Source organism: Macrotis lagotis, chromosome 3, assembly GCF_037893015.1.
Source record: "Macrotis lagotis isolate mMagLag1 chromosome 3, bilby.v1.9.chrom.fasta, whole genome shotgun sequence".
Taxonomy (NCBI): Eukaryota; Metazoa; Chordata; class Mammalia; order Peramelemorphia; family Peramelidae; genus Macrotis; species Macrotis lagotis.
The window spans coordinates 33,084,176-33,372,533 of record NC_133660.1 but is presented as its reverse complement, the minus strand read 5'-3'; the positions used below and the strand labels follow the sequence as shown (position 1 = coordinate 33,372,533).

The 288,358-nt window shown below is 38.9% G+C and overlaps 4 protein-coding genes and 1 pseudogene across 25 annotated transcripts in view; 2 read left to right on the top strand and 3 right to left on the bottom strand.

The window, feature by feature from the left end:
* Nucleotides 1-70,388: 70,388 nt before the first annotated feature.
* On the bottom strand, nucleotides 70,389-133,319 carry DCK (deoxycytidine kinase). Of its 4 annotated transcripts, none has more exons than XM_074228420.1 (8): nucleotides 133,152-133,309; nucleotides 121,637-121,752; nucleotides 112,762-112,955; nucleotides 111,886-112,033; nucleotides 106,420-106,535; nucleotides 103,189-103,279; nucleotides 94,721-94,787; nucleotides 85,302-89,293 (listed from the first exon to the last, which is right to left on the bottom strand). In XM_074228420.1, exons 1-8 carry the CDS (start codon nucleotides 133,237-133,239, stop codon nucleotides 89,259-89,261), a joined length of 855 nt encoding a protein of 284 aa, XP_074084521.1. In that variant the 5' UTR covers nucleotides 133,240-133,309; the 3' UTR covers nucleotides 85,302-89,258. The 4 variants fall into 4 exon arrangements, with proteins under 4 accessions (XP_074084522.1, XP_074084521.1, XP_074084520.1 ...); XM_074228419.1 differs by lacking the exon at nucleotides 85,302-89,293 and adding an exon at nucleotides 93,198-93,875 and having other exon boundaries at nucleotides 133,152-133,319; XM_074228421.1 differs by lacking the exons at nucleotides 85,302-89,293; nucleotides 94,721-94,787 and adding an exon at nucleotides 70,389-70,497.
* On the top strand, nucleotides 80,578-83,061 carry LOC141517435 (HAUS augmin-like complex subunit 3 pseudogene; annotated as a pseudogene).
* Nucleotides 133,320-136,838: 3,519 nt separating the features above from the next.
* Nucleotides 136,839-190,424, bottom strand: MOB1B (MOB kinase activator 1B). Of its 3 annotated transcripts, none has more exons than XM_074228418.1 (6): nucleotides 189,421-190,424; nucleotides 160,049-160,215; nucleotides 156,169-156,283; nucleotides 146,625-146,758; nucleotides 142,386-142,549; nucleotides 136,839-141,318 (listed from the first exon to the last, which is right to left on the bottom strand). In XM_074228418.1, the coding sequence occupies exons 1-6, from the start codon at nucleotides 189,444-189,446 to the stop codon at nucleotides 141,241-141,243; spliced, it is 684 nt and encodes a 227-aa protein (XP_074084519.1). In that variant the 5' UTR covers nucleotides 189,447-190,424; the 3' UTR covers nucleotides 136,839-141,240. The 3 variants fall into 3 exon arrangements, with proteins under 3 accessions (XP_074084519.1, XP_074084517.1, XP_074084518.1); XM_074228416.1 differs by lacking the exon at nucleotides 189,421-190,424 and adding an exon at nucleotides 166,764-167,241; XM_074228417.1 differs by lacking the exon at nucleotides 189,421-190,424 and adding an exon at nucleotides 166,764-167,204 and having other exon boundaries at nucleotides 156,169-156,262.
* A 57,433-nt stretch (nucleotides 190,425-247,857) lies between these two features.
* Nucleotides 247,858-262,214, top strand: GRSF1 (G-rich RNA sequence binding factor 1). 3 transcript variants are annotated; one of them, XM_074228415.1, is made up of 10 exons: nucleotides 247,858-248,302; nucleotides 249,358-249,511; nucleotides 251,688-251,843; nucleotides 252,882-253,025; nucleotides 254,927-255,062; nucleotides 256,315-256,496; nucleotides 257,117-257,238; nucleotides 258,279-258,414; nucleotides 260,094-260,179; nucleotides 260,931-262,214. In XM_074228415.1, exons 1-9 carry the CDS (start codon nucleotides 247,967-247,969, stop codon nucleotides 260,141-260,143), a joined length of 1,416 nt encoding a protein of 471 aa, XP_074084516.1. In that variant the 5' UTR covers nucleotides 247,858-247,966; the 3' UTR covers nucleotides 260,144-260,179; nucleotides 260,931-262,214. The 3 variants fall into 3 exon arrangements, with proteins under 3 accessions (XP_074084516.1, XP_074084514.1, XP_074084515.1); XM_074228414.1 differs by lacking the exon at nucleotides 247,858-248,302 and adding an exon at nucleotides 248,467-248,624; XM_074228413.1 differs by lacking the exons at nucleotides 260,094-260,179; nucleotides 260,931-262,214 and adding an exon at nucleotides 259,096-260,087 and having other exon boundaries at nucleotides 247,886-248,302.
* Nucleotides 262,215-264,483: 2,269 nt separating this feature from the next.
* RUFY3 (RUN and FYVE domain containing 3) overlaps nucleotides 264,484-288,358 on the bottom strand; it is a 125,222-nt gene continuing 101,347 nt past the window's right edge. For 9 of the 15 annotated variants that reach the window (XM_074228402.1, XM_074228396.1, XM_074228398.1 and 6 more), the window contains 9 exons: nucleotides 287,198-287,281; nucleotides 284,893-285,060; nucleotides 283,049-283,146; nucleotides 276,699-276,818; nucleotides 275,148-275,247; nucleotides 273,484-273,563; nucleotides 270,999-271,026; nucleotides 270,010-270,078; nucleotides 264,484-266,150 (listed from right to left, as the gene is read on the bottom strand). In XM_074228402.1, coding sequence (XP_074084503.1) covers nucleotides 266,007-266,150; nucleotides 270,010-270,078; nucleotides 270,999-271,026; nucleotides 273,484-273,563; nucleotides 275,148-275,247; nucleotides 276,699-276,818; nucleotides 283,049-283,146; nucleotides 284,893-285,060; nucleotides 287,198-287,281 — 891 coding nt within the window. In that variant the 3' untranslated portion in view covers nucleotides 264,484-266,006. Of the gene's footprint in view, nucleotides 266,151-270,009; nucleotides 270,079-270,923; nucleotides 271,027-273,483; nucleotides 273,564-275,147; nucleotides 275,248-276,698; nucleotides 276,819-278,997; nucleotides 279,613-283,048; nucleotides 283,147-284,892; nucleotides 285,061-287,197; nucleotides 287,282-288,358 lie in introns of those variants that run through there. The other 6 variants (XM_074228411.1, XM_074228412.1, XR_012476863.1 and 3 more) reach the window with 5 other exon arrangements.

Genomic DNA, 288,358 nt, shown 5'->3' with positions numbered 1-288,358 from the left:
AGGAAGGTTTGAGAATCACCTGTTTCACTGAATGTCCATCTTTTGGCCTAAAAGGGGATATTCAGTGTTGCTGAGTAGTTGATGTTTGGTTGTAATACAAGCTCTTTTGCCTCCTGGAATATCATATTCCAAGTCCTACAGGACCTTTATATGGATGCTTCTAAGTCCTATGTGATCCTGACCATAGCTCCATGATATTTGAATTGTTTCTTTCTGATTGCTTATAATATTTCCTCTTTGACTTGGGAGTTATGGAACTTGGCTATAATATTCCTGGGAGTTATTTTTTTAGGATCTCTTTCAAGAGGAGATCAGTAGATTCTCTCCATTTCTATTTTGCCCTCTGCTTCTAGGATTTCAGGACAATTTTCCTGTAGAAATTCTTTAAAATAATTACCTAGCTGTGTGGCCTTGGACAAGCCACTTAACCCCATTTGCCTTGCAAAAACCTAAAAAAAAATTCTTTAAAAATGAAATCAAGACTCTTTTCCTGATCACGACTTTCAGGTTATCCCAAAATTTTTTAAATTGTCTCTCCTGGATATATTCTCCAGGTCAGTGGTTTTTTCAGTGAGATATTTCACATTTTCTTCTAGTTTTTCATTCATTTGTTTTTATTTGATTGTTTCTTGATTCCTCACAGTCATCAGCTTCCTTTAACTCTATTCTACATTTGAAGGATGGGAAGCCTCTCTATTTTCTTCAGAGAGCTTTCTTATCTCCTTTTCCATATGGCCAATTCTGCTTTTTAAGGTATTCTTCTCCTCATTGACCTTTTGGACTGCTTTTTCCATTTGATCTAAACTGGTTTTTAATATTGTTTTCTTTGACATTTTGTTGTATCTCCTTGACCAAGCTGCTGACTTGTTTTTCCATGATTTTCTGTATCACTTTCATTTCTCTTCCCAATTTTTTCCTCTACCTCCCTTACTTGATTTTCAAAATCCTTTTTGAGTTCTTCCATAGCCTGAAACCAATTCCTATTTTTCTTGGAGGCTTTGGCTATAGAAGCTTTGTCATCTTCTGAGTGTGTATTTTGATCCTCCATGGGACCAAAGTAATTATCTACGGTCAGATTCTTTTTTTTTTCCTATTTACTCATTTTCCCAGACTATGCCCTGCTTTTGAGGCACTTCCCAAGTTTTTAAGTGTTACTGGGACACACCCGCAAGGAACTCAGTTCCTTCACAGTCTTATGAGAGGCTTTGACTGCTCTCCTGGCCGGTGCTCTGTTCTGTGGATGACCACAAGCACACCCCTCTAACCTGAAGCAGTGAGGAGGGTCCTATTTTATTGCAATGGAGGCCCCAGACTGAGACCAGGGTCTGAATATGGACAAAGCACTAGAGTCCTGTCTCACAGACAGAGGAGAGACCTTGACAGTCTCCCCCCACCCCCTAACCCTCCACAGGCTGAGTGCTCTGGAAGCAGCTGCCTGGTGGTTCCCTACTTGGGGGCTTCACAGGTTGGCTTCTGTTTACAGGGCCAGGGCTGGGATTGTGCTAGCCTGGGCTCCAGGTTCACTGTGGTAGAGTTTATCTGCTGACCTTCCAAGTTTTGCTTTATAATCCCTGGGTTGGGGGAGCTGAAAACCACTTCTACTGCCATGAGCACCAAGGGCCCCAGGGCCCCAGGTGCCCCCCCTCAGGCTGTGCCTGGAAGGCTGAGGCTCATGCTGGGGCTTGTGCTGGAGCTCACTCTGGAGCTATATGACCCTGGTTACACTGCTGCTCCTTCCAACCCTAATGGAACAGAGGCTTCCCATAAATCTTCCAAGTTATCTTGGACTGGAAAATTGTTTCTCTGAGTCTTTTTGTGGGTTCTGTCTCTCTAAAATTTGGTTAAAATCATAATTTTAAGATTTTTGGAATATTCCAGAAGAAAATTTCCAGGAATTCCTGTCTTCATGCTGCCATCTTGGCTCTGCCCCAGTCTATAGTGTTTTTAATGATTCCTAAAAGAAGATTCCACAGACTTTTACACTTGGACCAATGAAAACATTATATACATTACATAAATATACATTATATTAATTATATTATTATATTATATTATATTAATTATATTATATTATATTATATTACATTATATTAATTATATTATATTATATTATATTATATTATATTATATTATATTAATTATATTAATGTCACCCATGACCAGGATTCTGCTCTGTCCTAGGGAATGTGGCTCTCATAGAGAAGAGTCCAACTTTTTATTTTTCTTTCCTTCCTTTCTGGCTCATGATATCTCTACCTCAGAGTCTTAGGGGAAATCTCTTAAAGCTAAGATTTGTTTCATGCCTAGGGCATCCCCAAAAGGGAAGGGAAAAACTCTCTGGAAATCTAATTCAATTTATAAAATAGTAGGTTTCAGGCCTTGGATAGGTAGTTATTACTTATAATACAAAAAATACTTAAAATTGCAAAAAAGACTTATAAGTAGGTATTCAAATAGGGAGCAATAGTCCCTCACTCCTAATATAATCTCCCAACAACTAGGGAAGACCCCTGGGTGATTTAAGGATACACGGGAACCTAGAAACAGATAAATCGACATGTTTCCCATCACCTTGATTATATTCTACCAGGAATTTTAAAAGGTTCCCAGGAGAATTCTGGAACTGCTGAATGGATTTCACTTTTTCTCATTCTATACCATCCACTATCCAAGCAGCAACCCCATCTCCAGAACTTTACATTGGGCTCCCAGCAGTGGTCACTTTTTCTTCTGAGCACCACAGAAATCATCCCCTGCTGCTGTCAACACTCAGGAACTCCAGACTTCTCACATTCAGGATCCTTGCTCAGTCACCCACCCTCAGAGAAAGAGGCACAAAGAAAAGGCAGCTTGGGACTTGAAATGTCTATATGCTCACCTGGGTGAGTTTAAACCTGGGCTGACCTGGGCAAGTACATATATATGAAATACTCTAAATGCACTAAATAGTTGCTATTAGAAGAGGAGGGGAGATAAAATCTTTCCTTCACCCAAATCCAAGAGTAAGATGTTGACATCCCAACCACACCTTTAAAAGAGAGGAAACAAAGTGAGAGCAGAGTTTAATAGTAGAGGATATGATAGTGGTAGAAGAGAGAAGAGCATAATAATCCTCACTGCTACTTCTTTAAGTTTCCATAAATAGATGCTGATTCTAACAGAAACTACTGAATCCTGATTTTGTCACTGTTTACTAGTGAGAATCTTTTGTATGTTTAACATCTCTTTTCTATGAAGGAAATAAATAGCTCTCCCATGTCTGAATTATAAGGTAAAGTGAGTAGCCCACTCCCATCGTCTTTAGAGATAACCAAGATATGAGTCACACTCTTACCTCTAAGACAATTTGTTCTGAGATGTGGACATAAAGAGCCAAAGAGTGTGAGAAAAAGAATCTGTCTCTTCTTCAAAGTAGTCAGGCTTTCCTAGAACTGAACAGATTCTTTTGCAATCACAGGTACAGAGTAAACAAGACCCTTACATAGAGAGGACTCAGTTGTCCAATCCTTGGGTCCCAGCAATGTACCATGGTACTCAACATGTAGTCAAAACTTAATAATAATGTTTGTTGAGGTGAAGAGAAGAACGTGGGAGAGAAAAGCAGGAACTCTTCAAAGAATGAGGCAACTAAGAGCTAGGCAAAGCATTGTATCTGGAATCAGAAAAACCTAAGTTCAAATTAAACCCTCAAATAATAACTGTGGAACTCTGATCAAGGCATTTGATTTTTGTCTACTTAGGTTTCCTTGTTGGAGAAGTGCAGTTAACAAAAGTACCTTCCAAGGGGCAGCTAGGTTTGTAGTGGATAGAACACCAGCCACGGAGTCAGGAGGACCTGAGTTCAAATATGGCCTCAGACACTTGATAATTACTATCTGGCTAACCTTGGGCAAGCCACTTAACCCCACTGCCTCACAAAAGTAAAAAAACAAACAAAAAAAAAAAAAACCACTTCCAGCATTGTTGAGAGATAATATTTGTAAAGTGCTTTGCAAACATTAAAGCATTATAGAAATGCTAACTATTAAAGGGTCCTCTTATATTCTCTCCTCACATTTTCTTCCTTTACCCTTACTATTTTATCTTTTTGTCAAGCATTGGCTTGAGGAAAAAAATTTGATGCCCTTGATAAAATCATACTAGAGTTTCCTTTAAAAAATTGGGGCAGCTAGGTGGCACAGTGGATAGAGCCCTGGCCCTGGAGTCAGGAGTACCTGAGTTCAAATCCGACCTCAGACACTAGCTGTGTGGCCTTGGGGAAGCCACTTAACCCCATTGCCTTGCAAAAACAAACAAACAAAAAAATAAAGCAAAAAAATAAAAAATAAAAAATAAGACCTTCTGTCTGTTCTGAATGGCTAGGCCCCGTACTACATTTTGCAAATTAAATTTAGGTAACAGGTTTGTTGGGGACACAGTTCAATATAAAAAAAACAAAGATGCTCCCGTTCATCTGCTCATTAAAAATTGAGTCTTCTCACACTCCTATTCCAAGCTAGGTCCAATCCTTGGCTTCCAGATGAAAACCTATTACACAGCTACCCATTAGGGATGAGAATGTTTATTGTACCAGTCAAATCCGAACAGGGCCCTGGATTCTTCCCAGAACCCAACAGTTCCCATTTTTAGTTCCTGCCAAACCCAAGCTTTCTGTCTGTTTCCCTGGGCAACAAAACACCACTGTGGATAGAAATTCACTGCTTGGATGCTTCACTGCTCATTGGAGCTCATACATTTATTTTTGTAGTAATGTCTTAGATGAACAAAAGCACCTTTTTTTCTGAAATTTAAGGAACATAGAGACATCAAGGAGCTGTTATGGGTCTATGACTATAAGCAGTTACAAAAATATAATATTTGCTCTCTAGTATTTATACTTATGTAATAAGTATTTAAATTAAAGGGCTAGGTGACTCTAAGAGTTTCCTTCAAGGAATATGGCACGACTTCCTTTTTCTAAGAAAGTCTTTGCCGAAATAAAGTTGGCCATCTCAACACCAGCTAGTTGGCCTACTAACTGTTGCCAGTAAATGACATGACTTTGTTCCATGTTCTTTTCTCACCTCTCCCTAACCCCTGTAGAATTTCTAGTTTTCTTCAAAACACAGATTAAGCTCTGTCTCAGACTCAAGGCCTTTCCCAGTTCCTCCAGTTGTGAATGTTTCCTCTATCATGATATTACTTCATATATACTTGGTTTTAGCCTTTTTATTTATATGTTGTGTTCTCTCCTCCTTCCCCTCCAGTAGAAGTCCTATTGGGTTTGCCTTTATAATTTTAATGTCTAGCATGATGACTTGAAAATAGTAAGCATTTCCAATGAAAATCTGTAGATCTGAATTGAATTGAACAAGGAAAAGAGTACATCATAATTGGCCTTAATTTTGATTCATATTGAGGGCCCTAGAAAGATTAGGAGATCAGAACTACTAAAGGTTCTGTTTAGAGGTCTGGCCTGAGTCCTCTCTGACCAGTACTTATGAGGAGTTCAGAGAATTCTCAACTGAACTTTTGGACTTGACAAAGATTTGTTGACTCTATCTCCCAGAAGTCCAGGGGTTTCTTTAGGGTCAATTCAGGTCCCTACAGAGTCATTGTTAATGTGACACCTTTCCCCACCCACCAAGGGCACCTGATACCTTATATCTAGCTAGACCTTATATCTAGCAATCACAGAATTCAGCTAAAAAAAATAAGTCCAGACTTTGGAATTCAGAAAACAACTGTTTGGTCTGTTCTATGTACTTAGCTAATGGTCTTCAGGAACATTTCCTCATTCCTTCTCCTTGCATCCATCATAAAAGAAACTGGAGATCCTGTTAGATTTAACTTTATATCTGAAAAACTCTAACTTGTGTCCCATATAATAAATTATTCTGGTTTACTGGAAAATGAATTCACGTGATGAAGTTAAGCACCATTTGTTCCCAATTTTCCCTTCCTCCTGTTCACTCCATCACAAGGATTTATAAACCACAGATTCTAAAGTTCAGAGCAGAAGAAATTCAGGAAATAGGAAGGAATCTTCATTGTGAAGTCTTGTTGAGTTCAATATAGCTGATTTTTAAAAGGCATCTCTACCCACTCTTTATTCCATATTGGTTGCTGCAGTGAGATAAGAACAGAAGGGAAGCTGAGAAGGTGATCAAAAGGAGGAGGAAACTAGAGACTGGGGTCAGAGGAGATTGCAGAGAAAGAAAAGGAGAAGGAGGAGAGACAGAGAGAGACAGAAAGACAGAGATGGACAAAGAAAGACAGAGACAGACAGAGAGAGAGAGAGAGAGAGAGAGAGAGAGAGAGAGAGAGAGAGAGAGAGAGGAGAGGGAGAAGAAATAAGAAGAGAAGGAATGAATTTTAGGACTTATTCCCACACATCCCTGATGTGGAGAAGATTATACCCCCAAAGGGTTGGGGAAAGTATTTGCACTTTGTTCTGACTTTTTCTTTAAAGTGTGTACCTTTATAAAAGTTATCCAATGTTAAATGGCTAAGTGGAACTAGGGGTACTAGTTATTGGCACCCTAACAAAATTATAGGGAATACAAACTTGTGGGGACATAGAAAAGGGACACAATGAGAATCTTGGAGGAAGATTATGGAACTTGTCTAGCCAACTGGGGCCATGTTACATGTAAGGGATCAGATAAGATAAAGTCAAGCCCTTAGCATTGGCAGGAGTCCCCAAGAAAGATTCTCTATCCAGGACTTTTTGGATAGAGTAGTTTGTGGGATTCTAAGGAAACTGGGAGGGGGGGAGTTAAGCTATATTTGTACAATTCATTTTTTTCCAGTCTGTGTTCACTCACAAATCAATTCTCTTGAAGTAATTTCAGAAATTTTGTTGACTCCTTAAATGTTTAGTCACTGATACTTTCTACATTGTTACATTACTGAATATTTATTAATATGGAGTCCAATATGAAAAATATGGAGCTCACATGATTGGTACATGAGAAATATTCATAGATGCTTTCTTCTTTTTTGGGGGGGGTTGGTTTTTATTACAAGGCAATGGGGCTAAGTAGCTTGCCCAAGGTCACACAGCTAGGTAATTATTAAGTGTCTGAGACTGGATTTGAACTCAGATACTCCTGACTCCAGGGCCGGTGCTCCATCTACTACAACACCTAGATGCCCCAGATGCTTTCTTCTTAAACAGACCTAGTATGCTTGCCTTATTTTGAGATCCCTAAGCCTTGTCATTTAACTATGTGTCTAGAGACTTTTAAGCAATCAACCTGGAGCATTTAGTTTTGGAACCCATCTCTGGGTTTATTTGACCTTGTTTTCCAGTTTTGTCAAATTAAACCTAGTCTTGTGGGCTTAGTTTGCAATTATCCTTGGAATTGCCATGGCAGCTGCAGGGATCCTCTAGGGGAGACTCTTAAGAAAAGTTTGTCCTGAACTAAACTGGATGAACTTGTATTCTGAGGAAATCATGGAAGAGTTCCCATGCAGATTGTTTCCCATCTGAGAGTGGGATGGTGACTTCCAGTGGATTTTAATTCCTAACTCACCTCAGGAAGACTTTCATGTAGTCTGGAAATCTCTGTATGAACCAGTTTTTCTTCCAAGATAAGGAAGGTTTTCTTTGGTCTTTTTTCTTTTTGTCTTCTATTTGGTTGAAAGAGGCCATTTGGATACCCAAACAGGAATTTCTTGAATGCTAATCATGGAATCTTTTGTAAGTTTTATGAAATATATATAAATGTATACATGTAACATATATATATGTTCATGTAATGTTCAAGCTATAAATTTTTGTATTGAGGGATAATTGTAATTTTGCCAATACATGTAGGATTATATAAGATCATGTCACAGTAACTATTTTGTAACTCCTTCCTATAATGGCACTGGGAAAGCCACTGAAAGGATCATTCTTCTGCCTCCCTCAGAGACCAGGAGTATTGTTCTGGAATGGAGACATAATCAATATATTCAACATATACCAATTCCAGATAAAGTTGGTTTGGAGATAGAAAAGTTTTTATACAGGGAGGAGAGTGCCTATGCACATCTCATCAGTCTGCTAAAACGACATCTTCCATTCAGAGGAGGCCAAGAAGATCATGAAGCTTGTACATTGTTGGTCTTGTTTTGAGAGGAGTCTATCCTTTGGCAGTTCAGACAGAATTGTGAATGTTTCCAAAAGGGCACGAGTAAGCCCAAGATGGCCCTTTCACTAACAGCTATCTGTATTAGCACTTTGCTATGACAAGAAGAGCTAAGGGACCTTCTTCTGAGAGGTTATACGGTACTGAAAGAGACATTGACCTTTTTATTTGTTCTTGTCCATTCTAGAAATTTGTTCTGTATGGAGAGAAGTCTCTTAGCTGGGGTCAATGTGACCTCTGGGATCAAGGAGTTCAAAACTACCAAGTATTATAACCTGCCCAGCAATGATGCTCCAAGGATCAAAGGTCCAAGATGATACTTGATTTGGATATGAACTTGGTGGAAGCAATGATATTTTGGGACTCAAGTTGTGAGTCAAATCCTTACTCCCCAGGAAACCAAGATGGTACAGGGAGATTTTGCCCCCCATTGTTTTGGGGTAAATATTTATCCATTTGTTCTTGTATGTCTTTGAAATAAATATTCTTTTGTTAGTTATCCCATTTTAAGTGGTGTAATGAACTGGGGATCTTATTGCTGGGTCTTTAAAATGGGGAGAATACAGCTGCTGGGGCCTTGAGTTGATGTAGAGCAGAGACCTCCAACTCCCTCAGGGCATCTGAGAAACCTGAAGGGGAAGGGAAAACAAGGCTGGACATGATAGAGATGAGAGAGAGAGGATAATAACAGTCATGCAAGCTTCTCTTCTGTATTGCCACAGTTGTTCTTCTTTCTTCTTCCTTCTTCTTCTTCTTCCTCTTCTTCCTCCTCCTCCTCTTCCTCTTCTTCTCATTCTTCTTCTTCTCCTTCACCTCCTCCTTCTCTTTCTCTCTCCTTCTTCTTCTTCTTCTTCTTCTCCTTCACCTCCTCCTTCTCTTTCTCTCTCCTTCTTCTTCTTCTCCTTCTCCTTCTCCTTCTTCCTCTTCTTCTTAGTAATACTCACAGATTTCCCATTCCTGCCATTAAAAAACATGCTTTTGGATGACTGAATGGAAATAAGCTATTGACAGTGAAACAATCTACATTTCTTTTAAGCCTTACCTGAGCCAGACAGAAACTACTGCATAGGGGGCAGTTAGGTGGCATGGTGGATAGAGTACTGACCCTGGAGTCATGAGGACCTGAGTTCAAATCCAATGTCAGACAAATAATAATTACCTAGTTGTGTGATCTTGGGCAAGTCACTTAGCCCCATTTCCTTAAAAATAAAATTAAAAAAAAACCTGCTGCATGAAGCCTTTTTCATCCCCAGGTCTCAGTGATCTTCTTTGCCAATAGGACCCCATGGTGGCTAGAATCACTCACTTGGGACTTAGCTTATGCTGCCTTCTCTTAATTATTTTTCTGCACGTGATCTGTGACTATAGCTACCTTTATCTTCCTATTAACTTTCAATATCGTCCTATTACAGAAGAAAATTCAAATTTCTCAAACTGGTATTCATGGTCCCCTGAAATCTAACATTCCTCTACTTCCCTAATTTCACTATTCAACATTCCCCTCTATGTGCAATAGCATCCAGCCCAATTGAACTATTCTTATCCCTAGCATACATCCATAGCTTTCCTAATACCTTTATGTCTTTGATCTTGTATTGTTCCACGTATTTTAATAGCTATAGTAATTTATTTTTAAATGAACATTTTCATATTTAATTTTTCCAATTACATGTAGAAATAATTTTTAACATTCCTTTTTAAAAAAAAATTGGAGGTTCCAAATTCTCTGTTTTCCTCCCCTTTCCCCTCCACAAGAAGGCAAGCATTGATCATACATGTTCAATCATGCAAAACATTTCCATATTAGCCAAGTGGTAAATGAAAATAAAGATAAAAAAAAACTCCAAGAAAAATGAAGAAAGTTTTTAAAAATGTATGTTTTGATCTGCATTCAAATTCCCTCAGTTATTTCTCTGAAGGTACATAGCAATTTTTAAGTACTTTGGATCTTGGATCTTGGATCATTGTACTGCTGAAAATAGCTAAGTTATTCATAGTGTTCAATGTTCAATGTTCCCCTAGTTCTGCTCCCTTCACTTTGCATCATTTCATCTAAGTCTTCCCAGGTTTTTCTGACAGCATCCTGCTTTCTATTTCTTATAGCACAATAGTATTCCATCACAATTATCCACCACCATTTGTCCAGATATTGTTCCATGTATCTTAAATACTGCTGTTCCTACCTATCCCCCATTCTTTACCTTTTGAAATCCTATCATCCAAGGACTACAATGCTATATCTTCGATGAAACCTTCCTTGATTCCTCACAGATTGAAATAACCATTGCTTCCCATGACTCTTTATAGCTCTTATCTCTCTTTAATGGTCTTCTAATTATATCATTATGCCTGTATCATTGGTGTCAAATTCAAATAGGAACAGGAACCATTAAACATGTGTGTAAGGATCCTTGAGGGACACATATTGACTTAGAAACCCAATATTAACATCATCTATATTTTATTGTCTTTTTATTTATTTTGTTAAACATTTTCCAATTACCTCTTAATCTGATTCCACAGAGTTTTGTGGTCAGGGTGATAACATCCCTGAGCTACATGAGAAAAACTTAACTCTAAAAATAGAGTCATCATCTAATCCTTACAATATACCATATTTCCTCAATTCATTCAGACCTTTCTTCCACTGCTCATTGTAGAGGCCACAGGCCTCTCCCTCTTCCTTCCCCCATCATTCTATTGATTACATTTCCCCCTGCTTAAGGGGAAATTGAACTCAACAAACTGAACAAGTTTCAACTAGGCCAATTAGAACAAGTATTTCGATATATAAAGTAGAATAGAAATTATGAATCTCCCTATATAGCACTTGCTATTCCTTTTAAGTTTATAACATACAAATACAACAGTTTCCAAAATTGTTGTTTGCCTTTATTTTCTTAGGAATTGCCTTTGGTTCTCTTTTGGATATTTGAAAAGATGCTTCCATGTCCTTGATCCAGCAATATCTCTAATAGGACTGTGCCCCAAAGAGATCAAAGAAAGAGGAAAATATCTCATCATGGTTAAAAGAGAATAATAAAAATAATAAAAATAAATGGACATTGAATTAAAGAATGAAATAAAGTACCCTTCTAGTTACCTCACCATGATACTTACAGATTTCAGTGAGATTCCCAGGGGTTAATTATTTCCAAATTCAAAGGGCATCCTTTAGGTTTTCATTCTTAAATCTATAGTCCATGAGCCCCCACTGGTGATTTTACCTTTAATGTTTGATTAATAAACATCAATCCACTCTAAATGTTCACAGGGATTATTTGTGCCCCACCATTGGTTAGAGCATTCCAAGTTCATATTGCACTGATCAGCTACAGCCAGACACACTATGACTTCACTCTAATATAGTGCTGTCATTTTGGTCCTCTTTGAGAAAGAACACCCACCAACCAGTATACATTCCTTCTATACTCCTAAGGTGCACTCCCCTACAAATACCGAGTCCATGGGAAGAGTGAGCACAGAGCACAGAGCCAAGGAAACTCATTCCTCCTCTTCTTCAGGAACCCAAGGTCCTTTCTCTCCTTGTAGCACCCTCACACTACTTCCCATCCCTCCCCTGGGCTCTGTATCTCCACTGGACATCTCACTTCACTGGGCTTCTTCTTTACCGGCTCAACTTTTGTCTACCAGGACTAGTTCTCTCACATCCAGAGTGACTTCTCTGATGTCAGAGCTCACACTCCTCAAAGTTACTTCTTATCTCCAATTTTCTACATATTTGGGTCTCTCAAAATACTCTACTGGATGTGGAGTGTGCCACACAGCAAATAATTCCAAAATAATATTCTATGGTCAATGTGAGGAGAGAAGATGACTTCTCTCCTCCATCCCCCTGCCCTCTGGCCAAGGTGCCAGGGCCACCCAGCTGCTCCCGGCTCCAAGGTTTTGCTGATGCTAGAATACTTGACAGGCCTGTCCTTTAAAGGCCACCAGAGGCCGGAGCTATCTTCAGGCAGCCAATGGAAGACTTTCCCTCTAATTCAATCAAGGAGAACTTCACACTTCATAAAGAGCAAACAGGGCGTGGACACATCTTTGTAAATTTAATCTACCAATAGCTCATTTCCTCTGTTATTTGTTCCTTGGTTTCCGTAGCTGTGCCAACTGGGCTCAGAAAAGAAACTGTCCCCCATCCCCACCCCTACTCCAAACATAATTAACCTAACTTTGACTTTGGTTTGCCTTATTCCCTTATAATGACATTTGGCACACTCTTTTAAGCTTTAAATTGCAAAGTCCTGATGACACTTTAGCTTCAGCCCTTCGTATTGCCCTTAAATGACCTAACTTAGCAATGTGCTCTGAAGACAGAGGGCTGGGTTAGGAATATTTAAGTTAAAATCCTACTTCTGCTACATAGTGACTATGTAACTAATCCTTGACAAATGTCTTAACCTCTAAGACTATTTAAGTTGTAGATCAGTTGTCTAGTGTAAAGGAATTCCCTACTGCCAAAGAAATCATGCATCTAGCCGAAAAACAGCAATCTAATATCTCGCATAGTAGACTATGAGCAAGTTTTTGGTCAATTTGATTCAATTTAATTCAGCTATCACCCTTGGAAGAGATAGTATGAATAGCTAAATAAGCTACCCTCACCTAATCTTTGATTAATTTACTATTCCTCCTTATTGAAACCTGACTAGAGAGTTTGAATTCCAATAAGCTTTTATAAGACATGCCTAGTTGTAGTACTTCAATCAGAAGCTGACTTAAGTGGGTATTTAACAAATGTTTTGTGACTGATTGCCAAAGGTCAATCAGCTCATAAGTAAATGTCAAAGCCAGAATTCAAACCCAGGTCTATCTGATTCTGAATCTAGAACTCCATTGATGTCTTTATCACCTGACTATGTGAAGATTAGTCCCTACTGAAGTCTGAATGAAAAGGGATTTTTGAGGAAGTGTTGTTGATTCTTATGAGCAACCAGGATATTTATAAAATTATTCTGAGACCAACCAAAATAGTGGAATGGGAGGGAACAATGAAGCCCAGCTGCCCATACAACTACACTAATAGAGATCTCAAGAGAGCACCAGACAAAATAGTTGTCAGGAATCTAGGGAGATTCCTGGGTCATATTTCCAAAGCAAGATCACAAATTCAACCAAAAGGCAAATGATTAGGGCAGGAACTCTGGATGGCAGAATCAGACTGTTGAAACAGTTAAGGGCCACAGTGGAGTCACTTTGACCTCAGAGGGCATCTTAAACTGAGTTCCCAGGTACAAGGACTACAAAGCTATCATTCTAACCTAAAAGCCCAGATTAGGAACAGAAGAGTATCATAGGTAGTTGTTATGATCCCAAAAGCAAGATATGAGATAAGTTAGGCCAAGACCATACCAGACTACTATAGTCTTACCATTCGTACAGAGACTAGTCCTACACAAAGTTCCAATCCAGAAAGTAATGCTGGAAGAATGAGTAAACAAAAACAAACAAATAATGAAGGAAATATTGTGATGCCAGGAATATCCAAGATACAAAATAGAAGAGAATGACTCTAAAGCACCTACAGGCAAAGATTCAAAGAAAAACACAATTTGCCTCAAGATTGGTTAAGATTGCTGAAGAAAAAGAAGTTTAATTTTTAGAGTTAAAATGATATTATAAATTAAATGAGGCTAGAGCAAAGACTTAGGAAAGAAATGAGTTATAGATGGGAGAGTCTGGAAAGATAATTGACATGAGCACAAAAGGAACAAAACTTTACAGAAGTAAGAGACTTCCTAAAAATGTGAATGGACCAAGCAGAAGCCAATTACTCCATAAACCAACAAATATTAAAGTCAAATAACTGCAAAAAAAAATGAAAGAACATATAAGCTATTTCAAATCAAAAGCAAGACCTAGTATAAAGATCAAAGAAAATTACTTAGAAATTATTAGATAGTATACTTGAAAGTTAAGACCAAAAAAAGGGGAACCCAGACATCATATTTCAAGAAATTATGAGAGAAAATACCCAGAAATATTAGATAAGAAAAATAGAAAGGATCTACTGAATAACCTTCTGAAAGAAAGTCCAAAATGAAATTCCCAGTAATGACATAGTCCAAATCCAAAGTTTCTAAGTTAAACAAAGAGTTGAACCAGCAAGAGTTGAACCATTTAGGTTCAAACAATATTTGTCAACTATTTTAAAGAAATTGAGAAAATGGAATATAATGTTACAAGGCATCAAAGATATAGTCTTATAAACAACATAAATGGGGGACAGCTAGGTGCCACAGTAGATAGAGTACCAGCCCTGGAGTCAAGAGGATCTGAGTTCAAATTGGGCCTCAGAAACTTAATAATTACCTAGCTGTGTGACCTTGGGCAAGTCACTTAACCCCATTGCCTTAAATAAAATTTAAAAAAAATTTTTTTAAACAAACAGGGGCAGCTAGGTGGCACAGTGGATAGAGCACTGGCCCTGGAGTCAGGAGTACCTGAGTTCAAATCCAGCCTCAGACACATAATAATTACCTAGCTGTGTGGCCTTGGGCAAGCCACTTAAACCTCATTGCCTTGCAAAAACTAAAAAAATAAATGAGAAAAAAACAGATCAACAAATTGTGAAGACAACTTAAAAGGCTGGAAAACCAACAGATTAAAAACACCAATTAAACACTAAAATAGTCATCCTAAAAGTCAAGAAAAAGATTAATAAAGTTTTTAAAACTTCATATTAATAAATGAATATAGGAAATTAATAAAGTAGACAAAACATTGGTTAATTTGATTAAAAAGAAAAAACAAGTCAAATAACAGTAACAAAAATAAAAAAGGATAATTCACAAAAAATGAAGAAGCTTTAAAAGATATTAGAAATTGTTTTGTCCAACTATGTGCCAATAAAACTAATTTCAATGAGGTGAAGATTTACAAAAACCATATAATATAAAAAGAAGTATTCCTTTATATCCAACTCTTCATGACCCTATTTAGGATTTTCTTGGCAGAGATACTGGAGTAGTTTGCCATTTGTTTCTCCAGTTCCTTTTACAAATGAGAAAATTGATGAAAACAGGCTAAGTAATTCATCCAGGTTCACATGGCTATAAGTGTTTGAAGTCACATTTGAACTCAGGAAGTTAAGTCTAGGCTCAGCACCATCCACTGCTCCATCCAGCTACTCATAGAAAAAGAAATGGAGAATTTAAATGAACTCATCTCAGAAAAGGAAATTGAACAAGTTCCAAGTTAATGTCCAGGAAGGAGAAGGGGGTTACCAACACCAGATAGATTTAAAGAGAGGAACAACTGAATTCTATCAAACATGCAATGAACAAGTAATTCCAATATTATACAAATTGTTTGCAAAAATAGGCAACATAGGAACTTGACAAATCTCCTATGATATGAACATCATCTTAATACCTAAACCAGGGAAAAAGAAAACAAAGAAATTATAGACCAATATTCCTGAAGAAAATTGATATAAAAATTACAAATTAAATATTAGCAAAGAGGAAACATATCATAAATATTAAACTTTGAGCAGGTTGAATTTACATCAGGAATATAGTTATTTACTATTAGGAAAACTAACAACATAATTTATCTTTAATAAATGAATAAATAATAAAAATCATGATTATGTCAATAGATACGGAAATAATTCCTGACAAAACACAGCAACCATTTATGTTTTGAAGGAGAAAAAATAGAAAATATATGAATGAACCTTTTCTGAACATGGTAAGTAGTACCTATCTAAAAACCAAGAGCCAGCAACATATATATATATATATATATATATATATATATATGGAATAAAGTAGAATCTTTTCTAATGAGATCAGGGATACAGCAAGCTTGTTCACTGCTGCCACTACTATTTAACACTAGTTTTAATACTAGTTCAAATTTAGCACCAGACACTAGCCATGTGACCCTGGGCAAGTCACTTAACCTTGCTTGCTTCAGTTTTCTCATCTTTAAAATGGAGTATATTTGTCACCAAAAAAATACACACACAAAAAGAAAACAAAATGCAATGGGTTCATGAAGAGTTGGGCATATCAACAGAAATACTACTTATAGTAATAAGGCAAGAAAAAGAAGTTGAAAGAATAAGCATAAGCAAGGAAGAAATGAAATTCTCAATTTTTTTACTCAATTTGGTATAATGCTACATCATTAGCAAATCCTAGAATGTCCACTAAAAATTAATTGAAACAATTATCAAATTTAGTGAAATTTCAGATTTATAAAGAAATGCACACAATCATTAACATTCCTGTTATTACCAATAAAATCCAGCAAATCAAGTCAAGTCAAATCAGTAAGAATTTATCAAGCACTCTGGTAAACACTGGAGTTACTTCCCCCCCCCAAAAAAAAGATTTTTCTTTCAAATAGCTCACTTTTTGATGGGGGAGACACCCAGGATAAATAGGAGATAATCTCAAAAGGAGAACCCTAAAATGATGAAAGGAAAAGTTTATTGCAGATGATGAGTCTTTAGCTGAGACTTGAAGGAAGACAGGGAATCCAAGATACTTCATTTAGAGATGAAGAAGAAGGGCATTCCAAGCATGGGGTGGGGGAACAGTAAAGGGAAATAAGCAGTCAGAACATATAGTTTCATGCTTGGAGAATGGGAAGGAGACCCCTGGATTGTAGAGATTTGAAGGGGAGTAAAACATACAAAGACTGGAAAGGTAGGAAGGAGAAAAGTTATGAAAGACTTTAAACGTCAAACAGAAGATTTTCTATTTCATCTTAGAGGTGAAAGAGTTTACTTTTTGTAAAGCTGGAGTTTGTTGTTGTTTGTCCTTCATGTTCAAAGGGGACCAAATGACAACATGATGCTAGGGTCAATGTACAGTGGGTCCAACTGAGCAGACTGGGGGCTCAGAAGGCTCTACTCTAGCTTGGACACAAATAGTCCATATGAACCTTTGGAGTGGAAATGTCTCTAAATTTGCATTTCTCATGTTTCTTTGAGTTACTGCAAGTCTGTTTTGTTCACAGAGCACAGAACCTTCTTTGATGCAGGCATGCCATGCTGGAGGTTCTGTGCCAGTATCTCCCACGTCTCACAATCAATACCAAAGTTCTTCAGAGAGACCTGGAGAATGTCCTTGTAGAGCTTCTTTTGATCTCTGTGGGAACACTTGCCCTGGGTGAATTCTCTGTAAACTAGTTTTTTAGGCAAATGAATGTTTGGCATTTGAACAATGTGAACAGCCCTTGCAGTTGTGTTCTCTGCAGTAGAATTTGAATGCTTGACAGTTCAACTTGAGAAAGACATTTACTGAGAAGAGTGATGAATGACATGATGGGACCTGAACTTTTGGAAGATCACTCTGTCCCCTGAGTGGAGAATGGACAGAAATGAGGACACGAGGCAGGTAAGCCAACCAGACATCTCCTGCAATAGTCCAGAAATGAAGTGATGAGGGCTTGCATCAAGGTGTCGGCAATTTCAGAGAAGAGATGGGCATGTATACAAAAGATGTGTGAAGAACCTGGCAAATGATTGAAATGGGGAGAGTAAGAGAGTAAGAGAGAGTAAGGAGGCTTGGATGACACATCAATTATATTTCATGTCTAACTGGGAGGATGGTGGAACAGTGATAGAGAAGTAAAGAAGAGGGGAGGTAGTCAGGAAATGGGAAAAGATAAAAAGAAAACTTCATTTATAATCATTATGGAATGAACAAAACACACAGGAGTTACCTCCCAAGATGCACACAAGAACTAAATGAATACAATTGTAAAACACTATACATAAATAAAGAACTAAATAATGAGAAAAGATTGAGTTCTTAGCTAATATAATAAAAATGACAATTCAACTTAAATTAATTGACTTATTCTACAACAGACCAATCCAACTACCCAAGAAATTCTAATAAAATTTTTCAAGGAATAAATTAAAGAATTTCAAGAAAAGCATCGGGAAGGAAAGTGGAAAGGAAGGGGGCTTAGCATTATCTGACTTTAAACTATATTACCAAACAATAGTCATCAAACAACTTGGTACTGGTTTATAAAAACAGGGGCAGGTAGGTGGCATAGTGAATAGAGCACTGGCCCTGGAGTCAGGAGGACCTGAGTTCAAATTGGGCCTCAGACACTTAATAACTACCTAGCTGTGTGGCCTTGGGCAAGCCACTTAACCCCATTTGCCTTGCAAAAACCTAAAAAAAATTGAAAATATGGCTTAAAAAATGAAAATTCTTATAATCATCCTTAATAATTACTTAGCTGTGTGACCTTGGGCAAGTCACAACCCCATTGCCTTGAAAAAACCAAAAAACCCAAAAAAACAGAGTCATTAATGAGACAAATTAGGTACTCAGCATAATGAAGCAAATGAACCTAAGCAGCCTACCATTCAGCGGAGTCAAACAGTTACTCTGACAAAAACTAATGGGAAAACTGGACAGCATTCTGGCTGAAGCTGTTTGAACCAACACCACATACCAAGATAAGCTTCAAAGAGTTATATGATCTATGTATAAAAATAAATATCATTTAAAAATTTTAAAACAAGAAAGTAATTACATTTAAAATCTATGGTTAGGGGAATAGCTTACAATAAAACAAAGAACAGAAAGGGGCACAGAAAATAAAATGGAAAATTTTAATTACATCAAAATAGAAGATCTTTGCACAAATAAATCAGTTGATGGGTATGGGAAGCTTTGCAGCAAGTTTCTATATTAAAGTTCTTATTCCCTAAATATGGAAGGACCTAATTCAAATTTATAAGAATAAGAGTCATCTTCCCATTAACAGATAGTCAAGGGAGATGAACAGGCAGTTCTCAAGGGAAAAAACTCAAGTTATGAATGGTTATATGAGAACTTTCTCATCGTCAAGAATTAGAAAAATAGAAATTAAGGCAACTTTGATGTTCTACTTTGCATCTCTCAGATTGGTAAAGTTAATCCCTAACCCTGAAGAAAAAAAACAGACACAGTATGGACTGGTAGAACTGTGAATTGGTCCAGTTGCTCTGAAAAGCAAAGGGTGACTAAATTGTACATGATAGTAATAATTTTATCAGTCCTATTCCCCAACAGGATCAAGTAAAAAAGGAATATTATCCTGTGTACAAAAATGTATTTGCTCTTCTTTCTGTGAATGGGAAGAACTATAAACAAATCCAGCAATTGGAGAATGATGGAACAAACTATGGCATATAAATGTAATGAAATATTACTAGGAAACCTGGAAAGACCTGTAAGAACTAATTCAGAATGAAGTAATCAAAGCCAATAATTTATACAATTTTAACAATATTATTAAAAACAACTTTGAAACACCTAAGAATTCTGATCAAGCAATTATTTACCATAATATGCTACAAGTTCTTATGATCATTATTATAATTTATTATAATTATAAGTACTTGTTATTGTGATTTAATTGCATAAAATAATAATTATTCTATGATAATGAATTGTATTTCTAATTAAAATTGTATTTGAATTTAAAATTATGATATATTTGATAGAAAATATAATGTTTATGTTTGTATATACTTGTGTATTAAATATATTAGTGATATGTTTTATATAAATATCATGTATTTGTAATAAATCTAATTATAATATGGTATTACTATTATAGCTAATATTTATATAGGGCTTTAAGGTTTGCAAAATATTTTTAAAATATTTTCTAGTTTTATTCTAATAATCACATTGTGAGGTCATTGCTACTATTATCCCCATTTTATAGATGAAACTTAGATAGAAATGTTGATTGCCTAGCCTAGGTTCACATAGCTTAGAAAGTATCTGAAGCCAAATTTGAACTCAAATATTCCTGATTCTAAGTCCAATGCAAGGATTCTAGAGGACTAATATGATAGTACGGCTAGCAACCTCCTGTCAGAGAGATGATAGACTCCAGAAGCAGACTGAGATAAACATTTTTGGACATAATCAACATGGGAATATTTTTTTTACCATGAATAATTTTTACAAGGGTTTCATTTTTTTCTTTTTCTTTTCTAATGGGGGGGGAATAAATGGTTAATAATTGAAACTATAGGGCAGCTAGGTGGCACAGTGGATAGAGCACGGGCCCTGGATTCAGGGGGAGGCCTGAGTTGAAACCCGGCCTCAGACATTTAATAATGAACTAGCTGTGTGGCCTTGGACAAACCACTTAATCCCACTGCCTTGCAAAAACCTAAAAAAAATTGAAAATATAGCTTAAAAAATGAAAATTCTTCATAATCATCTTTTCTTACAATGAAGTAATAATCTATTGCATTCACATATCCCAAATGGTGGAGCTATTTCCCCCTCGATGTGCTTCTACATACTATTCTTAATTTCACTGTAAAGTATTTCTAGTAGTCACTAGAAAGTCCAAGAAGCAATGTGGTATTATGAGTAAGTTGAAGGCAAAGGAATGGCTTAGTTTGATCAAGCAACTTTGGTCTCCACTTCCCTCTCCTCTTGGGGACAGAGGAAAGAAGTTACCTCCTGGCTGGAAGAGGTAGAGAAGAGTCAATACTCCAACAGCCCTAACACTCTTCTCCCCCCCCCCCCCCCCATCTTAACAATGAAAATCCAGTTCTATCATCAAGAAAGCCTGTAATGCTGTGATCACAGCACTGTAGTAGATTACACCAGTCAGTCCAGGAAAATAAATGGTGTTTCTCTAAACCTTGAGATTAGCCTTTTCTGAAGCCCTTTGTTCACTGACTATTCATAAGTTACTTAGAGATAATATGAATTAAACCAAGCTTAATCAAGTCTTCATTCCACAGGTTGCTTCAAGCCTAGGGACAGAAAAGGGCCTGGTCTGTCTTTGGTCACACCTCTTCTCCCTGACCTAAAGAAGGGTTCATTTCCTCTGTACCTTGTTTGGAGGATTGTAAGGAAGTTGGCACCAACCCTGCCCACCATTTGATTTGATTGCTACCTGCTTGTCTGTGCCAGTTTTGGGAAAGTGCTTGGTCTATAAACTAATTTAACACAGCAGAGAGTTGATTAGTAAGGCAGTGAGGGCATAGTTTGTGTTAATATTTTAATAGTGCATGATAAAAACTGAAAAAAGTTCAATTATTGACCTTGCCAACCTCCCAGGATCAAAGAATCAGCTGTGTTTCCCACATAATTAATCAACCAAATGCTAGAAAGCTATACACAGGAGTCTCTCTATGACACAATTCATTACAGAAAAGAATTTACTGGATCCATTTGAACCCAAGCCATCACGGTCAGGTTAATGAAGAACAAAAAGGACTCCATTAGACATTTCAGTAGCATGGGATTCAACAACAATCCTACAAGACGTCTATGTACTCCTCTTGTGTTGGAAGAGGAAGACATCTCTAGTCATTAATCCCTGTAAGGGATGCTATCTTTTCCTTTTTATTTTAATATTGACACCTTTTTTCCCCATTTCTGAATCCCCATCTCCACAAAGAAAGAAGGAAGATACATTTTCCAATCTCCTCCAGGATCAAGCTTGGCCATTATAATGGCAGTGTCCATTACCTTTTTTTGTCTTGTCCAAATTATATTGTTATAGTCACTGTGTATGTTGTTTTCTGGTTCTATGCCAGATGCAAGTATTTATATCTGAAAATAAACATACTAGGGTGCCACTGCGTTTTACTGGACAGGGAAATAGCACTGTCACACCCGTGGTCTAGGAATATCACTTTGGCAGCTATGTATAGGGTGACTTGGAGTAGTCTCTGAGTATTGTCCTAGAGGGGTGTTGATCCAACCAGACCCACTTTACATAAAGCCAAGAGCTACCTCAGCTGTGAGATGGCCTTTCTAATTTCTAATACTTTGGAAATGCACAGGGTTTGAGCTGAATGTTAAGGGAAAGCAGCTACAAATGCAGCTGCCTTTGAACTGAGACACTGTCAACAGACAGACATTTTAGAGCCTACAACATCATGTTTCTGGAAAAAAAGTGGTGGCTTAATAATAACTTACAGTTCCACAATGCTTTTCATCCCACGGTACCCCAGACAAGGAAACACAAGCACAGTCTTTTCTCCATCTTTAAAGGGAAGCACCAGTGATTTCCAAAGGGATTCTCAACACAAACATTAATTATAATGAAATCCACTTTTTTCAAGTGTAAAGACATAGTAATTAATTTTTGTAACTTAAACATCAGTCACATGACTCTGGGAGTTCACAAAGCCCTCAATTACCACTGCCTCTTTCAGCATCCCAGGGAATTATGTTATCCCTCCCACAAAGACCTTGATGCTGGTTATCAGAAGATGCAGAGATGTCATAGGTGAGAAGAAAAGGAATAATACTTAATTGCTCAATTTAGACTATTTCTTAGCACAGGAGGAGAGTAATGATGGGGAAAAGTGGGTGGCCAAGGAGAGAAGACATGGAGACTCCATGGCATTTAGATGCCAAAATATAATTAGCTCTCCCCAGGTTTCAGTTTTATTTACTGTTGTCAAAACAGAACTTCCAATTCAAAATGCACAGAATCTTAGCCCTAGCTAGAAAAATATTACCCCAGGCACTGCAATTAAAAGACAGTGATACCAATGCAAAACACTTTTAGGTCATCATATCTCTTAATTCTCTACAGTCTAGAGGACACTGGTGTTTCTTTAACTTTTGCTGAAGCAATTTGCATTCACAGTCCTTTTATAGACACTAGACTATGATCTATCTACATCTGTAGAGCTTAGGCCCACAAAGCAAAATTATGAATCCTAAAAGTATTCAAGTGTTACATGGAAGCCTCATCTTAATTATATTGGTTGGCAGCAAATGAGACCTTGTGATGCTGTCAGATGATTAGATGTCATCTTGTTATAAATGCAGCAATGGTACAGACAATTAAAGGGGGGGAAATCGGTTTTAGGAATTCAGTTCTAAATCTAATTAAGAAGAAAGAGGAAGTAGGCAGCTAGGTGTAGAGATCCTGGAAGAAAAACATGATAATATGGTTTTTGGGGGAGGTGGGGAAGCAGAGGAGGGCCTGCAATTAAATAGACATTTGTTAAATTACTCTGTCAAAAAAACAAAAAGGGGTCAGCTAAGTGGTGCAATGGATAGAGCACCAGCCTTGGAGTCAGGAGGAGCTGAGTTCAAATCCAGCCACAGACACTTAATACTTATATAACTGTGTATCCTTGGACAAGTCACTTAGGTGACTTGCAAAAATCCAAAAAACAAACCAAAAAAACAAAGAAAAGCAATGTATAGTTTACTAGACCCAGAATTCAGATCAGCCCTCAGACACTTACTAGATGTGTGGTTGGGCAAGTCATGCAACTTCTTTTTTCCTCAGTTCTTCCATTTATAAAATTGATATAAGAGTAGCACCTACCTACTAGAGTTGTTGTGAGAATCAAATGAGATAATCTTGTAAAACATAGGGTCAAGTTCATGGTAAGTATTATAATAAATGTTAAACTATTATTATTAAAACCCTTTATAAACGTTGAAGTACTCTACAAGTGCTATGTAGTAATAGAGATAGTGGTAGTGGTGGTGATGATGATGGTGGTAGTAGTAGTAGTAGAAGTAGTAGTAGTAGTAGTGCTGGTGATTTGGGGTGGGAGTAGCAATACTAGTAATGTAGTAGTAGTAGTAGTAGTAGTAGTAGTAGTAGTAGTAGTAGTAGTAAAAGTAGCAGTAGTAGTAGTAGTAGTAGTGCTACTGGTGGGGGTGGGGTGGAAGTAGTAGTAATAGTAGTAGTACTGGTGATATGGGGGAGTGGTAGCAGCAATAGTAGTAATGTAGTAGTGGTAGTGGTAGTAGTAGTAGTAGTAGTAGTAGTAGTGGCAGTAGCAGTAATAGTAGTAGTAGTAGTAGTAGTAGCAATAGTAGCAGTGGGAGGAGGAGGAGGAGTATTCACTATGGCTTTGGACAAGTCACTTCAGGTCTTTAAAAGTCTCTAAAAATTAGGAGGTTAGACTCATTGATTTGTAAGATCACCTTCCAGCTCTACATCCTATGACTCCGTATTAGATATATGGTGAAGTAGAAAGACTGCTGAGCCTAGAGTTAGACCTGAGTTCAAATCCAGCCTCAGACACTTTGTAGCTGTTTAACCCTGGGTAAGTCACTTCCCTCTGCTTGCCTCAGTTTCCTCATCCATAAAATGAGAGTAATAATAGCTCCCACCCCCCAGAGTTGTGAGCATCACATGAGATACTATTTGCAAAAAGCTTAGCCCAGGTTCTGGCACACAGTGGGCACTTAATAAATGCCCCTTCAAGGACAGCTAGGTGGTGCTTAATAATTACCTAACCCCATTGCCTCAAAAAACTAAAAAAATAAAATAAAATGAAAAATAAATGTCCCTTTCCTCGCCTTCCCCATGGCCTGAACACAAGGACAGTCTGCCTCTTGATATGCTACCAAGAGGAAAAATGCCTCTGGTAGAATGGCTCCCTCTAAGGCTTGTACCCCCCCCCCCACCAAGAAGGTTTTATAAATTCCAGAGATTCTGAAACTTCTCTAGCTGATGGATTCTCTTCCTCCAATTCTGCGTCTAGAGCCATGATCTGACTGGTAGCCCTCTCTCCATAAAGCCTAAGATGATATTCACTTTAAGGACCATCACGTCATCATATAGCTTCCCTCAGTCTGCCCACTCGCTTGCCAGGCCTCCCTCCCCCTAGCTCGTTATAGTGGAATCAATTTTTTGAAGCCACCTGATAGATACAATAGCCATTTGTATTTATCCCATCTTAATAGCTCCACCTCAGCATATAAGCCTGTTGACAGCTTCTTTGGACCCTGACTTTTGGCATCCAACTTGTTAATAATTCACCTGCTTTGTAGGTATTCACCTACAAATAATAGCAAGCATTTATACAGCCCTTTAAAGATTGCAGCATGTTTTAAATATCATATCACTTGAGTCTCACCACAACCTTAGGAGGTAGGGGCTATTGTTGTTCAGTCATTTTTCAGTTGTATCTGATGCTTGGTGACCTCATTTGGGGTTTTCTTGGCAAAGATACTGGAGTGGTTTGTGACATTTCCTTCTCCAATTCATTTGACAGATGAAGAAACCGAAGAAAACAGAGGTAAGTGACTGTTCAGGGTCTCCCAGCTAGTAAGTGTCTGAGGCTGGATTTGAACTCAGGTCTTCCTGACTCCAGGCCCCACATTCTATCCACTGCATCACAGCCTCACCATATCCCACAAGGATAAAGATAGCAAGCACAATTTGAACTCAGGGTTCAGCACTCTTGTCCAATATGCCATATAGACATAACATACTATTTTTCAACACTTCCCTGCTTGTCTATGTCAAACCCTTTCAAATCTGCCTTTTGCTTTCCTCTGTGCATTTTTATATGGTTCATTGATGCTTTTTATTTCCTATTTTTGGTAACATTATCACTGCCCCCAATTTCCCTACCCCAATTCTTCTTCCCTCCCCAGCACCACCAAAGAACAAAAAAACAAAAAACATAAGAATAAAAACCCCAAAACAAAAAACCATTCCCCCTTTAACAAATAAGTCCAGTCAAGCAAAATAAATACACCAATTATATATGAAAATGTTTGTCTCATTATCTACCATGGTCTTCTGAAACATGACTGATCATTGTACTTATCATAGTTATTAGATTGTCTCCACAGTAATTCAACATCATTTTCCTTTATTGTGTTGTAGTCATCTTTGGGCAGCTACGGTTGTCATAGTCCATAAAGTGCATGCCAGTTTACCTCTTACTAGCTGGGTGACCCTGGACAAGTCATCAAACCCTGGTGGCCCCAGTTTCCTCATCCCAAAAATGAGTTGGAGAAGGAAATAGCAAAATCACTCCTGTATCTCTACTAAGAAACCCCCAAATGGAGTCATGAAGAGTTGGACATGACAGAAAAATGATTGAACAACAAAAATAAATTATTGTATAAATTGTTCTCCTGGCTGTGCTCATCTCAGTGCACATCAGTTCATGCAAATTCTCCCAGATTCTCTGAATCCATCGTCTGGGTTCCATGACTGCAAAGTAAAATGCTACCAATTAATCTCATATATTAGGAGGATGTGAGCATATAAACACTCTAAAACCTCGGGCACCTGTTTGCACTGATTTTATTTATTTATTTTTTATCCCTGAAAGGCAGTAGATAAAAGCTGAAACTGTGTCTTAGGGGTGATTCATCCTTCACCTTCCCAAACACGAATCAGACATATTCCAGTCTCTAAAGTGTATGGGAGACATTGTTCTAGGTCAATAGATTTCCTGTCCAGATCCCTTCTGACCACCAGAGATTCTAAGAACAAGTTACCCAAGTGGATATTAGCATTGGCTAGGAAGCCTTCAAGAAGTCTTGAAACAATCCCTTGGGATACACAAAGCGGCAGAGTCAGATCCACGTGGTGGAACAAGACCAGTCCACCACTCTGAAACTCAGTTTCTTCCTCTGTAAAAGGAGGGCGTTGAATCAGAGGGCCCCTAAGATCACTTCCAGCTGTGGACCTGTGAATCTAGGTTAGGACAAAACCTCAGTGGAATCGGCGCCTTGCATTGGTAGCACAAAGCCATGGCTCCATGAGTGATGATGATGTCACCAGCCTTACACCATACCTGCTGATGGTTGGATGTCAGCCAGACCAGCTTATTGACTTGTGCTGTGCAGTCTCAGAAGACTAAGAAATGCAGCTCTTCCAACCTCTGAGCTGAGGGAAGAGCAGAAACAAGCCTCAGCTCAGAGGAGCTCTGAGAATCAAAAACCCAGGTCATTGTCAAGGTCTTCAAGAAGGACCTAAGAATTTTTACAAGAATCATCAGGGTTCCAGGGACAGATAAATTAGTGGGTCAACTGAAAACTGCTCCAAACCAAGTAATCAAGAGCCCGTGAAATTTGTCTGTTTAATGGAACAACCTCAGAGTACCTTTTTATTATTTAGTCATTTCAGGGGTGACTTCTCTTTGTGACCCATTTGGGATTTTCTTGGCAGAGACCCTGGAGTGGTTTGTCCTCTCCTTTTTTAGCTCATTTTATAAATGAGGAAACTGAAGCAGAATAAAGTGACTTGCTCAGGGCCATACAGTTGGTAAGTGGCTGGCCAGATTCAAACTCACACTCCAGGCTGGGCACTCCATCCACTACAGTCCTACCTAGCAGTCCAAGAGAGTAAGTAGTAAAAGGCAATTCACTTGCAATCTCATACTGCTCAGAGAATTATTTGGATTGTCTGATGATAAAGAGGAAAGATGGAAGGGACCTATAGCTCCACCAACTGAGTAAAAGAGACAACCATTCTATAATAGACACCGGCTCAGAAAGTCACATTTCCATGAAGGACACACCTTTGCCCCATAACACAACAACCTTTCATCAAACTGAGTTGATAGAGGGAGAAGCCTGAAACCCAAACCAGCATCTTTTCTACCTAGAATGGAAGCTATGGAAACTCCTAGAATCAGTCAAGAGACCAGAAAGCCAGAATGGGGCCCTTAGCAGATGCAGGTTCAGGAATGCAGCCCTATTTGTATCCTGCTCAACACTTGCATACCAGCAATCAGTTTGGCTAGAAGGGCCAACAGGTCACAAGAGAGCTGTGACCCAACCTGTCTACAATGTTCCAGGTAAAACTCTGGCTACTCATGTAGCTGGTTGGCAAAACCAATTCATGTTCAAAATGCTAATTAATTATATGCCCTGCCCTTGCATTCATTGACCAATTTTGGTGCATGGGTTAATGACTGCATGTATTGATTTTATTTGCTTATTTAGGTTTGCTTGCCTATAGGTTATAATTATCATTGTTCATGTTTCATGACTAGAGTGGTTGAAAACTGTGTTGCCTTGCTGTCTGCTTATTTGCAGATCATCTGTCAAGATAAGGTACAGGACACTCAGATCCTTTTCTTGAGCTAAATTTCCAAGTATTCAAACTCCACTGCAGAGATCACAGCTCTGATGGACTGTCCACATTGTTCTAATGTCAAACAACCACTTGGCTGAGACTTTTTTTTTTAGGGTTTTTTTTTTTGCAAGGCAAATGGGGTTAAGTGGCTTGCCCAAGGCCACACAGCTAGGTAATTATTAAGTGTCTGAGACCGGATTTGAACCCAGGTACTCCTGACTCCAGGGCCGGTGCTTTATCCACTATGCCACCTAGCTGCCCCTGGCTGAGACTCTTTTATGGAAAACTCACACAGGGAGAGTGCTCAGGCAGAGGTCAGACAAAGTGATACAAGGATACTCTCAAGGTCTCTCTGAAGAATATTGATATGAATTGGGAGCCATGGGAGCTACTGGCACTGGACCACCCAGCACGGTATCTGCATCAAAGATGGCAAAGCAGAATCACAAAGAAATCTCAAAAGAAATGTGAGATGTACACATTTAGAAACAGCTTCACTCTAAATGTTCACATGGACTATTATGTCTGCCTAACCAGTGTAGAGTCTTGGTCCATATTGATCTGATCAGCCACAGTCAGACACACTGCATCTTGACCCCAACATAGTGATATCATTTTGGTCCTCTTCAAAAATGAAAGATGACAGCCAATACTCATGTATTATTTGTCATTTATAGAGACTGACTGATATTTATTGTTCCTGCCAGCTTTGCTTCAGTGGAGTGTTTTCTGCTTATTTTTATTTGCTTGTGTGTGTCAGACATGTATACACCCTCATGATACAGGAATGTAATATAACCAGTGACTAATTAAAATGTTCAGTCACTGAAAGAGCCTGGCTTTGCCCCAAGCTGTGTGTATTGCATATAATGCTAATGTGGATTTGATGTGAATGGTTCCATGGGATAATTAGTTGAGGTGCTGGGATAATCATCATTGTTATTTTAAGTGTGTATGTTTATTTTATGCTTATGACATATGTTTGAGTATTTCAAGTACAGTTCAACTGATTGTGAAAGGGACTGGAAAATTTCTAACCATGGGGAGCTACCTATTCCCCTTTGAACCATATGGCCACTTTTTACTTTTCCTATTACCCTTTAGGAGGAAGAGAGGGGTAGAAAGGAAGATAAAAGAGGCCCAGCACCTTCTCAGATGCACAATGACTGCAGCATTATTAAAAATGAAAAACCTGTTTTTTGGATGGTTAAGATTGGGTTACTCAAAGTTCCTAATTTAACTATGGTTTTTATTGTGATTTGTGTCCAAGCTCATGCGTACAGGGTTTGAAAGGGGGAAAATGAACTCAAACCTAAAAGGAAAAGAGGTATTTTGATCCCATTCAGCTCAAATCTATAATCCTATGATAAGCAAAGTAAAGACCACAGTCAACAAGAGAGTTGCTGTCTTTGCTATCTTTAGACAATTGCTATCTTGAGTCAATTTTCCATAAGCTAAAATTCATATCTCAGCACATGGACCTTCTTTCATTTTTTTTAACCCAGCATGGGAAAAAAAGGTCAGAAAAAATGGTGCTTCCTCCCCCAAACCTTCCAAGATGGGGGAGGGGGTTAGTGCATGTGGATACTGGTTTTGTTTGTAGATATTAATGCAAGCTGGGTTTGCTGCTGTTCTAGCCTGAGGGCAATTAGGTTTCAAAAGTGGTGGAAGCTTGTTGCTGTTTGGCTCACCCTGGGATACTAGGTCTCTCCTGGCCCTACTGAGTTCAGTATGTGGCCCTACCATATGAAGATATACTAGGATTTTGTAGATCTCTGATTCCATAATTCAATTCTCTTCTTTGTCTCTTACAAGCAGTGTGAGTTTAGATAAGTCACTTCCTTTCTCCAGGACACAGTTTACTCATTTTTAACATTTTTTGTGGGGGTGGGGGTTAGACTCTATGACCTTTGACATCCATTCCAGCTATAATTCCATAATCCTTAGATCCTCCATCTTTTGAAATTACCATTAACAAGTCAAAAATTATTAGCTGTTCTGCTTTTAATAATGACATTAATGGCTAGCATTTACATGAGGCTACAAGGTCTGCATTTGATCTTACCAAAAACCCTAGAAGGTAAGTGTTCCTATTATTCTCATTTTACTGATGAGGAAATGGAAGCAAAGTGGTTAAATGACTAGTTCAATTTTACCCTTCAGATCTCTGGTTAAGGGAAAAAATTGTGATCAAAAGAGATATGCAAAAATGGATAATTTTGATTGTCTTAAATTTAAAAGATTTTGCACAAACAAAACCAATGCAGCCAGTATTAGAAGAAAAGCAGAGTTTACATCAAATGCCTCTGATAGATGCTTCATTTCTCAGTGGTCAAAGGGCATGAGCAGGCAGTTTTCTTAAGAAATCAAAGTTATCAATGGTAATATAAAAATTCTCTAAATTGCTATTGATTAGAGAAATACAAATTAAGACAACTCTGTGGCACCACCTCACATCCATCAGATTGTCTAATATGAGAAAAAAAAAGAAAATGACAAATAGTGAGGGGATGTCCACTGTTGGTGGAGTTACAAAGTGAATTGATCATTCTGGAGAGCAATTTGGAGCTATAAAACTTTTGACCCAGTAATAACACTATATAGAGATCAAAAAAAAAAAGGAAAAGAAACTATGTGTACAAAAAATATTCATAGTAGCTCTTTTTGTGGTGACAAAGAATTGGTAACTGAGGGGATGTCCATTAAAGGCTGAACAAGTTTCAGTATATGATGGTGATGACATACTATTGTGCTTTATGACAAGCAGGACAGCTTCAGAAAAGCTTGGTAAGATTTATATGAACTGATGCAAAGTGAAGTGAGCAGAACCAGGAGAACATTGTACCCAATAACAGAAATTTATGCAACAATTAACTGTGAATGAGTTAGCTGTTTATAGCAATAGAATGATTCAAGACAATCCCAAAGGACTTAACGATGAAAAATGCTCTCCAGTTTCAGAGAGAGAACTGATGGAGTCTGAATGTGGATCAAAGCTTACTTTTTTAACTTTATTCTTTTTCCTTTTTTTTTTGATAGGGAGGGTATGTGATTTCTTTTGCAACATATTATACAGGACTGCACATTTTTAGTCTAAATGAAATAGCCTGCCTTCTCAAGGGATGGAGAGAATTTGAAAGTCAAATGTATTTATAAAATGATTGTTAAAAAACCATTTTACATGTAACTGGATAAAATAAAATATAAAAATTTAATTTAAAAAAATGACTTTCTCAGGTTCATCCAACTCATAAGGTTTTCCTCATGTCTGGTCCAGCTATGTCGCCTGGCTACCTCTTTTGACAAAGTCCAGGTAACTGGCCTCTCTCTCCAAGTACTATATTATCATGTCTCAGGACCAGGGTTGTGATCTGGTTCCTAAACTACTCATCTATATCTTCTTTCTGCTGTAACAAATGAGATGAGAATGGACCAATCCTCCCCATACACTGTTTAGATGATCTGATATATGCTCTTCATCTTTACTAAATAGTATCTCCAAGGAGGCAGCTAGGTGGTACAGTGGATAGAATACCAGCTCTAGAATCAGGAGGACCTGAGTTCAAATCTAGCCTCAGACACTTAATAATTGCCTAACTGTGTGACCTTGGGCAAGTCACTGACCAATGCCTTACATAAATAATTTTTTTTTAAAAAAATAGTATCTCTCTCTGGTTCTTAGATTATTACGTATAATCTGAATAGAGTTTTTTGAGGGTTAATGCACACAGACACAGACACAGACACACACACACACACACACACACACACACACACACACAGACTTCCTTGAGGGCAGGAATTGAGTTTTTATTAAATCTAGTTTAATTAATTCTAATTGACCGGAATCTAGTACAGTAGCTCAAGATTATTAAGTGTGACTGACTTATATTGATCATTACAATAGCCTTTGGAGGAAAAATATTATTATCCCAAGGAGATCCTGGAAGTGGAAAATTGAAAATATCCTTCCCTTTGTTTTCAATAAGGTACCAAAGTGGGGACAGCTAGGTGGTGCAGTGGATAAAGTACTAACTCTGGAGTCAGGAGGACCAGAATTCAAATCCAGCCTCTGATACTTAATAATTGCCTAGTTGTGTGACCTTGGGCAAGTCACTTAACCCCATTGCCTTAAATAAATAAAAAAATAAGGTACCAAGGAAGCAGGCAGCAGAATTATATGGCTATTTCAAATGACCTAAGTCTTACTATTATGGAGGGTTGTAAAGGAATTAAAACCCTATGACACAACAATTCATGGACATTTCCCCCTCTCCCGAGTGTCTGTGGATTGGAGTTAGCAGCTTCCAAGCTATTAGCCTGGAAGTAAAGAAGTTTAGAAGATGCAATCATGTCCCACCTAAATGGCATCAAAGATGGTGAGCTTATGAGTAGCTTATATGACACTGTGGATAGAGTAATAGGTCTGGAGTCAGGAATATGCAATTTCAAATCTGATCTCAAACCTGATCTCAAACACTACTCAAACACTTACTCACACTTACAGTGTGACCCTGGATGAAGCACTTCACCCTGCTTGCTTCAGTTTCTTCATCCCTAAAATGAGCTAGAGAAGGAAATGGCAAACATTCTAGTGTCTCTGCCAAGAAAACCCCAAATGAGGTCATGAAGAGGGGTCACCCCTGAAACAACTGAACAGCAACAAATGGTGAGCCTGCAGCTTTAGTTTCTGGGACTGTGTGACCTGTTAGATAGAATGGATAGAGTGCTGGATCTGGAGTCAAGTTCAACCTCACACATTTATTAGGGGACCCTAACCAAATCATTTAACTTCCATCTGCCTCAGTTTCATCATCTGGAAAAAAAAAAAAGATGATGGGTTTACTGTAAGCATCATAAAAATATTTGTAAAAACACAGTGCCTGGAACCAGGGAAGAGTTAAATAAATGCTAGCTGTTACTATTATGTTGAAATCTCTATCTCTGAGGACCCCTGAGGACCCTGGAATTCCAGAGTTCATTTTATGACTGGCCAGGAAGTCAGGGCATTCATCGGGGGATTTTTTCCCCATATTTATTATTGTGATATGTTAATATGTTAGGGTAGTAGGAGTTTCCTGCAAACAGCCTCTCAGTGACTTCATTCCCCTAATAAAAGTGAAGCTATGAATTCATATTCTAAGAAGAATGGCTACTGGTACCAGTGAACAACTCCCATTGGCAAGTTCCTTCTGCTGTTGGAGGAGGACTGATGCTGGCTATGCTTCAATGCCTTCTTGGCTATGCTTCTGATTCTCTGGAATTCTCCACTTCTCTTTTCAGTCCCCTTTGATGTATAGTCTTCCCCATTAGAATGAAAACTACTAGAGGACAACAACCATTTGGCTTGAGTGTTTTTGCATCCTGAGCATGTAGGGCAGGGCTTGGTGCAGAGTGAGTACCATAAAAATAGTTGTTGCCTGGCTGTGTTGGGAATTAGGATATCTCCAAAAGCAGGAGTTTGCTTGTCATTTAGAATATCAATGTTATGTCTTTTAAATTACAAATTAGTTCAGTAAATGTTTCCTGGTCTGTATTGCAAGTGTGTTTTCCTCTGGGTTGCACAAATTAGAAAGTGGATGAGAATATTAATGGAAAATGGGAACATGAACCAATTAAGATAAATTTATGAAATATTATACACTCATTATTCTTACATTTAAACCTTAGAGCTGAGAGGAATGAGAATAGGGGTATGGAGTGTAGGTGGGATGGGGATACCAACAGCCTTTCCCAGAATATGAAAAGAGATCTAACCAGGCAGATTCAGCCAGGGCCAGCAGCACAATCTCTGCGTGATACTTGGTGGTTATACTCCAAACCATGACCCAGAAGGCATATGAGCACTGCTCCTCCCCAAACTCAGGAAGACCTGAATTCAATCCAGGCTAAACATTTACTAGCTCTGTGACCCTAGGCAAGTCACTTAATCCACTGGAAAAGAAAATGGCAAACTACTCCAGTGTCTTTGTCAAGAAAGCCCATGGATAGCATTGATTGCTATAACATAGTCACGAAAAGTTGGGCATGACTGAACCACTAACAACGGATAAATAGACAGATGGGGACAAAGAACAAAAGAGAAAAGAGGGAGAGAGATATATACAGGAATGTGCTGCAAGCAGATTGAACCATCTTGGAGAGCCAGTTGTTACAATTTTAGTGTGAGCATTTAGCCTTCAGAATTCAGCAAATACTACAAATCAGGTCTAGACATATTGTTTTGTTAATTGTCTAGGCTAAGAAAGAGATGCAGAAAATGTTAATAATGCAAATTATTATTGTTGTCCCTCCAATTTTGAAGAGGACCAACAGCATCATGAAGTGAAATCTTGACCTGCAAGTGAATCAGGTTTAAGTGAGGTAGAGTTGCCCAGTCATCAGTCCCATTCTCTCTTCCCAAGTCAGTGAAGTCCAGTGGCAGGACAATAGTCAACATGACTGGTGATGGCCCAGGATACAGTTGATGAACTTGGCATCTTTGATTCATAATGTCTGCTTTAGACATTGGTCTGCATTCAGAACAGATTGCTCTCCTCCACCCATTCCAACAGGGGAAGTCTTCACACTCTTGGGTTAGAACATGAATAGGTTTGAGACCTAGATATTAAACATTTGCCAACATACTACTGGAGATGGATAAATATGGAGAGGGAGTGGGGGGGGAGAGAGAGAGACGGAGAGAGAGACAGAGACAGAGACAGACAGAGAGAGAGAGAGAAAGAGAGAGAGAGAGAGAGAGAGAGAGAGAGAGAGAGAGAGAGAAATCAGTAGGTAGAGAGATTGAACATTTATTTAGTACTATGGCAGACATTGTTCTAAATACTAAGGTTAAAAATAGTCCCTCAAGGAGCTTACATTCTAATGCGAGAAGAGAACCCATAAAAGGATGTTTGAGAAAGACAAGATGCTTAGAAGTTGTATAGAGATAGCAAGGTAGTTTGGCAAGACAAAAGCTTACATATGAAAGTCCAAGGCAGAGTCTAAGGTTCTGTTGGGTTAGAGATGGTCAGGACAGAGAGTCACAAAAAGGAGAAAAAGGACAGAGAGGTTAAATGAGTTCATAGGTGGCAAGCCTCAACTCAAGTCTTCTGAATCCTAACCTGACCTATCCCTCTAGGTTAGAGATATAGATAGGGAGATAAATAATATATTATATTATGACACCACACTGATTTTTGTAAGTCCTCTCAGTAATCCACAAAGGGAAGCACCTATAGTAGACTAGGGTCCCTATCTGCATCATGGAGGTGGTGCCCACTTAGAGGAGATTAAAGAGGCCTGAAGTGTTCAAGAAGTTACTGGTAAAATGTGAGCCTAAGCTTTGGAGCTAAACTGCTGAAAGTCAGGGAAAGACCTTGAGAAAATCATTTTGTACCAAAATCAAAGTTGAGAAAGTCTGCATTTGAATGTGCTGAAACATCCATCCTTTCACACTTTGTTGGATTTTATTCCCTAGATCAAAGCATACAAGTCATCAGTGAACGTGTGGCTTTTGAAAAGCTTGGCAGGGTAATTTGAAACGATCTGCTTCTTCATATATCTTGGCCCACATACAGGCCTAGTGGGAATGACACACATGTCTGTCGGTAGACATCATGCTGCCCTCTAAATATACCCACTTCAAAATAATTATAGATGAAGAACCAGCTCATTTATATTGTAGTACAACCAGATCCTGAGGAAATGAGAGGCCCAATTATATTCTACAAGATAGGTGCTACCCTGTCAAATTGGTCCCTAAGAGCTATAATAGTTCTTTCCCTATCACTATCTCTAACCTGAAAAGAAAGACATCAAATGTATTGTCTTTCCTAGCATGGTAGGAATTCCTTCTATTGCAAACTTAAGAGCAGTCCTGCAAATAGACTACATCTCCATTTCTAGAACTGGATGGCTAGGTACTGAGAGATTTATAACAGGCAGGGGGTCAATGATTAGTGAATTTTTTGGCCACTACAATAAATGAAACAAAGTAAAATACAAAATGTGCCTCAGGTCTAGCCAGCCCTTTCCTTTACTGCAAAGATGGTGGCAGAAAGTGGGGCAAAAGGTGCTAAGTTTACATTTTTAATGTAAGCCTTGTTCACTATCCAATCATATCAATATTAACATTTTCACTATGAATAAAACCAGACAACAGAAGCAAAGAAGCAACTTGCCACCAAATGAAAGGATGGCTCACAAGTTCTCCTTGGAGAAGTAAACAAAGGACTTTGACCAAATTGGTTTTATTGCATACCCAAAGAAAAAAGGAAATATGATTTCATGAGATATTTGATCATCTCGTGTTGAAGTACTCATGATAAATATTTGCCAAAAAGATTATGGAAATAATTACAAGTTAAACATCAGCATCTGTTGAAGAAGATAAAGAGATAATGAGATTTCCTAAAGAACGTGTCAAGAATCTCCAAACTAAATCAGCAAATAACATTTAGTGGCTTCAACTGAGTCTTTGAGGATGGTAAAAAAAAAAAAACAGGTTTTAAAATACTGAACAAAAATTAACAATAAAAGAAGCCAAAGGCTTGCAGACTTTGCATAAATTTGATAGCTATACATCATAAATTCTTTCTCTGAGGAAGAATCGGTGTACATGCAACATGAGGAGTGCCAAATGACACCACAAAAATAAAATTGATCATATTTTTAACATTCAGAAAATAACTAGCTAACTGATGGAAAGATGGTGTCATTTCTAAATTAACACTGTGTATAGTTAAACTACCAACTTGTTAGAGCAAAGACCAAAATTTCATAACCAAAAGAAATAAAAAATGAAAAACTACATAAAATGCAAATAAAAGAACTATATCTCGATCAACACTTTGAATTGTGATGCTGAAAAGGAAGATTTTTTGAGGGTCTATTGGACAGCAAGGAGATCAAATCAATAAATACTTAAGGAAATTAATTCAGACCATTCACTGAATGATTAGATATATTGAGGTTGAAATTTACACACACACACTTTATATATATATATATATATATATATATATATATATATATATAAAGTGTGTGTGTGTATATATATATATGTATATATGTATATATATATATGTATATATATACACACACACACACTTTGGTGACATAAATGAGAAGACAGGACTCACTGGAAAAGATTTTTTGATGGAAGAGATGAAATAAATAATAGTATCTTAGAAGCAATGTGAACATGAACTTTCATTATTGGGAAATAATGGAGTAAAAAAAGGGCATGGAGTGTGATGGTCTATGGGGTCATGAAGAATAGGACACAACTGAACAACAAGAAAAATAGCATCCCAATATATTTAAATCAAATACTGATGATGAAAATTGAATATGATGAAAGAACTAATAACTCATACAAAAGTTCAATCAATGTAAATCACAAGAAATAAAGTCACCAAGGAGTCAAATTACTGCTATATTAAGTGCAGGGGACACAAATCTAAACAAAAACAAAAAATGTAGGACTTTGTTTTACATGTTTGTAATAAGCTTTGTTTTCTTGCCTACTTCAATGGGTGAGAAAGGGAAAGAATTTAGAACTGAAAAATAAAATAAAATTTGTGGAAAATAAAACATGGATCAGGAGAGTGAACCACCAGAAGCTGGTCAGTGAAAGTCCATGCTGGGGCTTGCCTAAAGTCGGTCAACAAAGACAGGACTTGACCCTATTGGGTGCCAATCGAGAAATGGATTGATGTAGTGACTACATCACCTTTGGAAGTAATTGTACAAGTCAGGTGCTATGGAGACACTGAGTTAACATTGAGCCCACTCTCTAGAGATTTAAGGGGACATAAGGAAGAATTTGGCCCCAGACATTGGGGGGGGGGGATGTGTGTAACATGTCCTGGCTATATTTTTGGCAGCAAACACCCTTTTGTGTAACAAAACCACAAATGTAAGCCAAAAGAAAACAAAACAAAACAAAACAAAAAAGACAGCTCCTTTCCTGGAAGAACTTTCTTATAGGAGAAGATGTCATTTAAAAAGGAGATAAAAACTAGGAATGAAAAGGCATGGTAATAAAAGCATAGATGGCCTGAAATCTGCATCACTGAAGAAAACATCTATGTGGGGGTGATGATCAACCTTGATGTACTTGCTCATTCCATCAGTGCAATAATCAGGGACAACTTTGGGCTGTCTGCAATGGAGAATACTATCTGTATCCAGATAAAGAACCGTGGAGTTTGAACAAAGTTCAAGGGCTATTACCTTTAATTCAGAAAAAAAAACTGATATCTTATTGTCTGATCTTGCTATCTCTTATAATTTATGTTTCTTCCTTAAGGATATGATTACTCTCTCATCACAATTTGAATCAATGTACTACATGGAAACAAAGTAAAAACTGACAAATTGCTTTCTGTGGGGAGGTGGAGGGAGGGAAGTAAGATTGGGGGGGAAATTGTAAAACTCAAAATAAATAAAATCTTTAATAAAAAAAAGAAGGGGCAGCTAGGTGGCGCAGTGGATAAAGCACTGGCTCTGGAGTCAGGAGTACCTGGGTTCAAATCTGATCTCAGACACTTAATAATTACCTAGCTATGTGGCCTTGGGCAAGCCACTTAACCCCGTTTGCCTTGCAAAAACCTAAAAAAAAAAAATCTATGTCGATGAAATTATAGATTCCTTTGTATTTGAATAAACCTAAGCACTGAGAGATAATGTGTCTTAGTTAAATAGCAGTCTAGTCTTAATTAGAAGGTCTAGGTTCAAATCACAACATTTTTTGTGTACTAGCTCTGGGAATGTATGCAAATCACTTGATCTCTCAGTATCCCAGGGGTTTCCTTAGGACTACAACTAATGGAGGGAACGTCAAGTCATACTTGTGGAAAGTTTCCACACTGAGTTTCATAGAAGAAAAATTATCATTATGATTATAAAATAATAAAATCTCAGCACTTGGTTTCAGTCTGTGAATAGAACATTACATGTTAAGCTTATGGAAAGTCACAATATATAAAAAAATAAAATGGAAGTGGATAGCTATTGGAAGCACCAAAAGAATTCATGTTACTTGAAAACTCTCCCTCATTTATATGAAGCTATTGAACAGGCTCATTGAACAGGAAGGGAGGCAGAGTTTATAATACATCTTCAATAGCCCAGGCTAGAGCAAACATATTCTCTATATGGGAAACTATGCTTTGTATCTCCCTCTGTGGTTTCTTCTACCAACACAATGAGTGCTCCTTGAATTTCTGAATATCTTGTAGGTGAAGAATGCAGCATTATTATCATATCTGTTGAGGAAAATCTATCCCATTAAGGATGGAACAACGATTTAAAAGTGCAACACAGTTATAGCCTAGAACCTGGAGGTGAACCTAGTGTCCAACAAAAATGAAGGGAGAAACTGGAGAGACTGTAATTTAATTAATCGGATTGGCATTTGTCTAGGGCCTCACCTACCTTAAGGAAAGTAAGTATCCTGGGATCCTTAATGACCACAAGTGGTCAGGACAGTTTCTCATCTCTTCTAATTAAGGCCAAGCAGATCTTCTATAATGTTAAGTGACAGGATTGGGTAATCTACTCAGCAAATTAAGGCCTAGGGACTTGGTGTTTGTTTCCCAATGGGCTGCTGTGGGCAGGTAAACATACGTTTTTGGTAAATGATGTTTCCATAAAACAAGTCAGTAACAATGGGGAATGAGAGAGCCCTCAAACCACTCTCCTGGAATCCAAGAGGATGGTCATAAAAAGTTAACGCAGTCCTCGGACACCAGGTCACTGAGCCATGCTCGTGTCCCCATTTCCAGCACAGTGATATTCTACAGAGCAAGCCAGAAGTAGTGTGGCTCAGTGAAAAGAAACCAACTGGCCTTAGAAGCAAGAGAGACTGGAGTCCCAATTTTGCCTCGGTCACCCACTAGTTGTATCAATTAATTGATTACTATTTATTAAGTACTTCCGATATTATACATTATAGCAGGTACTGGTGATAGAAATACAACAAATTTAACAAACCTATTCTTAGAAAGTTTACATCGTATTGAAAACATGAGCATGTGTTTGAATGTGTAGATATGTGTAATATATATATATATATATTACATATCTATCCACACACGTAACATATGTATGAATGAACATGTCTATGCCTGAAATGTTTGTATAGGTATATAGGTGGGATGTATGGGAGTTTATAATATATGTGTGTGTGTGTGTGTGTGTGTGTAGGTATATATAAATATATATATGTGCTTCTATAAATACTACAAAAGTTTATATAAGTACTTATAAAGTTAAGTATTTCATATAAATACTCTACACACTTCTATATACACTCATAGTATCTATAAATATTTACATAAGCATATACATTTATACTCTACATATACCCAAACATTACAAGCATATACAAATGCATGTACATACATATAAATGTGTGTTTCTGTGAATATATGTATACAGATATAGAGATAGAGACATAGACATAGATATAGATTTATAGATATACACATGGGTATGGTGGGGCCATATTGGCTTATAAGGGTTGATTTTTAAATTTTCAGTATAAGCATTTATACTTTAGAGATCAGCAAGCACTATAAATCAAGGTTTTGTTTATTATAAAGACTTATGAAGAACTCAAGATTCATTATCCAGATTTAAGAAAGCAATACAGAAAAATGTTAATAAAGGAGATTAAAGGTAAGAATTTGGCATGGTTTTTTTTTAAAGCTCATTTTTAAGGATTTATTAGCACACCATTATGTGTATATAAATATATGTGTGTGTGTGTGTGTGTGTGTGTGTGTGTGTGTGTGTGTACAGATGTATATTTTAGGAAAGCATGCATAGACATGTATTTGTGTATAAAAACACATACCATTGTGAATGTGAATAAACATACATATGCTTCAGGGAAGTCATTTAACTCATCTTAGTCTCATTTTCCTTATTTTTAAAAGTGAATCCTGTTATAAATCCATAAATTTAGAAATGGGGAGGAACCAAGGAAGCCATTAAGTCCAACCACTTCATTTTATTTTTTTTGCAAGGCAATGGGGTTAAGTGACTTGCCCAAGATCACACACAGCGAGGCAATTATTGTGTCTGAGTTTGGATTTGAACTCAAGTCCTCCTGACTCCAGGGCTGGTGTTCTATCCAGTGCACTTCCTAGCTGCCCCCATTTATTCTTATAATAGGTGGGCCAGGGTAACATAGAATTATGTATAGATTTAGGATGTTCCACTCCATGGCTCAGATGATGAACATTATTCATTATTAGGATAACCATGGCTAAATGAGCACTCCCTTCCTCTCCTACCTTCAAGAAAAGCATTAGATTTGGAATTACTTTTACCTATTTTCAGTCTTGGAAGGAAAGTCCTTGAAATAAAGCCCTGGTCACAGTTTCAGGGTGAAAAGTGCTTGTGATCATTCACAGACCAAAGTACAGTCCATGAAAAAGCAAGGACTGCATATCTCCTTAGATCCCACTATAAATAACAGTAATCAAGAAAACCATGAAAAAAGAGTCAATAGCTTGGTAAAAGAGGCCCAAAAATTAGTCCAAATGTTTAAAAAAAATTTAAAGGCACAAAATATACTGGATGGAAGAATACTTTAAAATGAAAAAAATAATTATAAAAATTTACTGAAGAATTGAATAAAAAGCAGAACTGCCCACATGGGAAAAAACACAAAAATCACCAAAGAAAAGAACTTCTTAAAAAGTAGAACTGATCTAATGGGAAAGGAGGTACAAATTCTCACTGAAGAACATAATTTTTAAAATTTAGAATTGGGCAAATGGAAGCTAATGCTTTTATGAGACATTAAGAAACAACAAAATAAAATCAAAAGAATGAAAAAACTAGAACATGTGAAATATTCCATGGGAAAACAACTAAGCTGGAAAATAGATCTAGGAGAGATAATGTTAAAATTATTGGACTATCTGAAAGTCATGATCAAAAAAAAGAACCTGGACGTCCTCTTCAACGAAAATTATCAAGGAAAAACTGCCCTGATATTCTAGAACCAAAGGTAATTAGAAATTGAAAGAATCTGCCAATCACTTCCTGAAACATCGCAAAATGAAAATTCCCAGGAATACCACAGTCAAATTCCAGATCTCCCAGATCAAGAAGAAAATATTATAAGAAATCAGGAAGAAAGAATTCAAATATCCTAAGAGATTCAATAAGGTGAAACTGTGATATTCCCTACATGAGAAGATGATATATGTAGCTACTTAAAAGTTTAACATTATTAGGGCAGTTAGAAGTAGTATACATAGACAAAGGGCAGAATTTTAATTTGACTATGATAGGCTACTGGCTAAAAAATTAAATTAAATTAAGGGGTGAGAAAGAGGGATCCATTGGAAGAATGAGAGAGGCAGAATGGATGAATTATCTCACATAAAAGAGGCTTGAAAGAACTACAGATACCTTATTTTTATTGAAATTGTATCAAAGAAGTAATAGCATACACACTCAGTTGGGTACAACTGAAACACTAATTCAAAAGAAGATAATAAAAGTCAAAACTGGTAATACCCAAAGCCACAAAAAAAATGGGAGTTTGTTTCAGATCCAAAAAAAGAATTACTGGAAGAACACAAAGAGAATATTCAAAATCAAATATGAGAGGTAAGGAAAAAATGGAAAAATCAATGTCAGTGATCAAGAAAACCATGAAAAAAAAAAGAGAAATCTATCTTTCTATATAGAGAGGCAAGACAGAAAAGAGGAAAAGAGGAGGGAGAGGGGTTGATGGAAGGGAGACCAGATTGGGGGAGGAGGTGGTAAGAAGCAAAGGATTTTGGGGGAGGGACAGGGAGAAAGGAGAAAGACAGAGACACAGAGTGGGATTGGAGGGAGGGGAAGAAGGATAAATAGAGGGAAAACAGTGAAGGAAATAAAATCTTGAACACTGGACAGTTTTTGATTAGGGGAAGGAGGGACCAGTGGTTTCCCTTTCTCCGTTATTCATAAAGAAATCAATAAATAAAAGATCAGTTAATTAAACAAGATATGCAGGACTTTGAGTTAAATCTTGTTAAAGGACCTTTCAGTTTCAATTACTTCGTATGTCTCACCACCTTCCTTTCTCCTTCTCCTTCTCAGCTTCCTGAAGTCTGTCCTGTCTGGTCCCATCCTAAAGCAGTCCCTCAGAGATAGAACACTCGGACCCTTCAGGCAGCCAGGTAGGGTCAGACAAGGTGGATTCAGTTCCCCAGTCATTTCCCAGCATCCTTCTTTCCACAAAATTTTCCCATTAGATGTGGAAATGGTTCGATTAAATGTGTGACATGAAGGTAATGGAATGTTACCACTGGGGCAGTTTTGTCTGAGGAGTGTCAGGTCTGAGGTTAGGAAGACCTAAGTTCAAATCTGACCTCAGATACTTGCTAGGTGGATGACCCTAAGCAAGCTACTTAACCCCAGTTGCCTCAGTTTCCTCATCAGCAAAATGGAAATAATAATAGCACCTCTCTCCTGGGGTTATTGTGAGAATCAAATAAGATACATAGGGCCTGTGCAAATAGCCTACCATATACATAGCATTTCAGCTATTACTATTTTATTCTAAGAAAAAAGGAATATGAGTAATAGAGAGGGATGTGGGAAAGCATATGAACCAATACAAAGTGAAATAGAAAGAATGAGGAAAACAATTATACACATAAAATATATGTGTGTGTGTGTGTGTGTATTAGGTTTAACAACACTCAAATAGTATGAGTAATCCATGAAGGATATATATATTTAAACCTAAAACTATAAAAACCTTAAAAATATAGGATTAAAACAAAATTGACAAAAAGTATAGATTAGATATGAATTTTTATTCTCTGGGATTTAGCATCCAAACCCTAAAGTGGAGGACATTACAAAAATGACCACATTGAACTGGGAAAGAGTTGAACTTTTATGTAAAATAGAGAATAGGGAAAAAATCATGAATCTCCTTTTGTGTCTGACCATGAAAGTTGTGCAATCCTAAATTGCCCAAATTGACCATCATAGACTCTCATCCTTATCCAATACTATCTGATCAGGGTGGCTAGGTGGAGCAGTAGATAGAGCACCAACCCTGGAGTCAGAAGAACCTGAGTTCAAATTCAGCCTCAAACATTTATAATAATTACCTAGCTGTGTGGCCTTGAGCAAGCCACTTAACGCCATTGCCTTGCCAAAAAACCTTAAAAAAAATACTATCTGATCTCTTGTTGTGTCTCCCTGGCAGGTCAAGTCTCTCAGCATCCTGATCATGGTCCTTCTGAGTTTGTAATGAACATGGGGGAGAAAACCAGGAGCCTTAATTTCTTACCAAGTTTGGCAAGGTGACTGATATGAAGGCTGAGTACTCTCTAAAGAAATCAATCTTTTTACTAAGATTATAGTTTTGAGAATCTTATCCTTTGACAATATGAAAAAGTGATAACCCCCAAATCCACTAAAATGAACTTTGTCATTTTACTAACCAAATCTGACCCTGGAAAAAAATTGAGAAAAATACACATTGTCATTCTAAAAATGAATAAATTATGGGTGTGAAATATTGGTCAAAATTATTAATACCCAGGAACTCTGGGTAGGAGCAGTTTAGCTCCTACAGACTTTTGAAAAGCATATTCTCATAGAATATTGAATGGTGAGTAAGGGAAGTAGGGATGGGGAGAAGGGAGATTTAAAGTTGGTATGTTTTATTTCACATCACTTTTATTTCTGTTTACATCACTCTCCAGCCCAGTGAACCAAAAAAATCTAAAAAAGAAAAAAATACAATGTAACAAAACTGACCAACATTTATTACAACTGATGGATGGTAACAGTGTCCTTCGCAGTTATGAAAGGAAAAGTAACCCCAAAATCACAAACAGCTTGGGCAAATATTTCTAGTATTACAAACCTGATATTTTACTTTTCATATCTGTAGTGACTTAACAACATTTCTGTCCTCTAAAATCTATCATCCAGGTTATTGAGCTTAATTTCTTTCTTCCTTGGAATCATTGTATGAAATTATTTAAATGCTTTCTAATTACCCTGATCATATTTATTTTCACACCCAAATAGTAAGAGTAATCCATGAAAGACAATGATCTTTAGACTCTGGGGAAATAAAAGTGTCTGTGATACAATTAGAGGTATTAGGAAAAGATTATTCACTAATTTAAAATTAACAGAAAATTAACAGAAGAGACTTTTTCTCCATTTGTTGTAATCCAAGCACTGTAATATTCACTTATTTTTAATTTGGAGGAAAGGTAAATTTTTTGGCCAATGCAAAATCCTACATGATAGCAAAGCAAGGTGGAACTATAATGGTCAAAGTCTCAGCTCTGATAGGAAAAACAACATGAAAACAACTCTGTACAAGTCAGATTTAGGTCGATAAATCAGAAATAGTCAATAGAGGGAAGGCACTAGTATTAGGAGAGATCAGGAAAGGCATTTTACAGAAGAAAGCCAGGTAGCTGGGAGGAGAAGAGAAAGAGAATTTTTTTCCAAGCTGATAGGAATGATCCTGTTAAAAACCAAGGCTGCTGAGCAGCTCCAGGGTCAAGTTCCTGAATCTTAAATAGGCTCATCCCAGGATTCAGGGCTAAAACTGGGACTGTCTACATGATCTTGGGCAAGTCACTTCTCTGGGCCTCCATTTGCACATTCTTAAAGTTAATGAAGTGAACTGGATAATCTCCTCAGTCCCTTCCAGTCTAAATCGATTAAGAGAACTGAAGAAATTGTGAATAAGTCTCCTTCAAGACTATCATCTATCACATCCTATACCAAGGTAAGATCAAAATGGATCCAGGATCTAGACATAAAAGACAATATTATAAGCAAACTAAGAGAACAAGGAATAGTTTACCTGTCAGATCTATGGAAAGGGAAGCAGTTTATGACCAAGGAAGAGATGGAGAACATCATTAAAAACAAACTAGACAATTTTGATTACATTAAATTACAAGCTTTTGCACAAACAAAACCACTGTAACCAAAATCAAAAGAAATGTAGTAAATTGGGAAACAATTTTCACAACTAGTGTTTCTCATGAAAGACTCATTTCTAAAATATACAGAGAACTGTGTCAAATTTATTTAAAAAAAAAAGCCATTCCCCAACTGACAAATGATCAAAGTATATTTAAAGGCAATTTTCAGATGAGAAAATCAAAACGATCCATAGTCATATGAAAATTGTTCTAAATCATTACTGATTAGAGAAATGCAAATTAAAGCATCTCTGAGGTACCACCTCACACCTCACAGGCTGGTCAATATGACCAGAAAGGACAATGATCAATGCTGGAAGGGATGTGGGAAATCTGGAACACTAATATATTGTTGGCGTAGTAGTCCACCTTTCTGGAGAGCAATTTGGAACTACACCCAAAGGACAACAAAAATGTACATACCCTTTGATCCAGCAATACCACTACTGGCTCTATACCCTAAAGAGATCATGAAAAGGGGAAAAAAAACATCACTTGTACAAAAATATTCATAGCAACTCTATTTATGGTGGCAAAGAACTGGAAATCGAGGGGAGGTCCATCAATTGGGGAATGGCTTAACAAACTGTGGTATATGTATGTCATGGAACACTATTGTTCTATTAGAAACCAGGAGGGGTGAGAATTCAGGGAAGCCTGGAGGGATTTGCATGAACTGATGCTGAGTGAGATGAGCAGAACCAGAAAAACACTGTACACCCTAACAGCAACATGGGAGTGATGTTCAACCTTGAAGGACTTGCTCATTTCATCAGTGCAACAATCAGGGGCAATTTTAGGGTCTCTGCGATGGAGAATACCATCTGTATCCAGAGAAGGAACTGTGGAGTTTAAACAAAGACTAAAGATTATCTTCAATTTTTAAAAACTCATCTTGTAATTTTGCTATCTCTAATATTATTTCCTCTTTAAGGATATATTTTTTTCTCTTAACAAAATTCAATTTTGATATATACATATCATGGAAACAATGTAAAATTTATCAAATTGCCTTCTGTGGGAGGGGAGGAGGAGAGAAGGAAGGATGGGGAAAATTGTAAAATTCAGAACCTTGCAAAAAATGATTGATAGAAACTACTATTGTATATAATTGAAAAACAAATAAAATATATTTTAAAAGACCATCATCAAAATCTGAAAAATCCATAAAAGACTCTAGGGCTTTTTGTGAACCTTAGAAATCATGTTGCATTGATCAGGGTGCCAGAGATAGGCTCTAGGTATAGTCTGAAAATCAACTGTCAGTGCCTGGTGGATAGAGAGGTGGAGAGAAAGGTGGCCTAAAATTCTTAAATTTCACGTGAAGTATAATATAAAATATTCTAAGGGGTATCAGTAACTGGAAAATGACTCAGCTTTTGAAAAGGAGGACAATTATCTTTTCCTAGGCACCACTGTCTCCTATTGCTATTTGATGAAGCAAGGGAGATAGGATTTCCTCTGTTCATCTGCAGGATGTGTGCAATGATGGTTGGAAATTTAGCTCATAGCAAGCAAGAGATCCAGGATGAGAGAATCTTGGAGCTACAATTTCAGGAGAACCGAGAGAGGCATTCACACATCACAGTGGCTAGAGAGAAATTCTTCATTCTGTTTCAATTTGTGCATGTCTCACATGCTAGCATCAGAGACCTGACCAGGCCATTTGGCCTTGCACTTCCCTTCTGGGATCCCATATTCTGGGCCCTGAGCTCTTCCAAAACAAAATGTTTCCTGGCTACGTGATGAGTGCTGGGTGTCATCAGAGATAGAGTAGGGCAGCCTGGCACATCAGGAAAGAAGGAGCTGAAACTGCCAAGGTGCAAAAACTCTCTGGGAAGAGTTTAGAATCTCTCAACCAGTCAGACCCTGAGCCACCATGCTATTCAAGCATGGTCAAGAAGGATGCCTGCAGTGGATAGAGCACAAGCCCTTGAGTCAGGGACCGGAGTTCAAATCCAGCCTCAGACACATAATAATTGCCTAGCTGTGTGATCTTGGGCAAGTCACTTAAACCCATCTCCTTAAATCTTTAAAAAAGGACAATGATTATATAAGGAATCAATCTGGGATTTCTCTCTATTAAATCAGCTTAGATTTTAGAGTCTGAGGGGCAGCTAAGTGGCATAATGGATAAAGCACTGGCCTTGGAGTCAGGAGTACCTGGATTCAAATCCTGTGTTAGACACTTAATAATTACCTAGCTGTGTGGCCTTAGGCAAGTCACTTAACCCCATCTGCCTTGCAAAAACCTAAAAAAAAAAAAAAAAGATTTTAGAGTCTGAGAGAGTTGTCTGAAGTACTGCTAGAGGACAGATATATAGATAAATAGATAGATGATAGATAGATAGATAGATAGATAAACAGATGATAGGTAGATAGACAAACAGACAGACAGAGAGATGATAGGTAGATAGATAGATAGACAGACAGCTAGAACTCTATTCTCCTACCTCAACCTCCCCCTGTTGAGGACAGCATTGAAAACTTTGTGATGAGTGAAGGCCAGAGGAACTTCTTAAGACCTGAAAGACAATTCACCCTATACACCTACAGTCTTGTCAGCATCAGACAAGTGCTCAAACTCTGAAGCACTATGTGAGAATCATGGTAAAGAAAACTCAATTAGCCATATTTTTATGTTCTGCCTTGATTTGTTCCCTGTTACCACATTGGATTTGATTGTAGAAAAATAAAAAGCACTGTCTCTGTCTCTATACATAGCTTCATTTTTCACAGTAGTCATATGAATAGCCAACATTCTTTCTCATTCTTTTCCTGTTTTATGTCACAGCTTCTTCCCACCAGTGATGTCACAGCCTATTCAACACAATGATAAACTGATATCTCCATTGCCCTCTGCATGCTCCTCATTTTTAAATCTTTAGTGTCTGTGGTATCCCAAGATTCTAAGTCATGCAACAACACTGATAGAATATGAGCCTTTATTCTGAGTTATTAAGGGAGCTTTGTAATTTCCTGAAGGGAATCTAGCTTCTCTCTTTCAGTTTAATTCTAGATCCAAGGTTTTGTCCATTCATTTTGTCTATCCTAGATAGAGAAGTAGATAGACAAATAGATAGACACAAATAGAGAAAGAAAGAGATGATAGAGAGATAAATATAATAGACTGAGAGATAAGCCCTATGGGTGGCCTACCCAAGAATAATCTGAGTAATAAGCCTTCATCATCCACTTGTTTTTCCTGGATAGGTCAGATCCTTTTGAATGGTTCTAGATCTTTTCCAGAAAACGTGCCATTCACTAACAGAAACTCTAAAAGAAGGTCTAGAGGACCTCCTCAACCACAGGGATAGACATACATATTTGTATGAATACATATGTTTTGTATATGTTTTATATTGTATATGTAGACTTACATGAGTCGAAAACTACACAAACTTTTAAAATACTCTGTATTATTATGTGTATACATATTAAATCTATACATCCACAGTTTACACACACACATCATTCATGCACATGACATTTGTGCTTGCCATGTGTATGTGTGCATTTGTGAACACATCATTTGTACATGCGTGCACAATTCCTAGATAGATAATGATAGAATAATGCCGAAGACACAACACTGATCTTGTGGTCCAGAAAGCCTGGGGTCAGGTCCTAGAACATAAACTGGCTTTGTGACCTTGGGCGAGTAACTTCATCTTTAAGCATCCTAGACAATTCTCTAAGATTATGTTGCAGAGAAGGTGCCAATCTGCATCAGCACAAGGCATCATCTCACCTGAAATCCCAGTCCAGTCCAACTATTAGATAATATACATGAATATATGATCTCTGTAGCTATTATGATTATAATTATCTACATTTTACAACTGAGGAAACTGAGGTTTGGCTGGCTTAAGTGACTCTAAGGTAGATTGATGATCAGTCACTCAAAGGTTGCTGGCTCATTACCTTGTGAATGGGCCTCAGTAAAATGGCATCAGAGGCAGGATTCCAAGTCAAGGCTTCAGACTCCAAATCTTGTGCTGCATCCCATTTACTGTGCTGGTTCCCCACTCAAATATAAAGAGACCTTCACTAGGACTCCTTGTGGGCTTCTTAACATGATCTTCCTCTCAGAAAAGGATATCTGCCACCTGCCACCCTGGACTACCTGCCCACGGACACACACTCATGCGGACACATTTCTCATGGGCCAGCCAATGGACATTCTGGCACATAGATTCTACAGTCTTCTTGAAAAGGAGAGAATAGGAGTAGCTAGGTGGCGCGGTGGATAGAGCACCAGTCCTGGAGTCAGGAGTCCCTGTTCAAATCCAGCCTCAGACACTTAATAATTACTTAGCTGTGTGGCCTTGGGCAAACCACTTAAGCCCATTTGCCTTGCAAAAACCTTAAAAAAAAAAAAAAGGAGAGAATGGAGGTTGATTCTAAATTTGTTTTTGCTCACCCTTGCCCCCAAACCAGAGGAACATTCCATTTACGTAATCTTTTCACATTTTCTCCAACCAGTAGTTTGTTGAGAAGTGTTTAACAACCAGCTTTTCAGAGGACTGCGGGGGAGGAGCGGGAAAAAGATGCATGTTCTGAGTGGTTCTCACTTTTATGACTTGGTTTTGGAACATCTGAATAGCCAGAACCATGTTACTTACATGTATTTTTTCATAGTTTAAAACAAAAACTGTCATACCTATGATCCAATAATGATGAATAGATGTCACACAGCCATAAGACTAACAAAAAGATATAAAGACAGAAAGAGAAACATTTTCTATCAAGTCGCAAAGAAAAAAACAAGATGCATGCCTCTCTGTTTTCATCACTAGTAATCAAAGCACTCTGGGAGTTCTCATTGAATAAAGGAGATCCATGTCACTAAGCAATTCAAGTTAAGGCCAGGATACCTGGTTTAAAATGTTGGCCAGTCTCAAAGGGACACAAAGGCCTCTCCTTAACCTAACCATCTATGACTGAGTTCAACCAATTTATTTTTTACATGAAGGAATAACAGCAAAGAAATTAAAATAATACTTTCTGACTTACAGTAGGTCAAGCATCAGTGCTCAGCGTGACAGTCAGATACTATAAGAAGAATGTGGACATCTGTGAAGAGAGGGGGGGAATAAACAATCACCCAAGGAATTTAAGAGTGGATAAAAATTTCTATTTGAAATAAAAGATTATTTTTCAAAATTTTGTTCACATTGCATTCCCCCAAATCCCCAAGTCTCTGTACTTCTTAATTTTCCTATTACTTTTGAGGGCACCTTCATCCTTTGTTAGTCATCCCTATGATCAACCTAGGTATCATCTTCTGCTCTTCATTCTCTTTAACCTCACTCCCATCGAATTTGTTGCAAATCATAACTTCTCTCTTCCCTTTTTCTCTTTTCTCTCTTCTCTAATACTGGTGTGGATTCTGGTATAAATTTTCATTCCCTGATACTTGGACTATTGCAAAAGTTGCTGGGGGATCTGTCTGCCTCAAGTCTTTGCCCACTCTAATCCATCCTCCACTTAGTAATCAAAGTGCTCTCCCTAAAGTTCAGGTCTAACCAGGTCAACCATCTACTCAATAAACTCTAGTGTCTCCCCACCATTTTATGATTAAATATGAAATCTCCTATTTATCTTTCACAGCTCTTCATAATATATACTCCTTCTTCCTTTCCTGTCTCCTTACACCTCACTCCTACCTTCTCCTAAATAGTCTTCAATCTGACATTCTGGACACTTTCTCTGGCTGTCTGCCATGCCTAGAAGGATCCCCCTCCCTCATCTCTGTCTCCTGGATTTCCTGGCTTCCTTCAAGTCTCAGCTAAAATCCCATCTTCTCTGGGAAACCTCTCTCCATTCCCCTTACTGCTAAAGCTGTTCCATTTGCTGATAATTTCCTGGTTATTCCATTTACAGCTGCAGCTTATAAATTATTAACTGGGTGACTCTGGAGTCACAACCCTCTTTGCCTCAGTTTCCTCCTCTATAAAATGAGCTGAAGAAGGAAATGGTAAACCTCTTCTGTATATTTGCCAAGAAAAACCCAAATGGGGTCACAAAGTCAGACACAACTGAAAAACAATTAAATGTAGCTTATTTGTGCAGAGTTGTTTGCATGCTGTCTCTTCCATCATCTCCTTAGAAAAGGGACTTTCTTTTACTTTCCTTTGATTCCTCTGCACTTAGCACAGAGCTAACCTGACTAGATGCCTAAGGCTTGATGGTTGACATTTAAGGAATGAACATTGTGTTCATACACAGCTTCTCCTTCAGGATGCTTTTTTTCTCCTCTAAGGTATTTTTTTTTTCTTCTTGAGATTACCTGATTAATATTCCACCCAAAAGTTTTTCTTTGCAAATCAATTGGTGAAATCACCAGTCAGGGGTCTTAAGTCCCATTTCCCCTCTGAGGGTCAAAGGTTTCTTACTGGAGAGTGAATGGAAATTTGCAACTAGACTGAACAGTCTAGTTCTCTCCTTAACCAGGTCTTTTAAAAAAAATGAAATTCATTTATTTACAATTTTACAATTTTTCCCCTAATCTCACTTCCCTTCCCCGACCCCCACAGAAGGCAGTCTGTCAGTCTTTACATTGTTTCCATGGTTTACACTGATCTAAGTTGAATTTGATGTGAGAGAAATCATATCCTTAAGGAAGAAACATAAAGTATAAGAGATAGCAAAATTACATAATAAGATAATGGATTTAAAAAAAAATAAAGGTCTTTGGTCTTTGTTCAAACTCCACAGTTCTTTCTCTGGACACAGATGGTATTCTTCATTGCAGATACCCCAAATTGTCCCTGATTGTTGCACTGATGGAATGAGCAAGTCCATTAAGGTTGATCATCGCCCCCATGTTGCTGAGGTTGATCATCACCCCCATTTTGCTGCTTAACCAGATCTTTCTATCCAGATTTCTCCAGATCTTGAACCCTGATACTACTATTTGTAACAGGCAAATATGGCTTCAGGGTCAATGTTTGCTTCAAGTGAAAAAAAGAGAAAATAGGGAAATCAATCTAAACTCTGTAAGGAGTCCACTCTGTTTCTCCTCCAGAGTCATCTGGGTCTAATGATCAGATAAGAATCAGGGTGACTGGAGATGGCCCTGGATGAGAAACCATCAGGGTTAGGTGACGTGCCCAAGCTCACACAGCTAAAGAGGTTTCAAGTATCTGGGGTAAGATTGGAACCCAGGTCCTCTGACTCCTGGGCTGGTGCTCTAACCACTGAACCACCCAGCATCCTCACATATTTGTCAGTGTGCTTAGTAGGAAGTCACCATGCCCTCCCCCCATCCCTTCAGTTTTACACTGGTTGCCCCCAGGACTGGAATGCACAGTTTTTAAAACTCCGGAAGTGTTTTGAAAATATTGTAGGCAGAGGGTTAATCAATAAGATCTTCCTTGGATTATACAGAGTATTCCCCAAAAGTCTTGGAGATTCTTTAAATTTTGATACCTTGGGATCAAATAGAATCAAATGAGCATATGTAGAAAGCAGTTAGGCTGGTGTCTGGAGCTTGGGTTCTTTATAAATACTTGTTTCCTCTCTCTCTCCAATCCCCACCCAACTTAATTCTGCACTAAGCCTTTGGGACACCATGCATTATGTTTCTGGATGAAACCCATCTTTCTATTCCTCTAAATTCAAAAAATATTCACTACTAAAAGGTTACTTTGGATGTGACTTACATCCTGCTGGGAGAATAGTACATATCTATCCATGATCATGTCCAGTTTGACTAAGAGGGGTCTGGTGAATAGTCAGCTGACATATTAGCAAATCCCTGCATAAAGAGTTAAAGGAAGAGTCACTTAACTTCTGCCTGCCTCAGTTTCCTCAGATGTCAATTGTGGAATATCATGTGCCTCCCAGGGAGTCTGAAAAGCTTACCTGTGATGGTTCTTGTAAAGAGCTTTAAGCTCCAAATAAAAATTAGCTATGATCATTATTAATTGGGAGAGAAATTAGAGCAAAAGGGAAGGGGGGAGAGGAAAGGCTCTGTACAGGGGATGCTCCTTGAGTTGAGCTTTGAAAGAAGGAAGATGAAAATTCTGAGAAGCATAAATAAGGGAATAATTCTTGGGGAAAAAATGGCTGACAAACATACATGGAGGTAAGAGATTAAAATATCTAGTCTGGGCAATAGCTAGTGGCACAGATTGAAAGGCATGCCTCTATGATGGAGAATAAGATGAAAGAAGGCTGGAGACACAGGCTAGAGTCAGATGGGGGGGGGGGGGAAGGGGAAAATGTTGAGTTAAGAAGTTCTTATTTTATCCTATAAGCAATGGGAGCTATTGAAGGTATGTGAAGAGGAGAGTAACATTGTCCAACCTGTTACATCAGGAAGTTTATTTTGGCAGCTGAATGGAAAATGGATTGGAGAGCTTGGAGAGAGACCTGTTCAAGGTTGATGGCTGTGTGATCAGAGAGAAAGGGATCAATGCTGAGATCATGTGAATATGAACAAGTCTTAGCAGCCCTTTTGCTGTGAGGAATGAAGCAGAAAAAAAGAGATAAAGATGCTTGGGAATGTAATGAACCTGATGGATTGGGAGGATGATGTGTCCCCTCAATCAAAACAAGAAAAATTAGAAGAGGCCAGGTTTTCTTTTAAAATTTTTCTTTTCAGTTTCACATTCTCTTTCTCTTTCCACTCTTCCCCCACCCAGTGAGAAAACCAGAAATGTGACACTCATTAAACATAAACAGCCATATAAAACATAGTTCCATTAGCCACGTTCAGAGGAATGTGTGAATGCGTGTGTGTGTGTGTGTGTGTGTGTGTGTGTGTGTGTGTGTGTGTGTGAAAGAGAGAAAGAGAGAATTTACTTTAATTTGTGCTTAGAATACATTGGATGATTCTGGAAGAGAAAGTGAGGCTGGTGACTTAGGACAGCCCCCCCCCTCACTCAAATCCAGTTCATGAGCTTGTCACCTCCCTGAAGTCATGTTCTTCTTCAAAAATGAAGGATAAACATTATATGAGGTGGGTAGCATTTTATACATGAGGTCTTTGAAGTTGTGGTGGATCATTGTGATTTTTCTTTATAATTTTCCTGATTATTCTCCTAGTTCTGCTCACTTCACTTTGCATCAGTTCATATTGGTCTTTCTGGGTTTTCTTTAAAACTTTCCTCTTTATCATTTCTTATAACATAATAGTATTCCATCTCATTTGTATATAATAATATGCTCAGTCATTTCCTCAGTTTCTAGTTCTTTACCACCACAAAAGACTTAAGAGGTCAGGTTTAAGAAAGAAAATTAAATATATTTTAGCAATGTTTAGTTCTATGTCTGTTTCCCCAATAGCAGCTTACTAAAGAGAGATAGAAACAGAGAAAGAAAAGGAAGGAGGGGAAGAAGGAAGGAAGGAAGGAAGGAAGGAAGGAAGGAAGGAAGGAAGGAAGGAAGATTATTGCAGCCTGGTGGCACAGTGGACAGGACAATACTAGACCTGGAGTCAGAGAGTCCTGAGTTCAAATTTGGTTTCAAACATTAGCAATTTTGTAACCCTAAGCAAGTTACTCTGCTTCTGCTTGCTTCAGTTTCCTCACTAGCAAAATGGAGATAATAACAACCAAGGTTGTTGTGAAGATAAAATGGAATGCTTATAAAGTGCTTTGCAAAGTTCAAGAACAATATAAATGCTGACTATTATTAGTTACTGTACTCCTTTCTGGGATTTGCCAACCAATTGCTAATCTTGTTCATTTTGACATCTTATCTTTCCAAAGGCCAAATAGGCTATTCCAGCAAACTGGATACTGCCATGGTCTCTCCCTTATGGAATCCATCTTCCTCATGACCCCATCCTGCACCAAATCCCCTTGTTCTACAGCAGCTACCATCATCCCCTATAACAACGGGGTGGGAAGAATGTTTTATTCCCAGGGTCCCTGCCTCATTTTCTGTTTCTCAGAAGAGAAAATGCCAAGCATTCCCAGGGTGCAGCAGAAGATGTGGATCTGAAGAGTGAATGGTGCAGATGGAGTTCTGCTTGGCTGGATGACTGGCTCATCTTGGAGTCTGCCAACATGCTACTCCCAGTGGACCTGCAGGAATTGTGCACATCTGGTTTTTTTCAAGTCTCACTGACATGTATGACATTCTATATGACTTTGCTCTTGATACAACACCCCTATTTGACCCCTCTTCCCCATGATATATTTGGCTCCACTCAGGCACTGAATTATCTTCATAGCTCTCCTGACACACTAATCACCTTTTAAATGCAAGCCTACAGGCATTTCATAGTTCCCATTTGTAGAGACAGTGAGTCCTGATGCAGCATGGAAGAAGGGAAGAAGGAAGGAAGGAAGGAAAGAAGGAAGGAAAGAAGGAAGGAAGGAAGGAAGGAAGGAAGGAAGGAAGGAAGGAAGGAAGGAAGGAAGGAAGGAAGGAAGGAAGGAAGAAGTAGGGGAAAGAGGAAGGAGGGAGAGAATGGGGGAATTACAAAAATATATAAATTACAGTAGAAACTGTCAGAAGTCATAGGAACTAAAAGGAGAAGCTCTGAAATCTATCCATGGGCCTATGGAATCCCTTCTCTGTTGAGGTGCTGACTGCTATTACCCTTCCCATAACATGTAATATGGGTATGATACCACCCTCTTCCATGTATCCCATATTGGGGAGCATCTTAACTGCATCATGAGATAAATACATAGACCCACTTGCTTACTGCCTTGTCCTTCTTCAGAAGCATTGACTAGTCTAAATGACATACATGTGTGTGTATATGTACATAAGGGGGTCGATCAGAGGCATTCTTTAATCTGTTTCCCTCCTCCTCTAACAAGTAGATGGGGTTCAGAAGCCCCATCTCCATGAAGCCCCCTCCCTGGAAACATGGGTAATTCATATGGGCAGCACCTATATGTTCCCTGAGTTCCTTCACTGCCCATATAGTTATCATCTCTTGGGCTGGGACAATACACTGTCAAGAGCTCCCCTCTTGGGTTGAATAGGTTTGTATGTATGTATGTATGTATGTATGTATGTATGTCTATGTGTGTGTGGAGAGATGAGACAGAGACAGAGAGACAAGAAAGAGAAGAAGTGAAGGAGAGAAAGAGAAATAAAGAGAGGGAAGAGAGAACACCATTCTGAAGAAGGGGAAAAGCCAGTGAGTCAGATGGTTCCCTGCTCTTCAAACCAGTTCAGTTTGCTCCTGGTGTGGGAGAAGAAAGAATAATAAATTGGACCCAAGCAGAAAGAAAGGGTGAGGGGCATGGAAAGAGGCTGCAGTGATCATTCCCAAGGTGTGTATTTGAACTTTGGGTGGTGACTGATCACAGCATCTAGAGACTTGGTGCTGCTGAGAGGCAGAATTAGACAAACTTTGAAAGACAAAGACCCAAATCAAGAAGCCTAAGCTGATGCAGCTCATTCCCATAGGCCCCTTCATGATGGAAGCAACCACTAGATGCACTACATGTCTATACACATAGATGTATATTATTTATGCATGTATAAATGTCTACAGCAAATGCTCAAGGGAACTTTCTAGGGCAAGTGTGAGAAGGATGACTGTCTTCCCTCTGACAGCCATGGCCCTAAGATTTCAGAAGTTGTTTACAATGGAAATGGAGAGATGAGAGACATTTCAGTTGGGGCATACAAAAGAGTAGGCAAAAGTAGGGAAGATCAAATAACACAATCCCATACACACAAAAGACTGAACAAAAGTCACTCCCCAGTAACACAAACACACACACACACACACACACACACACACACACACACACACCCCTCTAACTCCTCAGTGTGTCTGACTCACTCCTCCTCCCCTTCTTTCTCCCCACCTTCCTCTTCCAAAGTTCCCCCAGGTCCCAAGGTATCTGTGGTCTGGATTGCGAAGGGCAGCTCTTCATAAATTGGGCAAGGGAGAATAGCAGTGCCAGAGTACATATCAACTAAGTCTAGTTAGGACACAGAAAAGAATTAACCACATAGATGATAAATGAGAAATAATTCAATTCAAAAGAGCATAGATTTCAAGTTGGAGGGACCTGAGAAGTTATTTATAGTCATAGGAAAACAGATTTTAGATGTAAGGAAGATAGAAGTCATTTAGTATGATGTCTTCATTTTACAGATGAGGAAACTGAAATACAGAGGGATTAAGTGACTTCTCTGAGGTCACACAGCTAGCAAATGTCTGAGGTGGGATTTGCACCCAAGTCTGACTGTCTTCAAATCTAGTCTAACCCCACTCATTTCACAGATAAGGCAGTGAAGGCCTAAAGAATCTCAAGATTCATTCAACTGAGGAAACATTGTGCCTACTTTGTGGAAGACATTGCACATAGGCATGGATAAGACAACTCTTCTCCCATGTTCTCCAAGTCAAGAAATATCTTCTCCCTTTATCAAGTTGAAGATACAAACACACTTACCAAGGCCTTTGCTCATCTCAAGAATCCTGCAGCCCACCTCAAGAGCTGCTGTATAACTTAAGAGGTTCCATCATCTGATTTCAAGAAGATGCAGAGAAAAAGATGAAAGAATGCAATCTGACCCCAGGGGGGCCCAGCCCTGCCCACCAAAGAAGGCATGGAGGACTCAGAGGAGCTCACCTCCCTTTCCTTAGCCTCCTTCAGGTATGGGACTGGTGAATAAACACAGCGGCATCACAGGGAAAGAATTACATGGGGACTCAGACAGATGCACACCATGCTGCGGCTGTCAAGGTTACAACTACGTCCTGATTCCTGGCAACGGGATCCTGAGGGATTAGCCAGTCAGACACTCCCCACTGGGAGGATCAGCTATCCTCTGGAGAGCTAATCAATATATTAATTTCCCTAGATAGAGAAAGAACCGGCAATCCACAAGAAGAAAGAACTGCTCCTCTACTGTAGGGGCTTCCTTATCTTTCCCGACACTAAGAAAAAGCTTAAGACAAAACCCAAAGGAACCTCTTCCTCCAGACAAATGCCATAAAAGCAACTCAAGACTTTGGGCAGCCTTATTTCTGAAGAATATTCCATCAGCAATCATAGCTCTAGTATTTATTGACATTTCTCAAATTACCGTATTTTGAATGAGGAAGCCTCTCGACCACTGGCAGGACCGATCGGGCTACCACTTGCATAGTCATCCATGGCCCTCATGCAGCATCTGTAACCATAGCTTTTGTTCACCTAAGGAACAGGATTCTCTCTGGAAATGAAAGAGAAAACCAAGGCTTGGCAGGTGAAGATCAGGGTGACTGCCAAGGCAGAGGGATTCTGGGAGTTCCCTAGTTGGGCAGCCAAGGTCAAGGCCTGGCCTAAGAAAGCTAGCCATATTGATGCTGCTTCAATGTTGCTGACACTTATAAATCAATCCATGAGACACTATGGAAAAGAGATAGTTCTCTCCACAGGTAGATCACTGCCACAGGGAGCACAAATTGATTCTCCCTGGTCTTTCTGGGTAGGGACTATAGGGAGGAAAAAGGGGTGGGGGGGGCTGGTTGTGCAAATACAGAATTTTACTACTCTGGGCCTGGATAGAGATGAGGCTTGTGCTCCAGTCTAGTTTAATATACCTTATTTCCTTGTTGTACTCAGGGAGTATTTACTTTTATAGCACCAGCTCTGGGACTCATTCTTCTAACCCTCACATCATTGGCTGCTCAAGATCCACAGAAAGCAGTTATTATTTCTCCCTTCAGGGTTCTATGGGTAACCCCGAAGTATTTGGATTGGTGTTTCTAGTATCAAGCATGAGCTCCCATCTGGTGTGTGCTCCTCCAATATTGATAAACCACTTACCATGCCCCCATATCAATTTACCAATGAAACATCAATTAGCTTCTACACAGAAATGTTTACTGAGAAGGTATAACAAGAATCAATGGACAAAGACATCCCCCTTGATCTGAGGATATACTTACTTCTCTGCATACTCACTCCATCTCTAGGAAGAGAGGGCTCAAACTTATAAAACATTATCACCCCAATGGGAAATAGCAGGAGAGGGTACAGTCCTTTGCATAGTCCCCTCCAAGTTCACTTGGTTACATAGGTCAATCAATGCAGCATTAATCCAAGCCAGAGATATCTCTTCATCAAAATCAGTCACTGCTCTTACTAGTTCCAATTACTGAAGAGACATTTGAAGGTTCTTCTAACCTTTTGAAGTTTACTAGGATAGTTCATTCTGTCTCTGATACCCCATATCAGGAAAGAATAAACACAAATAGACAGAAGAAGCAGCAGCATCATGTATTCATAGACACATGGCAGCCGGGTAGGGAGATAAAGCAGCCTCAGAAGCCACTGCCACTAATCCCACAATATACTTTCTTTTTTTTTTTAGGTTTTTGTTTTGTTTTTGCAAGGCAATGGGGTTAAGTGGCTTGCCCAAGGCCACACGGCTAGGTAATTATTAAGTGTCTGAGGTCAGATTTGAACTCAGGTACTACTGACTCCAGGGCTGGTGCTCTATCCACCGAGCCACCTAGTTGCCCCCTCAATATACTTTCAATAAAACAATTTTCCCCTCTTATACCTCCTGACCTATAAATCCTTTGACTGACTTGTCTGATGATGGTGAAAGTTAGTAGACTGAAAGAAAAAAAAAGACAGGTTAGACACACCATCAAACAGGCTAAACAAATTCCCATAATCTGGACCACTAGGAAGAGATTCACAGCTAGGATAGAAGGAAACTGTCATTCCCTGTCTCATCTAGAAAGAGACAGAAAAATAAAAGTTATATAGCAGGTCTCTAAAAGATCTAATTTTGCCTATAATTGTGCCAAAGAGTTTGTTTTAGTAATAACGGCTAGCCTTTACCATACCTCTTCAAGGTATACAAAGCACTTTATAAATATTGTCTCATCCTCACAATAACCTTGGAAGAAAAGCACTATTATTATCCCCAATTTACCAGATCGAGAAACTGAGATAGATAACAATTAAGTGATTCCCACCTAGCTAGTGGATATCTGAGGAATGATTTGAACTCAGATTTTTCTGATTCCATATTTAATGGACTGCCTAGGCTCATTTTAACTACTAGCTGCCCCTTAAATGATTTATTTTAAGTTTCAGGATATACTAATTTGAATTGAGGTCAATACATTATTCTTATTCAATCTTTTATCTTTCTCCAATTACATATAAAAGTAATTTTTAACATTTTTTTTAATTTTTGAATTCCAAATTCTCTTCTTCAATTCCTCTTCCATCCCTGAGAAGGTAAGCAATTTGATATTGATTATACATGTGCAGCCATACTGTGAAAGAAAGAAGATACAAAAAAAAAAAAAACAAGAAAAATAAAGAAAAAGTATGCTTCTATCTGCATTCAGACTCCACCATCTCTTTCTCTTGAGATGAACAGCATTTTTTATCATTAGTCCTTCAGAATTGTCTTGGACAAATGCTAAGAATAGCCAAGTCATTCACAGCTGATCATTGTACAATATTGCAGTTACTGTGCACAGTGTTCTCCTGGTTCTGCTCATTTCACTTTGCATCAATTCATATAAGTCTTCTCAGGTTTTTTTTAAACTATATTGCTCATCATTTCTTATATCACAGTAGTATTCCATCACAATCATAGACAACTTGTTCAGTCATTCCCCAATGGATTCCCCAGTTTCCAATTCTTTGCTACCTCAAAAGGAGTTACTAAAAATATTTTTGTATATATAGCCCTTTTCCTTTTTCTTTTTTATCTTTTTGGGATGCATATCTACTAGTGCTATTGTTTGGTCAAAGTGTATGCATTGGTTTTATAGCCCCTTACAAGATAGCTCCAAACTGCCCTACAGAATGATTGAATCATTACCACTTCACCAACAGTGCATTAAGGTCTCAATTTTCCTACATTCCCTCCAACATTTGTCATTTTCCTTATCTATCATATTAATCAATCTGATAGATGTGGGGTGATAGCTCAGAGCTATTTAATTTGCATTTTTCCAGTTGATAATGATTTAGAGAAATTATCATATGATTCTAGATAGCTTTGATTACTTCATCTGAAAACCACTGGTTGATACCCTTTGACTATTTTTCAATTGAGGTATAGAGACCAATATATTATTAAAAAGGTAGGAGGACCTATCTATTCGAAAATATTCAGAATTAACTGGTCAACTGGAGGGAGTGGAGAAGAACTGGATAGAGACTAGACTAGTTGAGAATTCCCTGACAAGGGAACTCAGTAATAAGAGAAGTTGGCCCTTTTTCTGAAACGTACTGTCTTAAAGGATTGCCAAACACTGAGATTAAGTGACTTCTCCAGTGGTCACACAGACAAAAGTTGGAAACAACCTCAGTGTTTGAAACTACTGAACAACTTGTGGCATATTTATGTCATAAAATATCACGGCACTAATTAAAATGATAAATATGATACATACAGGCATAGAAGAGGTGATGAAAAATGAAATCAAAAGAGCCAAGACTACACTGACTACAACTCTATAAAAAAAACTAGATGCAACGGGGGAGGGGGGAGGATTGAGCAGGCCAGCCCTTAATCAGCTGGATGGTTCTCACAATGAACTCAATAAGATCACAGACTGTGCCCAAATTTTGGAATATAAACCCATCCTTTGTAGTCTCACTGAATGCGACCTCAGCACAACTCCCTGGGACACTAGGTAACATAGAGGCAAATTTACTTCATACTTTTTTCACATGTTTTTGTCACTATCACTATTACCTCATTATTCTCATCTTTTAAAAATGGAAATCAGGTAGAAATGGTTCCGGGACAAGTTACTATCTTGCAATTATTCTTTTCTACTTAACATCCTGGGAAATATTACACAAATGGATAAAATTACTGTGTTTTGTGATTGAATTACACTCAAGGTCAGAAAGATGGCAGAACAGATTCTTTCTGTTACTGTTGTTGTTTGTCCTTCATTTTTGAAGAGAACTATTGACACCATTGGTTATGTCTTGGCTTGTGCATGACTTGGATTTAATTGAAGGAGAGTTACAGAAAGTCATCAGCCTCCCTCTCTTCCTAGGTTATCGAAGTCCAGTGGCAGGACAAAAGTCAGAACAACTGATGATGGCCCAGGATGTAGTAGATGATCTTGGCATCTTCCATATCTGACCAAGCTCTAAGAACCTCCTTCATGGCCATCAGAACAAATTGTTCTCATTCACTAAAGGTGGATGGTTAGCCTTAAAATGAGTTCAGCAATCCTCACACCATAGGTGCTATTCCCCTTGAACAACTCATATTTTCTACAGACATCTTCAACCATCCGAAAAATTATATACCAGAGAAAATAAAAGCAGGACAAGTGAAAACCCTTATAAATTAATTCCAGAGAATTTTTACCCAAGGCAGAGGGTACATATGACTCTCAGGCTAGTGCCTGGATCCTATCTTGGGATTCCCAAAAGAGTTGGACTAATTCAACGCTGTACTCAAAGTGCATTCGCATGCCTGCTCATTCACAGTCCCTCCAATAGTATTCCATTTTTTTTGCCAGCTTTGTCAGCTCATTGGGTGCAAAGTATACTCAACAGGATTTTACAAATAAACTGTCCTTTGCCCTGATTTCTGTTTAAGAACATATGGTCATGGTGTCCAGTGCTCTTGGGGATAAGTACTAGTTTGAACTCTGCCCTTTCATCCCCTGTTGGGCAGTGACTGTGTTTATGCTTAGAAAGCTCGTCTCAGCCTCTCAAATTAATCAAGCAAAGGAGGTGGGGAATTAAGAAGAGTCAGTTGACTAAAGAGTCAGGTCTTAGAGTAAGCCTTCCTTCTAAATCAAGGGTTGGGTTCAGTGATCTTGATTTATTTATATATTTCCATATCACTGGCACCCTTTGTAATCCTAAGTATTTTATTTTATGCATTTAGGAACATTATTCTGAAAAGGCCTCACCAGACTGTCCACGGGATCTAGGACACACAAGAGGTTGAGAATCTGCTCTAAAGAGTAGGTTTTCAAAATGTATTCCTGGTGACCCCTTTGTTTGCCAAGATAAGGACAGCCATAGGAAACCTGCCATGGACAATGCTATCCACATCCAGAGGAAGAAAAACACCACACACACACACACACACACACACACACACAAACACAAACACAAATACACCACACACACACACACAAACACACACCCTGCAGAATCTGAATGAATTCTGAACCACATTCACTTTTTTTTTAAGGTTTTTGCAAGGCAAATGGGGTTAAATGGCTTGCCCAAGACCACACAGCTAGGTAATTATTAAGTGTGTGAGACCAGATTTGAACCCAGGTACTCCTGACTCCAGGGCCGGTGCTTTATCTACTGTGTCACCTAGCTGCCCCACCACATTCACTTTTTAAAAACTTCTCTTATGTTTTTCTTTCCTATCTCATGTTTTATTATTTTTATTTTTTTCCTTTAATCCTAATTCCTCATTTAGAAAATGACTAATCTAATTTAAACATAAAGTGTATATACAATATTCACCAGACTGTTCGCCACTGAGGGGAGGGGCTTGGGAAGGGGAGGGGAACAGAAATTATATTACTTTAAAATATGCATGTGAATGAATATAAAAAAACTTTCATAACATGTAATTGGAAAAACAACATAAAATATCAATTAAAAAGGGTATCATAGATACATCCCTCCCCCTCATCCCCAGCACACTCCTGGGAGGAAGACAGGGATCCTTGGATTCTAAGATAGAGATGATAAGGAAGATTTGCATTTCCTTCTCAATTTTACAGATGGGGAAACTGAGGCAAACATGAACACCTCAGTGGGGTCACAAAGAGTTAGCTCTACTTGAATAAGGAAGGCTGGGAAGATGTGACTAGGAAAGAAGGAGGTACAGGGGATATTTGGAGCAGATGACAAATTGAACTCTGGGGTGCCCTCTGGATTCCCCTTCTCCCCCCAGGAATGTGACCTCTTTGTTTTAATACAGAGTTACTAAACCTGCTAAGAATTCCCTGGCCCAGGATCTCCCACTACTTAACCTGATGCCTGGGTGGACCAAAGCAGTTCACTGCCCCCTTTTTTTTTTTTTTTTTTTTAGGTTTTTGCAAGGCAAACGGGGTTAAGTGGCTTGCCCAAGGCCACACAGCTAGGTCATTATTAAGTGTCTGAGACCGGATTTGAACCCAGGTACTCCTGACTCCAGGGCCGGTGCTTTATCCACTATGCCACCTAGCCGCCCCTCACTGCCCTTTTTCTCCTCCCCTCACTCCCATAAAAATCACATACACAGATTCAGCAAAATCCAAATGCCAAATAGAACAAATGTAAAGTCACAGTGAGATCAGTAATACAAATACATTAAGCAGGAGGGGAGATCAAAGCAAAGTAAATCAAAGGGTTCTATCTTCAACAAACATTTACAGAAGGGTGCAGGGCAAAACAGACCAGAATCAGGGCACATGCTGGGACTATATTTGCTTTAGAGTGAGTCAAAATATACAATTTCTTCACATGCATCAGTCTTTATTTTCAGAGTATTTTGCTAGGAGGATACAATAATTTTTATTGGATGGTGGGCTTAGAAAAATTAACACTTTTAAATTTGCGGAATTGGGGTTTTTTTGGATTTTTGTCTTTTTTTTTAATTTAAATACCATGCTTTATTCCTACTATAGGATTCTAGGGAGATTGTCTTTACTGTTCTCATTCTACTGCATTATTCCCTTTGCCCAACTGGGCAATGGGACACACAAGTCAGGGTGTGGGACGGATGGAGGCTGGATCAAGAAACAGAAAACTTCAGGATCCTGTGAGAATTTTAGAGCATTTATGAATATCAAAATGTACCCCTTCTATTCCTACTGGGCCACTTCTTATTTATTTAAAGGATCCCTTAGGTGAATCAGTAGGGGGCAACGTTGGTTGGTTAACTTGCATGCTATGACCCTCCTCCTCAGATCCTGACGTGGAACAGTTGCCTCATCCCTGCTTCCTTTGGTTTTAACTGAAGCCATTTGGGTGAGTGGGAGTAGCGGGATTGGTACAGGACCAAGTTAACCCAGGTCAATGATCTTAGGGACAAACCTGGCTAAAAATCTCCTATCAGAAGCTTCAGACAGAGGGCTGTGGAGAAGAGATTTTCTTACTATATCTTACTACAAAGATATAGCAAGAGATTTTCCAACCTGTACCATTTAGTCCCATTAGCAAAAATTCCTCCATTAAGGAATCTATGAATTTTCTCTTATACCAGCAGGTTATGAGGACATGAAATTAATAAGTGAGGAGAAGGAGGATATGCGTCATAATGCCCTTCACCCTCTTAGGTTCAAGGCAAACATTCCACAATAAACTCAACCCTTAAATAACTCAAGGGCAAAAATTAATGATGGTCATTACTATTACTTATAACCATTTATCCTTTTTTCAACTGCCCATACTGTGATAAGGTTTGTGGCACCTGGCTTAGGTATGCTTACCCTGCCCTGAATTGTTCAGCTTACTTATTTACCAAGAAGGCCTCATCATTTATCATCTCTCTTGAAATTTACACTTCAATAGGCCCTGATTCTCAAGAAAAAAGTTGTTTTTCTCAGAAAAGTTTCCAAAAGGATTACATCCTGCTCCTTCAAAACTCATGAAATTTGCTCATTGGGTCTAAAACAAGACTTAAGATCCTACTTCTCTATTCATATCCATTACTTCTCTATATCTCAGACAGGAGAAAAAAAAATTTAGCTTCAAATACAGAAACTATAAATTATTAATTCCCTATAACTGCCAGACTCCTTTATCAATCTTCCAGCTTGATTGTCTTTATATCTATGAATCTAGAAGAACTCTTTATAGGAATAATGTTATTATTCTTCTTAAATAGAATAAAGTACTATACAATGTGGGAAGATTATTGGTTTAATTTGGGTAAGCATGTGGCATAGGGTACTTCCCTCAAATGATCCAAAGAGGTCTCAAGCTAACTATGATTCTACCACCCCAAACTGATTCTTTCCATTCACTCCCACTAGGGATGTAAAGGGTCCCAAATGCCTTCCCTGTCATGTGGCTAGTCCAGAAGCATAATTCATAGATCTACATAATTCCTGGAGTTGATTTGCCAGAGACATGAGCTAATTCTCCTTTCCTTCAGTGTCCTAGGATTTAATTTTCCTCTACTGATAGAAAGTAAAACCTTGATTATTCTAATTTTTCATTACTGATGTCACTATTGTTCACTATTAGAACAAATTATTGAGTAGAATACAGATGAAATATACTATGAAAATAGTACATCTAGAGTTTTACCTGTAACAAATAAATATTCTCATTCTTTATTTGGCCATTCCCCAATTTCACTAATAAACTTTATGTTGTTTCTTCCTCCAGTAAATTTAGCTTAATTCTTTATGTTTTGTAAATTATGTCCCACTGGGCTTGAAATCAATAAGCATTTTTTTCTCGTCTTTTTTTTCCCCTTACATTATTTTAGATTTTTTTTTTTGCAAGGCAATGGGGTTAAGTGGCTTGCCCAAGGCCACACAGTTAGGTAATTATTAAGTATCTGAGGTCAAATTTGAACTCAGGTACTCCTGACTCCAAGGCCAGTACTCTATTCACTGCAACACCCAGCTACCCCCTCCCTTACATTATTGATCCCAAATTGTTTCATATTTCTGGCATTAAAAAGATATAACCCATGAATGTATAACCCTAACTGCCACTTGTAATGTCTCCTTAATGTCCCATTCAATTCTCCTTATTTGATAAAAGCTGCTAGAAAAATATGTGTACCCTTTGAACCAGAGATTTCATTTCTGGGTTCATACCCCAATAAAACCATCAATAAGAAGAAAGTTTCTATATCTCCAAAATATTTATAGCAGTAATTTTTGTGATAGCTAAGAACTGGAAGCAAAGTACATGCCTATCAACTGGGGAATGGCTAAACAAATTGTGGTAAATGAATGTAATGGAATATTATTGTGTTGTAAAAAATGATATGTGATGAATACAGAGAATTAGGGAAAGACCTGAACTGATGTGTATAAGAAGGAAGCAGATCTATGAAAACAATATATACAGTAACTACAACACTGTAAATGGAAATTTAAAAATAAATAGTAAATATAATAAAATTATAAAAATCAAACAACTCAAATGAAAAGATATGAAGTATTGCCAATGTTTTTGGATTTTTTCAATGCCTTGATCAGTTATGCTTATTTTTTTCCTTCTCTAAAAAATACTATTTATTTTAGAGGATGCCACTCTGGGAAAGAAGAAGAAGGATACTGGGGATAACTATGATGATATAAGTGACAGAAATTTTATCTTTAAAAAAAAATAGGGGCGGCTAGGTGGTATAGTGGATAAAGCACTGGCCTTGGAGTCAGGAGTACCTGGGTTCAAATCCGGTCTCAGACACTTAATAATTACCTAGTTGTGTGGCCTTGGGCAAGCCACTTAATCCCATTTGCCTTGCAAAAACCTAAAAAATAAAAATAATAAAATAATAAAAGACTAGACTCTCCACTTCAAGGCATCAAGAGAGACCAACCAGAAACTTTTCTGAGAAAAGACCCCACCAGGCACTCCAAACCATCAGCCTGTTGCACTTTCCAATCTGTCTCATTTTAAAGACTCTTTTCTTTCAAAGAGTTGATATTACAACAGAAGGGTAAAATAATCGTCATGTAAATAAAAAGAAAAAATAAGTCTTTATAAGTTCAGAGACATTGTGCCATTTGCTAATTGCAATTGATAACTATCCAATATTGAGTGTGCTCCTAACATTCCTTTATAATCTCATAATTTCATAATTTCATGAGTAATATCATGTATTGTGTTAGAATTGAAAAATAATCCAAGGGCAGCTAGGTGGCACAGAGTATAGAGCACCAACCCTGGAGTCAAGAGGACCTAAGTTCAAATCCAGTCTTAGATGCTTAATAATTGCCTAGCTGGGTGACCTATGGCAAGTCACTTAACCCCATTGCCTTACATAAATAAAATTTAAGAAAAAAAAAGGAAAACAACCCCAATATCATGTATTATCGTATTATCCGTGCTAACATCATATTACTTTGTATCACCCTAAACAGTAAGCAATGAAATTGTGATCATTTGACCAGGCAAAACGGTTCTTGCTAAAACTTCTGCAATTCATCATTCACAAAGAAATGTCCACAGGGTATACTTCTTAGTTTCTCCAAAGTGTTCAACTATTCCCAGAAAGATATAAATTGCAGAAATATTAGGATGGAGGCCAGGAAGAAAATAGCAGGACCTTTCTGATTGATTGAGGTACTACATATTGCCTATGTTTTGGGACTTTCTTTTTGTTTTTCTTCTCCACTCTGAAGGGGGTCATTTCCCACCTCTGGCTCTTATACCCTAGAATAATTTGGGTTTGTGAGTGATAAACTGGCTATGCTAAATTATTTTCTGACTTTTGGGCAGAATCAAGACAAGAGATGAGAAAATGTTATTTCGGGGGCCGCTAGGTGGCGCAGTGGATAGAGCACCGGCCCTGGAGTCAGGAGTACCTGAGTTCAAATCCGACCTCAGACACTTAATAATTACCTAGCTGTGTGGCCTTGGGCAAGCTACTTAACCCCATTGCCTTGCAAAAAAAAAAAAAACTAAACTAAAAAAAATTATTATTGCAATCTCAACCCCACTAAGAGATCTGGAATTTTCAAACCCAGATCTAATATACTGTCATAACAAAGTTTCTCCTCTCTTTAAAGTAATTCCCTCTGACTTGACAATATACTTTGATGAAGATGGATACTGGGGATAGTTGTGAGGATTTAAGTAACAGAAATTTATCAGTGAGGGGGACAGAGGGCTGGACATTTTCCTGTCAAGATCAGTCATTCTTCCCAGTTGTGTGTACCAAAATTTAAATGAGGCTCACCTGTTCAAAGATGTTCATGTTGGGGATAAATCTCATTAAAGAGAAACATAAGTTAAACTTCAATCCATAGCTTGATTTAAAGAACCTGTATATAGCTATATAGCTTTGCTCCATTGTCCTCTCAAAAACTCATACTTTACTCATGTATGCATCACAAGTGAAAATGAGATAATTCAGTTGAAACAAGATATTAGTTATTAAAAATACTGACACTCATAAACAGCCTTTACATTTCAACTCCCAAGCTGCCTACCCAAATAATCTTTTCTGGGACTCTGCCATCAGTTCAATTCAAGAATCTGGGTCATCATAAAGGAACATCACTAAAAACCTAACCTAACCCTATAAAAAGACATGAAACATTCGAGTCCATATTAGCCACTGTTAAAAAAAAAAAAGAGAGAGAAAGAGAGAGCCCCGCCACCAGCTCTTCAAAATTGATCAACGTACTTAAATCAACTCCCCAGTTCCTTTCCCAACTGGGACCTAGGACATGAGTTCTAGACTGCCAATAGTCTTTGACAAAAGATCAAAGTGCAGTGTAGGGACACAAAGTCAATAATACCCACCTTGTGACATGACCTGGTAGAACTGGGGGTCATCACACATTGGTATGAGGGAAATGACCTCGTATTTAGATGATAAAAACAAAAGTCAGACTCACCCTCTTTTAGTGTCCTTTATATTACTAGCCGTGGTGCATTGATTGAAGAGAGGTAGTCTTCTGTATTCCTTGTAAACTGTCCTGGGAAACTGTCCTCCTCTCCCTTTCCAGAGGTCTGCCAAATGAAGGCAATAGAATTATCTAGTATTCACCTTCCACCAGGCAAAGAAAGTGAGGAAGAGAGTGGTTTGTAAGGCCATTATTGTCTTTAGACATAGAACAAATGTCATCTCAACTCATTGAGACTAATAGCAATCAGCTTTGCTTAGTCCTCACTAAAGTCCTTAGAAATAGTTTCCCTACTTAAGAACCTCATTTATGGATCACTTCCTCCTCAGAAATAGAAATGTAATTAAGAGGACAAAGAGGGGTGCAGATTAAGGGAGGCAGTGGTCAGAAGAGGAACAAGGTTAAAAAAGGGGTAAAAAAGGAAAATGAACAGTTACTCAGATGAGTGTGAATTGAATGAATTTATCCATAAAATGGAAGCAGATGATGGAGTAAATTAGGAATTAGAATCCAACAACACATTGATTATAAGAAACTTCCTTGAAAAGGAGAAACACAGAGAGTTAAAATAAGGGACTAGAGCAGAATCTACTATGCTTCAACTGAAGTAAAAAAGAAAAAGGTAACAATCATGATCTCAGAAAAAGCAAAAAGCAAAAATAGATCAAATAAAAGGAGATAAGTAGGGGCAGCTAGGTGCAAGAATGGGATAGAGCACTGACCCTGGAGTCAGAAGGTCCTGAGTTCAAATGTGACCTCAGACACTTAATAATTACCTAGCTGTGTGACCTTGGACAAGCCACTTAACCCCATTTGCCTTGCAAAAAACCTTAAAAAAAAGAGATAAACAAGGAAACTACATCTTGGGAAAAGCACCATAGATATGAAGTAATTTTTTTCTTTTATTTGTTTTTAATGACTCCAGACATTTTTCCCAATTGCACACAAAGATAGTTTTCAGCATTCATGCTTTTGAAAACTTTTGAGTTCCACATTTTTCTACCATCCTCTCTTCCCAACCCCCTCCTCCCCATGGCATCAAACAATCTGATATAGGTTGTGCATGTACAATCATGTTTAATGTATTTTCATGTTAGTCGTGTGATAAAAAATTAGAACTAAGGAGGAAAAAACATGAGAAAGAAAGCAAAAAAGATAAAAGAAGCTTTAAAACATAAACATAGCATGCTTTGGATAATGAAGTAATAGTAATACTAAATATGAATGTACCAAATGGCAGAGTATCCAAATTCTCAAATGAAAAGTTAAGTGACTTACTGGAAGAAATCAGTAAAATAGTAAAAACAGTAAAACAGTAGAAAACCTCAGCTTTCCCCATTGGAGCAAGATAAATCTAATCATAAATTAAATAAACAAACAAATGAAAATAAAATAAATAAAAAAGAAATAAAAGAAGGGCAGCTTGGTGGTGTAGTGGATAGAGCACTGACCCTGGAGACAGGAGAATCTGAGTTCAAATGTGACTTCAGTCACTTGATAATTACCTGGTTGTATGGCCTTAGGCAAGTCACTTCACCACCATTGCCTTGCAAAAATAAAAAATAAAAAAAGTGAAGGAGATGAATAGAATTTTAGCAAAGTTAGATATGATAGAACTCTGGACAAATTTGAATGGGAATCGAAAGAAATATACCTTGCTCTCTGCTATACATGGCACCTTCACAAAAACTAGTCATATATTAAAGGATAAAAGTCAAATGCAGAAGTATTAAATGCATCCTTTTTCAGATACCAATGCTATGAAAACTGTTTTCAGTAGAGAGCTGTGGAATCATAGATGTAAAATTAATGGGAAACAATCTAAAAACATGAGTGTGTCACTGTACACACTCATTTAAATAATAAATTTTAAAATAAAGATAATGAAACAACACAACAAATTTGTGAGATTGAGTCAAAGCAATAATTTGGAAAAATTTATATATCTAAATGCTTACATCAATAAAAGAGAGAAAGAATAGATCAATGAATTGGGCAAGCAACTTAAAAAACTAGAAAAAAAATCATCCCCCCAAATAAACACCAAAATTGAAAGTTAAAAACAATTGAATAAATAAAGCTAGGATCTGATTTTATTTAAACAGTTGTAAACACATACTATATAATAGATAAATTCTAGATGATATTCTTTTTTCATATAGTTTAGTTATTAAAACCAATATTGAATGACTACAACAAGTCATCATTAGGATAATACATTATGATCAAGTAGGATTTATTCCAGGAATGCAGGGCTGGTTCAATATTAGGAAAACTGTTAGTATACTCAATTATATCAATAACAAACCTATCAGAAACCATATGATCATATCAATAGATGCTGAAAAATCTTTTGACAAAATACAGCATCCATTCCTATTAAAAAACACTAGAGAGTGTGTAGGAATAAATGGACTGTTCCTTAAAATAATTAGCAGTATCTATCTGAAACCATGAACAAGCATTATACTCAATGGGGAGAGGCTAGAGGCATTCCCAATAAGATCAGGGGTTAAACAAGGGTGCCCATTATCACCACTACTATATTGTATTAGAAATGTTAGCATCAGCAATTAAAGAAGAAAAAGAAATTAAAGGAATTAGAATTGGGAAGGAAGAGACAAAACTCTCACTATTCGCAGATGACATGATGGTCTACCTAGAGAATCTCAAGAAATCATCTAAAATACTACTGGAAACAATTAGCAATTTTAGCAAAGTTGCAGGTTATAAAATAAACTCCCATAAATCCTCAATTTTCCTATATATGACTAGCAAAGAAACAGCAGGAAGAGCTAGAAAGAGAAATTCCATTCAAAGTAACCTCAGACAGTGTAAAATAATTGGGAGTCTATTTGCCAAGACAGACTCAGAATCTTTTTGAAAACAATTATAAAACACTTCTCACACAAATTAAATCAGATTTAAATAACTGGGCAAATATCAACTGCTCATGGATAGATAGAGCTAATATAATAAAAATGACAATTCTACCAAAACTAAACTATCTGTTTAGTGCCCTACCAATCAAAATTCCAAAAAATTACTTTAATGAGCTAGAAAAAATTGTAAGTAAATTCATATGGAGAAATAAAAAGTCAAGAATTGCCAGAAGCTTAATGAAGAAAAGAGCAAACGAAGGTGGCTTAGCACTACCTGATCTAAAATTATATTATAAAGCATCAGTCATCAAAACTATTTGGTATTGGCTAAGAAATAGAGTGGTGGACCAGTGGAATAGACTAGGTGTAAAAGCAGGAGAGGATTATAGTAATCTGCTGTTTGATAAACCCAAAGAGTCAGGCCACCGGGATAAAAACTCCCTCTTTGATAAAAACTGCTGGGATAATTGGAAGTTAGTATGGAAGAAACTTAGATTAGACCAACACCTCACACCCTTTACCAAGATAAGATCTAAATGGTTACAGGACATAGACATAAAAAACAATACTATAAGCAAATTAGAAGATCAAGGACTAGTCTACCTGTCAGATCTATGGAAAGGGGAACAGTTTATGACTAAGGAAGAGTTGGAGAACATCACTAAAAACCAATTAGATGATTTCGATTATATTAAATTAAAAAAGTTTTTGCACAGATAAAACCAATGTAATCAAGATCAAAAGAAAAGTAGTAAATTGGGAAACAATCTTTACAACTAATGATTCTGACAAAGGACTCATTTCTAAAATATACAGAGAACTGAGTCATATTTTTAAAACAAAAAGGCATTCCCCAATTGACAAATGGTCAAATGATATGCAAAGGCAATTTACAGATGCTGAGATCAAAGCAATCCATAGCCATATGAAAAAATGCTCTAAATCATTAATTATTAGAGAAATGCAAATTAAAGCTTCTCTGAGGTACCACCTCACACCTCTCAGATTGGCCAATATGACCAGAAAGGATAATGAGCATTGTTGGAAGGGTTGTGGGAAATCTCGGACACTATTACACTGTTGGTGGAGCTGTGAACTCATCCAACCCTTCTGGAGAGCTATTTGGAACTATGCCCAAAGGGCAACAAAAATGTGCATACCCTTTGACCCAGCAATACCACTACTGGGTCTATACCCTGAAGAGATGAGGAAAAAGGGTAAAAACATTACTTTACAAAAATATTTATAGCAGCCCTGTTTGTGGTGGCAAAGAATTGGAAATCCAGTAAATGTCCTTCAATTGGGGAATGGTTTAGCAAACTGTGGTATATGTATGTCATGGAACACTATTGTTCTATTAGAAACCAGGAGGGACTGGATTTCAGGGAAACCTGAAGGGATTTGCATGAACTGATGCTGAGTGAGATGAGCAGAACCAGAAAAACACTGTACACCCTAACAGCAACATGGGAGTGATGTTCAACCTTGAAGGACTTGCTCATTCCATCAGCGCAACAATTGCGAACAATTTTAGGCTGTCTGCAAAGGAGAGTACCATCTGTATCCAGATAAGGAGCTGTGGAGTTTGAACAAAGTACAAGGACTATTCCCTTTAATTCAGGAAAAGAAAACCCAGATGTCTTATGGTTTGATCTGGTTACCCATGAGAATTCTGTTCTCTTTAAGAATATGATTTCTCTCTCATCACACCCAATTTGGATGGAGGTACAACATGGAAACAAAGTAAAGACTGACGGAGTGCTATCTGTGGGGTGGGGGTGGGGGTAGGGAAGCAAGATTGGGGAAAAACTGTAAAACTCAAATAATATCTTTAATAAATTTTTTTTAAAAAACCAATATTGATTGAAATGTAATTTTTCACATCTACTATTTGTTTTAATGGGTAAAATTTTTAGGGCAGATCACTTTGAAAACTCTGTGTAGGATGGACTGAAGTAGGTAGAAGTAGAAATAAGATTTTGTAAATGATTTGATTGATAGATAGATGGATGGATGGATGGATAGACATATATGTGATAAAGAAAGTGAATCAAGAATAGTACTGATATTACAAACCTAGAAGTCTGGAAAAATTGGTGTTGTCCACAGAAGAAATAGGGAAATTTGGTAGAGAAGTGGAATTATAGAAAAAAATTCTGTTAGGAATATGACAAATTTGAGATATCTAGACATTCGTGAGTTTAAAAAAACATCATTAGAAATGTCTAATAACTTTTGAAGAATATCTTCCAATTCTTTCAAGGATTATTACTCAAAAGATAACATAACATGCTTTTCCTGCTTTCAGGGAATCCAGTATTGTAAAATTTAAACTCAGTTAAAGAGTGTTAGTTCATATTGTAAAGCCACTTTATAAGATAATTCACAATAGGACACTTCTTAAATTTTTTTTTCAATTAACCTGCATTTATTTTTTTCTCCCTTTCACCCTGCCACCCCACTAGAAAGAAAAAAAAAGAAAAGCAAAAAAGTAAAAAAATCTGCATAATAAAACAAAACAAATTGCCATATTGACCTTGTCCATAAATAAATATCTCAGTTTGTACTCTGAGTTCATTATCACTCTGTCAGGAAGCATGAGTCATGATCAGTTTTGGAATCATGGTTAATCATTCTTTCAAAATTATTTGTTGTATAACTGAGATGGAAAGTTTATATGACTGCACATACCTGTCTTCTCAATGACAGAGCAGAAGCAAGAGCGAAGGAAAAAGTTTGAAACTCAAATTTTTTTAAAATGAATGTTAAAAATTGTTTTCACAATTAGGAAAAAATATTAAAAAGTCATAAAATTTATTGTCACAATGTGGATGTTAGGGTACAAATGATTCTGCTCTGTCACTTTGCATCACTTTATTGGAAGTCTTCAAGGGTTTTTCTGAAATAATCCCCATTATCATTTCTTAAAAAACAATAGAATGAATTTCCTTGATATATTTAAATGTTTTAGAGATGACTAAGGAAAGATAAGGTAAAAAGTAAAGAATGAGGAGCTGTTGTCAATTAGATCAATGAAGAATGAAGATTTTTTGTTCTGAAATCTAAATGTAGGATAGGAAGAGATTTTTGATTTAGAAAAATTTAATTCATATATTCTCACTTCTGTTAATATGTAATCTGAGGCAATCTGTCGTGTATTCCATTTCTTTTCCATAGAATAAGGGCATTCTAACTTGAACAGTTTTGTTTCAGCTCAAATTTACAGAATGAGCTACATCCTACCTCAACTAATTGAAAAGATTAATTTCAGTAATGTTTTATAATAAATCAAATTCCTATTTCATACAATCATATTTACATTGCTTTTTATTTTAAATTGATAATGCTTTCTACTGGTGGGGAGAAGAATTGATCAATGGATAAAATAAAATTTTACTTAAGGATGCAGTAGAATTTTTAAGTTACACCATGTCAAATGGTCATACATTAAAGGAAACTATGATTTTCAGAAAAATATAACTAATGATGCTGCTCAGCTTAATTTAAAATGCAGAACAGGGGCAGCTAGGTGGCACAGTGGATAGAGCACCGGCCTTGAAGTCAGGAGTACCTGGGTTCAAATCCGACCTCAGACACTTAATAATTACCTAGCTGTGTGGCCTTGGGCAAGCCACTTAACCCCATTGCCTTGAAAAATCTAAAAAGAAATAAAATAAAATGCAAAACAAATTACAAGAGTACAAAAGCAAAAATACACCATCTGAATTTCTGAAATTATACTATGATACTCTGCTTCCTACAAATGATTCTCTAGGTAGCAATTTCTAAATACTTAGCAATTTGCCTAAAATTTTCAAATGACTCTAAAAGTTCCAGTAGCTTCTCTTTCCCAGATAATTTTTAGGGTTTTTTTCCCCTTTGTTTTTCCCTATAGCTTTTGTTGGCTTCCATTTTTACCCTAGTTGGGGAAGACAAACATGAAAAATAAGGAAATACACATAAGTTTAGCTGGAATATAATCTGAGAGGAGAAAGTCAGAGGTACAGAAAATGCCTCCTGGTGAAGATAGAATTTGAGTACTTATAAAAAGAGTTTGGCATGCTTTCTTATTCAATTTTTGAGAATATTTTGTCTAGAACTGGCATTTATTGTCCTTTAAAAGTTTGATAGAATTCTCCTGTAAATTCATCAGAAGCAAGAATTTTGTTGTTTCTCCATTCATCATTACTTGCTTTCTCATTTTTTCATGGAATCTCTTCTCTGGGTCCATGTCTGCCTATTTTTCTTGATGCTCCTAGAAACCTTGATTTCCCTTTTCCTCAGGCACAATATTGTCCATGGAGAACAACTTCTCTCAAAGTAAGTGAGCTTGAAATCCATGTAGATTATAACTACTTATAGTTCTATAAATATATATATTATATATATATATATATAAAACATATAAATAGTTACATAAATTCCCTTTATAGAATACACCTGCACCCTCCCTTGAAAGTCTTCTTAAGTGGAATCCCTTCCCACACTGAATCAAAATCTCTTCCTTTTGTTTTCCCCTTCTTCAATACCTCCTTTGACCAACTCACTCATTCTGCTAAAGGTCTTTTCTTTCTGTTGGAGTTATTTCATCCTTCATTTTTTACCACTGACTTTCTATCTTCTACCTCCCCTCTACCCATTTATCAATTCTGTAGGTTTGGCCCACAAAATGCATTGACTCACTTGGTGGAGGATATGGTGGAAGAAACAGATAATCTGTAGTATTTTGGAAGTATTCCTATGGCATCACTTCTATTTCTTTTGGTTTTGCTTTATTTTTATCTTCATATATATATATAAATATGTATTGAGAAATCTCCCTTTCTTATGATTTTTCTTTAACTTCATAATGGTCTTTCTTTTTTTATTTTTCCCCTTATTTTTTTTAATTTTAGAAAGGTTTTATTTGAGTTTTACAATTTTTCCTCCAATCTTGCTTCCCTCCCCCACCCCCGACAGAAGATAGTGTGTTAGTCTTTACATCATTCCCATAGTATGCATTGATGTAAGTTGGATGTGATGAGAGAGAAATCATATCCTTAAGGAAGAAACATATAGTATGAGATATAGCAGAATTCCATAATAAGACAACTTTTTTTTTAAATTAAAGGCAATAGTCTTTGGTCTTTGATCAAACTCCACAATTCTTCCTCAGGATACAGATGACATTCTCCATCATAGATACCTCCAAAATTGTCCCCAGTTGTTGCGCTGATGGAAGGAGCAAGTCCATCAAGGTTGATCATTACCACCATGTTGCTGTTAGGGTGTACAATGTTTTCCTGGTTCTGCTCATCTTGCTCAGCATCAGTTCATGCAAATCCTTCCAGACTTCCCTGAATTCCCATCCCTTCTGGTTTCTAATAGAACAATAGTGCTCCATCACCTACATATACCAAAGTTTGTTAAGCCTAATTGTTAACCCCAATTGATGGACATTCCCTCAGTTTCCATTTCTTTGCTACCACAAACAGAGCAGCTATGAACATTTTTGTACAAGTGGTGTTTTTACCCTTTTTTATCATCTCTTCAGGGTATAGACTCAGGAGTGGTATTGCTGGATAAAAGGGTATGCACATGTTTGTTGCCTTTTAAGCATAATTCTAAATTGTTCTCCAGAAAGGCTGGATGAGTTCACAGCTCCACCAACAATGTATTAGTGTCCCAGATTTCCCACATCCCTTCCAAAATTGATCATTGTCCTTTCTGGTCATATTGGCCAGTCTGAGAGGTATGAGGTGGTACCTCAGAGATGCTTTAATTTGCATTTCTTTAATAAGGAGTGACTTAGAGCAATTTTGCATATAACTATGGATCATTTCAATTTCCTCATCTGAAAATTGCCTTTGCTTATCCTTTGACCACTTGTCAATTGAGGAATGGCTTGTCATTTTTTTTTTAAATTTGACTCAGTTCTGTGTATATTTTAGAGATGAGTCCTTTGCCAGAAACACTAGTCATGAAAATTGTTTCCCAATTTACTACATTTCTTTTGATCTCAGTAGCAGTGGTTTTATTTGTGGAAAAGATTTTTAATTTAACATATTCAAAATTATCTAGTTTATTTTTAATGTTCTCCATCTCTTCCTTGGTCATGAATTGCTTCCCTTTCCATAGATCTGACAAGTAAACTATTTCTTGTTCTCCTAATTTGTTTATAATATTGTTTTTTATGTCTAGATCCTGTATCCATTTTGATCTTATCTTGGTATAGGGTGTGAGGTGTTGGTCTAAATCTAAGTTTCTTCCATACTAACTTCCAACTTTCCCAACAGTTTTTTATCAAAGAGAGTTTTTATCCCAATAGCTGGACTCTTTGGGTTTATCAACAGCAGATTGCTATAATCATTTCCTGCTATTGCACCTAGTCTATTCCATTCATCCACCACTCTATCTCTTAGCCAATACCAGACATTTTGATGAATGATGCTTTATAATATAATTTTAGATCTGGTAGGGCTAAGCCACCTTCTTTTGCACTTTTCTTCATTAAATCCCTGAAGATTCTCAACTTTTTATTTCTCCATATGAATTTACTTACAATTTTTTCTAACTCATTAATTTATTGGAATTTTGATTGGGCGCTAAACAGATAGTTTAATTTTGGTAGAATTGTCATTTTTATTATATTTGCTTGGTCTATCCCTGAGCAGTTGATATTTGTCCAGTTATTTAAGTCTGATTTTGTCTGTGTGAGAAGTGTTTTGTAATTGTTTTCATAGAATTTCCAAGTCTGCCTTGACAGGTAGGTTCCAAGGTACTTTATATTGTCTGAAGTTACTTTGAATGGGATTTGTCTTTCTAGCTCTTTCTGCTGTATCTTGCTAGTCATGTACAGAAATGTTGAGGATTTGTGAGGGTTTATTTTATATACTGCAACTTTCCTAAAGTTGCTAATTATTTATAGATTTTTAGATGATTTTTTGGGATTCTCTAAGTATACCATCATGTGATCTGCAAAGAGTAAGAGTTTTGTCTCTTCCTTCCCTATTCTAATTAGTTTGATTTTTCTTCTCTAATTGCTGAAGCTAACATTTCTAATACAATATTGAATAGGAGTGGTGATAGTGGGCATTCTTGTTTCACCCCTTATTTTATTAGGAATGCCTCTAGCCTTTCCCCATTGCTATTTTTCCCCTTTTCATAGTGTCTATTAGCTTTTTTTTCCAATATAGCTGCGCGGGACGCCAGATCTGTCCGACGTGCGTGCGTGCTTCCGAGTTTGCGCCTGCGCCTGCGCCTGCGTCTGCGCCTGCGCCCGCCGGTCGATGTCGCTGCCTTCCCGTGAGGCAGTGCGGGCTAGGGCCGCGTCGGTTGCCGAGCGCGCGAGCTGCGAGAGGCGCTGCTTGCCGAGGGCGCCCATCCCTCGGCATCTCTCCTCATGGGAGCGGGATTTTGTGGTTCCTCCTGACGATAGCTACAGTTTGGGAAAACACATTTGTAAAGGACAAGTTAAATTGTAAAAGTCACAGTTCAAGTTGAAAGTGAAATCAGTATCCTGTGTGCTTGTTGCTTGGATTTTTAAAAAATTAATAAAAACATAACAAAAAGTTTTGGCAGTTAAGACATGAGTTGTGGAAATGAGTTTGTGGAAACTTTAAAAAAAAATTGGCTATCCAAAGAGTGATAATCTTAATGGAGAAGATTTTGACTGGTTGTTTGAAACTGATAATAAACCTTTTTTGGAGTGGTTTTGTAGAAATGTAAATGAACAGCATGCATTGACTGAAAAAGAACTGCAGGCTTTTAGCAAACTTCAGAAATCTGGCAAACCCATCCTAGAAGAACAGGCATTGGCTGAAGTTCTTAAAACTTGTAAAACTTCTGCTATGAAACCATCTACTTTGGAAGGAATTGAGCTAGAGAACTTGGAGGCTGAGATCCAAGCTCTTCAGAAATTAAAAAAAAATTAAAAATTCAGCGTCGTAATAAATTCCAGTTGATACTTTCAACAAATAGTCACAGGTCACTGCAGTTAAATGCTAAAGAAGAGGAAGTCACTAAAAATCTGAAAGAGAGCCAAGGATTTCTAAATGCAGTAAATATCAAGATAACCAATCAGCTTCAAGATCTTATCGATGGAGTTGAGAAACTGACATCATTCTTCAGCTGTTCAGAGACAAAGCCAGGTACAACTCCATCAGTGTGTTTATCTCAACTTGCCTTGGAAAATTATTTAAGCCAAGAAGGACAAAGTACTGTAGCATTAACCTTGCATACCAAAAAACATTTCTTTCAAGGTATACAGGAGCTAGTTGAAAGTTCAAATGAAGAAAATTTTCAGCTTTTTGATATACAGACACCGTCTGTTTGTGGTGATGATGATAATGAAGCCCGTGAGGAGAGGCGGCATGAGCTGGCTCAGCTGCAGCTGGCCTTTGTTTGTGCCCAACATCAGCTAATTCAATTGAAAGCAAACGAATGTAGCCTTCGGTCACCTATAGAATGGGCAGAACAGACTCTTCAAATCCTGGCTAGCAAGGCTATGGGCAAAGAAGATTTAGAGACTAAAATTTCTAGCTTTAGCAGTGAGAAACTAAAACTTAAAGAACAAATCACCCAACTGAATAATAAAACATTGCCTGCTGTGGTAAAAGAAAATGCTCAATTACTGAATATGCCAGTTGTGAAGGGAGATTTTGATCTGCAGCTTGCTAGACAAGACTATTATACATCAAGACAAGAATTAGTTCTTAATCAGCTGATAAAACAGAAGGCAGCTTTTGAACTTCTGCAGCTAGCTTATGAAATTGAATTGAGAAAGCATCGGGATACTTACCGGCAACTTGAAAGCTTGACTCAAGAACTTAGTCAAAGTAATACTGTACTCCATCAGCGATTAGAAATGTTAGCTGACCCATCTATATCTCATCAAACCCAACCAAGGAATACTATGGATGCCAAGGATTGTTCTACTCGTAGGCTTTATCAACTTTTAGAAGGGAAGAATAAAGAACAAGAGTTGTTCAGAACATATAAAGGCCTGGAAGAAATGGCTCAGAAACTGAAGCAAGATGTTTCTTCTGTATGAGATCAACTGGCAATAGTAGCTCAAGAGCATTCTCTTTTTCTGTCCAAATTGAATAATGGTGTGGATATGCTTTGTGATACTTTGTATTGTGGAGGAAACCAGCTTTATCTTAGTGATCAGGGATTAAAAGAGCAGTTCCATCAAGTTGACTCTCATTTGAAAAAACTAAATCATCTACTTATGGATATTCTTGCTAATGTAAAGGCAAAGAGAAGAATTTTGGCATCAGATAAACTATATCAAATGGAACGAGAATCATATGTGTATTTTTTCAAAGATAAAGAATATTTACAGAATATTGTGGAGAATTTAGAGCATCAATTAAAGATTACAACTCTTGGTCTTGAAGATTGAAAATGAATTATTGAAAACCAGATATTCAATATTATGTTCATAATATAAAATGTGTACTATTCTGACTTATATTTGAAGGGGCATTTTTTTTGTTTCTCCTTACGCAATATGCTGGCCCAGAGTACCAGCAGCTTTTAGGAGAGGAGTTTTTGTCTTGTGAAAGGAGCACAGGTGGTCTTTCTGTTTTCCCCCAAGGGGAAATAAACTATGCAGTTACATTTTATTGGGAATTTTGTAATGTTCAGTTAGATTTCATTAGTGTTTCATTTTGTCTTTTTTAAATGGAAAAGTTAAACATTTAAAATAATAGAAAATTTATACAAGTCAGCATAACAAAGATAAACTTTGGTATATACAATATAGCCATTTCTTCATTTGGCTATGAAATATTTTTCATTTATTGAATCTAAATATAAGTATAATAATTACAGTTCCTATTTATATGGCACTTGATGGTTAGCAAATTGATTTTCCTACATTATCTCATTTGTTCACATCGCTACTGAGGTATGTGGTGCACAACATTATTATTATTATTATTATTATTTCTGTTTTATAGATGAAAAAACTGAGGCCTTGAGAAGTTGCAACTTGGCTAGGTGTTATAGTTAGTAAAGGACTGAATCGGGCATTGAACCCAGGTCTTCTAATGCAATATCCATTGTTATTTTGTATTCCATTATAACTGCTTTTCTTCTTAGAATTTGGGAATGATGCCAGGTTTTCAAGAGGAGACTGCCACGTTGTTAATTTTGCACTGGTGATGATAAAATAATACTCTCATTGCCCTTTATTGCCTTAGAGCATCCCTTTATATAACTTCTGTCCACCCTGCGTCATAGGGAAAAGGATTCTGGGGCTTGCATATTTTAACTTCTTAATGTATAATAGGCATTATGGAACTGATGGAACAGTACAGAGATTGACAATAATTCTTGTGACTTACAACAGGTCTCCTGGATAAATTTCAAAAGTCCATATAAGGAATTTTTCAGAGAATACATATTCAATTGTTATCTCCTTTTATCGGTTCTACTGAAGTGAAATTCAATACATAGGGTTATTGTAGTATAACATTTTTAAGAATCAAGAAAGCATTTAATATTTGCAGTAGAGTCCTTTAAAATAATTCAAAGAAAATTAGTCATAGTTATTGCAGATATTGAATGCTCACTTTTTATATCTATTGTGTTCCTTGTGGTTATATAGATTTTGGCATGGGCACAGTCACAGTGTTTAGGAATGTGCCTTATCTGCTTACATAGTCTTTAAGAATATTCCTTATCTGTTTTCAATCTGGAATAATAGCATAGTTCTTTTAGCTTTTTCCTAGTCTTTATGGAACTATTGATTTCTACACTGTAATCATGATGGGAGGCTTAAAATCAGTTGATATGTGTAGCCCTTTTAATCTGAATTTTGTTACTCTAATTGCTCATTATTATAAAGAAAAATTGTTAACTTTTGAACAATTTATAACCTAAATCTTGATATCCCAAATCAATAAATGTTATCCACAAACTTAAAAAAAAAATAGTGCCTATTAATTGGATGATTTTGTCACTTGTGTTATTATTCTTCATACTTGTATTTATTTAGCTTTCTTGTGTTTCTGTTGTTTATAGTGTTTACAAGTCTAAAATTGTGCTCAAATCTGTTTTTTGTTTTGTTTTCAGAATGTCTCAAAAGCCTTTTTTGCTGAACCATCATTTTTTTAATCATAATTAAGTTTAAGATTGAAAAGTGTCATTTAAGATTAAATCTTCAACTCCATTTTTCAAATTACATTATTGAACTCCCTTCTGTGATTTCAGATGGGTAAAGAATAGTCTTGTTATTTGAATTTTCTTTAAATTATATTTGAAGATCTTTCCCTTGGTTGTTTGCAGAATCTTTCTTTTTTTGGAATTGTTAAATTTAACCAGTACGTTTCTGGGAGTTCTTAGAAGAGGATTTTGCCCTGGAAGTGGCTTGTAGATTCATTCAACTGGTGCTTTGTTTTCTATATTGTCTAGATAGCTTTTTGGTGTAATTTCTTGCATTACGGTGTTCGGGTTTTTTTTTTTAATATTTGTCATATTCTTCTGGGAGGGCTATGATCTTTACATTGTCTCTCTACATTTTGATCTTGAGTTCAATATGTTTTGCTTATATAAAGATCTTATGTTCTTTTAACATTATTTTTTCTCCTAATCTTCCAATTGTCCTTAATTTTAATATCTTTATATTCCCATTTTGTTTTCTCACTTAATTGAAGAGATTCACTACTGTGGATTCAAGTTTTTATTTCCTGCTAATTACTTTTGCTGTTTAGGTGAGAAATCATGCCATTTGTTCCTTATTAAGTTTTTCCTTCAAGATTCTGATTTCTCTCTTAGTGCCATGCTTTCTCGGGAATTCAGAGTTCTCTATTCATTAGATGTTGCTTCAATTTCCTTTGCTTTATAATATTTATTCAGAGATATTTAAAATTAGTTAGATGTCCTGGTAGCCATCTTCCCTTCTGTTTTATTATCTTACCCGTTGATTAATCTGCTTATGTTGTGTCAGAATGAATGAGGACTGGCAAGAGGAAGGATGGTAGTATGTTAGGGATTAGTGTTCTCCGTTGTTAATTCATAAAACTTTTGCCTTTTTAGGCTTCTTGGTGTCTTGGTCTATGAAGACAACTGTAATTGCTAGTTCTTATGCATAACTGCCTTTTGGGGCAATTTTTTGAGAGTTAGTAAGTACTGGGGGGGGGGGGGAATGTGGCCATCTTTAAGCTGATTCTTGACAGAAGCCAGGGAAACTGAATGTGGAAGATAAGGACAGAGAACATTCCAAGGATGAGGGAGAGCCACTGCAAAAGAAAATAGAGTAGGGACAGCTCGGTGGTGCAGTGGATAGAGTACCAGCCCTAGAGTCAGGAGGACCTGAGTTCAAATTTGACCAGACACTTAATCACCTAGCTATGTGACCTTAGACAAGTCACTTAATCCCATTGCCTTGCAAAAAACAACAACAAAAAAAGAACCAGTGTCATATTAAAGGAATGGTAAGTATGTCTGTGTGAGGGAAAAGCATGAGACTAGAAATAGTAGTTAATAGTCAATAAACATTTATTAAGGACTGTGGTGATGTAAATACCCCAAAAAATAAAAATAAAAAGATAGTAACTGTCCTCAAATTGTTTACAATCTAGTGGGGGAAGACAACACACAAAAGAAAACTGAAAAGTATGGAAAGGAGGAAAGGTACCCAGGAAAAGGGGGGAGGAAGGAGTTATGGTGGAGAAGTCGAAGAAGCTCAAAATAAGTGCAGGTGGTAGGAACATCTGAGATGCCTCTCTCCTTAATGGAAAGAGTTTATGTTTTCAACTACTAATCAGAAGAGTAGAGGAGAATGATAAGGCTGATTGGATCTGACAAGATGATATTTCTCAATGATGAGTTTATTAGGAGCATGGTGTAAAAGTCAAAGAAGTTTGAAATGAATGCAGGAGGTAGGAAGATGAAGAGATGTTTGAGGAGGTGAAAAGGGATCAGGTGGTGAGGTACCAAACAGAAGAATTTAGATTTGATTCTGGAGGTAATAGGAATTTACTTGGCAGGACAATGACATGATCAGATCTATGCTTTAGGAAAATCACTTTGACAGCTGAGTGGAGGATAGATTGAACTTGTAAGAAATATAAAGTAGGAACAATAATTGAAAGGATATTTCAATTGTCCATGTGAGAGGTGAGGCAGGCTTGAATTAGGATGGCAGCTATGTAAATGGAGAGAAATGTATAGGAAAACTTTTGTGAATGTAGCCAAAAACCACAAGATTGGCATCAGTTTGCAATGTGGCATTTTCTTCTCAATCTTAGGAGCTACTTTTTCAAGTCATTTTCAATAGAGAAGTCAAAACAATTTTAAGCAATTTTAAGCAACTCTTTACAGAGCATCATGCTGAAAGCAACACTCATTGAGATTTATTAAGTCTTGTTTGTTAAAAGCAAAAAGACCTCCAACTAGTGGGTTTTTAAAAGGACACTTTAAAAGTTTAGTATGTTCTATTTTCTAAATATAATTCATTTAATCCTAAGGGATTTTTAGCTTTTTCCAAAACTAAAAATCCATTCACAAAAATAAAAGCCATTCATACACATATATATATTCATATTCAAAAGAATAAGATGCAGGCTTTGAATAGCAATTACAAGAGGAATTCCAAATATGTTTGACAAAATTGATTAACACAACTCCTCTGTGGAGCATGGAGTGATCCTTGGCATGACTCCCACAATATTACAGAGCGTTTATCTATCTCACCCCATGTACAAGATGTAATAATATCCTATTTATTCTCAGATTTGTTCTCCTAACCTGCTCTTACACCAAAAATTCAGGTTCCCAGAGGAATACCATTCCCACATGGTTATTGCCAAATGTTTTCAGGGTCTTAACAAGTAACTGTGGAGGAGAAATTTATTTCCTCTATTCGCTACTCTAATTCTTGAGCCCTTATTTCTATCAACACATTTAACCATGAGAACAGTTTCATCCCTGAAACATAAATATTTACTTAACAATATGGCAAAAGAAGTAATAATATTTTGAATAGTATTATATTAAAACCAATTCAAAAATGATAATATAATACACATATTAACCTGGTCACACTCTCCCACTATTGTCTATGGGGAAGAGTGGACATACACTTAAAGGAATTTATGACAAAAAGACAAGAGGGGATGCAAATTCATGCACAAACTAACTCTGAACTGCAAACCCTGATCAAACAGGTCTTTTGGGGAATATCAGCACCACATAAAGGCATTTCTCTGCTCACTGTTTGATTGGTGCTGTTATTGATGGGGAACCTTATCTTTTCTCTCCTTAAACATAGCAGAAAACAATCTTTTTTAATGCCAGATTATTAGGATATCAAAGCAACTGAAAAAAAACATCAAATTGTCCTTTCAAAATTATACTCCAATCTCCAAATATTTATAAGTTCTCATTTTTTTCATTTACCTCCTTTTCAACATAAAGCATTAATTTGCAAATGAGCTAAAGTAAACTAATTCCTTACAGCTCTAAAAGCTTCCAAATGATTCTCCATCTGTTTGGTATTTTTTAATTGTGTTTCTTTGCATTCACCTTTGTCCAGTCTTCAATTTACAAAGAATCTTTTCTATCTCTTAAGAATGTAAAACAGTTCCATGTAAACAAGGCATCATTTTACATCACTTACAAAGAATTCTTACATTTATACCACAAAACATTTTGCTCTTTCTTCACATACATATATATTAGTATATATTAAAACAAAATTTTTTCTTACTCCTTTTAAGTATAAAAATATATCCATCTATAACCACAGCAATAACTTACATCTTTTGGCAATTAATAAAAAAATTTTCCTTAATGCAAAAATACTTTTCCTGCCCTTCTCATGACTAAATTGTTCCACATAAAGAGTCTGATAGGGACAGTTTACTTTTCAATAGTATTATTCTAATATACATAACCTTCTGATTGCTATGAAGGATATGCCAATCACTTGGATCTATAAATACGTTATTTTTAAAATTTGAATTTCATTCCTTAACCTGATATACTTTTGTAGACACCATGTAATATCATTGGGCAGAATATGATTCCTATATTGACCAGTATTCCTATCTAATGACTTACTTAACAGTACGTTTGACTCATCCTCAGGGCTGTGAGCATAGCAAAATGGTGTTGGCAAATTACAAATTGTTTTATAACATTAGTCCGTTTCAAACTTCATTTGTTAATATGTAAGGTACTCTAGTTAGTAATAGTTGTCAAGACAAGGGAACAGAAGAGCATTCTTCACATTTAAATCTTAGTTAAATTTGGTTAATCTCAAATTTCTCAATTTCAGAATTTTAAGTACTTCTCTAATAGCAAAGTATGTAAGTATCTGCATATACGCACTCAAATACAGAAATAAACAAGGCACTTTCACATTTTTTCTTAAGAGCAAATCTGCAAAACAGACTAAGTAAATTTTTTCCTGAAAAGATACTGAAATCATCCTTGAAATTTAATGAGTTCAGAACACCAAGGTTCAAATCATTAACAAGGTTTTCCTGGTGGTCAAGGTACAAAAGCCAGCAGGAGTGGCCAAAAGAGAAGCAAGGAAGCTGTGTTCAATGGAGTCAAAGCTGTATCCTTACCGAGTTTTCTTTTCATGCTAGGTAAAATTTCTTTTGTTCACTGTGAGATGGTCCACAAGAATGTGACTTCACTCCAATTCCAAATTAGAAACTCCAACTCAGTCTAATTTAGAACTGCCTTATAACATTGTTTGTATGTTCACTGAGAGAGTTATAACCAGTATCTATTTTTTAATTAAACATACAAATTTTGACTCTGTGTGTGTGTGTGTATACTTTTGTTTTGATGATCTCATCATCCCAAGGATTTAATTTCATTTTTCCATCATTTGCAGAGCTATATATGCAGACTATATCCTCTCTCCTGAACTTCAATCTCATTCCAACGTATTAAACATTTTGAATCGCACGTTCCAGAGGTATACTCAACTCAACAGTACCAAAATAGAGCTCATTTTATTTCCCAGTGTTCTGAGTCAGAACTAACTCAAGTTAATCCAGTGGTTCAGGCTTGGGTCTAGAACAAAATGAAACAGTTAACTAAACACTTAACTAAAAAAACCATTTGAGAAAAACATGGAAAGACTATTCAATGATGTTATAAGCACTGATTCAGGCAGACATAGGTAATTTTAAAATAAAATTTTATCTATTTCATTATATTTTTATTAATTGTGTTAAGTATTTGCCAATAATATTTTAACCTGATTCAGGCCATTCTCAGGAGTATTGTGGGCTGCTTATGGCCATATTTGTGATACCTCAGCTCTAGATGATCAAGAAGTCAACAGTTCAAACCCAGTTCACTAAATCAACCAAGTCCCTGCCTTTTAGTGGAAAACTAATACAGCTTGGGAGACAGGAATGCTAACAAATATTGCTCCTATCACATCCCCATCCCCATCTTCTACTGAATTCCCCTGTTTCTGATGAGGATACCAACAGTCTCCCAGTCTTCCATATCTTTAGCCAAAGTACTATCCTCAACCCTCACCTCACATATTCAATTGTCAAATTACTAGGTTTCATTTCTACCTCCACAATGTTTCTCCCATATGATTTCTTCTCTCAACTGCTTCAGGCTCTCATCATCTCTTGCTTAGCTAATTGGAGTACGCTCTCAATTGGTTTTCTTGTCCTAAGTTTCTCCTCACTCCAGTATATCATCCACCAAAGTGATTTCTTTTAAGTACAATTCAGACCTTGATACTCCCCTATTCCGTAAGCTACATTGGTTCCCTACTGTTTCTAGAATAGAGTACATTCCCATTATTTGACTTTTAAAACCCTTGGTAGCCTATACCAAGATAAGGTTGAAATGGGTATAGGATTTAGACATTAAAGGTGATATTATAAGCCAATCAGGAGAATAAGGAATAGTTTAAGTGTCCAATCTATGGAAAAGGGAGTAGTTTATGACCAAAGAAGAGAACATTATAAAATACAAAATGGATAATTTTGATTACATTAAATTGAAAAGTTTTTAAAAAGAAAGACAGTAAGTTGGGAAACACAATTTTTACAACTATTGTTTCTGACAAAGGACTCATTTAAAAGAAATAGAGGGGTGGCTAGGTGGCACAGTGGCAGCCCTGGAGTCAGGAGTACCTGGGTTCAAATCCAGTCTCAGACACTTAATAATTACCTAGCTGTGTGGCCTTGGGCAAGTCACTTAACCCCATTTGCCTTGCAAAAAAAAAAAGAGAACTGAGTCAAATTTATAAGAATACAAGTCATTCCCCAAATGATAAATGGTTAAAAGACATGAAAAGGCAATTCTCAGATAGAAAATGAAGCTATTTATAGTTAATGAAAAAAAAAAAGCTCTAAATTATTATTGCTTAGGGAAAAGCAAATTAAAACAATGCTGAGGTACCATCTCACATCTATCAGATTGGTTAATATGACCAAAATGTTTGTCCTTCATTCTCAAAGAAGACCAGGACATCAGGGAGGTGATGCCACGATAAGCACTTGAATTGCTGAGCTGTCACCAGTCTCACTTTCTCCTCCAAACCATCCAGGTCCAGTGGCCAGATATAAATCAAGATGACTGAAGATGGCCCTGGATGCAAGGCAAGGTCACACAGCTAGTGTCAAGTGTCTGAGGATGGATTCAAACTTGGAGTCTTCCTGACTCCAAAGTCAGTGCTCTATCCACTGCACCATCTGGCTGCCCTATATGACTAAAAAAGGAAAATGATCAATGGGGTGGCTAGGTGGCATAGTAGACAAAGCACCAGCCCTGGAGTCAGGAATACCTGGGTTCAACTCTGGTCTCAGTCACTTAATAATTACCTAGATGTGTGGCCTTGAGCAAGCCACTTAACCCCGTTTGCCTTGCAAAAAAAAAAAAAAAAAAAAGGAAAATGATCAGTGTTGGAAGGGATATGGGAAACCTAGGACACTAATAAATTGTTGGTGGAGATGTGAACTCATCCAACCTTTCTGAAGAGAAATCTGGAATTATGCCACAAAGGGCAATAAACATGTGCATACTCTCTAATCCAATACCACTACTAGGTCTGTATCCCAAAGAGATCATGATAAAGGGTTAAAAATCCACATGTACAAAAATATTTATAGCAGCTCTTTTTGTAGAGAAAAGAATTGGAAATTGAGGAGCTGCCTATCAATTGGGGAAGGACTGAAAATATTGTGCATATGAATATGATGGAACACTACTGTTCTGTAAGAACTAATGAGAGGGGAGGCTAGGTGGCACAGTGGATAGAGCACCAGGCCTGGAGTCAGGAGTACTTGAGTCCAAATCTGGCCTCAGACACTTAATAATTACCTAGCTGTGTGGTCTTGGGCAAGTCACTTTAACATCATTGCCTTGCAAAAACTAAAAAAAAATAAAAAATTTAAAAAAAAATTTAAATTAAAAAAAAAAGAACTAATGAGAGACTGAACATCAGAATAGCCTGGAAAGACTTGCATGAACTGATGCTGAGTGAAATGAGCAGAACTAGAACACTGTACATATTAAAAACAACATTGGACTTGTTCATTTCAACAATACAAATGATCAAAGACAATTCTAAAAGACTTGTGATGGCTATTCATATCCAGAGAAGGAACTATGGAGTTTAAATGCAGACAAAGCTTTCTATCTTCCATTTTTAAAAGTTGTCATATATATTGTTTTTTTCCTGGTTTTTTTTCCATTTTTGATTTGATTCTTCTTTCACAATATGATTAAAATGGATCTATGCATAGCTACACACGTAGAGCCTATATATTAGATTGCTTTCTGTCGGGGGAGGGAGAAGGGAAGGGAGGAAGGGAGAAAAATGTGTAACTTAAAATCTTACAAAAAATGATTGCTGAGGGCAGCTAGGTGGCGCAGTGGATAAAGCACCAGCTCTGGAGTCAGGAGTACCTGGGTTCAAATCCAGTCTCAGACACTTAATAATTACCTAGCTGTGTGGCCTTGGGCAAGCCACTTAACCCCATTGCCTTGCAAAAACCTAAAAAAAAAAAAATGATTGCTGAAAACTACCAATGTATGTAGTTGGGGAAAACCTTTGGTAATTTGGCACCAATATGTCTTTCAGGCCTCTTTAGACCTCACTCCCTTTCTCAGTCCCTACAAAGCAGCCAGACTGGCCTCACAACATTGTCTACCATTTTTGCACTGGCCATTCCCCATACCTGCAATGTATTCCATCCTCACTCCACCTTACAGAGTCCTCTTCCTTCAAGAATCAAGGCAAACACCACCTCCTACACTATGTCTTTCCTGATTCCCTCCTGGGGTCTCCCTTCTCTAACTGTATTTAATTAGCTTCTATTTAATTCTTAAATATGCAGTCTACCCTGACAGAAGGCAAGCTCCTTATTTCTTCCTTATATACAGTAGAATCTAGCACATAGTAGGTACCCTTAATAAATGAATGCTGATGAACAAAAATAGCTAGAAAATCCTTCACAAATACAGAATCGCTATGCAAATACTAAACAAAACACTACATCCTAGTGAAAATTAAAGCTCTAAATGGCTTGACTCAAACAGAATTAAAGTTTTAACTGCTTTATCAGTTAGCTTCAGAGTTATTGTCACAGATACCCAAGAATTAATTTTATACATGTTCGAACAGTTTATTAGAAAGTAAAAATTGGGGGGCGGCTAGGTGGCACAGTGGATAGAGCACCAGCCCTGGAGTCAGGAGTACCTGAGTTCAAATCCGGCCTCAGACACTTAATAATTACCTAGCTGTGTGGCCTTGGGCAAGCCACTTAACCCCATTGCCTAGCAAAAAAAAAAAAAAGTAGAAATTGGAAGGCTTTTTATGTTAAAACAAAGATGTCTGTATATTTGCATGTATGTAAGTATATGCATATGTGTAAATACATATATCTATATCATGATAGTATTAAATATATGAATGTTTACATAATCTAAATGTTGTAAATTGAAAAATAGATTTCCCATAAATCATCAGCATTTTTATTCTATATTTCTTTTAGCAGGAAGATATAGAAAAAGAAACTCCATTCCAGCTAGACAGATAGAGAGATATGTAATGGCTAGATAGAGATAATCTAGTAGCTATTTTTGGTAGTGCTGCTACTATACACAAGAAAATGTTCACTCAGTGAGGCATTTATTAATCAGTTAATGTTTTTCCTCTGACAATATCTCCCCTCCTGCAGCCTGTTCACCAACAAATGATAATGTTTGGATTATAACCAGTTCAGTAGGAGAAAAAAAAAACAAGCATATGATGACCTCATGTGGCAAACATCTAAAATTACTGCTTAAACTATAAAATAATCATGATTTTTAACATTAAAGAATTTTTGCTACATTTTCTATTTTTCAAATACTCCTGGCAAAAGGCATAAAGGACAGAGGGGAATATAGGAATTATGAAATTCTGGACTGAAGTGCCATTTCTGAGAGAACATACTTGTTGGGTATCCATGTTAGGCTATTTAGCCACTCAACTTTGAGGCTGGAATTTATAGATGGATCACTTGACATGGGTCTGTAGGGGTATTTTCACACTGAAATTTCCCCAAAGTGATGGAATCACAGAGAGGAACCGAAAAATGGTTAACAGTGGTTAACTGTTTCATGATTCTCATGAGATCTAAGGAGGGAAAAAAGACAAAAAAGTGAACACTATATCGAATGTGTTTAGATTTATAAAACAATGGGTCTAATGTGTTATATAAGACTTTAATCACTGTGATTCAAAAAAATTGTCATGTAATAGTTTACTGAATCACCTAAAATTTTAATTGAAAAAATATGTAAAATAAATTCACATAAATTATCAGCATTTCTATGTATTACCATCCTCCCCCTAAAAAAACCAGAAGAGATAGAAGAAAGTCTATTCAAAATAAATATATAATGTATAAAATGCTTTAGAATTTATCTGAAGGCAACTAGGTATGATAAATATATATGTGATGCATAAATCAATATAATTATAATTATTCATTAATACTATAATTGATAGGGGGCAGCTAGGTGGCACAGTGAATAGAGCACCGGCCTTGGAGTCAGGAGCACCTGGGTTCAAATCCGACCTCAGACACTTAATAATTACCTAGCTGTGTGGCCTTGGGCAAGCCACTTAACCCCACTGCCTTGAAAATTCTAAAAAAATAAAATAAAATAATGATAATAATAATATAATTGATAAAATAATAACACTGCTTAAATTAATTACTTATTCAGGGTCGTGTCAAAAAAACTATCTTCAAAAGTAGTAACAAAATTCATCTGGAGAAACAAGAAGCAAAAAATCTCAAGGTGAATCATGAAAAATAGTGTGAAGAGGTAGAAAGGTAATACCAGATCTCAAACTACATTACAAAGCAATAATCATTAAAACTATTTGATACTGGTGGCACAGATGATAGAGCACTTGGCTTGGAATCCGGAAGACTCATCTTCATGAGCTCAAATCCATCCTCAGATACTTACTAGCTGGTTTATCCCTGGGTAAGTCACTTAAGGTTGTTTGCCTCAGTTTCCTCATCTGTAAAACGAGCTGGAAAAGAAAATGGCAAACTTCTCTACTATCTCTGCTAAGAAAATTCCAAACAGGATCTATGACTGAATACCACCAACAATAAAAGATATTAAACAAAGGAACTTCAAGTACCTAAACATACAGATGAAAATGAACATATTAACACAATATTCCACAAACCCAAAGACCATAACTATTAAGTTAAAGACAAAAATTGTTAGGAAAAACTTTGAAGGCAGTTTGGGAAATATTTAGGTATAGACCAACATCTCACACTATATACCTTAAGACAAGCTCCAAATACATATATGATTTAGACATAAAAGGTCATATTACAAATGAATAAGGGAAGAAATAAGGAAAACCACTTTCTCACAACTATGGATAAGAAAGAGCTCACAACCAAAGAAAGCACAAAAAAAAAGGATTAGAGGAGATTAAATGGGAGATTATATAAGATTTAAATTTTTAATACAAATGAAACCTATGAAGCTCAAATTAGAAGAGAAAGTTAAATGGGAACAATCTTTGCAAGTTTCTCTAATTCAAGTTATACAGAGCTAATTCTAATTAATAAGAACTATTCCCTAACTGATAAATGACCAAAGGATATGAAGAGTTTGCAGACATCCAACCTGTCAACAACCATGAGGAAAAAATGCTTCAAATCACTAATAATTACAATTAAGTATCTGAGATTTTACTTCATATGCCTCAAACTTGCACAGTAGTGTACTTGTATCTAGCTTTTCTGGAAAGTAATTTAGAACTGTGCCCCAAAGTCTCTAAATTGTTCATCCCCTTTGACCCAGCAATATTACTGAGGTCCACATTCCCATGACCAAGAATTTACATATGTACAAAAATATTTTAGATGGTTTTGTTTTAACAAAGAACTCTAAATTAAGGAGGTACCCATTAATTGGGATGAACAAATGGTGGTATTAGGACATAAAAGAATATACAATTTAAAAATTATGAAAAAGGCAGTTTCAAAGAAAACTATAGGAAATGATGTAGCAAAACCAGAAAAACTGAAAGAAAAACTTATACATTTTAAAAACAAACTTTGAAAGACCTAAGAACTGAAATCAATGCAATGTTTTTTTTAATTATAAAGATTTTATTTATTTTGTTTTATAATTTTCCCCCTAATCTTACTTCCCTCCCCCAACCCCCCCACAGAAGGCAATTTTCCAGTCTTTACATTGTTTCCATGGCATACATTGAAAATCAATGCAATGTTAAACAAACCATGATTCCCTAGAAGAGATGAAGCATGCTACCTACATACTGAAAGAGATCATAGACTCAAAATCTATAGACATTTTCTGACACTGCCAATGGGGGAATTTGTCTTTGACTATTCCATTTTGTTTTAAGGCATTATTTTTGGTTTTTCTCCCAGTGGTGGTATGGGTAAAAGATCTACTTGTGAGAGAAATCTAGAAATTGTGTTCCTCCAATCCCCTCAAAAAGTATACAAAAGGAAGGTCAATAATAACCACAAAGAAGGTAACTTTGAGCATTACATGTTAAAATTTATTGTATATTTAAAAGAATAGCAAGCTCTATATAATGGAGATTTTAAGTTTCATTTACAATCTTCTACAATTTTACAAAATAAAATGTTTTTTAAGTTGAATCTAAAAATAAAAAAATTCTATGACTGCATATAAACTATAGAGAAGACAAATTTGATTACTTAAAATGGCATTTTAACCTGAAACAAAAGAACAAAATCAAAGACTATAAATTTCTTTCTAATGGAAAAAAAGAGTTTATGTGTGGAGGAGTCCACATAGTGATTAGAAAACCCTCAAATTATCAAAGCATTCTGTGATTTAAGCTTTAAATAGGATGCTCTAAAGGAAAATTTTGAAGCACTTTAATAACTCTATAAATACAGAAACGTATTATGTATCTCTGGCATAGCAATGGACAGCAACAATCTGCTATCACTTTTTCTTCCCCTTGGAATCCAAGCTGTCCCAGGACCCATCCAGGATAATAGAAAAACCCACCACCACCAATGGCAGTTTTCCTGGCCTCTTCCTGCTCCCTTGTTCAGAACCTCAGTTCAGGGTCAGTGACATGGGAATCACCAACTCTATTCCTTCTGGTGAACTGGAAGACCACCAGGCTTTACCATCTGCTTTACCTCTTTCTCCTAGACCACCTTATTGACATAATTTAAGGGACCACAAATTTTATATTGCCCTGCCACTGAACTCTTAGGACTTCTAGATTTTGTATCCATTCAGCAGTTAATATTTCATGTTTCCTTCTCTAATTAGAGTGATTTTCCTTGAAAAGAGGGAACAGGGGCGGCTAGATGGCGTAGTGGATAAAGCACCGGCCCTGGAGTCAGGAGTACCTGGGTTCAAATCTGGTCTCAGACACTTAATAATTACCTATCTATGTGGCCTTGGGCAAGCCACTTAACCCCGTTTGCCTTGCAAAAAAAAAGAAGAGGGAACATTTAGCTTTTTATTTTTGCATCATGAGTATTTAATGTAATACTTAACACATCGTAAGCACTTAATAAATGAGTTTTCATTTATTCATCTGTGCTCTAAACAATTCTCTAGGGTTATAAATTGCAGAGAAGATTCATTGTAAGAAGTTTCATCACCAGAAATTCTATAAGAGTCAAAGATGCATACCAGATTGCTATTCTACATTAAGTGGGAGAACTACAGAGTATGGCAACTGCTGGTGGTAACTGCTAAAGATATTTTGGCCAATTCAACAATTAGTAGAAAAGTAGGAAAGATACAGAAGCTGGAGGAATTACTACTATGGAAAAAAAAGGACACAGTGAATGATCCATGCACATGGAAACTAGTCTACTCTGATTTGAAGAACTGGCCCCAGAATCTAGAAGTCACATTTAGTCAGTCAACAGAAATCACTAAGCAGTGAGAAAATCATTGAATCTACCAGGAAACTTGTTCATATTTAGAATCATCTACATAGTTACCCTTCTATGCTTGAGAGTTAGTAAAAGAAGCCCAGTGGAAGATGGAATGAATTTCATAGTTGGACTTCATTTGCTTAGAAAACTCTTCCCTTTTTCATTCAAGTCATAGCATACACAGGATTCTTTTAAGAATCTCTCCTCAAGATCAAAGCGATCCAGTCATATGAAAAATTGTTCTAAATCATTAATTATTAGAAAAATGCAAATTAAAGCATCTCTAGGGTACCACCTCATACCTCTCAGACTGGCCAATATGACCAGAAAGGACAATGATCATTGTTGGAAGGGCTGTGGGAAATCTGGGACACTATTACATTGTTGGTGGAGCTGTGAACTCATCCAACCTTTCTGGAGAGCAATCTGGAACTATGCCCAAAGGGCAACAAAAATGTGCATACCCTTTGATCCAGCAAAACCATTACTGGGTCTATACTCTGAAGAGATGATGAAAAAGGGTAAAAAAATCACTTGTACAAAAATATTCATAGCAGCCCTGTTTGTGGTGGCAAAGAATTGGAAATCAAGTAAATGTCCTTCAATTGGGGAATGGCTTAGCAAACTGTGGTATATGTATGTCATGGAACACTATTGTTCTATCAGAAACCAGGAGGGACAGGATTTCAGGGAAGCCTGGAGGGATTTGCATGAACTGATGCTGAGGGAGATGAGCAGAACCAGAAAAACACTGTATACTCTAACAGCAACATGAGGGTGATGACCAACCATGATGGACTCACTTATTCCATCAGTGCAACCATCAGGGACAGTTTGGGGCTGTCTGCAATGGAGAATACCATCTGTATCCAGAGAAAGAACTGTGGACCTTAAACAAAGACCAAGGACTATTACCTTTAATTTAGAAAAAAAAACTGATATCTTATTGTCTGATCTTGCTATCTCTTTTACTTTATGTTTCTTCCTAAAGGATATGATTTCTCTCTCATCACATTCAATTTGGATCAATATATATCATGGAAACAATGTAAAGACTGGCAAATTGCCTTCTGTCAGGGGGTGGAGGGAGGGAAGTAAGATTAGGGGGGATAACTGTAAAACTCAAAATAAATAAAATCTTTAAAAAAGAAAAAAAATCATCTTTCCTCAGTCTCCTCTTCAAATAGGAAAATACATACTCAATAAGACTGAATATCTCCAATATGTTTAATGAAACAGTAGAAAGCTTGTTAATAAAAAAAAACAACTCACATATTAGACCGCCACCTTTATAAAAAAAGTCATTTCCAAAATTTTTTTAAAATGAAGTTTTAAATCTAACTTTATTTCAAGATGAATTTACAACTTCAATTCAAATATCTAACTTAAGCAGACAAAACAATTTATGGAAGATAAAAACAACTCAAAGAATGCAGAAATTTTAATAATACTTTACAGTTTTGAAAACAAGTCCCATTTACAAAAATCAGTGCATTGGAAGTAATTAATCCACCACACTCTTACCCTGATACTAAAATGAGTAAGATTATAAGATCAAAAATTTCAAGGCATAAAACACCAAAAAGATAAAGCAAACAATTTTTCTAAAATGATAAGATATTCTTGAAACCCACAAAAAGAAAATGCTACATATGCTAAGCATTTCACTTCCCTAGATAACAGGAAAACATTTTAATTATACATACACCTAACATGAATACAGATTTTTTAAAATCTCAATCTTGCAGGAAACAAAATATAAGTAAGTAATGATGGCCTTCTTAAAGAAGTTTAATGCTTAGTCCATCATATGGATCAGCAAAGAGAAATAATGCTGGACAGGAAAGGAAAACAAAAAATCTTTAGGGAAAAGTCTGCAAAAGCAAAGCAAATTGAAGTGAGAACTTAGTGCTCCCAAAGTAAATGAAAATGTAAGGATGCAAATAGTCTTTTTCTTCACTCATTAAAGTCTAAGCAACTACCTAAACACGCTAATACTTTCAAACTAGAAAGACCATTTGTCCCGAATTCAGACGTCTTCCTCTCAACATCAATCATTAAGAGTGTGGGGTTAAACCTAACCTACATGAAGTAAAAAATTATCTACAGCATCTAACTCCCCTGAATTACTTAAGGGATATCATATTTTAATTTACTATCTATAATAATCCTATACAACTTTTTTTTTTGCTTGTTTTTGCAAGGCAATGGTGTTAAGTGGCTTGCCCAAGGACACACAACTAGGTAATTAGTAAATGTCTGAGGCCAGATTTGAACTCCGATCCTGCTCATTCCAGGGCCTGTGCTCTAAGCACTGTGCCACTTAGCTGCCCTGATCATATACACCTTTAAAAGAATAGATTAGATGGAAATTAGGAAGTATCTATCCATAGGATCCATATGAATAGCTAATACTCATCAAATAACTAAATTATAAATACTCATCAAATAACTAGATTTTAAAACATTATATCTTAAACCCTCAATATTCCTAAGAACATGGAAAATGGGAAGAAATCTTCTCCATGCTACAGATGAAGACTCAAAATCACAGAAGAGATCAAGTAAATTATACATATACTTTCCATCTGTCAGTGGCCAAACAACAAAGTGATGAGATAATAAACCTTGTTTTGCTTGAGAGAGAGAGAGAGAGAGAGAGAGAGAGACAATGCAAAAATTTTAAAAATAAAACCTCTGGGGACCCTCCTATTATGGATTCCTGACATAGTTTAAAGCTGCCTTAGTTCACCCTGAGGTCAGTGTTTTTGTGATGTAATTTCATAAAGATTTTCATAGTTAACAAGATGCTAAAAGTGTGGTCATCAACTTTTACACAGATTTTCTAGGAAAAAAGTATTGCAGAGTTCTTGCCATGGTTCATGTTTTTTGTTGTAGTTACAGCGAAGATGAAAATGTACAAAACTGAAGTATTTGGAATCATTTGGCTGCCAACTGTCTTCTGTAATATTACAAAGTGCTCAAAAATTCCTTGACCTGGGGGGGGGGGGGGAAGAAAAGAAGCACGTTCATAAAATATTCGATCCCTCAAAGTCTTCCATTTACATTTTCATAAACCTACTTCCTATTTGGAGTTTAAAATAGGTGTGTGGCTTAATTCATTGTGGGACCTTGTCAATTTTGAATTACCATGCTAACATTTTAATTTAAAACAAAGTGGAAGTCAAATATATCCTTCAGTCCAGCAGACTGCCATGGCTTATAAAAATGCTTGAGTACCAAGAAACAGGTAATGAGATGAGTAAGACTGGAAAAGGACAAAAGAAGCTAGTTACTACTTACCAGGAGAATTTGAACAAGATCATATTTTAACAAGATAATAAAGCCCAGAATGGCTTGGGATTTTAGCTTAGAGTTGTGAGGATTTGCTATCATTCCAAGTGACAAACTCTAAAAGTTAATGTAAAAACCGTGGCGGTCTGAAAATAGCGTAGTTTAATTACAAGGACTAAAGGAATCACCAACATTTTGCTCAGTCTTGGATTTTTCATAAAGTAAAGAAATCAACAGGTTGACATTCCCATCTTACATCTCTCTCTTTCTTTCATGTCACAGTAGCTGCTTTGGACCTCAGTTGATACTTTTTTTACTCAAGTCAAAAGACCTCAACTCTTATGGAGGTTAGAAATAGAGTAGAAAACCTGGGGAGAAAAATGATCTCTCTCCTATGAAAACCAAGCATCTTGTTTTTACTACTATGTATCTTATACTGTCTTGTATTTCTTGTATTTAGGTGATAGTACTCAAGTTATTTGTAAAAATCAATTTATACTTACAGATATGTATATCAAGAATTGACCAGAAGCATCATATCACCCATGAAAAGCAATTATTAGAATTAAAAAGTACTTCACAAGAAATAACTGTTAAATGTGCAGCACTTTATTTTCCACTGAATAATTAATTTCTCCTTAACTATATCTACTCTGCTTTCACTAGAAATGATTTTCTGATAAGAAATCACAGTAAATTTTTTTTCTAGAACAAGTTAATTTTCTGAAATTCAGGTCAAGAACTGTTCATCATGTGGGTACTCTCCCCTCCTGTAATGCACATCTCTGACTATCCTTTGCATTTTCTTTGAGTTGTCTGGGATGCTCAGTTGGTTCCAGACTTGAAGCAAGACTTAAACCCAGGTTTCTCCCAGACTTCAAAGCTAGCCCTCTTTTCATTTTATCATGCTGCCTGTTAAGCCTGTTAAGGCAAGGGCATTGAAGACTCCTTTTCAGTATTTCATCTGCTCAAGGGGACTAGCCCTGGCTGGAGACTGGCCAATTTGTAAATTATTATGGTAGCAAAAGGACAAGCATATTTTTTTTAAAGTTATTTAAGACAAACATATTTTGGGGCTTTAGCAGCATTTTTATAAAAACTTAAGCTCTTGGAAGCCTGGTACCTGAAATCAGTTTGTTTTTTTTAATATTTGCAATAGCCCTGTTTAATATCTGAAATAGGTTTTCACATTAGGAGCCAAATTAAAATCTTTCCTAGTCATATTTGTTTTCAAACAAAGCAAAACAAAAAACCCCACTCTATATACTCACAAAATAAATGTTCATTTATGTGTTGGCAAGTCTTATAAAAACAGAATTGATACAATATGTCAATGAATCAAATTAACAGCTTATAGCATATTCATTAAGTTTTTAACATCTTCTAAGCTCATTAACATTTTCCTTTACCACCTTTTATGCTAACAAAGAAAATGAACAGGAAATTATACTATTGATTAGGTTTTCTGCAGTTGAAGGAGTTTATATTTTATTGGGGTGATATATTGGTATATCATAATTTCTCTATGAATTTTTTTTTGGTACTGAACTATTATATTTCATTGCTGGAGCTTCTGGTGAAGAAACATCCCTTGACCAATACAAATCTAAAACTATTCAGCAATTTATATCCCTGAACAGATGCCTAGAATACTAAAAAGTGAAGTGAATAGATCAGGGTCACACAGTCATAGGATGAATTTAATACTGAAATTGATATTAATTAAGACCATCCTATTTTCCCAGGGATTTCCATTTTAAAATTACATCTTCCCTAACTGATTGAATGCTTATATTAAGTATTCTGGCAAGGAATAGAGAAACAGAAACCAAATCAGTGGCCCACTAATCGAGCATCTTCCTTTGCTAGGTAAGCTTCCATGTTTCAAGGGTCTCCTTTGCCTTCAGTCTCCCTGGGGCCCAGAAATAGAAAAAGGAATCCATGCCTTGAAAATCCCAGCATTACACATAAATTATAATGCAAATTGATTTTGAACAGGTAATCTGTAAATTTAATAATATTCAAATTAACTCATGAATACCTACAATCTCATAGTTAACCTACTATGAAAATCATATTAACATTTTCCATTATTATATACTTTAAGTCAATTTAATCTTGAATTACTTTTAAACCACAAAGAAAATAAATGATTTCTAGTTAAGATAAAAATGAACTTAAAAGATGATATCCCATGTCATAATTTACCTTTTCAATGAGATTTTCATGTTTGTCCTTAAAATCTTCATTAACATCCAGTGTTAAGATGGGTATCTCTTGTAGATAATCAAAGTTGGTTCTGTTTTTCAAAAAATGCATTTTTAAAAAGAAATTAGAAAAGCAAAAACTTTCAAGATGAGAAGATTATTATGAGCAAAAGTTTGAAAGATATAGAGGTGTGTTCAGGGAACATCAAGTAGATTGACTTGGCTGGTGTTCTAGTCCATGAAAAGGATACTGAAGCCAAAGGAGTTTGGACTGGGTTTCGCAGGCAAAACTGAGCCAGTAAAGACTTTTGATCAAGTGGAGATGACAAGACCAGAACTATGCATTAAGCAGATTAATCTGGCAGCAGTATGCAGGACAAATTAAGTAGGAAACACTGAAGGCAGAAATACAAGAGGTAAGGTAGGTAATGAGGAGACAGATGCACATGATAATCTGAAATTACTGTACTTAGTTGATTAAATAGGAGGAAGTTGAGAGTGGGAAGAATTAAAAAAGATGAAGATTTTTATTTTGTTTCCTGTGAAAATGCATCATAGATTATAGATTTTAGATTTGGGGTACGAAAAAAATCCTTAGAGCTCATCTAATCCATCTTTATCCATCTTTATTTGGTGGCAAATTGGAAATTGGTGGTATTATTTAGTGGCAAATTGGAAATTGGTGGTATGTCCACCAATAGTTGTGGCATACAACTGTGATAGAGTACTACTGTGCTATAAGAAATGACTACAGGGATGGTTTCAGGAAAACATGAAAAGATCTATATGAATTGATGCAAAGTGAAGTGAGCAGAACCAGGAGATCACTGTGCAAAGTAAAAGTAATTTTCTAATAATAATCAACTGTGAAAGACATATATCCTAATCAATACGATGATCCAAAACAATTCCAAAGAACACATGGTGAAAAATTCTTAGTGCAAACTAAAAAATTCTCAGTGCAAATTGAAGTGTAATTTTCTCACACTCTATCTTTGTCTTGCTTTTTTATTTTTGATACAGTCAATAAGAAAATACATTTTGCATGATTTACATGAATAATTGATATATTGTTTGCCTTCTGAATGGGTGAAGAAAGGGAAAAAGGAAGGGAAATAATTTAGAACTCAATTAAAAAACAAAAAGAATGCTAAAAACTAAATAAATTATTTTTCGAGGGATAAGTTAAAGCCTCTTCTCACTCTACCATAAAGAATACTGGACTGGGAGCTATGAGTCTTCAATTCTAGTCATAGCTCTACAACTAATTAGTGAAAGGTCACTGAAATCAGTTATTCACTTCCTTTGTAAAAAGGTACCAGCCATATCTCCACTACTTATGTTGCAAGGATAAAATAGAATACAATTAGAAAAACTTCAAAAAAGGTAAACAAAAGTATTCTTTTTAGTATAAAGTAATCTCCATTTTAGTTCTCTTAATTTCTGTCATTCCTCAATTTAAACATATATTGCTTCAAGGATCTGCCACTCTATACAGGATAGACAGGCACTGGAGAACAGTGAAAGAAAACCTAGAAATACACCTTGAAATACAAAATATTCCTGAAAAATGTCCATATTTGTCCCATATTGATAAATTCCTTATTTTGATTCAATTAACTATACATAATAAATCTTCTTTTCTCATGCAATAAGGTAGATTCCAAGGCATTCTTATTACTTCAAATCAAACTAGTTAGGTCTATGCCCCACTGAAATCACTATATTACTATCTTCAGTAGCTAGCCCAAGCCCTACACATAAGACACTGTGGCAAACTGGAAAGCACACTGCACTTGGAGTCAAGGAACCCGCTTTTAAATCCCAGCTCATTGGCCAGGTTTTTTAATTTCTTTGGACAGTATTTTTCTTTATAAAATGAGAGCACTGAATAATTCTGGGCATATGGTCTATGAAGAACAAAAACAGAAAGACTCATACATACCAAATTATTCACAGTGATACATTTTATAGTAACAAAAAAATTGGAATTAAAATGAGTACCCAAGAAGGAGTTATGTAAATATAAATATAATGATATAACACTGTTATGGAAGAAATGAAAACTATGAGGAATTCATAGAAGTAAGGGAAGACTTGTAGGAACTATCAGAAAGAAATATAGAGCAAGGAAAATAAGTTATTGATGACTACAATACTGCAAATGTAAAAACAAAAGATATCAGTAATTCCTTTTTTTAAAAATTTTATCAGTGATAGAAAGTCCCAGTGCAGGCTTCCATTGCCTCATCTGTAAAATCACCAAATTAGACTTGTTGGCTCCTAAGGTAACTTTCAGTTCTAAATCTATGATCCTAAGACAGTTGCTTGTAACCCTGAGAAGTTAGGTGACTTGGCCAGGGTCACTCAGCTAGTCAGAAACTTGAAAACAGATCTTCCTGCCTCTGAATCCAGTTCTTTATCCACTGTTCTACAATAACTCTCATAATTTAAGACATTTAAAAATAAAAATAGATGGGGAAGAAGGGGAGTGGGAAGGGAAAGGAAGGGTCCCATTAAGTGAGCTATTTTGTCCTTTTTAGCTCGAAATTCAGGTTTCTCTGGTCCAAATGGTAGGATTAGTTAGCTGGATGCTCCTTGTCCAGGATGTACGAAGTTGGAAATATTTTCCTGTATGTAGACTTTAGTCGTTAATAATCTATAACATGCATTATAAAAAAGACAAGTCAATTTTCATTCATCTTCTTGTCAATAAGAATCTGTAATCCCCTATTTATGAGTCAACTCTTCAAACAATGCACCATTCTTCAATTCCTTCAGGATGTCAACCTCTTTTCACATGTCTCCATACTTTATGAACAAAAAATTAGAACTTGGAATTCTGCTACATCACTTTTGAAAGTCTGCCAACTTCTGGCATGATACCGAGTTTGAAATCTTGTTGCCATAATAGAATAAATCTGTTGTTTGTTACCCTAAGATTCTCCTAAAAAGGTGTTACCTTATTCACGCCAAAGTCATTCACTTAGCTTATTTGTTCATGGAGATACCAGTATTTGCTGTTCTCTTGAATGGGAATGATAAGGAAATAGCTATCTGTTAAAACATCATGCTATCATCCCAAGTACTCTCTCAATCACCCACCAGTGCCAAAAAGGAAAAAAAGTCTGATTCTACATGTTGCCACTATCACCTTGCCAAGTTTCAAATTAAAATCTAGAAAACAAACCATGTGAAGATATATATGGAACATAACTTTTCAAAGTCTTACTTCAGTGTTCTATTCTGGAGCCAGCTTTCATGCTTATAATGCAGCTTTTCTAAGTATTCAAGAGGTATGTCTTGTTCTTCTTCTCTTCCCCTCAAGTATATCCTATTTAAACATTTCTAAAGGAACAAAACAAATAAGGGGGAAAAATGCATTACTTTTAGTTATCCGCTATTTATTTATAATATAAAAATCAAGCAAACATTATCTTTCTGTTGTTTTTAGGTTCCAACTCAAACAAAATTCAATAATTTATTTTTGGAAAGCTTATTAATCAGTCAAAAGGAATTATTTTTACCATTAACAGTTTTCATTTGTGTTGGGGTGACTTTTTTGTTTTGATTTTTGTTTTGGAGTTTTTTTAGCAATCTAGTGTCATTAGGCTTTTCCACCGAATTTTATGAGAAGAAAAAACTTAATGATTAATTTATCAAAATTAATAAAAATTAATTCTACCATTTATCATAGAGCTTATATAACATGCTCTCAAAATTTGTTTTTTAAAGTTTTAATATATTACATTAAAAACTGCAAAAGCTAAAAGAACATACCCAAATAAATGAGCTATTACATAACCTATTTTTCCATAATTCATATTACAAAATGGTCATTAAAGAAGTTCCAAGAATATTATCCTAATTCTCTTATAATTTTCTCAGATATATAATGACTCAAAATGAAATATGGATTTTATGAATCAAAACCTGAGCTAAGTCTATAAACTGTTTGATACCCAGAATATGTTATATCAAGTTATTACCAAAACAATCCTTTAAAATGCATCAAATTTAAAGTTGTTTAATGTAAATGGTATACTTGTATGGCCATGCAAAGCCCACTTCTGTTACCCAATCTAATATAGTGAATTATACATCAGATTTTGATAAAATTACCTAAAGTGTATGATTTAAAACATTAGCACTTGTAGTCATAGACAGTATATATCAAAAGGTATCTTTAAGATCATGGAAGATTGGGGGCAGAGCCAAGATGGTGACAAGAGTGGAACTTCTCTTAGAAGCTCTCATAAAACTTCGAAACTAAGGACTCTAACTAAACTTTGAGAGACAGAACCCACAGAGGGACCCAGGGAGGCAGTTCTCCTACTCAAGGTAACCTAGAAAAGAGCAGAAAGGCTCTGCTCCCCGGGGTTGGAGGGGCGGCCCTCCAGAGCAAAAGAACTTCAGCCTCCCGGAGGCAGCCCCAGGGCACTGGGAGCCGCAGCTCACAGCAGTGGGGAAGTCTCCTGAGCTGCACCCCAGGGAGCACCGGGCACAAAGTGGGGGAACAGGGGGGACCTCTGCGAGAGTGAGCACGTGGAGCCCAGCCATCAGGGCACACAGCGAGCAGCTTAGTCTTCCCGCAGCCCAGATTCAGAAACAGGAGCAGGTGGAGCTGGTAAGCAGGAGCCCCCAGAGCATTGAGCCCATTGAGCAGAGGGAGGGGAGTGAAGAGAGACTGCAGAGCTCTGTCCTCTGCCTCTGGAACAGGACTCTGGGGCTCTGACCACATTCAGATCCTGATCACAGTCTAGGCCCTCCATAGAACAGCAGGGCCCCCCCCACCTCGGCCCCGTGGCAGAGGGGGGGCACTTATGGTCATTCACAGACCAGGAGGGAGGACAGAGCCTCACACATTGAGACCCTTGTGGAAGTGTCCCAAAAGCTCAGGAAGCACCCCAAAACCAGGCTAAGGCTGGGAAAATGAGCAAGCAGAGAAACAAGAACACCACTGAGAAATATTTCGCATATGAGCACAAGAAGGATCAAAATACTCAGTCTGAAGATGAGGAAGCACAAGCTCCTGCAACTAAAGACTCCAAGGAAAAACAGAAATTGGGCTCAGGCTATGACAGAGCTCAAAAAAAGACTTTGAAAATCAAATGAGGGAGTTAGAAGAAAAACTGGGAAAAGAAAAGAGAAAGATGCAGGAAAAACATGAAAATGAAGTCAGCAGCCTAGTTAAGGAAATCCAAAAAAATGCTGAAGAAAATGGCATGCTAACAACCAGCTTAGGTCAAATAGATAAAACAGTTCAAAAAGTTATTGAGGAGAAGAATGCTTTAAAAAGTAAAACTGGCCAGATGGAAAGAGAGATAAGAAAACTCTCTGAGGAGAACAAATCCTTCAGACAAAGAATAGAATTCAGGGAGATTGATGAATTTACGAGAAACCAGGATTCATTACTTCAAAACCAAAAAAAAAATGAAAAATTAGAAGAAAATGTGAAACATCTCATTGAAAAAACAACTGATATGGAAAACAGACTTAGGAAAGATAATTTAAAAATTATTGGAATACCTGAAAGTCATGATCAGGAAAAGAGCCTTGACATCATTTTCAAAGAATTACTACAGGAAAATTGCCCTGATATTCTAGAAGCAGAGGGCAAAATAGAAATGGAGAGAATCCACTGATTCCCCCCCCCCCCCCCGAGGAAGAGATCCCAAAAAACCAACCCCTAGGAATATTATAGCCAACTTCCAGAACTCCCAAGTCAAAGAGAAAATATTACACGCAGCCAGAAGGACACAGTTCAAATATCGTGGAGCCGCAGTCAGGATCACACAGGACTTAGCAGCAACTACATTGGAAGCTCGTAGGGCTTGGAATATAATATACCGGAAGGCAAGAGAGCTTAGAATGCAGCCAAGAATGAACTACCCAGCAAGGCTGAATGTCTTCTTCCAGGGAAAAAGATGGACTTTCAATGAACCAGGGGAATTTCAAATGATCCTTCTGGAATGGCCAGAGCTGAACAGAAGGCTTGATCTTCAGATACAGGACTCAGGTGAAGCATGGAGATTGGAGGAGAGGGGGGAAATATGAGGGACTTAATGAGGATGAACTGCATATATTCCTGCATAGAAAAATGACATTGATAATACTCTTATGAGTCTTCTCAGTTAATAGAGCAGGTAGAGGGAGCTTTTATAGTTGAAGCACAGGAGAAAGCTGAATTCGAAGATAAAATATGGTGTAAAAATGGAGTCAATAGAAAAAAAGGGAAATGGAATGGGAGAAAGAAAAAGGAGAGGGGGAATAGGCCAAGATAACTCATATAATAAGTTTTTTTTATTACAATGAGCTATTGCAATGATATGGAAGGGGAGAGGCAAGGGGGAATGAGGGAATCTTCATTCTCATCAGAGGTGGCTAGGAGAGGAAACAGCATATGTACTCAATGGGGTATAGGCATCTGGAGTAAGAAGGAGAGAAGGGGGACAGGGGGAAGGGGTGGGGATGTGAATGAAGGAGGAGAGGATGGACCATGGGGGGAGAGTGGTCAGATATAACACATTTTCTTTCTTACTTCTTGCAAGGGGCTGGGAATGGAAGGCCTGCCCAGGACCACAGGGCCGGGTGGATTCTGGGCCTAAGGGGTGGTATGGGGGCTCAGGGCCTCTTGGCCCCAGGACCAGGGATCTGTCTGCTGTGCCACTCAGCGACCCTACAGCAGAGTCAGAGTGAAAGGAGAGAGAAAATATAGTACATGGTAGTGGAGAAATAAGAAAGGAGGGAGTTGTGATCAGCAATGGCAACAGTGTAAAAATATGGAAGTAACTTTTGCAATGGACTTACCACAAAGAATGTGATCCACCTGCAACAGAGTTGTTGGTGTTGGAACAAAGACTGAAGCACATTTATTATTATTATTATTATTATTATTATTATTATTATTATTATTATTATTATTATTTGGGGGGGTGCAGGGCAAATGGGGCTGGGTGGCCTGCCTGGAGCCACATAGCAGGGTGATTGTTGGGTGTCTGAGGCTGGATTTGGACCTGGGTGCTCCTGGCTCAAGGGCCAATGCTCTGTCCACCACCCAGCCACCCCTACTATTATTACTATTTTATTTTATTTTGGGTCTTTTTTTCCCTTTTTTTTGGTTTTTGCAGGGCAGTGGGGTTGGGGTGGCTTGCATGTCACACAGCTGGGTGAATGTTGGGTGTATGGGGCCGGATATGGGCTTGGGTGCTCCTGGCTCCAGGGCTGGGGCTCCGTCCATTGTACCACCTGGCCATACCTACAATTATTACTATTATCTTTTTTTATTTTAATTTTTTTCTTTCCCCTTTATTTTATTGCTCAAGCGAATCTATATTTTGTGGGGGGAGGAGGTATTGTGTTTACTCTTAAACAAGAATATTTTATTAATGTGTAAAAAAACATTATTTGTACAAAAAGAGAATAAATATTAAAAAAAAAAGATCATGGAAGATTGAGTAATTGGAAAAGACCAATAAAGGTTCCAGAGAACATAGGAGAAACATAGTTCTTCCCTCAAAGCAGAAAGGAAGAGAATTCATGGGACAGAATATTATATATCATTAGATATGGTTGAGTGAAGGGTTTTGCTTAACTGTTTTCATTTTCCCAAGGCTAGGGAAAGGGGGAAAAGGGAAATGACTATTCTAAAAAAATAAAAGGCATCAATGTGCATATTTTTAAAAAGAAAAATTGATAGCAATAGACACTTCTGTAGCCAGACAACCAGAGTGTAAGTACTTAAGTATCACATACACATATGACTTTATTTTACCTGTGTTGGCCTCAGTTTCTTCATCTGAAAAATAAGTGTTGGACTAGAAGGTTTGTAAGGTCTCTTTCAGTTCTAAATCTACTAGAAATGGAGGACCTTAATAATATTACTATATTTACACACAACTGAAAGAGTCAGTGAATTCCTTTTATGGCAAGGATGCATAATATTTCTGCTTATCAAAAACTTTGTTTTAGGGATGGGAATTAGGTAGGGGCAGGCAGGAAGACAACAAAATTGTAACCCTTTTCCTTAAATTGAAAGAAGGCAATTACTGAGAGCTCTTCCAGTGGCCTATTTATACTTACACATCTAACAGCTGGGGTACTAAAGTCACATTTTCAAAGTGGCTCCTCCCATCACTATGAATTCATTTCCTGACCTCCTTGGATTCTTTCCCAAACCCCATGCTCTCCCCAAGCTCATTTAGAAAGGTTCCTCAATCTTTATCATTTCTGAGGTCTGGGAGCTATGAGGGGCTCTAGGGTTGAGGAATTGGTTGTGGGATTTCCCCTCAAATTCCTCAGCACCAGTCTGATAAAGGGCTCAGAATGACTTGCCAAACCTGGGTCTTGAGGTTTGTCAAAGAAGATGACACTGTAAACATCAAAAGAATTTAATCTGTATTCTGAAAAGACTGGAAAATCAGGATACTTAAATCTCCCTCTTTGCCACTAAATGGAATAACAAAAGATCAAACACTACTGCTGTTCAGTTGTGTCTGACTCTGTGATCCCAGTTGGGGTTTTCTTAGCAAAGGTACTGGAGTGGTTGCCATTTTCTTCCCTGGCTAATTTTAAAGATGAGGAAAGTGAGGCAAGCAGGATTAAGTGACTTGTCCAGAGTTACACAGCTAGGAAGTGTTTGAGACCAGATTTGAATCCAAAGATTTATAATGCACAGAAAAGTTTTTCTCTATCTCACCTCTGGAATAGCTCGAAGATAAATTATTCCATCCAGTTCAAGGCTCTGACCAAATTGATTATTCATCCAGTCATGCCAGTCTTGATAAATTGTCCACTCTGTTTCATTCATGCAATCAGACTCATATAAATTAGATGCAAAAATATACCTGAAAGACAAGATGGATATATAACTACATATTTCTCTTTGAGGAAAGTCCACTGCCAATCACCTAGAGACTATGACAAATAAAAAAACAGAATAAAAAGCTGGGCAGGCCATCCAGGGATGTTCAAATCTCAGATTCAGAGATGAACAAGAACAGAAAAGACAGACTTACCACAATCCTAGGAAATCAGTTTAACTCTTTCAGTGTGGAGCATATTATATTTTAAAAATACCTGCTTTCCTGCAGTTATCTATTATTTAGTTGTTTTAGGTTCATTTATAGGATAGTTAGGAAGAAACTAATAAACTATAACCATCATTAGTGTTTTTGAAATTCATATTTTGGCACAAAATATTCAGCACTAAACAAAAGGAAATTTTTTTTTTCCAGCACCAAGCAAGTTAAGAAAGATTTAGAGAGTCAGAGAATCTGAATTCTAGAATCATTGGAGTAGGGGAGGATTCTGACTTGCACAAAGGACATCTTAAAATAATCTCTTTCCAAATAAACAAAAGCAAATCAGAATTCTGAGATGGAGGGAGGGCAATGCAGCCCTCCCTAAGGGCAGGGGTATGTGCACTATCCACCACGGATCCTTATTAGCACCAAGTTGCTGCAGTCGCTATCATTCATGACTTCCATGTGCCCAATTTGCCCCAGCTGCTTGCATCTCAAAGCTGAACAAACTAAACAACTTCTAAGCAAAGTTAATGAGCCAAGCAATATACCTGTCACTATACACAGAGCGCTCAAAGAACACCACAGGCTTCTCTGCCTCTCTGAGCTTCCCATTAAGCGCAGAGAGTTGAGCTCGAATTCTGCTCAGGCAGGCATAGGTCTGGAAGGTGAATGACCATCGTTCTGGTTTTTCATACATCATCTGAAGCACATTTCCACCACTTTTCTGAGACGTTGTCAGTTCCTATTTTAAAACAAGAAACTAAAGTGAGCAGACTTGTTAAAATGAAAAGAACAAAATTTTCTTGCTATCAACGCTAAAGTAGTTAAATTCTCACTGTAATCTTGTCCACTCTATCTCCCAATGCTAATGCTACCAAGTCCTGAGACTAGGGAAAAGGAGAACATAAGAATCTGTCTTCTCCCAACACCCATCAACAAAAAATGTTAGTCATTCATCCTTTCTGTAAAAACTGAATAGCACCTGTTCTGTCCCAGACACTCAGTGGAGCACTGCAGATACAAAGCCCTGAGCTCAAAGAGCTTACATTCTGTTGGGGGAAAATGTAAAGTACATTGCTGGCAAATGCAAAAAGTCTACTCAAAACAATGTTGGGAGGGGCAGCTTGGTGGTGCAGTGGATAGGGAACAGGAGCTGGAGTCAGGAGGACCTGAGTTCAATTGTGTCCTCAGATTTACCTAGCTTGGGCAAGCCACTTAACCCCACTGCCTTGCCAAAAAAAAAAAAAAATGTTAGGAACAGGAGGACACCATAGGCCTTGAAGTAAACAGTATTCTAAGCAGTAAAAGTGAGAATTAAACACATCAGGCACAAGTGAACTGCAACTCCTGCCCAAGTGTTGGACCCACAGTTTCTGAGAAGGGCTAAGGACCATCCCTTGTTGCCTATCCTCCAAGAGGGGGGCTCTAGGTAAACCTGGGGATCAATTTCGGTTCCCTTCATGATGTTCCTATGAATATGATGCTCCTTTTTATTGGCATTTCTCCTAGGAAAGGGGAAGCCTCCCAGGTGTTCACGCACATTTTATCACTGTCACTCAGAAATTCCTTAAGGAATTCCCTCCCAGCTTTGCATTCCCATTTAATTGAGGAAGTGATGAAGACTCCCCATTTCACAGGTCAGATGCTTATGAACGTTACAGAAGGCAATGAATACAGGAAGCACTACATTACACCTACCCCCTATCATCCCCTCTAGGGAAGCTTCATAGACAGACTGAGTGCCCTTCAGCACTTCGTCCTTCAGGCCCCCCGGCCCTTCCTGTCACCACCAAAGCTACACACATGGGGTCCTTTAGGCAATATCCAGCATTTATGCTGAAACCTGGTACTAGTAGTACAAGGAAGCCCCGACTATGAGCCAGGCCCTGTGCTTAGGGCTTTTCCAATTTAATCTCATTAGATCCTCCTAACAACCCTGGAAGGGAGAAGCTTTTATTATTCCCATTTTACAAGGGGCAGGCAGAGGTTAAATGACTTATCTGAGATCACACAACTAGCAAGTATCTGAGGCTAGATTTGAACTCAGGTCTTCCTGATTCCAGACCCAGTGCTCTGTTCATATCACCCCTATGAAGGGAAGAGAAGAAATTTGCCCAGAAGAAAAACTAGAAACTTCACTAGATTTTAAAAAATAGAACGACTTTGGACTAAAAAAAAAAAGTGCTCTGCATTGTCAACTTCCCCCTCATGAAAAGTAATACAAAGTCCTGATAAAAGTTAAATATTCACTGACAACATATAATGCTAAAGATATAACTAGAGGGGTGGCTAGGTGGCGCAATGGATAAAGCACTGGCCTTGGATTCAGGAGTACCTGGGTTCAAATCCAGTCTCAGACACTTAATAATTACCTAGCTGTGTGGCCTTCGGCAAGCCACTTACCCCCATTTGCCTTGCAAAAACCTAAAAAAAAAAAAAAAAAAAAAAAAAAAAGATATAACTAGAAAAGGGCCAGAGAAGAAAAATTAAAATGGTCAGAAGTCAGAAAAATTGGAATGAGTCTAGGCCAAAAAGATGAAAGTCCCTCAATCTGGAAACAGGGAGACTGAGAGCGAACAACATTGAAATCCCTAAGATTCTAGAGGACTATGAACTTCTTTCACAAATCCTCAAGTACTAGCGGCAGAGCTTTCAAGCTCACTGGTCTGAATCAAAACTTCCTCAAAGACTAAAGAGATTGAGCAGTTTAGCTTTCATTATGTAAATGGAACCTTTTATGGTCCAGGACTTTCTGCAAAGCTCTGCTACCACTGGGTCTGAGGCTGGAATTGGAATCAAAAGGCCTGGCTGGGTCTGAGCCCTCTGTGATCTGGGTGCTAGGTATTTCTCTTTGCTGGATCTCAGTTTCCTTAGGTATAAAATGAGGGAGTTTACTAGCCCAAAATGACAACTTTGAAAGATACACTCTAAATTTATTAAATATTGTAAAGAAAAAAAAAATTCATGTTGCACATAAATGAGATTTGCAGTTTCATGCATAATCTTTTTCTGTTCTCTGTACAAGCAATTCTAAAATGTTAATTAAATTCAATTTTCTATAAGAAAGTTCATATCATAAATACAAATACCGTTCTGATCTCTCTAGTTCATGTCCTCTTAGAATCCCCCACTGGGGGCCTCCCTCTAGGTCTTTTGAAATTAAGGAGTTGCCCACCCAATATGGACTTTGTTCTTGTTCTGACTGTTCCCTCTCTTTGTAAGGCCAAAGACCTCTTATTTCTTTCACGAAACTTTTGCCCAGTGGAGAGTCCCTACACCCACTATATAGGTGATGATGTGTCTCTCCATTTGGATGCCCCAATTTTTTTTTCCAGAGATTATGGTATTCCATCTTCAAGCATAAAAGTATGACTTTCTGAAAAGCTTCAATATGAGAAAATCTACTTGTGAAGAATAGAAAACTGACATGTAAAAAAAATTTATAACCTTTTCTTTTATAAAACGGGCTTAGCACTTTTTAAATGATAATTTGAAAGTATTCATAAGGAAAAGTGTATGATAACCTTAAGTTACCAGGCAGCAAAATAGAGGGCAAAACCGAAGAGGTTCTGAGTCAGTTGGAAAAGAGATCCACAAAAACCTTATATGGCTACATTTCACAAAGCAATTCCTGAAACCACAGGAGAGATAACACATGAGGGCTTAGTGCTACAGACGAAGTCTAAGAATAGTCTGGGAGGGAAAGAAAAGTGCCAAATGATAGAGAGGAGAAAATTAACACCTTTATTTTGAATAACAGCCTAGAACAGTCTAGAATATAACTAGAAATCCTGAACAGATCCTAAGGCATAACTTCAGAGGTCGAAGGATAAGAGGTTTTTTGTGTAGAAAAAAATGCAAAAGTTTAGTCAAACAAACAGAAGTATCCAAATTGAATTCAGAGTTTTGAATTTATTTCTTACTCTGAGTTAGTACACCGCATAAATGGAAATTAAAATTAAATTAAAACTTCGTCACAGATAATTTAATTTTTGTAGGTCATTCAACAAATATAAACAACATGCCTGCTTCAATCAAGCATGCTGTTAAACACCTAGAAATACAAAGATAAAAATCTAGCAACAGTAGCTAAATGGGGCAAAGCACCAGCCTGCAGTCAGAAGGACTGCAGTTCAAATATGGTCTCAGGCTCTTGACACTAGCTCTGTGACAACTCAACCCCAACTGACTTGGCCAAATAAAAAATAAATACAGTAACAGGACTGCCCTCAAGAAGCCTACATTCTAATAGACCCCGATGATATGCCTGCTCCTATTATCTGAATCTGAAAAGAACCCTACCCAAGAGTCCCCACTGTTCATTCACTGAAAAAAGTACAGATGTAGGTGGAATTTATTCACCTCCAAATGGATGGTTTCATGTGTCACCTACAAAATCACTGACTACATAGTCTTTTAAAGACTTATCTCAGGGGGTGGCTAGATGGTGAGGACAACTAGGTGGCACAGTGGATAGAGCACCGGCCCTGGAGTCAGGAGTACCTGGGTTCAAATCCGGTCTCAGACACTTACTAATTACCTAGCTGTGTGGCCTTGGGCAAGCCACTTAACTCCGTTTGCCTTGCAAAAACCTAAAAAAAAAAAAAAAAGACTTATCTCTAGGCTATTACCTTCCCTCCATGACTGAAAATACCTGAGAGTTGATTGATAGCATAGAAATAAACTGTGCAGATGTTTAAAATGAGGACAGTACAAAATCTTTGGGAATTTTCCCCTTTGCCATAGAACCTGGTTTTTTTTAGTTTTTTTGCAAGACAAACGGGGTTAAATGGCTTGCCCAAGGTCACACAGCTAGGTAATTAGTGTCTGAGGCCGAATTTGAACCCAGGTACTCCTGACTCCAGGGCCGGTGCTCTATCCACTGTGCCACCTAACCACCCCCCTTTGCCATAGAATCTTGAAGCTCTAACCTTGTTAAGAGAACACATATCAGTCAAATGTCAGTCATTAAGAAAAGATCCCCAAGAGGCTTCAGAGAAGGCACTCTGGTAGCCAGGTATTTAGCTCAGCTCCTGAGCTCAAGGTCACAGCATAGTGGGCTTCACAGCAGCCTATATACGGCCACAGTTTTCCAGAGTGATGCAGGCGTCAAAAGAGGCCACCACTAAAAGGAGACACAATCTAGGGCCTAACTGTGGTGTGGACACAACAAACATCCTCAAGGAAGTTAGGACATGAAGTAGACAGTGCTGGAAGGTAGAGCTCAGAGCCCTGCCCAGAGACAGGACTAGTGTACAAAGGGCCCTGTCCGCCCTCCCATGCAGGATAAGTTCAGTGGGAGCCAGTCAGAGTGCCTCACAATATTTCTGCCACCAGGGGGCAGGCAAAAGAATAAAGAATAAACCATTCTGGGGCAACTAGGTGGCAGTGGATAAAGCACCAGCCATGGAGTCAGGAGTACCTGGGTTCAAATCCGGTCTCAGATACTTAATAATTACCTAGCTGTGTGGCCTTGGGCAAGCCACTTAACCCCATTTGCCTTGCAAAAACCTAAAAAAAAAAAAAAAAAACATTCTAGAAAAACAGAAGCTTCAAGTCAGCAGCTATAAACTGAGGTCCTTCTTTAGTATATAGCATGGTGTCTTTATTTCCAGTCAATCAGCAAGCATTTATTAAGACATTATTGAAAACCAATCCCTGCTCTCAAGGAGCTGCCATTCTGCTAAAAATACATGGAGCAGAAACATGAAGAAGAGGGGAAGAAAAGCCCTCGGGCAGCTAGGTGGCACAGTGAATAGAGCACATGCCCTGGAGTCAGGAGGACCTGAGTTCAAATCCAGCCTCAGACACAGATTACCTAGCTGTGTGACCTTGGGCAAGTCACTTAATAAATAAATTTTTAAAAAAAAACCCTCCCAGGAGAGGACTCTAAGAAGTCCCCTGAAGAGGGAACCATATAGGCAGGAGCTTCTGCAAAGGCCCAGGTCACAAGACAGAATGAGCAAAAAGCCAAGACATGTAGAGTTTGCTAAACTCTATAAAACTAAGTGATGTGGAATTAAGTGGTTTCTACTATGTCAGAGGAGATGGTAGAAAGATGTGAGCAGGGAAGTGATCAAGCTCCTTTGCCCCTTTGGGAGGGTATGCTGCCAGCTGCAGATTAGATGGACTGACCGAGGAAGAAAAAGCAGGAAAAACAGGGAATAAACCCTGACCATGGGTAGAGGCTGTAGAATGAGGGTCAGTCATGCCTCCTGGACCTCAGCTCTAACTCTGGATTTCCCCAACCTGCCTTCAAAGCCCTTCCACTTGGGGACATCCCCCACCTCTCCAATCCCTGTCTTTTCTTGGTAAGTTCCTCTGGGCTCTCAATTTTAAAAATTTGGATCAGTCATCCATCCTTCCCCTCTCCCTGCTTGGCTTAGATGCTACTAGGCAGGTCATAGATGGAAGAATAGCCCTGAAGTCTGGAGAACCCAAGTTCAAATCCGTCATAGACACTTAGCTATATGAGCCTTTTCAGATTCCATTTCCTCACCTATAAAATGATCCTCTTCCACTTTCACATGTGTGCCAATAAATACCCATTGTTGCTGTTGTTGTTCTAATTCACCCCAGTGCTGGGCACACCTGGCTGCCCTGCCCAGTGGGGCCTTGAGAAGAGAAGTTATGGAGACAGAATGGCCAGACTTGGGGCCTGCCTGGACACAGGGGCTGTGAGGGAATGGCTTCGCTCCATCAGCTCTCCAGTGGGGCTTTCCTGACTACAGTTATCCCTTCCCCACCTAGGGGTGAGAGGCACAGTGGCTCTACCAGCTAGAAAAACTGTGAAATCATTTTTGGCCCTCCCTTCAAACCAGAGAAGTGTGAGTTCTTTCTCTTTCTTTCATGGGGTGTTTACAGCATTTTATTATAAAATTTGGGCAAAAGTATTTGATCATAGGCTCGGGGTTTGTCTGCAGACCTTCAGGTATCATCTGGGGCTTCTGCAAAGTTCCCGCAAAATTCCCAATTTTGGGGGTTTTTTTTGCAAGGCAATGGGGTTAAGTGACTTGCCCAAGGTCATACAGTTGGGTAATTATTAAGTCTGAGGCCACATTTGAATTCAAGTCCTCCTGATTCCAGGGTCAGTGCTCTATCCACTGTGCCACCTAGTGCCCCCCCCATTTATTTCTTATGTCAATTCAAGCTAGATCATAATCACAAAGGGGAATGTTATGATGTGGAAGGCACAACAACACTCTCATGGTTCCCTTCCTGGTCCCACCTGATTATCATTCCACTTCACCTAGGAAGGGAACAGCTCAGTCCTGGGGCCACTTTCCTTCCCTCACTATCTTCTTTCTTTGGAGCTCTCAAGAGATTTATTTCTATGCACAATGCACTCAAATCTCTGTACATACATAACGATATATACCACCATTCCATGTTCATAATTTCTATATATTCTCTCCCAAATTACCAACTGCTTTTTTTCCTTGATAGCATTTTATTTTTTTTCTAATAACATATAAAGATGGTATTCAATATTCATTTTCTTAAAATTTTGAGCTAAGACAACAAGCAATCCAGTACAGGTTATATTTGTACAATCATGTTAAATATTTCCATACTAGTTATGCTTTGAAAGGAAGCAGAACAAAAAAGAAAAACCATGAGAAATAAAAAACAAAAGGTTTTCTGAATCATCTACTCATCATTTCTTATAGAACGTAGCATTCCACTACATTTATCCATGTTCAGCCAATGGATGGGGATCCTCTCAATTTCCAATTCTTTGCCACCACAAAGGAGTTGCTATAAATATTTTTGTACATTTGTACATATAAATAATTTGTAAATTTTGTACATCCTTTTCCCTTTTGGGGAATCTTTTTGGGATACAGACCTAGCAATAGTATTGCTGGATCAAAGAGTATGCACAGTTTCATTGCCCCTTGGACCTAGCTCCACATTGCTCTTCAAAACAATTGGATCAGGGGTGGCTAGGTGGCACAGTGGATAGAGCACTAGCCCTGGAGTCAGGAGTACCTGAGTTCAAATCTGGTCTCAGACACTAATTACCTAACTGTGTGGCCTTGGGCAAGCCACTTAATCCCGTTGCTTTGCAAAAAAAAAAAAAAAACAGAATAACTGGATTGGTTCACAATTTCAACAACATTACATTAGTTTCTCTGTTTTCCCAAATCTCCTCCAACATTGATCATTTTCTGTCATATTAGCTAAAAATGAGAGATGTAAGGTAGTACCCTCGGAGTTTTAATTTGCATTTCTCCAATTAATATTGTGATTTAGACAATTTTTTTCATATGGCTATAGAAAGCTTTAATTTTTTTCATCTGAAAACTGACAGTTCATATCCTTTGACTATTTAGGGGTCATTTTTTACACAAATGTCCTATAAGCATCCCAAAAGTCAAGATATTTAAAATTGAATTGTTTCCCCCCCAAAAAAATCTATTCTATTCCATTTCATTTTTGATAGTTCTCATTAATAGAAAATTTTTCCTGACTACAAGCCTAAATTTGCCTCCCCTTTACTCCTGGTTTTGTCATTTGGAGTCAAACAGATTAAGTAATGCCAACCCTTCAGGAACTTAAAAGATAGATATCATTCCCTCCTCCCCACCCTTCCACTCCTGATCTTCTCCAGGATAAAGATTTCTAGTTCCCTCAATCTATTTTCGGGTGACTCTTCACCATATTTGCTACTCTCCTTTGGATGTGGCAAGGTTTAGGGTGTTCTCATTTAATTTTCTATTTGCATTTTAAATATGCAGTTATTCCTGCCCTTCCCGCATATCAACAGCTAAGATTTAAAAATAACCATCTTTCAATACTTTATCCTATTAAGATCTGGACAATAACTTTCTGTCACATATATCTATTTTTAACTGTGGTATGCCTTGCCTGCTTTTAATTATATAAGCATTTTTCCTTCATCTTCCAGAAATATAGTAATTGTGACAAAATAGAAATTTATAATGAAATCATCAAAAGATTTTACTGTTGGAAATAAAACAAAATTTCATGGTTTCACACACACACGCACACACACTCACACACACACATTTCCCCCTCTATAACACTGTATAGAGAAAATGACTCACATGGAAAAATGGGAATTTCAACTTGAGATCAAAGGGAAAGACCTTTAGATAATGATGAAAAAAATTTAATAGTTGTCATTAGAACATATGAAAAATAAAGAGGTTTAAAAAACAAAACCCTACAAATATAAAAAGTCTCCCAGAACACTTGTAGCACTTAGCATATTGCCTAGCACAGAAGATTCCTGAGAAATAATGGTTGACTGCTCTTATTTGGAATGGAAGAATATCAGAAATAAGAAACAACAAAACACTGTGGTTGGGCAAGGTCAGAGATTCATTTGAATGCAACCCAAAGAAACCAAAGCATCACCACATTCACCAGAGAATAAGCACGGTACCATTTTCATACCTCAAATTCATCCTGCGAGCTCTGAACGTTGCACCACCTGGCCACAGGTTCAGGAACCACTTCCCAATCATCAGAGACTTGTTTGAGGATATTTACAAATGTTGACTTCCCCGCAGCTGTGACAGGTTAAAAAATAATACAACAATCAGAAAGAAGTGCTAAGAGTATTCATTAACCTTAACAAATTTGTTCTTAAAAGAAGGTATATTCTAGCCTACATTATTTTTTTCAAGATCAGTCATTTCAATTCATTACCAATTAATTGATGAAGCCTAACACAATGTGGCCAAGCAGAAGAAATCAATCAATCAAGGTAGGTAAGAACAACTGAGGAGGAAACTTGTTTCTCCATCCCAGGTCTGCATATGAAAATAGGCTACTTCAGTAAGCTTTGAAAGAATGGATCCAAGAAGGCCAGAAGGTTTCAAAAGTCTCTGCCTCTAGCCTACATGTTTAAAAACCAATTTCCAAAAATGTCTTTGGACTCTTCAGTTTTTAAGAACATAAGATAGATCTGTAATAAGATTATGTGGTTTTAATGAATTTCTAGTTTTTATTTTAAATGTAAAATAAAAGCAAAGGAAAAGTAAAGATGAGGTATTTGTGGCAGAAAGAGGGTGCTAGTAGTCAGTCATAGACCTACCTTCTAAGTCTTAACAATTTTTCAACTATGATTCATACATAGCTATTTGCAAATATATCCCCCAGAAACCTCCCTTGAGGGGCAAAAAAAAGAAGGGGGGGAACAGTTTTTCAAAACCACATACTCCTGCCAGTAAGTTGAAACAATATCCCATATCCACAGCCACCCACATCAGAAATAAAGGGAATGTATACATTTTATAAAAGTGACCAAAAATTAATTATAAAGGAGAATATCAATAAATATTGTGTTCCCCAGGGTCCTATTCCAATGACCTGGCTTGTCTAGGACCATGGCAAGTGACACACAAACTCAGACAGGTTCCACCATCCTATTACATGAATCAAAGTCTTTCTAGCAATAGACTATGTCTGATTTCCAAGAATCAACCCTGCTATGAATTATAGAGGTTCATTAGCAGGATGATAGTCACTTGGTAAGAATTCATCAACCCTCTACAGCTAGGTGGCACAATGGCTAGAATTCAGGAAGACCTGAATTCAAATGTGATCTCAGACACTTAATACTTACTTAGCTGTGTGATTCTGAGCAAGTCACTTAACCCAACTGCCTTGCAAAAAACAAAAAATAAATAATTCTTCAGTCCATGAAACAAACAAAAAGGGAGCATTGAGAGAATTACAGTGTATAGATCTTCTCTGAACAATGTTGTTCTCTGTTTCCAAAGACTGAATTAATTGAATGAACTGAATTATATCTATCAGTCTTGACACTGAATAGAAATCAAACTAGAGGACAAATGAAATGAAAAGGCAGCCCCAGGTTGGCTACACTGAAGTAAAGAAGCTGGTGTAACTGATTCTATTATAGAACATAGGCAATATTTGGTGATATTTAGGTTGATAAGGCTCTGGGGAAAATACCCCATGAAAATGACTGCAGCTTATTTAAGAATGCGTAAAGAAATTCCAAGAAGAATTTAAGAAGACCCTCCAAATTCAATCAACACATATTTTAATTCTGAGTGACTTCCATACAAAGGGAACCTGAGGAGAGAGCCTGGGAGAGAACCAGTGGGAAAAAAAATGGTGCAAGACTAAGAAATGAGTGAGCAATGAAGGGTCAAGGGATTGTAGAATATACAGAAATCTCAAGCCATATATCACAGAATCAGAATTTCATAGCTTTAAAGTTAGAAGTGATGGTGACCATCATTTTACAGATTTAGAAACCAAAGACTGAATGATTTGCCTAAGGTCACCAAGCATTACCTGCCAGTCAGAATACAAATTTAGATCCTCTGAGGTTATTTATTATAAGTAGCCTTTTAAACAACTTTTACCAAAAAAAAAAAAGGCAGAAGACATGATAGTTAATAGGGATGGAAGAATCAAGTGGGGAAACGGGCATTTTTTGTAGGCAATAAAGGAAATCTGTTTTGCTTTACTAAATGTATTTGGGTTTTTGTTTGTTTGTTTTTTAGGTTTTTGCAAGGCAAACGGAGTTAAGTGGCTTGCCCAAGGCCACACAGCTAGGTAGTTAGTGTCTGAGAACGGATTTGAACTCAGGTACTCCTGACTCCAGGGCCGGTGCTTTATTTACTGCGCCACCAAGCCACCACCACTAAACGTATTTGTAATGGGTTTTGTTTTCCTTTCATTCTCAAATTGGATATGGGATTGAGCAGGAGGGAAGGAGAAAGTAAATTTTTGCTGATTGTAAAAAATAAAATATAATTTAAAAAAATGAAATGGGGGTCAGCTAGGTGACACAATGGATAGAGCACTGGCTCTGGAGTCAAGAGGAACTGAGTTCAAATCCAGCCTCAGACACATAGTAATTACCTAGCTGTGTGACCTTGGGCAAAGTCACTTAACCCCACTGCTTTGTAAAAACTAAAAAAAAAAAAAAAAAAAATGAAATTGGAATGATTCATTTGTGATGTCCCAGTCATTCTGAATCAGCAGACTATATGCTGGGAGATCATTGACTTAAAAGAGCAAAGAAAGCAACCAAAACCAACAACAAACTCCAAGAATAAATGAGACACACTTGAAACTGCTCTCTTCTAATCTATTTAAACTGTATTGAGTGTTCAAAACCAAAGGGTAATAGATAAAAGAAACAATGACAAAAACTATTAGTTCCTAAGAAAATTTCTTCTGTTTAAGAAGGTTCAGGTGAAAAACTTCCACTCCCAATGAAGACAAGCAACAAACAGTTCTGTAACTTAAGAATTTTAAAAAAGAGTTGCCTTGGGAAATTGAAATAACATAAATAAAACAAGATTAAAAACTACCACTACATAAACTGGGAAACAATCTTTACAACTAATGCTTCTGACAAGGGACTCATTTCTAAAATATACAGAGAACTGAGTCATATTAAAAAAAAAAGCCATTCCCCAGTTCACAAATGGTCAAAGGATATGCAAAGGCAATTTACAGATGAGATCAAAGAAATCCATAGTCATATGAAAAATTGCTCTAAATCATTAATTATTAGAAAAATGCAAATTAAAGCTCAGACTGGCCAAAACAACCAGAAAGGATAATGATCATTGCTGGAAGGGTTGTGGGAAATCTGGGACACTATTACATTGTTGGTGGAGCTGTGAACTCATCCAACCTTTCTGGGGAGAAATTTGGAACTATGCCCAAAGGGCAACAAAAATGTGCATCCTCTTTGATCCAGAAATACCACTACTGGGTCTATACCCTGAAGAGATGATGAAAAAGGGTAAAAACATCACTTGTACAAAATTATTCATACCCCTGTTTGTGGTGGCAAAGAATTGGAAATCAAGTAAATGTCCTTCAACTGGGGAATGGCTTAGCAAACAGTGGTATATGTATGTCATGGAACACTATTGTTCTATTAGAAACCAGGAGGGATGGGAATTCCGGGAAGCCAGGAGGGATTTGCATGAACTGATGCTGAGTGAGATGAGCAGAAACAGAAAAACACTGTACACCCTAACAGCAACATGGGGGCGATGATCATCCTTGATGGACTTGCTCATTTCATCAGTGCAACAATCAAGGACAATTTGGGGCTGTCTACAATGGAGAATACCATCTGTATCCAGATAAAGAACTGTGGGGTTTGAACAAAGTTCAAGGACTATTCCCTTTAATTTAGAAAAAAAAAAAAACCTGATTTTATTGTCTGATCTTGTTATCTCTTATACTTTGTTTCTTCTTTAAGGATATGATTTCTCTCTTATCACACTCAAGTTGGATCAATGTATATATACAGTGAAAACAAAGTAAAGACTGACAAATTGCTTTCTGTGGGAGGTGGGGAGAGGGAAGTAAGATTGGGGGGGAAAATTGTAAAACTCAAAATAAATAAAATCTTTAATTAAAAAAACTACCACTACAACAATCAAGGGCAATCACAGTTTGTTATATAAGCTTATTACTAAAATCTTCCAGTAGACAATACTGTCTAATAAAAGAGTAAAGAACACTGGAGAGAAATGTTGGAAGGGAAAAGTTAGTGAAATGCCCAATTAAGCAAAGTTATACCAAGAATATTTGAGAATAAAAGTAGAAGAAATACAAAAATGCAAAAGATTTGTGGAACTTTCTCTTAAACTTTGCTCTTCCTTCCCTATCTCTGTAGATGGCCCTCTCCTCTCTCTTGTTTTGTGATTCTTCTTTCCTGGTTTTGCCCCCACATCTCTGACTACTCCTTCCTCTGGTTCCTTTGCTGGCCCTTTGAGCTCACTGAGCCCACTAACAGCAAGTCTCCATCAAGGCTCTATCCTGGCCCCTCTTCTCTTCTCCCTCTAAACAATTTCATTTACTGATCGCATCTGGTTCCCCTAAACTGAAGATTCTCAGTTCTACTTCTCCAGCCCTCATCTCTCTGCTGACCTCCAGTCTGGCATCTCCAGATGTCCACATCTCTAGCTGAAACTCAACAGGTCCAACCTGAACTCATTATCCTTCCTCCCTCCACACTTGCCCACATCCTGGCAGGCAGTCGTCCAGACTCACCACCCTGGTCAGTCTCTCTCTCAAACCAATGACCCCAGAGTCAATCTATTGCCAAGACCAGTTGGTTTTACCTTCCTAATACCTCTTGCATTTGCTTCCTCCTCCCTTCACACAGGACCACGGCAGTAGCCTGATGGCTGGTCTCCTTGCCTCAAGCCTCTCTCCACTGCAGTTCATCCTCTTCACATCCATTAATCTTTCCAAAATACAGATCTGTCTATGTCACATCTCTCTCCATTCAATAAATCCAGTGGTTTCCAAACACCTCCAGAATCAAAATGTGAAATCCCTCTGTTTGGCATTCATTCAAAGGCCTTCCACAAACTGGCTGCTCCTACACCTGACATATCCCCCACCCCCCCATTCAAAGGACTTGCAAAAATGACACCAGCATCCTTGCTGTTCCTCAAACAAGAAACTGTCTTTGGCCTTTCTTTGTTTGCTCCCAGAGCTAAGCAGTGTCTGCCACATGGCAGGCACTTAAATATTTGATGATTGATTGTTAGTAAGAGCTTACTGACTGACTCATCATCAGTGGTGCCACCATATTTAGATTAAGTTTAGCTAGAGCACTTTAATAACATTTGTTGTACATGAGGAAGTAAAAATGGTGTGAACAAATAAAGGTGAATGTCACAGTCAAGTTTGTTAAGAAAATTTATGAATTTATGAAATTTCAAAATATCTCAAAGGGGGTAAAAAACTAAATGTTTTCCCCCTCAAAGGGGGGGAAAATGGAGGGCAGCTAGGTGGGAGTAGTAGATAGAGCACTGGCCCTGGAGTCAGGAGGACCTAAGTTCAAAGGGGGGGGGGGGGAACCACAGACCCTATTATCAAAGGAAATAATAACTATGAGCCTGGTATTTACTTTTCCATCTCTATGTGAATAATCTATTATGTTCACTTAAAACATTACAGAAAAGTAGCTAGTGGATAGAACACCAGGCCTGGAGTCAGAAAGTACCTGAGTTCAAAACCAGTCTCGGACATTTCGTAATTACCTAGCTGTGTGACCTTGCACAAGTCACTTAATCCCATTGCCTGGCAAAACAAAACAAACAAAAAATACAGAGTATCCATAAAATTATCATAGACAGCATGGAAAACTGTAAAGATCTCTGGATTCAAAGTAAGAGGAAATGAATTCTAATCATAAAATCTATTATGTTCTCCCTTTGTGACCTAGGTCACAAGTCAGTTCACCTGCCAAGGTCCATTTCCTAATTTATAAAAAGGGGATAGACTAGAATAGATGATTCAAACATGTAAAAGGGCCTGCAATGTTCCCGAGTGCCTCTTGAACTAAGTTAAAATGTTAACTGAGAAATAAATAAATGACAAAAATAAGTAAAACTTAATAAGACATGGATAATGGTAATTAATGGTTTTCTAGTCAACATACAACCCAAAAGGATCTTTATTTAGGCTTTGCTTCTGTTTCTACTTGAGTTTGACATCACTGGACTAGATAACCTATGAGGTCCTTTCTACCTAGATCTCTGACTGTATGATCCTTGATGAAGGTTTGAGAAAGGACAAGGCAGGTGTTTGCAATTGATTTTCGTCCAAGAGCCAACTCAAACAACTAGAGGCTAAGATTTCAATTGCTTATTGGTTGATGACCACAAAAAACAATTTGGACTAGTTGGGCAAAAAGGTACCTTAAGACTCTACACTCCAGAAAGATAATGTGCCTTCCAAGCATATTTGTGCCTTCAGAAAAAGAGTCCTTACAAAAATAAATCAACACAGAAAACTGTTTGAAAATTCCCTGATTATTAAGAGCAAGGTATGAAAGAGGGAGGTGTGTGTGTACTTGCCAAAATGCGTCTGTCACTGTCATAGACAGCAAGATCCTCTAGAGCACCAGCTTCCTGAAGATCTAAAATCATTCAAAAGAGGGCAGACAAACCTCCCCAGAAGAGAAATCAAATGAAGAACTTTAATTGTTCAGCTTATGTTTATTATTAAACAACTCAAAGAACTGGTCCATCAGTTGACAAACACTGTGGATAGAAAGTGAACTGGCCTAGAACTGGAGAAGTATGGAGAAAATGATCAGGATACTGCAGTGCTTACAGCTTCTTCCTAAAATAAAGTACCATCTCTTTAGGTTTCTACACTGATTGCCTCTACTTTCTCACCACCTCCTCACTTTCTCAACAAATGCAATCCAGGTTGCAAGTGTGAGGGGTGTGACATCTACATTCATTGCCACCAAGTCCTCACCTCCAACTCACTTTTAAATCCCAGCAATCTGACTTTCAGTCACACCATTAAACTTAAAACTATTCTTTTCATCGTTGTCAGCAATCTCTTAATTTCTAAATCCAACAGCCTTTTCTCAGTCTCTCTGAACTGAGAAGAGTCCAACTAAAGACAAAGAATGAACAAGAACTAGTATGTTTTTAGGGAGTCAGTTGATAAGATGTTTGAAGATGAGACAATGACCAAAATAGAGATCAAAGTGAGAAGGATCAAAGGGCTATGCCCTAAGGGAAGAAAGAAGGATGGGACAGAGGGAACAAGAAGAGGGGGACTGGGCTTCATAAAGAGAAGAGTCACTTCTGCCTCAGGACCTAGAGCAAATAAGAAAGAATGGGGTTTGAAAAGGGAGAAGGATGGACTCTGTTTTATCAGTAAAGCAGGAAGCAATGTTCTCTAGTGAAAGGTATAGGAGTGAGTGAGCATAGCAGAGAAGGCTTCTCAAAAGAAGGTTTGGAACTGTTATGAGAAAAGTCAACAAAGAAAAAATAATAAAAGGATTGTTCTGCAGCAAAGAGAGTAGAGGCCCTAGTCATCACCCAGAGATACTGCAGGGAAGAGAGAGTCAGAATTTGGCATCTTCACCTCTTTGAGATAATGCCCTTAAAATTATTATCACTTAGAGCAAAGAAGGTCTGGATATATTTGTCTATCTAAGTGTTCCCTTCTTGGAATGAGGGTTTTAGCTCCTGAATATGCTTATTGTGTGATCTTAGACAAATCACTTCTATGAACCTTGATTTCCTCATTTGTAAAAGAGTAAAAAAAATATTTTCTTTACCTACCTCACAGGACTTTTGTGAAAATCCAACAAAATAAAGAATGTCAAAGTACTTGTAAACTATAGAGCAAGATATTATCTAAAATTAGAACTGTATGTAACAATAATGCTACTAATAACAAACAAACCAGTTCACCTTGTTAAAGACATTTAATATAAATTTTCTTTAAGACTCTTTAAAAATTATATTTTAATTTTTTCCAATTATATGTAAAGCCAAAAATTAACCTCCATTTTTTTAATTCTGAGTTCAAATTTTCTCCCTCCCTCCCTTATCTCTATCTCCCTAAGACAGTAAGCAATTGTAACATAGTCTAAATGTCTAAAGGATCTAAATATATTCTAAATATCTGTAAGACCTAGAGACAAGTATAATTGATAAGGGGAAGACATGTGATCACAGGACTGTGTGTAGAGACCAAAAGGATGGTATTTAGAAGAAGCAAAGGCATATAAGGAAGCACTGAAAAAGACACCATAATGTTAATCAGAGGAGTGAAAAGCATAGATGGTGTTCACAAAAAACCACCAAAATATATTTAAAAAAAAAAGTTCCAACTGGATTCTAAAATCATTCCCCCCAACTTATAACACTAGACTATTCTGCTTTCTCTTCATGCTGTCAAAGAGGAAGGAATATTCATGCTGGTCACATCCTAAAAAGTGGAAGAAATACTACCCTCAAAACAGATTTGTAGCAGGGGAACAATGCTTACTCTTATTTTCTGGCTGGGCAAATGTCCAGTTTTTCAACCTTTTTATGGAACAAGCTAATACACTAATATTCTTTACAGAGGCAAAAAGAACACAGCCAATGGTACTCAGGCAAAAAATTTAGGAAAAAAGTCATGGGAACTAAGAAGTTCATAATGATTAATGTTTTATACTGAGATCATTGTGCCAAAAGTCATTCTTCACTGAATGCTAAGATCAGAGGCAGGAGGTGACCCCACCATAAACAAAACATAATAGTGTTCCACTGAAGGGGGGCACGAGGTGAGGGGTTGTATGAGTACAGAATGAGTGACCCCTTTAAAAAACAAGGTCTGGAAAGAAAGGCAATAGGACTTAAGGTTACGAAGTTCTTTCTAGCCTGCAGAAGGAGGATTTCTAGGTCACTGACAATTTTCTGTGGGAACTTGGCATTTCACAACTTCACAAGGCCTCAGTTTCCTCATTTGTAAAAGTAACAAGATGAGAAAAACAATGACCTCACAAGTGTGAATGAAAGTCAAGTGAAAAGTGTTTCTGGAAACTTTTGAAACCACAAAAAATGTTGTGCTGATGCAAGGTATAATTCACCTGAACAAGTCAAAGCCATGGTTTGTTCTATAATTAAAATTTAAGTACAAAAGCCTTGTCTACTCGCTCCAATGACTCTATAATACTTGAACTGGCTCCACTTTTCACATAGACTTTATCAAAACTAAAAAGCACTTTGAAAAGAGACATTAAAAATGAAAATACTTGGGGCAGCTAGGTGGTGCAGTGGACAGAGCACCAGTCCTGGAGTCAGGAAGATCGGAGTTCAAATCCAGCCTTGGACACTTAATAATGACCTAGCTGTGTGGCCTTGGGCAAGCCACTTAACCCCATTGCCTTGCAAAAAAAAAAATGAAAATACTCTCAAATATATTTATAAACTATATTCAGGAAATCCATTATGTCTACTTTGTTATAAATTATTGTTCTCTAAGAACTAAACTATCAGCTTACAAAATTTCCCAAAGAAAATTTAAGACTCCATATTAAGTTATAAAAGAGTTGTCAGCTGTGTTGGAGAAGGAAACATTACAAATTAATAATGACTAGAATAATAATTGATATAAAACACTTTAAAATTGCAAAATGCTTTTAATACATTACTATATTTGATTGAAAAGTTATGAAAGAACAACAGAAAATGAGAGGCCTGGATGGTAGGAGGAAAACAAAAATGTAAAGATGATTTAAAGGGATTTGGATTTTGTAATTAAGATCAGACTAAATTTGAGAAGAGATTTGAGAAAAGTTGAGTAAATTAGATGATGGCGAGGTCTTTAGATCCTTGAAGAAAGCAAAGACTGAATCTGAAGAAAAATGTGAGATAACTTGAGAATAAGCTAAAGCAGAATGTGGACTGGGAGAAGGAAGCATTCTCAAGAAAGATTGTTAGTAGAGGAGAAAGTGAAAACAAACTTCTGATAAATATGTAAGATAGTGGTGTGTGAATTAAGGAGTACAAAGTAAATGAATGTACCACTAGGTGGTGAAGAGGATGGATTGTCAGCCCTGGAACACTCTGCCTGTGTTCCAAAGCAGCCTCAGATACTTAGTAGCTGGATGACCCTGGGAAAATCACTTAACTCTGAGTACTTCAATACTATAAAATGAAAAATGGCTGAACAAAAAAAAAAAAATGTATTTATTTATTTCTACATTTCTACAACCTGACAATATTTGTATTTTCAAAAACTTTTTAATGAGATTTTATCTCCTTTTGCTACAATTGTGTCTTTTATACAATTTTGTACTGAATTTCCAAGATTTTGACACATTCTTTAATTCTTCATCCTGAAGAATTGGATTCTAACTATACCTTTGATAAATAATTCATTTTTCCAATTCTAGCCTGTTTTCTAGACTGGGGAAAGTTATTGCTTTTAAGCTATTCACTAACTTTATATATATATATATATATATATATATATATATATATGGAAAAATGTGTGTTTTTTTAGAGTGAGAGGATCGGGTTTGCTAGGTGGCACAGTGGATAGAGCGCCGACCCTGGAGTCAGGAGTACCTGAGTTCAAATCCAGCCTCAGACACTTAATAATTACCTAGCTGTGTGGACTTGGGCAAGCCACTTAACCCTATTGCCCAGCAAAAAAAAACCTAAAATAAAAAAAATAATAATAAAAAAATAGAGTGAGAGGATCTAGAATTAGAAGAGTCCTTGGAGATCAACCGGTTGAGCCTCCTTATTTTTCAGATGAGGAAATCGTGACCCACAGATTAGATCTCGCAGATCTGAAATCTAGATTTTTACAATATGATACTGCAAACACCCTGTAAGAGAAAAAGAAATAAATTCAGACTTCTTGGGTATTGCTAGAGGATGAAATAAAGATTTTTCCAGACTGAGGAGGCCACACACCTGAAAGCCTGAGAGATGTGGGGTTAAAGAGGATGGTAATCCAACGAGATAGCACTAATGCTGCTAGTTTGTTAAAAATGGAGCAGGAAGGGTGAAGTGGATAGAGCACCGGCCCTGGAGGCAGGAGGACCTGAGTTCAGGTTAGATCTCAGACCCTAAAGAATGACCTAGCCGTGTGGCCTTGGGCAAGCCACTTAACCCCATTGTCTTGCAAAATACCTAAAACAGACAAGAAAAAAAAGACCTGGAGTGCCCAAGCCAAGGAGTCATAGCTATACTTTTGTGACCCTTAGGACTGCTTTGGAGGGGCGGTGACAGCAGGACCGGGGCGCTTTTTATTTTAGGGGTGTCTGCGAGGCAGTGGGGCTCAGCGGCTCGCCCAAGGCACCCGGCTAGGTCATTACGAAGCGTCTGAGGCCGCACTTGAACTCGGGTCCTCCCGCCTCCGGGGCCGCCCCGGGGCAGCCGGGGAGGACCCGACGCGGCGGCCGCAGACTGGGAGGCGGGGTGGGGGCCCCGGGGGCGCCCAGGCGGAGCCGAGAAGCCGCGCCGGAGCTGGGGGGCCGCGGGGCGGGGGGGGGGCGCCGCGGGCCCCCCCCCCCGGGCTGGTCCCGGCACGCCGGGCCTCTGCGCTCCCGCCTCCGGGGCCCCGCGCCGCCCCGAGCTGCTCCCTGGGGAGGTGGCGGGCAGGGCCCCGGCTGGGGCTGCGCGGGGCTCCTCACCGATGTTGCCTTCGATGGCGACCTTCTTGATGCGGGCGGCGCCGCCGGGCGCGGGCGAGGGGCAGCTCCTCTTGGGCGGGGTGGCCATCTCTGCCGGCGGGCGCGGAGGCGCGGGAACGCCGGAGGCGTCGGCCCCGTTTGATTTTGGCGCGCGGGCGAGGGGCGGGGCGACGGCGTCACGGGGTCTCCTCCGGCCCCGCCCCTCCGAGGATGCTCCCCGTGACCTCTCTCTCCCCCAACCCCGGCGACGGGGGGGGGGGGGAGCCCTGAGCCGCGCGCGTGCGCAGTCCGAGCCGAGCCGCGCGGCGTCTAGAAAGGAGGCTGGGGGGGGGGGTCTCCTTCCTCCCCCCGGCGAGCGTAGCCGCGCAGAGCACCGAGAGGCGAGGAGGACGCGCCGATTCCCGAGCGATCGATGGGGCGCTCGCCGGGGTCGCCGCGGCTGCGCACTGCGCGGGGCGGGGCGCCCGAGGCGGGACTGCCGCTCCCGGGCCGGGCCCGGAGCCTCTGTGCCTCGGGCGCCCCCGCTCCGTTGCTCAGCACTGGCGGTCACCGCCTTGGGGCCTTGGGAGGAACCACGGAGTAGTACCTCGTCCCCCCGCTCTGCACCCCTTCCGCCCTAAGAGCGCCGGGCACCCCCAAGATGCCCTCCTCCCGCAGAAGTTTCTAAAACGGCAGCACACGGTGACACGTCCCCAGGAGCCGGGAGCCCAGCAGGCGCTCGCCCGGCCGAGGCATCCAGCGCGCGGCCTGGGCGGCCCCGGGCGCCTGCTCGGAGCAGCCAGCGCCCTGGCCCTGGCCCTGGCCCGGGCCCTGCACCCACACGCGTCGGGCCTAGAAACGGGGCCCAAGCTGGGGTGTTGAGCAGCACGTGCTCTGCACACCGTGTCCACGTGGGCTCTTCTGCTGCATCTGCCGGTCCACTCACAAAATCGGATCCGACTGCGTCCTGTTGAACAGGAGATTGGGGTGCGATGCCCCACGTCTGCAGCTGCGGTCCTCAGCGGAGTGGTGCTATTACCTTCCCAGGGGGTTAAGGCTGTCAAGGTGCTTGAATGAACTAATTCTGATCAATTCCGAGAGTAAGAGAGGCCTCGAGACCAGATTTATTAATTTTGGACAACAACAAACATAGTTGGGGCGGCTAGGTGGCATAGCGGATAAGGCACCCGCCTTGGAGTCAGGAGGACCTGGGTTCAAACCCGGTCTCAGACACTTAATAATGACCTAGCCGTGTGGCCTTGGGCAAGCCACTTTAATCCCGTTTGCCTTGCAAAAAAAAAAAAGCCTTAAAAAGAAACTTATACTTTGAAAATATTGTTTTTTAATCATCCAGGGCAGGAAAATTCAACTTATTAGTAGTGGGAGCCCTAGAAAGGTGAGATCCAGCTTAATGACATTGTGTTCTCTAAATTTAAAGATTATTCCACGATTCATTCCCTAATGAAGAAGTTAATGGCCCAAGACTGAATGAGATGGAAGTTATCTAGTGATACACATAATGAACTCTTGAAATGGATATAACGAGAGGCAACTGTTTGCTCCTTATCTGACATACAATTTTTACCTAATTATCTCTCCATTTTCTCTACAAAAAATTAAGTACAATTTATCAAAAGCTTTGCTAAAAATCTAAGTAAACTAGATCAACAGTATTCCCTTCCTCTATTGCTTTAGTAAGTAACTAGACGGTGTAATGGTTAGAGTTCTGGGCTTAATCTTCCCGAGTTCAAATCTTGTCTCAGACATTGTGTGTCACTGGGCAATTTGCTTTACCTCGTTGCCTCATCTGGAAAAGGAGATGGCAAACCACTCTAGTATCTAGAAATCCTGGGGAAAAAAAAAAAACCCAATGAGGTTCATCGGGCATGAACTGTTCTTTATGAGCCATGTTGGCTATTTGCAATGATTGCTTCCCTGGGCAGATGTTTCCTAAGCAATCTCTCAACCATTCTAAAATTTTCTCCAGAATCCACAACAAGCTACATAGTCTGTGGAGACTCTAATCTTATGCTACCTCTCAATTTTCCATGATCTTTCAAATATTACTAACAGTAGCTCAAAATTATGTGCCATTTCTTTGTCTTTGAACATGAAATTCATCAAGGCCAGGTGATTTACATCAAGGTATTCTTTTATTTATATCAAGAGCAGGTCTCCAGAGCCAGCCTAATCACCTTTGAATACCTGTGAACCCTCAGGGCTGACCACTAGACTATAACCATGAGGACCCCACCAAGACACAAATATCCTACTAATTTGTATGTCTGTATAAAAACAGGTCTAATCATTCAAAAGACAGGCACAATAATCATGGCCAAACATAGCTATTTATTAATTTTTTTTCCTTTTATAAACAGCATTCAGTTTCTTACAGGGAAAAAAAATTCTAGACTTTAAATACCTCTTCGGGTCATTACATACCACAATCTGTATATATTATTTACATCTCTCAAATAAAACATGTTATGAATTTTTCTGACATTCATTTTCCCTCTTTTAAAATCAAAATGATGTACTAAGGTAATAATCATTAAGTAAGATTGGCACAGTTAGCTTACAAGTTTTCATAATGTATTTCATATTTTACATCTATTTTTTTTCTTCAAGCTGCTTTAATATAAAGTGGATAATGACTCCATGACAACAGGGACCATGTCCTTATAGGTTTTATAATTTTCTAACATACTGTAAACATAACATGTATGTTCAAATAAAAACAATCTCGTATTTGTAGTATTCTTGCTTTCACGTAAAGAAATTTTCATTTAGTCAGAAACTGCCATATGCATTACATTCTTGTCCCAGATTTTGAGAGCTAGTGGTAACAGAGTAAACACACCCTCAAAAGTACAAGAAGAATTCAAACAGTATTCCCTGGACAAATAGTGCCCCCTGAATCCTAGCTGGACATGTACCAAAATAACAAACTACAGTTAGTGGATGTTTAAAAAAAAATCTAAAAATACAATAATCTATGAAGAATAATTTTAAAAGATAAAGTGTTTTCAAAATGAAAAAGCACTTCCTGAAATTTATTATGAAACATTCAGAAGAACTGCATTTCAGCAATAGGAGAAAACATGTGCAAACCAAGAATCACCCAGCCTAAGAGATCAATATTAGTTCTCTATTAAGAGAATAAGTATTGTCTTAAAGAATAACAACAAAACAAAACACCACTGCATCACTAACAAACTCAAAATTGGTTGGTATACTTCATCGATGCAGATTTTTAAGAGTTCCAAATAGAACCCAAACAAGTCATCTTTAGGAAAACCAGTAACAGTAAGGATGTTTATCTTTTCCCAAACAACACACCAAACCTTTGCATCAATAATACCTCAGAACCACCAAGAATGGTGGCTATTCAAAAATGTTGGCTATTATGACCCTAATGTCTAATTGGAGGAGAGTGGGGAAAGAAGGTACAAAAAACTTAGTGGAGCACATAGGCAACTTACCTGGAGAAGGAAAGGGGGAGGGGGAGAAGAGTGAAAGAATACATTAAGGTCGGTCAGTGCCTCCAATTTCTGTCTTAAGGAAATGAAATTTTCTAACTTCTCCTTTGTGCCACATGGAAAAAAAGACTTGAAATATGGACTATTTGATGTACTACCCTATTACCTTTTTCCCTCTCTCCTAAAAGGTATTAAGCATTAAACAGCTACCAGCAACAGTCTTATGTAGTTCTGGACTTCCTAAAAAAAAAAAAAAAAAAAAAAAAAAAAAATTCAATTCCCTGACTTGACAGTCTTAGACAGAGTGATCTGTGTTCAGAATTCCTGCTCCATCCCTACAATGTGAACGTGCTCTTTGATCATGAGGTAAGGTTCACCTCTAAAAATTGCCATTCAAAACTTAAAGACAAATTTACTGGTAGCTAAAAGACAGTGATTCCTGTCTGACATTTTAGGATTACCACATAAAACTCTGAAATTTAATGTTGAAAAAACAAAACCCTGAGAATCAATCCTCTTCTAATATGCAGAAATCTAAAACTATTTCAAAGGATCATTTTTGTTCACAGACCCAGTTCAGTTTCAAAACAAGTTGGATTTGATTTTTATGTACCCAGGTTTTCAAAGAATAGCTAAATGTGTGGTCCATGTCTTTCATAAAAGATCTCCAAAAGTAAAAGTAATTATAATAAAAATAAGAATACCATGTAGCTTTAAACAAGTACAACATTTAAGCTATGGGCTTCTCATTCATATACAATGATCTCCAGTCTTTAATCACTGTGCTATGTGAACAAAGACATAGAAAGGACTAATGAAATGCCATCTAGTGCAGTTCTCCTAGATTTCTTTGCTTTAAACCATGAAAGTATTTGTCTGCAATATTTCCTAATCAAAATTGTCCCACACTGTCAAAGGAGATCTACAGTCTTGGTCTGTGAACACCAAAGACCTTGGGAGTTTATTTTTGTGATACAGGACTAGAAAATAATGACTTTCAAAAAATACACATTACCAGAATTTCTATCACCAAAAGGCTAATAATAAGTCCACTTGGGAGACCATACAATGATTCAAATGATCCTGCCATTGCTGAAACCATCTTGGGAAGAAGTTGCCTTCAGAGTCTGTAACAATTTTTTGAACATCATCTATGTTCACGTCTTTGTCTTTTAAGATGATGTCATTTTAAGGGAGCAGCCAAAAGTTAACCAAGGCAAGCAGGATGAATAAATAGGATAATTACATTGGATATTATTTTTAGTTCCAATGAAAGTGTGGTAATTAATGTAAGGCAATAAATTTTCTTGTGTGACTGGTAAATAGATTCTGAAGGCAATTCCAAAAACTTTGAGTAATAGTGGCAGCCCCCCCAAAATGAGGAAAAATTCATCTGGGTGAATAAGTTATTGCAAATAATAGTTGAGATTCTATTTGGAGGTTTCAAAAAATTAGTCATACACTATTAGGTTCCATATATTATAATAGAATCTTAGCTCAATAGTCCTAAGTGAGCAGTTTTAAGCACCTATTTTCTATGGGTACAAGTTTTCCAGCAAGTGGAGAAGAAAAACTGGTTAAGAAAAGTTTAAATTAATAGCTAAAATGGAATCCTGTGAATTTCAAAATGCCCATGCTATCTCTGTTTCTAATTAGAATAAATGTGGGGCTGTAGTACTTACATTCTTTGGGTAAACCAGGAAATTAGCTACGCATTATGTAATAAACTAAATACGTTCACTCATCTAAACAGCTGTTTCTATTTTTTCAGATTTCATATCTATGTTACGACTCAACAGCATGACTTCTGTGAAAATTAAAGTAAAGAAAGCATAAAAAGATCTAGCAATACTATCATTGGCTAACTACAAGCTTATCCAAAATCCCACAATTTTTTAATAAAAATTTTCTATCATGTTAAAAACTTAATCAAGGGTATCTAAGCCTAGGTTTTATTTTTTGTTTTGTTTTGTTTTTAAAGAAATCTCTCTGGTAGTATTCTTCTAACCTGTCAGTTATAATTTAAGAGTGTAAATATAGGGACGGCTAGGTGGTGCAGTGGATAAAGCACCGGCCCAGGAGTCAGGAATACCTGGGTTCAAATCTGGTCACAGACACTTAATAGTTACCTAGCTGTGTGGCCTTGGGCAAGCCTTAACCCATCTGCCTTGCAAAAACCTAGAGTATAAATATTTATGAATATTCAAAATATTTTAGAACTCAGGTCAAGAGAAGAAAATGGCCTGAAAAACAGACCTCTAAGTTCTGATGCAAGAACAAAATTTGGATAGATTTTATTGGAAAGAAAAACCAAAAAAAATTAAACCATTTATCTTAAATTAATTGTTTTTAGGTGTTATGGGAATTTCTACTTTCTAGTCATCTCTAAAATCAGGGAGTATAAGCCAGAACTCTTTCTTAATGAGAGCATCCTCCAAATCCCAATGTCTTTGATGAAAGGAGTACCCAAAGGCAGGTAGGTAGGTAGGTACCTGAGGTTCTGGCACTACGAAAGCACAAACTTATCTCTAAACACCAGAAAAATCAATGTAGATTTATAAACATGAGCTCAGAGAATCCTCACTCCCCAGCTCAACAGACCTGTTGTTTATCAGGTGCAAGAATAATTTCTCACCCATTCTCTTTCCACTTGGCTATTACAACCCTGCTGTTAGTAGGTTTACAAAAGACGAAATGTGCTGGGGAAGACCACTTGGGTGACCTTGTGCTTTATTTCCCTGTGCAGATGGGATTCTTTGGAGATCCCAACCATTTGGCACCCAATTGTTTCTGAATTAACTAATTTAGTTATTTATTTGGATACCATAAGGTTTTTTTTTTTTATTTAAAGGAGGAGTGTATATCTCAATTTTCTCATAGCTGTGCCATATAAATACTACAACTATCTGATGGATGTGTTTCTGCCAAGACATTGCTATCTACTGCTGACATGACCAATCTAAACTGGACAGTGCAGAAGAGGAATTGAACAAAGGCAGTTCTGAGAAGTAGTGATGCTAAAGACATCTATCATATCACTGCTCTGTTCATTAGGAAAGCAACCCAAAGTGCTTTTAAACTGAATTACTGTGCAAGAAGGGAGAAGTGAGGACTGGACTTGTCCAGTTCTACGTTTTCTTCAGAAAAGAAGTGAGATGTGGGGTTTTTCATAAGAACAGCTATACCTAAGTAAAAGCTGTTGGCACAATGTACAAAACATTCAGTTTACTAAATTATTATAAAAGGATGGAACCCATTGAAAACTGATGTTACTTTTAAAGTCAGTCATTGTTTTGAATACTTAAATTATACCACATAATACTTTCCTTTCCCATTAGAAACCAACTGAAATTTAAAAAAAAAAGGCCAACCTTCAAAAAGGGCCAGCAGCAATTAAGATAATGTCATTAAATGTGGTAGTTGCTCTTTACTGACAAACACATTAATTCCATCGGCTTAAAAGGAAGCATTTTTAAAAACTCTCCTTCAACTCCATTTTTAATATCTTCTCTGAGAAAGTAAAGATACATTTCATTCTCTACAAATGGGAGTTAGCTCTCTTAAGTACAAGAGGAGTTCTCAAAGACTGGATTCACAAGGCGATTCATCCTTGTTACTGGGTCAAGGGTCTTTAAGATAGGTCTAAGATAGGCCTTTCTTAGATATTATTTCAGTGAAAATATTTTTGATTCTCTTCACAGTGGAAGGAGATTTATGGCTCATTTGGCAACTGGTCAGAAACCTCCCAGATGGGCCAGCTGCATCATCTCAGGAGGTGGCAATACCTTATGACCAACAGTGCAGGTACCATGTCTGAATGGAGGAGCCATGCTGGAATGAGAACAGACTTTAGTCTCCTCTTAGTTTCAATAACACAGACAACATGGGGTGGAAAAAGACCTGCTCATAATACAATTTTCATCATTGAGTGAATAGAGTAGCATAGATCATCCCTACCATCACTAAATAAATGACAAACATTATTTCCGGTTGTTGGTTTTTTAAAAGATCTACATTCACATCTTCAAGAATTCTGTTTCTTCATATATAATAAAAACTGGAGATCACCAATTTAGGCAAACTATGGCTTTTTAAAAATGACATAATCTAAAAGAAACATCACCACCACCACCAGCAGCAGCAGCAAGCATTGTGAGTAGTGATCAGTCCGTTGTGTTCAGCAATGTTCAACCTACTACATCTGCACTTTGCACCTAAGAAGTGAACCTTCTGCCAAGGCACTTAAGAAGATAAGTCTTTATGTTACAAATGGGCCACAATTTATACCATGTAGAACCCATCCACCAGCGGGGTCAAGCTCACAGTATCAGCTAAAAACCTATAAGGAGGTAGACCTCATCTCCAACCCTTCCCCAAATTCCAAACAAAAACTAAAATGTCCACACCACTGTATGCCACTAAGAGAAAAGATTGTGCTCCACCAAAAGCATAGAGAATGGATCTTGGTTGCCTCTAAAGTAACAGAAAAGATTTTCATTTATTTAGAAGGAAAAAAAAATAAAGGAAAATAAACTCAAATAAATCCCCAAACCACCCAACCAAATAACAACTCCAAATGTATGCCTAAGAGCCTGATTTAAGCAAGATGATTGGAACGGCCCTCCATCCTCTCATCTGTCCTTTGAGGTCAGTTTTTCAATCAGTTCTTGGAGTGGGGCAAGTTCTCTTCTATCAATTAAGTTGAACTCCTATATGATATGAAGACACAGAAAGACAAGGTTAACATTTTATATGTATTTTTATTCCACAGAAAATGTGTGTGTGTGTGTGTGTGTGTGTGTGTGTGTGTGTGTAAAGGACACAAAAGAAAAAAGGATAATATCAAGATTGTGAACCTCAGTAATAGAAGGATGAAATCAGGGAAATTCAAGAAAAAGCAATGAGTGTTGGGGAAATTGTTGGGGGAAAAATAATTTACTTAGAATTATCCAATGAGTGGGTAAAGGAGCATGACTGGAGCTCAGGAGTTACTTTCACAGATATAATTAAATAAATGGGGCCTGATTAGGTCACCAAGTACGAATCCTTAAATCAGGGAGGCAACACTCATGGTTGGGAGGAATATGATATGTATGATGAACCAGTCAGGAAGATGGAGAAAGAATAGTTGGGCAAAGTAGGAAAATAAGGAGAGACCAGTATTACAAAAAAGGAGAATGAGTAACAGTTTTCTATACTATGGAGAAAATGGAGACAAACTCCAGATTATTTCAACCATATCCACTTGAATCCTAAAGGATGTATATGAAGGTGTGTCTAGAATGGGAGACTATAATAAATATCCTTTCAGTCATAAAATTACAAACCACCCCCCCATTTAAAAACAAACGAAAAAAACCCTACACTGTAAAGCATCTCATTTCTTGTGGGAGGTGGTCCTGCCTGCCTCCAAGGTCCGAGCAGGAGAGCAGGCCCATGTGAGGAGGTGCTGAAAGGTTCTCAGAAAAGTGAGATAAACACTCAGCACACTGCTCTCACCATTCTGACAGAATCTGCACATTTCTAACCCTGGTACATAGAGATGGGACCTTCTAGCACTATTCTATTATTGGTCTAAGAAACAATCAAGCAAGCATTTATTAACTGCCTAGGCCTAGGTGAGTGTCAGGCCTTGGGGTAAGGGCTGGGGTCTGTAAAGGAAAGGTAGGTCAACCTAGACAGGACTGAGGTCCTGGTGGCCATGGCAAGGTAGCACAGTGCGGGGGATATGCCTGGCATCTCCAGGTCTCTCTATGACCCATTTAAGAAAACTCACCTGCACAAAAAAAATGAAGTGCTTGAAGGATGTGTTGAGATGGGCTTCTTCCTGCAGCTGGATCACCGGGTCAAAGTGCTGGTGATAAATATGTGCATAGACTCTGAATAGACGCTTCAGGATCGTTTTTGCCACTGACATGAAGTTCTTTGGGAAGGGAACACCTAGGAAATTAAAGTACAGAAATGTGTTTGTAGACCAAGAGGGGAAGTAACAGGCATAAATATAAAAATACATTGGGAGCAATTAAGGGGCAATAGCTTATTTTTTTTTAATCTTTACTAATATCACTTGCTCTTTTTACATTACCTTCATTTTCAAATACATCCTTTCACCCATCTCTACCCAGAGAGTCAACCCTTGTAACAAAGAATTTTTATTTTTATTTGCTTTGGAAAAAATTCTTTAACAAAACTAATGAGCACAACCACCAAGATGGTCATGCACTGATGACCCTTCTCAGCCCACAAAAAGGAGGGAGGAAGACACATTTCTACCACCAGTCTCTACTGAAAAACGGTACTCATTTGGAATTTTTTAGACTTATTTTATACATCTCTCTCTCTCTCTCTCTCTCTCTCTCCACACACACACACACAAACACATACATATATATATATAAACAAATTAACCTTCTAGTATATTCATTTACTACATGTTTAGCACTCTCCCCATCAGCGCTTCCAGTTCCAGTTATTGCAAAAAGTGCTGACATGTCAATTCCTTTTTTTATCATTAACATCCTTGGGGTATACACTTAATTTCCTAATTAAGTGTTTCACTTCTTATTCTCATTTATTATTATTGTGTACAGAAAAAGGTTTTAATTTTAACTAGAGTTACATGATTATTTCTATGCTTTTCTGATTAAGAATTCTCTCCAAGCCACAGTTGTAAATGCCCTCCCCTGCTTCTCTTCTCACTTCTATGGCATGGGAATGTAGGATGTGGTACATGATGCAAAATACTGGTCTAACCTCATTTGCTACTAAGCTGCTATCCATTTTTCAAGCAGTTCCTCCTCAGGCAATTTGCATTTTCCAGTTTGTTGAACACTGACCTATTATCATTTATTTTTGACTATTCTTTATCTAGTCATTTGCAATGATCTCTCTCCCCCTTCCAGTGCAAATCAGTAGTATTCAGCTCAGTGGTGTATATAATGCAAAGAAGGCTGTGTAACCAGATCACCTGGCTGCTCGGTACCTCAGTTCTCTCTTCTAGAATATGAGAGAGTTGAGGCAATAGACTCTAAAATTCTTTCCCAGTCCTATGTTGTGAGCATTGCTGCTTTATAATATAACTTGAGGTCTGGAAGTGCCACTCTCCAATTATAACAACCTATGACCTCCCCTGAAAGTTCAGAGTTCCTCCAATTCTGTGCTAATTTTTTCTGTCTCTGAAGTTCCTCTTGGTAGTTTGATTAGTTTAACACTAAATCTTAAATTAATTTTAAATTTTTTCATGATTTTTATTGTATCAGTGGGACCCAATCCTGAGCACAGAAGACTCCCTCCAATTCCTTCTATTTCTTTGATTATGTTTTAATTGTTAATTATAGCAGTCTAAGTAGGGACTGGTAACCCAGTTCTCAAGTGATTTTATGGCTCTTTGAACAGAAGTGAAGAAGGAAGACTATTCTGTGCCAAGCACTCCACTAAGTCATTTAAAAATATCTCATTTTATCTCTACAACAACCCCTGAAGTAGGAACTACAGATGAGAAAAGTGAGAAAGGCAAAAGGGAAGGGACTTGCCTAGGGTCACACAGCTATCAAGTGTCTGAAGAGGAATTTGAAACTCAGTCCTTCTTGACTTGAGGTTCTTTTAAATACCCAGAAATTAGAACTTAAATCAATCTATTTTAACATCTATTTTAAAAATCTATCAAGTTAAATGCTAAAAGTTTAAAGGTTTTGGTCATAGACAACACTGATACCTTAGCCAAGCTGATTATACTGTTGGACATTAAAAATGCATTCAGCTACTCTGCCACAACTACCTCGAATGGGACTTGCCCTTCGGTTAAGTTCTTTATGGATTTGGTTATTGTTACATAGAGAAATAATGATTTTTTTGTGAATTTTACTTTTATTTTTTATCCAGATATTCTCCTTTTTTCTTTCCTGATTTATCTGGGTTTTCTAGGAAGCCATCATTTAATTAGCTAAAAAAGTAATATTTAATTTCCTATTTACTTGTGGTGTTGTCATTAATGTCTCTCATCTTATTAACAATTTGTGCATTAACAGAATTAGGATAAATAAAATAGGTTATAATGAAGTCTTCCAGTGTTTCCCTATTGCAAATAATGTTTACTTTTGGCTTTAAATATATATTGTTCAAGGGGCGGCTAGGTGACGCAGTGGATAGAATAGCACTGGCCCTGGAGTCAGGAGGACCTCAGTTCAAATTCAGCCTCAGACACTTAACAATTACCTAGCTGTGTGGCCTTGAGCAAGCCACTTAACCCCACTGCCTAGCAAAAAAAAAAAAAAAAAAAACCTAAAAAAAATATATTGTTCATTCTATAATTATGTTCTATGTTTTTTTCCCCTATCATCATTTTTTGAGAAATTGTATTGTAGCTATTATTGTGCTTTAAATGCTGGAGCTATATTTGAAAAGATCATCTTTGGCCAATCCATCACGAAAGATAGTCGATCTCATAATTTGGAGCCAGAGTAAAATGGTATGAACAATTCTCTGACCCCTGCAAACTCCTCCACAACAATGCTCTTAGAAAAAAGGAAGTGATCCCTATTCAGAGTTACAGCACACAGAGCAGAGTGGCTCTTCAAACCCTTAGAGTCTGATTTGTTAGAATAGTATTTCATCTTTATCACTATTTTTAATGATAATATTTCCTCAACTCCAGAATTGTACTGATTATAGGAAAATAGTTACATTTAAAGTCCCCACTCTTTCCTTTTATTCCTATCCCTCTTCTTCTCTATCAGTTCAGTTTTTCATTTCTCTATGATTTGTCTGTCCAAGAATTAAATATGATCGCTGCTCAAACTAATTTTTATATTTTATACCACATTTATAGTATCATCAACTAGTTAAGTTAAAAAAATATAAATCAATATGGCTTTTCTAGAACTTGCTAGAGAAATAATCAAGACAAAAGTCTTGAATGGATAAGTAAATTACATGGTAAGGTAAGGAGATGAATGCAAAGTCACTTCAAAGAGCCTACAGCTTTTCCTCTAAATATCCCAGAAGCTAAATGTGTTACAGGTTGAACTTATAGGTTCAAAATCATAGTGATGCACAGTAAGACATTTAAGTTTTCTTAAATTTAGCATAGGACTCCACCTCTACCCCCCAAGAGTTATAGGATTCAAAAAATGTCTGAAAAATACTAGCTAATAATATTGTTTGCCTACCTATAAGTCTTTTTTTCTGGTTTTTTTTTTAATGAGTTGACCTCCTGAGAAGCCTGTTATACTACTATTATAATGGTCATTTCTATTATATAAAAAAGCTATCTTTGAATAGATAACAAATTCATGAAAAACTTTAATCTAGAATACCATTTACTATTTAAAAATGGAATAATATTAATGGGATGGGTAGATAGGAAAGTTAATTTTTTCTTTAATACAACAAAAACATATATAAAAATTTTGTAATGCAAAAATTTAGTGAGAGGCAACAGGGTATATCTTTTTTCCCCTTTTTTTTTAGGTTTTTGCAAGGCAATGGGTTTAATGGCTTACCCAAGGCCACACAGCTAGGTAATTATTAAGTGTCTGAGGCTGGATTTGAACTCAGGTACTCCTGACTCCAGAGCCAGTGCTCTACCCACTGAGCCACCTAGCCGCCCCTAAGCAGGGTATATCTTGATAGCACTAAAGTCAGGAAGATTTGAGTTCAAGCTTGGTCTCTGACATAATAACTGGATGTTTCCAAACCTTCAACAGGAAATGGAATTTCTGTACTAGAAATTCTATACAGCAAAATAACTACCAACCAACTTTTTCTTGAAATATCTAATACTTTCATGAACTTTACCTTCTTGATTAGGAAGTAAATAATGTTGCCTTTGGAGTTATTCAACTCATATAAATGCAGGCAAACCACTTGCTCCTTCCCCCCAACTCCCACCCCCCAAAGCAGGAGAAAAACCAAATCAAGAGACTAGAAACAAAAGAGAAACAGGGCTCCTATCAGCACCAAGAATCCCAAATGACATTGTTTTATCTGGTTGTTTCCAGACCATTGACAATTTTACCTATTTTGGATGGAAATAATGTCTCGTCGTCCAATTGGTCCTGTACCCAGGTCATCAGGTAATCAATATACTTTGGTGCAGAGCACTTAATAGGTTTCTTTATATTGGTTCCATCTGCCCAGTGATATTCATATCTGAATGAGAAAAGACATAGAAAATCAATATATGCATATAACTTTAAAAGTAAACCATTTTCCCCAAATAACCTTTAAAAAAAATTATCAGGACTGAGGTTGTCATCTCCATATTGTATTTAGTTTTGAATTTTATGACCAACTGCTATTACTGGGCAGCTGCCGTCTTGGCAATTTTCCCACCTCAAGCCCAGACCTGCCCACCCCCTACTTGTTTTTTCCACTTGGCTCCCTATTGTTCATAACCTTTAGATCAGACAATTATACAAATGTCAGAGTAGAACGAACAAATTATTTCCTGGTTCCATGCTGATTTCTTTCTAAACTCAGTAGTTTTGTTTTACCAAGTTGAAAAGAACTCCTCCCGGATAAGTTAGGCCTTTTCAATTGGTATTAATGCATCTGTTTTGAGATATCAGTTGCTGGCTTTAGAAGGTAAAAGTATAGAGGAGGGAAATGTTTTAACAAACTTTTCTGAAAACTTTAGTTTTAAAGATATAGGCAAGTCGCCAAAAAAAAAAAAAAACCAAACCCAAACCCTCGCTACTAGCAATATAGAAACCTGTAAAAAACTAACTTTAAGAATTATTGTTTTATTGTACAGCCTAACAGCAACAGGAGGAAGATGATCAACCTTAATGGGCTTGCTCATTCCATCAGTACAACAGTCAGGCACAATTTTGGGATATCTGCAATGGAAAATACCATCTGTATCTGGAGAAAGAATTGTAGAGTTTGAACAAAGACCAAAGAGTACTGCCTTTAATTAAAAAAAAAAACACACATTATCTTATTATGTAATTTTGCTATCTCTTATACTTCCCCCCCCCAAGAATATGATTTCTCTCTCATCACATTCAATCAATGTATACCATGGGAACAATGTAAAGACTAACAGACTGCCTTCTGTGGGGGGAGGGAAGCAAGATTAGGGGGGAAATTGTAAAACTCAAAATAAATAAAATCTTTCTAAAATAAAAAAGAATTTTCGTTTTGCAGCATCATGGGAGTGATGATCAACCTTAATGGACTTGCTCATTCCATCAGTGCAACAATCGGACATAATTTGGGGGATATCTGCAATGGAGGATGCCATCTGCATCCAGAGAAAGAGCTGTGGAGTTCAAACAAAGACCAAAAACTATTACCTTTAATTTTTTTTTTTAAAAAAGTTACTTTACTATATAATTTTCTTTCTCTTATACTTTATTTTTCTTCCTTAAGGATATGATTTCTCTCTCATCACTTTCAACTTAGATCAATGTAAAACCATGGAAACAATGTAAAGAATATCAGACTGCCTTCTGTGCAGGGGAGGGAAGCAAAATTAGGGGGAAAATTGTAAAATTCAAAAAAAATAAAATATTGCTTTGAAACACAACATTTGAGAATTCTGATGTTTCACCAAGAAACAAATGAAAGCTAATGTTTCTATGTTTCTAAAACATAATGTTTCTATGCTCTAATTCTATGATTCTAATTTTAGATTAAATGGTTAGAGAATTCATCCAGGTAGCTTTCTAGCTTCAAATACACCATTCCATTTTCATCAAGTTAAGGTGAATACATCAAGATTGTTGGTAAATCACAACCTGAAAAGGTATCAAGATTATTTTGAATTCCTTCCCTCTATCTCCCCCCCATCTTGAATTCAAAGTATAAAGTGATTCTCTGAAGCAATTTGAGGAGGAAGAACTGAGAGATGTGTGGCCTGATTAAATTGACATTAAAAGTTCAGTGACTTGGGGCAGCTAGGTGGCACAGTGGATATAAAGCACTGGCCCTGGAGTCAGGAGTACCCAAATTCAAATCTGGCTTCAGACACTTAATAATTACCTAGCTGTGTGGCCTTGGGCAAGCCACTTAACACCACTGCCCTACCAAAAAAAAAAAAAAAAAAAGTCAATGACTTAAAAAAGTTCCCCCCATAAGATTGGTATGTGAAAAGCTTCCTGTCAAATGAGATGACCTTCACAGTACTTCCCAAACCCAAATCAGCCACCCCCAATTCCAGGGAGTAGAAGAGGGCCTCAATCCTCTGAGAGTATAAGGGGAACCTAGTTTGCCCCTCCCACTTAAAATCAATCCATGCAAAACTGGCACCTCTCGGCTTTCTCCTAATAATCTGATTGGGCCTCTCTGTTTTTCTACCTTTTAAAAGGAAGAGATCAACAGCAAATGGAACAGTTTGTGCAAATCTTACTCCAATATTTTTTAATATCACTGTATCAATTAAGTGGCACCACAGTGGACAGAGTACTAGGCCAAGAGTAAAAAATATTCAAATTCAAATCTAGCCTCAAGTACTAGTTGTGTTTTCCTGGGCAAGAAATTTACCTCTATTTGCCTCATAGTTTGCTCATCTGTATTGCTGGGTCCAATTGAGATGATATCTCTAAAGTACTTTACAAATTTTAAGAATGCCTGTTGCTGCTTTTAGATGCATTTTACAAGTCATCACAACTTCCAGGTCTTTTCCTGCTATAGTTAGGCTTGATTGGATTCATTTGTTTTTAAGGTTTTTGCAAGTCAAAAGGGGTTAAGTAGTTTGCCCAAGGCCACACAGCTAGGTAATTATTAAGGGTCTGAGACTGGATTTGAACCCAGGTACTCCTGACTCCAGGGCCGGTTCTCTTATCCACTGTGCCAGCTGCCCCCAGATTCATTTAACGTGATTTTCTGTTCCTAATTTATTATGATCTTACTTTCCAAAAAATTTTAGTTTAACAATTCCACATACAAAATAGTAATTAAAAGGAAAACTAAGCAGCAAATCCGCCACATCCACTTCATCAGCCCCTTTCAGGAGGAACAGTCTTGACTAATACGGTGCTCTGAAGTTTTTTCCAAAGTCCTCCATCTTCACATACTGTTTTATAAACTGATCCCTGATTCAGTGCACTTTGTTCTATATCTGTTCTTTTGTAAAAGGAATTCTGTTGTGAATACTCTGACTGCCTCCATTTTTTTCCTCATCTTATTGCCCTTTCTAGCACTATGATAATGGTAGTGGTGATAATGAGCATCCTAGATTTATCCCTGATCTAACTGCAAAGACAGAGGTCTTTTCCATTACAAATACGCTGCTTCTTGTTTTAAGGACATTAGGTACCATATTTAAGGGGAAGGGATCATGGATTTCTAAGTTTTTCTAGTGTTTTCTTTTTAAAACACAAATGAGTGGGGTCTTTTTATCAAAATCTTTTCCTGCATGCACTGATATAATAATGTGATTCTGATTCTTTTCATTTTATTTTTCAGGTCATGTTAATTCTATCTTCTCTACTTTGACACCTTCATCACTTGATGAAAGCCCTCATCATCTAATGCCTGAACTAATGAGTTTTTTTTTCTCAAGGTACTGATTAAAATCTATAGTTAGAAATCTTCCCCAATAGACTGCTTTGGCTACTTTGTCAAAGTTTAGTATGTTATCCCTTTTATGAAATTTTCTATTTTTTCTCAGATATACTCCTTATAAATTCTTTAGGATTATTTTTAGCCATTTCTTCAAATGTCCCTTATTGAACAATTTTTATTGTACTATTTCATATTTCTTCTTTTTAACATTCATCTTTGAGGTTCTTATGGCTTATAGATTGTGATCAATTTCTGATCTGTGATCAATTTTTATAAACCGCATGTTTATTCCTTTATGTTCCCAATCAGTAATTGCCAGAGACCTGGCATATTTAACTTTTATGAAATTCTGATCTCCAACTTATTATTTCTTGTGTTTGGTAATGTATGTCAAAGAGTACCATGATTATTGTATAAATATCTTTCTATAAATTAGTTAATTTTTCCTTTAAGTATTCACATCCTGGGTCATTTTGTGAATCTATATTCAATTTTGATATTGTCTATGGTAGACTTTTCCTGCATGACTCTCTCTCTCTCTTCTACTTTTATCATTGCTTTGTCCTTCTGAATTTGCCTGGTCTGAGAGTTTATTCTTACTTTATAGACAAAATTCAACCAGATTGTGTCGGATTTTACTTCCTAACACCTTCAGCTGCCCTCCTTTTCATGGTGAGACCACTGCTGTATAAATGCCATCTCTGGGTGTTAAAGCAGGAACCGCGTTCAAGTCCTGCCTCAATAAGTAAAGATATGAAAAACAAGGATAAGAGGTGGCTAGGTGGCGTAGTGGATAAAGCGCCAGCCTTGGAGTAAGGAGTAGCTGGGTTCAAATCCAACCTCAGACACTTAATAATTACCTAGCTGTATGGCCTTGGGCAAGCCACTTAACCCCATTTGCCTTGCAAAAACCTAAAAAACAAAAATAAAAAAAAAGAAAAACAAGGATATTATCTCCAATGGCATTGTAAGCATCAAAATGTATGAGATTTGTAAAGCATTGTGAAACTTTTTAAAAATTTTAGACTTGTTATTGTTATCGTGTATTTCATTCCATCCTACCTCTTTATGTTTGTCTCTTTTCTCTTAATCCCTCTGATATAAAGAAAAGGGTGTTGAGAAAAAGACACTGAGCAATGGTGATCTTCATCTGTAGCAAATTTGCTTGGGTTTATCTTCTCTTCCCCTTGCCAATCCTTAATTGCAAGTCTCTTTTCCCTTTCACTTTTCCTTCAGGTTCTAACATCTGCCAAAGCTGGAGTTCTCTCCATTTCACTTCATTCTGTATTTAATGTATTTCTATACCAAACTCCTGATTGTGCAAGAGTGTAAATACCATCCCTTCCTCCCTCTTTCTTCCCTGATGTATTCCTTTTACCTTGCCTTTTCATTTGTCACTTAAGAACAAGTTATATAATTGCCCCCAGGACCTCCCTCTCTTTAATCCCTCCCAAGATGCTTAAGACATTAGGGTTCAAAAGGGACACTTTGTTTCTTCTATTCCTAATAGACTATGAACACACATACACTAGAGGCTCATTCTAATTGCTCAAATATATTTACTTTTCCATTTTCCTTGAACTCCTGTGCTTTCATTTCAAAGTGACTTTCTGGACAAAACCAACATAAGTTTTTGAGGTCAGGGTAACACAGTTGCAGACTTCATGTTTCCAGGTCCACCTATCCCTGTCCCCCCATCACTCAGCTCCAGGTTCCAGACTTCTCTGGCTCAGAGAAAAGTCCTTACACTGGAAAACTTTCTGGAGCTGCACTCCTGGGTCAGGCTTCTATGGCATGCCCATTCCTTATGATCCCTAGGCTTCTAGTTGTCTCTTTAGGAAGACACGGGGTTGGCAAAATCCACTTACTATAATTTCTACTTCAATTTCTTGATTCTTGGTCAGGTGACTTAAAAAGTCTTTGAGGAAGCACTGAGGGAGTTGAGTTGTTCTGTTTCCTCTCAGTTTGAGGAGTATCTGCATTATCTATCCTACCATCAATAAACTATTGACATTCTACTCATCTCAGAGGTCAAAGAAATGGTATTTCATAAAAGCATGCCCTCTTCTTTATCTGATATGTTAAATAACATTAGTTTAAAGAGATAGCCCTAAAACTTCTGCCATCACTCAATCCCTCTCACTAGGCACTGCAGTTAAGTGATATTCATTCACTGATTTTGATCATTTATGCTAGTTGTATAGTGATATGGCTCTAAATCATATCTACCAAGCTTCAAAACCAAGTCTCTTCAAACATTTAACACCAATTTAAGCAGCCCTGTTTTGGAAATATTTTAGAAGGGACACCATAAAAGAGGGGAAGATTAACAAACTATTACATACATACATCTGTACATATATTCCTATGCACACATAGTTCTAAGGCACAGAAACATGACTTCTCAATTAAATGAGGTTCTTGGGAGAATATTCTACTTAAGCAGCTTTGTAATTTGCATAATGCATGACCAAAGAAATCCTAATATGATATTTAAATGGAAAGAGGAATAACTGTTTTCAGAGATAAACTGAAGAAGACCCAAACACCCACATTTAGTAACACTGATAGGACTAATATTAGAAAGTTGACCCACCCAATATCTCATACCAAATGGACCTGTCCTCAAGATAACAGTTCATTGCCAACTACCCTCAGAAGGCAATCTATTAAAAGAACCCAATACATTTCAAAAAGCCACACCTAAATGGAATACTGCCTGAGCCAACAACCTCCTTAGATAACCAAGATTAAAATTTCAAATTATTAAAACATACATATAGGATTAGAACAATTCTAAATTTGTTTTTTAAAAAGACAAGAGTTGAGAGAGCATGAGACTAAAGAAGATATGAGGAAAGGGAAATAGCTTAGCTGTCCTGCTGAGAAAACAAAACTATTTAAAGAAACTGATAAAAATGACCTAAACTGTTCAAGTAGTCATGGAAGGTAATGGTTTTTAGATGTTCTAAAACTGAGATTTTAGTGTCCTTCCAGGCATCTCTCCTAAAAATTGTTTTAAGTGAGAGGTAAAATATTTTGCCTCAGCAAAGTAAAAACAATTGGCAAAAACAAACACCTCACATTTCATCTTCATTAAATAGTTACATGGAACTTTAAAGTATAACAGCTAATAAAAACCAAGTGACAATTCCACTATTTTTATACCATCAGGAGACTTACTTAGCAAGTCTGGAAGGCAGCAAGGAGATTATTATGTATTCATTAAGGACCAAAGATGCAGAGCTAGAAGACATGGCTCATTTTGCTTTTGTAAAGAGAGTTTAACCAACTTGCCCAAAATAACATAGATTTGAACTCAAGTCCCACAACTTCACATTAGGTCTCCTCTCCCTTGTTTTTTCCCTTATTACCAAGTATGACACATCAACTCCTACTACCATTTATTACCAACTCCATTATCTTTTCCTCTCTTACCAAAGAAGAAATATACTCCAAGGTAATTTGGGTATGAGAGAAAGGAATAATGAAGAGAGGAAGAATCAGGGAAATTTCATTTTTAAGAAATATTTACTGACACTGCTATCTACAGTAGAATGAACTTCATTTTCTTGGAGAAAAATAGACAATTATCAGGAAGTACAAACTCTGAGAAAAGTTAGTACTTTTTCCTGATGATTAGCTTATGCTTCTGAGTTCCAAAGGGATCCCAATACTGCTTAAAGAAGATTAGCAAGGTGCGGCTAGATGTCACAGTGGATAAAGCACCAGCCCTGGAGTCAGGAGTACCTGGGTTCAAATCCGGTCTCAGACACTTAATAATTACCTAGCTGTGTGGCCCTGGGCAAGCCACTTAAACCCCGGTTTGCCTTGCAAAAATCTAAAAAAAAAAAAAAAAAAATAAGATATTTCAAGTTGCAAAATGTTCCATGGCTCAGTTAGTCTGAAAAATGTTACTCTAATTCCATGAAATTTTTTTTTTGGCCCAGTAGAGGTCTACTTATGCAACCTTCCTCCAAGTCCTAAGCTTTGATGTTAAAAAGAAAAGTGCTAAGAGCAGGCAGTGTCACTTCCTACCACAGACCTGAGCTTGGGGTCACTAAACTAGCATTGACAACAAACCCCTATGAATTCAATTATTCTCTTGTAACTCCCCTAAGTTGACACTTAGAGAACTATACAAAAGTAAATGGGTTTCTAATAGTTTATCAGGCACAAGGACCCACAGATACTAGACAGGGGTTAATTTAGTACTTCCTGGCTCAGAGCTTGGACATTTCCAGCTCTTTCCAGGCTCAAAAAGGGTGAGGGTGGTGTTCAATTTGGCCTAGAGAGTGGCAATGTGGCTAAAGTCAGTTACTTTACAACAAAACGATAATTGGTAAAGTCAAGAATGATCTAACACACTGCCAAAGTATTCACTTGATTTCCTATGTACATCTAATATCTTTTCTATGAGACATAATTGCACTATAAGAATTATGGCCCTTGAGAAGTTCAACATCCAAGATAAGACGGTTCCTTGTACATCATACAAAATACCTGCCTTTGCATTTGAAATGAAAAAGGAACAGGAAGGAAAACTTTCTAGTAGAGTTGCCTGCTGAAATCCAACTTTATGTCTTTTCTATTTTACTCCCAAAGAGATATTCCATGATAAATTTCCTTATAGGGCAGAGGGGGGAAAATGAGGGAGGGAAACTATAATATTTTAATTTATAAATATCAAAATGCCTCAGAAACAATAATAATGAACCAGTAAGTCTCATTTAGTCACTACAATAAAATGGATAGTTGGTTTCTTCAAATTAAGTGGAATCTTATTGATGGCTTCTTAATTTAACTGTAATAAAAAAGAATATAGAAGACATAACTAAAATAATGAACTACTCCATAAAAAAAGCAAAACCAAGAAATCAAAATTTGAGACAGGCTTGGAAAGGGACAGAAAACAAATTCATTGTTGTGAATTACATTTCTTTAAGGCAAATGGCTTTATGCAAGGTCTTCTCAGTTCTTCAAACAATATGTTTGACTATATTTAAGTGGCAGGAAAAGCTGGGTTCAAGTCTGACCTTGCTTAACCATGGACAAAAATTATTCCTTCCCTTTTCTTAGCCTCCAAGATGAGCCACACAGAGATGCCAATCTGTAGGGAGTGAGGGAGAACACTTTACCTACTCTATCCAACCAACTCTATTGTTTCATAATTGAGCAAACTGAATTCCAAGAGGTGCAACAATTTGGACACTTTAAGGATAGGTCCTCTGAACTTAGGGTAATTTCTGGTGACACTCCATGCAGAGATTTACCAAGAAGGGAAATTTTTCTTTTATGGTCAAAAATCACATACAGGCAAATCTGATGAATGCATTACTACTGGTTTAAGTCAATGCCTGTCATTGATCCTCTGCAGGGTCCTCACTGCCCCTAGGCAGTCTTTTATTCCTCCCTTATCAATCCTCTCTTACACTCCCCAAATTCTCCCTTCTTAGTCTTCTTGCACTTGTCTCCCAAACCGGAGATTTTTGCTTCTTACTTTACTGAAAAAAATGGAGAATATTTGACATAAGCATCTTCTGTCATTCTCTTCATCTCATAAAACCCCAGGATAGCATCTTCCAATCTTCCTTCCTTCCCCAGTCTGTGGCCCTTCTCAAAAAACCAAAGGAAGCAAAGTCCCCAGGGCAAGTTCAAAGAATACCCAAGGCACAGAGCGATGAAAAGAGAGCACAGGATCACTGAAACCAAACCAAACTCAGAAGTCACCATGTCCAAAGTCAACATCTCACAGATGAGGGAGCGGGGTACCCAGAGGTCACAGCACACCCCACCCTACCCCATACCACCATAGGAGACAAAGTTGGAAAGGCAGGTTTAGGCCAGGGTGAGACATGAAGGCCCTTGAATGCAGATTAAGGAGTTTAAAGTCACAGCAAGATTTAGAGTAGTAGATGAACATGATTAGGAAAATTCACATGTATTTAAGTGTTTCTTTTTGCCTAGATGTTTAAGTTGTTTCCCCTCTCTCCCAAAGATAATGAAATAAAGAGAAAATGTGCAACAAGTAATGATCAGAAATCTCTTACTTTGGACCAGCTGACATCACAGGGCAGCTCTCCTCAGTACAGAAGTCTGTAATGGTCCCATAAAGCATATTGATCTGGTTGAAGAAATCCACAGCTGCAAAATATTCCAATATTCATGGAAATGAAATGAACAGAATTATTGTTAAATTAAAATAAAATTACATTCAACCCAATATCTTTTGTTTTCCTTAACTGTCAAATGGGTTTCCCCCTCAGATTTATGAAATAAAATGAAGATGGAAATAGTAACCCAGATGATACATCCATCCTAGTCTGAAATAAAGCTGTAAGTGGTTTTATATAGTTTTATGTAAATTCTGGAATGTCTGCTATTGTCAGGGCTACAGAGTCAGTTGTTTGTCGCTCTTCAAGGTAAAAGTTAGTGAATCCTTTTATTATTTTTGTGGGTTTACGTAATTGTTTCATAAAAGTTTTCTGCAATAAAATGGCAACACTTTCAAAAAAACAAAATAATTTTCCCAATATGTCATCCTTTTCAAAAGACACAATTCATCCACATATTTTGATTTTTAAGAAGTTCAAGTACAGAATACACTAAGATCATTTTTAAAGATGGGCTTGCTAATTTTATCTACTGAAAGAGCACTAGTAAGGAATAAGACATCTACATTTCTCAGGTGAGGAGAAACAAAGAAGGCCTCCATCACACTCCCCAAGGGGAACACAGAAACAAGAGTGATATCAGGGGCAGTTAGATTGCAAGTGGATAAAGCACCAGCAGCCCTGGAGTCAAGAGGCCCTGAGTTCAAAACCAGCCTTAGATAACTTAATAATTATCTATCTGGGTGACCTTGGGGACTTAACCCCCTTTGCCTTACAAAAAAAAATTTTTAAAAAGAGATCAAAGAGTGGTGCCAGGAAGATCCAGGTACACTGTGATTCATGACAGGGGAATTATTGTTATTATTATTATTATTATTCAGACTTTTATTTGTGTGGACTTTTCATTGGCCCCATTTAGGATTTTCTTGGCAAAGATAGTGAAGTACTTTGCTATTTCCCTCTCAAGTTGATTTTTTACAGATGAGGAAACTAAGACAAACAGAGTTAAGTGATTTGTCCAGGTTTACACAACAACTAATAAGTGTCTGAAACCTCAAGGTCAGTTATCTATCTACTGTGCCATGGAAGGAGGCAACTTCCAAATGAACAAGATCGTAGATCACAAGATCACAGAATCACATTACAAGATACTATAGTGACCAGTAAGTCCAACGCATACACTAGATAGAGGCACTCTGTGAACATCCCAACTAACCACCTGGATTATCAATGTTTTTTCATTTCCCTCAACCCCTCAATGCTATTCAACAAAGCTATTCCAGGCTCATTTGTTTCCTACCTCAACCCCTAAGACCAACACTGAGACTCTTTTGAAGTTTGAAAAGAACACTAAGAATCAATCCAGAGAGATCCCTCTGTTGCTAACTTCTATATTTGATTTTGGCAAATGATTTCACTTCCCCCATCTTCACTTCGTCACCTGAAAATCGCTACAGTCTGTAGTGATCTGTAAAGTCTCCCTCTTCCAGGGGTGGCTAGGTGGCTCAGTGGATAGGGCACTGGCCTTGGAGTCAGGAGTACCTGAGTTCAAGTCCAGCCTCAGACACTTAACAATTACCTAGCTGTGTGGCCTTGGGCAAGCCCCTTAACCCCACTGCCTTGCAAAAAAAAAAAAAAGTCTCCCTCTTCCAGTCCCTTATTCTGCCTCCAGCTCACTCTCCCAAGCAGAAAATCTAGATGTGCTTTCTGAACAGATGAAGTCCATCTGCCAGGACTTCTCTTAATTCTCCTCCTGTAGAGCTCAGAACTTCTGAATCACTTGACCTATTCTCAGTGCCTCCTTTCCTGTCTCAGAATCATTTCTCCTCACTCACAAAGACAACTACAATCCTTGCCAATTCACTGGCACCAAGCCATGGTCTCCTCTGGTTCCTCCTTTTACTGACCAACATCTATTTCTTCCTCCCACTTCACTCCTCTGCAGTCTGGATGCCAACCCCACCATGCTACTGAATTGTTTTTTCAAAGGACACTACTGACCTGGAGCTGCCTTGTCATCAAATCCACCTTCAATGACTCTTGCTCAGTCCTCTTTCTTGAATTTTCTCCAGTTGTTGTATTCTTTGTGACCACACTGCTCTTTTCAATGTTTCCTTATCCATGGGTTATGAGATTACATCTTATTGATTTTTTTTTCCAACTGCTAAACGATCTCCTTTCCTTTCCCAGTCCTTAATATTGCATGTTCAGTCTATTCTCATCTGTCCTGATTGTCTCATTTATCCCCACAATTTTATCTTCTCTATGTTCAGGCTGACATTTTTGAAGAACTTCAGATCAGCATTTAAAATTACCTAATGACTCATATCCAATCTTAATGTTTTAATTTTTAAACTTTTTTTCTTCCCTCATCCCCTATTCACAATCAATTTTTAAATCATACCTAATAAAATTTCCACATTGCTTTTCCAACCCATTCCTTCTTTTTTATTCCCACTTCATGAACTTTCTCAGTGATCTCCTAACCAGTCTTCAGCCTCCAATTATTCTTTTAGAGTACACTCTATCAGGATTTATCTTAATTTGTACACAGGGCAAAACAGGCCTACTCTTTGGCTTAAACACTTCAATGAATATTTAATCAAGTTCAACTGTCTAAGTCTAGCATTCATAGATTCCAAAATCTAGCATTCCCAATCTGGCTTCATCTTAGCTTTCCTGATTTATTTTATATTCTCCCCTTCCACAAATACCTCTGATAACTTCTCTTCCACAGATAACTCCACCTTAGAGACTTTGGTTCTCTACTCAGAATATGGTACAGAAACTCACCTGTGAAAATGGTCAACTCTCCTTTCAGGTCCAGATTGAATGACAATGACAAAGTTTCTCTTTCCCTGATCACCCACTAGGATGGAACAAACCTTCCCCTTCCCTCTGGGACTGAGCAAAGCATTTATCTTTCATTTTTCTCCTATCAGGGGGCACATCTTTTGTGTCTATGTGCTGCACTAGTCTAGTGGCCTAGGAGCGCTTCCTTATTAAACTCTAGTATTCTCCCTAGCACCTCACTCAGGGGTCTGAGCATAGTTGGCCTACAATACATGTGTTAAATGTAAACAAGAATTCTACTCTATCCTGGTTCCTTTCAAAGGGAAAGGAAACTCATGTATCACCTTAAAAAAGGAAACCTTAAAAAGACCATTTTTAATGGAACTTCTCACCTAAGGTAAGGAAGTCATAGATACAAATCTTTTCTAATTCCAATCAAGGGAATTTAGTTATAAATTCCATTTCATTTACTCTAACATCTCCTAATGAAGTCTGTAGTTCCCACAAACTCTCAATGCACAACAACACTGTCAACAGACTTCCTTGCTTCATTCAAATCATAATCAGCAATAAAAGCATGTTACAGTGCTTCTCTAATTTGGAGACTGGTTCATTCAGGTCACTCCTTTAGTCAGATTGCATTTTATTGTGACAAGGCTGATACACATTTCTTTGAAGTAAAAAGAAAATCAATTCCTTCATGAAATCTTAAGAAACCTCTATAAATTCAACCCCCTCACATCACTATCCTTTTCTCATGTCCATTCACCAAAAACATCACTCTATACTTAAAAAAATCATTTTTCACAAAGAGCTAAAATTTACCACTGGAAGTCTATAATTCATTCTTATAACATGGTTCTCTAATTTCACTTTCAGACAACAAAGGCCACTATTGTGCAGCAGATAAGAAACCTGAGGCATCTGTTGTTAAACACTTCATCAGGACAAAATCCTATTAAAGTGCAAAGCCACATGTTCACAACAATGAATTCAAGAGTGGGAGATGAGAGCCTCTACTTACTGTTCACTGCAACCCACTCATTTAAGTCTTCCCCTTCAGGAAGCATAACAGCCGTGCGCAGGTTGCCGCTTCCAAGGGTGGCTTCCGCATGTTTCAGGAGCTCATACTGGTGAGAACCCTCTGGAATGTTCTTCTTTGGCTTAAAAGTTTTGGAGGAGCGACTACCACTACAAGTAGGAAAATAAAAGTTACTTTCAGTATTTTAGACAGAGCATTTTTTACCCTTATTGATATATTTTGACTGGCACAACAGATGCTTCCTAATACTCAGGCAAGCCTGAAAGGCATGGGGAGTATCAGTCTACCACTTTAGTGACTTCATATCCCCATCCCCCTGTACAGGGGATCCCATCCTGGAAGCTCCTTGAAGACCAATTTCATTTTTCTCTCTTTATTCCAAGACCCTAGCAGGCACCAGAACTGGAAACAAGGTAGCTACCAACAAATACTTTGAGCATTTGCCAGCTGTTAAAATTAATAATGAGCTGCCCAGATACAAACTTTTTTTTATTATTGTTTAATTGTATTTATTCAAAGCAAGTCAGTGACATGTCCAAGGCCACACAGCTAGGTAATTATTAAGTGTCTGAGGCCGGATTTGCACTCAGGTACTCCTGACTCCAGGGTCGGTGCTCTATCCACTGTGCCACCTAGCTGCCCCGGCCCCCAGATACAAATGTCTTAGCAAATAGTGGCAATCCAATGATAGAGATAGCATACCACTGAAAATGCATTCATAACTAAACACTAGGCTTCAACTTACTCCATGATTCCTTTAAGTAGCTTTTAATTACGGAGTTTTACAAAACCATTAATAAACCTCACTGCCTTGTGCATATTAAAAATAAATGATAGGAGAGGCTAGGTGGTGCAGTGGATAGAGCACCACCGGCCCTGGAGTCAGGAGGACCTGAGTTCAAATCTGACCTCAGACACTTAATAATTACCTAGCTGTGTGACCTTGGGCAAGTCACAACCCCATTTGCCTTGCAAACAAACATACAAAAAAAGCCTGGTGTGCCAGCTCTGTGTTAAGTGCTGGGGAGGACACCGAAAAAAAACAAAAAAGTCCCTGCTTTTAGGCACTCACATACAAACAAGTTACATACAAGATAAACTGGAGATTGCATTGTGAGGAATATGGGGGTTTTGGGGTTCCACAAGAAAGTGATGGGAGAATTGTTAGTTTACATTACAAAGACTGGGGTCTGCCTACATTGTTACCTATGGGCAGTTAAGACAAAAGACTCAGGCTCAATCTAATCAAAACCTAAGATTAGGCCAGGTACACTCTCTAGTTCTAAATTCTCCTCCTTGGTGAGTGCTCAAGGAGGTGGCCGTACTTGCTCTTGCTTTAGTATAATGAGCAGAGTCGGGAAATCATGTATCAATTAGATTGTGACCCCAGCCAATGATTAGCAAGTAGGGGCAGGATCAAAGCCTTTCAAAGTGCATAAAAGAGCTAACATTTCTGGGATTCCTCACTCCCCCCACACACATAGAGAGGTGTCCCTTTTTATTAAGATGTCTCTTAATAAAAAACCATTTTAATCACTCTGGATTACGTATTCACAAGCATAAATAACAACATGAAGGAGGAAATGTGGCTGAGAAATAAGGGCAACCAGTAGTTGCAGATGAGGAGGGAGAGAAGGCCGGGGAGGGGACCAAGCTGGAAGAAGCCTGGAAAGGTAGCACGGGACATAAAAGCCACACCAAGAATGTTATAATTGATCATGGGCATGAGAGGGAGCCATTGGGGCAGGGGCATCAGTGTGCTCCTGCGCAGGCTGCCATCACAGTCCAGGGATGAGGTCTGTGCTTGAGAAGATTAGTGTCGAAAGAGAGACAAGGATATATAATAGATGGTATAAGAGGACAAGACTTGGCAGTTGAAAGCATCTTGGGGAGGGGTGCAGTTGAAAATAACTTCTAGATTGAGAGTGTGTGAGTTTGGGAGGACAATGATAGAAAAGTCAAGAGGAGGGAGGGTCTGGGGATAAGAATGGATTCAGTTTGGGGCATAATGAATTTAAGATGACTATTAGACAGCTGGTTCAGAATGTTCCAGAAACTGGAGAGGCAAGGAGAGGTTTGAGTTGGATAAAAAGGATGAGAGAATCATCTGCTTAGAAATGTTCATTCACCACCAGCAAGAGGTAGAAAGAAATTCCATTTACAATAATTGTAGACAATATAAAATTCTTGGAAATCCCCTGTCAAGGCAAACCCAGGAACTATTAAAAATATTAATTACTCATGACTGACTTATTCTCAGCAATACAATATCCCAAGTCAATCTCAAAGAACTTATGATAAAGCTTACTACATGCTTCCTGATTGTTTGTTTTTTAGGTTTTTGCCAGGCAATGGAGGTAAGTGGCTTGCCCATGGCTACACACCTAGGCAATTATGAAGTGTCTGAGACTGGATTTGTACTCAGGTCCTCCTGACTCCAGGACCAGTGCTCTATCCACTACCCCTATGTGCTTCCTGAGAAAGAGCCAATAGTGAATTTAGAATGAAGTTGACTATTTTTCCACTCTTTTTCTTTTATTCAAGTCTTCTTATACAAAATGACTAATAAGAAAATGTTTTACATATTTTCATCATAACCTATGCCTGATTGCTTACTGTCTCAGAAGGAGGGAGGAAGGGATGAAATTTAAAAAGCAAAACTTTAAAGCTAAGTGCTTTTTTTTCTACATTAAAGGTAATAGTCCTTGGTCTTTGTTCAAACTCCACAGTTCTTTCTCTGGATACAGATGGTATTCTCCATTGCAGATGGCCCCCAAACTGTCCCTGATTGTTGCACTGATGGAATGAGCAAGGCCATCAAGGTTGATCATCACCCCCATGTTGCTGTTAGGGTGAAGTGTTCTTCTGGTTCTGTACTCATCTCACTCAGCATCACAGTTCATGCAAATCCCTCCAAACCTCCCTGAATTCCCGTCCTTCCTGGTTTCTAATAGAACAATAGTGTTCCATGACATACATAATACCATAGTTTGCTAAACTATTCCCCAATTGAAAGGCATTTACTTGATTTCCAATTCTTTGGCATCACAAACAGGGCTGCTATGAATATTTTTGTACAAGTGATGTTTTTACCCTTTTTCATCATCTCTTCAGGGTACAGACCCAGTAGTGGTTTTGCTGGATCAAAGGGTATGCACATTTTTGTTGTCCTTTGGGTATAGTTCCAAATTACTCCCCAGAAAGGTTAGATGAGTTCACAGCAACACCAACAATGTAATAGTGTCCCAGATTTCCCACAACCCTTCCAACAATGATCATTATCCTTTCTGGTCATATTGGCCAGTCTGAGGGGTGTGAGGGAGTACCTCAGAGAAGCTTTAATTTGCATTTTTCTAATAAGTAATGTATATCAACAATCTTTGATAAAATGTCTGATATCCAACCTACAGGACATACACACACACACACACACACACACACACACACACACACACAAATACTCAAGCTCAACAAGCATTTCATCAATGCCTCTGAGCCTAGTCAAGAGAGGAAACCTAGAAGTTCTGAAGATACCAGGTCAATTAACACTGCATCAATGGGGGGCAGCTAGGTAGTGCAGTGGATAGAGCACTGGCCCTGAATTGGGAGTACCTAAGCTCAAATCCCGCCTCATACACTTAATAATTGCCTAGCTGTGTGACTCTGGGTGAGTCACTTAACCCCATTGCCATTAATAAAATAAACACTGCATCAATGGTCAAAGAGTAGCAGGTAATTAATTCAAGCTGCAGATTATTCCTAAAAAGAACAAAGATTGTAGTAAAAAGACTTAAGGCCAGCATGGCCAGTTGTAAAACAGTGTCCCTACTTACGTGCCTCAACTGCTAGTTTGTGGTTAGGCTTCCTCCCCACAGTATCCCATGTTCTTAGTGAGTGTGAACCAAGTTTATCAGTTGAAAGCTATGTATTACTTTTCCTTTGTCATGTAATAAACGTTTCATGTATAAAAGTTAAAGATATTACTGAGAAACATTTGTATAAATGAACCATGAATTTTAAGTGTAGAAGTGTATTTCTCCCATACCAAATCCCAGGGTCCACCTCTCTTGAGGAACCACCCCAACCTGATGAATAGCATGGGTGGAGGCAAAATGGTGAAGACAGCCCTAGCTCCAGAGCCAGTCTTAGCTCCAGAAGAGAGAGCTTTAAGAGAGTTAAGGGTTGACACCATGCCAGCCCCTGTGCCATACAAAGATAACAAAGAAGTTCTAACAACACTTTTAGTGACAGCAAAAAAGAACAAAAATCAAAATGTATTCCCAAATCCCTGGGAAATAAATGGTTATACAAGTTGTAATCTACAGATATACTGGAATAGTACTTTGAATAAGCAATTCAGAGAGATTTGGAAAGACTTTTATGTATAAACAAAGGGAGTAAACAAAGGGAGGATTTGAAACAAAGGGAGGAGTTGCAAGATAACATAAATAAAAACAGTAGTCAAATGAAGACTAATTTCTAACAACTGAGATTGGTCCCAAAGAGCTGATAAAGAAACACAGAAGAGGATATTATGAGTACAGGATGTTTCATATGCTGTCACACATGGTCACTTGGTAGACTTAGCTGATTTTCTGTTACATGGCAAGTACTGTAATTTTAGAAAAAGGCATCTCAAAACCAAACATGTGGTCCATATTTAAGCACACTAAACACTAAATGCATAAACACTTGCTTGAGTTTGTATGTAGTCCTCTCTCTTAATAGCTCCCAAGAAATCTTACAACTCAATGACCAAAGAGATTCTCTAACCCAACCTCCTCATTTCAAATGCTGGAGAATATGAAAAATATGTAGAAAAGAGAAGAGACTTTGTCCTCCAAAGTCACCAAAATCCATCTCCATCAAAATACATAGAAACCATTTTTTAGTCCTCACCTTCTTTTGACTTCTGAAACTTCTGACACTGCTAATCTCCATCTTTTCCCTTGGTTTCCACAAAGTTCTCCTTCCCTCACCAACTCAGCTCGGTAGTTTCTCCTTCATTCTCCTGTCATTTCAACAATGGATAGACCCCCTAACACTTGTCTGCCACCCCATTCCATGTTTGTGTCCATTTCTGTGATCACATCCGCATCTGAATTCCAACTATCACTGAGGTCTCCACAAGCTGGTTCTGTCTCTTTCTTTCCTGTCTTCAAGCCACCCCCCTTCTTTTCCTCCCTTCCCCCATCCCAATGCCCCACTCAAATGCTCCCTCAAATTGTCTGGAGCACTTGGTTTGAACCTTGATTTTGCACTTGAGATAGTCCAAGTCATGTCAGAGCTATTCAGAAACATGCCATCTCTCCTATCAGCTTTAAATTAAAATCTGCTGTAAAGCAAGTGCTGCATCTTACTTTATGTTTTTAAACTTTTATTTAGAAATTAAATGTCAAATATAATTGTTTCTGTACACAAAGACTAGAAGATAAACTGAACTACAATAGTTTTTTAAATTGGATATTAAATTTAATACAATAGTATGAAAATTGTCCTACTTGAATTTGTCCCTTTAACTTCCATCTCTGTGTTTTTAAAATATTTCAATGCTGCTTTCTTCATTACTAATCCTACAGCTCCAAGGCAGTTTTCAAGGTCAATGTGTCACATAGGAAACAGTGAAATTATTTTCAAGGATTTTTTTTTTACCCTTTTATCACCAAACTTTCCATTTCCAGGATTCCTAGTCCACATTAAGGATTCTCCATTAAATTTACTATATGGTCACACTCCTTTCCGATGGTATGACCCATGGAGAAACAGCAGTCTAAATGATTTAATTACATTGCCATATCTGTAGAAGATTTTAAAAATCTTCTCTATTATTGCTTTTCTTGAATAAGAACTTTTTTGCAGAGCTATGTATAGAGCAGCTTTTGTTTCAGATACAAATATAACACTCTTGGATGTTGTATACAGATCTTTGTACTCCTCTGAACTGTTTCTTGTGTATACTGTCTACCCTTTGTCTATATCTCTTTTCTTAGATTACAGGCCACTGAAGAGCAGGAACTAGCTATTTTTATATTCAATATCTGCCAACGCCTCCCCAATCCTCCCTCAGCTCTTTATTCCCACTGAGCAATAAGCACACGGAGAAGCCAGCAGCCTTGGAGCACTGATGAAATGTTATAAATCTGGAAAAGGAAAATGAACTTCCTAGACACTGCTAAGGTTTTCATGTAAGTACAAGGTCCACTGAACACAATACATAAAATCTGGTGATGGATGTGCCTTGGAATGCGATGTTAGGCAGGACACATAATTTCACAGGGCCTCCATTTCTCTGGGCTTGTTTGTGGGCTCTGCTCTTCTGCCTCAGATACAGTCCTGCCAGAGCATTCTACTGTTTGTGGGTTTCTGGTTTGACTTTGTTCAGTTCTGGAGATGAAGTGACATTTCACCGGCTTTCTCCATCATTCATCATCTGTTGCCATTTTTCATTTTTTTACCTCCATTCCATTGGCTATCTTGGCCAGAAGTCTCCCCTTAGATTTTTCAAAGTCTGATTAAATACAATTCAAACAAGGATGGGGATGGAGGGGAGCCAGAGTCCACTTATCTCAACAGGGCCTTATACAAAGGAAAGGCTTGAGAAATGATGGTTAAACTGAACTGGAGTGACAGATTGCTGAATCCTACTGTTGTAGACACACTCACAAGGGAGAAAGGGGAACAGAACTGTTCTTCCTACCTTTTATCAGTAATCTTCATAACCACCTTTGGTCGGATCATTCTAGTGAAGAGCATTATCATCTCTTCTTTGCTCTGAGATCTCCTCACTAAGTCAGTGGGTTCCAGGCACTGGGGGATGGGCTTTACAAATATTGTCTCATCAGATTTTCCCAACATTGCTCCAAGGCAGGTGCTGTTATTCTATTTTATAGATGAGGAAACTGAGATTAACAGAGGCTAAGTGACTTGCCCAGGGCCATACAACCAGCATCTGAGGCCAGATTTAAAGTCAGGTCTTCCCAACAAAGGGCATTCAGGATTTTTACCTCCCTACTGTTAGTGATTTTTTTCACTGGTGTAATCCTTTCACAATTCAGATCTCAAGTCTATCCAATCCCTGGGGCCATACATGGGACCCATCCTCTGACCATAAGCCTTTTTGAATTTTAGTTAGCTGGTCTTCAGAAGTCAAGCCCTATAATTGTCAAGGCCTTTACAACTTGATAGGAGTTACCAGAGTTAATATTCAGTGGAAATAAGCTTTAAGAACCATGTCAAGACAGGGGTTTAGGGGTGGCTAAGTGGCACAGCGGATAAAGCACCAGCCCTGGAGTCAGGAGTACCTGGGTTCAAATCCGGTCTCAGACACTTAATAATTACCTAGCTGTGTGGCCTTGGACAAGGCACTTAACCCCATTTGCCTTGCAAAAACCTAAAAAAATAAAATAAAATAAAAGACAGGGATTTAATAGAGGGATCTGGGACTGAGAATCACATAAATTAACAAAGGAAACAGTAGCTAACTTGCCAACTATAATGGTATATGATGAGCATTTTAAGAGTGAGAGAGAAGAGGGAACTTAAAGCAAGACTGTTTATCTGAATAATAGTATATAGACTCACAGCACAAACAATGGAGAAAAGAAAATCATAAACTACTATATGAAATCCATTATTTTATTTTGGGGGGGGTTGCTAGGCAATGGGGTTAAGTGGCTTGCCCAAGGCCACACAGCTAGGTAATTATTAAGTGTCTGAGACCGGATTTGAACCCAGGTACTCCTGACTCCAGGGCTGGTGCTTTATCCACTGCGCCACCTAGCCTGCCCTATTTTTTCTTTCAAACAAAAAGAAATGAAGTCTGTTACTTGTTAAAAAGAATTTATTTTCTAAGTCAAGAGTAGGTCTTCCCAAATTTAATAGTCAAGGATAGAAAGGAAACATAAAAAGGAATTTAGGAAAGAAGATTTAGCAAATAAACCTGAAGCTAGTGAAGATACAAAATTTATATAAAACTGTAGCTAAGCAGTTGCTTCTCAAATACTAACTAGTCTGCAAACGAACCTTCAGAAATCAGGCAAAGGAAATTTTCAAAAACAATAACTGATCCAGTTTTGTATTAGTTCAGATGGAGATGATCTTCCTTCTAGTTACTGCCTGTTACTTTGCCTCATGGTCATTTCAATGACACTAAACCACAAAGTGAATACAGGAAATAAAGGACTTTTAACAATGAAATCAATAATCTACTCTGAGTTGGAATGTCTACCTGGATCCTTCCCACAGCCTCTTAGAGCTCAGCCCCATTCTCACTTCAAGTCTTCTTAGGTAGGCTAACAAAAAAAAAGTCACCTGAAGACTTTTCCAAGGAAATTTCAAGGATAATTCCATGGAAAACAGGAATACTTATAAGCTGAAAACAAAGACAGTTACTTGAAACTACATCACCTAATAAGCAAGGAACTATACCTCTAAAAAAATTCTAAGGGCATATTTTCCTGAGGCAATGTTCCAACCTTGGGGAGGGGGAAATAGGCTGGGGACAGGTGGAAGCAAAAGGTGTTCAACTCCAGAGCAGAATTCTAAACTCTAGATGCTTGCAACTTTTAATTTAGGAAAAGAAGGGGGGTGGGGGAGTGTGTCTATGTATGTATGTGTCCCTATGTGTCTGTATGTGGATCTTTCTGCTGACTGCTGTGCAACGTTCAAAGTGCCTCTCAGTGGGATTCTAGCTGCAGACATCTCCTTTTAACATTCAAAAGGGCCATCTACCAGTGTCCTGGGAATATTTCTTTCACCTTCCTTAAGAAAACTAGTCCAAACTAAGACCTCTATCAAGCTAACCAAAGCATAAATATTTATGTAAACAGCAGATGACACACCTCTCTCATCTCAAACCATACCTTATAATTCTATCAAAACTTTGTTTTAAAACATATCATTTTCCAACTTCTTAAAGAAGCCTTAAACAAAAACAAGTGACTCATAATAGATGTCCCTGAAGAGTAATGTGTCTTCCTTTAGGTAAATGTCATGTACCTCCTTCATAAAACCTGACCAGCAGCCTCACCCGACTGAGGGATACAACCCCATATCCTAAACAAGAGGCTCTGGGAAGAACTGGTAAGATAAGTTTACAAATAAAAGAAGCCAGAATGGCCTGGACCAAAGTTACGTCAACTTTCTCAGGCTCTACAACTCTCTATTAATCAATGAATTAAGCAATCCTTCCTCAAATATTTTCTAACTTGTCTCACTAGATTCTTAGCACCCAAGTAGGTAACTGTGTGTGTGTGAATACATGAATACATACATGTAGACCCTTTCTTTAAATTCCCTTCTTCCTCTATCTGACCCTTCTCATTTATTCAAGAATATCAGAATAATTTTTCTGACTTTCTGACTCAACATATTGTGTTAGGCTATCTATGTTATTAGCCTTTTACATAATCCCCCCTCAATAATCTCTTGCAACTCCACCTTCAAGGGGGGTAAGGTGTAGGAGAATTTACACAGGTCTCAAGACTAACTCATATTTAAGAAATTATATATCATGCAAGACTTGTGCACATAATGCATTTAATAGTGAAGGAGACCTGTGTTTTAGTCTGGTTCAATTTTCTGACTTAAGCTATTCCTATATTTTTGAGCCTGTTCCCTAATCTAGAAAATAAAGGAACTACACAAAATGTTCCAAAGGTCCTTCCCAGTCCTAACATTTTCTGACTTGATAACTAAAGTTTCCAACATTCTTGTCTACCTAATTATGTATAACCAAATGGATCAGTGCAGATGTGTATATCCAAATGATTTATTTTAGAACACAAGCTCAGGATGGATTGTTTTTAGTTGATTCACTCAACACAGGTACAACAATAATTATGTGGGAGTATCCACTATTACTTGAAAGATTTTTATATGTCTAAAGAAAAAGGGGTCTTTTTTCCTCCAACTGATTATTCCCATTTGAAAATAAATCACTCTTTTCAATAGTTGTTTCTTTACAATACCTAAAAAGACAGGTGATAGATAAATAACTGATTGATTAACCTATACTTTCCCATAATGCAACTCAACTTCTCATATCTTTCACAAATTCAATGAGATTAACATTTTGTAGATGCTGAAGAGGAAAACAAGTTAAGGCTCAAACAGGATATACCTCCATCATTTTCTACACTGTTATAAATCACAACTCAATTCGGAATGTCCATTATATATGTGTGTGGTGTATATATGTATGTATCTATATAAAATTATATGTGTGCAAGTTTTTTTAAATTTAATAAAATCAAGGGGTGGCTAGGTGGCATAGTGGATAAAGCACCAGCCCTGGAGTCAGGAGTACCTGGGTTCAAATCTGGTCTCAGACACTTAATAATTACCTAGCTGTGTGGCCTTGGGCAAGCTACTTAACCCCGTTTGCCTTGCAAAAACCTAAAAAAATAAAAATAAGATCAATAAAATCAGGGACCCCCCCCCAAAAAAAATTCTACACAAAGTTGATAAGCCATCACAGTTTTGATAGGATTTTTATCACTAAATATTTACAGCAATGAAATAGAGGAAAAAGCAGATCAATGAGTTGGGCCTGCAATGAAATAAAACTAGAAAAAGAATAAATTAAAAGTCCCCAATAAATAAACTAAGAGTTGGCTTTATGAAAAAACCAATAAAATAGATAATTATTGATGAATTTGAATTAAAAAAAAGAAAACTAAATTACTAGCATCAAAAATCTAAAATGGGCACAAACTAAAAACTTTCCCAAAGGATGCCTATCAATTGGGGAATGGCTGAACAAACTGTGGTGTACGTACATGATGGAACACTATTGTTCTAAAAGAAATCATGAGGGATGGGATTTCAGAAAAGCCTGGAAAGACTTGCATGAATTGATGCAGAGTGAGAGGAACAGAACCAGAAGAACTTTTATTGTCATTAATAACAACATGGGGTAATGATCAAGCCTAATGGACCCACTCACTCCATCAATGCCATAATCAGGGACAATTCTAGGGGATCCGTAATGGAGAATACCATCTGTATCCAGAGAAAGAACTGTGGAGTTTAAATGAAGACCATAGATTGTTATCTTCAATTCTTAAAAGTTGTCATATGTATTATGTAATTTTGCTATCTCTAATGTTTTCTTCCTTTTGGATCTGTTTCTTCTCTCAATACATTCAATTTGGATCTATGGGTATCATGGGAGCAAATGTAAAGTCTATCAGATTGCCTTCTGTTGAGGAAGAAGGGAAGGGGGAGGGGAGAAAAAAACTGTAAAATTCAAAACCTTGCCAAAAAAAAAGATTGAAACTACCATTGTATATAATTGGAAAACAAATAAAACAAATTTTCCTAATAAATTCAGGGATAAAGTACCATTATTCAAAATTATAGTAGAAATGTTAGCTAAACCATTAAGAGAAGAAAAAGAAATTGAAGGAATTATACTAGATAATGAAGAAATAAACAATCACTCTTTTGCAGATGATAATACAGTATACTTAGATAATACCAGACAATCAACTAAAAAACTTAACAACTTTAACAAGGCTATAAAATAAACCAACATAAATCATTAGCATTTTTTTTAAGTTACCAACCTTTTAAAATAACTTAAGACATTAGAGAATACCTGGGAGTCTAACCAGCCAAGACCAACCCAGGAAATATAAACACTTTTGAGACAAATAAAGACAGATATAAACAACTGGCAAATATTAACTGCTCATAGAAAGGTTTGGTCAATATAATAAAGACAGCAATTCTACCTACCTAAATTAATTTATTCAGTACCATACCAAAGTACCAAAAAAAATATATATAACATTTCATCAGTTAAAAGAATATAAAGAAAATTAATAAAAATAAATGTGAAAGAAGGTAGTCTAATCATACTAGATCTAAAACTATACTAAAAGCAGTAATCATCAAAACCATCTAATCAAAACTATGTGGTACTGGTCAAACTGAGTACTAAAGGGGCAGCTAGGTGGCGCAGTGAATAGAGCACCAGCCTTGAAGTCAGTAGTACCTGGGTTCAAATCCGGTCTCAAGACACTTAATAATTACCTAGCCGTGTGGCCTCGGGCAAGCCTTGAAAAAGTCCAAATTGAATAGTAAATCAGTGGGATAGATATGGTACACAAGACTCAATTGTGAATGACCATCATAATCTAGTGTTTGATAAACCCAAAGACCCCAGCTTTTGGGACAAGAATTCACTGACAAAAACTGCTAGAAAACGAAAACTATGGCAGAAACTAAGTAAAGACTAATATCTTATACTGTATACCAAGGTAAGATTAAAGTAGATACATAATGTAAATATAGAGCACAATACTATGAGCAAATTAGGAATAGAATACATGTTAGATCTAAGAAGAAGGGAGGAATTTATGACCAAACGAGATAGCTAGCTAGCACTAACTTGACGTAAAATGAACAATTTTGATTATAATAAATTGAAAAGGTTCTGCACAAAACTGATACAACCAAGAGCATAAGGAAAACAGAAAAGCTGGTAAAGAGTCACTGTTTCTGATAAAGGCCTCATTTCTCAACTACACAGAGAACCAAGTCAAATTTCTAAGAAAGCAAGTCATTCCCCAACTGATAGATGGTCAATAGATAAACAGAAGTTTTCAGACAAAGAAATCAAAGTCATCTAAAGTAACATGAAAAAATGCTCTAAATCACTACTGACAGAAAAATGCAAATTAAACCAACTCTGAAGTACTACTTCACACCTATCAGATTGGCTAACACAACAGAAAAAGAAAATGACTGATACCCGAGGAGATGTGGGAAAACTAGGACACTTGCACTATTAGTGGAGTTGTGAACTGATCCAACTTCTGTGGAGAATAATTTGAACTATGCCAAAGGGGTTACAAAACTATGCATACCCTTTGATCCTCAAATACTAGGTCTATTATCTCAAAGAGTTTTTTAAAAAAGAAAAAAAATGACCTATTTGTGGAAAATCTTAATAGTATCTATTTTTGTGGTGGGAAAAGAACTAGAAACTGAAGGGCTGCCCATCAATGAGGGAATGGATGAACAAGTTGTGGTATATGAATGTATAATACTATATTGTTCTGTAAGAATTGATGAACAAAATGATTTCAGGAAAACCTGGAAAGACTTACATGAACTGACGCAAAGTGAAGTTAGCAGAACCAGGAGAACATTGCACACAACAACAATAATACTGTACAATAATCAACTTGGAAAGACTTAGTCATTCCCAACAACAATGATCTAAGACAATATTAAAGGACTTTTGATGAAATATGCTATCTATCCACCTTCAAAAAAAATTGATAGAATCTAAATGCAAATGCTTTCACTTTTTTTTTCTTGGTTTGGTTTAGGTGTTTGTGTTTTTGTTCAAGACATGACTAATATGAAAATATATTAGGCAGGTTTTGCTCAGTATAACCAATATTAAATAGCTTACCATCTCAGGGTAGGAAAAGAATGAGGGGATTAAGAGAGTTTGCAACTCAATTTTTTAAATGAATATTTTTGTTTTTGCAAGGCAAATGGGGTTAAGTGGCTTGCCCAAGGCCACACACTTAGGTAATTATTAAGTGTCTGAGACTGGATTTGAACCCAGGTACTCCTGACTCCAGGGCCGGTGCTTCATCCACTACGCCCCTAAATGAATATTTAAAAAAGATTTCTACATGCAGTTGGGAAAAAAATAAAAATCATTTTTTAAAAAAGAAAACTTAATTTCATTATGAAAACAATAAATAGTTCTGAAGTTAAGGAGATTAGAAGGTTATAAAGTCACACAAGTGAAAAGGGGAAAGAAATTCACTAAACACTTGGAACCCAGAAGATATTAAGCTCTTGCTTAAGAAAAATGAGCTGTACTGTGAAAAGGGTGGTATTCCTAGAGGGTTTATTTTTAAAAAGACATTTTGCTGATATCTTGGTTTCACATCACCAAGATTTCTCAATGTCTTGTTCCCCCGTTTCCCCCCATCAAAAAATGAGGGGGGAAAAAAGGATCAGAAAAATATAACCAATACATCAAATAGGGATGACAATAGGAGGCGGCTGGGTGGTGCGATGGATAGAGCACTGGCCTTGGAGTCAGGAGTACCTGAGTTCAAGTGTGGCCTCAGACACTTAATAATTACCCGTGTGGCCTTGGGAAAGCCACTTAACCCCATTGCCTTGCAAAAAAAAAAAAGGGGGGGGATAACAATCTATGAGGATTCTGCATATGTATTCTGCATTTATTCCTGTTCAGTGGCAAGTCCTCCAATAAGGGCCAGGGGCATTTGATAAATTCCCACTAAGGCACTATCTCTGGAGTAGTTACCCACAGAGAGGTATGGAGAGTATGTACAAGTTGTGACAGGGAACCTTCAAAGACTGGACACACTGGATGACTATTATTGATGGTTCACATGGTCACAAATAACTTAGTAAGAAAAATCCAGAAAGCTCTGATAAAGACTCTGAATGTAACCCTGAGCAGGAAACCAACACCTTGTTTATTTGCCCTAGATTTTCCAATATATCTCCTGCTTGTCCTGAAGGTAGACACAGCACAAATGATCAGCTGGTGAAAAAGTCAGCATCTGAGAACCGAACTTGAAAATCAGGGCCACAGCTTTGGAAATAACAGGCTCCTGGCCCAGGATGGAATGTGGTTAAACAAGTGTTGGCAAGCATGTATTACCTAATATTTACTGACTTCAAAGAAGTCAATGAAATTAAGACACACACACACACACACACACACACACACACACACACACACACACAAATAAATAACATCCACCAATTGAGGCATGTCCAGGGAAGTTGAATCACATGAACAATGGGAAGACATTACTATGCTATAAGCACAGAAACAATGAACATGGTGAATACTGAAAAGTGGGGGAAGACATGATACCAGTTAATAAGATGTCTACCAACAAAACAAACAAAAAGAATAAACTGAAATGCACTCCTATGAAAAACATAATGATCACATCTGACCCCAAATACAAGATATGAAATGATGCTTTTCCTACTACTTCTTTGCACAAGTGAAATACAAATGTAGAAACCTCCACACACCATCACCCCCTTTTTGATGTTTGTGATTTTTCTTGAACCATTTTTCTTCTTTCAATAAAAGATAGCTGGGGAAGAAGGGGAAAACAACACACTGAGAAATCTTGGTAAAGTTTTAAAAATAAATTTCCTATAGTGATAATGGCAGCTAGGTGATACAGTGGATAGAGCACCAGCCCTGGAGTCACAAGGACCTCAGTTCAAATCCAAACTCAGGCACTTCATTACCTAGCCGTGTAACTTTGGACAAGTCACATAACCCCATTGTTTTGAAAAACAAAACCCAAAATAATAATAATGAATAAAAACAAAGCTCCCATGAGGTTAACATCAATGCTATATGATTTACGGACATCTCTCTGGAACTACCTCTACTAAAAGCAGAGCAACTACCATTACTGCTTGGTATGCCTTAACAATCATTTCATCATTCAAAATGTAGAAGAACCAGTTAAAAAAACTGCCATTCCAGATCTGATTCTCAAAGAAGAAATGGTTGCTGAGGTAGAAATAGGAGAAACTTTGGTCACAGGGGAAGTTATCAGTTCATTTTAGATTTTGAAGTAGACAAGTATAGGAAAGTCAGAAGAGTGACACAATTTCATCATATTCTAGAAGGCACCTCAGGGAACACAAACCTCTCATTTGAAAACTGAGACCCTGAAAAGCTAAATAACAAAACAGATGGAGCTTTGGGCTGAAGTCAGGAAATTCAGTCTCAGACCCCCGGGGAACCTGGACAGGTCACTTAAGGCTGTGATATCTTTTTTTAAGTTTTCTCTCCTGTAAAATGGGGAGAATAGCAACACCTATTTCTCAGAGCTGCAGCAAGAGCTGCATGAGATCCTTGTAATACTTAGCATAGTGCTGACACCATCTACAGGCACTATCATATAAATGCTGTTTCCTTTCTTCCAAAGCGACCTACCCACAGTTATGCAGGGGATAAGTTAGAGAGCAGGGGCTCTAGGACCAACGACTCTAGGACCAGCTTCTCTTCTACACCCAAGGATTCAGAGAAAGAACAGGCAGAATTCCTAGAGACTAAGATTCCAGGAGGGAAACTAGCTAGGAGAAATGAAAAGCACTGGTGATCTTCTAAAGACCCAATGAGAAACTAGATTGCTATGTGCAGCAAAGAGAGCTCCCTTTCAAAAAGGGGACAGGTTAAGAGAGAGAATAAATAGTGGGATTATAAAATCACCATCCTGACCATTCACATTCAAAATCAGCTGTGGTAATACCAAAGGGTTGGGGGGATTCTGAAACTCACCTAGGGGAAAGAGGCTCGCTTCCCACAGATAGGGCAATAACATTTGGCTGACAAAGAGCTGTCAACCATATTTTTCTTCTATTTAATGTGCAGAAGTTAATAATATTTGGAATGGAGAGAGCAGGATGATGTGAAGAAGTCAAATCACTTGACCTAGTGAGCTCTGCTCCAGAGAAAAGAGAAAACTAATAAAGGTGATATGTCCCCAAGATAAACTCACCACCAACCAGATGACATGGGCTCAAGAATTGGAAGAGAGCTCAAAGTGCCCATCATCTCTTCATTTGCTACCTGCCACTTGGCTAAAATTTCAATTCTACCATCACCTTCCTCTTCTGGAATTATCTCCCCCTCTTTCATTTTCCTACTGTCTTCCCTCATTAGAATATAAGCTCCTTACAGGGCAAGACCAGTCTTTTTCTTATTTATATCCCTTGAACTTAGTGCAGTACATGGTAGGAGGCTGGCTGGTTCCTGTCCATTATCGAAGACCAAAACAACCCCACTATGTTAGAGACATACAAAGTATGGTGTGTCCAACTGTGGCTGATCAGATGATACAAGCTGGGGATGCTTGCTCTATCACAGGTCAGATACAAATAGTCCAGGTGAACACCTGGGGTGGTTAGTCTAACTTTACACACCTCACATTCCCTCTGAGCTGCTTCCACTCTGCCTCACTCAGAGAGTGTAACACCCCCTCTAATTAGGGTGTACCATGCTGGGCTGGGGTCTCCCATGCTACACAATCAATTGCAGAGTTCTTAAGCCAGACCTTCAAGCCATCCCAGTATCTCTTCTTCAGACCCCCTTGTGAGTTCCCCATAAAAGTCTTTTCGGCAAGCATGTGTTTGGCATTCGAACACACTAAGTACTTAATGTTTATTGGATTCTATCATAACAATGATTTCTATGAGTTCATAGAGAAAGACAGGGATTATAAAAGATGACAAAACAAACGATGTGGTACTGCTGTTCCAAAAGGAAGAGATGGGAGTCTAAGCTCCAGACCAGCAACAAGAACTTCAGGCAAAGTTCTAAGACAACACTAGAGAAAGGGTTGCTTCAGAAAAGGAAGCAGGAACCACAACAAGCCCAAACAGCTGAAGGAAATGTTATCTGCGCTGGCCTGACATGTGCTGTGTATGTCCAGTTTCCTTCCCACAGTTATCTAGTACCTAGACCTACTGAATGTAAATGACTTAGCTTCCTTCCACACAATGCTTTAGTTTCTTTCCCAAACTTAACCCAGAACTCTCCCAGAAACTGGTGCTGAGATGGTGGGAATCACCTCAAGCCCTTCAGAGATGTAAATACACTGAGGTCCAGGAGTAACTCAGGAATCTAGCCCATTTTGCTGTCCAAACCTCTCTACTTTGAGACTTGTTACCTTAAATCTTTGCCGCAAATTTGCCCTTCTGGGTCAAAGAGCTGTGTGAGAATTCATTCCACATTCTGAAGAAAGCTCAGCCATCTTTGCAAGCCCCCATCATCAACACCACTTCCTCAACAAGCAGTCATGCCAACACAAAGTAAAAATGGGATGATAACAGCATCTCCTTCCAATAAGATAATATCCGTAAAGTGCTCATAAACATTTATATATATGTGTGTGTGTGTGTGTGTGTGTGTGTATACACATATATATAGATATACATATACACACATATATATATGGAAGGGAATAATACACATTTATGTGGCATCTTCTAGGTGCCAAGCCTTCTGCCAAGTGCTTACAAATATTTCGATGATTCTCATAACCGTCCTGAAGGGAGATACTGTTATACCCTTATTTTACAGATGAGGAAAGAAGGCAAAGAGATTAAGTACCATTCCCAGAGTCATACATCTATTAATGTTCATGGTTACCCTTGAAATAGACCTGATCTTACTGCCTCCAGAGAAGGGCTCTAAACCACACTGCCAATCTAGCTGCCTCACCACTTTTTTTTTAAGTTTTTCTGCAAGGCAGTGGGGTTAAGTGGCTTGCCCAAGACCACACAGGTCATTATTAAGTGTCTGAGGCTGGATTTGAATTCAGGTCCTCCTGACTCCAGGGCTGGTGCTCTATCCACTGCACCACCTAGCCGCCCCCCTCTCACTACTCTTATTATACCTTTGCTAGTTAAACTAGTTAATCAAATAAATGATGTAGCCATAATAGCCAAATTCTTGCAAAGTATTCACCAAACAACCTCATACAGTCCTTGAAGAAAAGGAGAAACAAGGAATAGGGTCCAGGTGGGTTCAGCAACTGGCCTAGTGGGTACATTCTAAGGCTGCACCCCCACCCCCACCCCACCCCTACCCCCACCCCCAAACAGATTTGTGAGCACTGGAAATAGATGCTTGAGTTTGGTAGTGGTAAAAAGTACATTCCTCAAGCAAGGGGGCAGATAAAATAAGTCCCAAAAGTAAGTGTCCACAATAACAACGTTCAATATGTCCAAGATCACCAACTACTGGGTTAAGGACACCCCATTTGCCAAAAATTGATGAGAAAATTGAGAATCAGTCATCTAAAAGAAATTAGGCTTGAGAATCAGTCATCTAAAAGAAATTAGGCTTTGGCCTACATCTTATATATGCCTCTGTAAGCTCAAAGTAGATAGTTAAGCTCATTATAAAAAGGTATCATGGGAAAATGATATTTTTCATCACCATGAATAACAAAAATAGCTTTTATTTAACCTTTTAAGCTTTACAAAATTCTCATTTTATTTGAACAAGAGTAGGAGATCATTAATAAGTCCATTTTACAGATGAGGAAACAAAGGCAGAGGGTATGACTTTCCCAGAGGTGAAAAGCTAGAAAACATTTGAGTTATTTGAACTCAGGGTTTCCTGACTCTAGTTTCAATACTCTACCTACCCACTGACTCACCTCTCTGGCTGAATAGAGGAAAGAGATTTTACCTAAACATGAAACAGATGATCATAAAAAAAAATAAAATAGATAATTTCAAATATATAAGGGCAGGTAGGTGGTGTGCAGTGGATAGAGCACTGGTCCTGGAGTCAGGAGAAACTCAAATATATAAAACAAAAGCTTTTTACAGAAGAAAAATCAAGTTATAATTAAAAAAGAAAGTTAATGGGGGGGATACTTGCAGCAAATTCCTCTGATAAAAGTTTGAGATCCAAAATTTAGAGGAACTTGATCCAAATGTATATAGCAAGCTCTGTACCCCACTCCATAAATAAGAGCCTTTGCTAACCAACTTGTTGTAATCTCTGTGCATGTATGAAATAAGAGGCCCAAGGAAATACTACCATTCAGATATTCTATGGGTAAACACATCAAATTTTCATCCTTCAATTCACTTGACTCATTGCTTCATTAATTCTGTGACACTATATTCAAAGGCATCATGGACTGATATTGTCTCAAGTTCTCACAAACACATAAATTAATTTGCTCTAAAATACCTTCCTTGTTTTTTTTTCTTCTTTTCTTTCTTTTTTTTTTGAGAGAGAATATCTAGTGAGCAGTGGTCAAGTTGAATTCATTCATTCAACCAACAAATATTAAATGTCTAATAACACAGCACTGTTAACAAACTGAGGCTGTTACTTAATTTAGGTGAAAGATAATTCCTTTCCTCATGGAATTTAGTCTGGTAAAAGGATACAACATCTATAGATAATTATAATATGCCATCTAAGTACATCATTAACAAAATGTGAACTGTCTGTTCCAGCTCAGGAACAGGGTCCCATCTGGGCTAGGACTGCCTGTCTTCATGAGGAAATTACTTACATATTGGTGAGTGTCTAAGACACAGAAATGGCTTTAATAACCCAAAACTGATTTGGAAAATGTGAAGAAATAAGAAGTGATAACAGGGACGGTCTTTAATACGAGTTCTAATGTTAACTCTTAATTCCCTAAGGTTCTCTCTGGGACAGGATTCGTGAAGAGTCAAGATTCTGTGAGCTATTTATTAACTTTGAATGAAATTTATAACCAACATTAGGTAAATGTATAGAAGACTCCTTCCTAACAGACACTAATGCTAATGATACAGAGTAGCAACTAGATAATATATTACTTTTATTAAGGCAACAGAGCCAAATCCTAATTTCCAATATTCCCTACAAAGTCAAAGTCTTGAAAGAATCCTGGATATCTTCAAATCAAGAGTCTGAAATCATTTAAATGTTGCTACTAAGCCAGTTATGCTACCACTTTACCCATTTCAATGTTTATTTTCAAACTCATCACCCTTCCTATAAACAAGCTATCAAGGAAATCCAAAAATTCAACAAAGCATACCATTAGTAGTAACTAAAAACTATGTTAGCGCTCCAAAGATAAGAATGAACCGATCTCTACCCCCAAAGGAATTTCTTCTGGGGGATAATAAAGTACCCAAAGACAAATTAGAGGGCCCCCCTTGCTGGGGAATCTGAAAGATCAGAGAGCAAAGGACAATCTCATATTTGAGAATGGTTCACTGACCTATTTGGGTGAAAGGAAAAGTCAGTAGCAAGAAACCTCCCAAGAGTTACCTGTAGGAAGCTTGAATGTCTTTGATGACTAGGTTTCTTGCATACAAAGTCACTGTCAAAAGTCAGATCTTTTCATAACAATGATTTTTCCAGATTAATATACTGGAAAATGACATCCCTAGCTTGCTGCCCCAAGCACTGTTATCCATATGTAAAATGAGATCTTGGACATAGAGATGCATATGGCCATAAAATCTACACAAGAAAATAGTATTTAACATTTACTGTGTGTGTAGCCCTATGTTGAGTGTTTAGAGAAGCAGGAAATAGGATTCCTGCCCTCAAGAAACTTAAGAGCTTTGTTACTATATGAAAAACTGAAAACCAATACAAGATCACAAGAAAAGATGAGAAATCTTTTCCTTAGTCTGCCAAAGTTTGGAAAGTCTAGGATGGGGTATGTATGTGTGTGTGTGTGTGTGTGTGTGTGTGTGTGTGCAATTTAGCATTTTAGGTGAGTAGTCTATTTATTTTCAAAGTCTTTGATGAAAAATACAACCTGATAGGCTTTTCAGAGGACTAGAATTTGTCGACTTCTTCCTCCATAAAATATAATTAATCTGACATTAGTCCTAGTTTTAAAGGATGCTGCTCCCACAGGGAAGTTACTCAAATCCACAGACAGATCTTACCTCCCTGGGTCTCTGTTTCCTCATATATAAAAATAAGAGGTTATGTTAGATGGCCTCTTCAGTTCCCTCTAGCTCCAGTTATATTCAGTTACATGGTTTAATGGCAGATGGAGGAGTTAGGGTATAGCCATGGAAGGCAAGGAAGGCAAAAGGTTAAGATGGAGATCAGTGAGGCTATTTCCCTAAATTTTTCTCCATATCCTTCCTTAAATTTCAATTTTTGACAGTTTGAAGACCTGACATGTTAAATCTCTTGATTTTTTTTAAGTTTTTTTTTTTTTGCAAGGTGATGGGGCTTGCCCAAGGCCACCCAGCTAGGTCATTATTAAGTGTCTGAGGCAGGATTTGAACCCAGGTACTCCTGACTCCAGGGCCGGTGCTTTATCCACTGTGCCACCTAGTCACCCCTTGACCTGTTAAATCTCAACTGAGAATAAACCAATCAGCTAAAAGCTACAACTCAACAGCTCAGTTCTAACACCTGCTTATTATTCCCTCCTACCAAAAATGAGAGGTGGCTGTTTTTTCCTACATAACTAAGAACCAATTTTCTCTCACAGATTAAAGTAATTTAAGTATCCCTTAAAACCAATGCAAACTTCCTTATAGTCAAAATGCAATGATTACTTACAAAGTCTTTAAAAAGCCAAGAAAACAGACTCATAATCCCAGCCCAGGGCCCATTATTAGGAACAGCCCAGTCCAAGATATAACAGCATTCTCATCTTTTCCAGACCTGCACAATGTTGAACACTCTGCCATCAGCCACAAATGTCCAATCTCCAAACAACACTAAGAAAAAGATCTGCCTACACATCCAGCCTGCCTGGCATGGCTGGCAAACATGCAAATTCACATAATAAGCTCATATTGCAAAATGGACATAGCAGTTTTATAACTTCAATAGTTTACAAAGTAGTCAGTTTAGCCCGAAAGTTAAAAGAGAGAGAACTAAACTCTGCTAGCTCCCAACCCTTTGAATAGAGATGGTGAATTTCCTTCAGAGGTAACTCAGAAACACCAGTATTCATTTCTTTTGGGCTCTCTGGGCATAGAAATTCATAGGGCAGAGAAAGTAATGCTTTCTATACATTTTTGCCAAAGGGCTTAATCATGGTGCTCTTTGAAGCTAACCAGAATCAATTCCCAATGAGGGGAGAACCCTCAGGGATATTTCAATTAAAGACATCTCATTGAAGAGAGACCATAGGGTACAGGGGGTCAGTCAACAGGACCTGGAGGCAGGAAAAAAAATTCAAAGTCTTCCTCTGATACCCACTAACCACAAGTTCACTAACAGCTCTGAAACTCAAGGAGCTCCCTAGGAGTCAGTCAATAAAGGAGGTGTGTGCCTACCATGTTATGAATAGCCAAGATCTGCATTGGGCTGGTCATACTCACAAAAATCACAGATCCTTCAATACTGGTGTACATTTTGTTATACTGAGAAAACTACAAAGCTTTCCTAGTTTACAAATCTGATCTAGACAGGGTAGCAAATCAGGAAAAGGCTAAAAACTCTGAGTCACTATCACTCTACAAGAGTAAAAGAGTCAAAGGTACTCATGGTCTTTAATGTCATTTCTTCACCAAAATAGTAGATTACCCACAATTTCTGTGGTTTTCTGTTCTTTTAGACCCTTGTGTGAAAACAATACAAAACATTATGCCATAACATGAAACAGGACTTCTCCAGGTGCAGCAAAGTCAGGAGACTACAGTACAAGAGAAATGACAAATGCTTTAACTGCAGCAAGAGGAAGGAAGGCCATTTCCACCAAGGGACAAAATTTGCAAAGCCCAAAGAAGAAAGGTAGAAGGACACTAGGTATAAAATTATTTCATGGATTTAAAGTTATTGTTACATTACCTCTAAAAAGCTAAGAACATCCTCCCACAGGCCATCTCATTTATCTGCGAGATTTTTAAACTTGAGAAGGAGAACACCCAGGGTAAAAAGTGGAATCAAGATGTAAAAAGACCAGGAGTGGCTAGGGAGCGCAGTGGATAAAGCACCAGCCCTGGAGTCAGGAGTACCCGAGTTCAAATCCGGCCTCAGACACTTAATATTTACCTAGCTGTGTGGCCTTGGGCAAGCCACTTAACCCCATTGCCTTGCAAAACCTTAACAAAAAAAAAAAAAAAAAAAAAAAGATGTAAAAAGATCCTAACACACAGAACAACAAGATGAAGCTAACAAGGTGAGATGTAATCGAACCAGGTGAGGGCAGGGAAAGAGGGAGAGAATGTGAGGCAGGGCTAGAGAGCAGGTCAAGGGGTTTCAGTGAGCCTACTAGGAGGCCAAGGCACGCCGGGGCCACCAGTAGCCAAGACCATCTTAGGCTTGACTCCCATAATTACAAAGCCCACAGTGGGGGGGCTGGTGACCCTGCTCCAGGTCACACTGGGAATATAAAGGATGTTTTGAGAAAAGCATTTTAAACTAGACATTGACCACCAGAAACAGCTCCTGGAGAATAAGCAGGGCAACAGAGACCGGGGAATTGGGCACGTTTAGCTTAGAACAGACTTTTTTTAATAGCTCATTGTCACTCAATTTTTTTTTTTAATCTTCTACCAGAACCTAAAATACAATCCCAGAGGCAGCATTCCTTCTTCCAATATGGATTCTGTCTTACAAGAAGGCCTGAGAAAACTGGAAAGCAATCTGACAAAAATTAGTTTAGATCACCATCTGATACCCTGAATCACAAACACAGATGGATAATACAACCTAAATCTAAACGGTCACATCATTTAAAAAAATTGAACAAAGTCCATGCCGTCAAGGAGCTTACATTCTAAGTCTTGAGAGAGAAGCAACACACATCAAGAAGTTATGGTCAGAGAAGAGAATCTGGTTTACAAAACTGATGAAGGGAGCCACAGGATGGAAGGTTCCAGAAACAGAAAGGGAGGGAAAGGCAACGTGTATGCCCAATGGAAAAGTAGTTGGGGAGAAGATGGCCAGCTGAGACACAGTGGATTATGTGAGTGGATTATCCCAATCAGGACAGCTGGAACCCCTAGAAGAATATATTAAAAAAAAAAACAAAAAAAACCTCTGATCCTAGGAGCAGAAGGCGAGGAAGACACATCACAGGGATGTACTAAGAGCATTACTATTGTGTGTGATAAAAATACACTAAAGAAATTTTTCAGAGATTAGTCTGAGCAAAAGAAAGTTTTTATTTGCTTTTCTGGAGAGAAGGGCACACTCAGGATCAAAGAGCTGCCCCTAAAAGAGAATCAGGCAAGATTATATGGATCCTAATGCAGGTTCCCCCTCCCTAACCACCTTCTCCTTTAACCCACTGGCTGGGTCTCCAGAGGTACAATCTTATTCAAGGAAAATCTACCCCAGCAACAGGCACAGAGAAAAGAAATGTTTTCCTAATATTTTTCCCACCAGATGGTAACTTGGAACCTTCATCACTATCTTAATGAATTAATGTCTATGATTAGACTGTCCTCCCAGTTTGCAAAAATAGTCTTATCATAAAGCATGTGGTCCATAAGTTAACTTTTTAGAAGTAGTCTACTGTCTTCCTAGTTAGTAAAAAAAAAAATACCTTTATCAGACAGGTACCTTGCTTGGAATACAAGGTCTTCTAAAAATAGTCTAAGACTTAATAGTTTGTTCTTGTCTTAAAAGTTTCTTAACCCTGAGAGGTTTTTTTATATTTTATTTTAATATTCACTAAGAAGGTTTTATTGGGAATATTCCACTCACCATTATTCCCATTTTACAGAAAAGAAAACTGAGTCCCTAAGAGGTTTAATGATTTGACCATGAATATGTCTAAAATAGATTCTGAACCCAGGTCAGCCTGACACCAAATCCAACCCCCAAGCCAATATGCCATACTGACTTGTTAGTGCTGACCAAATGGTTCCATTTGGATTTAAATCTCTACATCTCTAGTTACTTAACTTGACATCACTACTGCTAAAGTGAATGGAAACAGATTATTTCTCTAAATTAACAAATTATATGCACCCTTTAAACAGTATAAGACTACCTAAAAAAGTGACAGTTATTAGGGAGGGATGTGGAGAGAGGTATTCCAATATTCTATTTCCTCTATTCCAACTCTGACAAAAGCTACATTTCACCAACTAATTTGACTTATTTCTTCTATCACCTAATAACAACATCCTTGTTTTCAGCAGGAAAAAAAAGCATTGAGTTGTTTTTTCCAAAAGGAAATGGAGAATGAAGAACAGGATCTGACATTTACATAGGTGACATTAAATCAATTGCCTTCAAAAAGAGAACATTTAAGGGTTTGAAGTAATTAGGCCATAACCACAATGTCTGCATCATTTACACATGAGTACATACAAAGAATGGTGCTCAGTCAATTCTAAGACAAATTCAAAATTAACATCCTTCTCTGAAGGACCAAGATTTTTTAATTTTCTCTACCTGTTACCCCTAGACGTATCCTGTATTGGAAAAACTGAGTTTATAATACAAATAGTTTTATATTTTCTCAAAAACATTTTCCCATAAGTCATAAGATTGGATAAATAAGATAAATATTTTAAATGTATTTACAGTAAATAAGAGCTTCAAAAATTTTATCAGTATAATTCAAGTTGCATCTGACATTTTAAAGAGTTCTAAGTTAAGCAACTTAAATTGAATATAGAACCTTAAGTGTTCAATAAACTCAAGAACACAAGCTACTTTTAGGACTTATAAATTAGAATTTCTAGAAAAACCAGAAAGCAGTTTGGCAGAAACTAGGCTTAGATAAACAACTTACAACACATTCAAATGGACATGGTTTAAATTTAGAATCCTTAAGAAAAAGGAGAAGGGGGGGATTTGATATTCCTTTACAAAACTTTGGTCAAGGGGATAATTTTTACCTAAGCAAGAGGCTATCATGAAAAGTAAAACAATTTCAATTACATAAAATTTTAAGGATTTTACACAAATAAAATTAATGTAACATATAAGGGAAACTATCAAGAGCGGAGCTGGAGAGAGAAAAAAGACATCAGATATATCTGAGAAATCCAACATCCCCTGTAATTTACCAAAATATGTGTTATAAATGATATCCCAAAACATAAAGGGTCAACTGATAGGAAAAGGTTTTAAAAGAACTGCTAACTAGTCCATAAGAAAAAAATACTCCATATTACTAATAAGAGAAAATTAAAAATCAGTTCTAAGGATTCATCACATGCCATCATAATGGCAAAAATTATAAAAGTATAAAAATAGTGCTGGAGGAAATATAGGAAGAAAGAAACCCTAGAAATTTTTGTTAGAGCTATGAAGTTGTCCAACTAGTCCAGAAAAGAATCCTACAACCAGGCACATTTATTTAAATGGTATTTTATTTTATTTTTTTCAATTACATGCAAAGATAGTTTTCAGAATTGATTTTTTTTTTCCTACTCCCTTCCTTTTCCCTCCTCCTCATGGCAGAGAGTAATCTCATAGAGGGTACATGCATACAATTGTGTTTAATATATTTCCATATTAGCCATGTTGTGAAAGAAGAATTAGAACTAAAGGAGAATAGACATGAGAAAGAAAGAAAATAACAAAACAAGTTTTAAAAAAGTGAACATAGTCTGCTTTGCTCTTCATTCAGACTCCACAGGTTTTCTTTGGATGTGGATGGCATTGTCTATAGAAGGTCTCTCAGGATTGTCCTTGATCTCTGAACTGCTTCGAGGAGCTGCAGCCAGAAAGGTTGATCAACTCAATGTTGCTCAACTCAATGTTGCTGTTAATGTTTACAATGTTCTCTTGGTTCTGCTCACTTCATGCACTATCAGTTCATGCAAGTCTTTCCAGGCTTTTCTAAAGTCTGGCTGCTCATGATTTCTTACTGAACAAGAGTACACCACATCCATATACCACAGCTTATTCAGCCATTTCCCAATTGATGGGCAACCCCTGAATTTTCTATTCTTTTACACAAAAAAAGAGCTGCTTTAAATATTTTTGTACATTGGCATATATTATTCTAAAAAGGTCAATAACAAAAAGGTTCTACATAAATCAAAACATTCACAGCAACATGTTTTATAGTAGCAAAAAAAAAAAAAAAAAACAGAGGAAATTTAAGATGACTGTCCGGAACATTACAGAATGAGACCAGCATGACCTAGAGAGTCCCCTAGAATCAGCTTCGGGCCTTGCAGTCTGCCCTCACAAAGACTGCAAAACCTTGAAGAGCCATCAGCAGGGATGAAACAGCTGCCTAAGGAGGCACCTTGTGCATGGAAATGACATCGTAACACAAAGGGGAAAACTCCTGTGTTTTTTTTGCCCTAAATAATGAAGAGCAACTTGAGCAGAACCAAGAAACACTGTGTCAGTGTGGCAGTCCTGCTTAAGAACTGGGCCAGGAGGCCTGACAGTTATAAACATAGAAGTTGACTCTCAAGGACATGTGGAGACAGGTGTCTGCTCCCAGGGAAAGGTGTCTTGTTTGTACAGCTTGAACACCAAAATCTTATTTCAAAAATCTGATACAAAATAATGAAGTACATAGAGCCAACACAGTCAGTCAGCAGTCAGTCAAAAAGCCTTTATTAAGCACCGACCAGGTGCTGGATACCATCTAAGGTATGAGGGACACAAAAAGAGACAGAAAGGGGTACAGAGGGGCCCTGCATCCAGCAGCTCATGAGCTAACAGAGGGTACAACATGTTAAGACTTTTTTCACCTTTCCTTTATTAAAAAAGAGTCAGATTCACCAGAAGTCTCTTCATTTACTTCCAACTAGCTGTTGACTGGCCACAATACACAATCCAACTCAAACTTCAGACCACCTTGAGGCTCCCCATGGGACAGGACAGGCTAAGGCCAAGGCCAAGGCCAAGAATTACATTCTAAACAGGCTTCAGCTAAGGCAGGACTGGAGCCTAAATGCACTCCTTTCAGAGTCCACAGACTTGTTTCTGCCTCAGTTTGGGGTCCAAGTCTAACCACAAAGACCCTGCTTTGCAGTTTTTTCCCCTGTCAGCAGCTACCCTTGCCCAATCTAAAAATCCCTTTTGAAAACAGTCTCTTCTAAGGCTTGGAAGTTTGAACTGGTGGCCTCCTTCAGGAGTAGATATCTCAGCACAATGCTTAGATGAAACAAATAAATCCATTTTGGCCCATTAGTCCATGTAATATTTAAGAGATGAAGAGAGAATTAGCTTTATTTGCCAAAAAAGAAAGAAGGGATTGCACAGATGAGGAGAGGCAGCAACATTCACCAAAGTAATAGCCATAAGGGGTTTCTTGTGGCTACAGCGGAAGTTAAAGGCAACAATACCAAGGACTCCTGAGAAGAAAAGGAGTGACCATAAAGCCCACATGCCTGGAATATATGAAGAGACTCAATACACTGCCATGAAACCATTTTCTTCTGAATTTCTATTACTGGACTCTTTAAAACACCTTTTGGGATCAGAAGTTCTTAACCTTGTGCCCAGGAGCTTCTTTTTAAAAATATTCTGATAATTACATTTCAAAATGAGTGTTTTTTATTTATTTTACTCTTCTGAGATAGGGTTCATAATCTTTACCAAGTCAATGGCCAGAGGGGTCCAGAATACTCCCCAATCTAGAGTATTGCTTCTTAAAGTGCCAGGACCCCAGTTCAAAATACTTTCCATTACAATATTAAAACGTTTTAATTTCTAAAACATTAACTACAAATACATTTAACCAATATAAGTACAAGATCTTACATTTAAGAATGTAAAGGTCCTGTGATGAAAAAATTTGAGTATAGCTAAATCTACAGAGAAACAAAAGTTTAAGAGGAAAGAGGAAAGTTAGCCAAGCTATCTATTCCTGATCTGCCCTCACCCCAACCCAATCCAGGCAAATTCTCCAGGTTCAAAAGACCTGCCAGCTTACCTCCCAGCTGATTCCATGGAAAGCATCACAAAAGGAATTGGAAAGAAAATTCAACCATTCCCTTTTATGACCCCTACAAAATGTTGTCCCAAAGGATCTTTCAGAGTCTGATGGGTGACTCTATTGTTACACTCCTTAAGCAGTTGAGGTGTAGTTATTCTCAGACACATCCCAGTTACTTTTGAGGCCATCCCAAGTTCTGCTTCTGGTCTTAGCAAATCATCAGGGCATTGATGAGGCTTTGCATTATTATCTACATAAAACAGCTGTGGTTCCCAATATTTACTAGTCGTGTGAGTATGACTGTGCTACTTAATCTCACTGAACCTCAGTTTCTTCATCTATAAACTAAAACTATGACTCACAGTATTACATGAGAAAAACCAATCTCACAGTGTCATGTAAAGGGCTTTTTCAACTTCAGAGCACTATATAATTATCTGCTATTATCAGAGGGAATATTTCCCACTCGACACTCAGGTCTGAGAGTACACATACTTGCATGCATACGCACACACACCACACATACCTCAGAGACACATAAAGACATACATGCACACATATGCCTCTGGTCAGACAAGTCATTCATAAAGATAACCCCAAACTAAAAACCGCTATTTCCTTAGCTCTATCTTTGATAATCTCAAACTAATGTTAAATTACCCTAGACATAAGCAAGCTCTCTCTCTGGAGAGCAGCATTTGAACACTCACAGACTGCCATGAAATTTTACTGCGCTCAATTAGACTCTTTGAAAGACAGCCATGACTTAATATAAAACATCAGGAAAATTGTGAAAGGTTCACAAGTACATTTACTAATCCCTCCCCATCCCAAAAAGAAAAAAAACTAAGGTAGTTTGATATTTATATGTTCTGTCTCTCTTGTACTTTATTTTCTTTTTTTTTTTTAGGGTGTTATTTTTTTTGCAAGGCAAATGGGGTTAAGTGGCTTGCCCAAGGCCACACAGCTAGGTAATTATTAAGTGCTTGAGGCCAGACTTGAACCCAGGTACTCCTGACTCCAAGGCCGGTGCTTTATCCACTGCTCCACCTAGCAGCCCGTGTACTTCACTTTCAAAGAAAGCAATTTAGTGCTGAAAAGAGCAGAAAAAGTAAATTCCATCAACTGATAAAGGATACAATATACTACCTCTTTCAGAGATAAACATTTTGACTTATGAAAGGAGTGGAAGAGAACTTTAGTTTGGATCAACAGTTAAAACAACTTTCAGGTGGAATTTGGGTCAGAAAACACATAAACTAAAAGTTTATAAAAAGTTCATCTTATATAGGAGATGCCCATTTGTATGTGACCACTTAAATGATTTAAAGGAGATAAAGAACTTTTTATTTATTAAAAACAGATAAAATGTTTTAAAAACAACTTTCAAGAACATAGAATGTATCCAAAGACCATTTAAAGGTTGGAGTTGTAGGGAATTATGATCCCTCAGCTAATTTACATCTAGATAGTTTGAAAAAAATTCAATACTGTTGTATTTACAATGTTTTTTTCAAGGTGATTAAGTTGAAAGAGCTTATAAATAAATGCTTCTTCAGTTAGTGAATAAAAAAGGATGTAGTAGTAGTAGTAGTAGTAGTAGTAGTATGACAGAGGGCCTCCAAACAAACAGTGGGCCCCAAAACAAGCTTCCTGGAGAACAGCTGTTCCAGAAGGGGCCAATGATAGGAAAATCTGGAATCCAGAGTTGTGAGTCACAGATGGCTGGAATCCATAGGTAGCCACACTTCTGTGTAACGTTGCCTGGTGTGACATCAGGGAGGCTTTTGAGAAGCATTTCTCCCCACCAACCTCAATCTATAGGCAGACCAGTAAAGCCAGGAACAGTACTTGAACAAGAAATGGCTAAGTTACCAAGACCCTATACTTATACAAATATATGTATATAAACTTTGCAACTATATTTGCAAACATAGAAAGCTAATCACATATAGAATATTCTCCACACAATTACATAAGGTACTTAGAAGGGAGTGGTCTATAAATCAACACTGGAGAAACCAAGCAGTTTCTAACAACTCCTGGAAGTTAAAATGGCAGTTGTAAAAAAAAAAAAAAAAAAAAGACAAGGTTAGTTTTTCAATTTAACTTAAAAAAAACGCAAATACTGACTCAAATTAAAAAAAAAAAACACTTAAAAGCCAAGAGTCACTCCAAAGAGGCATCTTGCAGGCAGATGCCCTTGCAAACCATCTGTGTTCAGTGTAAAAAGTAGCGACAGCTGACAAACTAACTCCTCTAAGCCTGACCATATCACACCATCCCAGCCCAATCTCCCTATTCAACACAAAAATAAAGATGAAAAATCTCTGATCTCAAGGAGTTTACTTTTAGGTGTTTTTCCTTTTTTTTTTTTTTTTTTAGGTTTTTGCAAGGCAATGATTTGCCCAAGGCCACACAGCCAGGTAATTATTAAATGTCTGAGGACAGATTTGAACCCAGGTACTCCTGACTCCAGGGCTGGTGCTTTATCCACTGTGCCACCTAGGTGCTCCTCAAGGAACTTACTTTTTAATCTGAGTATGAAATAACATCTCACATCTCCCCTAATCTATTTTTATAAATATATGCAAAACAAATACGAGGTCTACTTCAGATATCATTCACGCTGTGAAACCTTTTCTGATCCTCCAAGATAGACATGATCTTCCTTGAATGTCTCCTGGCACTTTGCCCCACTCATATATTTACCCTTTGTTTAGGGGGGAAAGGGAAGGGAGAGAAACCACACATCTCCCTTGTATCTAAGTTACAAACACTAAGGAGATTACTATAGTCTCTTTAAGTGCCAATTAAGCAGCAGATGAAATCATTTATTAACTAGCTGTGTGACCTTGGTCAAGTCACTTAACCCGTCTGACTGTGCCGTATCTAGGGTCATAACTGATCTATATCTCGCCACTGGACCCAGATAGCTCTGGAGAAGAAAATGAGGCACAGTCCCCCCTCACCCAAATCCAATTCACATGTATGTCATGGCATCACCTCCCTAATGTCATGGTCTTCTTTGAGAAAGAAGGACAAACATGGTCATCATCAAGATACAGATATCACTCCCATAGCTCTAAGAGCAAGGATGGACCACTAAAAGTGATAAGTGTCAGCACCCAACAGAGTAAAGGAACCAGTACAGTAGCCTGATGAGACACACTCTTGGGGGGGGGGGGCTGGCTTTTTTTTTCATATTTTTACCTCTGAGGATTTCTTTAATAAATTGTGGAGAGTCTCTGAAAAACTAATTTAAGGTAGAACCAAGAGGAAAGGAATGGAAGATCTTTGCTGCCGAAGATTTTCAACTTTAAGAGGATGTGAAAGAGATTTCACTTAATATCTTAAGACACATTAAATGGGAATGGGTATAAATTCAAGCTAATTACCTAAGAAATAAATTATCCAAACCTATTCCTAGTTTGTTTTAAGGCAAGGGATTAACAAATTAAATACATAGCATTAAATTGCAGACTGAGATTGAGTGACAATCCACAAGCGAGTGTAACACATCTGTTACATATAGGGTTAAATTCCCAGCTGGCACATGTGAAAGAAGGGGGGGAGATATGGCTACCTAGTTAAGCCTGTTACAGACTCACAAGTCTATCAAGGACAAATTGGGTTTAAACTCAAGAGGTGGTCAGCTATTGACTATCAATATGATCAACTCAACTTTCTCAGTCAATCAACAAGCATTTATGAAACTCCCAGTCAAGTGTCCACTTGGTGACCTCATAATTGCCATGGTTTTAATGACTGTCTCCAAGAAGATGACTCCCTGAGCTCTCCCCCAGGCCTCCCCCCTCCTGCGGCTACTGTTCTGATGTGGATGTCCCAAACACATCTCAACAAAAACTTCCTTCCTTTCTCTATCTTTCCAGTCCCCAAGTCTGGAACCCTGGTTCCACCCTTGCCTCTTCATTCTCAGATCTTCTCCCACTCACAAAGGTGGCTCCTATTTTGGACTCTTACCACCTCTTGTCTGGTTTACTATGATAGCTTCCTAAATGGTCTCTCCAACCCATCTTCCACAGGGCTGTCAAAGCAAACAGACTCCTCACTCCCTGGCTCACTATTGCTTCTAGAATTCAACAGCTCTTACAGTCCCTTTGTAGGCTGGCCCTGATCCCACCCTAGCACACACTACTCCTCTCCCCTCACCTGGTGGTCTGTCCAGACCAGTTTCTCTCACAACTACCCAGCACTCCATTTCCTCTTATGGAATTCCTGGTTCCCTCTCACACTCCACTCAGATGACACATTCTGCCCAGGGCCCTGTCTCTGCCAACATCCCCTTTTTCACTACACAATTTCTAAAGACTTCACTTACAAGGTCACCTTATGTGTGTTTTGGAAAGACTGACACACAGACAAGCTGGTTGTTTCTGCAAATAGAATGGAAGCTCCCTGTAAGTACGGGGTCTTGGTATCCCTAATACATGGATACCTCCTGGTAATGCTTAGGTCACAAAAGGGAAATTTGCAGGGAAGACTCACTAAATAATGTGGCAGTTCTGTGTACAGATAACCACTGCTGAGAGTGTAAAGAGGGGAAAAAGGTTTCCAAGTTCCATAAAAATCACCTTTTGGTTTGGGCCTTTATTCACAATTCTCAACATGGCGGGGGGGGGGGTGGCTAGGTGGCATAGTAGATAAAGCACCAGCCTTGGAGTCAGGAGTACCTGAGTTCAAATCCAGTCTCAGACATTTAATAATTACCTAGCTGTGTGGCCTTGGGCAAGCCAATTAACCCCATTTGCCTTGCAAAAAAAAAAAAACATGGCAGGAGAGAAAGCCAACAAGCCAGTGCCAAGGCTGTCCAAACATCTCAGATGAGGGCAGCTTATGAGCCCATCATTGCCCTCTAGTCTCAGCACACCCCATATCTCCCAGGTCACCCTTGGCTCCGATTTCCTCATAGCTGCTGGCTCCTTCTGTTCTCACAATATTATCAGTTCCAAAGATTTCCTACTTCAGTCGCAATAGGTCCAGTTCAGAAACTGGAGAAAAAGAGAAGGTAGCCCTCTTGTTGTTCCACTAACCCAACAATAGCGTATCAGTCTTCCAACTTTACCTTCCATCAGCCTCCTCAAACTTTCACGCCCCGGCTGTTCTTGCCCTCACCAAGACGCATAGACATAGACACACACACACACGCGTGCGCACGCAGATGCGCACAGCCTTGGGTGACAATCTCAGTTGTCCCCTCTGTAATGATGTATGAATCCACTATATTTCTACAGGGGAGGGTGGTCTTAGTCACCCCTAAATGGAAGTCCCATGAACCCTTGGTTTCCTAACAATGCCCCACTCAGCCAGGTATAGGTGAAGGAACCCCTTGAGTTTTATGCTCTCCCTATCCTCTCTCTTGACAAACACAAGAGCAGTTTCTGCTTGGTCTTATATCAGATTTTCTTCTTGTGGCATAAACAACAAATCTTTCCCAAGTCCAGTTTTCTGCCACCACCCCTTCTTTACAGAATATTTTAGGGCCTTATCAAGTTTCTGCAGAGACTTATGAGACCTGCCTAGTATAGCTCAACAAAGAAGGTTTTTCTAAAATCCCGCATCTGCCATGGCAATGTTCAGCATTTCTCCTGCTCTTTGCTTTCCAAGGATACAACAATCACGCAGCCCCAGGTCTGAAAAGACTGACACGCTCCCTTGAATCTCATCTCCCTGAGCTCCAAGGGTCCACTCTCTGCAACAGAGTGCCACCCTGGGCCTCCTCATAATCTTCTCTACAAGTTACAAATCAGCTCCTTCTAAAAGGTCTTCCTTCCTCCTTAGGCCCTCATATTCACAGGGATACTTGTCAGGCAGCAGGGCACTTTAAAGAATTAAAAAAGGAGGTTTATTAGGGAAGAACTTCCTTCTGTGACTCCCTATAAATAACACTGTCAGAGACTTTTGCCCACTTTCTCAGGAGTTTACATTTCAACACAAATGAATGAACATGCACTGAAACTTTTGGGACCCCCTGTTATGATACACTCTCAGGGGTCAGACTGTATTCTTATTCAATTAGCAAGCAATTATTAAGGACCTACTATGTGCCAGACTGAAGAAATAAAACCACTTTGGCCCTCAAGAAACACTGTTGGGGGGGGGGAGTGGGAGGAATCAGAGGTAACACAACCCAAAGTGAACACATGGAAGTGTATACAAACATGTACCAGTAAGTGCAAGGTGATGGGAGTGGGTGAAAGGATTCCTCAGGAGAAGAAGGCAGTGTCTGAGGAGCACCAGAGTCAGAGTGAAGGAATGTCACAGAGAAAAGTCCAGAGGGGATCTCAGGGCCACAAGGGAGGAGCACCTATGGTGCAGAAGAGCACCTGATCAGGACTAAATGAAAACCTAAATGAAGCCTCTCCCTTCTGTCCAGGTCTTACGCCAGAAGTGCTCCATTTAAGAAGTGTTCGTTTCTTCTTCCAATCCTCCCCACCCCACCTCTCTTAATCAAGTCCCAAGGAGGATGGAAGGAGCACAGGCCCAAGAGAGAGCCCCATCCTCCAAAGCCTGGTTAGCAGTGTGACCCAAGGCAAGTCACTGGGAGCAAAACAGGGCCAAGATCATGAAGAGGATGTCCAAGGCACTAACAACACCCCTGAGGGGTCTCTGTGGTTGTCTTAACACTAGATCATAAAGATCAAACAAAAGCAATTATTTGGGATTGGTTTTTGTCTACTTCCTTTTATGTGGCTATGAAGATGAATGCCAAATAAAACTGGAGCTGACTGACCCCAATGGACCCAGGACTAATCCTGTGTTTTAGAAATCATGTCCCATAATGCTATTCCTGTTTCTGAGGCCAGGACTGGATCCCTGGCAATTTAAGGACTAAGGTGGAGCAGAAAGACCCTCTTGACTCCTAGTTCAGAGAAGAGAATTCTATTCCCAGCTACCTATGTGACCTTGGGCAAGTCATGACCTTTTTCCCCCCAAGGTCTATTTGTTTAGCTATAAAAGTCGGAGATCTAAGTCCTCTCCTACTAGTGGAGTGTTCATCACTTGGGGAATAACTAAATAAATGACTAAAACTACTAAATAAAATGTCTGTAATGAAATGGTATTATGAGAAGTGAGGAAAGATGATTTCAGAACACCCTGGAAAGCAGGAACTGATTCAAAGTGAAAGGAACAAATCCCAGGGAATAATTTACCCAATGGCATCACTGTCAAGAAAAACCACTTCAAAAGACTTGAGACCAGCAAAGACCAACCCCATCCCGAGGGTCCCTCTGGAGATACACAGTTCTGGGGACTTGATTCTGCTTATTTGTTCCCAGGTGTTTTCTTTCTATTTTTAGTTGGAGACAAAAAGATGGCAATGGTGATGCTAAAAAAAAAAAAGAAAAACCAAAGGAGGATCACTGAAATGTTTTTAGAGGCAAATCAGAAGGAAGGAGACACTAGCAGGGAAGTTTCAAAGTCGCACATGGGCATTCTCTCACAGAAACACTTCTCTTTTTGTGTTCTACTTTGTTCATGGAATTGAACATTTTGGGGAATGTTTGTAAGAATGGGGGGATTTTTTTCTCCAAAGACTCTCTTACCTCCATAATGACGTGAATAAAGGAGCCACGTTAAAATGAGACTCAAGTAGGAGCGCCTAGGTGGAGCAGTGGATAGAGCACTGGCCCTGGAGTGGGGAGTACCTGGGTTCAAATCCGGTCTCAGACACTTAATAATGACCTAGCTGTGTGGCCTTGGGCAAGCCACTTAACCCCACTGCCTTGCAAGAAAAAAAAAACTAAAACTAAAATAAGAGACTCAACTGGCTTCTAGGCTTTCAGGGCCCAGACAAAATGCCACCTTCTCATACCTTCCCCAATTTGCCACATCTACAGCTCATTTATACAAACCTGTCTGAACCCCCCTGAGAGCAGGGACTATCTTCCTAAACTCAACCCCTAATCAATGCTTGCTGACTTGAAACAGCTATGGGGAAAAGTAGTAAGATCATCTTCACTGTTATTTTCTGTCAACAGGCCGTGCTGCTTCAGCCCAACTGGGCTTTTTCCTGGGCAGAGCCTAGTAATAACTCATAATGGCTGTGGTCATATCAGCCGCCTGGCTTGCCCAGCTTTGGAGCCTCCTCCTTCCAAATGCAACCAGCGCTCCAAATTGGTGCTTAAGTAAGCTGCTTCTCAGACTGGTACGTCCAAACCCCATTCACACACTAATGTGAGGTGAGGTAGCCCAGAAGAGCACAAAGGGTGGAGACCCCTCCTCCAAGCAAAGAGGCATGGCTCTGTTGATCACAACTTGAGTCAGAAAACTTTTTTAAAAGATCTCAAGATCCAAAACGCTATTCTGTGATTTAGGATTAAGAATCCTAAGTGGTTTAATAAGCTCAAGAATTAAAGACACCAAACACATTTTCACATAATAAGGCATGCTGAGAAGATGGTGTGGATTTAATATTAAAAGGAACCTTAAAGGTTATTGTGTTCAACACCCCTCTTTTGACAGTGGAATAAAGAAACTAAGAAAACCCAGAGAAGCTAAGTGAAGTTTGAGCTCATCAGAAATGTTGATCCCATTTATGTCTGTTCAAAATACTAGGTAATAAGGGGTGGCTAGGTGTCAGTGGATAGAGCACTGGCCCTGGAGTCAAGAGGACCCGAGTTCAAAACCGACCTCAGACACTTAATACCTAGCTGTGTGGCCTTGGGCAAGTCACTTAACCCCATTTGCCTTGCAAAAACTAAAAAAAAAAAATTAGGTAATAGCAAGGGTTCAGACTTAATTTTTTACCTTTGCTCTCCAAAATCATTCCCTAGACAGAAACTCTGTAGGTTAAAAAGAGAAATGAAACTATCTTAGAGTTATGAGATGCTAATTTACTGAAAGCTGGGAAAAGAGACTGAAATGGAAACTTGGCTTCTCAGCTACTCCCCCCAAGCCTTCTCTGGGCACTTAAGAAGAGAATGGGGCTCAACCTTTGGCTAGGGAGTAGCACTTTGCAACCACAAATTAAACATGGGCAAATGATCATTGTTTCCTGGAAGCAACTGTTTTGAAACTGGGACCCTGAAATCTTTTCTAATGGGCCTTGTCTGAATCCCAAAAGAGGTGTTTTGTTTGTTGTTTAAGAGTGGCTAGGTGGTGCCCTGGAGTCAGGAGGACCTGGGTTCAAATCCGGTCTCAGACACTTCATAATGACCGAGCTGTGTGGCCCTGGGCAAGCCGCTGAACCCCACTGCCTTACAAACAACCAAAACAAGAAATTCTAGTGCAGCAAAAACAAAGTTAAGCGGGGGTCAGCAGCAACGGGCACGCGGGAAGGGCCGCGCCTGGGGGCAGGGTCTGCACCCCGTCTCCCCACGGGGCGGGGCCCGCCTGGATCCGCAGCTGGTACGGGGCTCCGCGAGGAGGGCTGCGTCTTCCCGGCCCCCTGCGCACTCACACGCGCGCACCTGCAGGGGCCGGGTCTGCCCGGGCGGGCCCCGATGCCCACGCGTGGCCCCCACAGACCCCCGCGGGGGGGCCGGTGCGGGCGGGGCCCCGGGCGCCGGAGCGGCCGCGGCGGGGCCCCGGGACAAAGGGGCCGCGGCGGGGCGGGGCGGGGCGGGCGGGGCGGCGGCCGCTACTCACAACAAGAAGCTCATGTCGGCCGCGGCGCGGGCGCGGGGCTGCCGGCGGCGGAGCGGGGCGGGGCGGCCGGGCCGTGGCTCGGCTCCTTCCCGGGGCGGGAGCGGCCGGAGGACAGCGAGGACGGGGAGCAGGAGGGGCCGTGGGCTCCGAGCGCCGCCGCCGCCGCAGCCGCCTCCCGTCCTTCCCGGCTTCCTTCCCGGCCGCCGCTGCCCGGTCCCGCCTCCGGGAAGCTCTCGCGAGAGCCGCGGGAGGCCCCGCCCCTCGTCGCCCCGAAGGGCGTGGTGAGAGGCGGACCCCGCGCCGAGGCCGGGGGAGGGGCGGGGCTAGAGCGGGGTGCCCCGCCCCTCCGTCCCATTGGACAGCGAAGGGGAGGGGCGGGGCCGGACGAGCCTCGAGTTCGAGGTATTTACATCTCGGAAAGTCCGCAAACGCTACCAGCCAATCAGCGCCCGGCTGGCTTGGTTCCTCCACCCAGGGACGGAGCCGGGGCCCTGGGGGTGCCGAGGCGGGCCGGGCCGGGCCGGGCCGGGGAGGGCCGACTTTTGGACAACTTTTTTCATTTGGATCCCTTTTTTTGGGGGGAGGGCTACGTTTTCTTTCCCAACGACTTATGGAAATATGCCGCGTGGCTGCCTATTTATAACCGCTATTAGAACGTATACTTCCTCGGTGGGGGAGGGAAGAAGGGGAACTCAGTCTTAAAAACAAACATTAAAAATCATTTTTACATATAACTGGGGGAAAATAAATACAATTTTTAAAATAACCAAAAAAGGAGGATTTTTTTTTAAAATGGTGCTGTTCTTATCCCCATTTTACAGCTGAGGAAACAGGCAGGAAGCAGCTCCATGACTTGCCCAGGGTCACACCACTAGTGAGAATGAATTTGAACTCAACTCTCTGTGCTCCTTCCACTATACCTCAGGGGTTAAGTGACTTGCCCAAGGCCACACAACTAGGTCATTATGAAGCGTCTGAGGCCAGATTCCTCAACAGGAACTTGTCCTTTTTTTATATGTTCAACTTGATTATATCAACAAAAACAAAGAGAAGTGAATCTTACACCAGACTTTTCACCCTTCAACAGGCAGAACCAAAGGAATTGAGGAACCACAAAGAAACAAGATGTATTTGTTCTTGGGGTTCAGCCTGCCCGGTTTGACTCTGCCTTCTGTCTCCCCCCTTCTTTAAATACAGCAGATTGATGGGCAGCTCCAACATTTAATCGTATTTATATAATGTTGTAGGGTTTGCAAAGCACTTTACACATCTCATTTAACTACAAGCATTTGAGAAGGCCTCACTAGGCTCCAGAACCTTTACAAAGCTCAGAACAACCAGAGGAAAGACACACCGATCAAGGTTATTCTTTGCATCTCTAGTACTTAGCATGGTGCTTAGTACACAGCAAGCACTTAATAAATGCTTCCTGTCTGAATTGGATGGAGAGGACAATGTGTAAACTAGATGGGAGGCAATGTCATGAAAACCTAGAGAGGAAAAAGTAGGGATAGGAGAGAACATTGGCTTGCCCTCTGGAATACCTAAGTTTGAATACCTGACCTCAAAAAGCTGTGTGATGGGGACAAGTCAATCACTGACTTTTTTTGAGCCTCACTGTCCAAATCAGGAAAATGGAAATAATAGTATTTTACAGAATTAAGGTCAGGGTGTAAGGATCAAGTGAGCTAATCAATGTTTGTAGTAAAGTGCTTTGCTAACCTTATATAAATGTCATTCAAATACTCCCAATTTTATGAGTTACAAAATGAGACAACAGTGTCTCCAAAAGGCCCCCAAGGTTTGGGAAAGAAAAATGAATGGGAAGGAGGAAAAAAAAAATCAAGCCATGGGCAAGATTCCTGTGGTGCTCAGCACAATAAAAAACTGTTCATAACCTTGGATACCTAAATGTTTCTAAAGCTAAGATACTTGCATTCTCCCCCTCCTCCCTCCCCCATTTCTATTACTTTTATTTTTATTTCACCTTTGTTTCCATATATGTCCCTCCCATCTCCTCTACCTGGCATGCTCTGTAAAAATGAAGAAAAAAGTAAACAAAGAAAAAACATGTTTCCAAGCCAACATATCAAACTATCTCTGATGACGTATACAGGATTCCACACCCACCCTCTGAAGGAAGGGAGATAGATACATTTTCTCAGCTCTTTTCTGGGGTCAAGCTTGGGCATCGTCTCAATTACACTGCTCAGTCTGGGGTTTTCTCTCTTTCCGTTGGAGTAGTCATTGTGACTATTTTTTCTTGGTCCAGCTCCCTTCTGTCTGCACTGGTTCAACTGTCTTCCCATGCTTTTGAGTTCTGCCCCCATCGCCTTTGATAACACCAACACCCATTACTGACCAATTACTATCATTAGGCAGGTGAAGGCCAAGTGCAATAACAGAATCCCCTAGACCACTATCCTTGATTTCACCTCAGCCCCTCCAATCTTAGTCCAGAAGTGCAGATCCACTGGAGAATGGGCCAGCATTACCCAAGAACCGCCTCCTTTGGTACAGGCAAGCCAGCCCAGCTAAAGCAGCCAGGTATCCCAAGAGGAGAGGGTCGCTCAACACAATATTTCTCTTCATTTAAGTTAGGTTTTCCAGACATCCAAACAAGTTTATCTTACCTGCCTGCACTCCATTCTGAATCATGTCTGTCCTCTGCAAATAACTGTAGTCTCAAAATCCAAATTCCATTCTTAGACAACTGATTATTTAACAAACCATTCTCTTTTTTGAATCCTTTGTCTTTAGCTGACACCAGTGGGGAAAACACCTGTACCTCTTTGGTCTTTACTCTCTCGCCCAAGATTTTATCCTTGTCAGCAGTATATTTGGGGCACTTTCTAGCAATATCGTTCATGCCCCTATAAAGGGATTTATTTTGATAAGTGTTGAAAGGACCTCTATTAAGACTTCCATACATGTCCTGGGAAGATAAACAAACTTCTCAATGTTAGCAGGTGAGCAAACATCAGTCTTGTCAATGCCCACTACCTTTGCTTCTTTCTCTGAACCTTCCTGGGTGCTCTCTTACCTCAGTTCGTGTGCTGTTCTCATTTCAACCTTTGGAGGACAAGCAGCTGCTTCTCCCTATGAAGATCCAACTCCTTCCCCTTCAGGAAGATCTTCAGATTTATTTTTAAGCCCTTACAATCTACAGTGGCCTCTTTTTTCCCCTCCTCCTTTCTAACCTCCTACACCTGGAGCACAGCAATCACTTAGCTTTTTTTTAAATTTTATTTTATTTAAGGCAATGGGATTAAGTGATTTGCACGAGGTCACACAGTTGGGCAATTATTAAGTGTCTGAAGCCAAGTTCCGATCCTCCTGACTCCAGGGCTGGTGCTCTATCCACTACACCACCTAGCTGCCCAATCACTTAGCTTTAAAAGAAATACAAACTTCTTCCAAATCTGTCCCCTTCTGAATGTTTTTTAGCCTTGTAAGTGTTTATAATTCACCCCTAAAGATGTCATTGAGACTTTGATAGACTCTAATCAATTCTTAGTTAACTGACCACCTCATCTAACTTCATTGACTTAAACTCCCAGACCCTCAAATCCCACTATAACCTGTTTCACCAGCTTGCTCACTCACCCACACTCTGCCAATTTACGGCATTTACCAATTTATCCATTTGCCTTTTTTTTTTTATTAATCTTGCCATGTCCCTTCTGCAGGGACATGCTTCTTAATCTTGCTCCTTCTTTAATTTTAATCTCACAGAAACTGAAAGAGTATATAGACCTGGAAATTATCTTTCAAATTTTCCCCAATTTGTCCTCAAATTTTCCTTCCCAAATTCAACTCTTTTCACAAGTACAAATCCCTCCCAATCAGCTAGACAATTTCCTTCATCTTTTTAAAACACAAAACCTACTCTCTTCCTCCCATAAGCCTTCTCCTACAGGGAGCAAAATGGAAATGAAACAAAAAATTCTTGGAAATTATTTCTCAAATGACTTCTGAACAGAAAAATCTATAGTTCTGATTTCTCTGACTCATTGCTCTTCTCTTAGTGCAAAACTCCAGGAAATCCTCTAAAATAAAGTTTAGGAATATCTTACTAGAATTTTCTAAATGTGGATAAACAAAGTCCTTTCCTGCATATGGGTATCAAGCATGGGACAACCTTTTACTTCCTCCACCTTAGAATATGTGTAAGATACAAAGAACTCACCAGAACGCATGAACAGATTCAGCAACTTAAATTTAAATAACATAAATTTAAATTCTTTAGGCTTTTCCTTCCATGGAGGGGAAAAACAATTTATGGAACTGCTGAACAAAAATGGCCCCTTTTTTCCCAAACCTGCACCTTCTGAGCAATTCATAGGGCAAGACTCTGAAAAGCCCACTATTAAGGAAATCTCCCTCTGAGAGGCCAATGTCCAAATCTTAAATTCAGGAGTCTAGATCTCTTGGAAGACCTAGAGCCCTGGAGCTCTTAACCTCACAATGAGATAATCTCTGAGGACAGAAACATTCATTTTCCTAATTTCTGTCCCTGTCCTCTGCTCAGAAGAGAAAGCAAGAATAGAAGACATTTAGGATCTAGAGGTACAGAAACTCCTTGCTTTGTCTCACCTGATCAGAATTGTTTCTCTGAAAGATTTTCATTTTCAGCTCCTTAATTCCTGCCCCCATCCTGCCAAATAATATATCTGAAAGCCCATGGAAGAGAACAGATGGGGAAAGGATGAAGAAAGAGATTTACTCCAATGTCTGCACTTCAGTCTGCAAATCAAGAACTCACCCCAATTCTGGGATCCAATAAGAGAAGTCCCTATGTCCTCTCAATAAGAGACAAGGACATGTGTCTACCTCTGGAAGGGTGCCCAACTCACAAATGTACACACCTTATAATTGCATCAAGTTCATTGAGGGGCTCATTAATAAGGGACTTACCTGATAATCCCCTGATTACTCCTATAGTACCCAATCCAATGTGCTATGTGGTTGGGACAGAACTCAGATAGGCATGGCAGAAGCCATAGGCCATTAATGGCAAGGAAAAAAACTATGGAAACAGAAAATTGAGAAAAAATGGCAGGTCATCTAGTTTAACTGAAGTTTGTAATGGGGGCTGGCTATGAGATAATGTTAGAAGGAAGATGGTCCAGGTTATACAGCTTCATTATTTCCCTACCTTTGCATATCCCAAATGCTCTTTCGGCTCATTTTTGTCCTTGAGATTCTCTGGCTTCCTTCAAGACTCAACTCATAGCCCACCTTCTGGAGGAGGCTCCCCCTGATCCCTTCCAACTTCCAGTGTCCTATGTCCCTTTGGCAGTTGTGAAGCCTATAGGCTCTTTCTCAGAATAATGGTTCTAAATGCATAAAATAAAATGTATTTATCCAAAAAGATCAATCATATTAAAAAATAATTATCAAAATATTTTAAAAACAAAGCAACAGACCCTATTCTAAGGACCCCTGTTCTAGTGTTTCCCTTTCTGAGATCACCTTCTTGTAGATGCCCCCCCATTTATTTACACATTGTCATCCATGTGATATCATAAGCTCCTTGAGAGCAGGAATTGTGGTTTTTCCTCCTTTTTTCCCCTCTTAATCCTTAACACAGGCCCGTCACCTGTAAACATGTATGAAAGGCATTTTGTTGTTGTTGGTTTTTAAACTAGCTTGTTGACATATTAGTCCAACACTCTTCCCTGACCCAGATTGCTATCTTGACACAGGTGGAGGCAAGGGGAGCTGTGGCCAACTGTCAAGACCATGTACTTTTGCCGAATTGTTTAGCCAACTTCCTTTTGTTAAAGGTTTAATGATCTACTCGTGTCTCATTTCATACCAATCCTGAGCCTGGTTGGATGGAGTCAGACCCAGCCATTCACCACCAGAGAACTTGGGAGGTTGAAGAACCAGTTTCAGTAACAACCCTGTGAGTCACTAGAACAAAAGCTTGGAGATCTCCCAGAAAGCTTACTTTGCCAAACAAGTTAAATCAGTTAGAGGACCCAGACTCGTCTCTTTTGTTCCTTTTTTCAGTATATAAGATAAGGAGTTGTTCATACCTGGCCCAATTATTATGATTTCTCTTTTCAGCCAGTTTTCAGATGGGGATCTCTAAGGGAAGGAGGGAAATTCCTCAAAGTGATGGGATTGCCAGACCGGTTTTACTCCACCCACATACCCTAGCTTCTCAGACTCTATGACCAGCTGGCTTCAGAAGCAGTTAGATTACACTTGCTAGGTGGAGTCCCACTAGGATGGTCAGGGGTTAGCCACAGGCTCCCCCACCTCACAGGCGTGGGCAGACCAACTGGTGAAATTTGAGCTGGAATGAGACAGCAGCTGCAGTGGCTCCCATTATCATACTCAGTAGGCAATGAGTGAAGGCATCCTCTCTCATCAGGAGGATCTCTGGGCATGGCTCCTGAAACATAAGGTAGATAAGGAGACTGATGACCAACCTACAGGAGTGCAAATAAAATTGTTCCACATCATCCAGGATCAAGGTCATGTATAGACTCCAAGCAAAAGGCCTCCTTCCTCTAAAGCCCTAGCTCTACTCAGTGTTCCAAAGTTATGTGAATCTTGTAGCTAACCCCAAGGAACTTCTGGCTTGACTCTCCCTAGGCAGAAGTTGTACCCCTGTGGTTCAGGCCATTCAAACTGGGGGGCAGGGGAGATGAAGATATGAGGTCATATATCCTGACCTGAAAAAAGGAGGCTCACTAAATATGTAAGGGCACCCAGATCACAAGTGATTATTAGACCAGAGGAACCCCAATGAGTCTATCGGGGGTTCAGGAGACAAACCCCTAAGGTAATAGACATCCTTGCTCAGGTGAAGGAGGGTAGAAGCCCCTTCCTGAGGCCAAAACTGACCAAACAGAGCCAGGTCTGATGGGAGTGTTTGGGGGACCTCAAGTATGGAAATGGATCAAAATGAGGAATTTGGGGTCCATCTTACAGTTAACAAAAGGAGATTTACTTAGCCCTAGCAGGGGAAAAAATTCAATGTAAGGAAAGGATATTCATTGAGGATGCAGTTGATTCAGTTGAGCCCAACTTTCTAACTCAATTGTTCATTGGTTGTGATACTGGTCACATACAAAAAAGTTGGTACCAGACAGAGCAACTTCTATGCCAATTCTTGGTTTTGTTTTGTTTTTGTTTTTGTTTTTTGTTTTTTGTTTTAGTTTTCACAAGGAAAATGGGGTTAAGTGACTTGCCCAAGGCCACACAGCTAGGTAATTATAAAGTGTCTGAGACCAGATTTGAACCCAGGTACTCCTGACTCCAGGGCCGGTGCTTTATCCACTGTACCACCTAGCTGGCCCTATGCCAATTCTTGTGGGTAGGGCCAAATAGAAATCCTTGGGTCAAGTCATTTCATTAACACAAGTAATACCACATCCCTGGAGGAGTGAAAATTTTCCACTCTCTTGATGGAGATGAAGGAGGCTAGGGGGCTTCACTACCCTTAAATCTCTTACAATAACCCAATGTGGCAGTGAGGCAGGAAGATAGCATGTGACAGCTTTTGGTGAACTGAATTAAGTCATCATGCCAATTAGTAGGGCCATCCCTGACCAAGTAGAAGTGATTCGCTAGGGGCAGTGTCACCCTGACCTTCCAAGCCAGTGTGGAACAGGCAGTGGCAGTGCAGCCCCCAACAAAGCAGCTGCAGAAGTCATTAAAGTGGGCAGCCCCACAAAATGGGCAGTATTATAAGTACCAGCAGGAGTATAAGTCCCAAAAAAGTAGGCACCAGGACAGGAAGCAGGGCAGGTGCACCTAAGTCCTGCCATGTTACTGCCAGTTCAGTCCCTAGTGGTCAACCCCAAGATTATTTTCTACCCCAGGTGATAGTGTTGTTTATTCTTTACTTGTGAATAAGGCCATGTCATCAGGGAGGTGATGCCATGACTTTAAGTGAGCTGGATTTAAGTGAACAAGTGCTGTGCAAAGTCACCAGTCTCACTTTATCTGGACCAGTGACCAGATTTGGATCAGGCCAACTGGAGATGGTTCTGGCTACAATTGGAGACCTTGGCTTTTTAAAGCTTGTACTTTCCCAGGTTGATGAAACAATTGTTTTGTTATTATTCCCTTGGCTATCAGGATTGGGTTATATCCCAGAAATCATGAACATAATGAATTAATGTCCCATTAGGAAAGGGGTGGGCTCTCAGGGAAAACAGTTTCTTGGATTCAGACTCCAAGAAAACTTACCTGTCCAGAATAGTCACTTTTTTTTAACATATCCCAATTGACCCTCCTAACCCTTCCTTATGTCATCCTATATTTGAAGTCCATGCCCCTTCCAAGGACTCCATGCATTAGACTGATGCTTCTGCTGCTGCCAGTTGCTGGTGCTTCCTGGGATCTCTACCATCAATGTCCTTGATGCCTCTCTCTCTCTACTGGGGCCTATACTACCTCTGTCTGCTCCACTCTGGCCTGAAAGACCAGGACATACTGCCCCTGGCTGATTACCTCTACTTGCTAGGTCAGGAATGGGGCCCCAATAATTGGCATGATGCCTTAAATTAGGTCACTTGTAGCTCAACTGGCAGAGTACCTTTCCCATGGGATGATTCAGACAATGCTTTTTCTGGGAGGCTTGAAGAAATCAAGGTGAAATTGTTGGGAGGTGCTTATCTTATTGCCAAAAGATATTTGGGAAATGTTTAACAAAAATGCAACAAAGAAAATAATATTACATTTCAAACAATAATAAACATCCATTAAGCATTTACTGTTTGCCAGACCACCAGGGTTAGAAAAAAGGTAAAAAGTTGATTGATTGTGAGAGATTTAACTCTTTTCAGCAATACAATGATCCAAGACAATTCCACAAGACTCATGATGGAAAATGCTATACACATCCAAAGAGGAAAAACCATGGAGTCTGAATGAAGATTGAAGCATATTATTTTCACTTTGGGGGGTTGTTTTTTTCTTTCTTATTTCTCATGGCTTTCCCCTTTTCTGATTCTTCTTTCATAGCATGACCAATGTAGAAATTTGTTTGACATGATTGTATGTGTACATTTTAAATATATTATACACACACACACATATATATATGTATATATATAAAACGTATATCAAATTGTTTGCTCGCTTTGGGAGTGGAGACAAAAAGAGGGAGGAAGAAAAAATTGGAATTCAAAATCTTACAAAAATGAATGTTGAGGGGCAGCTAGGTGGCACAGTGGATAAAGCACAGGCCCTGGAGTCAGGAGGACCTCAATTCAAATACGACCTCAGACACTTAATAATTACCTAGCTGTGTGGCCTTGGGCAAGCCACTTAACCCCATTGCCTTGCAAAAAACCCCAAAAAAACAAACAAACCAAAAATGAATGTTGAAAGCTATCTTTACATACATGTAAGCAAAAAAAAAAAAGAAAAGAAAAAAACAGTTCCTTGATGCACTGTTAGTGGCATTGTGAACTGATCCAAACATTCTGGAGAACAATCTGGAACTATGCCCAAAGAGCCATAAATTGATCATACCCTTGGACCTAGCAATACTAATTCTAGATCTGTATCCAAAAGGAATCATAAAAAATGGGAAAAACTCACATGTTCAAAAATATTTATAGCAGGGGGCAGCTAGGTAGTGCAGTGGATAGAGCACTGGCCCTGGAGTCAAGAGTACCTGGGTTCAAACCCGGCCTCAGACACTTAATAATTACCTGTGTGGCCTTGGATAACCCCATTTGCCTTGCAAAAAACCTAAAATAAATAAATGAATAATATATATATATGTGTATGTATATGTATATATAAGCATACATACACATATATATATATTATTCATTTATTTATTTTAGGTTTTTTGCAAGGCAAATGGGGTTGCCCAAGGCCACACAGGTAATTATTAAGTGTCTGAGACCGGATTTGAACCCAAGTACATCTGACTCCAGGGCCAGTGCTCTATCCACTGCGCCACCTAGCCACCCCAACATATATATTTATAGCAACTCTTTTTGTAGTGGCAAAGAATGGGAAATTGAGGAGATGCCCATCAATTGAGAAATGGCTGAATGTACTATTGTTCTATAAGAAACCATGAATGGTTGGACTCTAGAGAAAAATGAAAAGAATTACAGGAACTGATGCTGAGTGAAGGGAACACGACCAAGAGAACATTGTACACATTAACAACAACATTGTGAATTGTTCAACTCAGCAATTCAGAGATCTAGAACAATCCTGGGAGACCTATTATGGACAGTGCCATCCATATCCAGAAGAAAAAAAATGCACAAAAACCACAGAATCTGAATGGATTCTATGTTCACTTTTTTAAAAAAGAAAAAACATCTCTTATGTTTTTCCTTCCTATCCCATGTTTTTATTTCTTTTTCCCCTTGGTCTCTTACACAAAATAACTAAAACATGGGCATGTAGAACATGGGTGTATGTGTGCAACTTTTATTGGACTGTTTGCCACTGGGGTGGGGGGGGAGGGGAGACAAAGGGAGGGTGGTGGAAAAATATGTAACTTATGAATATGCAGATGGATGAATGTGGAAATGTTTTCATGACATGAAGTTGGAAAAAGAAAAAGAAAACAGTCCCTATCTTCAAGGAGTTTACGAGTCTTTTAAAAACTAAGTCAGGGGGGTGGCTAGATGGCACAGTGGATAGAGCATCAGCCTTGCAGTCAGGAATACCTGAGTTCAAATCTGATCTCAAACACTTAATAATTACCTAGCTGTGTGGCATTGGGCAAACCACTTAACCCCATTTGCCTTGCAAAAACAAAAAAATAAGTCAGTCGTGGCCTTGAGGATTCTTATGTATGTTTCTAATTAAGTTTGACATCACCACTCTAAAGGAACAAAGACCTGGTCACTTCTAAGGAGGGGATATTTGGATTTGGTAAACCTGGGAGGACAGAGGGGATGGTAGCAGAGACAAACCTCAGGATCAACCCAGACCCCAGAACTAGAGGCAGGCAAGGGAGTTGTGTCATCTTCTCTCCCCCTTATTAGAGATAACCCTAACCCATAATGGAGATCATTGACTACAAAAGTGTGCTCTGATGCTCCTACTTAGAGTAAAAAGTTTGACACTTGGTCATCCTCTTATTCCCTTCCCCTCTCCTACCCCACCCAAATACTTATACACACAAGTCAGATTATTGCATGTTTGGTTCTTTCAGAGAGAGAGATGAAGCTTTGGTCCTGGCCTTGAAGTTTTTCTTGAAGTTTTCTTCTCCAATGATACCTACCCTAAATTTCCCACACCTCCTAAAGTCATTCCAGTGGTGAAAGACCTTTGCAATAGTGGAACTCAACTCAGATTGAAATGGGGGCTACTAATTGACACTTTTAAAATGTAATGTTTTTTATTGTTCTGTAAGAAAGGATAAGGGGTGGCTAGGTGGATAAAGCACTGGCCCTGGAGTCAGGAGTACCTGGGTTCAAATTTGGCCTCAGATACTTAATAATTACCTAGCTGTGTGGCCTTGGGCAAGCCACTTAAACCCATTTGCCTTGCAAAAAAAAAAAAAGATCCATATAAGAAAGGATGAGTGGGAAGATTTCAGAAAAAGCTGGAAAGACTAACATGAACTGATGTTGAGTGAAGTGAGCAGAGCCAGGAGAACATTGTGCATTATAAGTAATTTTGTGTAATGTTCAACTATGATAGACTCAACTCTTCTCGGCAATACAAAGATCAAAGACAGTTTTAAAATGGTGATGGAAAATGCCATCCACATACAGAAAAAGAACCATGAAGTCTGAATGCAGACCAAAGCAGATCATTTTCACTTTTTACAATTTGCTTCTTGCTTTTTCCTTCTCCTGGTTTTCCCCTTTTTGTCCTAATTCTTCTTTCACAATGTAACTAAAATGGAAATATGCGCAATACAATTGTATATATACAATCTGTCTCAGATTTCTTGCTTTCCTAGGGTGGGGGAGGAAAAAGTGGGAGGGAGAAAACTTTACAAAAATGAATGTTGGGGCATCTAGGTGGCACAGTGAATAGAGCACCGGCCCTGGAGTCAGGAATACCTGAGTTCAAATCCGGCCTCAGACACTCAATAATTACCTAGCTGTGTGGACTTGGGAAAGTCACTTAACCCCATTGCCTTGCAAAAAAAACTAAAAAAAATGAATGTTCAAAATTAAGTTTATATATAATTGGAAAAAGAAATAAAAAATTAAAAAAATATTATCTCTTTGTTGTATTTTTATTTTTTTTTAATATTTCCAAATTACATTTTAATCTGATTTGGGCTTTGTAGGCAACCCTGTTTTGATATCTCCACCTGGCATGTGATAGTAGCTACATCTAATTTGGGTGGTACTCATGGGAATAAGACTGGAAGGTCCTAGATTTTCCCTGAAAATAAAATGAAATCATTTTTCCAGACTTAATTAGCCCAGGGGTTTAAGGTTTGAATCACTGATCCAACTTTTTGGTCACCTATAACATAAAAACCTTAGCATGTGAGTAATTGCTATTCCTCGGGCCTGACAGTCTTCCCGTTTCTATAAAAATCAACATACTTCTCCCCTCCTTTTTTTTTTTTAAGCTCAGGAATAGTTATTTCTTTAGAGAGGTTAATAATACTGTTAAAAAGATTTGGTTAAGTAATTCTCATTTCTGTTAAGGTGCTTATAAAACCTTTAACAAAACCGCCCAAAAATGGACTTTGTTTTACAGCTGCAATCACTGTTGAAGTCAAGAAACTTTTTTTATTTTGCAAGACAATGGGGTTAAGTGACTTGCCCAAGGCCACACAGTTAGGTAATTATTGTGCCTGAGGTCATATTTGAACTCAGGTACTCCTGACTCCAAGGCCGGTGCTTTATCCAGTGCACCACCTAGCCTCCTCTCCAGATACCTTTTGACCTAAGTGCTATCATGGCAAGTTGGGAGGTCAGGAGAAGAAAACCCAAATGAACAAATGTGTATCTTTGCTAATTATTGTCCCCATGCTACCATTGAACAAATTTCCTTTTGTTATAAGTCTGCAGGTATCTTATGTCTCTTCAAACCAGAGTTGAACCACCTGAGTCAGCTTCTGGAGTTTCAAATGTTATCCTTATGCAGATAGTTCCTTCAACTGTACCTGATTCTGATCACTCTCTTGATCTCCATAACCAACTAATTATGGGCATTTTCAATTAGTTTCCTTCAAGGTTCAGTTCAGGCCTAAACAAGACCTAGAGTAATTAGTTTACTGGTTGATGGATTTCCTTTCTCCTGAAATTATTCAAATATCCTTTATCTATGTTTTAATTTTGTTGTGCATGTTGTCTATAACCAATAGAATGTAAGTTCCTTGAGGACAGGGGCAGCTTCATTTTTCTCTTAGTATCATTAGTAAGAGCTTAATAAATTCTTGTTGAATGAATGAAATGCCATTGTAGAAGTTAATGATTTCAACTCCTTTCTGTTACTTGGCTTTGCTTTCTCAGGTAAGATGAGATAAATGACTCCTTTTATATGCAATATAAAGCATACCTCACATTAAAGTCACTGAGAGATTAGAAAAGGTCCTCCCCATACTCCAGCTCCCCTTTCTCTTTGCACGTAAGGAGATGATCATCACCTCATAGTATGCAGCTAGGTGAAATTTATGGGTACCTTTAGATGTCTAATACTTTTACAGATGAACACCTCAGGGACTTTGTACACTGTACATTCAATTCAGAGCTGTCTATGATCTCTACCTGTCCCCATCCATCTTCTTTCTCTAAGTCTGCTCCTGTTCAATGTAACTGGAAAGGCAAGAGTGAATAAGTTGTCTGATCCTCCATATAAGAGTGTACTATTCTGTAAACATTTAAACACAAATATATATGTACAGTGTTCACCAGAATGTTTGCCATTGAAGGTAAGGAGGTGGGAAGGGAGGGTGGAAGGAAATTATGTAACATAAATACGTATATGCATGTGGATGAATGTTGAAAAACTTTCATTACATGTAATTGTAAAAAAAATCAATTAAAAATAAGAGGAAGGGGAAGGGAGAAGAAAGAAAAAAAGAAACTAGAATCTAAGGATCTTGCATCACTTCAGGGAAGTTTGGAGGGATTTGCATGAACTGATGCTGAGTGAGATGAGCAGAACCAAAAAAAACACTGTACACCCTAACAGCAACATGGGAGAGATGATCAACCTTTATGGACTTGCTCGTTCCATCAGAGCAACAATCAGGGACAATTTGGGGTTATCTGTGATGGAGAATACCATTTGTATCTAAAGAAACAACTGTGGAGTTTGAACAAAGATCAAAGACCTTTAATTTAGAAAAAAAAAAAACCAGCTATCTTATTATGTAATTCTTCTATCTCTTATACTTTCTTTTCTTCCTTAAGGATATGATTTCTCTTTCATCACATTCAACCTAGGTCAGTGTATACCATGGAAACAATGTAAAGACTAACAGACTGCCTTCTGGGGGCAGGGAGGAAGATTGGGGAAAAAATTATAAGACTCAAAATAAATAAAATCTTAGAGAAGAAAATGAGAAAAAAAGAAATATTGAAACTTTTAAAATACTCTATTCATAATTTGTAAATTAAAATCCCACACTGTAACTTATCTCACTCTTGAGACCAGGAAACAGTTGGGGGTGCACAGTATGTTTTACTCTCTGTCATATGATGACTTTGGACATATGGATAGAAGGAGATTGTATTGGCCCCAAATGGCATTATATGTCTATACAAAGTATAGACTGTGTTGGATGCATGCAAAGGAAAGAGCAAGCTCCTTATAAGGTAGGTAGGTGTATCTAAAAGTACAATAATAGCCATGCTTTGGAGCTTGAGTGTATTGACTGTCTCTGGGAAAAGAGACACAGATTTTCTTGTTAAGAAAATAAGCCATATCCTGGTGGTGACCATTTTCCCCAGTATACTCTGGCATACTCAACCAACCAGACATGAGAAAGCTGTTATATTTGCTAAGGTGTTTGAGCAAAAATATTTCTCAGACTATGACTTCTCTGCCAGAATCCACTCTGATCAAGATAAGGACTTGGTGAGCAAATTACTTAAAGAGATTAATTGGAAGGAATCTAGAAATCCAGAACCAGCCTCAGGCTGACCCATAGCTTGCTGAATATTTTAGGGACACTGATGCCTAAACAAAAATCTCTGTTGAACTAATTAGTGACTTTGTAATGCCATACCTGCTGATGTGTAGGGAAGAACCCCATTTCCTTATTGACTTGGACTTTGGAATATCAGGTAGTAGAGAAGAAGCAGGGGCTCATCACCAGTATGAGTCAATGGAGAGGTAAGGTGAAGAAGGTCTATGGACTACCTATGAGCCCAGCCCAGAAAAGCTAAGACTGAAGTAAGTATCAATACAATGTCCAGACCTTCACCAAAGTATGAGAGTTATGATAACAATAATACTACAGACTTGCTGTTTCCACAATACCCAAGATAGGCTAATGGAAAACTAAGACATGTGAAGTCATGGAGAGAAGAGGTAAGTTTTTGGTTTCCATAATGGCCCCAGAAAAATGGGAACAGACTAAGGGGATGACAGAACAAATTAAGATATAATTGAATAATGAGATAAATGTAAATAAATAAAATAATGAAAGGCATAGAATCAAAGAAATCTGGGAGGACTTTTACAAACTAATGCAGAGTGAAGTAAGTAGAACCAAATCAGTGATAATAATAATAACTAGCACTTAAAAGTTTGCAAAGTGCTGTATAAACCCTGGGAGGTAGGTACTATTATTATCTTCATTTTACAGATGAATGAACTGAGGCAGACTGAGGTTAAGTGACTTGCCATAGTCACCTTGCTAGTTCCTTGAGGCTGGCTTTGAACCCAGATTTTCCAGAATCTAGCACTCCATTACCCTCATGGGGCCTGTTTTGACTACAACTTTGTAAAACAAACAAAACAAAACAAAAAATATCTATGAAATACTCATGACCTCACGCCAACTCAGTAATCAATATTAACTCCAGAAGAACACAACTGCAGGGAAACCATGGTTCCTACATCTTGGCAGAAAAAATGATGGATTAGAAGAGTCTGATGAGCCATGTTTTCAGAGATGGTTGGATGGATTTGTCCTTACTCCATTATCCTTATTTGTTTTAAAAAGAGGGAGAAGTAGGGAGGGAGCTTGTATTTTTTGGGTAAGCAGGAGGTAGTGGTAGAGATGCTAAAAAAAAAAAGGATGGAAAAAGAACCACATCTATGAGTTATTAAAAAAATAAAAAGAGAGCAGAAGCAAGTTCAAAGTGACATAGACAAGTGGTTAATACTATGTGAAATTTGAAATATTTTTTTTAAATCCAAGCTATATGAAGTAGATATTCAATTTTATTTGTGCTCCTTTTCCTGTTCCTCTTTTTGTACAGAATGTTCTGGTTTCTTAATATTGTCAACTTCATAATAATAAAAAAAGAAAATTAAAATATCAAAGTGTGGACCCCACAGAGACAATGTACTGCCCACTGTGGAACTGATTGGACTTCCTCCTGAACCAGAAGGAAGGAAGGAAGGAAGGAAACATTTATGATGTTCCATACTTAATAAGTGCCCGACAAAGCCCTAAGTGGAGTTATACAAGTATATGCAAAAAGAAAGTTCTACCCAAGGAGCTTACACCCTGATAGTGGAAGACAATACCCAAAAGGGAACTGAAAAATTAGAGAAGGAGAGGGAAAGAGCTAGTGAAGAAATACAGAAAAACAAGGTCTATATTAAATAAGTATCTATTTTAACAATTCTTTTTTTTTAGGCCCAGAGCAGAGCTGAGAAAATGTAATTCCCTTCTGAGGACAATGGGTGTACAATATGGTCTGACATGGCTGGTTTAGTTATTTTGCTTTAATGCATCTTTTTAGAAATCTTTATTATAAGAGAGGACTTGTTGGTTGGGGAGGGAAAGTGAAAAATCAAAGTATAAATATAGCAAGATTTTTTTCTAAATAAAAAAGATGAACTAGTCACATAGTACATATGAATGGATGTTCCACTGGTATCTAGAGAATTTCAGAAGAAAGTCTTCCTTCTGTTGGGGAGACCTCCTTTGATGAACTTATGAGACAATGTGGACAAGAGTCATAGCAAATGAGTAGTCATGAATGATTTGTGAACTCTATCACTGGATGAAACATTCATACTGAGAACACAGCTTCATTTGCATTTAATCTAAAAAAGTCCTTCCCCCAAATTAGAAATATTAATCTCAGGTCAGTCTTTGGCATCTTGGATGTTATGAAAAATATTTTAAGCTATACTTTGGAAACTGAAAAACTGTACAATCTTCCCCCCCAATTTTATTTTATTTTCAGTATCAAATTCTCTCCTTCCCACTTTTTGAGAAGGCAAGAAAAACAAAGTCCTTTACAAATATTTGTAAAATCATGCAAAAGAAAATTCTTACATTAACTATGGAAAGAGGAGGAGGAGAAAAGGAAGGAAGAAGAGGGCGAGAAAATCAATAAACTGCTTGCACCTACACAAAGTCCATCTGTTCTATTTTTAGAGATGAATAGCATATTTTATCATAAGTCTTTTTGGAATTATATTGATTAGAGTTGCCAAGACTTTAAGAGTCAATTATCCTTTTAATATTGTTGTTATCGTATAAATTATTCTCCTGGTTCTACTAGTTTCATTCAGCTTGAGTTCATCCACATCTTCCAAGATTTTTCTGAAACCACCCATTATATCATGTCATATAGTAAATAGGATTCCATCATATTCATATATGGTGACTTGTTCAGTCATTCTGCAGTTGATGGAAATCTCCTTTCAATTTCTTTGCTATCACAAAAAAAGATCTGCTCTAAATATCTCTGCTACTTTTTCTCTTTTTTTTATCTCTTTGGAGTATTGATAATGGGTATCACTAGGTCAAAGGCATATACAACCTAATAGCTTTCAACGCACAGTTTCAAATTGCTTTCCAGAATAGTTGAAACAATTCACAGCTCCATCAACAATACATTAAAGAACCTGTTGTCCCACACCCCTTCAGCATCTGGTGTTTTCCCCTTTTGTTAATTTGGCCAATCTGGTGGGTGCGAAGTGGCACCTCAGAGCTCTTGGATCTGCATTTCTCTAATTATTAGTAATTTAGGGCATTTTTTTGTCTGCATTTCTTTCTCTGAAAAGTCAATTAGTTGAGCTAATTTATGCAGGAGTCTGGTCTTGGGGGAAGGGGAGAATATTTCACAGACATGGGGTTGAGCCATGTTGAGATTTGCTTGTTCTTAACATTTTAAAACTAGAATATGCATGTCTTCTTAATTTTAGGTTATTATCATTCAGAGACCAAGTATCCAAGCACATGGGGTGGCAGGGGTCTAAAAAGTTTGAGGGCAGACTGCCCTCTGGTGCCCATCTGAGATCCTGCAGCCTTTGTGGAGTACCCCCACCCCCATCCCCACCCCGAGGATGCTCCCTGGATCTGATGCAAGGAATCAGGGGCTTGAGGGGAGCACCAGGTGTGGCCAAATAATATTCAACACTCCTTTGCTGGCTAATGAATTGACAGCAATTGCTACAGGATGACAGAAAACAAGGCACAAGCCAGACATGAACTGAGGCCCCCCCAGGTCAGCTGGGATCCCAACACATGCAGAGGAAGTTGTACTGTGTAAGTCAAGGTTATGAAAAAGAGCATCAAGTCAGAGAAAAATACAGGAAATCCTCCTTACACCTCTTCCTTCCCCTGCCCCCCTCCAAATGACTAGCAGGGAAACTGCAGATCAAGACAGGGGCATCTCCATCAAGGACCATAAGTGATCCAATGGATTTATGCACATCTTAAGGCTGGTGCTTATTTTGTTTTTCTACTGTTAGTAGTAACATTATGTAATACATAAGACAACTTTTAAAAAATTGAAAATAATAATCTTTAGTCTTCATTTAAACTCCATAGTTCCTTCTCTGGATAAGATGGTATTCTCTATCATGGGTCCCCTAAAATTGTCCCTGATCTTTGCACTGATGGAGTGAGCAGGTCCATCAAGTCTGATCATCACCCCATAGTGTCGTTAAGGTGTAAAATGTTTTTCTGGTTCTGCTCATCTCACTTAGTATAAAGATTTCATTTCTAAGATATGAGGAACCAAGAATGAGGCATTCAACAGTTGATAAATGATGAAAGGCCTTGAATTTACAGTTTTCAGAGGAAGAAATCCAAGCTATCAATATGAATATTGATATCCATATCACTACTATTTAGAGAAATTCAAATCAAAAACAACTCTGTGGTTCCATGTTACACCCATAAAATTAGTAAATTTAGCTAAAAAAGAATTGACAAATTTAAACAGACATGGGAAAACATATATTAATGCATTGTTGGTGGAGATATGAATTAATTCAGCCATTCTGGAAAACAATTTGGAACTATGCCCCAAAATCTATTAATCTGAGTATACCAACACTTTGACCCAGAGATACTGCTAACTAGAACATTACCCAGAGATCCAAGAAAGAGTAAAAGGACATAAACACATACCCATACACAAATACACACACATATACTTCTCTCTTTGGTGTGTGTGTGTGTGTGTGTGTGTGTGTGTGTGTGTGTGTGTGTGTGTGTAAGTATATCAACTCTTTTTTGTGTTTTTTTTATGACAAAGGTTTGGAAAGTGAGGGAGTATCCATTAATCAGGAGAATAACTTATACAAACAGAACTTTGAAAGTCTTCAAAACTGATCAACATATTGACTCAACCATAGTTCCAGAGAACAAATGATAAAACATGCTATCCATCCCCACATAGAGAGCTGATGGACTTAGAATGAAGTTTAGGACTTTTTTTTTAACAAAGTCAATTTTGGAATTTGTTTTGCTTGATGTTTTTTTCCCCAAAGCTTTCTCAATGGGGACAGGAGGTGAGAGGGAGAAAATGTGGAAATGAAGATAAAATAAAACTTAATTTAAAAAGAAATTAAGACTGAAGAAAAACTAGTATCTGTCAAAAGACATGTTTTTGATTGTGTTTTGCTTTGTGTTTTAAACCCTGACTTGTAAAGTTCCTTTAATACCTTAGAGAGGACATCAGTCCTAGGAGAGCACAAGGACTTGATCATCAAAGGTCATTCAGCCCAAGCCCTTCATTTTACAGAGTTCCAGAGGTCAGTGACTTCTCTATGAAATAAGTTGCTGCAACATATCAGGATTCTCATCCAGGTCTTTTAGCTCTACACACCATGCTCTTTGCCTTTTTTTCTTTTAGTCAATATTTTATTGGTAAAATTTCCCTCATATAGGAGTAGTGGATCAGAATATTGATTCTGTGCAATGCCTCAAGGTCCTCATCCATAAATTTGAGAAAATAATAGCATCTCCCTCTCAGGTATGTAGTGAGGCTCAAACAAGAATATACATGTAAATCACTTTGCAAATCTAAAGTATGATATGTTGTTCAATTGTTTCCAATCCTATACAACTTTCGTGAGCCCTTTGGGGTTTTCTTTACAGAGATACTGAAATGGTTTGCCATTTCCTTCTCATTTTACAGATAAGGAAACTGAGATCAAACTGGGTTAAGTAACTTGTTCAGTGTCTGAGGCCAGATCTGAACTCAGGAAGATGAGTCTTCCTGGCACTAAGCCTGCCACTCTATCCACTGCCCCACAGTGAAACAGAAAGACAGAGAGAAAGGGGGGGAGGATATATAAAGATACATAAATTTATATTTTATTGATTTATATATTTTATATTTATATAATTAAATATATTAAATATAAGTTTATATAAATATATAAATTTTATATAAGTAAATAATATGTATATGTATATACACATATCTATTTGCTAGCTATTATTGCTATTACACTGTTCCCTACCATCTCCTGTGGAGCCTCTTCACAATCTAGCCTCAATTCATCTTATCTGTAAGGTATGCCCACTATAACTTCCCTAGCAATTAGTTGTCTGGTCCCTGCTAGACCTTCAAGGAGGGACAACCTGATCCTTCCCAAGATATCGTTATTGCATTTCAGGACTTTGGGATAGATCTAGTTGTTAAGAAGCTTTTTTCCCCTGGCATCCAGTCTAAATTGATCTTTTTCTCCCTTTTATTCATTATTAATTAGGATGATACCATTGCAGAAAGCAATTTCCTGGAGTAAGAATGATGGGAACTTTGAGGAAAATGACCACTCCATCTTCTAGTTTGTGATAAAGGAGAAGATTTTTGCAAATGAAATTTAAAAAGTGTTCAGAAGGACACTCATGGAGTAAGATACTTCAAGGGAAGACAGCCTAGTAGGGATAGACGATGCTCAAGAATGAAATTCAGAAAACACTCAGAGACCTCCTCAATCCAATGAGGAGGAAAAGTGGGATTAGTCAGAAAAGAAGCCATATAGATACATGGGAACTTACCAACTAACTCCAATTTTATTTTATTTTTCAATTACATATAAAATTTTCTCCATCCCTGCTCTCTTCAATATAGCAAGAAATCTGGTACAGATCAGACATGCACAATCTTGCTAAACATATTTCCATATTAGTCATGTTGTAAAAGAAGAATCAGAACAAAAGGGAAAAACCATGAGAAAGAAAAGACAAATTAAAAAAATGAAAATAGTATGCTTTGGATTGCATTCACACTCCATAGTTCTTTCTCTAGATATGGATGGCATTTTCCAATACAATCCTTTAGAATTTTCTTTGATCTTTGTACTGTTGAGAAGAGCTAAATCTATCATAATTGTGCATCACACAATATTGCTGTTAATGGTGTACAATGCTCTCCTGGTCCTGCTGACTTCCCTCAGCATAAGTTCATGTAAGTCATTCCAGTTTTCTGAAATCTGTTGGCTCATCATTTCTTATAGAACAATAATGTTAAATTACATTCATATATACCATAATTTGCTCCAATTGATGGGCATCCCCTCAATTTCCAATTCTTTGTCATCACAGAAAGAGCTGCTATAAATATTTTTGTATATGTCTTTCCCCCGTTTTTTTTTGCAAGGCAAATGGGGTTAAGTGGCTTGCCCAAGGCCACACAGCTAGGTAATTATTAAGTGTCTGAGACCAGATTTGAACTTGGGTCCTCCTGACTCCAAGGCCAGTGCTTTATCCACTATGCCACCTAGCCGCCCCTTTTCCCCCTTTTTTTATGATCTCTTTGGGATACGGTCCTGGTAATGGTATTGCTGGATCAAAGTGTATGCACAGTTTCACAGTCCTTTGGGCATAGTTCCAAATTGCTTTCCAGAATGCCGACTTCAATTTTACAGTGAAAGGTTCAGAAAATGGAAGCAAAGTCAGGCAACAGAAGATGAAGATTTATTAGAGACTGACATAATACTATTAAAATAGTGTGAGGAATGCCAAAGGTCTGAATGCACTGAGGCTGGTAAGGGAAGTTAAGGACAACAACAATGAATTTGGGGCTCTATGTTGGACTAAAAAATGGAGAATCAAAGTAAGGAATTTGAGATCAAGAGTAAGAGCATCTAGGCATGGCACGTAGCCAGGAGAATTACCTGGAGTTGAAAGATAGATTGCCTTCTTCAAGGGGCAGCAAGGAGGCTGGTATCATGGAACTTATTCTAGCTTGGGTGGGAGACAATTGTAAGAAGCTTGGAAAGATGGGGAGAGAAAACATGTTCTGAAGAACTTTAAATATCAAAGAGATGATTTGATATTCAATTCTGGAGGTAATATAGAGTCATTGAGGGTTACTGGGTAGGGGGATGACATGGTCAGACCTGAGCTTTGGGAAGATCACTTTGACAGCTGTAATGGAAGACGGCCAGGAGTAGGGAGAGACAAATGACAAGTCAATGATGACCTGGAGAGATGGCAAAGTTCAAATCATGGGGGCAGCTAGGTGGCATAGTGGATAGAGCACCGGCCCTAGAGTCAGGAGGACCCAAGTTCAAATTTGACCACAGAAACTTAATAATTACCTAGCTGTGTGGCCTTGGGCAAATCACTTAGCCCCATTGTCTTGTAAAAACCTAAAAAAAAAAATCTGTTGTACTGCAAAGTTCAAATCTTATAACAATTGACTGAAGAGATTAGGCTTGTTTAGCCTGGGAAAGAGAAGACTTGGAGGGACCTGTTGGGGAAGGAGTCAGTTGGGAAAAGTGGATTCACAATAACTATCCTCAAATAGTTAGTGGTCATGTGGAATAAGAACAGGGCTTCTTCCATTGGTCTCAATGGGAAGAATAAAGCAATGAATGAAAGTTTGGAAAGAAGTAATTTGGGATCAATGTCCAGGAGAACTTCCTAACAATTAGAGTTGCCCAGAAGTGGTTGGACTTTTTAGAGAGGTGGCCTGAGATATTGAGCAAATAGAGGCAATATGGTCATTTGTTGGCTATGTTATAGTGGGGGGGGGGGTTCCAGGTTTATTTGGGATGGACCAGAAGGCTATTAAGTGTCCTTCCAACTTTCAGATTCCCTAATCTTGTAAATCATACTGAATTCCAAATCTGGCCCATTTTTTTTTTTTTTATCAATAAGGCTTCTAAACTGGAGAATTTGGAAGACTATTCTTTTTTTTTTTTTTTTTTTTTTTTTTTTTAGGCCACACAGGTAGGTAAGTATTAAGTGTCTGAGGTCATATTTGAATTCAGGTCCAACTGACTCCAGGGTCGCTGCTCTTTTCACTGCGCCACCTAGCCGCCCCTGAAATAAACTGTTCTTTAATAGTTATTTTAAAAAATCAGGGGAAAGTAATTCTGGACTCTAGACTCAGAGTGCAATGGAGAAATCATGAGAAAATGGAGGTTCTGCTCATTCATTGGTCATAATGATTCTTTGACTAATAATAGACAACAATCTGCCAGATGAATCCATATACAAGGTATTTTCAAAGAGTTTATTATCTTTTTCAATTATTAAGGTCCCAGAGGAAATGAGTCAATGATTTCTTAATAGTTGTTGCTCTATGAGAGGAAAAAATAATTGCTGAGTCTCAAGGAGTACCTTCCTTGTCTCCAGGCATGACTGTTCCAATAAACATTGCACATTCTGAGAGCTGCAGTACAAAAGCCTTCACCTCAATGGATATTTCTCTGTAGAAATTAGACAATCTGTTTCTGTGTAAAGTGAATTAAATGCAAAAATATGTAAGGCCTGGTTGCTTTTCCATTTCCTTTTCTGCAACAAACAGTAATCTCCAAATCAATTGGTACATTCATAAGAGAAACATCATTATTTCCCAACAGTGTATAATCATTACTTGGTTGACAAAAGGGTGGAATTCACAAAACAATCCAGTTTCCCAAATGTGATTGTATTTGCAAAAGAAACAGTTAATGACCAACTGAGATCTTCATCTCTAAGAGGAAACTATTACTAAAATGCTTTTTTCAATGCCCCGGAACAATCTATTTTTAAAAACCTAAATGCCCTTGAATCACTGCTCTTCTTACCCTGCAATCAATGAAATAGAATTTGCTTTTCCTTTTAAAAAAAACCCAACAAACCAAAGAAAATTGTCATGGCATTAAGATTAATAGGAGATCTTTTTTTTAATCAAAAATAGGTTTTGTATCCATCAGCTAACCATTATGTTACAGTAGTAGTAGCACCCCATCTGAATTCATTTCCCCTAAAATACAGTCAAAAGTGGGACCCCTGGAAAGGAGAGTGATACTGTCAGGGGACCCCCTGGGTCTCAACTTCTAATCTTGGGCTGACACTGCCGTATTTTTCATTTAGAGGTATCATGGTATTATGTTGAGGGTTCTGTCTATGTTGCCACAGAGCTTTGGTTCCAATCTTGTTTCTGGAATTTTTCTCTCTATGACCACAGACTAGTCATTTAACATCCCTGTACCAGTTTCCTCATTTGTGAGCAATTCACAAGTTGATTCATCAACTCTTATCAAAAGCATTTACTCAAATGCTATAGTGAGAACATTGATATAAAATATTCTTCCCCCCAAACTTGGAGGGTGGGGCAGAGAGTGGACACTGATATTCAGAGTACCATGACATTGAGGTAGGCGCTCATGTGGCTAGCCTATGTGGCCAGGGTAATGCACAACCTTAGAACTGTAGGACCTCAATATCCTTTTTCTCTCTTCATGAAGTCCACTATGAGGTTTACCTGGTAGTGAACAGATGGCTGTCACTGCTGCTAGACAGGGCTGGTTCTTCACAGGGTCTCCTCTAGTCTAGACTTACTTGTCTATGTGCACCTGTAGTCTCCACCCCAGCCCATCCCACCCCTTCCTATAGCTTAACTATATGCTATTATGCATTAGCAAAAATGATAGGAACTCTGCCCCTGCAGGAGCAGTTCTCTCTCAGGGTCTTGGTTATGAGGTTTTTATCACCTTGGGCCGAAGGTGAGAGAGGCATAATCATTTTTTCTTATGTATTCTTCCTAGTTCTGGGTTGGGTTTCCTCCCTAAGGGACATCACCTTGACTTCAAATTTTTAATTTTTAATATTGAACTTAAACACCAAAAAGGGACTCTCAGTTTCATACCATTTGCTTTTTAAAAAACTACAAAATAATGTCAACTTGATACTTTCAAAACTATCCTATTTAGGGAGCAGCTAGGTGGCACAGTGGATAAAGCACTGGCCATGGAGTCAGGAGTACCTGGGTTCAAATCTGGTCCCAGACACTTAATAATTACCTAGCTGTGTGGCCTTGGGCAAGCCACTTAACTCCATTGCCTCGAAAAAACCTTAAAAAAAATGAAAACAAAAGCAAAAAACTATCCTATTTGTCTGTTTCCTTATGAATTTCCTTCTGCTTACTTTTGTGCATTTAAAAAAATGTTTCAATGTCCCCCCTCTTTTTTGCATCATTACTGCTAATTTCTCTTCCTCTTCAACTTCATCCCTTTCTTAAAAATCAAAAAGGGGGGAAGGGGAAATCCTTGAAACAGAGGGGTACAGTCAGGTCAAACAAAATCCACCCGGAAACCATGCCCAGGAATTCATGTCACTGATTCATTCACTATCACCTCTGAGGAAGAGGTTAATCATAAGTCACCTGAAGACAAAGTTGATCATGTCAGTGATCATATTTCTTAGGGCTTTCAAAGTTGTTTATCTTTACAGTGGGGTCCAAAATTGTCCAATCTGCAAGAAAGACAACTGGGGCAGAGATCTGAGCCCATTGCTCATTGATTAAAGTGACACCCCTTCAGTAAATAAGATCTCAGATTCTTCTCAGTTTTGAGATGTCCATTGATCCCCAGGATTTTCTTATATAGGCAGATGCTTAGAAGATGCAAAGAAAATAGAATCTGACTCTCCAGGAGAATTAGAAATGATGCATCAGATGGGGCGGCTAGGTGGTGTAGTGGATAAAGCACCAGCCCTGTAGTCAGGAGTACCTCAGTTCAAGTCCGGTCTCAGACACTTAATAATTATCTATCTGTGTGGCCTTAGACAAGCCACTTAACCCTGTTTGCCTTGCAAAAAACAAACAAACAAACTAAAGAAATGATGCATCAGCTTGGGTCACAGCATAGGCAAAACAAGTATCATCTCTACTAAGTGGTCATAAGATGGTTCCCTCTTCATACTGGTCTGGAAGTACATTGGGGAACTTTCCATATTACATTAAGACATCCCTCCCAGGTTGCGTTTGGGCATCAGCATTCTTGTAGTGAGGTGAGTGAACCTCATAACTGGTAAATGAGTGAGAATGTTTGAAATCTAGTATAAGAAAGATTCTATCCTATCTAATTATACTTATAGAATATATGTAAAATATGCATTAATATATATATTCTTATTTAAATATTAGTTAACTAAGTTGGCTAAATAACTAGGTAGGGGCAGTTAGGTGACATAGTGGATAGAGAACCAGCCCTGGAGTCAGGAGGACCTGAGTTCAAATCTACCTTCAGACACTTAATAATTGCCTAGCTGTGTGACCTTGGGTAAGTCACTTAATCCCATTGCTTTAAATAAAATAAAATTCAAAATAAAAAAAAATGACTATGTGAGCTTACTGATAATGATTGCTAATAATCATTACCCCTATGGAATTATCCTGAATTGGATAATATTGATTGGAATAAAATTTTTTAGCCATTATCCAACTGTCTAAGAGGTGATGATCTAAGGCATCACTTTAAATTCTAGTTCTTACCTAAATAAATAAATAAAAAAAACAAATGAATGAACGAATAAATAAATGAATGAATGAATTCTAGTTCTTATCTTTTTTTCTCTTTTTCCTGTTTACTCACCTCTCCAGGATTAGGAAACCTGTTTTACTTCCCTAATGGCATGCTCCTTCTTAACCACCATCCCTGTTTCTTCCTCTGTGAAGTATGATGTAGTTCTACATCAAATTCTGTGTGTGTGTGTGTGTGTGTGTGTGTGTGTGTGTTTGTGTTTATACAAATCTCCATTGTCCACTTCATATAAGGGAAAGGGTCATCTGATGGTCACCCCTTGTACCCAGTCCTCCAGAGGCATAAGTTCTTCTCCCTCCTTTTGACTCTTCTTTCTTTTTTCCCACCTCAAATCCTCAGAAAAGAACTACTCTACCTATCTTCTGTGACTTTTGTTTAACTTATTTAACTCTCTTGATAACTTTAATGCAGTATTTTACCATACAGTTCCTTCCAATTGCTCAAATAAATTTATCTTTCTAGACTTCTCTTGACTTGTATTTATATTTCATAATTTCTACTCGACTCTGGTGTTTTGTTTTTCTTTTGTTTTTTCCTAAAAAAGCTTGGGAAAATCTTCTATTCTGGAGCTTCTAGGTGGCGCAGTGGATAGAGCACTGGCCCTGGAATCAGGAGTACCTGAGTTCAAATCTGACTCAGACACTTAATATTTATCTTGCTGTGTGGCCTTGGGCAAGCCACTTAACCCCACTGCCTTGCAAAAAAAAAATCTTCTATTCCATTATAAATGTGCATGTGTTTATATGTGTGATTGTGTGATACATATTATATATATATATATTATATACACACTTTTTTTCAATTATTTACAGTTTTGTAAGGTAAATTATTCTTGGTTATAAGCTTATGTTTTTTACTTTTTGAAATATCATTTTCCAATATCTCACTTCACTAATAGCAAAAGCAGCCAAGTCTTGTGTAATCATGACTCAGGTCTTTTAGTACTTAGTACTCTCTCTCATATTTGTAGTATTTTTGCAGTATTTGGAGTATTTTTGACTTAGAAGCTCTGAATTTGACATTCCTGGGATTTTTCTTTTGAGGATTCTTTTCTAGAGATGTATAGTGAGTTTTTCTTACTTTATTTTTTCCCTGGTTCTAAAAGATCTGAGTAATATGCATTATTATTTCTTGAAATGTAGTATCTAGGCTTTTTAAAATCATGTTTTTCATAGAATTTACCAATTCTTGGGGCAGCTAGGTGGTGCAGTGAATAGAGCACAGGCCCTGGAGTCAGGAGGACTTGAGTTCAAATCTGACCTCAGACACTTACTAATTACCTAGCTGTGTGACCTTGGGCAAGTCACTTAACCCCATTGCCTTGCAAAAGCCTAAAAAAAAGTATAGATTAAAATTTTTTTTAAAGAATTTACCAATTCTTTTTAATTTTTTTCAAGCCTTTTATTTGTTAAGGCAATAGTCTTAAATGACTTGTCCAAGGTCACATAGGCAATTATTAAGTGTCTGAGACCAAATTTGAACTCAGGCCCTCCTGATTCCAGGGCTAGTGCCATATCCAATTAGCTGCCCCAATTTTCCAGTTCTTAAATGATCTATTTAGTTGTTTTCCAGGTCAGTTCTTTTTACTTTAAGGGATCTTATATTTCCTGACAATTTTTTTTCAATCTTTTGATTTTGAGTTAATAAATCTAGGTTTCTCATGAAGTCATTGATTTCTACCTGGTCTATTCTAGTTTTTAGAATCTGTAGTTTTTGGAAAGAATTACAAGAACTGACGCTGAATGAAGGGAACAGAACTAAGAAAACATTGTATACATTAACACCAACATTGTGAGATGATCAACTATGATGGATGCAGCTCCTCTCAGCAAGTCCAAGATCAGGAACCCTATTCTGGACAATGCCATCCCCATCCAGGCCAAAAAACCCATGGAATCTGAATGCATACTGTTTCCTTTTTTAAAACTTTTCCTACTACTCAAGGTAACCTGGAAAAGAGCAGAAAGGCTCTGCTCCCCAGGGTCGGAGGGGCAGCCTGCCAGAGGGGTGGCCTGCCAGAGCAAAAGAACATCAGCCTTCTGGAGGCAGCCCCAGGAAGCTGGGAGCCGTGGCTCACAGCAGCAGGGGAGTTTCCTGAGCTGCACCCCGGGGAGCACCGGGCACAAAGTAGGGGAACAACGGGGGACCTCTGCGAGAGAGAGCACATGGAGCCCAGCCCTCAGGGCACACAGCTAGCAGCTTAGTCTTTCTGCAGCCCAGATCCAGAAACAGGAGCAGGTGGAGCTGGTAAGCAGGAGCCCCCAGGGCATGAGCCCATTGAGCTGAGAGAGGGGAGTGAAGAGAGAGAGACTGCCAAGCTCTGTCCTCTGCCTCTGGAACAGGACTCTGGGGCTCTGACCACATTCAGATCCTGATCGCAGTCTAGGCCCCCCCCATAGAACAGCAGGGCCCCCCCCACCTCAGCCCCATGGCAGAGGGGGGTGCATATGATCATTCACAGACCAGGAGGGGGGACAGAGCCTCACACACTGAGACCCTTGTGGGAGTGTCCCAAAAGCTCATGAAGCACCCCAAAACCAGGCCTAGGCTGGGAAAATGAGCAAGCAGAGAAACAAGAGGAAGACCATTGAGAAATATTTTACATATGAGCCCAAGAAGGATCAAAATACTCAGTCCGAAGATGAGGAAGCACAAGCTCCTGCATCTAAACACTCCAAGAAAAACAGAAATTGGGCTCAGGCTATGACAGAGCTCAAAAAAGACTTTGAAAATCAAATGAGGGAGTTGGAAGAAAAACTGGGAAAAGAAAGGAGAGAGATGCAGGAAAAACATGAAAATGAAGTCAGCAGCTTAGTCAAGGAAATCCAAAAAAATGCTGAAGAAAATAGCATGCTAAAAAACAGCTTAGGTCAAATGGATAAAACAGTTCAAAAAGTTATTGAGGAGAAGAATGCCTTAAAAAGCAAAATTGGCCAGATGGAAAAAGAGATAAGAAAACTCTCTGAGGAGAACAAATCCTTCAGACAAAGAATAGAATTCAGGGAGATTGATGAATTTAACAGAAATCAGGAATCAATACTTCAAAACAAAAAAACAATGAAAAATTAGAAGAAAATGTGAAATATCTCATTGAAAAAACAACTGATATGGAAAACAGACTTAGGAAAGATAATTTAAAAATTATTGGAATATCTGAAAGTCATGATCAGGAAAAGAGCCTTGACATCATTTTCAAAGAATTACTACAGGAAAATTGCCCTGATATTCTAGAAGCAGAGGGCAAAATAGAAATGGAGAGAATCCACCAATCCGCCCGAGAAAGAGATCCCAAAAAGCAACCCCTAGGAATATTATAGCCAAGTTCCAGAACTCCCAAGTCAAAGAGAAAATATTACAAGCAGCCAGAAGGACAGTTCAAATATCCTGGAGCTGCAGTCAGGATCACACAGGACTTAGCAGCAACTATATTGGAAGCTCATAGGGCTTGGAATATAATATACTGGAAGGCAAAAGAGCTTAGAATGCAGCCAAGAATGAACTACCCAGCAAGGCTGAATGTCCTCTTCCAGGGAAAAAGATGGACTTTTAATGAACCAGGGGAATTTCAAATGTTCCTGTTGGAATGGCCAGAGCTGAACAGAAGGTTTGATCTTCAGACAGAGGACTCAGGTGAAGCATGGAGATTGGAGGAGAAGGGGAAAATATGAGGGACTTAATGAGGATGAACTGCACGTATTCCTGCATAGAAAAATGACACTGATAATACTCATATGAACCTTCTCAGTTAATAGAGCAGGTAGAGGGAGCTTTTATAGTTGAAGCACAGGAGAAAGCTGAATTTGAAGATAAAATATGGTATAAAAATGGAGTCAATAGAAAAAAAGGGAAATGGAATGGGAGAAAGAAAAAGGAGAGGGGGAATAGGCCAAGATATTTCATATAATAAGATTTTTTTTTATTACAATGAGCTATTGCAATGATATGGAAAAGGGGAGAGGCAAGGGGGAATGAGGGAATCTTCACTCTCATCAGAGGTGGCTAGGAGAGGAAACAGCAAATATACTCAATGGGGTATAGGCATCTGGAGTAAGAAGGAGAGGAGGGGACAGGGGGGAGGGGTGGGGATGTGAATAAAGGAGGAGAGGATGGACCATGGGGGGAGAGTGGTCAGATATAACACATTTTCTTTTTTACTTCTTGCAAGGGGCTGGGATTGGATGGCCTGTCCAGTACCATAGGGCCCAGGTGGATTCTGGGCCTAAGGGGTGGTATGGGGGCTCAGGGCTTCTTGGCCCCAGGACCAGGGATCTGTCTGCTGCGCCACTCAGCGACCCTACAGCAGAGTCAGAGTGAAAGGAGAGAGAAAATAGAGTACATGGTAGTGGAGAAATAAGAAAGGAGGGAGATGTGATCAGCAATGGCAACGTTGGAAAAATATGGAAGTAACTTTTGAGATGGATTTACCATAAAGAATGCGATCCACCCATGACAGAGTTGTTGGTGTTGGAACAAAGACTGAAGCACATTTTTTATTATTATTATTTGGGGGAGGGTGCAGGGCAAATGGGGCTGGGTGGCTTGCCTGGGGCCACATAACAGGGTGATCTTTGAGTGTCTGAGGCCAGATTTGGACCCAGGTGCTCCTGGCTCAAGGGCCAATGCTCTGTCTGCCACCCAGCCACCCCTACTATGATTACTATTTTATTTTATTTTATTTTAGGTCTTTTTTTTTTCTTCTTTTTTCCTTCTTTGTTTTTGCAGGGCAGTAGGGATCGGGTGGCTTGCATGTCACACGGCTGGGTGATTGTTGGGTCTACGGGGCTGGATGTGGGCTCGGGTGCTCGTGGCTCCAGGGCTGGTGCTTCATCCATTGTGCCACCTGGCCATACCTACAATTATTACTATTATTTTTTTTTAACTTTAATTTTTTTTTCTCTCCCCTTTACTTTATTGCCCAAGCAAGGCTATATTCATGGTGGGGGGTATTTTGTTTACTCTTAAACAAGAATATTTTATTAATGTAAAAAAAACATTTGTACAAAATGAGAATTAAAAAATAAAATAAAATAAAAACTTTTCCTTTATTTTTCCTTCCTTTCTCATGTTCCTTTCCCCTTAGTTCTAATTCCTCCTTCACAAAATCACTAAAACTAAATATGTTAAACACAAAGGTACTAGACTGCCATGGGGAAGGGGCAGGGAAGGGAGGGTCGTAGAAAAATGTAGAATCAAATTTGTAAATGGATGAATATTAAAAACTACCATTTAACATAGGGGCAATGATCAACCTTGTTTGACTCTCTCATTCCATCAGTGCAACAATCAGAGACAATTTGGGGCTGTCTGTAATGGAGCATACCATCTGTATCCTGAGAAAGAACTGTGAAGTTTGAACAAAGTTCAAGAACTATTCCCTTTAATTTAGAAAAAAAAACCTGCTATCTTATTGTCTGAAAAAAACTACCATTGTATGTAATTGGAAAAATAAAACAAAATTTCAATGAAAAAGAATCTTAGCATTTTAGCTTCTAAGTTATTGATTCTCCTTCCAGTTCTTTCCTCAAGAGATTTTATTTCACTTTTTAGATCTTGCTTCATTTTTTCTAGGTATTTTATTTAGCCCTTGTGGAAAGTCCATTATTTGTGGCCTTTGAGTATTTGCAGTTGCCAGTTACTGTTTCTTTCTGGGGGGAGATTTTTAGAATTCCAACATTTTCAAAATATTGGTTTGGTTTTTTTTTTTTTTACTTAATTATCTCTCTACTTTAGTTCCTGAATAGAGGCTTTGTATAAGGGCTAGGCTCTATAGAATGGTGGGGGTCCTGCTTTGGCTTGCCCAGGTCTCCCTAGGTTCCTGTGCTGACCTCCATCTTCTTGGGCTAGACTCACTTTGTTCTTTGAGGTCCACAGTGGAGTCTCAGGAAAGAATATTGGGGAACTCAGACCTCATGAATCTGGGTTGCCCTGGTCTGGATGATGTACTTGCCTGGTCACTTATATCCCCAGGGAACTTCCAGGGTCTTCCCTGGGGTTTTCTTAGGGGAGTTCTCCATTATTGCCTCTGGACACAGGACATTGTAGTTGATTCTGCCAATGACCCTTTTTCTATTGCCTTGGACTTCTGGATGACATCTTGGGTGGTTCTGTAATTTACTATAGTTTTTCAGTGTATTTCTTTTTTTTTAAATTTTTTTAAAATTTTACAATCCCCCCCATCCCACTTCCCTCCCCCAGCCACAGAAGACAGTCTGATGGTCTTTACACTGTTTCCATGCTATACATTGATCAAAATTGAATGTGTTAAGAGAGAAATCTTATCCTTATGGAAAAAAATAAAATAGCAAACTTACATAATACATAAGATAACTTTTTTTTTAATTAAATGTGACAGTCTTTTGGTCTTTGTTTAAACTCCACAATTCTTTCTCTGGATGCAGATGGTATTCTCCATCACAGATACCCTAAAATTGTACCTGGTTGTTGCACTGATGGAATGAGCAAGTCCATCAGGGTTGATCATCACCCCCATGTTACTGTTAGGGTATACAGTGTTTTTCTGGTTCTGCTCATCGCACTCAGCATCAGTTCATGCAAATCCCTCCTGGCTTCCAGGAATTCCCATCCCTCCTGGTTTCTAATAGAACAATAGTGTTCCATGACATACATATTCCACAGTTTATTAAGCCATTCCCCAATTGAAGGACATTCACTCAATTTCCAATTCTTTGCCACCACAAACAGGGCTGCTATGAATATTTTTGTACAAGTGATGTTTTTACCCTTTTTCATCATCTCTTCAGGGTATAGACCCAGTAGTGGTATTGCTGGATCAAAGGGTATGGACATTTTTGTTGCCCTTTGGGCATAATTCCAAATTGCTCTCCAGAAAGGTTGGTTGAGTTCACAGCTCCACCAACAATGTATTAGTGTCCCAGATTTCCCATATCCCTTCCAACAATGATCATTATCCTTTCTGGTCATATTGGCCAGTCTGAGAGGTGTGAGGTGGTACCTCAGAGATGTTTTAATTTGCATTTCTCTAATAAGTAGTGATTTAGAGCAATTTTTCATATGATTATGGATTGCTTTGATTTCCCCCCCCTGTAAATTGCCTTTGCATATCCTTTGACCATTTGTCAGCTGGTAAAAAGCTTGTTTTTTTTTTATAAATTTGACTCAGTTCTCTTTATTTTAGAAATGAGTCCTTTGTCAGAAATATTAGTTGTAAAAATTGTTTCCCAATTTACCACATTTCTTTTGATCTTGGTTACAATGGTTTTATCTTTGCAAGAGCTTTTTAATTTAATCAAAATTATCTGGCTTGTTTGTTTTTTGTTTTTTGCAAAGCAGTGGGGTTAAGTGACTTGCCCAAGGTCACATTAGGCAATTATTAAGTGTCTGAAGGCAGACTTGAACTCAGGTCCTCCTGACTCCAAGGCTGGTGCTCTATCCATTGTGCCACCTAGCTGCCCCTCTAGTTTGTTTTTAGTGATGTTCTCCATCTCTTCCTTGGTCATAAACCTCTTCCCTTTCATGGATCTGACAGGTAAACTATTCTTTGATCTCCTAGTTTGCTTATAATACTGTCTTTTATGTCTAAATCCTTTCTTGATCATCATTTTGTTTGGTGTGCAACATGGGGACTTTTTAGAGTATGCTGGAGATGGGTGGTCTGCCTCTGGTTTAGGTAGCTCTTAACCAGAAGGGCCTCACCTTGACTTAACCTAAATTTCCCAAATAAATGTCTTTGATATGCAAATGAGTCATTAAGCAAAAATACTATGACCTTGTGATAAGTTTACTTTCTGATTTTCTTTTCCTAGGAAATGAAGGTTACAAGGGCATAGTTTGCAGTGACTTTGATTGAATTAACCAGAATTTGAATTAAGTGGGTACTGGGTAAAGTTAGAAATGCAGACAACTGTTATTTAGTCAGACTCTTCTGATTCCCTTTGGGGTTCTCTTGAGAAAGATACTGGAGTGGCTGACCATTTCCTTCTCCAGTTCATTTTATGGATGAGGAACCAGAGGCCAACCGGGTGAAGTGATTTGCCCCAGGGTCACACAATTAGCTAGTATTTGAGATAACATTTGAATTCAGGAAGATAAGTCTTCCTGACTCTAGGCCTGCTCTATCCACGTACCACCTAGTTGCCTTTAGGGGAGGTGATTACAAGCCAAAAGCTTGGCCTTTAGGTAAATTCTCCAGAAGTTAGAGGAAGGGTGCAATCAGGCAGTGAGAGTTTAAACTCATATTGCATGGGAGAGTACTAACCTGTGCCAGATTAAGTCTTTACAACAGAATTAAAATCAATTTTTTAACTTTATAAATGGAGATCTATTCATCCTCATGGCCAGAAGATACCTCTACTGAAATTTAATTCCTCTGTTCACATCTCCACACTACATTTTAATGACTATTCAGTATCCACAAATCTTTTTCAAATAAGGCTCTCACTTTCATATTTTTCCCATAGGTAAAAGATTTTCTTGTTTGAGGATTATTTCCCCAAATAGGTAGATAAACTATGGGAAGTGTTTGTTTGGAATCCCATACCTTTTAGGTTTTTTTGTTTTGTTTTGTTTTGTTTTGCAAGGCAAATGGGGTTAAGTGGCTTGCACAAGGCCACACAGCTAGGTAATTATTAAGTGTCTGTGTCTGAGACTGGATTTGAACCCAGGTACTCCTGACTCCAGGGTCAGTGCTCTATCCACTGTGCCACCTAGCCACCCCAGAATCCCATACTTTTAAAAGAAGTTTCATCTCTGATGAACCTAAGACACAATAAAACAACAATCTATTAACACTGAAAAAAAGGCTTAGCCAGGTGACTCAGGAGAGCTGATTGTTAAATATTCAGTATGCACAATCACACATTGGAACAACTACAAATCAGGGTTTGAGTCATTGTTTTGTTGTTATCTAGACTTAAGGAAGTGATGGGGGGAAGTGTGATTAAATGGTGATTAAACTTAAAAGCCTGTCTTGGGCACACTTCTCCTCTCTCCACAGCCAGTTATTAAGCATTTACCAGCATACTCCTAGATTTGCCCTTTCAATTTGACATCAGGAACTGGGTCCATCTGTGTGGTGTTGGGCACATTCACTTCTCTAATTCTTCATCTGCAAGGGGCAGCCAGGTGATGCAGTCGATAGGAGTAAAAAATGGACTATTGTGTAAATATAAAAGCTTAAAATTTCTCCTAAAATATGTAAGTTGATGACCATTTTGAAGAAAGGGGTTGAAAATGTAAGGAAAAGAGCTCTTCTACATTAAAAACATAAAATGTACATATGAAGGAACAATGTGTAGACACAATAGGGGAAAAAGGGAAAACAAAAATTTATAAGCAATGTCCTAGGTACTGACAATGTGTTAAGCAGTTTATAGATATTTCATCTCATTTTCACAATAACACTGTGAGGCAGGAGCTGTTGTGATGCCCACTTCATAGGTGACAGAGGTTAAGTGATTTTGTCCAGTAGATGTGATTTTGGATTTGAACTCAAGTCCAGATCCAAGAAAAGACAGAAGCTGCAGGGTATTGCAGTCTGTCAATTCATTTTTACATAACTGGGTTTTTTATTTTCTTTAGTTTAAGGAGATAAAACTCACATAAAGACCAGTCAGATAGCTGTTTGAAGACTCATGCAATGGGACAGCTAGGTGGTACAGTGATAGTTGTGTGACCATGGGAAAGTCACTTAGCCCCAATTCCCTCCAAAAAAAAAAAATATGGATCTCAGGGCAATTTTGCTGTATTATTTCTTGAAAAATGAAGTCTAGGCTCTTTTCCTGGTTGTGACTTTCAGGTAGCCCAATACTTTTTTAATTATTTCTTTGGATCTGTTTTTGAGATTGCTTGTTTTTCCAATAAGATATTTCACATTTCCTCTAATTTTTGACTTTTTGGGAAGAGTTTTATTTCTTCCTGATTTCTTGCAAAGTCATTTGCTTCCTTTAGTCCATTCTGTATTCGAAGGAGTTGTTTTCTTCAGAGAGCTTTTTTAATCTCCTTTTCCAGCAGGCCACTTCTGCTTTTTAAGACATTCTTCTCCTCATTTGTCTTTTGTTTTGCTTTTTTTCCATTTGGCCTAAACTGGTGTTTTTTGGTCTGTTTTTTTTTACAAGGCAAGTAGGGTTAAGTGGCTTGCCCAAGGCCACACAGTAATTAAGTGTCTGAGACCGGATTCGAACCCAGGTACTCCTGACTCCAAGGCCGGTGCTTTATCTACTGTGCCACCTAGCCGCCCCCTAAACTGGTTTTTAACATTATTTTCTTCATTATCTTTTTTGTATTTCTTTCACCAAGCTGTTGATAGGGTTTTCATGATTTTTCTGCATTGCTCTCATTTCTCCTCCCTATTTTTCCTCCATCTCCCTTAATTGCTTTTCAAAGTCTTTTTTGAGCTCATCCATAGTCTGAGCCCATTTTCTATTTCTCTTGGAGGTTTTGGAAATGGAAGCTTTGATTTTGTCATCATCTGAGTATGTGTTTTGATCTTCCATGGGACTAAAGTAATTTTCTATGATCAGATTCTAATTTTTCTGTTTTTACTCATTTCATCAGCCCAAGACTAATTTACAGAACTTCCAAGGCTTTGGGGTATTTTTTTGGGACACCCCACTGGTACCTTTATTCCTCCAAGGTCTTATGCTCTCTTGCCTGTGTTTTGATTATGTAGATGATCACAGCACTCCCCTCTGCCCTGGAGCTGTGAGAAGAGACCCTGCTTGGCTATCTTAGTATGGAAGCCCAAACTGCAACTTCAATCTGAGTGTGGGCAAACAGCAGAGTCCTGCCCCCAGGGACAGCAGAGAAATTTCTGCAGTCTCCCCTGACCCCCTCACCATCTATGGGCTGTACTCTGGAGGTGCAGGCTGGTTTTTCCCAATTCTTGCTGCAGGTTCTATGGTTGGTGCCCCTCACTCCACACTCATTCTGGTGTAGCAGAATTCTCTCACTGCCCCTTCAAGCTGTTTCCAGGGGTTTTTTCCAACTCCCGGTCCTGGTGAAACACACCTTTCCCATGCAACTTTTAAGTTATCTTGGACTGGGAAAATGTATCACTCAGTCTTTCTGTGGGTTCTGCTCCCCTCTAAATTTTGGCTAGAGTCATAATTTGATGGCTTTTGGAACTTTTTGGAGGAGTTCCTGGGGGAAATGCTACCTTCACACTCCACTCAGGCAAAAAAGAATATGGGATGATAAATTGAGGATCATTAATTTTGCAACTGATAGAAAAGTAGAGTTTTTATTCCATAAGGAAAATGTAAGACCCTGGATACCAGGAGGCTGGTATTCACTAATAATAGTGAATGATTTGGCTAGAGAGGACAAGAAAAACAAAAAACTAACAAGAAGAAACTGGCATTGGGAGAGTCAGCCAACAAGAGACTTGGGAAAACTAGACCTCGAGCAAAGAGATGCTCAAGCCTTCCAAAGGTGTTCTGCTGCCTCCCTGATTGGTTGGCTGATCATTAATGGACCATTATATTGCCTGGCTGGGAGCTGATTGGACAAGGCAGGATACTATGGAGTTTGAAAGAGAATTTGCAGCTCCCTGGGCTGCAGATGCTTCTGGAAAGGACATTCTCTGTCTGCTGCACCAGGCAACATGGAGCTGTCCTTATTCCTGTGCCTTTCTTCAAGCTTTCCCCCACACTGATGCTAACTGCATGTGTAAGTGAATGTCACCCAGGTTAATATGTGGATTGGCATGATTATTCCAGTTTTTACTTTCTATAGAATTTCTTTCTTTTTAAGTTTTTGCAAGGCAAATGGGGTTAAGTGGCTTGCCCAAGGCCACATAGCTAGGTAATTATTAGTGTCTGAGGCTGGATTTGAACTCAGCTACTCCTGACTCCAGGACTGGTGCTCTATCTACTGTGCCACCTAGCTGCCCTATAGAATTTCTATAATATATTTAGAGCAGTTAGGTGGCAAGGTGGATTCCAGGCCTGGAATCAAGGATCCTGGGCAAATCATGTCCTAGTTTCCTTGCCTATAAAATGAACTGGAGAAAAAAATGACAATCTACTCCAGTCTTTGCCAAGAAAACCCTAAGTGAAGTCACAGTCAGAAATGAAAATAACCGAACATGATATATTTATTATTACTTTTGTTATATTGTTAAATAAGTGGTTTTATTGGAGATTTAATGGTGGCACCATTATGAGTGACTGGTTGTGAGATAAATAGAAAAACATTAGTGGAGGCTCAACAGTCACAAACATGAATAGGGAAAGTGTATTCACCCCTAGGAACTGAGAAGTTTTCTCAAACAATTAAGACCTCCCAGTGTGGTGGGAAGGCTGGGGGGAGCAAGTCAATTTAGAGAGAGTGTGAGTGGCCCAGGCCCCACTTGAGAGCTCATATTGTGGGGTTCCATGCCAGAGGTTCTTCGTGCATCTGTTATATTGATATTTCTCATCTTTCCTGGGATGACAGCCATACCATTACCATCATTATCTAACAACTATTGAGTTCATTCTTCCAAGATGGGTATGGATTTCATTACATTGAATTTTCTTATCTTTACTTAAATGACAGCCCAGGCTTTATCATCATTATCATCTAACAAGTTATTAAGTGCATTCTTTAAGGAATGGGATGTGGATAGAAATAGGGTGTGTATTTCTATAGTAGGATTTTTTCACAGATCACAACTCTCAGAAGATAGCAGAATTACAGTGGCCAAAGAATGCCTCACTTAGTTGTCAGTTTGCTGTAATGATCCTCTCCAAGGCAGGTAGAAAGATCTTTTCAATGGCAAGAGATAGAGTATCACACCCTTACCTGCTGGTACTCTGCAAAATGGAATATAAATTTGGATCCCTGGAATCTCCAAATATATTTTGGGGTTTAGGGGCTCATCATATCACTTTAGCTCCCATTGATTGGCCATCAATCTAGGTCCCAGTCCAAGACCCATTCATAGTTTAGGCCTTGATTGCTAGGAGTCAATATATATTTACAATTGTTTCTGTTTTGTCCAAAAACCCTGAGGTTGCTGAGGTTCTCTCAAACTGATTTTTTTTAAACTAGGTAAAAGATGCTATTCTTTGCTTCATTTCTTGCCTAGCCTCAATCACTAAATGGGCATTGCCTCAGTCAAATGGACACCTGTAAAAAAAAAATAATGGAGTTCTCAGAGAACTTTAAAAGGGCAAGGTCTTCCAGCATTTAAGACCATCTCCAGTCATCCTGATTTCTGACCACTGGATCCAGATGACTGAGGAGGAGAAAGAGAAAGTGAGGTTGGAGACTTTGCACAGCCCTCCCTCACTTAAATCCAATTCATTTGCATGTCATGGTATCACCTCCCTAATGTCATGATCTTTCTGGATCTTTCTGGAGAATGAAGGACAAAAAAACAACTTAAAGCCTTTCTAGATCAGGAAGTCCAACCAAGTTCTTATTCAGAATTACTTCTATACTGCAGAGCCTTGAGGCACCATGGTGGAACTAGATTGGAGAACTGACTTATCACCTGTGATAATGAGCGTTGCTATAGAGATGAGACACTGAAGTGCACCACCCCAGAGTGCACCAGTTGATGACATCTTTGGAATTTGTATCTTTGGGACTATGTTTTTAGAGGACTTCCAAGAGAGAGAAGCTGGAAACTAGACTGAGGAGTCATACAGATCCTCAATCATATGGGGAGAAGATGGGCAGGATTCAGTAGGATGCCCAACCTTTGAATGCCACAGCTCTTCCTTGCATCCTTCACAAACCCAGAAGTTGGAGCTATAGATAATGGCAAAGGAGAGCTGAAGAATCACTCACTGTCTCTTTAATCTTTCTCCTGGCTCTCTGTCCTGAACCATTTTGAAGAGCCAAATCTTTCCCTAGATCTCTGCTCACACTAGCATTATTCACAGTCATCAGATTTTCTTTTAAATTGAGGGAATGAAATAACAGCGATAAAGGGCAGTGGAAAGTAGGAAGAATAACTCATTTGAATGTGAACAAGTTAACACTGCTGGCAGCTATAGAGGAATCATCTTTTCCTTCTGGGCTAAACTTTCTCCCTAGGGAGAAGAATTCCATAACTAGCTACCAAACTTATGAACTTTGAAGCAATAGCCCTCTAACAGGCAAACGGAGGGAAATGAACAATTTCCCCTACCAAATGTTATGGTCTCACCAATAGGACAAGTTCTTAGTCTCAGGGTGGGAGGAGAGTGGTCTTTGATCCCCAGATTCCAATTTCCATAGTCTATGACTTGAAGCTCAATGAGTTGGAGGTGGAGGAGAATCACCCAAGAACACAGGTACCCTGCTGAACCCTGCCCACCTTCTTCCTGTATGAGGAAGAATCAAAAGCCCTGCTCATCCTTTCTTCTCTCTCCCAGAAACCCTTTAAAAGTGGTCTCAGAAAGTTAAGTTCCACACCAAACAGTGAACTCTGGCATAACATCAACATGAGCTTTTTCTTCCCAACAAAGAATACAGTTTGAATGCTACAAGAGACCCATCACCAAAAATGAGAAGATGGTAAAAATAATAATATCTAATAAATATAAAATATTTATATAAAATATAAAATATACAATTCTAACATAACTACTAATAGCTAGTATTTACACAGTACTTTAAAGTTTTATAAAGCAAATTTTTGCAAATATTATCTAATTTTATCTTCCCTATGACCTTGAGAAGCTATTATAAGAATCTTCATTTTACAGATGAGGAAGCTGAGGATGGGAAAGATTATGTGACTTGCCCAAGGACTTGTAGAGATAAAGTATCTGAGGCAAGATTTGAACTTAGGTTTCTGGGTGGTGCAGTGGATTGAGCCCTGGGCTTAGAATCAGAAGACTCATCCTCATAGACAAATCTGGCCTCAGACACTTCCTAGTTGTGGGACCCTGGGCAAATCTCTTCATCTGGTTTGCCTCAGTTCCAAAGAAGGAAATGTCAAACCTCTCCAGCAATTTTGCCAAGAAAACCCTTAATGAGGTCTCAGAGAGTAAGACACTACCAAAATGCCACAATAATAACCACTTCCTAATTTCAAGTCCAGGCCTTCTATGTGCTATACTAAATAGTAGATATTATAGGAGTTATGTTGAACTTGATGCTAAAGACCTGGTTTAGGAACCTATTAATTAGCTTTATCATTTACCAAGTTGGTGACTCTGGATAAGTCTTTAAACTTCTCTCAACCTTGGTTTCTTCTTGCAGAAAATGAAGGGATTAGACCAGATAATCCCTGTTTGAGAGTCCTTTTGACTCTAAATCTATGGTCCTGTAATTGGAGATTGTGAAATCAAGTAAGTTTAATCTTCCACAGGTTTATCAAATAAGTCTACTTGATTCAAGTTTCTATACAGAGCCTATTGACCATAAAAGTCTATGCCTCAGTTTCTTTATTTGTTAAAAGGGACTAACAGTGTTGCTAGTTTTCTTTCTTTGGGTATTACTAAAGCAGTAAGAGATAAACTCTTTTAATTACATGCTGCAACAGATTGGAAGATTTAATCACAAATCTATACCATCATTAATTTAAGGCTAATAAGGAATTTTAGAAATCATTAGGCAAAGTGAAAAGATTCTAGAATACTTCCCCAAAACTCACATTTTATTAATACATGTAAAAGAGAGAGAATGAATAAGTGGGCACACTTCATCTGAGTAGAGTTAAATTGTAGTCCGTGGGAGAAACCTGGCTACCAAGGAAGAGAAAGAAGGAATGAAGACCTTCACTAAAACAAGTATAGGAGGACAAGGCTTGACTATGGGGGCAGACCACTTGAGGTCCTAAACTAAATCCTTGAGCTTGCAGCTTTGCTGGCTCTGTTATCGGATAAAAAGAAAGACACTGTCACCAGGTAGTAAAATTCAGCTCTTTATCTTCCCAGACCACAGTTGGTCTCTCCATTCTCTTCACCCTAAATCAGCTTTTTCCTTTGATCTTGGTTGATGAATAGTACTGTAGACACCTTTAAGGCTTACAGGGATTCATTACCATTTCTTTATGGTACCAGTTCCCCTTTCCTTTTGCCATCTCAAGCTTGTGTTGACATGGAGGGTTGATGTTTTTCAGTTTCTTTCAAATGCAAACTAGGCGGTGTGACCTGGAACCTTTTAGGATAGTGTAATGCTCTTCTCCAAACTGTGTGATGCAAAAATGATTTACATATTCTCATTATCATTTATGAATCATCAAAAATGGCTATCCATAATCTAGTTCTGGAGGATATAACTACATCTTTTCTGGTGGCTCCTTTGGGTCATTCCAACCGAAGAAAATTAATTTTCCCACCCCACCCCATCCTTCCATAAAGACAGTTAAGAGATTCATGACATCCTTCTGCCTTTGACTTTTGGGATGGGGACTTGGGCTGAAGATTGACCAAGTTCCCCTTAAAAGCATGACTCCATACTAGATGCTAAAAGATTAATTCTGATAAAAGAAATTGACATTGAGAAGCAGTTAAAAAAAAGGAAATCTTTTTTTAAATTGTTGATCCACCATAAATGGTAACTTGCCTCTGGCTGAAGGCAAGAAACTGTAGATACCTAAGGGAGGAATACCTATGGCTATGAGGCATATTGGTCACCAGGGAAAGGTTAAAAAAAAGTGACAAAAATCTTTGCTTTCTGAAATAGATGGTTGCTTTACTATAAATACCTAACCAGGAAAAACTAGTCCTTTCAGAAAGCAATCTGAACTACTTCCACTGGGGAAAAAAAACCATTATTCAAACTGTGCATGCCTTTTGACTCATAGATACCTCTGCAAGGTCTATACCCCAAAGAGATCAAAGTTATAGTAAGTGGCATGTATAGACAAAAAAAGCTTACAGCAGGTCTGCTTAGGGACGGAGAACTGGATTTTGAGGATGCCCCTCTGATTCGGTGTGAAGTGACTAGAACTGGGAGAATGATTTATACCATTACAACAAAATTGTAAAGACAATCAACTTTGAAAGACTTAGGAACTCTGACCACCACAATGACTCCCCATCATCCCCAAGAACTTATGATGAAACAGGTCATTCATCTCAGGATAAGAGAGATGATAGACTCGGATGGTTACATATTTTTGGACATGGCTAATGTGGAAATTTATTGTGCTTGACTCTATTTGTTCATAAAGGAATTTTGTATTCTTATTTACTCATTGGAAGTAGAGAAGAGAGTGAAAGAGAGAGATCTTTTAAAAAAAATAATTTTTACCTTGATGTGTGGCCTTGGGCAAGCCACTTAACCTCGTTTGCCTTACAAAAAAAAATAATAATTTTACAGGTGGCTAGGTGGCACAGTGGATAGAGCACCAGCCCTGGAGTCAGGAGGACCTGAGTTCAAATCTGGCCTCAGACACTTAATAATTATCTATCTGTGTGGCCTCAGGCAAGCCACTTAACCCCATTGCCTTGCAAAAAAAAGAAAAAAAAGAATTTATAGACTAAAACACATAAAAGGGTTTTTTTAAAAAAGAAAATGGATTTGTAAAATATTTCCCTAGAAGCAAAATAACAAGTTAATATTTATATATTTTTATATTTTATATACTATAACATTTATATACTTTAAGATTTGTAAAACATTTTACAAATATTATCTAATTTTATTTTCACAGCCTGGGAGATAAAGGCTCTTATTATTCTCATTTTTCAGACAAGTGAGTTTCAAAATGGTTGAGTGACTTGACCAGGGTCACATAGCTAGTAAGTTCTGAGGTCAAATTTGAACTCAGCTCTTCTTGATTCCAGGAACAATACTTTATCCACTGTGGTATCCCCTAGTCTGACCATTTTAATTGCACACAGGTGTTTCCCAGACCCTCCCACAGTAAAGTGAGGCTCTCCACTATCCTTATTTTCTCCTGACTCTTGCCATCAGAATTGATGATTAGATCATTCTGCATTATGGCTCACTCTCTCTCCTCTAGATTTTCATGATACTCTTCTCCTCTTACCTGTCTGAGGGTTCCTTGCTTTCTGTTGGACCTTCATTCAAGTCAGGCCCACTGATGGTAAGCATCTCCCAAGTTCTGTTCTAGACCTTCAAGTCTTCTATATTATTTTCTGTGCTGATCTCTGCAGTTCCTGTTATTTATGCAAATGATATATCCAGTCCCAACTCTGCTAAGTTCTCGTCCCACAACACCCACAGCCTTTTTGACATCTCCAAAAGGACGTCCCATGGGCATCTCAGATACATGTTCACAACATAACTCATCTCCCCCACTCCTGTCTACCCTTCCCAACTTTCCTGTTACTCTTCAGGGCACCACCATTCTCCCAATCACCCAGGCCCACAGTTTTTGTGTCACTCTGGACTCTTCATTCTGATCTCATGTATTCAACCTGCTATGAAAACTTTTTCATATAAGGGAGTTTCCAAATGGTTGAGTGACTTGACCAGGGTCACATACCTAGTAAATTCTGAGGCCAAATTTGAACTCAGCTCTTCTTGATTCCAGAACAATGACACCACACAACAAGGTGACACCACCTTGTTGCTGGACCATTTTAATTAGGCACAGGTGTTTCTTAAATCCTCATACAGTCAAGCTGGGCTCTCCACTGTCCTCCTCTTCCCTCTCAGATAAATCCCCTCCTCACCACTTCTAGTCGAAATATACTCTAGTTCAGACCTCTGCCTCCTATACTGAGTAGGTCTTCTATAATTGGTTTACGTGCCTCAAATCTTTCCCTACTCCTATTTACTCTCCATTCAGGTGCCAAGACGATTTTTCCTAAATACAGGCTTTTGACCATGGCACCACTTCCTTCCCCCTTTAAATAAACTCCAAGGCTTCTTGTTACTTCCAGGATCAATTATAAAACCCTTTGTCTGACATTTAAAACCTTTAAGAGTCTGGCCCCTGCTTACCTTTCCAATCATCTTATTCTTTATTCTCTTCTGGATATACTAGACTTCTTGCATAACAGAGAAGATATTTTATCCTCAGACTCCATGCATTTGTACTTGGTCTCCTCCATGCCTGGAATGTTCTTCCTCCTCACTTCACTGCTCCCCTAATTTATTTTTTTTAAAGAGTTTATTTATTTTGAGTTTTACAATTTTCCCTCCATTCTTGTTTCCCTCCCCCCCTTCACAGAAGGCATTCTATTAGTGTTTACATTGGTTCCATGTTATACATTGATCTCAGATGAATGTGATGAGAGAAATCATATCCTTAAGGAAGAAACATAAAGTGTGAGATAGTAAAATTACATAATAATATAATGCTTTTTTTCCCCTAATTTGACAGTAATAGTCTTTGGTCTTTGTTCAAAGTCCATAATTCTTTTTTCTGGATACAGATGGTATTCTCCATTGCAGATAGCCCAAAATTATCCCTGGTTGTTGCACTGAAGGGATGAGCAAGTCCATCAAGGTTGATCATCACCCCCATGTTGCTGTTATCCCCTAATTTCTTTTAAGACAGCTTAACCCCACCCTTTTGTAAGAGGCCTTTCCTGTTCTCCCCATCCCTTTCCCTATGAGATTGCTTCCCATTTTCTCTGTATATCGTCATTTTTATTGGTCATTTCAGTTGTGTGGGACTTTTCTTGACTCCAATTGGGGTTTTCTTGACCCTGAAGTGGTTTGCCATTTCCTGCTCTCATTATAGATAAGGAGGGAGGCTAGGTGGCACAGAGGATAGAGCACCAGCCCTGGAGTCAGAAGTGCCTGAGTTCAAATCATTATAGATGAGGAAACTGAGGTAAACAAGGTCAAGTGACTTGCCCAGGGTCACCCAGTCAGTAAATGTCTGAGGCCAGATTTGAACTCAAGAACTAATTCCCTGACCTCAGGACTGGGGTTCCATCCACTATGGTACTACCTAGCTGCCTGTATATATTGTATAGGTGCATAGTTATTTTCATGGTGTCACATCATAAGGTGAGTAACTTGGTAGTCATTGCTGTTTCTACTTTTATTTTTTTAATCCTCAGCATTTAGCACCAGGCCTGTGAAGGGGTCGTTTTGGTAAATGCTGGTTGCTGACCAATGGGTTACGCTAAACATTTTAGATTCAGGGGACTAGTTTGGCTCCCAGATCGGCATTAACTGCTTTTGTGACCTTGAGCAAAAATCACATCAGACCTCAACTTCTTCACCTGTAAAATGAGGCGTAAGTCAACTCTAGATCTATGCTCCATCTTCTGTTTCTTGCTAGGATACCCTCCTTCCTCATCTCTGCCCATGGACTTCCTTCAAGTTTTGTTAAAATCTCACCTTCAACATGAACTCTTTCCTGGTCCTTCTCAATTCCAGTGCCTTCTTTTTATTATATTTATCTGGTACAGGATATGGTTTCTTTGTACATTGTTGTTTGTGTATTGTCTTACACATTAGACTGTGAGCTCCTTGAGAGAAGGAACTGGGTTTTACCTTTCTTTGTAACCCCTGGTCCTTGGCAAATAATCAATATTAATTGACTAGGAACTGTGCCAATTAGGTTCTATGGACTTGAAGACTGGGTTTTCCTGAAAATAGTTATGTCCCCTCATTTTATGATCTAACGTTTTATCTTGAGCCAAGTCCAACTGGGTTGAATCATGGCTAAATAGACCTTGAATAAGAATACACAAAATGGGGGCGGCTAGGTGACACAGTGGATGGTGCACCCGCCCTGGAGTTGGGAGTACCTGAGTTCAAATCCAGCTCAGACACTTAGTAATGACCTAGCTGTGTGGCCTTGGGCAAGTTACTTAACCCCATTGCCTTGCAAAAAAAAAAAAAAAACCTAAAAAAATACCCAAAATGATAGGGATAGAGTGCCAAGTCTGAAGTCAGGAGATTTTGAATTCAAATTGGGCCTTGGATACTTGCTGTGCTACCCTAAGCAAGTCATTTAACCCTATTTGACTCATTTTCCTCATTTGCAAAATGAGCTGGAGAAGGAAATGGCAAACTGTTCTGGTATCTGCCAAGAAAATCCAAAAAAGGGTTGTGAAGAGTGGGACACTTGTGCAATCTGGAAGGAGAGGAAGTATAGTAGGTATGGAAGGAAACCTGTCTCTACCATCTCTGGCTTTACTACCACCAGACCCTGAGAATGCATACCCCTGCTGGCTTCAGTTTTCTCTTTTGTGAAGTAGTAATTTGCAAGGTTGTCCTACTGACATTAGGGAAATTTTTACTTCCTACTTCTTTGTGCTTCAGAAAATGGCTGTTTTGGGGTTTTTTTCTTTGTTTTTTTGCTTTTGTAAGGTAATGGGGTTCAGTGGCTTGCCCAAGGCCACACAGCGAGGCCATTATTAAGCGTCTGAGGCCGGATTTGAACTGAGGTCCCCCCGACTCCGGGGCTGGTGCTCTCTGCTCCATCTAGCTGCCCCTAAATGGTTATTTTTCAAATGAAAGTCTGCAGTTTTCAGTGCCAAAGCTGGCAGAGCGGGTGGACACTGCTTCTTCCCTTCTCTAAGGAGCCCCATTGGATGGATTTCTGGACTTTTGGCTAACAAAGCCTCTCCCTGGTGGGGGGGCCTTGACCCCGGGCCAGGGCGCCCCCAAGGGGCGACGCCGGGCCGCTTCCCCCGTGGGTGCGGAGCTCGCTGTGCGGGGAGCCGCCCGGCCAGGCCCGGGGGTTGCGTGCTGGGCCGGGAGCCGGCGGAGGCGCGCGGACGCGCAGGCGCGGACTCCGGAGCCCCGCCCCCTGGGCGGACCCGGCGCGGGCGCAGGCGCGCTGAGGGCGCCCGGCCGCGCTCCCGGCCGGCCCCCGCCGAGGCCCCGCCCCCAGGCGGGGCGCGCGCGCGCCGCAGCCGCCGCTCAGTCGCTGGCGCCAGCTGCCCCAGGCCCCCGAGCGCATGTGCCCGGCGCCCTCGGCCCGGCCCTGGATTCCGCTCCCGCGCAGTTCCCGCTGCCGCCGCAGCCGGCCCCGCCGCCCATGGCCGGGACACGCTGGGTCCTCGGGGCCCTGCTCCGGGGCTGCGGCTGCAACTGCAGCAGCTGCCGGCGCACGGGCGCCGCCTGCCTGCCGCTCTACACGGCCGCCGGCGCCTTCCCCGCGGGCGTGTCGGGCCGCCGCCGCCTGCTGCTGCTGCTCGGGGCCGCCGCGGCCGCGCAGACCCGGAGCCTGCAGGCCGGCCGCCTGCTGGGGCCGCCGCCGCCGCCCTCGGCCCCGGTGGCCGCGGCCGCCGCCTCCTTCCAGGCCCTGCGCGGGCCGCTGCTGGCCTCGGCCGTCCCCGCCGGCGCGCCCTCGCCGGGCCGCGGCTACAGCCAGGTAGGCGGCGCGCGCCGGGGGGGGGGGGCGGGGGGCTGCGCGCGCACCCCCTGGCGGCCCGGAGCGCGCCGCGTGCGCCCCTCCCCCCGCGCGGGGGCCGCGACCGGAGGGGGAGGGGCGCGGCGCGGGCCGAAGGTCACGGCCTGCCCCCCGGCCGGGACAAAGGGGCCCGGCCGCCCGGAAGTGGGCGGGTCAGAGGTCAGCGCCCGCCTCGGGGCATGGGGTCCCAGGTCCGACCCGGAAGGGGCCCCCGGCTCGGGAGGCCCGGCCTTGCGGAGCCCCGGGGGCCCCTGGCCCTCATTTTACGAGTGAGATGCCGCGAGTAAGATGTGCGGGGGGCTGGGCCCTGGGCCCCCCACCCTCCCGCCCCCGCCCCCGGGGCCAGAGCCGGATGCCCGGCTCGCCCCCCTTGTCTCGGCCCTGGCCCCGGCAGTCGGGCCGAGGCCCGGAGGGGCTGCGGCCCCCGGGGGGCTTCTCCGCCCGCCCCTGCCCCGGGCACCGGCTGCGCCCTTGAGGGAAGGGCGCCCCCTTCTTTGGATAGGATGGTTTGGGGTGCAGAGTGAGATGGGGAGGGCCTCCTGGCTGCCGGGGAAGGGGCTGCCCCTGGCCTCTTGGGCTCGTGGGGCCTTAACGGGCCTAAGCTAAGCCTCTTCAAGGTGAGGCATTTCTTGTCTGGAGGCATCAGCAACTCACCCCCTTTCCATCATTTTACTGGAGAGAGAATGAGAGAGTGTCCGTATGTGTGTGTGCGTGTGCGTGTGCATGTGTGTGCATGTGCGTGTGCACGTGCATGTGTGTGTGTGACAAAGGGCCATGCCCAGAGTCAGAGTCACTCATCTAGTAAGTGCCTGAGCTCACATGAAGGATGCATCTCACCATCCGGAATACCGTGAAGCCTCTGGAGTCCAGGTCGGGCCTTCCCTGGCTTTCACTGGCGGAAGGGCAGGGAGGGATCGGTCCTGACCATTAACTCCATCTGTGGTCTTTGATTTCCAGAAATGTTCATAGAAAGGGACTGAGAAACATACTCTCTATTTTTTTCTTTCCCTTTGAAGGATTCTAATGCCTATCGGGAAGAGCTCCCGCTACTCTCTGAGTATGAGCTGGCTCCGTCCAAGTTAGGAGAGGAGGAGGATGATGTCTATCTCATTCGAGCCCAAGGATTACCATGGTCCTGCACTGTAGAAGATGTGCTTAAATTTTTCTCTGGTATATTTTACAGTTGTTTTGAAGATGTAGTTTCTGTTTCATTAGCCAGCATCTATCTATATGGAGTTTGTACCCTTTAAAAAACCTAACATAAATCTCGTGCATCGAGACGAGACGTGCCATTAAATATTGACAGACTGCATAGGGAAGATGGTGTTCTCTTTATTTTTATTCATTTATTTAAGAATTATCTGGTATGCTCTATCAGTTTTCAGATATCATAAAATGCATTTAATGCTCCAACCACTTTGAATGCATCTAAGTGACACAACATTTGGAACCCACATAGGTCTGTACAGGAAGAATATTTGACAAAACTCTCTTGCTCATTTCAGAGTTTTTTGGCCCCTCTTGCCTAGAGGAATGTGTTGAACCTTTTTTTTAAACACTTTAGAAGCTGCTGCTTTTGCTTTTTTAGCAGCATCAACAAAGATAGCCCTGTCTACTGAAACTTTCAAGTGGCCATTAGATTTCTGATTGGAGGACAGGGGTGAGTTAGTTTTAACTGCATTTTCTTTGATTTTTCTTGACTTGGGGTTCAAACATACATATCTGAAGACAGTTGCACAGTAGACTGAAACCTGCCATGAGAATACAAGATAATTGCCATATAGCATAAGAACCCTTTAAAAACTTTCTGCTGTCAAGTTTTCTTTTGTGTTGTAACCTGTTCACTAGGACTAATTTTTAATTGTCTTTTTTTTAATTTAATTGTTTTCTTTAGGAGAATGCACTGCTTTTTAAGAAACTGCATCCTAAAAATTGAATTTATTAAACTCTGACTTTCGTGCAGTTGTGCTACTTAAACATTATAAAGAGCTTTTCTAACAGAGTCCTTGTCCACAGGTTGCAACATTACAAAAACTTTTTTTTCTTCTTTCTTTTGGGGATAGGAGAGGCAATAGGGTTTTATTTTTTTTATTTTTAGGTTTTTTTTTTTTTTTGCAAGGCAAATGGGGTTAAGTGGCTTGCCTAAGGCCACACTCCTGACTCCAAGGCCAGTGCTTTATCCACTAGCAGCCCAGCCGCCCCTAGGCAATAGGAGTTTGAGTGACTTGCCCAGGATGGTACAGTTAATATCAGAGACACTTACGCTACAGTTGAACTCTCCTGATCCAGGTCAAGTGCTTTATCCACTGTTCGCCCTAGCTGCCCCATCGCCAAAAATTAGTAGTTTTTCTTGGAAAGGGAAGAAAGCAGGTAGATTATAAGGGAGATTATTTAATTTGATTTTGATTTTTTATTGTATTTTTCCAATTACACACAGAGATTGTTTTTCAACATTCATCCTTTAAGCTTTTGAATTCCATGTTTTTCTACAACATCCCTTCCTCCGAGGCAGCAAGCAATCTGATAGAGGTTGTTTCTGTACAGTCTGTTTAATATAATTCTACATTAGTCATGTTGTGAAAGAGGAATTAGAATGGGGGGGGTGGCAGACCATGAAGAAGAAAGGAAAAACGTAAAAGAAGTTTTTTAAAAAGTGGACAAGTTCTGCTTTGCTCTGCATTCAGACTCCATAGTTTTTTCTCTGGGTGTGGATGGCATTGCCCATAATAGGTCTCTCAAAATTATTAAGGAAGATGATTTGGAAGAGAGATTTGAAATCAACCGAGGAGAGGAAGGACTGTTTGAGCTCCTTTATGTGAGGGTCAGCTAGGAAGGTGTTTTACCTAGATCTCCTTACCTGCTGCATTTGTAGCTTTTTGAGAAGCCCAGCTTTAGATTGTTCTGGACCAGGAGCACTCTGTTGCTTTGATTTCTTTGGGGTGTACGCTTTTAAGAGACATCCACAGGTTTTTGTGGACAGCTTCATGATTTTGTACATTGAATTCCTCTTGAGAGAACATGCACACCATGGCTCTTTTGTCCACCTTCAGTAACATGGTATGTAGGGCAGGGTGGCCTCCGATGTCCTGCTTAATGCCCTGGCACAAGAGCCGTGGAGGGCATGTCCATCCTGGAAGGATCAAAGTGCCTTTAACCTTGAGAGAGAGAGAGAGAAGGGTGCCTAATAAATGTTGCTGTTTATTACTCTGTTATTGTTGCTTGTGATGGTCGACTTTGTTTCTTGCCCAAAGACCAAGAGGACACACTCCCTTAGGTATAGAGATGAAATAAATGCTAGATTTATGTTTTTTTTTCCTTAATTTCTCTTCTTTGGTCTTATTTTTAGACTGTAGAATCCGGAATGGTGAGCATGGGATCCATTTCCTCTTAAATAGAGATGGGAAACGCAGGGGAGATGCATTAGTTGAACTGGAGTCGGAGCAGGATGTAAAGAAGGCCTTAGAAAAGCACCACCTGTACATGGGTCAGCGCTATGTAGAAGGTAAGGGAGATGGGAGATCCAGCCCAGCTTTGTGTGTCTCTGTCAGTTGGGGGGAGAACTTTAGGTTCTGGGGAGAACTGATCCTTTTACAGTGCCTTCATGGACTTCTCACCGTTTGATCTTCTCAAGCTCTTGGGTCAGAGGTCACTAGAACTAGCCCTTTGGGTGTCTGTCATTTATAGCAGGGTGGCAAGGTGAGGCCCAGGAAGGTTCCATGCTTTGGTGGAGCAGGCATAAGGCACAAGAGCCAGCGTCTCATTCCTTTGTCAGGGGTTTTGCCATGATCTAATAGTTGATTATAAAGAAAGAAGAGAAAAGGAGAATTTAGCAGAAACTCATTAGAGGATCTACCCTCAATAAACTATTAATTTTTAATGTTGTTATGGTGGCTCAATCAGCAGTTTATTTTTGGAGTTATAGGTGACTGTTGATGATTTTTTTCCTCTTCGAGACCACACCTATAATTCCATTGGTAGAAGGGGGCAATTCCTGGTGAGGAAATTTCCTTCTGTCCATCTGGACATCTGCTCTACACCTTTGTAGAAAGTTGGCCAAGGTCTGTGACATTAGTGACTTGCCCAGTGGTCTGTGTATCAGAACTGGGCCTTGAACTTGAACCCATTGGGAAGTTGACTGTCCTCTGAGCCATGTTCCTTTGTCCTCTTGCGGAGGATTTTGGTTGCTCTCTTGATGCCTTGATCTTTGTAAAACATTCAGCCTTAGACATTTTGGAATGTCACAAAAAAAAATTTCCTTCCCTCTGTTTATTATTGGTGTTTCTAGAAACACAACTTTTTTAAGCCCTACTTGGAACCTTGGGTCATCCTTAGAGGAAAAATTAATACATGAGACTAATCTTCCTGTCTTGACCCTGAGGAGTTTAGGTTTAAACTCTTTTTTGAAGTTGTATAAATGGGAGCATCCAACATTCAGAGTCTGTTCTGGACTCCTCAGGGCCCTGAGCTACAGGGACTCGCTGCCCCTTGTGGTGGTGGTGTGGGGGTCTGGAGCTCCTCCTGGCCTTTCTTTCCTCTGTAGTTTATGAAATAAACAATGAAGATGTGGACGCCTTAATGAAGAGCCTTCAGGCCAAGTCAAACCCGGTTGTCAACGATGGAGTGGTGCGTCTGAGAGGACTCCCTTACAGCTGCAACGAGAAGGACATTGTGGAGTTCTTTGCAGGTGCTTAGGTTCTCCTCTCCTGTCTCAGTGCTCTTCCTGGTCTTTTTGCTTTCCCTGCTCGTGCCTTAGCCAAATCTCCATCAACAGCTTGTTTTCATTAGAACTCATACCTGGTATTTCAGTTGTTTTGAGAATATTGGTTGGTTTTGTTTTCTTTTGGTAATACGACTTGTTCTCAGTATAAAATTGGGTTTGTTTTTAAATCACTATTACAACTTTTCATTCTCTTCCCTCCTCCCCCAATAAAAGCCCTCTTTAGCCAAAAAAAACACACAACCCCAAAACCACAAACAAAATCATGCATTGACTGTGCCTAAAATTGTATATCTCCTCCTGCATGCACCTCCCCCTCCCAAAGAGGGGAGCAGAGTCCTCTATCCTGGAGACCCAGTTAGGCTGGGCCCATTCTCAGGCCTTCCTCTGCATTGCTCCTGGTGCTGCTCATTCATCCAGCTCATTCATCCAGCTCTTAGCCTGGGGTACAGTAGCACTGGTTCCATTCACATCCCTGATGGGGACCCGCTGAATTTGTAGCTTTTTGAGAAGCCCAGCTTTAGATTGTTCTGGACCAGGAGCCCTCTGTTGCTTTGTTCTCTTTGGAGCATACGCTTTTAAGAGACATCCACAGGTTTTTATAGATGGCTTCGTAACTTTCCCCAGTTGCTTTACAGGATGATGGATCAGATTGGTAACTCCCCTCCCTGTGTGGTGATGCCCATCTTCCTATGGCCTCACCATCCATTGTCATTTCCCTCTTTGGTCCTCTCTGTTATTCAGACACATGCTGTGGCCTCATTTATAATTCATGCAGAGTTGTTTTTCATGGGGTAGTTTTTCTGTTTGCTTCAGTTAGGGAAGAAATTGTATTCTCCTGAGTTCTCACTCACATTTTCACAGCTATTCTTTCCATTTCTGTAAAACTACTACTAATGTGCTACTAATAATCCTAATCCTAATCCTAAAATACCAGGAGATTTCAGGAAGTATAAGAGAAATGAGACCCAAAGATTCATGTAGAGCTTGTTAATTTTTAGCTACATTTTTAGAGCAAGTTTCCTGTGAAAAGTTGTGCTCCAAGAGTGCCCTGTGTTGGGCTGAGAAGGACTGAGAACATTGGGTGCCTGTCTGCCTCTAGTTTGTAATGCAGAGTTGGCTTACCCCGTTTTATTTTTACCTTGTTTATATTCAGGTTTTTTTTTTCATATAATAGTTTCACCCCTATTTATTTCCCACGTATTTATTTCCCATTTGGTTACCTTGAAATGGGACAGAGGAGAAATGAGAAAGCCAGAGAATGGGTGACCTGGAGAGATGGAAGGCCTCTAAATCAGTCCAATCCCCTCCTTTTACAAATGAGGAAAAGAAAGCAGTGAAGCCTCAGACCTGGGATCCAAAAAGCAGGTCTTCATCTGGAGAAGGGAAGTGTCACCCTTCCTCCCCCACCCCAACCCCTCAGCCCCCTCTTCGCCAGCTTTCCTGCCATAGAGACCAGGCATGGATTTGGTTTGTTTTAAGTTTAAATGGTTGCTCATTACTAACATAAGCATTTCCATGTACACAGAACAGGAAAAGAGGAGTATACGTGAACCTGTGAGTCTGTTAGGGGCAGGTTTTTTTTTTTAATTCAGACTTTGGATTCAAAGACATCCCATCTATCCTTTTCTCTTTCTGACCCTGGAATGCTACAGAGATATTTTTTTCTTTATTTTGGACATTGCTATTCTTCCTCCACTAAAGAGTAAACTTTGTAACAATTGAATATAATGAACACATATCCTGTTATAGGACAGGCTGTTCATCCATGATCAGTGAAGTTCATCCAGTGATCAAGTGAAGGCACTAATGAGAAGTTCCACGCACAATTTAGGAGCTGTAGATTAGAATAATTTCTTGGTTTCCAGGTCTGAATATAATTGACATAACATTTGTGATGGACCACCGAGGGAGAAGGAAAACAGGGGAAGCCTATGTGCAGTTTGAAGAACCAGAAATGGCCAACCAAGCACTGCTGAAACACAAGGAAGAAATTGGGAACCGGTGAGTGTCATGACCTTGGGGGGAATGCGTATGGGGAGGCTTCTGTTCCCTGAGAAACCTTGCTGCCTGCTTTTATCAGGATTTATAGACAACTAGTTGTGGTTGTTGGCTTTTCAAACAGCTCTTCCAGGACAACAAAATAATGTTTTGAAGTGCAAAGCCAAGAGGGCATCTGGACCTGGAGTCAGAAAGGCCTGAGTTCAAATTCTGTCTCTGAGACTTGCCAGCTTTTTGACCCTGGAGGGAAGCTTTAGACTGTAGATTCTGAATTCAGCCTTACTCATTGTACATATGAGGAAGTCAAGTCCCAGAGAGGTCAGGTGAATTGTCTGGGGTGACCCAGGCCTCATTGCTTCTAGTCCAAGGCTCTACCTGACTTCATATCCCCCCCAACAAGGAGCAGGCCACCCCAAAGTCTCCCAGGTTTCTTGTTTGTCCCAGTCAGGGAAGCAAGACCGGCTCTGGATGGGCAGCGGAGTGAAGTATAGCTTGTGGGCAGTGACGTGAGGAGGGGAGGAGATGACCGTTGAGGTGGCAGCCAGGGACCCCCAGCCCCAAGAGATGATCTCCATCTGACCAGGTGGAGCCTGGTGCCTGTGGGCAGCCAGGGTGGTCTCTGCTGAGCTGGATGCTTCAAAAGTGTTGTTGGGCCCTGCGTTGAGTGGTGCCGGGGCATCATCTTCCTCCTCCCTCCTTGCTCATGTCTGGCTCCCCAGCCACAGATGCAATTGGGGTCCACCGAGGTAGCACCACTCTGCAGCCGACCACCCTCACTTGTGGGGCTGGCCCAGGCTGGTTTTCTTCTGGGGGCTGGGGGGCTCCACTCCTTCCCTCTTGGTCCCCAAGCAGGCTCTGCTGTTGGCGCAATCAGGTTGGCTTGGGTTGGGGTGGAGCAGATGTCCCCCAAGTCTTGGTGCCTCCATGCTTGGGACTTCTGGGGTGCACACCTCTTTATAAAGTCATTGGTGTACAGCTGAGGTGAGAGTGAGAGAACCAATGGAAATGCCACCCTGCGTCCCCTTCCCAGGGTTACATGCATCTGTGTATATGCTGAGGGATGAGTGGTAGTCAGCAGGATGTGTACTGCCATGTGCACACACGTGTGTGTGTGTGTGTGTGTAGCCCCAGGTGGTCCCAGAAGTCCCACTGTGACTGACTGGGACAGGGGGGTACACTCTAAGTCTTTCCCCCTGGCCCTTTGTCCTCAACTCCCTCCATCCTGAGCGTCTGCTCCCGTGGACTTTTGAATCAGGTACATAGAAATCTTCCCAAGCAGAAGGAATGAAGTCCGGACTCATGTTGGGTCTCACAAAGGAAAGAAAATGGCGCCTTCTCCTGCCAAGTATGGGCCTGAAACAGAGTTGCACTTTGAAGAGCACGAAGCCAGTGAGGAGCTCCGACCCATCTCAGCATTTGAGAATGAGAAGGAAATGGGTGAGTCTTGACATTGGGTTTGTCCCAGGCTGTCATGAGGGTGGGGTGGGTGTGCCCCCTGGAAGGTACAGAAACAACCAGGAAGCACTCTAGTGCATGGGGTGGTGAGGAGATCCCTTGAACTCTAGGCCCCCTTTCTGAGCCAGAGAAGCCAGGGAAAGGAATGAGCTTCAAGGGGGCAGGCTTCGAGATAGACAAGCATTTCACTTCCTCTTTAGGAATAACCTTATTCATTCTCTTTCTAATTGCCAGAGGGCACTGGCTGCATTGGAGAGGGGACCTCCAAATGGCGGGCCTGTGCTGAGTTCATTGGCTTACACTGGGGCAGGGGCGAGGAGTGGGGCTTCCACAGCATTTCTGACAGGCTGTGGCGCATTGAGGCAGCCTGTGGTCATTTGAATTTCTAGGGTTAAATCCCTGGTTCTGCTCACACTCAGCACTATTGGGGGATTTTTATGAGAGTCTCACACCTTGGGTCTCTTCCAGCTCTGAGTCTGTGACCCCAGGATTCTTGGACCTCTGTCTAACCAGGTGGAGGGTTTGTAGGGAATGGGGGGGGGGTGCAATGTTGCTGTTCTTCTTAGGTCCTGAAACTACTCTGGGGGTTTGTTTTCTCCCAGAATTACCAAAGGAGGCCCCTGAGAAGACCCCCGAGGCTGCTGATTTTGGAACCCTGCCTTCCACGCATTTTGTTCACATGAGAGGCCTGCCTTTCCAAGCTAATGCTCAAGATATTATAAATGTATGTGGCAGGAAGACCTTGTCAGGATTTGGGGGGATTGAACCCAGTGCTCCCTGGGACTTGGGTGGGGAGGCTGCCTCCAAAGCTGTAGCTGGATGAGGCTGGAGGTGGGGAGGGTGGGGTGGGGTCGAAGGTCAGGGATTGAGTTGGGGATAAATGAAGCATAAAGTGAGTGGAATTATTGCAGGCCCACGGGGCAGAAGCTCCTGGGATCTGGGCCTGGAGATGGCAGGTGGCAGGAGGCCGGGTAGCCCCAAGCCAAAAAAGTGGCAGCGGAGACAGACTAGGAGTCATGGGGAGGAATCCTGAGGGGCTGGAGAGAGTACCTGAGGATGTGAGGGGGGCAGTCCATGCGGAGTCATTTGTGTTGAGCACCCATGTCTGCAAAGTGTATAACAGGAGGCCGGGCCCTGTTCTTAGCCCATTCTACAGATGAGCAAAATGAGGCAGGTTAAGAGTTAAGCCCAGGGTCACCCAGCCAGTGTCTAAGACTGGATTTGAATTCAGGTCTTCCAGATGGGGAGGCAAAGGCTTGACCACCCTAGCATCTGACCAAAGAGTGGGAAAAGTGACCATTTTTTTTGTAAGCCCTCCTTGTAGGACTGCTCAGAAAAACTGAAGGAATGAGAATCTTAGCCTCCTGGAATTGTTTTAGTCTAACCCCTCGGGGTCCTTTTTATGGCTGAGGATTCCGAGGTTACTAAGAAAGTTCCCACACATCCCTGTACCATGACTGAAAGTGCTTGTCTTGTTCAGATTGTAAGGGTGTGTGTATGTTGGGGGAGGGGTGTGTGTGTGCACGCGCATACATGTGCACGTGCATGAGGGTGTGTATCCTCTAGGATCTTAAACTATTTTCTGGCCCATCTTGGGGCAAGGTCCTCCCTGGCCTTGACCTTGCTTTGGCCTGGAGCCAGGGGGGCTGGCAAGGGCAGGTGATGCGATGCTGGGTGAGATGCTGGTTGTTGCAGAGACCAGCACATGGATGGGTGCCTTGAGGGACAGGCGTGAGCTTTCTGGTGTCTATTTTCTCCTTGTAGTTTTTTGCTCCGCTGAAGCCTGTTCGGATCACCATGGAGTACAGCTCTAGTGGGAAGGCCACAGGTGAAGCCGACGTGCACTTTGAGACCCACGAGGATGCCGTGGCAGCGATGGGCAAGGATCGGTCCCACGTGCGTAAGTGGCACCCCCTGTGTGCACCCGGGAGGGTCTGGGCCACTCTCTGGGGCTCTCCAGGCTCTATTTTGGGATCCTGTCCTTGTGGTGATATGGCACAGAGTGAATTGTGTTTAATGCCTGGGTTCCTGATATGCTCAGCTGGTAGAAAGTTTGACAACCTGGCAGACTGCTTCATTTTCTGTACTGTCAGTGGTCTTTCTTACCTGTTCCCCACTGTGTTTGATCACCCAGCCCTGGCCAGCCTCAGTCCAGTACCAAAGAGCAGCAGCTTCCCCCAGCCCTCCAGAAATGTGGGGGCAGAGCCCCGGTGAGCCCCTGACACCACATGCCCTGCAGGCTGCCTTGCCTGGGCACCCTTGCCTGCTCCTGCCTCACTTTTTTGGGGGTTGGTAGTGTTCTGTTACGCTTGCTCATGACATACAGGTACATTTTTATTAGCCATCTACTTCATTCTCAGCCCTTTGCTACCCAAAATATTGTTGGAATGAATATTTTGGGGCCCTTGACTTCCTTGGGATGTATAGACACGTGTTGTTTTCGAGGCTATGAAAACCTTAGTCATGGGTTAATTCCTATAGATTTCCCCTCTAATACGAGGAGTATTTTGGGTGATCTTTGTCAGTCTGTTTGCTATGTGTGGGGTGAAAACAGATTCTTTTTGATTTGTATTTTTATTAGAGATTTGAAACCATCTGGGCTTTGACTTAAAAGACCGATTTTTGAACCTAAGCAATTGTGCAGACATCCTCGAGGGGAAAGATGTACAAACACAAAATCATTTTCAGATTGGGAAGTATTTCATATCCTGTGGTAGTTTTTATTAACAATACTTAAAATTAATTTGGTTTTGGCATCAGAAAGTTTTCATATCTAATCTTTCACTTTATAAACTTACTAAACAGATTTTACTGGAGAAGAAAACATCTGTGTTTATAACTGAAGAAGCTTAGTGGCATTATAATTGTATTGCAAAAAGATTTCTGGGCACATTCACATGTTAAGTGTAGCTAGAACAAAGTCTGCCATTATTAATAGAAATAGTTGGGGCCTTGAATATAAGGATCTCTAACCTTAAGGAACTTACATTGTATTTAGACAGCAAGTGAATGTATAAGTATTTAATTCATTTATTTTTCCAATTATACGTAGAGATAATTTTCAGCATTTTGGGGGGGGGTTTTTTTGGGTTTTTTTTAGGTTTTTGCAAGGCAAATGGGGTTAAGTGGCTTGCCCAAGGCCAAACAGCTAGGTAATTATTAAGTGTCTGAGACTGGATTTGAACCCAGGTACTCCTGACTCCAGGGCCAGTGCTTTATCCACGTAGGTTATACGTGTCTAATCCTGTTATATATAATGAATGTATAAGTTCCCCAGAATTAAGTACAGTGGATTTCTTGGTCCAGGTTCTCAAAAAGAAAATGGGGAAAGAGTCTTTGGAAGAGAGGCAGCTAGGTGGTGCAGTAGATAGAGCACTGGCCCTGGAGTTAGGAGGACCTGAGTTCAATAAGGCCTCAGACACTTTCTAATTACCTAAGCAAGTCACTTAACCACATTGCCTTCCAAAAAATGAAAATTAAGTCTTTGGTGGGTCTTGTCTTTGGTGAAATTACATGGGTGGCCTTGTCTTCCCCTTCTAATCAGTGCTTACTTATTCTTTTGTTGGGCATGCTCTTCAGAGCATAGGTATATCGAGCTGTTCCTGAATTCTTGTCCAAAAGGAAAATAAGAGTTGCCAGGAACATCATTGAATCCATACAACAAGGTGAGCCTCAGCTTTTGCTGACATGATCACACCTTTAGAGGAGTTGTTCCCTATTGCTGAGTTTAGAACCCCCGCCGCTGACACACTTGGGATGTTGACAGATCATGTTGTGGGGTTTGGTTAGACTGTTGGCGGTGTGGTTGCAAAGTGTCTCAGCAGGCAACCTTGTGATGAGCGCAGCTGTAAGGAGCTGAGTGCCAGTGTGGCTGTGTCGTTCTCAGGATGGGTCTGTGTTGTGTCGATAGACCTGCCACCACTTTTACTATCTTCTGTGGTTCTCGTCCATGACCTTTAATTAGTTTTCCATAAAGGATCCAGTCCCAGAAAAGTGTAATCCATGGTGTGCAGAAGTGATGTCTTGGCACACGGACCAGGGGAGAGGCCAGGAGCTGCTCTGCTGCACCTGGCAGGGTAGAGATGGGCGGGGGGTGTCTTAATTGCTCTGGGCCAAGTCAGAGGCAGGAGAGATTTTTGGCCTTGAAACGTATTGAATCTTTTTTCTAAAAATTGCATTTTATCATGAAACCTCCCTTTTTTGTGTTGCCTGCTAAAACTCCACAGGCTGAATTTAGTCTTAGCCCCACAAAGCATTGTCTGCTAGAATTTCCCCATCTGACCTCATCCCAGAGACCAGAAACAATAGTTAGCATTCATTTAGTGTGGGAGGCACAGTTCAGTTTGATTGATAAAATTTTAAACAGTTTGTTTTCTCAATTTGATAAAGGTACAAAATATTTTTTCTGATTTTCAGGATGAAGCAAGAAGCATTTCATTTGCACACCTATCTTGGACATGGAATCCAGAGTTTTATCAGCAGCTTTGTCTAGGAAAACTTTTTTTGGGGGGGGGTGGGGCTGGGGTGTTTAATAGCTTTGAAGAAAAATTCCATAGCTGACTGTTTAGAAAAGAGAAGATTCGGTTTGGGATTATAAAATAAACCACATTTACATTTTTGTTCATACCACCTGGGATCTGATTGAAAATCTGATCTTTATTTTCTAAGCCCACTCAGCTTGTTGGGGAGAGTGAACCTTACCTGGCTCCTCTTCCTTTTTATTCAGTTAACCTGGTTTTTGTAACTTAGACAAAAGTTTTGTTCTCTATTATTGGAGGACCCTGATGCAAAACTTGTAGTTTGAAGGCTATAGTTGTAGTTCAAGTATTGACAACTGCAAGCAGAAGCTCACCAAAGCAGGGAAAGGTTTCTGAACTCGGGAGAGGCAGGGTGGTCTCCAGGTGTTACTAGAACCAGCCAGGAAGGGTGGGAACCCAAACTGAAAGGGTCCCTGGTAGTTAGTGGAGGCCGATTTTCTTCAATAAATATGGTCCCTTTAAGCCTTATGATATCTAACATTGGTGCCTGGTGAATTACCTGGTAATTAAGCAGTGCTCTGTGTAAAGGTGCCTCAGCTCTAAACGCACCCCCCCCCCGGGGGGGTTTTGTTTTGAACCAAGTGAGATGAATAGAGCCCACAAGTCCCTGTGAAGGATGGAGGAGGCCTCAGGTGACGGCCGACCCAGGCCAGCCGTCCGCCTGTCTGTCTGTCTGCCAGGCAGCCCCTCCAGGGCTTGGCATGCTTGTGGCCTCCCTCCTGTCCATCCATCTGCAAGTACAGGTGTGGTCACAAAGCTGGAGGTGCAATTGGTCTTAGGAAGAATTGGGAGACAAAGCTGCGCTCCTCTCACACTGGTGGTTTCCAGTAGCTCCTGCACTTAACCCATTCAGTCAGAATAGCCACCAGCTCCCAAGGTTTGTACTTCACTGCAGTGGCTGTGCACCGGGTGAATCCAAGTGCTCTGGCCAGCTGACCCCTCCCTTTTGCTTCGCCTCTTCTCAGGAAGAGTCATGGAGTTTACCAGAAGATGCAATCAACTTTCTTAAAACTAATCACCCCAGGACTGGGAGACGGTGTCTGGAAGAGGGGAGTTTTGTCTTCTCTCACATAATACATTACCATATGTAATTACCAGCTAAAAATATCAAATCACTGTACTGTAAAGTTTAGTCAATAAATGAAGGCTTATTTCAGGCTTATTCCATGTTGAGTCTTGTCTTTGCGTGCATTTTGATTCAGGTTTAGCAACTAAAGTGGATATCTGTGGTTGCCCCCCTCCAGTAAGAATCATTTTGGAGCTGATGCTGCAGAAAGTTGAACCCAGGTGTTCATACCAGTAGTGTGGATGATTTGTGCTATGGCAGGGACACAGCCTATCCTCATCCTTCCATGGAAAGAAATTTTTTAGATGTATAGCAAACAGCCAAGAGGTTTTCTTTTGAATTAGAATGGGATGGGTAGAGGGTGCTTCCCCCCATTTTGGACTCACCCCCATAGCATCCGGTCAAGCGTGGGGACTTGGTTGCCAATGCCTGCCATTAAGGAGGTGACGATAGCATAGTGCAAGTTTTGGTTGGCAAAGTTCACACCATTCAGACTTCCAATAAGTAAAATTTAGTAACTGGTCTCAGCCCAATGGAAATCTGTTGTGTTAATAATGTACCACTAACACCTCTGTATCAAAGGAGGAACAAGGCAAGGGCTCGAACCAGACGAGGGAAATAGGCAGTCAACTTTTTTCTTCGTTATTTTGAGCATAGTCTCCTGTGGGAAAATAGATTTAGATTCATTAACTGCTATGTAGAAGGTGTAGTAACCTGAAAGCTGTTCCTCAGTCTTAGCACAAGCACAAAACGGGACAGAATGGGACTGGGGAGTCCAGAGGTCCAACAGCCCCCCCCCCCCCCCCTTGGAACAGAGAAGACTTTGAAGCTTTCCTTGTTGGAGCAGGGAGACTCCAGATAGGACTTGTTTGGTCAAGGGGATTCCGCTGATGTTCATGGATGTTCAAAAATGAAAGCGCTTTACACCCTAGTTGCCCAAGGGTATTCTGAAGTTAAAACGATTGTGACTGAAGGAAGTGTCTGGACCATTTATCTTCTGACCTTGGGAAGAGAGAACTATGTCCCTAACAGATACAGAAAATGATTTCTGAAAACTACATAGTGTTCTGCTTAGAGATAAAGAATAGAAATGTTGCAGAAGGAGAGAAGTAACCAGAAAATGTGATCACCAATTACCCTCATTTAGGAGCAAAACTCCGCCAAGTCCACCTGGGACCTAAACGAAGCCTTGCTGCCAGGACAGCCCAGAGAGCTGAGTGAACCTGGGTGGGGGGTGTCATACTGTGTACTAGCCCCCCCCCCCCCCCGCCCAAGACCAGCAAGTCAATAGCTTCTTTCTGGCACACCAGAGTACCCGCTTCTGGTCTGCTTAACCATCAAGCGTCGGTAGTGATGCCAGCCCTCCCTCAGCATTATTTCTGGTCAGGGTTTCCCCTCCCCCTCCATCCATCCCTCTGTATGCTTCAAGAGACTTTACCTAGACACGTGTCTGTTATTTAGGACCACAAAAAGCAGCTTTTATTTTAGGACCGTTAGGGTTTTGGGGTCTTCATGAGTGACTGAAGGGAACAAAGATAATTTGTTAGAAAAACAGTATTTTTGAAAAGGTTTCAAAGCTGTCCAAACTGGATTTGAGGGGCAGGGGTGGGGCTGTGGGCCACGGAGACTTATGTAAGCTTTGGGTTTGCTTATGGGAATAAGTAAAAATGAAATTCTTAGGGGCAGCTAGGTGGCACAGTGGATTGAGCACCGGCCCTGGAGTCAGGAGGACTTGAGTTCAAATCTGACCTCAGACTTGTAATAATTGCCTAGCTGTGTGACCTTGGGTAAGTCACTTAACCCCAATGCCTTAAATAAAAACAAATTTTTTTTTAAATGAAATTCTTTTTCTATGAGAATCAACTGGAGAGATTTAACCTGAAAGGAAGTATTTCTTTTCAGGCCCTAGAAACTCAAGGGGGCACTTCATAATAAGACTTACCAGCTCCAGATTCTGATGAGCAGAGGCAGCAGTATTAGGCCATGGAAGGCTGCAGACCACCTAGTAGTACACATAATGGACTAAGGGTTTCAGAGGTGTTAGGCCCTTCTAAAGCAACTCGTTATTGGAGGTAATCTAACTTGGGGGTCATTTGCTGCACAGTTCAAGGATTCCAGTCAATTCTGGGATCTCCACTAGGCAACAGCTGGTGCCATTCCTGTGGGTTCTTTTTTTTTTTTTTAATGTTTCTTTTGCAAGGCAATGGAGTTAAGTGGCTTGCCCAAGGCCATACAGCTAGGTAATTATTAAGTGTCTGAGGCCGGATTTGAACCCAGGTACTCCTGACTCCAAGGCTGGTGCTTTATCCACTACGCCACTTAACCACCCCCTTAATTCTTTCAAAGAAAGGCACTACTACCGGTAGTCAGTTTGTCTCTTTATTGTACTAATTATCCAGACTCCATTAGAGGCTTTACTTTTTGAAAATCAAAACAAAACCTCATTGAGTAGACAATTCACTGAACAATGAATTCACAACCTCCTTAGGACTGACAGATCTCAAACACCTTGGCCATTTTAGAGTAACTTATAAATATAAGTTTAGAGAAGCCTAAGATAGAAAAATCAGTAGTCATAATCACAAAGAAAAAAAAATCCACCCAACCTGGGACATAATTTACCTGCCCTCAGTAATATATATATATATTTTTTTTTAGGTTTTTGCAAGGCAAATGGGGTTAAGTGGCTTGCCCAAGGCCACACAGCTAGGTAAGTGTCTGAGACCGGATTTGAACCCAGGTACTCCTGACTCCAAGGCCGGTGCTTTATCCACTACGCCACCTAGCCACCCCAGTTTGAACCCTCAGTAATCTTGAATGCCAACCTTACCTAGTGGCACTGCTTGTTTTCTGAGGGATTTTCTCATCATTCTTTAAGAAGATAACTTCACCCTTCTACTCAAACCCATATCCTTTCTAGCAATTGACATTTTAAAAAAAAAACATCATTGGACTGTTTTTTCTTCTTGGGAGTTTTAAGTTCAAACAGAATGTTTGATTTCTGTCTAACCAAGACTAGTTCTCGCCATTCAAACTGGAGTCCTTGTCCTGCTCCTCTCCACACCTTTTAAATTGATGCCCATTTATTTCCTTGTTTCTGAATAGCTACATTTGTGCTCCTCTGTAAGAGCCAAGAGTGTGACCATCTGTGAGTACCTGTGGCATTTTCCAGCCATACTCCACACCTCTGCAAGGACTTCCTATCATTTCTGCCCCAACAGGATTGTCGAGGGCCCTGGAAGCAAACAAAATACCCTCTTTCTGTGGGGTGGGCCTCTTGGAATTTAGATGTCGATCAACAGGAGGGCCAGGATCGTGGTAAGGATTTGGGGGAATAAATGTAGCTGAGTTTCTGGTGTTCTCCCCATTTTACTCCGTCTGTCTGGCCGATAAGGATCCTCTTGGTGCTACAAGTAGATTAAAGAAATTGCCGCCTCGTGTTTAAATAAATACATTCAGAATCTATAACCAGTACCCTGAGCTCAAATTCACAGTTTGACAGAGATGATTGGAGGGGATGGGAGGAGGAACTCATCAGCCTTTGGTGTGGAAGACAATAACTTTTATCATTTGCTCTTGTTGGGCCTGCCCAACTCAACAGCTTTAGAAAGCTAAATTAGCTTTCTCTCTTGGTTTTGGACAATTGCTGAAGTAACTCCACCTCTGTCCCTAAATTTAAAGTCATTCTAGACAATAAATCTATTCTCAAAGGGAGGGTCCTGTGGGAGGAGGGAAGGTCACCCAGCCCTACCATCCCTGCCTGGCTTCTGCCACTTCAAAAAGTCCTGGCTGATTCTAAGGTCTGGCCTCTGGGACAAGCCCCAGACTCTCAGCCCGGGTGGACACGACCCCATGGGCAGTCCTCTGTCCCCAGGCTGGCCCCCGGCCTTACGACGGGCTGGCCGAATACTGCTTCAAGAGGTGGTCATGACAAGGATTGCAGACTGGCTCTGGGTTGATGCTGGAAGGGAGGGGGAGCTCGCTGGCTGAGCAGGCCTGGCAGAAGGTGCCTCCGCAATTCTTGCACACGGTCTGGAATGAAAGGGAAGAGGGGCTAACTTTAAAAGAATCATAGTTCAGATTCCCACCCCCCCAGCTGGGACAAGCACTTCATGTCTGAGCTCCCAGCTCCCAAAGCTAGAGATGAAATGAGATCTGGCTCCAAAACAAAGAGCTCCAAAGACTGAACTGATGAGAGATCTTCAGGATGTTTGTTTCCAAGCCAAATTGAGCACAGATTATTATTTTTTTAATCATTATTTCCACAAATAGCCTTAATCTACATTATAGTACAAAGAGGCAGCTAACTTTAATATTACAATATATCACACCTTCCCTTAAATTAGGGAGATCTAATTATGCTTTTGGGTTTTTTTTGCAAGACAATGGGGATAAGTAACTTGCCCAAGGCCACACAGCTAGGTAATTATTAAATTTTCTGGGGGGGGGATTTGAACTCAGGTCCTTCTGACTTCAGGGCTGGTGCTCTATCCATTGCACCACCTAGCTGCCCTGGATCTAATTATTTTTATCTTTAGCTAATACTAAAATTCGTTTCTACTTCTGAGCACATCATTTAATGGTAGCAAGAGCTGGTCTACCCACTGATAGGAATGAATTGTTTGCCAAGAACAATCCAGACTATCACGATCCAAGTATTCAACACCTTCAATTATTTAAGTGACAAGTTGTTGGCAAAAAATGTCAAAACCAGAATCTGGAATTGTATGTCCTGACTCTTTACATTAACAGTTTCTTTTAAGAAACAAAGGGTAATGTCAGTGGCTAGTGAGATCATTCCTTTTTTTTTTTGTTTATTAACTGTTTTATAACATCACTTTCATGTCCTAGATCCTAGCTACCTTATCCTTTTAGTAAATTCATCACGTCTTGCAGCATCAGCAAAATCAACCAACACATGAACTGTGCCATATTCTACACCCATGCCTACTGTCATCTTGGTAAAGTAGGGAGGGAGAATATACTCTTCTTAGGTGGAGGTCCCAAGGCTGGGAAGGCATCCCCCTCCCCCAACACCCTTCCCTGTTTGACTTTGATAGCTATGATTAACTCCCCCACCCCTGCCCTCATTCTGGGCCTTTCCATCAAGTTATGATATTCTAGGTTGGTATCACCTCCTTGATGTCATGGTCTTATTTGAGAATAAAGGACAACTATTATTATTATTATTATTATTATTATTATTATTATTATTATTATTACTACTACTACTACTACTATTATTCCAGGTTTAGGATACAGGGTAAAGAACTATTGTGGGCCATGGTTTGCTGACCTGTTCTAAAGCAGTTTTCTTTGGAAGAGAGGCATATATGTGGAAATTGAAGAACTTGCCCCTCTCCCATTCTCATTCTTTTGAAAATATGCTTTACCCTCATCCACTAGTTTTCCTTCCATTCAAATCCATGACAAATACCCCAGGGGAGAAAAAATTTGCTAATTACCAGTCTGGAGCAGTTTTCCATACTATGCAACAAATATACACTCAAAAACTACTTGACTAGGAACATTTGTGAAGCAATGTATGGCCAAGTGTTCAAAGAGCTCTGTGTAAGGAAGACGCATGTTGGTCTTCCTTGGAAAGTAGGAGGTAAAAAGAAACCTACTCACTCTATCAGAGGGAGAGAGGTCTAATTCTATTTATCTTTAGTTAATATTAAAATTAGTTTGTATTTCCTGAGCCCATAAAGGCAGAAGAGCTAACCTGCCAGTGACCTTGGAATAAAATCTGAGTAGTCAACCCCTTTTTTGGATGGTTTTCTTCTTTCCCTGGAGAAATGGGAAGAGGGAATGCAGAAGAGTGAGAAGAAAAATTAAGAAGGACCTGTATTAGGTCAGAACAATGTGACCTAGACAAGGAAAGGCTTCATTTGGAGCTAAGTAACAGGTACAGGGAAGAACTAACCCTGCTAAGGACAAAGGAGCAACATGGGCTCCAGGCTTGACAAGGGGGGGGGAAGAACTTTCTTCTAGTTTTTGACGAGATGAGCCATTTATTAACCTGATGTCCTGATTTTAAAAAAGAGAGAGGGGTGGCTAGGTGTCACAGTGGATAAAGCACCAGCCCTGGAGACAGGAGTACCTAGGTTCAAATCCCATCTCAGACACTTAATAATTACCTAGCTGTGTGGCCTTGGGCAAGCCACTTAACCCCATTTGCCTTGCAAAAACCTAAAATAAATAAATAAAAAGAGAGAGAAGACAGAATTTGAGACTAATTCTTGACTATGTTTTGGAATGATTTTTTTTAAATTAAATTTTGTCATTTGTTTTGAATGTTACCTGGATTTCCAAATGGATATCTTTTTCCCTTTCAAAGAGTAATGTTTTATAATACAGATTAGCAAACTGACCCAAAGGCCTGTGGCTGCCTGTGAGTGAAACTTTTATTTGAAAGTGTAAAAACCATTCTCGGCATGTTTACCAAAAAACTAAGTAGAAGGCCAGATCTGACCTATGGACTGTAGTTTGGCAACTCCTGCTTTATAACAAAGAATTTTAAGTAAGAAAAGACAGTTAACTATATCAACAATATGTAAAAGCAGTGTTCAAATACCCATCTATATTGAAGTGAGGAATATTTATCTTTCCTTAATGGTCAAACTTGTTCATTAAACTTCCATAGCTTTTTGTTTTGATTTTTGTTTCTACTTCTTGTGCTATAGTAGTCAGTTTCTTGTGCATTGTTTCCCTTATTCACTTTGCTTAACTGTTTTTTCCCCCCAATCAGCTGTTTTCTTCTGCATTCTTCACTGGATGAGTTACTTGAGATGAGGATGGTGGTCATTAACTGCCCTTTTGGATGGTATCCCTAGACTGGTAGATAAGGGGAACGTCACAGGTGTGGTATGTCTAAACTTTAATAATAAAATATTTCCCAGAGGCTCCCCATGCTGTACTTGCACAAGGAGGAGGGATATGGGATAAAAAGATAAGATAGATTCAGAAATGGATTAATGACCAGACCAAGACCAGTGAATGAGGTAATATAGATAAGCAAGGCTCTAATGGAGCAGCTTACGAATCTGCCCTTGATCACTTCTATCAATGACTTAGAGAAAGGCCTGGAATGAATACCCACTAAATTTAAGGATTCCATGGAGCCAGGAGGGATGGCAAAGACAGAATCCAAAGAGACCTACAATCTAGATAGAGCAAAGGCTTAACTATAAAAATCTTCCTGAATCCAGTATAATGAAATTTAACCAAGATATGGTTTCAAAAAATTTAAAAACAAAACAAAACCCATGACGATAATTGAGGGTAACAGTTTTTATGAGAAAGATCTGGGGGTTTTAGTGGATTGCAAGGTCAGTATCAATTATGCTGTTTAAATCAATAAATTTGATCCCTCCTCGGTAAAATGATTCCATTTGCCCTGAGAACAGCAGAATGGGGAGCTGAAAGCCCTGGTCAGACCATCTCTGGAGGCCTGTCCTCAGTCTAGCAACCAAAGAGAAGATAATACCAGATAATAAAGACATTTAGGAGAGACATTAATAGCCTGGAGAGTATCCAAGCCATATGAGGACTGGATGAAGGAACTGGGGAAGAGAAGAAGTAGGGTGGACATTATTATCATCTCTGGGTATTTAAAGAGATTGGATTCTTAGAGAAAGAAATAGAAGATATAGAGATTGATTTTAAGCTTGGAGTAGTAAAAATCACTTAAAAATTTGATCCGCTCAAAGGTGAAATGAGCCTAGACAGAAATAGTGAGGTTTCCATGTAGATACTGGATAACTACAAGGCTGGGGCCCTGGATGAACCCCATTTTTCCCCCTAGATAATGCCTCCAAACTCTGAAATTCAGGTGAGGGTGCCACGTCCTTGAGGGCCACATGGCCATTCCTCCCTGAGAGTCCATTACCTTGGCTGGGCTGCCCTCCTCCTGACAGAGCTGGCACCTCTGGGGCTTCCCCAACAGGGATGGCAGATCCTAGGATACCAATGGAACAGCTGGTTAGTTGTTCTGGGTTCTAGGTAGACTGGCTTCCTGACTGCCACACCTCTGGCCAAGGTGGGCTTTGGATACAAAACTTGCTAACATGCTAGGGAGCGGGTCTCACTCCAGAGTGAATAGATCTAGTTCTCTCTGGAGCAGAATCCTTTTAATGGCTTCTCCTGTCACAGAATCAGTATCTGTCTCTCCCCATCACAAGGATAGGGAAGTAGCTGATATACAAGTAATATAGAGTACTATTTTCATTATATTATTACTTTGTTGTTTTTCAGTAAAGTCTAACTCTTGGTGACCCCATTTGGGGTTTTCTTGGCAAAGATACTGGAGCTTTTGCCATTTCCTTCCCCAGCTCCTTTTATAGATGAAGAAACTGGTCACACACAGCCCAATTTGAACCCAGGAAGATGAGCTTTCTGGACTCCAGGCCCAGCACTCTACTTTGCTACTAGCTGCCCCTACTGTATAAATAAGAAAATAATATATATTTTACTTTTTTTAGTTTTTTTGCAAGGCAAATGAGGTTAAGTGGCTTGCCCAAGGCCACACAGCTAGGTAATTATTAAGTGTCTGAGACCAGATTTGAACCCAGGTACTCCTGACTCCAGGGCCGGTGCTTTATCCACTGCGCCACCTAGCCACCCCTTTCTATATTTTTTATATTTTGCTTTTTTTTTAGGTATAAAAAAATAATATAAATAGCAAATGGTAAATAAAAAGAGCCCAGGTGGACCGGTTCTAACAGGTCAGGGAAGGTGAGGGAGATGCTTCTTGCTTAGTGACTAGTTCAAGTCTCTGGGTCTGTTCCCCTGGATGGCTGGAGACCCCTGTCTGCCCCTCCCACATGATCTCACTGCAGCTAGGAAGGGTTTTCCATGGTCAAGACAAGATGGGGTTACCTGCCAATCATCAGAGTGAGGCTTCGGTCTAGAAAGGAAGAAACCCAAAGAGGTAGTTAGCAACTGTGGTCCTCATTGAGCTGATGAGAAGAGCTCAAAGCCCTGGCTCCTGCAGGCTACGGGACAGCACCATCCCCACATCCCTTGTGGAAAAGGAAGGCCAGCTGCTCTGAGGCCAAGACAGATGCCCATGTGCCACCCTCACTGTAGCAATTTTCTCTTGAGATTGCAAGCTGGATTTTCTGTTCCTGTTGGGACCATGGGAGAGCCCTTACATATCATTTGATCCAAATGAGGAAATAGATCTACAGTGGTACATTGATTAAGGTCAAAAAGCCAATTAGTGGCAAAGCCAAGATTAGAACCTGAATCTCCAGCCTTGTTTATTAAGGCTGTTATTCCCTGAGGAGCTAGTCTCCCCTTTTAAAGTCCATGGACAACTGACTTGGATACTATTTTTTTTTCTAGCAGCAAAGGATAAAGAAAAGAATGAGATTGGGCACAATGAGTGGAATGGAAGGATGGAAGAAAGGGGGAGAAGGACATTGAAAAATTGGAGAAAAAATGAAATTTGAGAGTGAAAAGTTTATTTAATCTAAAAAACTGATAACTGATTTTTCCATTGGCTGCTATCCTATTCCTCCATCTTCTATCCTAGGAACAATTTTTTTAACATGAGAAAAACAAGTGTATCAATGGATAAATACAATATATTTTTCTTTGAAATGAAAATTTTCATTCCATTAAATGCTACTTTATTTGCCTCATGGATTAAAAAAAAAAAGCAATGAAACAATCAACTCAGCTTGGTCCTTCAAGGGATTCTTATTTCCTAGTTCTTTCAGAGTCAGAACAATAAATGAAATCTCATCAAGATCCTTCTCAAGGTTTCCATCAAAAAAATTCTGAGATTTCCTGACCTCAAAATAAAAAAAAAAGGAAAGCATTTCATTAGAAAAAGAGCTGACATTTTGCTCATCTAATTTTAACTAAGAACCAATAAAAAGCTCAAATTTGGCCACAGACACATGTGACCTTGGGCAAGTCACTTAACTCCACAGCCTCGTTCCCTTCCCTAAAAATCAACAGTAATAACCACAAAAAAGAGCCAATATTAAATGAGAATGAGCTTGGGTTATGGGCTCTGAAACTAGATGCAGAACCCTGACCAATTCTCTGGAAATCTGGATTGTTGTTTCAGGTCATTCTAGCCTGGTTATGTCTACAAGAACCACCATGAGTCTCCAGACTAATGCTGATTCCGTGACCCCTGGGAAATCTGGGCAGCTTGGAGGTTCACGGGGAGCCAGGTGGTGAAGTGACCAGAGTCACAAGTCTGCATGCCAATTTCCTCAACTGAAAAACATGGGGATAATACAAGAGCCTGCCCTCCAGGGTGGAAGAGAGCATCCAACGGGTCAATATTTGTAAAGAGCTTAGCGTCTTGCCTGGCCTATGATAGGCATTATGCAAATGCTAGTTATTATTATTATCACTATGATCTGAACCAGGTGTACCCAACATGGACATGCTTTTCTTGGGTTGAGCCTTCAATATTGCAGAGAATAAAGGCCCTTCTGAGCCCCTTTTTAATTATGCAGAGCTGAACCGCTAAGCTTCAGAGAGAAGTACAAGGATAAGATTCTGAGTAAGAGAGGTGTATTTGGGGCTGGTGTTACGGACCCTAAAATCACCCTGGGCTCCGAGTGTGCAGAGTAGGGGTATCCAAAGAAACAACATGTATTTGGTTATCTACACAATGAAATGCTCCGGCCAAAAGACTGCAGGACACCCCTTGTGGCTGGCTGTGCTCCAGAGGTACACTAGATTAAGACTAAAGAAAAGACAAGAGAGAGAGAGACAGACAGACAGACAGAGACAGAGAGACATAGAGAATGGCAAGAATAAGTGTGCTACCACCTTGTTTTCATCTTTACGCCTGGTCCAGGGGCACCCAGAAAGCCCAATCCCAGTTTCTAAGCTTTCCTTCTCATAGAACAGCCATGAAAAGCTGGCTTTGCCCTCTCCATCCCACCAAGACAGAAGAAATTTGCTTTTGGTGATGCACCAGATGGAAAGCCAAGGAACAGAGGCAGCCCAGTCAATCTGGAGAGCTAGAGGCAGGCGGGCAGGGCACCAGCTCACGCCATAGTCTCCGTGTCTCACCATCTAGTGGATAAAAAGTTTCAGTCTCTAAGATCTGAGAAGCCCCAAAGGCTCTGGATACTACAAAGGTGGTGATGGACTCTAAGGCCAGAAGCGCAGGATGGGGATGCACAGGTTTCCTTCCTACCTCCTCAGGCAGTAAGAGGCCTGGGGTGGGGGGATGTCCTGGGAACCAGCTCAAGCCATACTCTTGAGGATGTTACTTATTTCCCACATTCCCAAAATGATTTTCTGGCAATTATTGGTTTATTCCTAGAAAAACTCTGGACAAGTCCTCCCACCCAAACCCCCATTAAAAGTTTGATAATTTTGTCAATACTTGGTAGGGAGAACTGTGTGACCTTCTTCCAAGGGCTTTTTTAGTTTATCATTTTCCTCTTGGATTTTATGCTTCCCATCCTGCCAAAAGAAAATAGCCCAGTTTACCAATTTATCAGGAGAGTCCCCAGGGATGCCCTAGACCTCTATTCTCCCCACCCTGGGCCCTTAACCCGTGTCTGGATCCAATTGGATAAGGGCAGAACTCCATCCTCCAAGGCTGAGGGCTCCAGCAGAGTTCTTACAAGGACAGAAATGAAGAATCAACACTCATGGGGCTTCTGCTGAATGGAGGAGGGAGGAGACTTTTAGCTTCCTGCCGGGGAGCTTTGCATTTGGATCAATGCTTCTTTTTGTCTCCCTGGGGCTTAGAGCTTTTTCTTTTAACTTGCTACAAATTGCTAAGCAAAACCTATTTTTGCATTGGCTATCCCAAGAGAAAATATACTTCCCTCTGTCCTGTCAGGAGTTGGTAGAAACCCCACCTCTATCTTGAGTCCTCTGTATCTAGGGTTAGTTATTATGCTCTTCTGGGTTCTGAAGCCATCACCAGAGTATTGCTGCTGTTGGGCAGAACATTCTCCCAACTCTGCTGCCTGCATTTTGCATCAGTTCCTGTGAGTTTTCACAGGTTTTTCTGGAACCATCCTCTTCCTCTTTCTTCCAAGACCTCATCTTCATACCTTAACTTATTCCACCATGCCCCAAACAATGGGCACCCCTCCAATGTCCAACTCTTGGCCACCACATGTTTTGGTGCATCCTTAGCATTTGTTTTGCATGGGATAATTCCTCTTAACCTATTTTCCCTTCAGTGAGCTCTCTCCTTTTTCCATCCTGTTAATAGGTTGAGTGAAATGTGTTTCTGTATCAAACAGTGTGGATGGATCCCTCCTTCCTTTGCCCAGTTCAGATGGCTGTCCTATTCCTCCCACCTCTCTGCTTGTCTATTCTGAGAATTTCTCATAACTTTCCTCTCTTTCACCCTCATGTATTATTACTCTCCTTCCCCCTTTCCATTCTTTTAAGATCATCAATACAGAAAATGCCAACCTGACTTGAAAAAATGACTGTGACTTGTTTTCATCTTGGATTTCTTGAAAAGATTAGTATGGTATATTTTTTAGGTTTATCTGGAATAACCTAATTACAACATTTTTTAAAATGGAAAACACTGGGAGGGGGGCAGTTAGGTGGTGCAGGGGATAGAGCACCAGTTATGGAGTCAGGAGGACCTGAGTTCAAATCTGGCCTCAGACCCTTAATAATTACCTAGCTGTGTGACCCTGGGCAAGTTACTTAATCCTACTATCTTACAAAAACTAAAAAAAAAAGATCATAAAAAAGGAAAACATTTTGGGAAATGAAAATAAACATCAAATACTGAAGACACAATAGTTTGGGACATTTTCTAAATGTCCCAAAGTACCAGGTTCCCTCTTTAAAGGTTTTGGAGCAACCCTGCCTTTGATGCAGACAGCAATGGGATGATCCTCCATGGAAAGATTCTGAAGGTGGGCCTTGAGATGAATCACTTGTGCTTATCCAAGGTAAAAAAAAGTGGGTGACTGGATGAGACCTATTCCATGATGGCTGTCCTCCTCTGCCAGACCCCACGCCCACCAGCCCCAATCCCCCCAGAGAGGCTGTCACTCCAGACATTACCATTTTGGGTTCCTGCTTCGGTGGGGTTTTCTCTGGAGGACAATGACCAGTTTGGAATTTCTTTTCTTTCTCCTGTTTCAGTTCCAGCTCAAGTTGGCTCCTGGTAGGAAAGGAGAGAAAGATTCAAATGAGAAGCTGGGATTTCTGCAGCTCAACAAGTTATATCCCTGGAAAACCCCTCAAACTCAAACCTAAAGATTATTTTTAAAATCTTGTTCAATTAAAAAAAAAGGAAACCCCCAAACCTTTTTCTCTTTTCTTTTTTTTTTCTGCAATGAAAAAGAGGCGTCTCCTCTTACATTCACATGGTTTAAAAATGAACACATCTTTCCTTTAAAGTGAGAAAAGTATCCTTTAGAAAAGAAGTATTCAGGGTACTGGGAATAAACCAATCAATTCAAATGTGTCCTAGAATTTAGACAAAAAAAAATTTCCTAGTCTCAAAAAAGTGTACTGACCTTCTGTTTAAATTGTAATCAGTACAATAAATTTGCCATTAGCTTGGTTTTGTCTAATCCTAGACTTCTAGTGAATAAAAAGTGATCAGAGACACACCACAGTGAATTTGTGAGAAACTCATCAATACACAATAGAACAAGATACAATTATTGAACATAATTTAATCTTTCTTTAATAATCCAAAATTTGCCACTTTAGGGTCTTGAAAAGTTTCAAGGTTACCACTGAATAGTAACATGGGATAGAAAATGCAGAAAGTTCTAATGATCTGGTTCCAAAAATACCAGATAAAAGAGCTTCTAATTCAAGGGTTTTAAACACTAGAAAGAAGAGGCATACCATCTGATGTAAAAATATTCTAATTTTACTTTGTTATAAAAACCTTCACCCTATCTTTATTTTCTTTGGATTCTTATAGATTCAAAAAATGTGCTGGGTTAATGGAGGAAAATCAGTCCTTCAAGATGTTCTTAAATTTCTAGTCCTTGTAGTGTTAACTTGGTGTTTGTGACCTTTCAAATGATTTTATCACTGCATATTTCTATGATTGGTTTCTTTTGTTATCCTAAGTATTTTGTTTTTTGAGACAGAAACAATATTTTGAGAAGAATTCTACAGTTCTGCCAAGTCGGGTAGATGGGATCATGGCAGACACAAAAAGATTGCAAGTCCCTCCTATAACAGCATATAGACCTTTACAATGTCCTACAATAAGAAAATATTGTACCCATGGCTGCATTTCATATTATTAAAAGAACTTTGATCTTAAAGGAATTGTTCCTCAAGACAACTCTATACCAAATACCCCCAATTATTTGTATAGTTTGTAGCACCAGCCAAGTGAGAAACTGAGTCTCCCACTGTAGTCCCAAGGCTTCTTGGAATGCAAGGAACCAGGCATTCTTTGCCCTTTCTCCCTTATCTGTCTTTGTTTCTCAATGATTCTGGCTAGACTCTTCTGGCCTGAGAGACAGCTCCTTCATCAGTATCTTAGCTAGGCTGCAGCCCCCACCTGACCTCACCTCCCATGATCTTGCCTCTTCCTCCCCAAAGACCCCCCGTCCACCCCCTTGACTCCAGATCCCTCTTCACCGCTTCCGGAGGAGTGCATCCACTTCTAGCTGCAAACTGTTGATCTTGTCCCCAAATTCCTGCTTGAAAAGGCGGTTGTCCTCCTCAGCAGACTGGCGGCCCCGCTCAGCCTGGCGTAATCTGGATGTGAGCCACATGAACTTAGATAAAAAACAAAAGCCATGGTGGGGAGGAAGACCAAGCATAGACCACAAAAGAAAAACAACCCAGAGAAAGGGGAAAGGGAAGAGAGGAAAGAAAGGAAGGGGGGGAGAGAGAGAGAGAGACAGGGATGGATATATATATATATATATATATATATATATATATATATATATATATATACATATATACATATATATATGTATATATATATATATATGTATATATGTATATATGTATATATGTATATCTGGAGAGAGAGAGAGAGAGAGAGAGGGAGAGAGAGAGAAAGTGGAGAGAGAGGCACTGAGATGAGACAAGAGGGAGTGGGAGGGAGGCAGATGGATAGACCTTGGGCAGGAGTCACAGAAGGGAATAAAACATAAGTTATGGGTAAAAAAAGAAAATACCACAATGGGGAAGACAAAAAAACATTCTAAGAAAGCAAGATGTAGGTGAACCAGGCAGAAGAGGAGCTGATTTTCCAAGAATTGTTTTTATTCTCTTACTACATTTTACAGCCATTAGATGATCAACAACAAAACATCACTGTTAAAAAATCCATATCCAAAGCAAACCTCAAATACACAGTCAAGTCAAATCTGTTTTTTTAAATTTATTTTCTAATATGGTTCTATGTTACATTTCAGTTTTACAAGCGTAAGTCGAACCTGGAACATCAGGTAGCCCCCTCCTTCCACACACTCCCCACCCTGTACCCCAATCATCACACCTTGGGTAACTCCATGGGTCCTTCCAGTCAAAACCTCCTGGGCTCTGGGTCAATGATAAAAGAAAAGCTCTACCAGGAAGCTCGTTCTATTTCCCTATGGAGAGCAGACCCAATCCTACCTTCCTGGGACCCTCCGCTGCCACCTCCAGCAGCTACAACTGTACCCACACTTACTGACCGAGGGGAGGTCTCGGAGAGCTTCCAAAGTGACCGAGAGCCTGTAGTTTTCAATGCTCTCTCCACCTTGCCTCTGCTCCCAAATACACTAAACATCTCCAACTGAGGCCAAGTTAAATTCACCCCCCCCCAAAGGCTGATGAGGACAACTGAGGAAATGAGATTATTGTATTCACTAAGTAAAATTACAGGGATAAAATAAGACAAATTCAAGAACAAAGACTCTCCTCAAGAGTGTCCTTCCCTTTCAATATGCTTGTCCACCAGTTTATACCTATGGAAAAACTCGTGACAAGGTTGGGCCAAAACATCCCCAAAAGGGAGCTGAAATGCTCTGGAGGAGGAACTCTTTTGTCTTCTAGCTAGCTCTGTAAATCTCTCACTTTACATTCAGCAAAACCAGGCTAAGGAAAAAATGTCACCAATCCTTTCTGAAAAGCCCACTCTAGAACTAAAACCACATCTCTCAAAGCAATTGATTTATAGGATTATTTACAACCTTAATCCAAGAAAGGGCCTTGGCCTGGTCCTTATTTTATATTCAACATTAGAGATCTGTTCATATCCTTGGTGGAGACCTACTGGGGATGGGGGGCATTCTCCTGCCTCTACCCCTATTCCTGGTTAAATTTTTTAAATGCAATTTAGTGTCAAAATGTTGCAATTGTCCTAATTCTTTCCTGTATTAATATCTGAAATATTTGTCTAACATGTAAATTATCTCTTCTTAGTTTGCCAGGAACCCCAGCCAATTCTTATTTTTATTAGGCAACAAGAAACTTAAAAGCTAAAAAAGGTAAGAAGTCTGACCAAAAGGCAGCGATGTCATTCCCCCCTAGGATGAGCCAGCTACTCCAGCACAGGGGGCGGTAGTGTCCCGGCAGAAAGTCTAGTCTGCAGCCTGACCCTTCCCTGGAAGAGAGGCCTTCTAGAACAATAGCCCCTTGAGGGAGGTCCTGAAGAAAGGGAAGACTGCCGGGGTTCTAGAGGGGAATAGAGGTAGAATGCACAGGTAGGAAGGGAGTGGGTAAAATTTCCATATGGATTCTAGGATACCTAAGCTGTTAGAGCTTGTCTCTATGCATTGTCAAGGCATGGCAAGGATGCTTTCGGTTTTTTGTTGGGTTTTGTTAAAAGTCACTAAGGCAAAAGAGTTGCGAGCAGTCTTAGATATGGAGGACGGGACCATGGTGACATAGTTTATTCTTACTCGATTAAACGTGATGAACAAAAAGCGAAAGCATGATGATTCTGGACACACACACACACACACACACACACACACATACACACACACACAACTAGTTCCAGAAACTCCCATGGCTCTGAATTCTCCTTCTCTTATTTTGTGACAAATGATGTGATGGGAGAACAGAGAAGATGGGTCTGGTTGTCCATGAACACTGCCCCTAGCATTTGACAACATCAGAGACTGCCACAGTGGGGATATGCATCAATAGTATACAAACAGCCTTCCAGTTCCTTATGCCTTATTATATTGTTTTTTTTTATGGTGTGTTTATTTACTGGCCAACTCAGATGTCATTTAACAAAGTTTATTGATAAATAATCAGGGAACTTATACCAAATTTTCTAATTCTGGAAAAAAAAAAGAGAAAGAAAACCCAACCCAAAAGATTTTTAAAAATTCAACAAATCCCAAGTCAAGTTTGGATGACATTTTTACATAGGATCGCCAAGTTTAAACTTATAACAAATTCTCCAGTTTCCCTCTTTTGCAACTAAGTTGTGTTGTGAGAGTTGTGAGGTGACCAGCTGCAAAATCCCTAATGATGATGCTTTGGAATCAGCTTACTGGCTGCACAATTTAAGGTTTTTGCCTGTTTCACCAAATCCTTTTCGCTGGATTAGGAAGAAATCATAATGAAAATGGAAGAGAAAAGGGAATATGAAAATGGACAAAAAAAAAAGGAAAGAGGAGAAAAGATCAAGTCAGCTTAGTGTTAGATGGAGACATTCTTGTTATTCAGCTTTATCTGCTACATACCAGACCAAAACTGATAGGAGGCAATAATTCAAGGCTATAAGACACTAAAAAAAAACCAATCTGGTTAAAAATCATGTCCAGAAGTATATTGTCAGTCTGCATTAAATTCCAAAGGGTTTTCTTGATCTTCATGTGCTTCAAATTTCTCTACCAATCTGGAATTATTAAATCAATACAAAATGCTATCTAAATCAGGGGCCTCCAAAGTAGAGATAATCAAGGTAACCCACTAGGGCATGGGAAAGAAAATGTTAGAACTTCTATTATTTTTTAAATTTAAAAGACAAAAACCTCCCCAAATACTTTACAAATATTTAATACATAGATCCTAGTGACCCTACTTTTCTGTATGATAGATGGCCATGTTTCATGACTAGTATCTAAGACAGGAGATAGGGAGAGTGAGATTTCCATAGGGGATGCTAGTGGTTCATTTATTTGACTATGGTGTGACATTCAGTAAGACATCATGCAATGTAAGAGTTGATTTACTTTCCCAGACCAAAGAAACTGTTACTTGTCTTTAAGAATGAAAAATGGACTGAGGCGGATAGGTGGTACAGTGGAAAGAGAAAGTGGCCCTGGAGTCAGGAGGACCCGAGTTCAAATCTGCCCTCAGACACTTAAAAATTACCAAACTGTGTGACTGTGTGCAAGTCACTTAATCCCACTGCCTTGTAAAACAACACCAACAACAAAAGAATAAAACAGGCTATTTATAGAAATGACAGGAGGATCATTCTGAAAAAACTATTCAGAATGATAGCTTGAAAGAAATTTCTTTTCATGGCTAGAAAACAACTAGAGAATACAGAGAAAAGAAGATAGAAATATTTTCTTTCCTGATAAGATCATATTTATCTTTATGTGTCTAAAGATGATGAAAAAAATTCTTAAGACATTTTACTTATTTGGTATCTTCAGTGAAATTGAGGAAATTTTTTTCCAGAAGAAAGGAGAAACCATTTCCAGAAGTTAAAGTAATGTTAAGAAGTCACACTACCTGTGACAAACATTGTAAACATTTAAATCTCTGTAATGATTACCTTGTTAATAAATTATAGAGATAGTTGCTTTAATATTTCTTTAATTCTAAGGGACAGGGTTTTTATAGACAGAGATGGGGAAAGAAGTTTCTCGAGTTTGTAAATAGAGAATAGTTAACAAACTATAGTGCAAGCCCTCAGCCCTCATAGAACTGATGGAGTTGTTGCAATTTAGTAAAGCTATGTAATATAGAATGTAATGGCAAGAAGTCAAGAACTAAGAGGTGACCTACAAATGTGTGTAGGGAGCCTCAGAAGCCACACTAAGTAGATTTATGATATGAGACATATTATGGGAACAATGCTGATTAGACAAGGTCAGACAAAAATTTCAGAATTATAAAGATAATTTGAATCACAGATTTATAACTATTATTGTTAATAATGCACCTCACTGTTATTTTTTTTGTTTGTTTTTTAGTTTTTTTGCAAGGCAAATAGGGTTAAGTGGCTTGCCCAAGGCCACACAGCTAGGTAATTATTAAGTGTCTGAGACTGGATTTGAACCCAGGTACTCCTGACTCCAAGGCCGGTGCTTTATTCACTAAGCCACCTAGCTGCCCCAGTGCACCTCACTGTAAGAGAATATTGTGACTTGAGATAAATGATTGATAGAATGAAGTTGTAACAATTAGAACACCAAGATCTGGTTAAAATGTGTCACCTATTATAAAAAAAAATCTCATGAATGTGCAATTAAAAAATTTAAAATACCTAATCAGTTTGCAAGTTATCTCCCCCCAAAAAGGATGGATTTTGAACTCATTTGTTAAAAAATATTGAAAAAATGCCACACTTTCCAATTAGTATGTGAAAACAAATGACTGATAACAGGAATGATGGAAATTAACTAACTAAATTTCAACTAAAATCTGTACATGATTGGTGGATTATATCACAAAATCAGCAGCAGCAGCAGCTTATGATATACATCTTCCATTTGAATCTGTTTATTTTTGAAGTGTGTTTTATATTTTTTTTTTTTAGAAATGACAGTCAATAAAACCATGGGCTGAATCTGGAACCAAACCATCAAACTGCTAAGTTTCCTATTCAACATAATCAATCACATTGCTCTAGCTAAAATATATTGACATTAATATTTTTAGTGATAACAAAAATGGGTTTTTGCACCATTCATGCTCAATTCCTTTTAAAGTTCTATTTTTTGTATGTTTATAATGTATTCATATAATAGTGCATGTATAATTGTGTATTTATAAATAAGCATACATATAATTGGAGTGCATAAAATTAAAATTTATTTTTTATCAGAAATATTTGGATACCACTGTCATGAGGAGTTTATGCTGGTGCCATTTGATTCAAAGAAATGTAAAGAATATTTAATAGTCAACTTTTCTTCAGTGTCACTGCTTAAACAACACTATCAATATATCTCAATATTACAGAACTGGAGAGGCCGATACTATCGGTCAAAGAGTCAGGAAAACTGAAGTTTGGCTAGGTACCTTGGGGCCAGTCATTTAGTTTCTTTAACTGAGGTGCAGAATAGCTACTCAGAGGGATTTTCCTCAAGGGAAACTGCAAAATAAGAACTGATTCACTCCCCCAGACTATAGATAATGTTATTTATCTTTAAGAATTCCATATGGGGGGTGGGGGCAGCTAGGTGACCCCAGTGAATAGAGCACTAGCCCTGGAGTCAGGAGGACCTGAGTTCAAATCCAGCCTCAGACATTTCAAAATTACCTAGCTGGGCAAGTCACTTAACCCCATTGCCTTGCAAAAAAACTAAAAAAAACCAAACCAAACAAAAAACAACACTAAGAATTCCATATGAATAAAAAAATTCCACATGGATAAAAATAAAGAGATAAGTTTCAGACTTCTCTGAATAGGAACCATCATTTTCATCACAGTTAGAAGCTTTGGTCCCTTGAAACCAGTCTAACTAAGTGGAATTTAACCTATTGCTATTAAGTATAATGTTGAGATTTCCTATGGACACATGTTTCTTAAGAATGTTCATAGTAAAACATCTGGGTAAAAGGCACAAATAAAGCTTAGGCTAGTTGACTTGCTTCCCGTTAATTTAATCATATGACAAATATTTGTCTTATCAATCAACCAGAATTCTCACACTTGAAAGAACTTGTGTTACTCTCTCCAGTTCTTTGGGAAAACAATGGCTAAGCAATCTGTTTCTTTTAAGTATACGACTTTCGTTAACCTAACCAATGATTCCAGGGTATTTTTGATTAAAGAAAAAAATCACTTTTACCTCTGTTCCAGTTGTTTAATAGTGGCAGCCATTTGATTGGTCTTCTCCTCCAAGCGACTGTTCAATTCACTTTTTTGTTTGACTCCCAAATCTGAACTCTGATAATTTAAAAAAAAAAAAAAGAAAAGAAAGAGAAAAGAAAGTCAAATATGCCTTTTGGACTGAATGGTTACATAAGTAGAGACCAGGCCTCTTCTTATGAGTTTTAAACTCCCCATGAGAGACATTTAATTAAACGGCCAAACAAATATAGACTGAAATATGGATAAAAAGCATTTTTGTAGTAGTAGTAGTAGTAGTAGTAGTAGTAGTAGTAGTAGTAGTAGTAGTAGTAGTATAGGAGTGGAAACAAAAGAACCAGCAGATTAATTGAGGGATGGCTAAACGAATATGCCTGTGAAAGAGTATTATTGCAATATAAAAGGATACAATGAAACATCAGAAGACTTCTATGAACAGTTAACAAGGTGGAAAAGAAGAACAAGGAATCTATGATGATTCCAACAATAGAATGCAAAGAATAAATGAAAAAACAATGTAATTAAGATGATCAGCTAGTCCCTAAATAAGAGAAAAAATGCATTTCATATGGTTTTAGTGGTAAGGGAAAAACTGAGTGAAATATCACACAAACTGTTAAGATTATATTGTTTAATTTTTTTCTCTAGTGTGTTTCCTGCTTCCTTTATTACCAGGGATGGCATTTTGAGAAAGGTTAGAGAAGGTCTATATGGAAATAAAAGTGATACATAAACAAAAGATAAATTAAAAGAAAAACCAAAGCAATAAAAAAATTAGTCTATAAGCATTCAACACATTAAGTGTCTATTATGTGCTGGTTGGCTATGCTAGGTGAAGGGAGATAGAGGGTGACTAGGTACAGGGTGAAAAGCGGGAGGGATAAACTGGAAGGATCAAAAAAGTCTTTAGAAGGTGGGTAGGATGTTGAGTTGGGTCTTGAACCGGACCCAGATGGAGCTCTGTGGGTGAGGAAAGACAACAAGACCAGAGCAGTGGCTCACATTGTGAAAGAACAACAAGGCCAGGGGGCAGCTAGGTGGTGCAGTGGATAGAGCACCAGCCCTGGAGTCAGGCAAACCTGAGTTCAAATCCCACTTCAGACACTTAATAAGAGCCTAGCTGTGTGACATTGGGCAAGTCACTTAACTCCATTGCCTTGCAAAAACAAAAACAAAAAACAATAATAAGCCCAAAAGGAGAGGCTGGAAGCAGGCCAAAGAATCAGAGCAGCTGGAGTTTAATCTGAGAGACTTCAGGGTAAATTGAGTCAAGGAGTCCAATGAAAATGAAGCTACAACAGCCTGGCAAAGAGGGGATGAGGACTAGGGTGGTGGTTGAATGAAGGAAGAAGAGATGGACCAATGTGAAAGATTTTATGGGGAAGAAGGAAAAAAAACAGCAAAGAAAAATAGAGATGGGATTATATAGGGGTTTCCCTATCTACGTTTGGAAAGTGTTCACAACTCTTTTAGAGTAATATGGGACTCTTTGATAATTACTAAAATTTTTTTTGTCTTTAAATATTTATTTATTTGTCCAACTACATGCAACAGTAGTTTTCAACCATCATTTTTTTTGCCAGGTTTTGAGTTTCACATTTTTCTCCCTGCCTCCCCCACCTCCCTGTGACAAAAAGCAATCTGATATAAGTTATACATGTATAACTATGCTAAACATAAATAATATTAATCATTTTAATTACTAATTTCTAAAGGCTGGCCTTGTAGTGGAAATCCAGGCTTCCCTTCATGACTCCTAACAAACAGTTGGACCCAGGGCTTCTAGTACTATGCACCTGGCTTCCTTCCAGGCCCTGCCCTCACCTGTAGCTTAAATGAAAGCTCATGTTTGAGGGCCCTGAGATCATCCAGCTGCTGCCGCAGAGAGACAAGGGCATCTTGTTTCTCGCACACGTCCTTCTCGAGCATCTTCATGGCCAGCTCCATCTCCTGCCTCATGCTGATCTGCATCTCCAATTCTTTCTCCACATCCTGCCCAAGAAGCAAAGGAGTTAACCCCGAGGAAATAACTGGGCCAAGTAACCAAATGGGTGCCCGGCTGGAAAACAATGAGCATGAGATGACAGAGAAAACTTAGATTGGGCACTACTGTGGTGACAGCCAAATGGTACCCAAATAGAGTGCTAGCCCCGGGCTGCTGGGACTTGAGCAGGTAGTCCAAGGAGACTCCGTATTAAAAATAGTCTTCATTCTTGGTAGTGTTCCCAGTAAGACTATCCGGCTCCTCTCGTTCCTCCCACCCAACTCTTAAACTGTGCCCTTGGTGAAGCTTTCTAGGCTGCCACCAGAATGGGCCTCCCCTACTCGCTTGTTTTTTCTGCATTTTTCACATTAGAGCTTAAATAACTGACCACTGGGGGTGGTTAGGGATGCTCTCTTAGAAAGCGCCTATCCCACAAGGACACATGTGAATCACCTCCTATGTGCTAGGTGCCTAACAAGGATGCGGTTGGCATCCGATGAGTTCAAATGAATGGATGAGTGTAAAAACTGAATTAGGGGCTATTTTTCCTGAGAACAGAGAACAAGAATGGCTGTTTTGATTAGCTGAAAAACCTTTGTCAACTATAGATAAAAGCAAAATGAGCTGCTTCTATCTTTTTACTATAAATTTTTTCATTTGTATGTAGACATTGTCTCAATATCAAAATATGATATCTATATTTATAGCCATATTAATATGTAGAAACATATACATATGGTGCATTTAAGCTACTAAAAGCTATAAGGATTATTATTAAGTATATGTTATATAAGTATATAAGTAAATATTAAGTTATACAGGTATAACCAAAAACCATATATAAGTATTTATGTATATTATTTAACAACACATAATATATAAATTATAGACCATAATGTAGAATGATATAGGCTACATTATATATAATCTAATAAAATATATTACTATAATATATAAAACATAGTATATGTATATATGTAAGTATATAAGCATAATTATAGTAAGTTTTAATTATTAATATATATCAAATATTAATCCTTAGTTGATAACAGTAACATAAATATATAAGTATGATTTGAAGTTCTAAGTAAAGGCTGTGCAGTAAGTAAAGGCTGTGGGGTCATATATACATGTGCATATATATAAATACAGGAAAAAAGGAAATAAGCCTTTGTCAGCAACTTTACTATTATGATTTCATTTGATTCTCAAAATATCCTGGGAGGTCAGAGGAGAGGCCTGAGCAAAAGAGAATTAAGTGTTTTGTCCAAATGTTCTTATTCTTCTTTTATACTTGAATGTTCTGCAGGCTCTTAAAACAGATGGAAAAAACAAGTACTATTGTTTTGTAGCTAAATAAAATCATTATTGTTCTATGGTTATTAGTTATTGTTGTTAGATCTGATAAGTTGTCAATATCAAGAGATTTATATCAACATTGAAAATTCTATCATAACATTTTATCAGTTGAAATTTATATATTATAAAACACAACAAAATTTTATAAATATGTAACCATAATAATGTCATTTATTAAATTTAATAAAATTTTAATTTCATTTTTTAAAAAATGTCTTGTCCATGTCTCCAGTTAAGTGTTCTGAGGCCAAATCTGAACTCAGGTCTTCCTCATTCAAGGTTCAACACTCTTTCTACTGTGCCAACTAGCTACCTCTATAATATATACATTATAATATCTTACATGGATTATAAAATACAAATGTATTATTAACCTCTCTGGCAGTCTGGTGAAGCCTATGGGTTCTTTTTAGAACAAGGCTGTTAAATGCATAAAATAACATACATGGGATTACAGAGGAAATCAATTATATTGAAAACCATCTGTATAATATATGTAATATACACACACCCTATATCTTATACATATGTATGTCCATGAAGTTCTTGGATATATACATATTTGCATATGTATATACTATACTTATATATATTAGACATATTAATGCATATTAGAACCAGATTTTCTTCTTCATTTTATACTGGAGTAAGAAAAAAAAAAGGCAAAATCTGAAAAAAATCTACAAAAACAGGATACCTGGATGAGCTCCCGGGTTTGGGTCTATCTAGGAGATTTCTGGGTGAGAGTCCTGCCAGATAGAAACATCGGGCTGAAATCTAGCTTACCAGTCGTAATTGTGTCTCTTCTTTTAGATGTTTTCTGGCTTCACTCAGTGCCTGCCCATCTGCAGTTCTGTCTTGTTTGGTGACCTTGAAATGAAAAAAAAAAATCAATGAACCAGTAGACACTAAAAGAAGAGCAAGTACTCAGAACCTTAGATCCATCACCCAATGCCTGAAGCCTAGGGCCACTATTCCAGTGCATGGCTAAGACTTATATTCAGATAAGGGAGACACTTGAGGGCAGGGCTTTTTAAACTTTTTGTATAATTGCCCCTCCCTACTCAACTTGGGCAGTCTGGTTAAGTCTGTAGCTCCCATCTCAGAATATTTTTAAATACATAAAACAAAATAAATAGCCTTACAAAGGAAACCAATTATATTGAAATGATTCTCAAAATAGCTTTAAAAAATTCATGGTTAAAAGTTGAAGAATTCCTTGTTTTTTAGACAAAGTGACATTCTTTGATATTTAAGAAATGAACAGTTCTCTTGCTATTCTAAGATCCTAAGATAGTTTGCTAAAGTAAAAAAAAGTTTCTAGCAAGCTTCAAAAGCAGTACTGAGAATATGAACTGAGCCCAAACACAAGTCACCCCTCACTTATCTGCCTGATGGCATCACTAACTACATAAAGCAGGAGAGCCAAGAAAGCTGGTCCTTTTAAAAATTTTAACCCCCCCCCCCCAATAATTACATGTAAAATAGATTTTAGCATTTATTGTTTTGGTAAGATTTTCATTTCCAAACTTTTCTTCCTCCCTTCCTCCTTCTCTACCCTGTTCCCCAAGACAGCATGTTATCTGATAAAGGTTATTCACATATAATCATGTTAGACATGTCAAGTTATGAAAGAAGAATCAGAAAAAAAGGAAAAACCATCAGGAAAAAAAAAAAGAATGCTTTTGTCTCTATTCCCAGACTCCATCATTCTGGATGTAGATGTGGACAGCACTGTCCATCACGAGTCTTTTGAAATTGTCCTGGATCACTGTATTGCTGAGAGAAGTAAGTCTATCAGAGTTGATCATTTTAAAAGTATAAGCCACAGTGGATCTTGGACTATATTCATAAAAAAGACTCTTAGGTCTTTTTTGCCTCTTAAACAAACTCAACACTTAATTAATCACACTGGAAAGTTTGGTTAGATGCTTAAAAATTTGGAAA

Coding starts and splice junctions, on each gene's coding strand:
- DCK (XM_074228419.1), bottom strand. CDS start 133,239: ATGGCCACCCCGCCCAAGAGGAGCTGCCCCTCGCCCGCGCCCGGCGGC. Junction 106,536..111,885: donor ATCTTCGAGCTATTCCAGAG/GTGAGATAGAGA, acceptor TTGTTCCTTTAG/AAATGTTTAAATAGGATATA. Junction 93,876..94,720: donor ACCCAGGGATAAACCAGCTA/GTAAGTATCTGA, acceptor TTCCCTCCTTAG/ATCTCATGAGAATCATGAAA.
- MOB1B (XM_074228416.1), bottom strand. CDS start 166,921: ATGTTGGGAAAATCTGATGAGACAATATTTGTAAAGCCCATCCCCCAG. Junction 156,284..160,048: donor TGAGTGGGTTGCAGTGAACA/GTAAGTAGAGGC, acceptor TTTCATTTCCAT/GAATATTGGAATATTTTGCA. Junction 146,759..156,168: donor GTGATGTCAGCTGGTCCAAA/GTAAGAGATTTC, acceptor TTTCTCATTCAG/ATATGAATATCACTGGGCAG.
- GRSF1 (XM_074228415.1), top strand. CDS start 247,967: ATGGCCGGGACACGCTGGGTCCTCGGGGCCCTGCTCCGGGGCTGCGGC. Junction 253,026..254,926: donor CATTGTGGAGTTCTTTGCAG/GTGCTTAGGTTC, acceptor CTTGGTTTCCAG/GTCTGAATATAATTGACATA. Junction 258,415..260,093: donor CAAGGATCGGTCCCACGTGC/GTAAGTGGCACC, acceptor CATGCTCTTCAG/AGCATAGGTATATCGAGCTG.